The sequence below is a fragment of the Tauraco erythrolophus genome, chromosome 25 (genome assembly GCF_009769465.1).
Source record: "Tauraco erythrolophus isolate bTauEry1 chromosome 25, bTauEry1.pri, whole genome shotgun sequence".
In the NCBI taxonomy this organism is placed as follows: Eukaryota; Metazoa; Chordata; class Aves; order Musophagiformes; family Musophagidae; genus Tauraco; species Tauraco erythrolophus.
Window position 1 is genome coordinate 3,695,436 of NC_141489.1, and position 243,793 is coordinate 3,939,228.

The window sequence follows — 243,793 nt, forward strand, 5'->3', positions numbered from 1 at the left end:
GCCCCCGGGCCCCGGGGGAGGAAAGGGACCCCCCAGCACCCCGTAACACCCCACACCCCCGCAGTGGCTCCTGGGCTGCGGTTTCTTCCTGTTTCCTGGCGCCTCCTTCTCGCTGCGCAGCCGGTACAAACCCCAGCACGTCTTCTTCGGCATCGCCCTCTTCACCCTCTCCATCGCCGCCTGCTTGCTGGGCATCACCGAGATGCTCCTCTTCAACATCAAGTGGGTGACTGAGCTGGGGGGGTTGGTAGCCCCCCATAACCTCTTGACCCCCAGCAAAGGGCTGCTCCAGCCCCATGGGCAGAGCCTGGCCCCTGCTCAGGCCATGGCTCTGTGGCTGTTAAATCCCCGCACCCCGAGGCCTTTAGTTCTGCTGCTGCTGAGTCACTTCCCAGATGATGTTTAATGAGGGCCGGATCTTGCGACAGGATTCTCTGGGGATGGGGATAAAATATCCACCGTCACCTCTCTGCAGCCAGGTGTTTTCAGAAAACCCCTGGGACACTTGTGTCCCCAAGGCTGGAGGACATGGCAACGGCCCCAGCTCCACATCGGGGTCCCCCCAGCCCCAGCACTGAGGGGACACGGCTGTGGGGCAGCCCCGGAGCCACCTTCCTCTGGCTGGGGGTGCACATCTGGTGGGGGGGGTGTGCTGGGCTGCCTATAACCCCACTATAGGACAGTTTTCTCTGCTGTCACCAAGAGCATCCCTCCCCAAAGCGGCCAGCACCCAGGCAGTCACATCTTGCTCTGATTTTGGGGAAAAGGGACCTTTCCCAGGGTGTGTGCCTAGAGGACAAGGATGAGGAGGGGGTCTCAGTCAGGTTAGGGACAGGCCACCCGCACACCGAGGCTTAAGCATCCACCCCCGCCTCCGCAGGGACTCCTACAGCCACTTCGTGCCCGAGGGTGTCCTGGCCAACACACTGGGGGTGCTGCTGGTGGCCTTTGGGCTGGTGGTGGGCTACGTGCTGACGCGGGACGACTGGAAGCGCCCGCCACTGGCCGAGGAGCTGGCCCTCTCCATGGACTTCAAGACCCTGACGGAGGGTGAGAGCCCCGGTGGTGGCAGCCAGTGATGTCCCCAGCTCCCTGGTCCCTGGCATGGGCACCCCGTGGTGTCTGTGGGATGTCCCTGTGTACCCCACCCCAGGGCTCTGCCCGGCTCAGGGTGACAAGGATGGCTGGGGAAGGACACGCTTGTTGGTGTAATGCTGCCCGTTGGGTTCAGCCTCGCTTGGCCTTAATCCTCCTCCGCTCTGCCCCGCGCAGCCCCGGTGACCCCCCAAGCCTCCCCCCAGCCCTGTGGGGATGGTGGTGCCGCGGGCAGGGGCAGGGGCTGGCAGCATCACCGGGGCACGAAGGATGGGGGTCCCTGGGCTCTGCCCTGCTCTGGGGACCAGCGGGTGGGAGCCCCGATTTCCCCACTGCGGGCGGCCGAAGCCCAAAGCCTGTTATTGATGGCGAGGGGATGTTGGGCAGCACCCCGATCTCTCCCTCGCAGCCCATCGCCCCCAGCGCGGCCGCGCGTGGGGGCTGCTCCCCTCAAAGGGCTCCGCAGGGGCTCGGAGCGACCCGGCCTCTGTGCAGGTTCAGCATCTTCATATCCGAAATGTTTTCCCCTCATGTGCAATGTGTTGCCTGCTCAGTGGATGTTCCCGACCCAATAAATGTTTGCAGCTAACTCTGTCCTCCTTCAGCTCATGGTTTCGGGGTACCCCTGAGCTCCCACACACCGGGAGAGGAGCTGCCCAAGGGGCTGGGGAGGGCAGGGTGTGGATTTGGGGTGGGATTGTCCCATCCGGACCCTGCGCCGGGCACCTGGTGCTGCAGAGCTCACCAGTGGCTGGGGAGGGACCCCACTGGGATGTCTCCAGCATTTGGCCATGCACTGACATGCCCATGGGAGTCAGGGAGGGGATGTGGAGGTGCATCCCCAATGTGGGCTCGTCTCCTCTGCTGAAAGGAGCTTTAAACTTACAGAGGGGAGATTTCGGTCAGATCTAAGGAAGAAATTCTTCCCTCTGAGGGTGCTGAGGCACTGGTACAGGTTGCCCAGAGAAGCTGTGGCTGCCCCATCCGTGGAAATGTTGAAGGCCAGGTTGGATGGGGCTTTGAGCAACCTGGTGCAGTGGAAGGTGTCCCTGCCCATGGCAGGGGGGTTGGAATTGGATGGCTTTGAAGGTCCCTTCCAATCCAAACCATTCAATGATGTTATGAAAGCATCACCTCTTCCTTCTGGGTTTTGGCACAGGCAGCCACGTGGCTGAAGCTGCCAGAAACCCGCAGCTCCCGATCCCAGCGCTGCAGAACAAAACTCTCTCAGGCGGTTCCCTCCCATCTCATTAACTCCCCTTCGCTAACGGCGTCGCAGCGCTGCCTCCGGCCCCTCCTGCTCCCGGCGGTGCCAGGTCCCTGTCCCCACACAGCTACAGCCAGACCTGCCATCCCCACGTTATCTCCACGCCGAGCAGCCACGGCACGCGCCTTCGCTCACCGCAGCGTGGGAAAAACACCAGGCCAGACGCCGTTTCCAAGTGTTAACCATTTATAAATAAGTACATTTTTTTTCATACATACAGTTTTCATTGTACAGATTACAATCTGTATACATCGGGGGGTGGTGGGGGGGGATGCATTCTTTTGAACTTTTCACATCTATCTCACAGCTCACATGTACAGACAAGAAAACTCTGCTCAAGCAAATACAGCAAAGGAAAAAATATGTTTTCTTCTTTCCTTATACACGAGAGGCGGAGGCCTCCGCTGTCGGCAGGGGCTGCTCTTCCCGCTGCACGGTATCACAACTGCGCGGTGTTCAATATATCGGTAGAGAGAACAGAACATGCATTGAATAATATACTGTACAGAGAAAGTCCTTTACATCAGAATTATAGAAAAGCTAAAGGAAAATTTTAAGTGTCTTAAAGATCTTCCCAGCAAGTGTCTCGGAGGATGGCAACCAGGGAATTGTACAAAGCACGAGGTGTGTGTACTGCACGCGTTTGTACCAAACTCGGATCCTCTGGGATGCGAAGACAGAAGGGAGACGAAACGCTGAACGCGACGCTATGGGAAAGAAAAGGCTGGAGAGGGATGGCAGCGGCAGCACTGGCAGAGTCCACGCGAGTCTCTGGGTTATCGGGGCAGCAACAGAACGGACCTTACGGAGCACACGCTGCTGCTCCGTGTCTGGCTTATCACCCCCTTCCCTGGACGTGAGGCTCCCCCACCCAGCCGGCACGACCCCGACCCGCCGCAGCAGACGACCCGCAGCCCCACCGCCGTCCCCGCACGGCGTCGCCCAGAAGGGACAAAAGTCTTTTGGCAAAGCAGCCCTCCGTTTTCGCCACTACGGGACGCGATCCCGTCGGACAGGACCCGGCTGCTGACTCCCCAGTACTGTGACAGCTAGAAAATGAGCAGGAGGAAAGGATACGGCGGATGGGTTTGGTGTCCGTTGGCTTTCCCGGCGACGGTCGCGCTAGCTGTGTTTTCTCTCGGGTACGTCTGTAACGGTTGCGGTGAGATCCAGCTGTATAGTCAGGAGTTGGACACGAACGCGTCTTGCTAAAGAATTGAGCCCTTAGTGGTTTGTATTAGAAAAAATAGTTTGATTGAATGAAAATCCAGCAATTATTCACACAAATCTGAAAAAAAAAAATGCAGATTCACTTTCAACCATTGTGCTTTGTGTCCAACACGCACCCCACCGGACTTGGCATAGAGCAACCGGCACGGGGTGAAGGCATTTGTATCCGCAGAGGTCCCGGCGGGTACGACAGCTCTTCCTCTGAGCCCTTGGTTAAACACCGTTAATCCCGGTAGAGGAGTCATCTTGAATTCCCAAAAAGACCAAAGCAAAGTACAACCACCAAAGAGCTCGTGACAGCTTACCACGGACCCACCTTTGCAACGAAGGCGGAGGACGAGCAGGCACGCCGGCTTGCTTTTCTCTAGATAAGGCGGAGCTGGCACTTCGGTTTTAGCTAAACTTCTTCTGGGTAACCCTGAATATACAGAAACCTTTGCACGAGGGGACTGAATCGCTCCGAATTTAGTAGCCACCCCGGTTCCAGAACCTAATCCATGTATGGCTTAGGCGTTTGTCACACGCACACACAAACGTTCACACTAGCCAGGTGGTTTTCTTTACAGCCAGGTTAAAGAAAAAAAATAACAACCTCCACAAAAATTCAGTGCTCGGACGGACCCACCTGCGGGCACCGGTGCCAGGCGGCAGACGGACAGACGGACGGACAGACGCCTCGGTTCAGTGGGGAGCTGGCGCCGCCCGTGCGCTCCCCGAGCAGCGACGCAGAGAAGCAGCTCAGGCTGCACGACGGATCCCGAGGGATCTGTCTTTGTAAAACCCTCCCCTTTCCTAAGTGCTGACAACTATTTTCATGGCGCTCCGATGCCATTCCCAGCCTGGCAGGTGAGGACAGGTGGGTGTCCCCTCCCCTGGGACCAGAGCATCCTCCAGCCTGGGAGACAAAGCACGAGCCGGTGAATCCCCGGGGGGACGTGGCAGACACCCACACCCCAAGCTGGGAGAGAAGATTCCAGCAGTGCGGTGGCAGACCCGGCTCTCGGAGCGGCTGCGGGCAGAGGATGACGGATGCCTGGTGGGAAGGTTGGCTGAATACAGGGGTCGGCTTCAGCATCGCCCACCCGACGCGCCCCAAGAACCAAACCCGGAGGTTTCAACGTCATCGAGAACCTGCTTTCCTCGGGGCACCTGCAAAATGCCACGCGTAAGACGGGGGCTCGCCAGCCGTGCCGCCGCAGCCGGGGAGGTGCCGCCTGGCAGCACCGTCCCACAGCTTCGTTACTCAAACAGCAATTAAATACGTAGCACGGACGGACAAGACAGCACCATGCCTGCAACCTCTGCACGTGCTCCTGCCAACGTGGCCTGGGCTCGTTGGATCTAGACCTAAGGTGACGGAGCGAAGGGACGTCAGGTGCCATCGGAGCCTGGTGCTCCACCAAGCCATGTCTACGACAGTGCCCTTCGCAACGGGACCACGCGCGACAGCGCAATGCAAACCGACCTCTGCTTCTGCTCCGTGCCAAATCCGAATCGTGACTTTGAGGACGCGGGGGGACCGTGGAAAGAACGGCTTTTCCAGGGAGAGGTGTGCTCCTTCCCCGCCCGGAGATGACAGCAGTCACCCTGCCTCAGCTGTCCCTAAGAGAATTGCTGGGGAAGCGCTTTAAAATCACTGCAAATAATTTTGTATTTTAAAAATTAGTCAATTTGTTGATGCTTATATACAAGAGTCAGTTCTTGTGCTATAAACGTTACGATTCATTGCTTCGTTTCTTTTCTTTTTTCTTTTCTTTTTTTGAAAAATACACTAAGAGACAAGAGCTGTTTTGCTATTTTCTAATGAAGACACTACTCACGCTTAAATATCCAGTATTTATCATAGTAACAAATTCAAACAGTAAAGTGCACCCATTTACAGAGAGAACAGATGGAAAACCATTAGTGCAAGAACGCTGTGAAAAATGTAACACGTGGTATCGTGAAAAAACCTGCACGCCGCAGTAGTTAAGCCTCCTTTCAGCTTGGTGTTCGTGTTAAAAGTGTGAGCTGTTTTCTTTTTTTCCCTTAGAACATCTTCACAAACCCAAGAGTTATCCACAGAAGTGCTGCGAGGGGATGCTGCGGAAGGACAGGACCGGGAGCACGAGGCAGTGAGCGGCGGAAGCAAAGCTCGGGCAGTTCTCACGTCGCTGCTCTCGGACCGTCCCAGTTTGCATCGCGGTGGAGGGAACTGGCTGACGGCTGTAGCGCGTGGCGCTCGGCCGGATAAAATAGGGACGGGGCTGAATTTGGTTACTTTTTCCTTTCAAAGGAGCAACGGAAGGTAGGGAGCTACTCACTCGATCAGAAAGCTGGAGGATGGGAGGTGTTGAGCAAAGTGACCGGTGCTACTCCAGAGCCACGGGTATGTCCCAGCTATAGGTGCACCATATGCAGAGAAGAAACCAGTTATTCCTTACAAAGCAGAACGTGCTGCTCCAAAAAAAAAATAAGAGAGAGGAAGAAAAAAAATCATCACGCACCCTTTGCAAGGAGAAAAACAGTGCACGGAGCTGGGGGTCCCTGTGGCCACGGGGCGCCTGCCCTACCGAGGGGGCTCCCACTCGACCCCCCTGCTTTACAGAGCCCTGTGATAAAGCAAAGAGTCGGCACTGGGATGCACCTTGAGAAAGAAAACACCAACCTCAATCCAAAGACTGGCCTGAACAAACACCAAACAGCCCAAAAGAGCCCCAAAATCTCCAAACCCCACGGAGGATTCCCCCCGCCCCGTACGCTCCCAACGTGTCTATGAGACACAAGCCATCGTCCCGAGGTCCGTGCGTCCCAGCTCGCTCCGAGCAAATAGCAACGGAATAGCAAGGAGATGTGCTGATCCACACCCAGAAAAAACCCAAACCCGAAAGCCCCGTCGAAGCCAGAGTTTCCTTAAGAGTTTCGGACCAAGTCCTTAGCTGGTGTAAGCGGATGTAGCTGCACTGATGTGGTGCTGGGGATATGCTCGTTTACACCAGCGGAGGTCGGACCCCACGATTTGGTTCAAGAAGTCTTGTGGTCTATTGGCGTAGCCCTTTGGAAAACCCGAAAGGTATCGCTCCTCCCGCTCGGCGCTGGAATCGCTCTCCGGAGTTGGTGTGAGTCAGCGTCGGCATCAGGCAACAGGCACTGGTTTGCTCTAAAACAAGCGATGCGGTTATCGCTCTCCCCCCGGGTCGTCCCACCCTTCGCCCTCGGTAACCGAAAAGGCAGATTACGAACCCACCAGTAGTAAATGAAGCTGTAAAGAAAGTCCCTCCACCCCCCTCCCCAAAAAACATTTCAGACAGTAATTGAAAAAAATACTGAAAATCCCATAAAAAGGATTTTGGAAGCGTTCCCTGCTTTTTCACGCTGTCGTGATGTGATTTGCATTTGATTTTTAAAAAAAGGAAAAAACAAGAAAAAAAGAAATGTTTTCTCTCAACCCAAACCAAAAAAAATGTCCCGAAAGAGATTGCATAAATAAATTATAAATATCTCTCTTTTAACTACAGGTCCTTAAAAGGCAAAACACGGTCTCTAGCATTTACAGGTACGGAACGCGGCAATCGCTTGCCAAGATTTCGGGACGGGATCTTAGGGAGCGATCCGAAGGGAAGGGCAGGGATGCTGCAGGGGGGGGTTTGCAGAAGGACCCTTCCTGTCTCGGGAACCATCGTGCCACGTTACACATCCTCACCACAAAAAAATTTCAAAAATTAAACCCTGCAATTTTCCTCCTTGAATACCATTTTCTAAGTCAGATTTTTTTTTTTCCCAAATGAAACCCCCGACACGGAACCGGCCCGGCGCAAACGCGGCGCAGCGCGCGCGGCGCAGCCGTCCGCCAACGGCGCGGAGAAGGAGTCGGTGGCGATCCCAGTTCGCCCGCAAGAGGTTTCTGGCCAATCCTTAAAACAGGTCGAAAGGGCCAATTCCCATCTCTCGATGCTCGTAAAACCCCCCAGAACACACCGGGGCACCCGGCCGGCGGCTCGCGGAGCACCGCGTGATCCCCACCCCTTCCGGCCGATGACGCGATCCAGGAACGAAGGAATCCCAACTGGGATCAAACCGCTATCGCCCGGCCGACGCGGGGGGTGGTGGCGCACGGCTACTCCGGATTAAAGCTCGTCGCGCCCTCGCTCGCTGCGGTAATTCGCTCCGTGGGGGCGGAGAGCCGAGCGACCCGGTTGGCAGCGGGACCTGCGAACGCGGCCTTGGGAAAGGCTCCTGTGCTCCCTGCTCTGCTCCCGCTGGGAATTCCCACCGGAAGCGCGTAAGAGCTCACCGAGACAAAAGAATCAGATCGAAACCGAACGCGATTGTCTCTCGGAAAAGAGCCGGTTACTTCCCGCTGCGCGGGGGATGTTTCCGGACCGCCCCGCACCACGTACTGAGATCTCCCGGTTGGGAATTGAGCTGGAATCGGGCAAACGGTACTGGCTCGGCTGCTGTTGGCTTCACGGTCGGCTGGGGAACGGAAAGGGCTGGAGCACGTGCACGGCTGTCTGACCACCGCACAATGTACCGGAGAAACTTGGTCATGGAGCTACCAAAGAGAAATAAAAATACTACTACTACTACTACTAATATGCATGGAAATCAAGCTTGGAAGTGTGTGCTGAAAACATGAGGGTCTTACTCCAACAAGCGTCTTTTACACATTAGACTCCACAAAGGGTCTCTTTGGTTTGATTGGGGATGTCTGCCCTTGCCTGGAGTCCCTGGAGAGCTGCCTGTAGAGGTTGTCCTGGTAAGCCTGTGCCACAGGCAGTGTCCGCGCCACCTTGACGTCGGGATACGAGGAGGCTTGGGTGACTCTCTCCAGGAGGTCTCCCCGGGACCCATTGGCCAGCATCCCATGGGGGCTGTAATAGTCTTCCTCTAGCAAATGGCCATTCTGTGCATTGTTGGTTTTGTTATAAAAGGCAATGTTGCTGATCGAAGAAGGCGGGCTAAATGACTCCGGCTGCGGGAGGTTGCCAGGAGACGTAGGACTAATGACAGTGTCCACTGATGACACAGCCCAGGTCCGGTTCTGCTGATGGAGATGGGGGTACTGCTGAGTCCGAGCCGTTTTATCTATGATTCCCATGAACGGCGTGGTCCGGGAACGGGCTGGCTCGCTGGGGTAACCCCCCTGCGTGGGAGAGACCGGAGAAAGCTCGTCGCACGCTCTGTCGTAAGCTGGCTTGAGAGGAATCTCCATCTGCTGAATCGAAGCAGAAGGGCGGAAGTTGGGAGTCAGGTTGGAGGTGGAGGAGATGCTATTGCTGGAAGGAGAGAAGCGGAGGCCGACGCTCTGAGAGTGGAGCAGGGGCCTTGGAGTCGGCGGGTGAGGCTTGATTTCGCTGGGATTGACTGTGATGGGCCTTCTGATGAGATGAGACACATCTGGAGAGCCCAGCTGGCTGGCGGGGAGGGACGAACGCTCCAGGTCAAGCTTCGAGTGACACACCGGATAGTAGGAAGCGGACTGGCTTCTCCCGATCTGAGGCGTCTGGCTGTATCTCATACCCCCCCTGTACGCCGAGGACGGTCTCTGCGGAAGGTCTTCTTTAGCCAGCCCACCGTGCTGACAGATGGCACCCGCGCTCAGGCTCGCCTGAACGTGCTGCACCGGTCTGCTGTCACCTACGATTCCACCGATGGAGCCCTGGTAGACCAGCCTGCTCTGGCTAACCCCCATTTCCCCTGACGCCGACTGGTACTTGCTGGCCATCGAGTGGGCAACCTGGCTGTAGGCACCGGTTGGGATTACAGTACTCGAATGGACGGCGGAGCTGGGCTGGTTGCTCCTCACGATCTGCGCCTTGGCTGGCTGCAGCCTCAGCGCCTGCTGCGGCACGGCCACAGGGAGCTGGGGCATCTGGAAAGACCTCTGCGTCATCTTGGACAACGGAGACTTTGGTCTACCGGGGAGCTGGCTGACTCCGCTGGGCTCCTGCTGATAACGAACCGGGGAACCGGACTGGGACCTGTAAACGCTCATGCTTTCTGCTGGGGGGCTGGCGCGATACTGAGGACCTCTCCGGAGAGGAGAAGGTGGTGGGCTTTGATATTCCTTCCCTTGACTTCCGACGGGAGGTGGGCTGAAGCGGTAAGAGGAGCCCTGGTGAGCAGGGGAAGTGTGCGGAGGACTGGGTCTATAATGCGAGTTTTGGTGCGTCGGAGACAGAGCAGGAGACGTGGACTGGTATCCTTGCCTGGTTGGCGAACCCACGGAGCTATTGGACCTGAAATCAAAGACCTGATGAGAGCCAAGAGGTGAGCCAGAAATATAGGCTGAGTCCCTGTGAGCTGGGGATGGGGGTGGGCTCTGGATAATGGGCAACCCTTGGTTTGGCCTGGACTCTGTCTGCAAGCCAATGGAAACGTTTTCTACGTCCTGCTCGAGGTATTCCTCCTCGAAGATGTCTTGCACGGAATACAGCTCTTCATGCTGGGCTTCAGGTTCAGGCTCCACCGGGAGCGGCGGTGGCTGCTGCTGCTGCTGCTGCACCTGCCTGCACTCCTCTTCCACCCGCATCAGCAGCCGCTGGATCTCACGGTTGTTGGGACACAGCTTGATGGCCTCGTTCAGGTCCTCCAGGGCTGCTGAGAACTGCCTGCTTGACAAAGGGACAGAAAGGAGAACTGAAATTACTCTGGATTTGAGCGGAGCCGTTCTCCGTAGCTTGTACGTGTTACCGAGACGTGTGTGATTGCCACCGCTGGCTGTGGTGCTCAGACTCTGCCTTACACGCCTCCCTTGGGTTTATTTTACCCAAACCGAAGGAAAACACTGCCAGCCGTTCTGAGGAAGGGGGAACACAGCCCCGAGATGGCACAACCCAGACCAGCAAAGATGCCTGTCCTCTGCCGTGCGTGTCACAGGCTCATTGACTACTCCTCAGAGCACCACCATGAGCTTCTCCCCTGCGTTAGCCAAGGGGAACCCAAAGCATCTACCACCAAGGGCCAAGCTCACCGCCGCCGGAAACGGTGTCGCGCCGCTTATGCCAGTGAAAATTTAACTTCTGCCCGATGCCAAGACCACCTGGCGTCAGGGGCTCCCGGGGGCTGGCGCTTTAGGCTTGTGTCTCCGATTTTGCAATGGATTTGGCTGACTTCTTCAGAACAAAGGAATGGAGCAACGTTGGGGAGCCCGTGAGCCCCCCCTGGGGAAGCCTTTGCAAGGGAAAGGCCAGGCTGAGAGGAGGAAGAGGGAGGTGGGGGTCTGGGGAAGGGGGTTGTCATTTACAGGGACGCTGTTGGCTTTGGAGCAAACCCGTCTGTTTGACACGACTGTCATCCGGGGGGAGGGATGATCACAGCCCCAGCACCTCCCAGCAGCAGCCTGAGCTTTTGCACGAGCTGCTGAAAACACGGCGGAGGAAGGAAAAGCCTCCTGTTCCCCAGACTGTGCTCCCTCGGGGTGCTGCTGGGCTGCTGTTCCGATCCCAGCTGCACGCAACGCCAGCGCGCCCAGCCCGCGGGCACCCGGGAGCAAACCCTCCTGCTCAGGTAGGAAGGGCACTGATCGGTTCTGAGAGGAACCTCATCTCACATCTTGTGGCCTTCAGTGAGGTTAACAAGGGAGAACCCCCTGGGCTCCACCTGAGATGCAGAGGGACCCGGTGCTGTGGCTCTCTAGAAGCTGGTTGCAGGGCCCTGGGCACAAGCTGTGGCTGGACGCTCACCGCTGGCGCTCGGTCACCGCACGGCGAACCAGCAGCTTCTGCCTTGCAAAAAGTGCTGCAGGACAAAGAGGTTTGTAGATTTTAAGGCCAGAATGAACCTGCCCTCTTGCATAACACAGGCCACCGGGCTTCCATGAGTCGTATTTTGCTTCAAGTCCAAGTTGTGGTTGAACTGGAGTGGATTTTGAAAAAGAATACCCAATCTTGGTGTAGTGAGACATTCAAAGTTCAACTAAGATGAACCTCTCAGAACGTTTGCATTTAGCCTCTCCAGAAATTACTGAATGAGGGAGGGTTACTTTGGAGTTGGAGAGGTTTGTAATCTTGGCCATTTCTTCCCGTGGGGACACTGGTAGGGTTTTACAGTGGTGTGGCCAGGCTTGAGGAGACCAGCCCCTCACACTTTTCTCTCCCTCTCTCCTCACCTGCTGCTGCGTTTGGCCCTTGCTCTTGCATAGTAAGCTTCGTACGATTTCGGTTTCAGCTCCAGGGCTTTAGTAGCAAATTCCTCCGCCATTCCAAAATCCTGTCATTACAATGGGTGTGCAGGTAAGTAACTGAATAGATATAGAAATAAAAATATATACAGTTTGGGAAGAAAACAAACTTAATATGGACATTTTTTTTTTTGCATGTAAACTTGGAAAATTTCATGGTACTGAAATGTTTCACATGGATTCGACACCATTTACAGCCAGAGAGCCCCGACGGCACGTCCAAAGACTCAAAGCCCTCTCGTAACGCCGGATGCTGTCAGCACCCGCAGAGGCCAGTGTGCCACCGGCTCCGCTCTCGGCGACTGTGTCCCCAACAAGTGCATGCAATCCCTCTCCAACGACCTACAGCCTTGAGAAAACATCTGGTCTCGCAGAGGCTGGAACGTGATCTCATGAAGATTTTTTTCCATAGTTGAAAGCAATAGGAAACCTTTGCCACACCCTCTGCTTCCCACTCTACAACACAGACACACCCTGAAGGGGCTGAATAAAACTGCACATGAAGGAAGGGTCTACCATACCTTGGTAGCTACAAACTGGACTCACAAAAGTCTTCTACCAGTGCCACCCCTTCCACTGTTCCTGGTCTCTCCCCTACACCTCACCTGGGAGACTCATTTGGGAGCGGGGAGGGAGGGGGTGACTGCATGGGATGGAGAACGCTTTGGGTGCTTCTCCGTGGCAGAGCCATGAGACTATCAGGTTCTACCAAAGCCTGCTACCTGTCCTCCCTTGCCTTGCCCCCAGTGCTCCACGCACCGCTAAGCTCAGCTCAGTGCTTGAGACCTCTTCCTAGGAGGGGCTTTCATTTTACAAGCAAACCAGCTTTGGATCGCTGACTTGGGCTACAACCCTGAGTAGTTCGGGGAGAAAGCACCCAGTCCTCCTGATTTCTTCAGAAACTCAGTAAGAGAATTCCACCTTCTAGAAATGAAGCTTACGAGCACATGACGGCTGCTTGGACTGCCCTGAGCAGCCACGTGCGAGTGAGTACAGACAGCTGGACCGGAGCAAAACCCAGGGCAAGGTTTAATCTCCTCCCTAAGGTGTCCACACTGGAGCTTGCTGTCTGACACCCTGCCTGGGGGAGCTCATACTTGTGTTTGTACCTTCAGCAGCAGTTACTGAAGAGGTATTGTCTCACAGACTAGGCTGGGAATGCCACCAAGAGGTAAGTACCTTCTGTGGTCTCATCCATAGATGCAAGAACTGCAAGTGCAATTACAGCATCCTGAAATTTTCTATCGTAAAACCTGGGATTCCCTAGTTAACAATAAACCAAAAATCTCGTCCTTGAAGCCGAGGCTTAGCTGTGAGTTGGCTTGTTTAAGGAGAAGGTTCACACTTTTTCTACAAACCACGTTGTTAGTTCACCAGCATTAAGATTTTCCTTCCATTGCTTTTCATCTCTCTCCCTTGCAGCTTATACAAATAAAAGAAGGTGGCACAAAAATCCCTTTCCCCTCCAGCGTAACCTTGGCTGGCTCATGGCCTTGGCCGACATTCCACCACTCAAGTCCACGGACCCTGAAGTTGTAGAGGTCCCTGCAGGCAGAGCAAGGGGGAGGTGGCACCTGTCTGCTGGGAGAACAGACTGGCTGCAGGAGCCAGCTGCCAGATGCTGCCAGATTGGAGTGGGGAGAGTGACAGCGATCGGCACTTCTGGGAGGAGAGGGAGTATGTGGGGGTGTTTCTGGATGAGTCACTGCCCTGGGGAAGTGCCAGCCCCCTAAGCATATGCTCCTTCATTTTAAATTAATTAGTATTCAAAGGAGCACATCTCCTGGCTCCTCCCCCACCGCTGCCCTAGAAATCTGGAAAGTGCCTCCACCCCCAATTCACATCATCACCAAAAGGGAGTAATAAAAAATTTAAAAAGCTATAAACATAGCGATGAATTTTTAATCATCAGAAATGCATATTAAATCATTACTTCTTTTGAATTCTACAACGTCAGTGCTCCGTGAAGGACAACCAGGTCACACAGAGGAGAGACGTGAGGTCAAAGCACGACCAGAGGACGGACACGTGCCTGGGCACAGGCAGAAAGCTGGCAGCTCGCGCGTAAGGCCACGAAGAGTGGGGAGACTTACGTTCATCTTCCTTCGACAGCGGGAGAGGTTGAGAAGGAGCGACACCTTCAGCTCACGGAAAGTTTTCAGGTCTTCTCCAAACCCTTCCCTGGGGAATTTTTTCAGAGCGTACTGGTAGCGCTGGGCAGCTTCTTTCACTTTACCTTTCTAATAGAAGGAGAACATGTCAAAACACATCCTTGGGTTGAGTTTACTTCACCGCAGAGAACTCACTCACCAGCCCCATGAACGTTTTTGGGTGGTGAATGTAACACGACTTCATTATTTAGCTCTTTTCTAGAAAGAAAAGCCAGAACATTTGATCAGGGGAACATCTGATCTGGAAATGCAGATGCCTCGTGCAAGTTGAGTTCTCCCACTTCCTACAGAGCTGTCACACTACGGCAGGAAACACAGCAGAAATAGTGTTAACTCGACACAACTCCATCTGCATTCTGGTCTTTTGAGCTGGGTAATCAGTAACCCATTTCTGGAGAATATCCTACACCCAAAGCTCAATGACCATCAGGGAGGGTGAAGGATACAAAGTGTGGGACTTTGGATGGAGCTCCTGCAGCTCAGAGAAGCCTCTGCAATAGCAAAGATAACAGCAGCCATCGGTTATGGCACCAATGTGGCTCTGAAGTTGGACAAAGGGGTTGAGATTTATCTCCCTGGACTTTAGATGTCTAAAAATTAGGTGTCTATATCTAAACCTGTCAACTGGCTTCCTTTTATAGTTATTGGGACACAACAGTCACCTTCAAAGGGTGACTCATCTTTGCTATTTTGGGCACCTATTTTTGGGATGGGACGATCTGCACCCTGGAGGGGGGCAGCCATGGCAGTGAGGGTGAAAGAAAGAGGGCAAGAAGGGATCTAGGACGCGTGCAGTTCGTGATGACCCAGACATAAATTTTGCAGCTACGAATAGTAAGCTTTAAAACCTCGTAGACTCAGGTTTCTCAGCTGTATCATATATCTCTGGCAGATAACTCCAGTTACAATGCCAGCTTTGCATATTTTCTGCTTCACCCTTAGAGCCCAACAGTGAATCATTGTTGTACTTGCACATTTTGTGTGTGTGTGCAAATCTCCAGGTTTTAAAGATCGGCTTAAAATAAACACAGAGCAAAAAAGACTCTCTAACTGCAATGGTGGAATGTCTCCCATGGGCTAAAGGACACGACAAAGCCATCTGTGTCCTGGCAATCTGTCTTCCTTGCAAAAACTTTCCTCCACCAGTGTTTCTGGGATGTACTATCTCCTTGCCTTGTTCCACAGCAGCCAGCCTGCTAGGTAAGGACAACGTTGCCAGATCTGATGCAATGACATCAGCACTCCGAATCTCTGCGAAACACTTGGGTTCTGGTGTTTTCAAAGAGGAAATGAAGTGCTGGCTCAAATCCAGAACGCCGAGAGACTTGGCTTTGCCTCAGCTTCGTCACAGATTCGGGCAATCGATGTCCCCTCTCCAACCCCACTAACCCAAACCAGTTTTCAACGCGAGGAACGCTGCGAGCAGGAGCTTTTGCTTGCCACGGGTTGGGGCAGCAGCATGAGGTTGAAACTCATATGAAATTACGCCGTGAGCCGCGTCTGTTCAATTTTTCCAAGACCACTCTTCTCACCTTATAAAACATGTCTCCCTCCTCCATCAGCTTGCTCAACAGGATGATCATGATGTCTGGTTTGGAGGTTGCCATCGCCCATGTTGCTGGACCTGTAGTGTACAGGATGCATGATGGGTAAAAAACTCATACAATGCAAGGGTGGTAGGAAGCTGGGTGGAAAAAATATCCTGGGGTGGGAATTTCTGCTGGAGAGAACAACTTGGCACGGTCAAAGGGGAGGGTGCTCCAAATGATTGAGCTGACAATTCCTCTCGCGCTTAAATTAACGCCATCCACATTGCAACGGGGCTTCCTCTGCGGTCATTAGGGCTAACGCTAATCACCACCACCGCCATGGGCTGGGACGTGACCGGAGCCGTTCCCACAAGAGGGCAGTGCAGGTTGTGGAACCGGCCGGGGTGGGGGAAACCAAACGTATTGAAAAGGAGAAATCAGAGCGGTTACATAAAAGCATTTCTAAATTCAAATCTCTGGAAGTGCACTGGGAAATCTGCCGTTCCACTGTCGACGGGCGCTTTGCGTTTAAGTGGGTTGTGATTTCCAACTTCACAAGATGTGAAATACTAGAGTAGAAAATCCATTAAGGTGGAAAATATGCCAAAGGGAAAGGGTCGTGTCTAAGTGCTGCTGGTGCCGAAGCCATCCGGGGGCTGGGGACACGCTGGCTCTGCGCAGGGCACTGCCCGGGCAGAGCCAGGACTTATCTCGAGGTTCTTATACCGGGAGGGAAGGGGCGGCAAAAATTTGGGGACAACTCATTAGTGCGGGTGAAGAATAAGTCAACAATATTCTATAAGTAGATTCAGTACATTTTGGGGGAAGGAGGTTAGTTTTTGAGTTCAAGTTATTCTCTGCAACAGTCGTTAAAAAAATTATTCGAAGGTGAGGTAAATTAAAAGATTAGAGGTGTCGGGGACGCATGCAGGCTAAATCAAACAGGAGAGAGCAAGGCTGACAAAGCTATCAGATCGAAGCTGATGCTGACAGCAATGAGATATACCTCGTGGGCGACTCGGTAACGTCTGACAACCTTCAAAGAAAGGAGAAAACAAAAAGTTGTAGGAGAGAGGGGGGAAAAAAAAATGGATGAAGGTGAAAAAAAGAAAAACAAACAAAAAAAAGAAAAAAAAGAAAGGAAAAAAGCAGCTGTGAGAGGCAGGCAGCAAAGAAGCCAATGCACCAGCAAAATCCCCTTTCACAGGAAAACGTAACGTGAGCGGCTGTGCGGCGCAGCGCGGGCAGCACTGAGGTCTGAAAGCACACACGGGGCGAGTGAACGCGGCAGCTCACAGCAATGCATGGACACAGTACGTTTGTCGACTTGGACTAGTAAAGATAGAAAAAGCATTACCAGAGGAAAGACCTTGCCAAAGAAACAGTTGTTTATTGATTAACTTTGCTAAGTAATATGACAGCAAAAAAAAAAAAAAAAAAAATATATATTCCCCGTTTATAATAAAGAGAAGAAGCAGTCACGACTCGCCGGCTGCTTTCGGAGTACGAAGCAGCAGCTGGGGCTGAGGATCCCTCTGTGCTACAGTTTCTGTTTTTTAGGACTCTGTGTTACAGCTTCTGTTTTTTAGGAAGCCAACCCCACTGCTCGGAGCCCTGCCTGAGCGCAGAGCCGACGGCAGATCGTCCCCTCGTCCCTACCTATCTTTGCTCCTTTCTTCAGGAGAGTGACGACGACCGAGGTGTTGCGGCACCCCACCGCCCTGTCCAGGGGCCGCATCCCGCTGTAGTCAACGTGCTCGATCATGGCCCCATGGTCCACCAGGAACTGAACCTGCAACGAGAAACCCAACAGTCAGTTCTGCTCCTGGGTGAGACCTTCGCGTGCTGCTGGGGATGTACAAGCAGAAGAAGCTTGTGCTGCTCCACTGCTCGGGCTAAAACACCTCTGCAGGGACTGAGGGCTCATTGGTCTCGTGTGTTGTCCTCTACGGAAGCGCTTGCACGCACGGAGGGAGGGCCAGGACTCTATATGCTCATCGCTGCTCAAGCCGAACTGGACTATTTTAAGGCTTTTACACCAAATGGGCTTTTACACCTGGGCTGCATCCAAAGCAGCGTGGGCAGCAGGTCAAGGGAGGGGATTCTGCCCCTCTGCTCTGCTCTCCTGAGACCCCCCTGCAGTGCTGCGTTCAGCTCTGGAGCCCCAACACAAGAAGGACATGGAGCTGTTGGATCAAGTCCAGAGTAGGTCACAAAAATGACCCAAGGGCTGGAGCACCTCTGCTATGGAGACAGGCTGAGAGAGTTGGAGCTGTTCAGTCCGGAGAAGAGAAGGCTCCGGGGAGACCTTCTAGCACCTTCCAGTACCTAAAGGGGCTACAGGAAAGCTGAAGAGGGGCTTTGGACAAGGGCAGGTAGTGACAGGACATAGGGCAACAGCTTTGAACTTACAGAGGGGAGATTTTGATGAGATCTAAGGAAGAAATTCTTCCCTCTGAGGGTGGTGAGGCACTGGCACAGGTTGCCCAGAGAAGCTGTGGCTGCCCCATCCCTGGAAGTGCTCAAGGCCAGGCTGGATGAGGCTTTGAGCAACCTGGTGTAGTGGAAGGTGTCCCAGCCCATGGCAGGGGGGTTGGGACTGGATGATCTTGAAGGTCCCTTTCAACCCAAATCATTCCAGGGTTCTAACTGCCCGTTTTCTTCTGCATGCATTACAAGCCACTTACCACCTCTGCATCGCCGTAAAAAGCTGCCAGGTCCAGCGGAGTGCGTCCGTTTTTATCCGCGTGGTCGGTGGCAGCCCCATTCTCCACCAAGGAACGCACCACGGAGAGATGTCCCTTCAGACAAGCCCAGCTGAGGGCTGTCAAGCCCTCCTTGTCCATCAGGGAAATGGAGGCACCTGAAAGAACAAACGTCCCTTCACTCCAGAGCTCTCTGTTGTTGAGCACCATGAGCACAAACCAAACGCTTAGTGATGACAGCTGATCTTTAGAGAGCTACGTACATCGGTATTAATCACTTCATTAATATTTCTCCCAGCGTGGATCCCACCCTCCACGGCACCTTCAAATGCACCGACAGGAACTGTGGCCAATGAGTTCATTCACACCAAGCTCACATCTTCTCGCACCCAGCTCTGTAGGCTTTTCTGGCAAACGTCTTCTGAGCAGCAGGGTGGATTTGACATCCCTCATCTGAGACATCAATCTTCCTTTTTAACCATTTTGGTTTCTGTTTTTTTTTTTTTTTTTAATCAAACCCCACTCCAGCCTGTGTGAGTCAGAGGTGAAGACCATTTCGCTGCTTCAGCAGGCCAAGGCGTACCAAGGGGAACTAAGTCAATTCAGCTCAGTTCTTCTAAAAAAGTATATGATTTTTCCTCTCTTCGCTCCCCTCCCCTTTACCCAAATCGACACAATTTCCAGCAGTATTTCTCCCTGAACTCTGAACTTTACTCAATATAAATACACCACTGTGGGATAAACCACTGCCAACTGCAAGCCAAGGAGAGAGGGACTTGACATTTTCTTGGATGAAGAATCCGCGCTGCCATACCAACGGGTCAGTACTGCTTCATACGGCATATGGAGCCGCGTGCGAGATCTGAACAGCAGCACTAAGTGAACACTCCTCTGCGTGGCACGAAGACAACTCCTGTTGCCATGGCACAGGCAGGGGTGCAGAAGGGATCCGGCTCAGCTCCGCTCCTCCCAGGAACTGCAGTTACCTGCAGAATGCTGGTGCCAGCTGGCTGGGATGTGTTGCTGCTGCAGGAATTTTCTCCTACAGGTAAACTCTAAACCACCCAGCAAGAGATCTTTGCTGCCTCCAGAAAGTTCAGCAAGCCAGAGAGTAACATGAATTTCCTGAACTTTCCTGTTCATCCCAGCTGGCACATCCCCCAGGCGACAGCAAACCGACGGGTCTTCCAGCTTGTGCGACTTTTTGTTTGCGGAGAAGCACGGCGCAGGAAGGTTTGCTCGGGATGTCTTCCGAAACGCCTGCCCAGGGCTCTCTGCACAGCCGCAGCACCCTGCTCGCTGCACATCTGGGAGAGCAGGGTGCTCAGTGTGGAGCACCAGTGAGGAGGTGGCAAGTGATGTCTGGGGCGATCCGGTGTGCTGAGGAGGGACGCTGGCTGCAAGGCGGCTCAAACGTACAAGCCAAGGGATGACATCAAACTCCCAGCCTCTTGCCAGCCTTCTCTCACACTGCCCACCCTTCTGACGCTCTGTGAAAGCCCTCCAGATGATCCTCAACTGACCCAAGGCCAAGCTTTGCTCATCAAAACAGGATAAAGCCTCATTTCATTCCTTCTTATTTGTACCAGCTACTTTCTCGCAATCAAATCGTCAAAGTCTTTTCTTGTGTTTTCCCACTGTCTCCTCCGGAGCAGGTGAGAAAGCTCCTACGACAAGAGGGAAGGCTGGAAAGCTGCATCATCACTCAACCTTCCCGCTCTTGAAGAGACAGCCCATACCAGAGGGTGACATGCCCAGACTTCAGGGTATCGCCACGGCAATGCAAGCTGAAGGTCTGAGTGAGTGGACGATGCCCACCGCGTCAGAAACGCCAAAACGCTGCTCCGGGGCAGGCTGGGCACAGCCTCTGCAGAAGCGCCGAGCTCCCGGCACGGCCGTGGCTCCCAGTAGAACCTCTGCTTGACCTGGAGGCACCTCTTGCTGCTGTGGGGATCTCCAACCTACTCAGCATTAACAAGTCAGACACGAAACGAACTGATGGTTTTGAAGGCGAGTGGCTTCCGGTGACCTGGTGGGATCGATCCTTGCTGCAGTGGGAAAGATTTTGTCAGGGTAAACCTGGCTCGCTTCTGAGATGGGCTGGGCTGCTCCTGCCCTAAAAACTTTAATTGGCTGAATGTGAGAGCTGATGAGTTAGTACATCACCCAGTAGGCACACAATGAGCCGGCTGGAGAAAAAAAGAAACAGTCGACACAATTGATTGCGATGGGATCTAAGGAAGAAATTTTTTACATTGAGAGTACTGAGGCACTGGAACAGGTTGCTCAGAGAAGTTGTGGTATCCCTGGAAGTGTTCAAGGCCAGGTTGGATGGGGCTTTGAGCAACCTGGTGTAGTGGAAGGTGTCCCTGCCCATGGCAGGGGGGTTGGAACTGGATGATCTTTGAGGTCCCTTCCAACCCAAACCATTCTACGATTCTATGACACTTGGAGCATCAAAAAGAAGCCGGGAGTGGCCAGGACAGTCGGATCCTTTCTCTATGGAGGAGGCATCTGAAGGCATAGTGCCCAGGAAGGGTTACCTGCCACGGGGACAAGGCTCAGGGTCGTGTGTCAGAGGCACAAGATGGACAGCGAGGAGCAGCACCCACATGTACCAGGTACCCCAAGGTAGCAACACCACCGAGGGTTTGACTCTTGCAGGAAAAGGAGATTCAGAATGGAGCGCTCTCCAAACGGAACAAGCATCAAGAATTACTTTGCCTTGTGTAACACAGATCTGTCCAAACATCAGCGGCAGCAGAGCTGCTGCCAGGAAAGTTTAATTCACTGCTCACACATCCATTCTTCTGGGGGTGAAGTGAGAGCAGTAGGTAACTCTAAAAATCTGGATTTCAAATTGATTGGTGACTGCAACTCTGCTAATAACAAGTGTTTACAAACGCTGACTGTGTTAATCAAGCACAGTTAAATGAGATTTGCTTTGCAACACACTAATTAATGCTTATGGCTTATGATTCACGCCCTTTGATTTTAATGAAACATTGAACAGGATTGTCAAAGCCATTTTAATTAAAACACACCACATACCACTGTATTCTGCCCAGGCTTGAGCTAACTTTTCAGGATCATGCGTTAGAGCGAATTTAGTAGAGTTTATTAAGCTGTTTAGAAGAATGGATCTTTTAAAGTAATAAAGATTTTTGCATTTTTGACTTCTTGGGCTCTCAGTATCCAAAGAGCCAGGGAAACACAACGTGTGTTTGCTGGTGATCCCATAGCCAAGGTCAGACGAGAAGCTCAATATGAGCCGGCAATGTGCTCTTGCGGCCCAGAAGGCCAACCGCGTCCTGGGCTGCATCAAGAGGAGCGTGGCCAGCAGGTCGAGGGAGGTGATTCTCCCCCTCTACTCTGCCCTCGTGAGACCTCACTTGGAGTATTGCGTCCAGTTCTGGAGTCCCCAACATAAGAAGGACATGGACCAGTTGGAGAGGGTCCAGAGGAGGGCCACGAGGATGATAAGAGGGCTGGAGCACCTTTCCTATGAGGACAGGCTGAAAGAGTTGGGGCTCTTCAGCCTGGAGAAGAGGAGGCTCCGGGGTGACCTTATAGCGGTCTTCCAGTACCTCAAGGGGGCCTACAGGAAAGATGGGGAGAGGCTGTTCAGGAGGGCCTGTTGTGATAGGACAAGGGGTAATGGTTTTAAAATAGAGGGAGGTAGATTCAGGTTGGATATTAGGAAAAAATTTTTTACCCTGAGAGTTGTAGAACACTGGAACAGGTTGCCCAGAGAGGTGGTGGATGCTCCATCCCTGGAGACGTTCAAGGCCCGGTTGGAAGACGCCCTGAGCAACCTGATCTAGTTGGAGATATCCCTGTTCCTTGCAGGGGGGTTGGACTAGATGACCTTTGAAGGTCCCTTCCAGCCCTAACGATTCTATGATTCTATGATTCTATGGTATATTCACGTTTCCCTGAACCAGTCAGTCTTAAGCAACGTGCACAGTTCTCAAGTCTGGCAAAAAAAAATTAAATCACTTATTTTAAGCCTTTTACACAGATTCAGTCTAGCTGCAAAAGGGACCACATTACAATGCAAAACACGGAGAGTGCTGATCTGAAATTTTTGACAAAACAGAACATCAGAAAAGAATTAATTGAATTAATTCTTAAGAAACTTGTGCCTCAAACTGATCTTTGTCACATCCCTATGCAGGTTACAGCACCGAACAGCAACAATCCCACTGGCCTGTGGCTCAGGACCCCAACAGGCAATGAAAAACATGTTCTTGGAAGCCTGGGAATTTTACAGTGAAAAAATGTTCTTACAACTACTACCTAAAATATTCAGGTGTCTCACATTTTGGCTAAGAGGTCAGACACAGTCACTTACGATATGAAGAAAATATCCCTTCCCAAAGAGGGATCTTACCTGAAATAAAAATATCAAATAACAATACAAGAATTAAATGCTATTTCTAGCCAAAAAATAATGGAAAATTACCCAAACCAACCAACCAAACATTGGCTATTTGTCAAAAAAAAAAAAAAAAAAAAGAAGCAATCTCTAAGGAACTACGGATATAAGACATAATCGAGTTCACACAGGTTGCAGGCAGTCTGTAGTTCTGACTCACCTCAAACATACATTGGAAATGAGTAAATATGAAATATATTCTTGTTGACTGAGTAACTCCTAGTGAAGGAGAGTGATTAGACACTGGAAGTAGCGAGCAAAGCGAATCTGTGAGCTCAAAGCTGAAGGGCTGACTATCTTCAAACCAATTCTGGTTTATTTTCAACAAATACACCAAATCCTCGCCTGTGTCAGGGCCCTACCCTCCTGCTGACGTTAGTGTCAGAAACGTGGGCAACAATACGGGCACTAAAGTGTTAAAACATGTCCTGAGCTCTGCTGCTGTGGTTGAGTCTTGCCTGCCCGTTCCTTGGCGATGTTCATGGTTCAATCCGGTCACTCGGTGATTTCTTTATCTAAGGGGAAAGCTCCAAGCATGGTTCAAGGGCATATTCGTAACTCAATGCTCAAAGCACCTGTGATATGTTATCTTATTTTCTAACTCAAACGCGTGGTTTTTCAGGCTGCGAGCACCAAACACAGCCAACAAAACACATAGTCAAGATTAAGGCTACAACTACTCTAGTCTTGTTCTCCAACAAGCTGGATACGGTGCTGAGAACCTCTCCCACCACCTGATCCAGCAGCGGGATTACAATCCCTGCCATGACACAAAAACTCCAGCTGTGCAGGAGACAGCGCGGTGGGACTCGCTGTGGCCCATCTCCACCACACTTCCGAGGACGTGCTCTAACCTTGCGCGAGCAGGAACTCCACCGTGCTCAGATGTCCCTCAGAAGCAGCCATCATCAGCGGCGTCCGCCCCTGCTTGTCTGCCATGTTGACATCAGCACCGTGCGTGAGGAGGAGATCTACGATCTGCAACACACACAGCGAGAACACGCGTTGTACACAGAGACCCAACTGGGAAGAAACCAGAGCTGAGGAAGAGCAGAGCAGTCCCCATGTCTGGAAACCTCATCCCCCAAAGTGTGGTGTCCTCTGGGATTACTGCTGCAAGATTAGGGCACAGGAGAAGCCATGGAGGTACAAGGACAGAAAAAATGGCCTTTTAAGTCAAGAGCATCCTGTTTGCTTCCCAAACAGTGAGATAATACAGTACTTAAGTAAAATCTGTCTGTAGTCAGCAAGAGCTCAGGGTGTTTGAAGTATCAATATCACTTCTTCTCACTCTGATCATTCTCCAAAGAGTTGGGGTTTGTCTTCTCCAACCATGTTTCAGCAAGATGGAAGGGATGGATGGCCTGAGCCTACATTTCAGGCCATCTTGGTGGCATGATAAACCCACTCACCTGCCAGTGGCCCTGTCTCACGGCGCTGAAGAGCGGAACGACCCCGCGGCGGTTGGGCTGCGCCACCGCGGCGCCCTGCTCCAGGAGGAGCCGGCAGACCTCCAGCTTCCCACGCCCGGCCGCTGCCGTCAGAGCTGGAGGAGAGAGAAAAGCAGTGAAGGGAAAGAGCCACACTCTCCGTGGAGGTTCTTCCTATCCGGAGACAGTCTTTCTGCTGGATACCGAAGTGATGGTGCCCAAAATGCCAAACATATCCCACAACAGGCAAAATGAAGGAAATCAGTCCAGCTCTTACTCGTCATTTTAACTTCAAAGGTCACCTCTTCCATGAAAAGATCTCGTAACATGGAAAAAAGGCTGATCGGGACAATCAGCTTTTATTATTTCCAGCAAGTCGCAGGGAAACTGGACGAGAACCTCAATAAGCACAGAATAATCTACAGGTGCGTGACTGAGGTTCAGGGTGTTGCTGCAAAGAAACGTGGAGCTTTGTCGCGTGAAACCTTCACCATCTCCCCCGTGCCTCCACGCTGCGAAAGCGAGACTGAGCGTGTCTCAGCAGGGGCACAACGGCCAGAGAAAACACAGGTCTTTAGGCACGTGCTGTCCGGACAAGACCTTCTGCAACCTGTCCTTGACTCATTCCACCGTGACCCTGACTATGAGGGGGACCAAGCTGGAGGCACCGACAGATCACTGCCAGCCACTGCAAGTCAGGAACATTTGTGGCTTTCCTCTGCCCGAACGAGCACAGAGCAGCGTTATTCAGATGGAGGGGTTTTATTTTTCATGTCCCACTTCAGCCTGTAGGTCTTTGAAGCCAAGGAAACAACTGGAAGGCAAAAATGATACAGATGTTTCACTCAATCTCCAAAGAAAACGCTAATTCTGGGCTTTGTTTCTGGCCAGGACTGCTCCTACCAGCAAAAGTCTTTGTGCAAAACCCAAACTGTCTCTTACTTCCAGTAGTACAGATGCTCACGACATTACGGGTGGGTGGAAGTAACACCTGACAGCTCCTTCCCTGACAAAACGTGCTTGGTTAACTGGCAAGGCATGGCTGGGTTCGGCAAGACACGTTCAATCTGGAAACAGTTCCAGGACCTGCTTCTGACTCGTCTTTGTATTAATTTTAGACTCTTTGGTTCCTCCCTCCTCTCCCAAACTTTCTGTGCGCTTCAGCACAGCTCCTCTGGCTCACGGCTCTGCTGCTTCTAGTAGGAGTTTGAGCAGAAGGTGGGAGTCTATTTCTAACTGACGTGGCTTGTTTTTTCTTTGAAGCACATTTCTGTGGGATGGCTGATTACGAGGTGTTGATGGGTTTCCAACTGCAACACTGTTAATGTTGGGGGATTTAATTAATTCTCTATTCTGTTCCACATTACGGTTGAATTCTCTTCTCTTGGGGTTGAGAGACACCAAGAGTTAAAGGAAAATCATCTCGCTGCCACAAGCAGAACATACTGCAACATCTATAATGGGATCCATGTGGGTTTTAAACGTAAGCTACAAATATAGAAGGAGGACTGAGTGTAATGTGCACGGCAGAGGGACTGGTATGCAGGGCTTTCGGGTTCTATTTCTAAACCTGCCTGCACTTGAAATGTTGCAGGTTAATTTGAGGTATTTCACGTCAAAATGACTTATATTTGCAACAATGAGAACACTGTAAATCACCTGAGCGTTTGGTGTTCACCATGAAATGTTCTTTGGAAAAGACTTCACTGAAACAGGATGATTTGATCCATGGCTGTACCCTTCTCCCCTCTGCCTGGCAATTCACTCTACCTGGATTGACATCTCTTTTTGCTCTTCTGTTCCTCAAGGTCAAAGCAACTGGTGTGGGCACGTAGCTCCAGACTGTCCTTTGCAGCCCCAACTCACGTGAAGCTCCAAAGCTTCTGTGCTACTGAGCAGTCAGACCTTGCTGCTTCAAGAAGGTCCCACACTGATGACCTGGATTTAGAGAACCCTATCGCAGCTCGTCTTGTAGAATGCACAGATGTCTAAGCATCCACCCTCAGAAATGGAGAAACTCTCTGAGGGGCAAAAGAAGCTCAATCCAGCTGGACCGTGGGAGATCAACTCACTGAGGTACATGCAGGCTTCATCAGTGCCTGTGCTTTGAACAGAAGGTTGGACTAGACAGCCTCCTGTGGTCCCTCCAACTGCGATGAGCCGGACAGCCAGCTGGACTGGTGCCTCACTCCTCTTATCTCCAGCCTTCTAACCAAAGCGCCTTTTGACAACCCCAACTCCAGCTCCACTGCTGGTCACCTCAAGCCCAGGGCCCTACCCTGTGGCACAGCTGGTGTCCAACCGTCCAAGTCCAAAAGTTCAATTAAACTACTTCAGGAAAAATTACAGAAGTAGGTGCTTATTTAAGCCTTTTAGCACTCCTTAATGGACTTGACAACCTGTTCTGACATCACCAACGTGCCTCGCAACAGCCATGAGTCCCCCAAAGCCCCACAAGACAATAAAGGCCGTGCCTGTGTGTAGAAAGGAGACTGGAAAAGCCAAGGAAAAGTGATGAGAGGAAATGAGAGAAATGGAAATGGTTTTGTTTGGAGTTTCACTGTCTGCCAGAGAGCTCCTGTGGCTCAGCATGAACAACATTGAGTCCACCAAGCCCAGCCAAGGATCAGAGACCAGGATCTCGGGTTGGAAAACGGGAATGTTCATTTTGCAGCTTTTTCATGAGAACGCAGTGCCAGGAGAACAACTCACTGTGCAATAACAAAGTCTTGGCATAAACGCCGTGAAATAGTCGCCGCATTTCTCAAAACACGGCTCAAACAAAACCTTCAGACAAGTTTCAGGTGTGGACGTGCCCCGCTCCATCAGCAAGAGACCTCAGACAAGCCGCCTCCAACACCAGGGATGTGCACCAGCACATTCCACCTTTGCTGTTGTGTGCAGCGGGGCCGTTTTCTCAGAGAAAAAACAACTTTATCTGGGGAAGGAATCATTAAATCGCTCCTACATGGCACGTGTTTCTGTTTCACAGCCGGGCAGGAAGACAAACGCCGTTTGATGGAGTCGTTCTTTGCTCCTCCAACTCAGATGGAGTTATTACAAGTGACTCAGATACTTTGGTGCTGGGTTGTGATATCAGTCTTGTCCCAGAGGGAAATATTCCATCTGGAATTGGCTATAGTGTGCTGTCAGCGATTCCTAAACTTATGATGTAACTTGGCACTGCCATTGGGATGATATCAGGCTGATATCACTGAGCCAGGCGGTCGGCTCTGCTCTGCGGCAGATTAAGACACATGAGCAATGAGTATCAAAAACCAGACAAGACATGATTCAGATTTTAGAGCAGATTGTTATTTTAGGTGGAAACCAGCTTTTCTCCTCAAATTTATCTAAACTCGCTATTTACTTTTGGAAAAAGAAAGATAAAACAATGTGAAAAGGAGTCTTGAGATCCATATAAACTTGTCCTTCCCGTGACAGGACTGCTGAATTTGGTGGTTGGCTCATTTTTGCTTATTTTCCCATCTTACCTACCACCAATTTGAATGGGATTCAGAGGTATTCCTTTGAGATGGCTCCTCAATTTGTGTGTGACTTGCAAATCACGAATCCACATTCCCAACTATCCCAGTTACTCAGAAACCCCTCTCAGACAGAGAAACTCCCAGATGTTTGAGTGAGTCCAGCTTTTGGCATTGCTGGGGGGAGAAGTATGGAAGGTGGTGACAGAGATAGAAAAGGCTTCTGTGGAAGAGTCCTCGAGGCAACAGGCAGAATGGCAAAAGCAGAGCTGACCAGGACACAAGGAAAGAAGCATTCCAAGAGAAGCATGGCCCCCAGGTTGAGGGAGGGGATTCTTCCCCTCTACTCTGCTCTTGTGAGAACCCCCCCTGCAGTGCTGCATTCAGTTCTGGGGTCTCCAACATCAGCAGGACATGGAGCTGTTGGAGCAGGGCCAGAGGAGGCCACGGAGATGATGTGAGGGCTGGAGTACCTCTGTTCTCCCCAGAGAGTTGGGGCTGTTCAGCCTGGAGAAGAGAAGGCTCCGGGGAGACCTTCCAGCAGCCTTCCAGTACCTAAAGGGCCTACAGGAAAGCTGGAGAGGGGCTTTTTACAAGGGCGTGTAGTGATAGGACAAGGGGCAATGGCTTTAGAATGAAAGAGGGGAGATTTCCATGAGATCTAAGGAAGAAATTTTTCACTCAGAGGGTGGTAAGGCACTGGACCAGGTTGCCCAGAGAAGCTGTGGCTGCCCCATCCCTGGAAGCGTTCAAGGCCAGGTTGGATGAGGCTTTGAGCAACCTGGTGTAGTGGAAGGTGTCCCTGCCCATGGCAGGGGGGTTGGAACTAGATGATCTTTGAGGTCCCTTCCAACCCAAACCATTCTGTGACTCTACGGTTCTGTGAGAGAGGAAAGAGAAGAGGTGGACATTGTCAGGGAGAAGAGTGTGGTGCTCAGCTTTCAGCCTGGAGAGCACAGCTGAGCAGGACGCTGTGACCCGTGAAGGCAGAGCTCCAGGGATGGGCAGGGTCAGACACCAGTTCAGCAAACACCCATGGCTTTACATCGGGCTTTGCCAAATTCATCCAGAGAAGCCGGGGTTATCTTATCTCAAGGAGTTTATTTGCAGTACCTGATGCCACCCATGACGTTACATCACAGGGAGAGTCTTACTGGCTTTTGATCAACCTCTGAAGGCACCTGGATCACCATTCTATTTACAGACAGTCCTCGGGACCCAAACTCCAGAGGACATTTTGGATGAGCTGTCTCTGGCCTGGTCACCACTTCAAACTGTGAGCTCATCAGCAGCAAAGCCATTATCCTATTACCAAAGGTCAGCCATTTCATTTGATTAATTCCACATCCAATTTCTTTCTTCTCCCATGACACCCTGGGGGTACTTTCAAATTGCTTATTTGTATTTGTTGCCCTTATTTCCGCTGATAATGGCACAACATCCTTGCTGCTCATATGTCCCTGCGGGTGCAGGAGCTGACTCTGTCCCTGACGCCCCGCGAGTGGCCCAGAGCAGCCTGGCCACCCACCAGCTCCTTGCTGGGACAACTCATCCCTCCATCTTCGTATTTTCAAGCTCAGGGGCAATACCTTCTGATAGACTCCCTCCATTACGAGGCGCTAAAAAGGCTGCATTTTCGGATGTACAGGGTACAGAACAGCTCAAATTAGAACCCTGCCTTTTTTCCGCCCTCTTCCAACCAGATCCGACCGAACACCGAGCACACGCTGGCCGTACCCTCGGATCGTGTCATTGTTAAGCAAAGCTGACAGAATGGAAATCAGTGCTCCCTCACCCAGACAGGGACATTACTTCGCTGTATTAACTTGACAGGAACATTACCAGTGATGCACGTAGAGTGGTGGGTTGAGTACAAAAGACGGTGGCTAATATTTCTGAGGTCATGGGAGTTAAAAGTTCACAACTCCAAGTTTTGAGTATCTCAAGTATTGCACAAAAGGACGTTTGTTTAATTACCAGGTGTTGAATAAGGAGAAGTTTTCAAAAAAAAATCAACGAGTTAACTTAACAGTCGTGGTGCTGCACGTAACGGGGAACGGGAGCGAGAAACAGGGAGAGGCTTTTGGTAAATATGCCAAACATCAAGAGAGAAAGAGCAGAATTTTGTGTCCATCTCACTCAATGGGAGATGTTTTCCAAGGAGTGGCCTGGTTGTCAGAGGTGCTCCTGAGGAGTGCCAGGCGCTGCGGAAGCTCAGGGTTTTCAAAAGCCAAACTCCCCTGTTTTGAGCCGAGCGCCAGCTGCACCCCGGCACCTGTAAACCACCTGGAATCAAATGGGAGGAACTGGTCCTTCTCCCGTCATTAAAACAACGCCAGGGATGAGGGATGCATCAGGTGGCAGAGAGCCCAGAAGCACAAACACAAACATGCAAGAAGAAGCCACAGCGTCTGCAGGAATCACCTGTCTCTCCCCAGAGGCTGTCAAAGCTGTTGATTTGCGCTCGTTCCACCTCCTCTTCGTCTTTTTCTGGAAGATCGAGCAGGTAGGAGACAATCTAAAACGAAATGACATGTCAGCTCCCCAACGTGGATGTTATATATAAAGTGCTGACATCTTAACACGAGCTGCTCGGAATATGCAGAGGAAAAGGAACGGTCTCTGCCAGGCACCCCCAGCTCAAGTAAATATTCTTCTAGAAATCAATCACCCAACCTGCTGCCCTGCACAAGGGAAAAAAAACCCTGTGTCTTGATCCGACCACACACGATGAGCCTTTGTAGCACCAGTTCCTTACAACTGTGTCCATCCTGCTACGGATGAGCCGGCGGGTGCGGGGGATGTGCCTTCGTCCATGGGCTGAGCCACGGCTGCCGTAACCAGCGAGGAAACACGGCTCTGCCCACCTCTGCCGACTCTCACCTGGTGGGGTGCAGTGAGTATCATCATTCCCTTTCACTGCTGGGGAAACTGAGTCACGGACAAATGGTGGAACGGTGCAGTTAGAATCGTTACCCTCTTCGTTATCTTTAGCTCCAGCCAAGATGAAGAAACTATTAGCTCCTTCCTCACAAACACCGTTTTTAAGCAGACTGTTAAAAAGACTTCCACTAAGTTTTTCTTCCAGCTGTGGATGCTTGAAACCCCAGAGCAGCAAATTAACTTCTTTAAAGGGTAAATTAAAGGATTTAATTGACTGAAAAACAGCAGAAAATTTCACTGTTTGGATCATATGATGTGAGAAAGCAAGAGGCTAAGAAAAAATGACTGGTGGACAAATCATTTTTCTCCTTCTAGCAGAAACAATTACTGCTGGGGTCTAGGCCACAACCAGCATTTTCTGAGCACCTGGAGGAAGCTGTGCCTGCCCCACTGCTCGCAGCTGCCCGTGGGCACGGACCAAGAGGCACTGGAGCAGGGATTTTGGTGACAAGTGCCATTTTCCCATGTCCTGCCTGTGATGCTCTAGTGCTAAATGGGACATCGGGAACGACAGCAGCACGACGGGAACCAGGAACGCAGGAGAGCGCCTACGTGAAAGATGCTGTTGAAGTGTCCGTGGTCCTTCCACAGGAGATGCCTTGTGTGTATGTTCCTGCCTCGATGGGAGAGCGTGAGGTTGGGGTAACAAACCCCCCGGGCACTCGGGTGACCTCCTGCCTGAGAGCTGTTCTCCTTAGGGGACCTCGTGTTGCCTTACTAAAGTGTAAAGCTACATCTGGTGGGGTTACACCAGGCCATAATCACAGCAAGGACCCCAGTGTGCCTCCACCAGTGATTAAGATCACTTTATACACACGCTAAATACTTGTTTTATCATCAAGGTAGGAGAAAACCAGCAAATAAATCATCATAATGCATCTCCTACCTCAAAACAGGGAACTGCTGTATTTTCTATAAGCAACCGTGTACCCTTCATGGTACAACAGAAATAGTAAACAGTTCCAAAGCTCCCTTCTACAAGTTATAAAGGTGACCAGTATTATCTGCAGGGAAATTCCCATTTTAAAAGTTCTGTGTCCTGTTACAAATCACGTCCTCAGCACCCAGATCTTTAGGGTTTTGAAGTCACATCTGCTCCTCATCAGTGCAACTCGCAGTCACTTAGCTAATAAGAATTTCCCAGCTTTCTTTAATTGGCTCCTCCGATGGGAGCACAGTACCTATGTTTGCATGGATTATGCTTTACAAAAGCAAAATTTAAACTTAAGTAACCGAGAGGAGCTCAATTTAGCAGAGAAATCAAACAATAGAAAAATCCTCAAAGATTGCTTCTCGGTAGGAAAACAGACATCATTTTCCACACCACAAGTCTTTATCAGTACGACAGGAACAAGTTCTTCAGCTCTTCTCTCCCCTCAACGTACAGTCTGAACCTACGTGGTCTCACGCTCCCCTAACAGCAACACGCTGTTTATCCACCCTCGCTTAAAGGTTTTTTCCAACAACTTAAAGGCTTGTTACGCTTCCTCTCTTGGACACCTGCCTGGACCACAGGGTTTGCCAAGGGGCAATGGCTTTAAACTGAAAGAGAGGAGATTTCAATGAGGTCTAAGGAAGAAATTCTTCCCTCTGAGGGTGCTGAGGCACTGGCACAGGTTGCCCAGAGAAGCTGTGGCTGCCCCATCCCTGGAAGTGTTCAAGGCCAGGTTGGATGAAGCTTTGGGCAACCTGGTGTAGTGGAAGGTGTCCCTGCCCATGGCAGGGGGTTGGAACTGGATGATCTTTGAGGTCTCTTCCCACCCAAACCATTCTGTGAATCTATGATCTGTGAACCCCACTGCCAGGGATGGGAAGGGGAGGAGGAGGAGGACAGAGGTACCAACTCCACCTCCAAGACCCTCTTTGGTCAATGTTTTGGCTAGCAAACATAGTCAACCCTTGGTTTCCCACCCCGCAGAGGCAGCAATGTGCCGGTAGGTCGTACCTCGGTGTAGCCCATGCTGGCGGCAGCGATCAGTGCCTGCTGAATGGCGTGGCTCTTCTTGAACACTCCCTGCTGCTGCCCAGCCATGGTCCAGTCGCATTGGATCAAGAACTTCACCACCTCCAAGTGTCCTCGGAGAGCAGCATGAACCAGAGCGCACTGACCGTTTTTGTCCAAGTGATCCACCTTGAATAGAGATGACAAAATACAATTAAGCCAAATCATGGGCAAAACGTCTTCGTTTCTTCAGAGTTTCCAGCCCCGGTTTCAAAATAACGTCCCATGCGCAAAACGTGCATTTTTCTGGTAAAGTATCCCTTCCATGACCAGAAAACAACCATTCCCAAAGCAACTCCATCCCAGGCTTAGGCATCCTCTTGGCCACAAGTGTTTGCTTTGGAGAAGTTACCATTATTTTTAGCTTCTTCAGTTTTCTTCAGACTCAAAGGCTGCAAAAGCATTTTCCCCTTTTGCATCCTGAATCCAGCAACCATGTTCTCTCGCGGATCAAAATCATATGTGCTGGTATTGTCCCCTTTATCCAAATCCACAAAAGGAAAACCAGCTTGTTTTCCAGATACCATTCCTTTTGAGAGAGGCAGAAGGGAACGTGCAACGCGAACCCAAGGCAGGCAGCAGTCAATAGGAAACAGAGCTCGTGCTTGGCAGCCTTGTAGGAACTTATTAGGTTGGCTTTTCAGGACAGGGGATGGTTTTCACTTGATGCCTGAAGACATCAGCTGGGATTTCTAGGTCCTATCCCAACACCAGAAACTTGGAGAAAACAGGACGGGCAGATCAGCCACTGTCCTCCTGCTGGTTAACCCCCTCAGTGCTCTGCAACATCTTATTTCTCATTGCTCATACTATAAATACTAACAATATAAATTATATTAATATAATACACATGAAAATATTAATATATGAATAATATTAACACATTATAATAATTGAAATATTTCTCATAACTTCCCATGGTAGAATAAAACATCTCAGCCTTCAAATTAAACCCAGCTGGTTTTGGGATATTTCCTCAACACAGTCAGGGATACCCAATGAATGGCAGGACTTTTGCATCACCTTTCGTAGCCCGAGCATTCCCCTTCTCAGAGAGGGAAAGGTGTTTCTTACCAACGAGTGTCAGAGTCACCCAACTCTCTCAAAAATATCCCAAGAAAAGCAGAACCCTCTTCTTCCTTCATGCTGTCCTCACATTATTACAGACAACACGGCAAGATCTAAACGGGTCCTTCAGTCATCCTGACTTTCATACCAAAACTATACAAACCCATATTTTGCTTTTTGAACTGCGGCTAAACATATAGCAAAACCACAAATTGTTTCCAGGAGGCTCCACTTCAAAAATCAGCACAATCTTCCTCTTCAACAAAATATTTAAACTTGACTCATTATATACAATTAAAACTCCAAACATTCACCACAAAGCCAAACAAAGAGTGTTTTTCTAGGACAAGTCTGATAGAAGTTTTTGGAAAATGTGTCTCAAGGAGATATTTAAAGAACGTTTCATGCTGCAAAAGCAACGTTGCCGTTTTAACCTCGGGAGGTTCAAGGACTTCTCCAGAACTCCCTTCAGCAGGCAGCAGTGCAGCGTGATTAGGCAGGTCCTACCTCAGACCTCGAGTCCAGAACACTAATTATGGACTCTCAGGGGTCCCTTAGCCTTGGTGTCAACGCGAGATTTTCAAAGATGCCGCCTTTCAGCAGAAAAGCCAACCCTCTGCAGCAGCACCCTGGCTTCATCTGCCGGAGGAGGTTCTTCAGCGCGCGTTACACATCCTTCCTGCAGCTCGTACCCTGCCTTGCACAAATGTGCAACAGTTTAAATCAGCTTTTAGAGGAACGTGGTCACTTTACCTTGGCCCGTTTCTTGCACAGCAGCACAACGATACTTAGAAATCCAGCGGCAGCCGCGTAGCCAAGGGGGGTCAGGCCACTTTCCGAAGCGGCATCTACATTGGCTCCAAACTCCAAGAGCAAAGCCACCATCTCCGTGTAACCCAGGTGAGATTGGACACACAAAATAGGGGCGTTGTTCAGAACTTCAGTCCGATAATTCACGTTTGCGCCTCCTAAAATCAGCAACCGACTGACCTGCGCAGGGAAAGAAGAGCTCCTGTTAGCTGAGCGTTACCGACAGACACCAGTTTACTGTCAGGGCAAGACGAGAATTTAAACCAGAGCCCTCTGCACTCTTCCAAGCAAACAGCAAAGGAGACAAAATGCCCAGTAAAACCACTTGCCAAATACATGGTCCCATCTCAGGCATTTTTGCCCGTACAGGAAGGAGCTGTGGCAAACATCCTTCCCGATGAGGAACGATTTGAAACCAGTACCGCTGTCTGAAATCCTTCCTGCGCAGAGACGAGGTCACTTAAGCCAACACGTTCATCCTTACCAATGCGAACGGCACGAAGTGCCTGAACTGGCACGTGCCGTTGTGTTTGGCATCGTCCCGGAGTTACCGCCTGTCTAAGCCAGAGCCCTTCCCGGGGCTCTCAAATTCCAGCAACAGCTGTCGCATCCCACATCTTTGGGGAGGAAAAACGCAAGTGAACCATTTTGCACAGGCACAAATCCACCATCCTCTTACTGCCATTAAAAGGAGATCCCTGGTCAAAGCAGAAGAGTTGAGGGGTCATCCCAGATGGGAACAAAATTCCAACTGAACTGATGGCTTCTCCCCAGCTCAGGACGAACACCTGCACAGTCCCAAGCAAGGTGCTCAGCGCTGCCCGGGCAGGACCACTGCCATGGGCAGGCAGTGATGGCAAACGCTCTAAGCACGGTTACTGCCCATTGCTGGGAGCTTCTCCCATGAGATCTGAGCACTCCAGCTCTCCCCCTCCTCCTCCAGTACCTTTATGTTTGGGGTGTAGAGATTTCTCAGAGATGCCAAAGCCATCGAAAGACCTTCGGTACTGTAGGAGATCCAAAGCCCTTGCAGGATGGAGGAAGATACCCCAACTTTTTTACTCAGCCCCTAAAAAAGAAAAGATGACTTAGACACAAGCTTAGAAACATGCTCAGTTCTGCTGGGCAGATCTCCTGGGTCTTTGGACTTCAAAGAGTTTCAAGACACCAGCAGTTACACACAAGGCAACGTGACAATTTGCCACATTCGACCTTTGCAGTGAATTAATAAGCCTGTAGGAACTAACTTGCAAATGTCTAAGGTCTAAGAAAAGCAGGATTAAACTGTGAGCAACCTGCATCTGTTCAACACCCTCAGAAAACGTCACGCTAAGGAGCGCAGCATGCTGCTTTTTTTTCTTTTTTAATAAAGTACCTCTTATTTTGGCAGAACTGATTCACAGAGTTCCCTTGTTATTCACACAGTTAAACTAGACGACAGTATCTGCTCACAAGAAGATAAATTAAGGAAGTCTCAACCACAGCCTAGAACAGCATTCCCATATCTCAGACCAGACCGTCTCCAACCTTTCCGGCTGGCGTCCGTGCTCGGGCTATACGTAATATATAGGTCTGACATCTTTTTCCAGCAACACTAATTGGCAGAGCACAGAACTGTTAAGCAAGTTTCCTCCCTCCTATGGAAGGAGCAATAATTGCTCCGTAGCCAAGAGACGGGAGCAAACGGCTGGATGGAAGACGAGAGGAATGGGTCTGCAAGTCCAGCACGGCGCGAGGCGGATACGCCCTATACGTTGCTGTTCTGCTATCGATTTACCATTAAAGTCTGCAGTTTCCATGGAAACCGTACAGACATCTTTAATTCTGGTTCGATATGCAAACCCTGATTTCTACGTCCTCGCACACCGCGCGGTCGTTCCTGTCCGTGCCAAGCAGCAGCGTCACGTTTCAGTCCGTACGTCTTTTGTACGACAGACTGACACGGACGGTGTAGGGCGGTGGGCAGAAAACCAGGAGCAAAAGGTGGGATTTATTTCCTCTAACGGAAAAGAGGCAGGAATCACCACCTGAGCCCGCTGCTGGACTCCGTCGCAGACCTCTAATACCCACGTGTGAAAGATATTCTGAAGCATCGCACCAGCCATCAACAGATTTGTCACTTGCGACCGTTTTACCATAAAAAGAAGCAACAGATTAGACAAGCTCTTATAAATAACAACTCCAGGCGCTTGTTTTCTTCAAAACTCAGGCAGCTAAAGAGAGAAAAATATCTGCTTGCGTTAAGAGGCAGAAAAAGAGCTCAGGAATTTTAGCCACCATTAAATGCTGCTTTTGAAATGACACAATACAGGACATTAGAGGTCAATATCAAATTTCAGTGAACTCAGTACAGTATAATTGGACAAATGGAAAACAATTTTATAATAAACGGTTAAAATAATTTAAAAATAGATGTAATACTACCAAAACCATAAATAAGCTGTCTGAGTCACCATCAGGACAGAAGGAAAGAGTATTTTCAGAATAGCCATCTGAAGATAATCACATAGGCTATAAAAATCTTAACCACTATATTAGAACATATATACTTAGATATTAGTGCAAGACATAAAAAGATGACATTTGTCCTTTAAAGAATAAATATATTCAGCACCATTATCATTCAGTTGCTGAAACAAAACTGCACTATGTCTCATTTAATAGAGAGCATCTTCCTCTCCTGTTTCCCATTTCTGCCCAGAACTGCAGAGCAGGTTGAATCCTTCAGCAAAAGCAAATTCCAACTTGACACAACGTCAAACTGAAACGCCATCAGTGGTTTCCACTTTGCTGGGACCATCGACAGAGGACCAAGGCATGGCCTGACCGTGCACGTTTCATTTGAATAACTTTGCCAACCCCACACAACCCCACTTTTCAAACAGGCTTGTGGTTTTCTGTCCTGCACTCTTGGATGCAGCTGTTCAGCATCCTTAATTTCTAACTTATCACTTCCTCTGCTATTTGGCCATTGGCATCTTCAACACAAGATCTTTCTAAAGTTGTTTTTCAAGGAATTTTTTTTCAGCCACCTTTACATACCCATAGCTGTCAAAGTGAGTGTTTGTACATTGTAATTGTCATTACATTCTCAATCTGGGGATGAGGGACACCCATTTCTGGATTACTGAGATTTTAGCTAACTAAATTAAAAAGAAATTAAAGACTTCTCTTCGGCTGATTTGCAAAACATACATCAGCCTGAAGTTTGGGTCGTCTTCTATCACTACTGCACATTTTTCTTCTTGCCCTTTCATTCCATGCCAGGCTTTCCAAGCTGGGTTTCCATACGCTCCTGTTAAGACTAGTAATTGCTTTAAAAGACTAAAACACTTGTACTTTTCTTTCTCCCCCCTAAACTGCTTGAGGATGTTTGTGTTGGAAGAAGAAAACAGATCTCAGCCATCAAGCAAAGCCGGGAACGTGAAAGCTTCTTTACATCTATCTATCAAGTCATCCTCTTGTGTCTGTGCATCACTGAATTTTTGCACCTGGAAATTCCCAATGTCCCATCACTACCTTGCACAAGGTACCGGTGGATTTGAACCAACAGAAATTGGGAAAGGACAAGTAAGTTTTCTGCACTGTTTAATCAAGGTTTATTTCTATAGCCAGCATTCAGTACTCCTTGGCTGGACAAAATGCTTTAGTCCTGTTCTAATCCTCTCCTGGCTTCATGAGGGGTGAATAAAATGGAATTGCAATGGCATCAGGCCTCCCTAAACACCTTCAAAATTAGGATCTTTCTGTCTGCAGAAAGGCGCTGCTATAACATGGTCCTTCAGGGGAGATTTTGATGGGATCTAAGGAAGAAATTCTTCCCTCTGAGGGTGCTGGGGCACTGGAACAGGTTGCCCAGAGAAGCTGTGGCTGCCCCATCCCTGGCAGTGTTCAAGGCCAGGTTGGATGGGGCTTGGAGCAACCTGGTGTAGTGGAAGGTGTCCCTGCCCATGGCAGGGGAGTTGGAACTGGATGATCTTTGAGGTCCCTTCCAACCCAAACCATTCTATGATTCAGGAAAAACACTGAATTGATGACCTGAGTCGCTCCCCACTTGGCAGAAAACCTGTGCCGTACTGGTAATGGCTTCAGCAAAAGATCAGACAGAACAAAAAGCTTGACTGGCAACAAAATGCTTGTTTAGAAAAAAATAAAGTCACAGCAACAACAGAATGAGGAGCCTGTGTACATACTCTTGGAAATATTCTCTTTAAAGAATGCTCCAGATCTTAAACATGGTCTGCAATATTCCAGCTCAATGCCTCCTTCAAAACCAAACACAGCTATTGTTTCACTCAGTAAACACTCACAAACCCTCAGTAAACACTTGTTTAAAAAAAGGAGTAAAAATAAATCTACTCAAGGAAAAGCGAAAGAGTAAGTTTTACAGTGTTTCTAATTCAGCTAATCCAAACTCTTTCCAAACTTTATAGTACTTCTAAATAACATACTGCTCTGTTTATCTGTCACCAAGACACACTCTTCTTACTGCAGTGCTGCAAACTGAAGGGTTTTGCCGAGTGATCAGAAACAGAAGGCTGTACTGACATTTTTCATCTGCTAATTGGCATTTTCTAGTATTGCAGATATTGCTCAATTAAATCTGGAATCTACAGGCAACTTGTCCACTTAATGAAAATTGTCATTTGTTTAGAGCCTGAAACCCTGTTATTTGTTTCTACCGTGGAAGTGTGAAACAAAGAAGATTTGGAAGCAGATTTAGATGCAAACGGCAGCTGAACAGTAACCTGGTGATGAATTTGGCTTTGGGAAGGTAACTCGAAATTTGAAAACGATACACTGATGGGGGAAGGCGCCGATCCGGGGCTCTTCTCTTTGGCTCCAGCCATCGCCTTCCCAAAGGAGGAGACTTTGCTACGACACCCGACGGTGAATTCAGCACAGGGAACTCAATAACAGGACTGACACAGGACACAAACTACCCGTTTGCTCTAGAAATACAGCAGTGCTGAAGTTCTCCAGTCTATAAAATCATATATAGACGAGATGAAAGTACAGCCTCATTTTTACCAGTGTGAAGCACCCACTGATCCTAACAGTTTTAAGAAATTCTGTATTTCCTGTGACCTTACAAATCCATCCTCACATTTCCATCCCCTGTTGTATGGGCCAACAGGCACAAGAATGATACTTAGTTTATGGGTCATATCGATGCTCACATCCAAGTCTGCCTTTCAATTATCCAGGTCTTAAATGTCTGGGTGAAGAGCAAAATGAACCGACCATCAGATTTTAACGACCATAAAATTCTCCCTTTACGACCTAAATTTTGGGTTAGATTCTTCAACACCACTCCTTTCAAGTGATTTATTTTTTCTACATGTTGTTACAGGAACCCATCTTACATGGGAAGAAACCTCTTACGGTAGAAGAGTAATTTTAGGTAAGGAGGCTATCTGCTGAATTTAGTGTCTGAAGGACGGTTTAATTTCAAGAATTTCTTATATACCACTGCCAATTTTCCAAAGCTCACTTCTGCACGTTTCAGCAGCCTGAAGCGATCACACTTCTAACAACAACTCTACAACAAGAAGAGACTGAACGCTGCCAGTGCTGGCAGCGGGGATGAGGTTGGCATAAATCTTCATTTTAATTTTTGTTACCTTAAAAATATGCGCTTTGAGAATGTGATGTCCCAGTTCAATAGTTTGCTGTCGATTTAGTTTTCCTTCTTGACGGGAAAACCAGAAGGCAAGTAATGTGTGGCCACTCCTAAAATCAGAAGAAAGAGTACGTTAGTATTTGCTTGTTATACCAACAAAACCACTTTTGACAACAATTTTTGTTCCTGCTAAGCCTCCAACCTCACACAGCTTTGGGAAACAGAGCTGGACTAATTTTTACTTGTAAACCACCAACTAATTGCGTCCTTCATTACTGGTGATCACTGATAGCTCAAAAAACCCCAGACATCGGAGGACAGCAAAAATAAACCAATATATTTTCTACGAGAAGATGTAAACTTGGCAACACAATTTCATGAAAGCTGAAGTGCTACTTTTATAGCCATTTTGCAGAGGAGAACTGCACTTCGAAAGCATGCCACCGATCCTGAATTAATTAGAAAATGACATATGTAAAATATCCACACTTTGGAAAAAAAATGTCCTTTAAATGACAACTCCACCCTGTGACACGTCCTGCGGAGTGAAGCAACTTTATTTCCATGTAAAACTCCTTCTAAACACATTCTCCAGCTTTTCCAGTAATAAAGATGTTTCTGGCAACGACCTACCAGGTTGAACAACCAAAGCAAATTAACTGAGCTATGCACAGAGCCCTGTTTAAGGCAAAAACATAATAAAAGAGCCAATAACTTCCTTTGCTAACAGTGATTTATACAGATATTTTTAAAAATACAGACTTCCAGCTTATAACACCGAAAGTTCAGTGTGGTCGGGTCAACGACGCAAGAAATTGGTTCTCTGCACGTGCAAAAAACACATACGACGCAAAAAAGTGAAGTATTATTGCAAATAATTTCTGGATGAGATTGGCAAATACCTGCCCCTGCGGGCACATGAGGATGCCACAGCAGGAGCCCCAGGAAGCCAGAGGAGGCCACCAAGGCTCCACGCTTGGACCTCAGTGGTCTGGGACTTGTAGCTTTCCTGGTTTTGCCGACAAATTCACACTCTTCTTTAAGCCCCTGGGTGCTCCCAAGGGAGTTCTTTTCAACCCACTTCATTTCTGGAACTAAAATCGAAACGTGACTACACATAAAAGCAATCAAAGCCCTTCCAGCCAAAGAAAATAAAATACGGTATCGACCGTGGCTTGAAAAGAGCTTTTAAGGACAGGGAACGTTATTAGCTCGGCACTGTTTGGTAAAGCAGTTCTTCGTGTGGCCAAACGGCAACTAAATATTACAGAAGAGCAGAAGTTTTCACAATGGTGGGGATCTCCCAACGCCGTCTCCACCCAGGGAGAACGCTCACTCCCGTCTCAAAATAAACTCTGAACAAAAGTGAATGACTTTGGAGGGAGGTGGTAGAGTCACCATCCCTGGAGGTGTTTAAAAACCATGTGGATTTGGTGTTCAGCTACATGGTTTAGGAACCCTGACAGTGCAGGGGAATGGTTGGACTCGATGATCTTGAAGGTCTCTTCCAACTAGATGATTCTATGATTCTATGACTTGGAACGCCACGGCCAGGGGTTCCACAAGGTCCCTCCCAAGCCCTGCCAAGGGACCTCCTTCTTGGACTGGTAAAACATGGATTGGCTTTGTGGAGCCTGACCATGCTCTGCCAGACCTCGTGGTACCGGTAGGACGTGGACGTGTGCCCACTGGAGGAGCGGGATGGGAAACAAAACGCCTTTTTCTTACAAGGCAGGACTCGTTCCCCACCTCTCGATGGGTAAGAGCTCCGTATCGCATTCACACGTAATAAAATCAACTCTTTCACGGGTGAGTGATTTTATCGTGCCTCTCTCCTAAATGCAATTAAATTTATAGGGGCACCATCAACTCAAACAATAAACTGTTATTGACTGCTGGTACCCTTCACGCCGTGAGTGACTTGAGCTGAGAAAGAATTTGAAAAAAACCCCTCTTTTTTCACATGCTTTGCCTGTCCTGCTCCATTGCACACCCTGGCACATGGCGAGGTGCCCGTGTCGGGATCCCGTAGCTCTGTGCTCTCCGTCACTGGAGAAGGAGAAGCTCCTCCAGATGGTGACTCAGCCCATCAAGATGTAGCTTAGATGCCTCAGCTGAGTTTAAAATCAGGCAGGATGCCTCTGTGCACAGGGCAGTACCACTGATTTCCACACATCCGTGCTGTGAGAACTCTCCAGATAGCACCAACAGAAGCGCCAACACGTAAAAAGATGGGAAAACAGAAGGGCCTTGGAAGTGGTTGTAGCACCTTCAGTTATCTACAGCTCGGTGCCTTTCCTTCCTTTGGCTCTTCCCCTCTTTGTTCCCCATCCTTGGAGTGGGAGGAGAACGTTGGGTCACATCCTTTTAAAGGAGACAGATGAATCATTACGCCGATTAACCTCCAGGAATGCCCGTGTGCAGGAAAAACAGATGAGAAGGAAACGAGTGACTGTGAAACACAGCTCGAGTGTTGCTGGATGCAGCTGCACGTCAAGGAGCGCAGCAATTGCTCCATTTTATCCGTCGCCGTTCGGCCAAATTAGGAAAACCTATAATCACCCTAATACACTCAACGCATCTCAATAGCTCATCGGATTCACAATGCTGCGCTTACGGACTGGAGAAGAGCCAATGCCTCTACCTCCACTAAAATGTTGGTAGTGCAAGTTCATTCAGAGCCACCAGCTCCGTGCTGGGGAGACTCATCGGGCTGGCGACTGGGAACTGCGGCTTTCTGCTCCACATCCGAGTGCGGCTGCGCAAAGGGACCCTGTGGCCACCCCTCTCTACCTCTTTTTCACATCACAGAGGAGGAAATAACAGCAGTTGTTTGCTTGTTGATGGAAAACTCTCAGAAAACATCTGGGAAGGCTGTGAATGGAGCTGTAACTGTATTAAACCCAACCATGAACTGAAGATCCAGAAACTTCTCATGTGCCTTCTCACCGCGGCGAGAGATGAGGCTCAGCTCCCGACTGACACACGAGCCCAGGTTCCCCAGTTTGCTCCTAACTGGCTTTGCAGCTGCAGCTGGTAGGGCAGTTACCTAAATTTAATTATATGCATGACTGCGGCTGTGACGAACAAGGCAGGTACGAAGTACTCCAGACTAAAGCACGGTATTCATGAGTAACACATTCCCTCTGCAATGCTTCCCAGACCTTGGCTTTGGGCTTGTTGATAAATACTTGCAGTCACTTGTTCTGTCAACGTTAATTGCGTGCTAAAGCAGACTCCAACAGCACAAGCTTTTTTTCTTTTTCTTCTTTTTTTTTTTTCTTATTACAGCAGAGGATGGCAGTAATGATTTCTACATCAAGGAGCTCAGTGAAATGATTTGCTTTGAATTTCATCACCGCAGAGTTTATCATCAGACGTTTTTCTATTTTTAATGCAAGATTTCTTTTTGTGAAAAATGAACAGTGCTGCCAGCTCAGCTCCGGCCGCCTCTGGCTGCTCTCGCAGGCTGCCCGTGTCAGCTCCTGCAACGGCCAGGGGTGCCCGCATGGACGTGCACATATAGGTACATATAGAGACATAAAGATGAGTCTTCATCCCTGCATGCCCCTGCACAGCATGAACTGGTGCACATGTACAGCAGCTATAAGGAAGGTTAATATAAGTGAAGGCTCTATATGGGCACAAGGGGAGATGCTGGATGGATCGGAGTGGTCCCTACACATCTGCTCCCTTATTCACCCGAAGCTGAGGCACATACAGGTGTAGGCGCAGAGCAAGGTGATGCAGGGAGGTGGTACCTTGAGCACATCCCTCATCGTGTCTCGTCCCTCCTGCCACCGATGGAAGGGGACAAGGTGTCACTAATTAAATACCAGTGTGACTGAAGAGCTGTGATGGAGCATGGGGAAATGCAAAAGAAAACATTGAAAGCTCCTGGATTTGTGCTTCATCTATACTACTCTATCCTTCAGGCTAAGTAAAAGAGATTTAAAAGGGTGTAGAATTACTGTAGTACTCAGGCATTGCCCTACCAGAGTAACAGACAGGAAAAAAATAAGTGAGAATCAGTCCCGGTTACTTCTGACCCTACCGAAGTCCAAATTCCCTGATTTACACCCACATCTCCCTTCTTCCAGCTAATCCCATGAAACCAGTCCGAAATGCAGAGATTTGACACTGTGCCCAGCGAATCTGGTCTTCCAAAAGATGTCTATTCATATTTTATTCAGCTCTGCGGAGCGTAATTTTCTAACTCCAGCACAGAGAGTAACGTCTGTTCCGACAAAGCCGCCTCCTCGTTCCGAAGGCTGCGGAAAGGCCGCGCTCAGCTCCACGAGCTCCTCTTGAAGGATCATTTAATCACCAAAATCGATTTATTGATTTTTGTAACATAGTTTCCCTCTGATGTTATAATAATCGCGAATTAACTTGGAAGGAATTAACGTTATACAAGAAAATTCAAACAAAACGGGGAACGCTCTTAAGCACGCGATATTTCTTTCCTACAGCATTAAACACTGGTTTCATTTGCTGAGCTAACTGGGACAGCCAAGTTCACAGCCAAGAAAAATCTTTCCATCCCTCGGGTCAGATCTTGCTGCAGCGAGAAGCTATGGAGCGTCTGATCAAAACCCACCACCCTGCCTAGACGCAACCGAGGACACAGCAGCGGTGCGCTACCAATTCCAACTGCTTTAGGAAATTGCAGACACGTTTCTCAATGAGCAGGACAAGGAACCTATGCCAGGATGGTTGCTGCTTGCTTTCATCACCCAACACTTGCCTTATTTGCACTGACCCACTCATACCATAATCATGATCAGCTGTTCATTACACAGAGGAACATCTAATGGCCTCAACCATAAACTAGAAATCCATCATTCTGGGTAGAAAACATGAGATTTCCAGGCTAAAATGGGCTACAAATGATGATATGTTCAGCTCTGGGGTCCCCAACACAAGAAGGACATGGAACTGTTGGAGCGGGGCCAGAGGAAGCCACCAAGATGATCCAAGAGCTGGAGCACCTCTGTATGGAGACAGGCTGAGAGTTGGGGCTGTTCAGTCTGGAGAAGAGAAGGCTCTGGGGAGACCTTCCAGCACCTAAAGGGGCTGCAAGAAAGCTGGAGAGGGGCTTTGGACAAGGGCGTGGAGTGACAGGATAAGGGGCAATGAATTTAAACTGAAAGAGGGGAGATTTCCATGAGATCTAAGGAAATTTTTTTTCCCTCTGAGGGTGCTGAGGCACTGGCACAGGTTGCCCAGAGAAGCTGTGTCTGCCCCATCCCTGGAAGTGTTCAAGGCCAGGCTGGATGGGGCTTTGGGCAACCTGGTGTAGTGGGGGGTGTCCCTGCCCATGGCAGGGGGGTTGGAACTGGATGATCTCCGAGGTCCCTTCCCACCCAAACCGTTCTATGATTCTATGATCTAAGCTGACCTTTCCACAGTACAGATGATAAGGCTCAACCCATACGGTTCGACCTGCACATCAAGTCCAGCCCAGATCAGGCTCAATCCATGTGTCAATAGATCCATGAGCCATAGACTTGCATACCAAGTCCAGCACCACTGTTTCAAGGAAGCAGGTCTCTTAGAAAGACACCTGATCGTAATTTAATATTTCAACCATGATGTTATTGCCGCCAAGCAGAAGTGCTAGACTGACTATTGCTGGTTTACAAGAGACAAAGCACTGCACAAAAAAATCCATACCCAGACATCATCCTAACTCTCAGTGCTTCGTTACCGCTCCCCGTGGCCTCGTGTAGTCTAAGCAGTAAAAGCAGCAAAGCCGTGATTTGTGTACAGGAGAGCTCAAGAACTGCACAAACCACTCTGTGAGTGTTTGAAAAGCTGAAATGGAATCACTTAACAGCATCTGGCCTATCCTTAGGAGCAATTTTAATTTAAGTAGCAGCATCTTGGTGATGGAGGACTTAAAAGTTTCTGACATCTCATAAAATCAATAGGCTCACTGGATGTTTCTTCATCGCCAGGGTGTGACTGAACACCAGTAAACCCAGTACCATCTGCACAGTCCCAATCGTGGTCACATCTAGAGGCCGTGCCCCACGTTCTTGGCTCCAGGAAGGCAGGGAAGGCTGATGGAGCGTGCGTGAGATGCAGCCAGGAGAGGAACAAACAGCAGTTAACAAGATCTGCAGTGTTAAAAGATGCTTTAGAGCATCTTGTGCTTAAAGACTCCTAATTTTGAATGAGCTGGAAAGCTCCTCTGACGTGGTGTTAACAGCATCCACAACCGTATCCTTCAGGAAGAAAGTTCATTCAAGTAACTTTGAGAGATGCAGCAGCAATGACCTCACTTGTCGGAGTGCAGATCCTTGAAGAGACTGCACGAAGAAAATCCTGTGTAAATAGAGACTGGAGCTCTAAAGTTAGGCCTCAAGGGCAGAATGCCCTTGAAGTTAAGGATAAGAAAACTATGCAGTATGATAAGGGAGTAGTGTTTGCTTAGAGCAGAGCTTCGCTAGGCGGGTACCTGTTTGAAATAAGCTGTTAAATATGACAAGCATATGTATCATCCAATAATGGTGTAGAAAAGGTGTGGTCTCAGGATTATTGGCAAATACTGTCTATATAAGCAATAAGAACTGCGCAATAAACGAGACTTCCTGCAGCTAACTCATATTGAGTCGTCTCAGTACTTCTCCAAATCCCTTCTCCGCCTTATGGCGCCCGAACAGGGACGGGAAAAAATGAGCTGGACTCATCGTTTCACTCGGGACATTTATTACTTGTTTTGAACGAGTGTTATTTTAGCGGAGAAGGGACGGCGACCTCAGGCGGCCCATCGGGGAAAGCCGGGCGGATCTACCCAGGCGGCCTATACAGGAAAGCCGACGATCCGCAGGATCCATTAAGGCGGCCCATCGGGGAAAGCCGTGCAGATCTACATACAGGCGGCCTATAGGGGAAAGCCGGAAGATCTGTAGGATCCACTGTCGCGGTAAGACGATGGAACGGGACGTTGCATTGTCGTTGTTGGGAAGCTTCTTCGAGAAGCGTGGATTAAAACTTGGAAAAAGATATTGGCCCCCCCTGATTGCAGGGGGGTATGCAAAAGATATTATCGGGAAACATGAAGAATTAGGAACCAAAGGAAAGAAGAAGTAAGCGACTGAAGAAAAAAAAAATAAGCGACAACTGCCTCAACAGGAGGAGGTAAGCGACTGGGAACAATGGGAAGCATGGCTTTAACAGAACATAAGTCTGTAGTTAAAGTGCTGACAAAGTGCTAGAGAAACCAGCACTATTAACAGTTCTGACTTGATAAAACTCCCGGTACTCCTGGTTTGGGTATCAGCCCATGTACCGGAGGCAAGCTCTTCAAATATATACATGACAAGGACTTGGGACACTATAGACGTTAAACTTTGGCGTGCAGCCACCTGTGGGGATGCTGCTGGCCTGGAAAAGTCATCATCGAATCTTTTGATCCAGGGCCCCGAACGAAAGACAGACTTATTGCTTTCCCCTCTTCCAACGAAGTCGGTACACCGGCACCCCCGCGCCGCACCGCCCACCGCGCCCGGCGGCGCCCCGGGAACGCCGCTGCTGCTGCCGGCCGGGGCCGCGGGCGGCGTTTGCCTCGGCGCTGCCGCCCGTGCGCGGAGCGAGCCGCGGCTGGACGGGACGGAGACGCGCGGCGGGCCCCGCTGCGCCGGTTCGTTCGCAGCTGATGGTCCCTCGGCGGGAGGGGGCGGCGGCGGTTACGGAGCGCGAGCGGCCGGAGCTGCGACAACAACAACAACAACGACAACAAGGGGGGGCCGGCACAGGGCCGCTGGGTCGTCATCGCCACCCTGCCCCCCCGCCCGGCTGAGGCGAGGGAGGGCTGACACCCCACTTCCCCCCCCCCCACCCCCCCCCCGCGCCGCTGCTGCCCCCCCACCCGCCGGCCGCGCCTGGCGAGCGGCCGCTTGGCCCCGCCCCCCCGCCCGGCTGAGGCCCGCGGCCCGGGTTGTACCGAGAGAGCACATCGTAACTTGGATCGTCTCGATCGGCATCGCGGGAAATAACTAATCCTCTTCTGTTCCAGCAATTTGAACAGTTAATATCAGTGTTGCAAAACCGTAAACATGCACATTCCATGGTACATCTGCGAGCGCACACCACGCTTCCAGGGTCTATAGCAGAAGGGAACAGGCGAGCTGAGCCTCTCACGAGTGCAGCTCTGGTACCAAACTCGCTCATGCAGGCAAACATCTTGCATGACTTCTACCATCAGAATGCTAACGCCATTAGGTGACAATTTGGTATAACAACAGAGCAAGCCCGCTCAATCGTACAATTGTGTAGTACCTGTCAAAATACGATCGTGCCACCAGTGAATGGTGTTAATCCTCGTGGTTTACGCTCGCAGGAACTTTTGGCATACACTTCGTATCAGACATATGTATTTTTGTCATCATAAGATATTGAGCATGTTATTGGTATTCCTTACAATCCTACTGGGCAACTGATCATAGAATACACACATGGTACTTTGGAGAATATGCTTTTAAAACAGGAATGATGGGGAAATCTCCCAATGAAACAATAGCTAAAGTGTTATAGGTGTTAAATCTCTTAAATCAAGAGCTAAATATTTTGGGATGAATAAAATGTCACTCATGTCAAAATCAGGCACAGGCAGGGTTACAGCAAATAGCTCTCCAACAACTGACTGAATTGGCTAAGAGAGCATTAAGACGTGTCCCTGATTTTGGGGACAGGGGAGGCTTCCTCTGCTTCCATTCGGCAGGGAGCACAGGAACCTTATGAGCATTTCCTTGATCAACTACAAATGGCAGTTCAGAGATAAACAGAAAATCCGGCTACTGCAGATGTGTTGGTATTCCAGTTAGCCATTGAAAATGCTAACACAGACTGCCAACAAGCTCTTGATCTTATCGGAAATCGGAAAAAAAAAAAAAAAAAAAAAAAAAAAAAAAAAAAAAAAAAAAAAAAAAAAAAAAAAAAAAAAAAAGCAGCCAAACAAACAAACAAAACACCAAAATGCTAGTAACTGCTTCTGCAGGGCTATAATAGAGCTTAGGAGGGTATTCCTTCGCATATAAGGGGATATCCATGTACTATAGGGACTTCAAGAATGTATTTCCCTAACACCACCATGAACTTAAGTCATAGACACACCCAGAATAGCTGCAGCACGCACGCTTATGATAGCTAGTGCGATTCCAGAGCAGAATTTTGGGAACCAGCTAAAATCATTGCAGCTTCAATATTTGCACCAGGAGTTGGAGTGGCACAGGCGTTAACTATACTGAGTAAGTTGGGTTGTTGGCTTGCAAAACAAATTAATGCTACAGCTTCTGCTTTATCAATGTTCTTAATTGACAGGATGGTTAAAATCTTTAGTAAAGCAGGCATTATATTGCTAGTAGTTCTTTTATGCATAGTAATAATCACCCCCTGCCTATTGTCACGCTCCCAGCGAACGGTACAGAGTACGGTTCATCAAGTAATGGTCATAGAAAAACAAAAAAGGGGAATTGTGGCATCATACACACAGCTACAGTTGAGGTTTCACCTTGATGATTTAAGCCTGTGCTCTTTTCTGAAGTTGGAAAACACCGATAACAAGGATGAGAAAGAAAAGGGAGTGTGAACAGCTGGTGCAGGGAGTGTGAGAAGCTGACATGGGAGTTTGGGAAGTTGATATAGAGTGTATGAGAAAATGATGTTTAGTTTAGCAAGTAAAAAATAGCTCCTTTTTAGGCATAGCCAATAGTAAAGTTAAAATAGGTGCGTGCACTATTGTTTGTAATCAATCACAGCTGGGTAAGGGGCGCGTGGACACATCGTGGCTAGAGTAATAATCTGTAAAAGCTGCCTGTATAACAACAATAAAGGCCACTCTGCTATCACAAAAGAATTTTGGACACAGACAGTCACAGCTGCACAGCCTCCTTTAACAGTAATCATTAATGGGAAGGCTTTTCTGGCCTAGTTTACACAGGGGCTGATGTATCTATAGTGAAAAATCCTGACTGGCCGCCCTCTCGGCCTCTGATACAAGCCCTGGCAGCTGTGATCAGAGTAGGTGGAACACAGATCCCACAGCAGAGTGCACAGACCTTGTTAGCAGTAGGCCCAGGTAACAAACAAGCTATTTTGAAACCATATGTTTTTGATGTCCCATATACATTATGAGGTCGGGCTTTGTTGAATCACTGGAATGTGAGGCTAACCTCAAATTTTTAGCACACGTCACTGATGTCCAGCCCTGACTCAAGCTGGCAAGCCGGTCTGGGTCGATCAGTGGCCATTAAAAGGTGAGCGGCTGGAGTGAGCTCAAAAATTAGTCGACGAACAGCTCAAATTAGGACATATAATTCTCTCCACTAGCCCATAGAATACTCCAAAATTTGTTATCTCAAAGAAATCAGGAAAGTGGAGATTTATGTTAAAAGATTTAAGAGCTATTAATGCAATCATTTCACCAATGGGTGCTTTACAACCGGGTGTACCAAATCCTACTATGATTCCAGAATGTTAGCATTTGATGGTGATTGATTTAAAAGATTGGGTTATTTCACCTTTTTACTTTTTTTATTTATTTACACCCTAACGATTGTCCTAGATTTGCCTTTTCAGTTCCAGTGCTTAACAATGAACGACCCACGCAACAATATCATTGGATTGTACTGCTTCAAGGAATGATGAATAATCCTACAGTTTGTCAATTGGTGGTAGATGATGCTCTCTGTCAGGTCAGACAGCAGATCAGGCTCAGCAGATTGCAGGTGCCTGCCCTGACCGTCAACATATTGTGCCTTCAAATACTCCAGCAGGAGTAAATCTAACAGGTTTATGTGCCAATGAATTATGGCAAACTGATATTACTTATATTCAATCGTTTCTTCGATCTAAATATGTACATATACCTGTTGATATATTTTCTGCCTTTGTTGTTGCTACTGCTCACACTGGAGAAAACCATGGGAGTACCAAGGAAAATTGGGACAGACAGTGATCCAGTATGGTGCCTTTTTACAGGATTGGGGAGTGACTCACACTACCAGTATCCCTCATTCACCTATGGGACAAGCTGTTATTGAACAAACTCATTTAACGTTAAAACAAATGCTTGATAAAAAAAAAAAAAAAAAAAAAAAAAAAAAAAAAAAAAAAAAAAGGGGCAGTCTTCCATATATTTCCCCACAAGAGTTAAATTTATTAGGATAAAATTTGTAGGTTGTGCCAGCAACAACCACGCTACACAAACATGTGTTGTTTTAATCTAAGTGACCATAGTGAGTCCATCCACAAACAACTGCAATGGCTTGGAGAGCATTCGGGGAGAATTGTGGTGGAGGATTGTATATTGATATGTAAACTGTCTTTATGTTTCTTATGATTTAGTATATTACGTGTGTGAAAGTTGCTTGTATATGCTTTGTGTCTTTTCTCCGATCGGAAGGTGTATGGATTCACCCGTAGCTACTGGAAGGAAAAGCATTAACTGGTACCGAATTAATGACAGAAGAATTACAAACTAGACTTAGTTGTGAGCACGTAACTTTGAAAAGAGAAGCTAGGAGGATTGTTATTGAACAACATGTTGCGATTTGCAAAATCCGCTGTTGGCCAGCAGAGCACATACTGGGCAGCCTTGTCGCACGCACTGGCCACGCGTGCGGCAACGCCGTATCAGTACCTATTTCATAGACTCTGCTGAGGGTGTAAAAGGGATGGCTCAGGGCGGAGCGGAAAGAGGCTGCAGAGCACACTGTGTGGATAAACAGGGGACGCCCTGAAGGTGCCGTGCCTGCCTCTCTTCTCTGCGATGACCCTGCCGACTGACACCCTCCTGCTCAGTGGAATCTTGGGCATAGCGGAAATAGTAAAGCCCTCAGAAAGGGAAGTAGTATGCTAGAAACTGCTTTGCAAGGCTGTACCAAAACAACATGCTAGTAACTGGGGTTGACGGTCTCGTGCACAGGGTTTTCTTCGTGCAAGAAAAGAAAGGGGGATTTGTCGGAGTGCAGATCCTTGAAGAGACTGCACGAAGAAAATCCTGTGTAAATAGAGACTGGAGCTCTAAAGTTAGGCCTCAAGGGCAGAATGCCCTTGAAGTTAAGGATAAGAAAACTATGCAGTATGATAAGGGAGTAGTGTTTGCTTAGAGCAGAGCTTCGCTAGGCGGGTACCTGTTTGAAATAAGCTGTTAAATATGACAAGCATATGTATCATCCAATAATGGTGTAGAAAAGGTGTGGTCTCAGGATTATTGGCAAATACTGTCTATATAAGCAATAAGAACTGCGCAATAAACGAGACTTCCTGCAGCTAACTCATATTGAGTCGTCTCAGTACTTCTCCAAATCCCTTCTCCGCACTCACTGACACGGCTCAGCTGAAACTGAACCAACACTGCAGACCTGCTTGCAATCCCAGTCTCATTTTTATTTCTCAAGGCCATCTGTTAAAAATTCCATCGGTACTTACTGTGCTGCACCCACATTTTATCAGGGATGGGGAGTGCACACCTCAGGTGATGTTACAGACTTGGCTATCACAGAGAGAGGGTTGGTCTGTAGTTTATCTGGGATAACAGAGCTGCATCCGTGTCAGGAGCTGATCCTGGAGAACCTCTACGCTACACGACACAACAGCAGTCGGGCACTGGGAACCACCAAGAGAAGCGGCAAAGAGGAAAACCAGACAACTGGGATGGCACCCTTCAGATTTAAGGTAACAAAACATACTTCCAACAATTTAAAAATACAGAACAAAGAAGGAAGGATAAAGGAGAGAATAAAGCTTTTCCAAACGCTTACAGGCCCTGACTTACTGAGATCTAAAAAACCAGATCCAGAGAGTAAAGATGCAATTCCCTTGTCTCCATCCAGTTCAGGAGGCTTTTCAGAAAACCTGCCGCTTGCCAGGAACGGATTATTTTCTATTCAGCGGAAAAAAGTGTCGTCCAAGAGCAGTGTGAAAACACTGCTGGCATATTTAATAAATATGTTGGATGGGTCAAATGACTAAGAGGACCTCTCGGTAAGCTCTGTGGTGACTGCACAGTTAACACACAGAGAAGATCTCAGAAGGCAAACGGTGGTATGCTGTCTGTTCTCATTCAACCTGACGTCATCTACAACACACAGGATTGTAAAAGAACGGGGAATGTGATTTGGAAGTGCTTTACTGCTGCTTTGACCAGGAGTAAATGAACATGTAAGAAGCAAGATGGAACAAAGTCAGAGCTACTCTCCAGTGAACCGCCAGAAGATGGCTCTGCTCCGTAAGAGGGTCTTAAGATTTAAGGAACGAAATGCTTCTGCTCATTGCAGGGGGGCTGGACTGGACGACCTTTAAAGGTCCCTTCCAACCCAAACTATTCTATGATTCTATGAAACAGCAGAAACAAATGAAACATTTCTTTCTTTGGTCAGCATTGATATTGCCTCTGATTAACTCCACTTCTCTCTTCTTGGTGGCTCTGTGCCACAGAATGGATTACTCTGTGAATATTTTCTTCCGTTCAGATGTGACACAGCATACAGAAGTTTATAGTCCAGAAAAAAAAAGAAGAAGAAAAGATTTTATGAGGACAGTAACTCAAGACACTAAATATATTCCAAAACCTCTCTGCATCTGAATGCTTAGGTTGCATGTCTAATGAGCCAGTGAAAACAAGCTGCTCTACTGATGTCCTTTATGGTGGTAGCAATCACATCTGCTCTCCATCTCATCTGTCATGATTTATAATCTGTCTCCCATTTCTCCTCTTCTCTTCCAACTGACGCTGCAGCTGCAGCCCTGCTCAAATTTCAGAGGAAAAACCTGCAGCTTAAGCCACTTGGCGAGACATGGAGCCACAACGTGAACGAGTTCAGGCTTCCTTCTCTTCTGCGTGTGCCCTGTCCTGAACCCCGCATGACACAGGCGTTGGCTCGTGATGCTCATGGCAGTCCTGTTACGGCTGCCCAACCTGCTACCAATGGCTTTGACAAGTATTTTTTTTAGCTCTGTATTTCTGCATGAGATTAGAGTTAATCTCGAGAGATGCTGGCGACGTGGGTACTTGCATAAAGTTAAGTTTCCTACATTGATTTTGTTGAGCTGTTGCCCATTCTTTGTACGTTTCAAAAGGTACTTGGTTGCGAGTCATGGAATCAGAACACTTTATTCTGGAAGTCATATGGGAAGCCTGAAAGTTGTATTCTCAGAGTCAGCACCCCATCAGGTCTGTACCATTGGGGAACAGATTGTCTTTGCCCCTCCAATTAACTGGAGGACGTTATGATGGATTCATCTTTGTGATTCAAAAACATGGCACTCACTACGCTCTGCTTGAGGAGCAAATTAAAAGAGCAAGAAACACTGTTCTGTCGCTCTTACGCTGTGGGTATAGACAAAGCCCTGTCCCAAATCACAGCTAAGCCACCGCTTCTGCCACGCTCCACGCTCTGGCCAAAATTAGAGCTGTGAAAATGATCTTCAACCACCAGATCCCGTGGTGATTTGGTAATTAATTACACTAATTCAGCGCAGGCCTTGCACAAGGGCAGACGACCAGAGAGCAGGCTGGGCAAGGAAAAAACCTGACCTGATGTATTCTGGTGACACGCGGCATCCAGCCCACAGCTGGAGATGGCAAAATGACAAATTACAACAGATCCCTCCTGGTTCTGCTGATGCACTGAGTGCTGGTGCGTACCTGTACCTGGGGGCACTCAGAAAAGCCCAGCGTGAGCTACGATATGCAGAGAGGTAAAAGCTCAGCACTCTGGAGCCACGAAAAACACATTAAGAGAGGTAATTCCAATGGTAAAGCGATGCTAAATAACAACGGAAGCAGCTCAGTGCCCTGCTGCACCGCGTGAGCCGTGGCTGCCACCGGCTGCCAGCCCATTCTTTCACCCCCGTCCTCGCAAGGTGCCAGCGGGCACGGTGTTATTTTTCATTTTCTGCCTAAGTACAACACACAGGATTCAAACAAATCCTAAACCTGTTGTTTTGCCTCAGCTTGAATCCAAACAGCGCCTTTGCGTCGCGGAGTAAAAGCCATCCCGCATGAACGCGGAGAAAACCCTGCAGGCATGGCCTGAGTTTTGGTGAATACTTGAGCATTTCGGCTAACAATAAAGCAGAGCTTATTTTAAGAGCTTTTCAGAATCTTAAAAGAGGAAGAAAGTCAACTCGTCCATGCATCGTAATGACAAAGTGACCTATGTACGAAGGAACCAACTGTGGATAATTTTTAAGAAACTAATGCGTAATATAAGCACCCACCCCCCATTTTAAGTTGTTTGTTGTATCCCTGAATTTTTATAAATACCACTTTCACCAAATTCCTTTCCTTCAAACTTTCTAAATTAATTATCTTTTGACTGGGGATTGTTATTTGCCAATCAGATTAAGTGTTGCATCAAAATGCAAAAAAACCCCAAACCCCTTATATTTTTCTAATGTATACACTCTATCGTTTTGCTGGGTAAATGTACAAAAACATCGATTTGGGATAGAAAAATTCTCCACTTGCAGCATGTCTCCTGAGAGAAAAGGGAAAATGTTCAATACCTACACTGGATTGTATTAAAAGACAGCTCGGCCAGAAACCATGGCAACTCGGCGCGTTGGCAGAGACGCACACTTCTGTTTGGATCGCTCTGCACGCTGATCCAGCCCTTCATCTGGGCTTCAGGGACATGGACAGGGCTGGTCCCTGCATGTGGAAGAGGAAGGAAGAGATCAGATGTTCTCAACCTCAACAATGGAGGCAACAGTACTTCTTGATATTTTTTTTTTCGTGATATCCGTGATTATTAGGTATCTTCTAATGAAGTCAACGAGCAGGAGCTGCTTGATAAAGTCTGGGTGCGCTGGAGAGAACATCTGTTGCGGAGTATCGATTCCTCACGCAGTATTTCCAAGCTTGGGCTCCAGAGCCAGATCAGCCCAGTGGTGCCAACGCTGAACAAGGCACCAGCACCTTGATTCTGAGATGCACCAAATGCCTCCCGGGTCCCTCTCCATACCTGAGCATTCAGCTCTTCTGCAAACCCGGCCACCGATGTTCGGGATTTCAGACTAACACCGCATCTGCAGCGCCCATGAGGACAGCTCTGCATCCCCACGCAGTGAAAACATCCTATACGCAGCACAACACTCTTCCAAAGTTCTCTACCAGGACACTCTCCTCCATCGTCACGCTGGTGATTCCTGTCCTCACCGCTCTCGCTCTTCTTATGGAATGAATGAGCTTCCAGAGCTCACCAAGCAGAAGCAAGTCTACACCGAACGCACCACCTCTGCAGCTTCCCGTCTTCTCCAAGTTCCATCCCGGTGCTGGTCACCTCCCTGGAAGCAGCATGTCCACGGCTGAGCGAGTTGCCCTGGGCTGCCCTCCAGGCAGTGGAGGGGACGGGCTGTGGCATTTGGCTCATCCAAGTCAACAGCTAACACAGGCCAGGTGAATTGCTCCAAGTATTAAAGGAGATCAGAGTGGCTGCCCAAGGAACAGACACGTGGATTGCAAGCATCTAAAATTAGGTGAGACGAATTCAAGGCAGAGGTGAAGGGCTTGAGGTGAAGATCTAAATCATAGAATCATAGAATCATCTGGTTGGAAGAGACCTTCAAGATCATCGAGTCCAACTGTTCACCCTGCACTGTCAGGGTCCCTAAACCATGTTCCTCAACACCAAATCCACATGGTTTTTAAACACCTCCAGGGATGGGGACTCCACCACCTCCCTGGCAGCCTGTTCCAATACCTCACAACCCTCTCTGTAAAGAAATTTTTCCTGATATCTAACCTAAATTTTCCCTGGTGCAACTTGAGGCCATTCCTTCTTGTCCTGTCATTCATAACATGGGAGAAGAGACCGACCCCCATCTCCCTACAACTTCCTTTCAGGTAATTGTAGAGAGCGATAAGGTCCCCCTGAGCCTCCTCTTCTCCAGACTGACCAGTCCCAGCTCCCTCAGCCGCTCCTCATAGGACAAGTTCTCTAAACCCTTCACTAGTTTTGTTGCTCCATTTTGCTACGGTCCCACGGACGCTGGCAAGTTCCCCGAGCAGTGCAGACAAAAACCCTGTGTCTACCCTGCTCCAGGCCGAGCGGTGGCAGTAGGGGACATACCACCAGCATCCACAACGCTGGGTGGTCCAGTGCCACCCTGAGAAGCAAAAGCCCAAATTATGACAGTCATATGCGCCAACAGCATAGAGGGTATCTTTTTCCTTCCTTAGTTTTCCTGTACAAGAAAAGAAAATCTGTGAATCTGCCTCAAAACCCCATGTATTGGTTAGAAGAGCAGCCGGATTCCTCTCATAGAATCATAGAATCGTTAGGGCTGGAAGGGACCTTCAAAGGTCATCTAGTCCAACCCCCCTGCAAGGAACAGGGATATCTCCAACTAGATCAGGTTGCTCAGGGCCTCATCCAACCGGGCCTTGAACGTCTCCAGGGATGGAGCATCCACCACCTCTCTGGGCAACCTGTTCCAGCGTTCTACAACTCTCATGGTAAAAAATTTTTTCCTAATATCCAACCTGAATCTACCTCCCTCTATTTTAAAACCATTACCCCTTGTCCTATCACAACAGGCCCTCCTGAACAGCCTCTCCCCATCTTTCTTGTAGGCCCCCTTGAGGTACTGGAAGACCGCTATAAGGTCACCCCGGAGCCTCCTCTTCTCCAGGCTGAACAGCCCCAACTCTTTCAGCCTGTCCTCATAGGAAAGGTGCTCCAGCCCTCTTATCATCTTCGTGGCCCTCCTCTGGACCCTCTCCAACTGGTCCATGTCCTTCTTATGTTGGGGACTCCAGAACTGGACGCAATACTCCAAGTGAGGTCTCACGAGGGCAGAGTAGAGGGGGAGAATCACCTCCCTCGACCTGCTGGCCACGCTCCTCTTGATGCAGCCCAGGACGCGGTTGGCCTTCTGGGCCGCAAGAGCTCATCCAGTTTTACTTGTCAATACTGAAGACATCTCCTGGTGAGCCCGTCCCCACGAGCTCCCTTCAAAAATCAAAAGGAGGAGATGCTTCCCAGGCACTCTTCATCTGACCTGTTTTAGCCTTTTAGCTCATGCTGAAATGAATCATTCTTATTTCTCTCCTCTGACTATAAAGCAAGTCTAGACAAGCAACTCAGATGTTGATACTTAAATCTGGATAAAGTAATTTCACTTCTGGGGTCCCTCTCTGCCTACAGCTCTCTTATTGCCTTGCCAGGGCAAATCACTTCATTTCTGTCTCTCTCGCAGCCCCTTCAGCGGCAGCACAGAGCTAAAAACATTTTATTAGCGTTGAAAAGCACGGAAAATAATTGCATGGAAGTTTCTGATTAAGTCTAGGCAGAGAACAGCACAGCATTACAGCTGAATTTAGGTTAAGAAATACAAGCGTAAGAGTGAACGTGCAATAATAACCACTTTCTCCGTGCACCAGTCACAAAGGATTGAGGCTTTCCCTAAAACGTTTTATGTTTTTTGTCAACTAAGACACTTGCTTAACAGCGTCGCAGTGACAGGCTGGGGAGGCCATTACTGCAATGCGGGTTAAACGCTCTGACAAACGTGGTTTTGGTGCCTTGTTACGAACCAACAGTGGACACCAGGGGGGTTCCCCCGCGGGACAGCCTGCAGCCCCCGCCTTCCCCTTCGACGTCAACTGGCCTTTGCTTTGGACAGCGAACGCACGGAGAGTGCTCGGAGAGGAGCGTTGGCATCTCAATGAGCCAACTTAAAAATCTGGAGGCTGGAGATTTGCTGTTTATCTTAAAAACGTAGAAAAACGTGATAATTTCCTGACATTGCGTTCTTCCTCTCCCCTCTCTTTTGTGCTTCCAAGAACACGGGAACTCACTCTCATTAATGAAACGAGGAAGATTACCCCAGCTGCAGTGCCACGGACACGAGGCCCATTATCCTGATTTCCTTCGTCATGTCCTCGCACCTGGACGCTCTGTCAGGGTCAGTCCATTAAAAGCAGATCTGCAAAACCACGTTTCACTTCCAAGCTCTTCACCCGGGGAAAAAAAAAATCATCCTCAGCAATCTGACTATGTATCGACACGGCGAGGTCAACAAGCTTCACGTTAACGGCGCGTTTCTGCAGCACCGAAGAACTTCGGGAACGGTCTACGCAGTTGCCACGTCTTCTCCATTCCCAAGCGAGCAGAAGGAAATCAAACTGGTGGGGAACACACGAGACGCGGGCAGATTTTCACAGGCTACTCCTACGAGCTCTGGCAGTGACAAGCTGCGCTTCTTTTAGAAGAAATAAAATGAAAAATCATTACTTATCTTAATTGTTGCTAAGGGTTTACCATGCTCTGAGCTCAACATCTCAGTATTAGCTCCTCCCCAAGCGCTGGACAGGAGGATTTTGAGGAGCACAATAGCTGAATCTCAGGGGTCCTCTCTATTAATCGCTGAAATGTATCCTGTTTCATTATCTACCATCAGAGTATAATGCAATTAGTGTCCATTATACATTAGAGATATTTATTAGTCCTCCAGTACGTATGGACTCACACTCAAGGCAGTGGGAGCCCGTTACATGCACTGTAACTTCTTCAGCAGTGGTGAGGAGCTGAGTCGGGTCAGATCTTCAGGGATTCCCTACTTGCAAAGAGCATGAACGTCCTCCACACGCTTTGAAGCCTCCGTTAGTTTATCATGTGAAATGGCATATTCGGGATGAAAAGCGATGCCTGAAAGTCTCCTGAACGGTCTCGAGGGCTGCGCAACGCCCTCGTGATGCTCACGAAAGGCAGCACCAAACCTGAACCCCCAGCAGAGACCCGCCACGTCGCCAGTGACTTGTCGAGCGCGTACGGGCCGATCTGTGCCTTTGTGCTCACATCTGGTCACCAAACCACCTGAAAACGCAGCACATTCCAGTTTCATCCCGAATCTGGTATTCTGAGAACGCCCTGCCCCATCTCTGCGAGAACGGGGAGGAGTATTTCAGGACCCAGAGGACCGACACCCCCGCGCTACCCAGGGACCGACATCCCTCCCGCACGCAGCACCCACCGCGCGCAGGCGTCTCGCCCACCACGCAAGCACCCTCCACCTTCATTTCCCTTTCACGGTAACAAAGGAAAGCAGGGATTTTTCCAAGTTGCTCTCATTATGGTTCGTTACGGCACGTGCCGTGTGATTAGCAGTACACGCCAGGCGTGCTGGCTGCCTGTCCCTTGCCCAGCGTACAACGAGCTCTCCTACAGCCAGGGCAGCCAGAACCACAGGGGCCAGCCAAAACCCGTAGCGCTGGGTGGGAGTGACTGGGAGGGAGCAAACCCTCAGCTCCGTAGGGATAAGTGCCGCATGGGCATTGCAAAGAGGGTGGAGAAGCGTTTCGCAGTGACACGCGCTTAACGACTCCGAGGAAGGGTATTCAATAACTAACAGTGGTGGACACGAAGCCACCTGCTGCTGCCAGGTGCTTTGCAAAGGGTTGGCTTGACAGGACCGTTGTGCAGAACCTACTAAAACAGAGAAGATGCCCGTTGGGAGGAGCCATATAGTATTTTGCTACTGCAGCCTGTTTACCACAAAACTTCAAGTGGTAAATTACTCCGACACTCTAACAGCTATAGCTGCTTCCATCAGCCAGGTGGGTACGCAGTCCCAGCAGATACCATCGTATTTTCTTCAGACTGACCACACCATCTGGGAGACGCACTGACACAACCTTGAATCTGAGTGTTTCTCATTTTTATAATCATATTTTAAGAAACGGGCAGGCCAAATGGAGCAAAGCTTATGAGGATAAACTACTGGAATTACAGTCAGAGTGTCTGTTTCCACTCTTCAGTAGAAACAAAGATAACGTTGTTAACAGCCATCACTGAGTTTAGAGAATATAAATCTAACCATGATTAAATTCTGTTCCATGAGCTAAGCCAGGAAACTCAGCTGCTATCAGGATGGAGATTACAGATGCATTTACTGTCCAAAATTGCTAGTCTGATTCTGTTCCTTATTTTGCTTTTTAAAAGACATTTAGTAGGACTACAAGGAACACAACTTCAAAAAGAAGCCAACTACAAAGGACGTATCCACGCTGTTCATCCTTCACCTCCTTATCCTCTACTTCATGTGGTTTTGGCATCATTGGAGAAAAGGAGGATGGTTCCCCTCCTCCAGACTGAGCTGGCAGGAGCAACCTGCCGAAACGCAGACATCCCCGGTGATGCCTGCACAGGAGCTGGTCAACACGGGGCCTTCCGAGAAACAGCTGATTTCATTCTGAAGACAACTATTAGGTTTCTTGGATCAGTTGTGTGCCCAGAGGGTGCTTATTTCTTTCCAGGAACAACATAAAGATCTAAGGTGACTAGTACAGACGTAGAGATCTACGGAGCACAAAGTCGGGTAAGACGCATCCATGTGCAACCTCACAAAATGAAATGATTCAGCTAACAGTACGAGAGGAACACATTTGTACGCTCTGATTTCTCAGAGCGTTTGCTTACCTAGGGTCACAGAGAAACTTGGTCTTTTCACCTTCTTCTCTCCAAATAAGCCATTCTCGGAAAGAGGGATGAACAAACATTCGTGTCATATCTCTACGTTTGATAAGAAACATAGAAAGGTTCTCCATCCTCTGCTGAAAGTCATCCCACTCCAAAGTGCCCTCAATGTTACCTGCATTGATGGCCTGAAAAATATGTTCATCTGTTAATGGATGCAGAGATGCCACTGCCACATTCAAGAGAGGCATGACCCGATCAAAGGAAGACTGCGTTGGGAACTTCATATTGCACTGCAACAGGTAAACTTCTGACAGAGACACTGGGACTACTTTGTAGCTGGAGCTTTTTAGTACTAAGTATCCTTTCTCTATGAGATCAAAAGTGAGTTTTAGGTACAGGTAGGACCCTTGGCTCAAGGTCTTGAGGTGAGAACTGAGTTTGCCGAACGTCGTGTTGTCCATTTTGCCGTTGAGCGAGATGTTGTTCTGGATCTCCGAGCTGCTGTGTATCCGATGAAGGATATACGCCTGCAGGTCCTGGTCTATGGCTTCGTTCTCTTCCAGTCTATCCAAAAATATTCTGTGGAAGGGCAACAGCTTAATTATTTCCTGCAAAGAAAGAAAGAAAGAAAAAGGATACTCAAGCTGGCAGTGTTTATTATTCATTAAGTAAACTTAATTTATATTACAATAGCACCTTTGAGACTCCTTTAAGACCTCTTCCATCAGGGAGAGCACACGAGGTGGCAGTTTGTGCCCTCAGGACCTCCCCATCTCATCTATAATCAAGCAGGTTGCGTGCGAAACATAACTGAAATAAAAATGAAGGACGCTGTTCCTAACACTGCATCCATGGAAAGGGCTGGAAAATTCACACAGAGCAGTGCTCTCGCTATGCCTACCCTACCCCAACCAGATGACAGATCTGAAGCCAGAAGAAATTTTGCTGCAGCTGAGCTAAGGAGCTCCCCAGGAGTGTGCTCCTGGATCACACAGCTGCTATGAACAGGGAAACGCACGGAAACATCGGGACAGATAATAGTGAGTATTTTCCAGTGCAAAATAAACACGTCTGTCTGCTGCAGGACACTGTGGCCAGGGACTCTCGTCTGCTGAGCTCACTGATGATGCTCTTGCAACACAAAGCAAAGATCATCAAGAGCCTTTCCAAAGGAATTCTTGCGTCATGGGCTCTCAGTCGCTGCGACGCAGGGAGAAATGATGCAATGGAGCTGGACACGGCAGCTGCAGGAGAAGCCATCAATTCTCCAAAAACATCGAGAGGGTGAGCACAGCGCAAAACGAAAGCTTGCAGTGAAAACCGCAGGGCTGCGAAAGCCCGAATTAAATGAGGAATCCAAGTCACAGGGATGCAATTTACCTACAATTACAAAAAGACCCCGTCCAAGTGATGTTTAATCTACTCCATTACCGAGCAAAAAAAGGAACTGCAGCACAAAGCAGCAGATAGCCTGTGCTCTCCTGGTGTCCTGGGGAGCAGCTGCCGTTCCCAGCCACCACGGCAGCGTGCAGCAGCTGGCTGCCCTCGGTGGAGCTGGAACCAGCTCAGCGCCCTGCCAGGAGGACCACAGCAAAGCAACCTGCAGATCTCAGTAAATATTAGCAAATCTCAATAAAAACGCTTAATGGAGCTCAGTAAAAACGAACTGCGCAGCTCTGCGCTAATGAAAAAACGGCTAACGATGAAAAAATGAGAAAGGTAGAGCTGCAGACATGACTTCCTGCCCGGAGCAGCTGGTTCAGTTGAAGAGCAGCTCTGAGCTGGCTCCCAAACGCGTGTCCCGTCCCTCCGACATCTGTCTCCTCTGGGCTCCTGGCTCCGACACTCGGTGTGAATGTTCCCACAAGTGATCACAGAATCACAGAATGGTTTGGGTTGGAAGGGACCTCAAAGATCACCCAGTTCCAACCCCTCTGCCATGGGCAGGGACACCCTCCACTACACCAATTTGCTCAAAGCGCCATCCAACCTGGCCTTGAACACTTCCAGGGATGGGGCAGCCACAGCTTCTCTGGGCAACCTGGTCCAGTGCCTCAGAACCCTCAAATGCTGCAAATCAACCAGTTCTGCTGTGAAACAGTTGAAAGGGCAGATCTCTCCTAACTGGGTCCCTGTGTTTGGTCACAGCTTGTTCCGTTCAGATGAGCAGTTGAGCCAACAAACTGAGGTCAGCTTAATCCTTATGCCAAGAGAGTGGTGATGAGTAGCTAAGGACAGGCTGAAGGTAAGAACCTGCCCAGCTGTAAATTAAAATAAAAATACTTAACAATAACCCAAACAACATTCAGCTCAGAGCTTCAGCAGCTGCTCAAGATACTCTTCACTGAGTTGAGTAGTGTCTTGCTCTGACATTGACTCCTCCAGACTGAAACGATCACACTCTCACACTCTAGACAGCACAGAAGGAGTATGAAGATTGAAGATCTGCACTCCTTCACCCTTCCACATGGAGGGGGAGATGTTCTCAAGCAGCACAGGCTGACGGACATCAGGCCCTACCCTCTCGTACGCTTGGTGAGTAAGTGGCCCCTTGGCTTGCGAGCTGTCTCACTCAAATGAACTACACTATTTGCTGATGAGCATTTATTGACACGAGTAGGTGATGCTGGATTAGATCGCTGCAACACTGCAGTGAGTTTGGGGAGATCAATGTAAATCCAAGTAGAAAAAAGCAAAAAGAATAACCCGAAATAAAGGGCCTTAGGCAAATCCAGATGTCCACTAAGATCTTCTTTATCAAAGCCCATCGTGACAATGACATAGTTTATCACAATTCTTGGTCTCAGCGTACCTGTAGACTTGTCCTGACCGTCACTACCAGCTTCAGCCAGGAAGGGAATTTTCCAATCATTTTGCTCAGGAATGATACTATGGTGTCTCCGTAATCCGGCTTGTGAAATTCAGCCTCATTTAAACCATCAATTAATATGATGAAATCTTCATCAGGGATCTTCCTCTCTGAGAGAAGGAGAAAAAGAAAGAGCATTTATTTGAAAGGTCAGACACACAGCTATAATGTACAGCCAAGTTACTACAGTGTTTTAAAGCATCATCAGATATTGCTAAAGAAGAAAAAAGACACAGCAGCAGCACCTTTCTTATGATACATTAATTTCATATTAGGTAGTCCCACACATACACAATTTAAATTCTTACAAAATACGTATTCTAGCTACGACGTACACAACTATGAGATCCCACAGATAAAATAGCTAGTCCTCTTTTTAAAAATTATCTCTTTCACAAAGTCTGGTGTTATTTGATGCTAATCAGTATCTTTCTGATAAGTTTTAATAAACACATTATTGGCAGTTCTCTATCATTTTGATATTAATCTCTCACTCTGAGGTCAGCCTGTCTTAATTTTTACAACTCCTAAATGAAGGTTCACCAAGACGTTCATCTCCCAACACCTCTAGATCTTTCCAATTTTGCAATCTGCACTTTGGGCATCAGCTTCTTCACCAACTGAAGTGTTTTGAACCCAAAGCACATCTGATTCACAGGCAAAACCATTATCTGAGGAGAGGAAACCAGCAGTCTGCACACATGGGGAAGGTCATTCAACGTTTTGGAGGTTCCATCCTCCGTTCAGCAGAGACTGTTAAAATGACTCTGATCTTCCAGGTTTGTAAAGGATCTGTACCCAAAATTATCAATGAGTTGGGATGAATAGAAAAGATCCTACAAAAAGGAAATCATGGACTTTTTAAACAGGATTTTTTTGCTGCTCGTGATTACAGTAACCAAATCCATGTAGATAATGAAGTCAATGTTTCTATGTCAGATGCTGAGAGCTGAGTATAGCTTTGTAACTAATGATATAGACTCTTTCTGACTTGCATCTTAAGCTCAAGTGGTATCTTCTCAAAGGTAATCTTGCTTAATATTCCGTATAAAGTTTGCTCTCCTTTGTGAAGTACTACGGGTAAATCCTGCTACCAAAAGGCTCAGTACTCCCAAGAGCAGGTGAGCTTTTCTCTTTGACTTTAAATTGCACCAGGAAATTTGCTATAAAAACCCAGCACAAAATGTTCATCGATGACGTAAGCCGTCTCTGTGTCGTTCCTGGGAGAACAGAAACGTGTAAACACCTCGTGTTGGGTGCTGTCCTGCATCGACATCCCACCTCGCCCTTGCTTTATGTTACCAAGCTGCATTCACCTCCTCCCATACTGCTCATATCCATTTACAAAATGCCACATATTTTGCACTAGAACTACCACAGATCCTTTTTCAGTTAACTTCTCAGTAGGATTATTGGGTGCACTAGAAAATACACTTTCCGACTCTCTGAAATCTTGAAGTGAATATAGTGCCTGAGTTTTATACCCACATCTCATGTTTCTCATAAAGCCTGACGGAGAGAGGAGAAAGCAGAGAGTGGTGGAAGAATCAGAACTTTGTTCTCCTATATATTATTTAGGTTCCTTGAGATTAAAAAAAAATATGTATTTGAGAATCATGAATCTAACTTTCTCAGTGACATTCACCATTAACGACTGTGCAATGATTTTGTCCCAGTAGCATTAAAGCTTCAACAGCACCTTGTAAAAGACCTGCTGATATATTTACAGAGCCTTAAATGTTATATATTTTAAAACCAATTTCCAGACACTGTTCATTTACAAAACACTTGGTGCAAACGAGCTTGCCAGCACTCTGGACAAGCACGGTTGAAAGATGGGAGTCCTGATCATTGGCTCCACTGGAGCTGTGTTGAGTGCAGAGCCCAAGAGGGGAAAAAAAAAGTTTTTATATAAAATTTTTCCACCCTCCCAGAACAAAGGACCAGATGGGGGTCAACCTGCTTGGCAAAAAAACAAGCATCCTCCGAAATGTTCTGAACTCAATAGCTGGAACACCTCACAAGGAGTTACTGTAATAACCACAAATTATTCTCCTTTACAGCAGTGGTTTCTAACTGTATTTTCTTTTTTTTTTTTTTGCCAGAAGCGTTGGTAGGAAAGAGTAGCCACACTACTCCTACGGTGACATTTCTCCATGCCAGGAAAGTCGACGGCAGTCGAGCTGCGCTGGCGCTGCGTGTTCGTGGTGCCTGGTGGAACCAGGCGCTGCTGCTCAGGGTTTGGACGCTGCATTTTGAAGAGCTGATTTGATCAACAGAGCTTTGAATCCGGTAGGAGCTGCATGTACTTCCCGTTGGCTCCAACACTGCCCTATGTAGGGTGGTAACAGAAAATTACCTGAAGTATTTTTGCAGCCAACTTGCAGCACGGCATTTTGATGAACGCCGTTTTGCAGGACAACAGAGTCCTGAACTCTGCAACGCTCTGACAGCTTTCATGGTAACGAGCGAAGATCTTAGTGATTGTCACAATGAATTAGTTATATCTTGCAGAGGGAAGAAAGAAAAGGAGACAAACCCGATGCTGCATTAGAAAAAGCCCTGAAGTCCATCAGGATAAGGCTTCTTACCAGTCGCCCTAGAAGCTCTACACGGGGTATCTATAGACTTTTGGTGAAAGCTCCAAATTCTCAAAAGCCCACTAAACAATGGCAGGGAAAGGGAAAAATATTCACCCACCAAATAATGGTAGGGAAAGGGAGAAACATTCACCCTCTAAACAAATAAATCAGAACATACTGCCAAGCAGAGCTGTGTGTGGAAACTGTTGCTCATTTTCACCTTCAGAACCTTGAGGAACATGGAAGAAAGCAAGAAAAAAGAAAGCCAAGCACAAGCTGTCATCTATGAGCCTTAAGCGCCCATCAAGAGGAGAGGGGTGGTTAACCCCTCGCTCCCCAACAAGCACCACGGCATAGTCTCAGCTTCTCCAGACCCCACCTCTTCCCTGCAGCTCTCCAGATGCGACGCAGAGGGATCCATCCATCGCTTTAAGAGCCCCGATGCAACTACAAACACAATAAAAAAGGGCGCGCGGGAGCTCCGGGAAAGCGCAGGGAGCGCCGTCACGATACCTTTGTGCAGATTTTCCAGGGGCTCCAGGACTCCCCGGCGGAAGGAGGCCATGGGGTCCTGCACGCAGGAGCGCAGGCTGAGCATGCTCTGCAGGTGCGGCTCGCGCAGCAGCTGCTCCCTGTAGGCGCCGAACTGCGGCGAGCGGCAGAGCAGCGCGGCCACGTTGTGCACGAACTCGGGCACCAGGCAGGTGTAGGCGTTGTCAGCCTGGCAGTAGTGATAGGCGACGACCTGGCAAAGAGGGAAAAAGAACAAAAAAAAAAAAAAAAAAAAAAAAAAAAGGCATCTGCATCAGATGGGAGTCGGGTAAGTTGGGAAACGCAGCGGTTTTTTGTTTGGTGAGTTTGATGCGCTCCGGCAGGCGAAGGATTTAAGAGTACCAAGTGTTAACTACCCGTGACAAGAATCCAGACACATCAGTTGGTAAAAACAGGCACTGATCCTGAAAAATGACTGGACCTGCCACTCGAGGAATAAATGAAATTAAGCTGTAGCTGCTCACAAAGACAGACACCGACAGCAACTGACATTTCCGACGCACCGCGCCGAGCAGGGAGCGATAGGATTGTGCTCCCAGCTCCGTTTAAGGACTTGATGCCAGTAATAACTTGTGATTTGTTTTCTTGAACTTATTTTTTGTTCGCTGTTTTCGAATGTCAAGCTCTGTAGGAGCAGGCAGCGAGCACTAGCTGGGTACCTCACAGCAAGGCAGCACCTGCAAACAGATTCCTGCGACCGGAGGGGGAACGTCAGGGTTACTAGACATTACTCATCCACCGTGATCCTGCTCTTCATTCAGAAAATCAACTCAATTTTTTTAAAAAAAGGAAATCTTCCTCTTTTCCCCAGTCCCCTGATTTTCCCAGCTCTTCAAACCCTGCTAGAACCCACTAAATTCTGCCCACTTATTACAATAAGCAGAAAACCAGTGGCATTTTCGCAGTCCTATCTGCCAACTTTCCTGGTTTCTTTTGCAATATATAAAAAGGTCCACAAAAACCCTTCTCTGCTGGCAAAGCGCTCGGCAGGCGGCTCCAGTACCGCTCCAGCCACCGGCTCCTCCTGCTCCCTCGCTGGCACCAGCCTCCTGGCACACTGCCTGGCCCTTTGGTGCCAGCCTCTGCCAGGTCAAACAGCTTTTCTCCAGCTCCTGTTCACCAGGTTTTCTCTTCAAATGTCATCGATAGTACCCAGAAATTCCCCGGCCAGGCAGGTGGGATCAGTTTGGTACGAAACCCATCATTGCCCTGGAGCGCTGTAGCACAGCGTATAAATTTTGCAAAATAAACCACATTTCTGAGCGTGCCCAGGCTCTGAGCTCTGCCGCCGCGAGGGACGGCACCGGGAAACGGACACGTCAGGCTCTGGGGTCCTCGCACGCTGCTGGCTCAGCACTGGCTTTTCATTTTAAATTGAAATATATGAAATTACCAATGGGGTATAATGCAATAATTTCCCTCCACAGTCACAATGAGGTGCGATGCGTCCAGCGACGATAAAGCTAGGCTGTTATTGCAAGCATCGAGCCCTAATACATGTGCTTAAGTTTTAATGGATACCTTCAAATTCCTAACAGAATTTTTCCTACCAGCCAGTTAAAATGTAATGTATTCCCTTCGAGAATAGCACTGGGTAAAGTAACAATAAAGGCAGTGATTCCTTTTCAACAATCCTATTTATTTGGGGATTATAACTTGTGGATTCCACAGCATAAAGTTCTTAAGCGGCCGTCCCCTGGTATCAGGTTCCCAGTAACAGAAGCCAAATTACTGTACGCAGAGCTCACATCCTACACGATAGGTGTGCAGACACAAAAATAAAGTCTCCTTTTTAAGAGAGGCAAATTCACTTCTTCCAGGAATCTAAAGAGCCACATGATGGAAAAGGGGATATAAGCGGTACCCATGAAGGGAACGGTCACTGCTACATATTGGGATGGTTGCAACTCAATTAATTTAAGCCCCTTCATGTACATCCTTGATCCATGTGCTGGATTTACAGGTATACTGACTAAGTCTTACACAGTGGGATAAATGTAATGCTTAATAGGTGGATCTGAAGCTCAACCAGTAAGCAGTGAGGATTTTGGAAAGGCAACCAAAGGAAAGGCATTATGATGTTCTCAGAAATGCAACTGCGCCAAAATTTCATTTTGATGTTATTTCTTCTCCATGACATTTTCTCTATCTTCAAATCAAAAGAGAGACTGCCAAAAGCCAGTGCTGCAAGCTGAGCCTGGTGCTAGAAACCAAGCTCCTCACTCACACAACCAGAGTTGGGAGGGAAACAGTCTTCTCATCCTGTAAAACTTTATAAGGTTTCAAAGCCTTTTTTTCTGTTCCACCCTTAAGAATGAGACCAGAGTTAACGTGAAAAGTGAATGGAACCAACCTCAGGACAACCAAGGTGTGGTTGGTGTGGATGGGGCTCATCCCCAAACACTTTCAAACCCAGTTCTTTCTCCCTCGTATTAGGTGAACACCTTTAATACCTGGCCACTAATGCTCTGAGGAAGGTCTCTTTCTAATTATTTCACTTTATATACTTTATTAACGGCTCAAGGATCCAGCCAGAGGGATGGATTACCACCTCCACTGCTTAGGATTCTCTTGTAAGATACGGGAGACCATCTCCAGACCTTGCTCTGCATCTGAAATGACCACTCCAAATGCTAGTTGTAATCCTGGGGTGTTATTAGTCTCTTCTCCTTCTGCTTGACTGGATAAGCCAAGAAGAATATCCAAGAAAAAAAAGAACTCGTATAGCCCAGAAATGACCTTTTCATTGAAAAAGCTGTGCTCTCAATAAAAGCTTAAATTTCCCATAGATTGAACTACTTTCCTTTAAAAACTGCTTGAAAAAGTTCCAACCACCTCTCATCATAAACAAAATCCTTGAATTAAACCTTTAATTTTATCTAGAAGCTGGGTTTCAATAAATGAAATCGCCAGGGAACAGCACGCTCTTCCAAAGGTATGGGCATGCCTGGGATGCTGTTGTCAGTAAACACTTATTTTTGTCTGACACAATTTAAGGTATAATTTTTCTAATCATAGTTTCAATTTGAACTTTGCCAGCACATAGCACTAAACGCTATAATCACTAAATTGGACTTCCAAAACTTTCAAACCTTTATTTCAGCTATCAGGCTTGTTAAATGATGTTTACAAAGTTGGAAGCTGAAAAATTCCTTGCTCTGAAGTTTGATTATTAAATCACTGGATTGCAAATGTTAAGTATACAACACCTGTAAGCAACCCTAATGCAAGAGGAGTGGATTGCAACAGAGGATGGGAAAAGTACAACCTAAATCAAGAGAACTCTTCAAAATACCTGTTTGTGTCATTTTTGTATGGGCTGAGAATGCAATTTCAACAAGTCGAGTGACTCTATGTCGAGAAACCACGGCATTATGTTGTTCATGTTAAATATCAAATGCCAAAAGTTACAAACTTGCATAATTTCCTTTCTTGCTTGAAAGGGAGCTTCAAAATAATTCACACTTGTATGATGCATATTTTACTTCCAATGATTACCTCCTCTCCTCAAACGATTTGGAGAGTCTAGCTGGCTACACACCAAAGTAGTACGTTTATCATGAGCTTTTTGGTAGCCAGATTTTTTAAATGTGAATTATGTGTTATACAGCTTGAGAAACACCAGATGCAGCGAAGGCAGAGCACTCCTGTAACAGACCATGGCCAATGTTCAACACGACCCCATTCTCCCCCTGATGTGGGGTCAAGGAGCACCAAAACTCTTATTTACTCAGAAACGACACAAATTTCATCTTAACTGCTGAAGCAGAATTATGAAAGACATTACTCATCTCTCTTTAGCTGTTAAAAATCCAGTAGGTCTTCAGGAGTCTCTTCTCCCAACCTTTCCAACACCAGCCATCCCACTCTCTCCTTTCTGCCACAATCACCTCCATCTCTCCCTTGATCCAGCCTCACGTTAGCCTTCATCATCCCTACCAACCCCTTCTGCTGTCCTTCCATTTGGGTTCACTCCTTCATCTCCCCTTTTCTTGGCTGCAGGACTTGTCTGCAGTGTCCCATCTGGACATGAAGACACCATCCATCTTTCCTGCAGTTCTCCTCCCCACACCAAAACACATTTCTAAATCATGACCATGCAAACCGCGCTCCAGGTCTCCAAGGCCAAGCTACTGATTTCACTTGGCTTGGGCTCAGCTGAGAAGACATGGAAGAATTCCATGAAATCAGAAAAAAAAGGGAGATTTCCTCATATAGGTCAGGATCGAGGAAAAGCTGCTGGAAGAAAAAGGCAGACACGTGCATGTTAAAAGCAGAACAGCTATTCCAAGGAAAATGGAAAATGCCAGAGGAAGAAGGGAAGAGCTGCACGAATGCAGCAGGAGGAAGAGGCCAGAAAGGGCACAAGGCATGGAAAGAAACAAGGTAGAAAAGAGATTCTGTATCACCTATAAAGTACAGAGGGAGAGAAGAGACTGAATTGTGAAGGGGGAATAGAAAAGAGAGAGAAGGGGAGAAGATGACATGTCAGGAGAGGCAGGAGGTAACAGCAATATGAGAAAGACTGGAAGGACGGAGCGAAGATCAAAGGAGAAAGAGGGGCTGAAGATGGCTCAAGGGAAATCAGTTATTTTTACTTAATAGGACAGGCCAATTTTAAGCAGCTCTCCAGCACTATTTGTGAAAAAGAATATCCTCCGTTTAAGAAGCATCCCTTTGACATCACGCCTCTGCTGTGATGTGTCTTGTCTTCCTTCTGGAAGCGTGTCGTGCAGGGAGGCCATCCTGCCAAAGCCCTGGAAGGACCAACCTCCCTCACCCCGGAGCTCCCAGCAACACCCCGCTTCCTCCGGTGCTCTTGAAGAGCTTCAACGTTGTATTTTGACTGTATTCCTGCACCTAGTAAGACTCATCTTTTTTTGACCCCTACAAAATAGCTTCCGATCGATCCAGTGCAACGCTTTTCCCTGTCAAAACGCCACTTGCCAGGCGTAACGTTGGTTGTAATAACGCCAACGGGAATGGGCACTGCTGTATTTCACCCGTTGCACACGACCGTGCACCACGGGGTGATGTTTACTGGGGACGTTCGTTACTTTCACACCGCCGAGTGTGCCAGCAAATGCCCTCTGAAACTCATTAGTGTCGCAGGGCACCAAGGCTCAGAAGGAACGAGTCCCTCCACCTCTGTGTAAGGTAGGAGCACTGCCTTTCTCTTCATCTGCCTGCAGCAATGACGACGACGCTTTGGCTTGTGGCTTGGAGGACGGGGAGAAGGGCCTCTGAAGCCACCAGCCGTGCTCAGCATCAGTGGAGTGCGCTAATGCGACGGACGTACAGCTCCTCCACCAGCTGCTCGACGCAGGGTATGACCCATTAACGCAGCCGAGCTGGCTTTCAGCTCCATTTGTTTAAGTGCTGCTACCACAAGCAACCCCACAGCATCCAGGAACCCAAAGAATAGAGATGCTCAATGGGTTATTTAAAACTGTGCAGCCAATCCATTAAAAACCCCCTGCGAGTAAAGGATAAAACCTTCAGGGAAAATGGGGAAGGTGACATTAACCAGAGGGGACACAGTTCAGGCTTCTTCCTTTGAGTTGAATCGATCTACCTTGGGCTACAGTACCTCTGCATGGCACTGGTGCCCCTTGCTGAAAGGCAAAGGTCACCCAGGACATGCATTTGTGGGGCAGCATTTTTCAGCACAGGCCGGGGTGGGTGGGAAAGCCTCTCATTTCGTTTTTCTGAAGCGCAGGACCAGCGCTGGACAAGCCAGGTTGAGTCACCATCCCTGGTGGTATTTAACAGACGTGGCACTGAGGGACGTGGTTTAGTGATGGACGTGGCAGTGCTGGGTTAACGGTTGGACACGATGATCTCAAGGGTCTTCTCCAACCTGAACGACTGTGTGATTCTAAGGTCATGCTCCAGCTGAGAGCCGTGTCATACACTGTCCAGCATCGTTTGGAGACGGAAAGGTGGCACTGCAGGGACAGCCACGTGGTGACTTAGCCATGGTCACTCACCAACCCTGGCCAGAGGAAGTAAAGTCGAGAAGTATTTTAATGGATGAAAGATCAAACAAAAGGTAAGGAAGAAAAAACACAGCACAACACGGGAGAGGTGCAGAGTGGTGCTTTTTCTGTGGGATCTTAGGTTTAAAAACCTTACTGCTCATCTTCACGAGTTGTTTTTTTCCAGTTTCACCTTACAGTCATTCCGTGGCATCAGGAAATATGTTTACAAACACGAAACAACAGTAGATTGTTGGGTTCAACAGATCTAGGAAGCTCCGTATCCAGTGGCTCACCAGGAAAGCGGGTAGGCATCGATGGCAGCGCAGGAGCCAAGTCTAGCTTGGCTCGTTGGCACTGCAGGAAACCCTGGCAGCCTGCTCGCTGTTGGAGGGCAGACTGGAAATAAACTCAGCAATCCTGCAAACTGATTTCCATAATACATGCATATATATATTAAAACAAAAGACTAACGGCACAGTTTTGGCAGAAATGCTTATGTTTTATTTGCAAGTGTCGAGATGGGTGTTGCAACGTGAGTAGTTTTAATTCATGACTTTTGAGGGTTTGCCAGATCTGGCAAGACAAGCTCTCGTGTCCTCCTTCCCTGCAAGTCTCTCTACTCCGTCCTACGGTACAAACCCTACTGAGAGAGGGGATGGGAGAAAAGCTGCAGAAAAACTTCCCCTGCAAGGATCATTCCGAATTCCACTGCCAAGAGCTGGAGTCTGACACGTGTCCCCACACTCCTCACCATGACCGGTGAGAAGCCCATCAGCAGCCACTGCCTCCGCTCCTCCTCGGAGGCAGGAGAGGCCCGTGAGTGAAAGTGGAGAAAGGGGCTTGTGCCAGCTCAGTTCTCTTTAAAATTAGGAAACTGATTCTCAGAAATCTCTGCTAAGAAGCTGGTAACATTGCCATATACTTAAAATTTTCCTTGCAAGGAAATGGAAGGCCAGGCATTTACTTCTTGATGCCTCAAGTTTCCTGGCACGCTTCTTGATGCCCGTCTAACTAAGAGCCCTCAACACAATGCCAATGGCAACCCTGAACCACCCTGCTGGGACAGCAAGACTTTGAACTTTCCCTTTTAAAAATATCCTCCCTCAACACATCCAAAACGATCACTAGGAGCTGGGAGGGAACAGTCAGAGCAGGGGGGGGTGATGCCCCAGGTAAGTTATACAAAGGCATTATTGTACTTCCAGCATTTTCTCCACTAATCTCCCAAGACAGAATCACTCTGCTTCCATTTCCAAAACCTGAGTGAGACAGCCTGTTGGGAAGAGAAATGACAAAACTAACAGAGGAATCTCAATTTTAAGCTCCTTGTTTTCTCATTCTTTCAGAAGAAACTACTGCAAACCCTGAGAAGTACCCAACCCTTCCCGCTCGTGTAGCAGGAGGCTCAACTTCTGACCAAGGAGAGGGACAGAGACATGAGAAACCTCAACAGCTGCCACCAGGGTCTGGGAGGAAGGGAATTCTGCCCTCTGTTTTTGATGTTTTTCCCCTCCTAGGACCCACCGGTGAGGATAACTTCAGATCTAACTCCCAAACTATAGGATACAGTTTTCCTGGCACAGTTTTTGAGGATAAAAATCACACCTGGTCCTGGTTTTCTAAATTGCCTCATTTCTAAGCATTTTTCTTCTCCATTAGTTTGCTGATGAACACTGAACTAGAAATCATGGATGACTTCAAATTGCTCCCCAAGAATACAACCGAATAGTGCTCTTTTCCAGCATGGCAGGACCAAGCAGAGCTCCTGCTAGGTGGTCTTCTGTTATTTATTTCTAAAATTAATGATTTGCTCATTTTGCTCATCTCTGACAACAAGAGCTAAAAGAAGCCCTTGCCCCCAAGAACTTACTGCATGAAAAACAGGCAGAAAAGTACAATCCTGAATAATCCAGAGGAGGAAAAGCAACTGTTCACCTTTCATTTCTGTCATCATGAACACACAACTTCTGAGTTTTGGGCTAAGTGACATTTTCAGAAGGAACGGAGTGGGTGAGAGGGACGGCGTGCTTCCCACCAGCGTTCTGGAGCCTGTGCCAACTATCACTTAAGCCTGTTGATTTATTATTAATGCACTTTCATAATGAGCTGCGTTTCTCTAGCACAATGACCACAGCACAATCTAAGAACATCCTGCTCTGCTCAGTGTAAGCAGAGGTGGAACATGTGGAACATCTGCAGGTAGCTTTATCTAGCTCCTCACATATGTTTCGAATCCTAAAATATTCCTGACAATTGTGGTTGTCCATCACTGTCAACACTTTCTTCCCTACTTTAATTCCGACTCTAGTCTTAACACAACCATAAAACACACGTCCAAGAAATACTTTTCCAACCAGATTAACCTACAGGTCAGTCTTTCCCTCAGTTCCTTCGGCTCTTTCTTCTCCAGCCAGTTGAACAAAAACTGTTTTAAGTAGGGCATCAGCAACTGATTTTCATTCCATGGCTACTGATAGAAGAATATGCTGCTCTTCTCTCCCTTCCTCCTGCCAAAGGACATTCCACTTTTTTTTTCTTCTTCTTTTCTTTTTTAGATTAGACTTCGGACAGCCTTTAGCTTACCTATGTGAAGGGTTTTCCTAAACCATCCCCAAGAGTGCCTGCTGGAGAACATGGCATCAATTAGACAACTACATTATTTTTACCAACTATTTTTACTATTGTCTACCAAGACATTCAGTGTATTCGCTCTGTTCAAGAGTGCAGCATCTTCAAAGGCTCTTATGAACAACAAATTCTCACCATCTCTCAAAGGCCAGTTAGACACATGTGATTGAGCTTCTGAATGAGGTGATCACGCACAGAACAAAGAGCTCAACACTGTTATTTTAATGGATTTTCAATTCTGTTGCCAGGTCAGTAATCCTTTTTCTCCCAGTGTCACTCAGAGACTTCAAAAACCACAGCTGGGGTGGAATAGTCAGTGTTTGTTTTATCTAGGAGGACATCACACGGCATGGCTCTTCCCAAGCAAATCAATTTATCTGCTGTTGACAGCAAGTATTCATCAGCGGTGATGCTGAGTTGTGCTACTCAGGAGGTTACTAAGAGTGCACGAGGCACACGACTTCCAGCTATCACTTTGACAAACATCCTAAACCATTTTATTTGCCTTTATTTCCCTTCCTGAGCCTTGATAATCTATCAAACTTACTGTTTGTAGCGTGCTGCACAGCAGTTCTGGAAAAGGCTCTGATGCAATAAAACCAGAATTGTTGTTTATGATAAAGAACCATCAGCAGGAACATGGAGCTCAAACAAAATAAATCAAACAAACAAAAAAAATCAATCGAACAAAAAAAACCCTCCTACACTTTCAGAAGAAATTCTCTTTGTGGTCAGAAATGAAGCTCTGAATCAGGATTGAAGCACGTGCCTCATTTCAACGCACGGCTTCATCCAGGCGCGCACGGCAGCACCGCCTGGAAAACAACTCCTGTTCCGAACCGAGAAAACCAAATGAACACCTCGTTACGTATGCCTTCCATCATGAGACATCCAAGGAGCATTATCTGCACTGATCCCTTTTCTTTTAACAGGCAGGGAAACGGAGGCAGGCAGATGAGCTGCTGGTCTCCAAGGATCCCAACAAGGCTAACGGCGAAGCTGGGAACAGACCCAAGGTCTCCGGCTGCTGAATCAAGCTGTGCCGCTGCTGCTCTGACTCATCCCAGGAACTGTTTGCTAAACATTATGGAGCTTTTCCGAAGTTTCTCATGCTGTGTCAGCTATTCGGGTAGGAGAAGCGATTCCAAGTACTCTAAGGTCAACTCATCAGCCTTGGCATTGATCTTGTCATGAAGGCTTAACATTTGGAAGCCGGTGACGGTTATTTGTGGAATCTGCCCACATTTACAGGAGTCGAGATTTATTGGGAGATTAACAATCGTACTAAATCTCCGTAATCCTGCTGCTAGCACAAGAGGCAGTACATCTTCCTGACTCATTTGTTATGTTCTGACAGTAAAACAAAGGATTTGTTTCGCAAAAAAAAATTTGGCTATGGGATGTGCAGGGCTTTAAAACTCTTTCCTGAAGGGGTCTGCAGCCAGGGATAACAACCTATTTTTACTGGGTTTTTTTAGCTATAAAGATTGTTTCTTGCTCTTTTCTCCAGTGATCAGAGATGCAAAAAAAGCTTCAGTGCATGATCCATGCACTGGATGTGACACACTGTTTGAAAGACTCATATCCCTTACCTTTTTCATGGGGGAACTGAAGCTAAAACCGTATCCATTTATCAATTACGTATCCAGCAGGATTACTTAAGCACTCAGGGGAAGAAAGTCAAGACAGATGAGGTATTTCAAGCAGAGACAGCACACTTTACAGGCCCTTCTGGTAGTCTGTAATGCCTAAGATTTGCAAGGAATATGATGACTAATGCATCCTGAAAAAAAGCAGACCGGCCCATTGCATTCCTTTCAAGAACTCCACGTGGAAGAGGAGAATATCAAGTCCTAATATTTATTTATGTAGATATTACACGCTCTCTGCCTTGTCATCCGAGTGCAGCAGAAAAGCAGACAAGACAAGACCGTATCTGGCACAAAAAGCCAAGCAAAACATGTCCTGGTAATGATTTAGAACAAAGACTTTGCTTGATATTTTCCCCTCCAAAGTGGGAGCAGGCAACAGGGAAGCATTAATAGCTCACATCCTCTCAAAAGGTGTAGGAGGAGCAAGCTCCTCGGATTTCAAAGCAATATACTGGCACCTTCCCACCACCTCAAAAGTAGGGCTAAATCTCAGTAATACAGTAAAATTCAAGCTGTAAATCTCACCTGCCATAAGTGAGAGCATTATACACAATCCACTCTCGCCACAGCAGCAGACCACTTGTGTACCTCCCAAAAGGCTGTGATCCATTCTCCCCACTTTGCCAAGCCATGCCGAAGCGCGCGCGCACCGCAGCAACGCTCCAGTCTGTCCCTGCACCCACCATATGACACCTGCCCCTTTCAAAACGAAACAATTCTGTTTCCACTGTTGAAGAAATATCACAATTATTCTGCTAACTAGATCATATCATAACATTTGTCACGATAAAGGGTGATGGCTGGGAAAGATAAACTCTCAGAGTAGAAGGGGAGTGTGTTTGATGTAATGGGAATTCCATTTTACAGAAATAACTTTCCTAGGGTAATAAAACTTGTTCCAAAAGTTTTTCTCTAGACTCTCCCAGTAAGGATCTGAAGGCACACGCTTTCCAGCACACCAAGTGATGTAAGGCAGGAAATCTTCCAAGAGGTCCCATTAAAACTGACATTTTCCCAAGGATCAAAAAAAAAAAAAAATCCCGAGACGAATGTTTCCGTACCTGCGACGCGAGTCTCCGCATGGCCTCCTCCTGGCGCCGGCGCATTTCGGGAGTCCCCGGGCAGCTCCCGCTGGTGATGGATGAGTGCGCAGAGGGCGGCTGGGTTAAGGGCAGCTCTCGGTTTGCATCCACATCTGTCCCAAGGAAAGAGGTTATGAACTGCTACAGGACAAGCACGACTGACATTATTATTATTACAGACGAGGCAGCTGCTCTTTTCCAGCAGGTCACGCATGGCACTTAAAATACTTTCCACAAATACCCTGCTTAGGATTTCAGGCAGCAACAGACTGTGACACCGTCCAGCCAGGCTAGAGGCTCCCCAAGAAACTTCTTTTGGAAGCAGCGCTTTTGGGAAGGACCGTTAAGATAAAGCACTGAGTTTGTCATATTCATCTTCTCCACTTTAATTCCGTCGACTTTAAAATAATCACAATAATTGAGCGAATCGTGCGCTCCTGAAGGTACGCTCTGTCTTCCAGTTTGGTATGTTTTTGCACAGTGCTCTCCTACTCTGCAGTTCTGCCAACAGATCATAGAATCATAGAATCACAGAAGATCATAGATCATAGATCTTCCCTCGTTATGAAGAATCGCTGGATAATTTGGTTCCGAGTCCTTCTTCGGTGGAGACAGCCAATTTTTCTGAATTATGTGCCTATTTTACAACATAAATAAATGGAGAGCCACAGCTAACGCATCCATCTGAAGCCCGTTAATGCAATCAGAGGGAGAGAAGCAGGAGTAGCACCAGGATCTGGAAAAGGCTTGCAAGCAAATAATGAATGATTCTGGAATTATTCTGGAATCATCTCTGTCAAGTTTATCTGCTTTCTATTGTGTTTTAGCTGTTTCTTGTGCCTGACAAAGCAGAAATTTGCTTTCCCAGTGGATTGCTATAAGAGTCCGTTCACCTGGCCTGTGTGGATAACATTTGCAAACCACTCTTATTTTCACTCCTAGGCACTCATACAGAGTAGTTCTGAGTGACACTAAGACACGCAGTACTTGATGATGTCTAATTGCTGATGTCTTGATTTTAGGAATGTTTTAAAAGCAACAGTCCTCTCAAGTGCAGTCTGTACCAGCAAAGGATGTTCCTGGATGGACGGCTGCAACGCTTCCTTGAGCTTGACTTGAAATCACAATGCAAACAATGACCCATTTAATGGCAAACAACAAAGGAAGACGACTACTGCCTGCAGAATTCAACTCTGACTGCGTTAGCAATGATGCACAGTCTTGATTTTGAGCATGCAACACCACCTTTACCTGTATTATTTTTCTGAGACAGGAATTAAGCGTATGAGGCTGTATTTATGCCAGTTCACCAATGCTGACAGCACAACTGCTGTAGTATAGTCAGCTCACCTGATTAGCATTTATTAATAAACATAGATTTTACCAAGCATAATAGATTTTTTTTTTCAGCATGTGAAAAAAATAGTCAAAGAAACTTGGAGAGTAATTATTATCTGCTATAGCTAGACCAGGACTTGTGATCTCTTTAGGAGATAAAGTCAAATTAGTTGATTGATTCTGAAGGCCTCCATCCCAATAACTGACACCGAGGACTCGTTCAGCCTCCAGCTTCACGGACAAACCAGAGTGTGAACTAAACGACGGCGCGTTAGGGGTGACCACGGATCTTCATCCTTCATGCATGAAAGACACAGGGCACCTTCTTATTTGAAACAGCCAGGCTTTGAGTCCACAAACAGTTAATACAGCAGCCTCTTTCATCTCCACAATCCCTCTAAGCAGACTGGGGAGACATACAGTTGGTGTACTGCAGAGCTGCAGCTAAAACACAGAAACAAGCCCTGCCTTTCACTATGCATTGTTCATTCAGCTCTGACAAGTGACACTATTCAACATGCCAGCAGTCGGTGACATTTCAGATATTTCGACATGGCTGAGTGCTGCATTCCAGCAAACAGATTTAACCACAGTTTCACTGAGATACAGTGACCTAGATCTTTAAAGACACCTTTAGGTACCTAAGCCAGTATTTTCAGTCCTGTCTTACTCACTCACTGTGAGCTGAATGATTTTTAAATGTTGTCATCCCCACCTGCACACATGTCAGCAGAGAGTGATGGGAATTGGATGGGACCACAAGAGGCAGAGCAGTCCCGGCTGTGGAGCCTACACGGGCTTGTGACCCAACCTAAACATTTACACCGTGATAAACAGAGATAAACAAACCATAAGGGAAGGAGAATGCACAGCATGGAGTTGTAATAATAGAATATTGGCAATTAAAATTGGAGTCTTTTCAATCAGAAAAAAAACGCGATGTTTTTAATTCGGAGAATTAAGAGAGAGACTACTTTGACTCTTCAAAAAGTAGATTTGGAACAGGAGCAGTATAAATACTGCTGACAGGTGCTTCCTTTGCTTTGCAACAAAGACTAAGCTGAGAGAGTTGGGGCTGTTCAGCCTGGAGAAGCGAAGGCTCCGCGGAGACCTTCCAGCAACTTCCAGTACCTAAAGGGGCTACGAGAAAGCTGGAGAGGGACTTTGGACAAGGGTGTGGAGTGACAGAACACGGGGCAATGGCTTTAAACTGACAGAGGGGAGATTTTGATGGGATCTAAGGAAGAAGTTTTTTACATTGAGGCACTGGAACAGGTTGCCCAGAGAAGCTGTGGCTGCCCCATCCCTGGCAGTGTTCAAGGCCAGGTTGGATGAGGCTTTGGGCAACCTGGTGTAGTGGAAGGTGTCCCTGTCCATGGCAGGGGGGCTGGAACTCTGTGATCTTTAAGGTCCCTTCCAACCCAAACCATTCTATGGTTCTATGATTTCTTGGGCCTGAAGAAGAACAGGATCTTTTCAGCCAAAACCGTTACAAAAGCTGACGGAAAAGGTCTCTGATTTTTGAAGATCTGTGTACTGCTGTACTCACGTTTCGGAGAGGCGTGTGGGCTATCAGACGCGATCTGTCTCATCCGTGTGCCATGGCAGCTGAGCGCGACCAGTCTGGAGATGATGGCGGTTTTTCCGAAGCCGATGTTCCCGACGATCACCACGCCTCGGTTGACGCTGGCGTTGGAGCTCTGCAGCTGCGCATCTATCTCGTGGAACACCCAGTCGCGGCCAACGAAGACGGACTCGGTGGTGATGCTGGGCACCTCGAAGAGCAGCGGTTTCAGAGAGATGTCGGGAGGTCTGTAAGGTGCGAAGCGCACTATATAGAAGAAAAACAGGGAAAGACCATAAACATCAACGCTAACAGGAAAACTATAGTTTGGAAATTGCTGTTTCATCTTCCTTAGGAATCTTTTCAGTGCGAAAGGTGAAAAAAACACAAGTGTTTATTGCCCACAGGTTTGTTGTTGAAAACATCGGGCTCATTCGTAGCATTTTCCACCAAAGGAGTTGCGAGAATTTTATAGGAAGAAGTAGCCTACAGCAAGGGAAAGCGTAGCTGGAAAAATGAAAGTTCTTGCTTAAAGTCACCATAACTGAAGGCCCTGCCACAGGCAGAGGGAACGTTTCCAGGGAGCCATCCCTGCACACACTATCCGATGTCTGTTCAATATATCGATATAGAACCTCTCTGCTCACCTGTTCAATCCAAGGAGCACCAAAAAAAAAAAATATCTGAGCGCTTAGAAGTGTTAAATCAATCTAAGCAAGTTATTTCGACTCTTCTAAAGGACATAAATGAAACCAGATTAATGATAAGATTTTCCTATATACCAATTAAAACACCTTTGCTTTTCCCAAGGAAAAGCGGCGTTGCAAACAACGTAAAAAAAATACCTCCCCAATGGATCACGTGTGCCGGTGCAACGCTAACACCGAAAAACATGGATACTGAGCGCGTTGCTTTTCCCCCTTTTTTATGCATTAGACTATAATAAAATGTACAACTAAACCCAAACCAGCCCTGAATGTTTTTTAGGAACGTTTTGGGTGAAGAAAGAGGGTTTTGCCATTTTTTCCACTTGGCACAAGCTATCGAGGGAACGCACACCTAAAGAGTAACAAATATGCAGGATTCAGCACAAAAATGCTGTTAAAGATTAACTCCTGTGGTGTGTTCTGCCCATCAGACCTGGAACTGGGAGATGATACACATAAATCTATAAAAAAGCTGGAGAGGGACTTTTTACAAGGCATGTAGTGACAGGACACGGGGCAATGGCTTTAAACTGAAAGAGGGAAGATTTTGATGGGATCTAAGGCAGAAATTCTTCCCTCTGAGGGTGCTGAGGCACTGGCACAGGTTGCCCAGAGAAGCTGTGGCTGCCCCATCCCTGGAAGTGTTCAAGTCCAGGCTGGATAAGGCTTTGGGCAACCTGGTGTAGTGGAAGGTGTCCCTGCCCATAGTTGGAACTAGATGATCTTTGAGGTCCCTTCCAACCCAAACCATTCTATGATTCTATGAAAAAAAAAATAATTAAAAAGTGATGGAAGCACTTTGTGCCGGCAGAGACAGTTGCTGGATCTTCCCACTTTACCACTGAAATAGTTTCTTAATTAAAAACTTTCAGAAGGTGCCACAAAGACAGCAGGTGATTCCCACGCAGGGGGAGGTTTGTCACACCACGTGTTTGAGCTGCCAACTTCGCATTTTAGGACATAAATCCTCCGAGTCGGGGCTAAGTGACGTGGATGGAGCTACCTCTGCGGGACACGATGTCAGAGCAGGACCTGGGAGGGCAGCTCTGAGCACACCTTCCAACTGCAACCCACACATTGTATTTGACATTCCACGCGTCTTTACGCCGATGTGGTGCAAAATTTGGGCTGCAGATCACACAAGTTGAATTCAATGTGTTTTGAGGTCACCCGGCACGCCACAAACAAAAACATACAGAATCTAGATGTCTTCAGAGCATATTTTAAAAGAAATCTCACGAAGCTGCAGAGGAGCTGCTCCCCGCGCGGGGCTGGAGAAGGATTTAAACAAAAAACCCCCGGGTTGGCTCAGCGTTATCTCTTGGCACGATCGCTCGCCCATCGTTTACATCAGCTGCTTCCAGGGGAGACCCTTGGGTTTCTTTGAAGCATTAAAAGCCTCAGACACTTCAAAAGCTCAAAGATCATTCAACAACTGCTGATGTCTGTCATTTCTTTGCCCGTGGACGTGCGGGTGGTGGTTTAATCCCCCCGCAGACCTCCCAGTCTGGCCCTCAGGGGTACAGATAATGCCCTCGAACCACACTTGGTACCAAACTCACTGAAAATAGTTTATCAGATCACAACGGGGGGATGTTTTATCTGCATGGGGAGAGGTCAGAGCTGTGCTACCACCCTGAAGATCTTCCTGTAAATACAAACACATGGGTTTTGCAGAGACCAGGGTGCTGCGTCAGGCTCCGGGACAAGCTCCGCTCCCAGGCTGTGCAACCAATCCCTCTGGAAGCTACAAATGACACTGGTGCTGCTCCCAGCTCCCTCCCAGTCCCCCCCAAGCCTCCTCGGAACCAGCCCAGCAGCAGAAGAGCTGCTGCCCCCGACCCCAAGGCTCCGCTGTCCCTGTGCCTGACTCTGGTGCTGCACAGGGACCTGCTGCACTGACACCCAAGGCTCAAATCCCCTTGCAATCCTTCACGGACCTGACTGGGGAGCTGATCCATCAAACCAGGGAGCCAACAAAAACCCTGGGATTTAATGTTGCATCAGATATGCCTAAGGAAAATTAGCATGTATTTAAAAATGTTAGGCAGTTCAAATTTCCTTTTTTTTTCACTGGTACAGAAAACGCTGCAGACAGGAGCTGTGTTTTTATTCCCACTTGAAAAACGATGAATGTGCTTTAAATTTATCCCAGGGTGGAGCTGGCTCTTGAATTGCACGAGCTCACAGGCAGCTCGTTGGATTCCCCTTGCGGGGTCCGTCACGCGAGCGCAGCGGGACGCGCTGGCACGGGAAGGTGCGGAGAAGCCAAATCGCTGGCGGTGGAGGGGACGGGGCAGCCCCGGCGCTGCGTGGCCCCGTGGCCCCACCACAGCTCCCAGCTCCAGCCCGGCTCGTGGCATCAGCAGGACTGATGGTTTCCCACCGTCCTGCACGAGGAACAGCACATGGATGTGGTGGGGCAAAGCAGCTGTTGGGGCCTGACGGACGCCAACGAAGCGTTCCAGCAGCGCGTCTGATGAGGGATATTTTTGCTTGTGTTAAGCCACCAATTCTATATACAGAAAATTGAACTTAAAAAATAAATACAATTAAAATACTCCATTTGGAAAACATCAAGCTAAGATTTGTGCTTGACAAGCTACAGCTTTGCTTTACTTGTGCGTGTGTGTATGCGATACATCATGTTAGGGAGTGAAATTGTACAATAACCTTCTTCTGAGAGCCAGAAGTCTAACAGGTACCAAATGGTCTTGGGGGCTAACGGAGAGACAAGACTGGTTAAATATATAATCTATGGGATCCAATAAGCTCCTGCTTTACATGGAGGAGACCTGGACTCCAATCTTGGTTTCTTTTCGCAGGTGTAGATGGCTTTGAGGCTGTGTGACACCTACACCTTTGACCACCCCACCCCAAACAGACAAAGGTCATCCTAAAGTCTAGTCTTTATTTGAGCCCACAAGAACATACGCATGTTGGTTGTCACCTGGGAATAGCACATCCCATCCTAAAAAAGGCTTAACAAAACCCCCAGAAGATATATACCTACTTATCTAACTACATCCAACCTTCTGCTCCTCCAGACCTTACACCACCAGCCACTGAGCACAGCAAAGCAAACCTCTCCTCCTGCCAGCCTGGTGGGACATCTCAGCACTTGAGGCTCTGCAGTCCCAGGGCTGCTGGAGGGCAGGGGATGCTGGTCAGCATCTCGTCATTAAGAAAACACGCAGTGCCACATCGGTTCGGAGTGCTTTTTTGTCCCACTAGCCTCCAAATTCACCTCCACGTGCCAGCAGAAGACATTTATTTCACCACACCATCTTTGAAAGATGAATGTTCAGCATCAACATTGTCCTCGCTGGACTATCGAAAACATTTATGAATAATTTCAGACTGCCATTGACTAACTGCAAGCCGTGTGCCAGATCCCCATCAATTCCCGATACTGTCTGCTGAACCATGCCAAAATCCTCCCCTGGTACTATTTATTTTACAGCCCCCAGCACAGTGGTCCCCAGGCACAGGCAGGCAAAGCACGAACCCGAGGGAAGACCCTGGAGCCCCGGGGGAATTTTTCAACTCCTTTCAAAGAGCCAAAAAAACACCCTGCATCACAAGGAAAGGAGAACCGGAGAGAAGGAACGCTGCACCCGAGCTTCAACATTTGGGGCAGAAATTAAAGGATAAGCTAATGGAAAGGGCTCTTAAGAAGAGGATAAGAAGGTTCAGAAGTATCGGGCGAGGATGTGCACACGCGGTTTGGATGAACCCTATTAGCCTCTTGCCTTTAGTGCTTCTGAAAATCAAAGTACATGAATAAGCTGCCTTCCCATCCTCGAAAATTTGTCAAACACTTGCTGGGTTTTATATTCCTTTTTAATGAAGCATTTTAAAGAACTTAAGCCACAGAGTATCACAGAAATACCCAGAACTTCTGATAATATCCTACCATAAATTAAACTCATACTTTCCTGGAAATCAGTGTGGGGAGTGGGATAGAACAAGGTCTGGTAGCATAAAATTTTCATGAGAGTTGATAAAATACTGTGCAAACTTCTGTAGAGCCCAAGCAATAAATTCAAATCCCAACTTGAAACGCTGCCTACTGTACCCATCCTGCCTCTTTTTTGTGGCTGAAAACTTCAATTAAATCAAACCAAAGCTGGTTGTATTATGTGCACGATTGAAAAAAAGCCATTGGGCTGAAAACGAGCAGGAGAAAAGTCGGAGAAAAGCCCATCCTGCTTTACCACGCAGGTCACCCTCTGCTACACAAAGTGAATTTTCAGTTATTTCAGTTGTTGAAAGACTCTAAAATGCCTGTTCAGAAACCATTTGTTCAACAGACTCCCCTCTCTTCAAACAGGAATTTTTTCTCAGCTCTGCTGGCATCAGCATCCACAGCTCGTTAGTTGTTTTGCATCTTGTTCTAGATGCATTTTGTTGCCATTTTAGCATCCCTGGTGGAAGATGCCCTCTTGCAGCCCAGGGCTAAGCTGCACAGCCTGGATATTGCCCGTGCGTTGAGAGGAAGCCCAGGTGAGAAGTGGTCTAATATTTATTACAATGAACCGCGGTTCTGAATAACACAGTATCCATCAACATCTGCTGTGTCCTTCGTTAAGAACCCAGAAATTGGCCAAACGTCTGAGTTGATTTCCTTTACTTGCTTTAGATGGCAACTTCTTTCAAGTAGCGTCTTAAACGTAGACGTCCATCAGGATGAAACCAGTGCCTATTCTTCACAGACCGTGTGCCTAAAAAGGTTAAACTCTTTTTTAGTGTTTTCAAGAAGCGCGTGAAACTCTTAGCCCAGAGGTGACACTATTAAACACACACCATGAGGAAATCAAGACCCAGAAGATTGTAAAAGACAGTTTAAGGAAAACGTGCTACTGCCATATCGCTTATGTTGGCAAACAATGTATTGGTGGAATCTGAGCCATCCTCTCCTCTCCTGTCCTCCAAACCTCACCTGAACACCACAGTTCTTCACACGCTGCATCAGCGCTGACATTTACTTTTTGGAGAGAAAAAATCACGATGGCAACAGTCAAGGTGTTCGAATACCATGGAATTTGGCGGCCATCAGGCTCCTGTTCCATGGCACATGACGGGGATCATCTCTGGCTTACAGCAACCCCCAGCTGCATCAGGTCCCGTCGGCTGAAAACGGTCGAAGCAAAAATCGCGTTCCCCATCCTATGAAAAACGCTCCGCTGGCAGGAACACTCGTCATGCTCCCAGTCGCTCCCTCTGGCTAAAAGAACTGATTTAAGAAAAAATAGCAGGGAAGGTCTCCCATTTAGTTTATCTGCACCGGATTCTGGAAGACTGGGAACAAATCAGTGGGCTGTAACATGTCCCCTCCCAGTACAGGGCCAGGAATTGCTTCACTATTTCATGTCAGAGCCAAGACTAGAGCCAGACTTCTCAGCCTGGAGAAAAGGCGGCTCCAGAGAGAACTTCCAGTACCTAAAAGGGCTACAGGAAAGTTGGAGAGGGGCTTTGGACAAGGGCGTGTAGTGACAGGACATGGGGCAATGGCTTTAAACTGACAGAGGGGAGATCTGGATGAGACCTAAGGAAGAAATTCTTCCCTCTGAGGGTGCTGAGGCACTGGAAGAGGTTGCCCAGAGAAGCTGTGGCTGCCCCATCCCTGGAAGTGTTCAAGGCCAGGTTGGATGAGGCTTTGAGCAACCTGGTGTAGTGGAAGGTGTCCCTGCCCATGGCAGGGGGGTTGGAACTGGATGATCTTGAAGGTCCCTTCCAACCCATTCTGGGATTCTATGATATCAACACTAAACCCAAGTTTAGGATTTCCAGTTGGAACAAAGAGTTGCTGATTAGAACAGACCGGATCGATGCAACTTCACAGTAATATCTGGAATGTGTAGTATTTGGGGGAAAAAAAAACCCTCTCACATATTCAACGAAATCAAAATATTTCCAGATAGTGGTGGTTTGGGTTTTTCACATCTTCTTCTTCTCCCTTGCTTTTTAAAAATAGCACAGCACCTCAACTAGGCTCAGAAACAATTCCAAAAAATTGAAATGCTGCTGCTATTCTCATGCAACCTTCACCAAAAAGAGGCGGGGCGACAAGAATAAACAGAAGAAAGAAAATATGTAGTGCTACATGGTTTTTAAAAGTGTGTCTGGAAAACAATTTGATTCTGTTCCTACAATAAAGTTTAATGTTTTGGATGCAATCACTGCAAATTATGAAGCCTTGGCAAGCTGCTCCCGTCAAACATATGGAAATTTTGTCTGTCAAACTTTGCTTTCTTCACTTACTGCCTGCTAATACATTTTTAGAACTGCCTCACCAGCCAGTATGATTTCACTACAGACTGGGATCCAAAGCGACACAAACACACTTTTTTCTTCCACTCCAGGGCTCGTGCATTTGGTAGAAATCCCAGCCAGGCTCTAACAGGTCACGCTTGCGGTGCCGGGTGAAAACTCAACCTGGCACCCTCCAGCCCCTCATTTCCTTACCTGAGGACGGTGGGCACTTGCTCAAAAACGCCCCAGAGAAAAACAAAGTTTAATGTACCACCAACAGAAACCCCTCTCCCTATGCACAGCGGAGCCCAAACTAGTCTGATGGACCGGAGCAAAATCCCAAACAAGCTTTTTGGGCCATTGACTCATCTGTGCAATGGCAGACGATGGGGATGAAGCATGAACCTGGGGATCTGCTGCAGATGCAGGGCCGTCACAGCGATCGCTTGAGGATGCAGCCAAAGACTGTGCTCGGATTAAAAGGGGGATGGAAGTGGGAGGGTGGGCTGAAACGCCAAGGAGATGGGGTGAATCTAGCTGGAGTTGCCTGGAAATAAACAAAATACTAAAATGTCAGCCCTGGCTCCTCTTCTCATCTCTAATGTCTTTTTTTTTTTGTGGAATTTGCCAGGAAGAACCACAAAAATTTCCCCTTTCAAAAGGCCTTTCAGAAGCCAAAGGGCTGCCTGAATACCGGCATTGTGAGCGCCGTAAGAGGGACGTGTCGGGATGGGGCTCCATATGCTCCTTCCCTAGTGGCATCCTGCAAACTGCTGAGTGGGGGCTGTAATCCTTTCATTTTTGTTCAAAAAATAGAAGGAAAAAATAGCAGTGCATCAGAATTTCTCATTTTTTAGAAACTATCGAAGTATTAGCCCCGCAGTGCTCAGAGACTGACAGAGGGCTGGTAGGGGAGCAACCAGGAAGAGGAATTTGGGGATCTTTTGCAAGAATATCCATATGGGATACAGCGGTAGATGTATAGGGTCAGTGCCAGGCTGTCCATAGGCACACTCAGTCCAGTCCTGCCACTACGGCTGCCGGGCTCAGGGAGGGCAGCACCTCTGGCAAGCTGAACACGGAGGAGATGGCCATCACCCCGCCTCGGGGCACAGAGCCGCTCTGGGAGGCGGTGTGGAGGCTGAAATCCTGCAACCCTCGTTTTAATGTACAATTTACCTATTTTTGCTCTTGAGAAGTGAAGCTGCTCAGATGACGGACCAACTCAGTAACACGATTCCCCTGTGCTCCATCTTTACACCACGGCTACGCACAGCGTGCGTCCGGCAAACCAGACATCGAAGTCAGCCCGGAAAAGCAACCCCAAAACCACGCAGCAGGGCAGCATCCAGCCAACCACCACCAGACAGAAGGCAGGACTACTTAGTTCATTACTTCATTTATGTTCCTTCCCCTCCAATTTGGCCACGCCACCAAGGGCACTGGGAATAAAAAAGATTGGTTCACACCCTCACGGAGAGGCAGAGCTTAATATCTGCAGGAAAACCAGTCCTGCTCCAGTATTTTCAGGAGGATGTGGATGAAGTGGCTGCAGAAGAAGCTCCCACCCCAGAAAGCCCTGTGGAACGAGCCCCCCGAGTGGTCCTACCTCGCAGGTCCTGCTGCGCGCGGGCGCCGGCCACGCTCTGCCGCGGCATCCGGAGCGAGGTCCGCAGGGGAGTGTGTCTCTGCTCGTCCAGGTAAGCGAGATCTTCTAGGTGGGCTGAGCTGGTAGCTGCCATGAGAAAGCAAACAGCTACATCACTCCTGGGTTTCAGATCTGATATTCTGGTTATGTCTTTTTTGGTTTTTAAACAAAATACACGGAGTTGTAACTACATTGAGTCAACGCAGCTAAGATGAACCAAGTCTAATTTCCCCTGGCAGGAGTAAAGGAGCGTTTTGGTAACGTTTCCTCATGTCCCATCAGTATTTGCTCTGGTTTGGTCTCCTGTTGATGTTCACAAATGGAGAACGGAGACACGGAGTCTCTCATATCTGATCTAAGCTCTCCCAATCACAAGACTTACTCATCGCGTGTGTGCAAAGCTCGACAGAAGCAGACGGTATCTCCTACTACACAAAAGACAACTCAACACTGCATTTTAGGCTGAAGTCCACAATCTCCTCTTCAATCATTTTAGAGCTACTTAGTTTGGATATTAACGTTTATCTGTTCATAAAGCCAGAGTTAGTGGCAGGAAAATTAAACTTTCAACAGACCAGCAAAAATACACGAATAAAGGAGAAAAATGTTATCTGAACTAAAGGAGAGAACTTGACGATTCTGATGTTGCCCATAGGGAAGTTGAGTTTTCTTTACAATGCCAGATTAAACAGCCACCATTTCTTGGTCTCTGCTGAAGGTGCCACCGCTACACGAATAAGGGTGGTCAGAACAGAAACTGCAGCTAGAAAGTTTCTTTCTCTCTCTTGGAAACCAGCAGATAACACAGCACAAGTTATTTTTTATTCCATTTTTCAATGTAAGCACACGGAGCAGCTCACCGCTCGCCGAGCAGGGCAGGAGAATCCAGCCCACTGGTGAGCATGAAGGTACGACCAGCCCAACTGTGAAGGTATTTTTCTCCAAACTCCAATCAGTACAAGAAATAGCAACATTTTTTTTTTTATATGGTGATGAGTGACGATTGAAAAAGAGGAGAAAATGCAGTTTAAACAATATAAATCCGGATCACTCGCATCTGAATTTATCCACTATTCTGCCATGGCAGAAGACCTGACGGTCAAGTAACTTACAGAGTATTATAAAACAAAGGAATGAAAACCTCCACTGCATGAAACAAGCTTCCCAATTATACACAGAAAACTTAAAAAAAGCCTTTGCAGATCACCAGCTCTGTTCTTGTTCCGATAACCATTCCCACTTCCAAAATATCACAGTAAACATTTACCAGTGGGAATCACACTGCTCAGTGTTCGGCTGCTCAGTACTCTGCATCTGATGTTGCTTTGTTTTTTCTTTAGTTTTTGGCCATTTATGGTAACAAGATTATTATTTTAAATTGAACTAATTAATTAAATGACTTCTTCAAAGACTGTCTGTGAAGCTGATGTTAAATCTTCGCTGTGAAATGGGTAAGTATTTTGATACAGCTCTCCAGAGCAGCTCACCGCACTGGGCTTCGCATCCTCCCTGCCTGCCACCCAGCACCAGACGTAACAATTCAACAAAACTGAACGGCAGAAAATTTCAAAACTAAGAGAAACATTGTTTTTTTTTTTTCATACAACACCTAATAACCACGTAAAAATCTTTACAAGATTAGTCAAAAACTAAGCAAGATTCAGAGACTGTCACATGGGGCGCGGAGAAGGGGCTTAAATTTGGCAGCAATTCTAAACGCTGTTCTTCAAACTGCCTGAAGTCTCTCTATAAATTTTAAGGAAAAAAATAAGAGAAAGACAGAGAGAGACAGCAGACAAAACAGGAGTGAGGAAAAAAAAAGAGGTGATAAGCCCATCCAAGTCTGTTTTTGGAAGTCCTTCATGCTTTTTTCCTCTTGTGAAGCTGACGAGATGCTCGCTGTGAAGGAGCAGACTGGAGATGCTGCAATTAGAAAGGTGGGGCTGTAGCGGGGACGCATGTTCCTTGCTGTGAGCACCATCCCCCTGCAGCACTGCCGGCGGGCAGCTTCGGGTCCTGCCCATGCTACGGTGGCACAGCCCAACGGAACGTGCCTTTGGCACAGAAACTTGTGCCATTTCCACCCGCTTTTCGCAGCGTAACTGAGCCAGAGGATCTGCAGCCTCACCGCGGCAACCGCGGGCAGAGCTGGCGTACCCCAGGGGGCTTCTCATTCAGGGAGACAAAGCCCAGGCACAGCTTGCCCAGGAGCCTGGCACCACGTCAGGCAGGTCAGACCTTCCCACTTGAGCCTTCATCCCACCGTCTGCACCGGCCACGCGGTCAGCGGGGTACGTCTATACGTCCGACGCGGTCACACGTGTGGATGCCAACTTTCTCAGGAAAAGTAGGACCTTAATAGATAACCTTTTCTTGGTAAATAAAAATCCCTTTTCACTTGATTGTCAGGCAACAAGGTAAAAACCAGCTGGCCAGGATGGCTTAGCACTGGCTGGTGTTTTTAGGATATGCTGAAAATGCACACCAAAACCAACCCAAATTCATCCTGGGATTGTTTAGAAAGGGAATATTCAGGCAAAGGAAACACCTTTAAAAAAAAAAAAAACAACAAAATGAACGTCTGAATGCTTTTCTCTCAGATGTGTAAGTCTCACTGCAGTATGCTTATGAAGACCATTAAATTAGGATAAGGATTATCAGCCTTTCCAGGCATATCTTCCGCCCTTGAATGGGAGTTATTAACACGTCACACAGAGCTCAGCAGTTTTGCTGCATTAAGGCTTCGTCGCACACAATAAACAAACCTGCTGGCTGAAAGCACTACTGTTTTTTTTTGTGAAGAACCACACTTTTTCTTTACTGAATTTTGTTAAATATGCTCAGGAATTCAGTTCAAGTTACCCTGCTGAAGCTGCTCCTGCTTCTCTGAAAAAAAAAAAAAAAGGAAGAAAACAAAACTTGCTGCAAGGAGAACTGAAGCACCCACAGCGGAGTACGACTGTGCGTGTGCTCCATCACTAAAAATACATATATATATATATATATATATATGAGACTCTGCGTGTATGTGGATCTCTTTCTCTACACACACATCAGCTGCTCAAGGACAAGATTTCCTCCCTCTAAATTCCATATTCAGTTCTGCTCCAGTCCCATTTTAATTCTATCAAGCACATACAGAGCCATCACGGATGACCAGAAACATTAATCTTGCTGGTAATTTCATGTCTTTATACAAGACCACTCAATGTAGTAACAAACTGATAAAAGCTCGTTTTTCCAATTTATATAACAACAGTTAAAACCAAAAATTATTTCTTCCCCAATTACTCACCGATAAAAAAGCTAAAATGTCTTATATTTGAAAACTCTCATTAGTTCTTGAATAGAGAATCAGTTTTACAATCTGATTATGAGAAAATTTTTTTTTGACTTCCCATCTCCAGGAAAACACCCTCATAGGAGCCAATCTTACACACGCCAAGAAAACACCGCACTATAAACACGCCACACACCCAAGAAACAAGACCTGTGATGCTCCAGGGCAGTACAGAGCCTCTGGTTAATTGTACAGGATTGAAAACACCAAATTGTTATTCTTAAGAGGCACAGACCATACGCCAGACACAACTGGTGCTGCCCAACCCGTTTTCAACATGAAGCCAAGATTTCTGGATCTTAAATGATGGACAATTGGTCACCACAGCTGTCAATGCAGAGCCAGACTTTGGAAACATCCTCAGAAAGTGGTTTCTGGACTGTGTCCACACCAGCTAGGTGCTAAAAGAAGAGTCAGCAACGTCGGGACTCATGATGGTTCTGAGGAACACGATTTTGCCAGCACTTGTTGGGTAATTACACAGCTTTGCTAATGCTGAACAACCTTTCAAAGCTGCTTTAATCTTCTAGGATGTGGATTTTGGTGAGCAAGACAGGAACGAAGCCTGAGAGCCGTTCTTCACGCTCCGCCAATAACAGAGGTCTACAGAGAGAAGCAGCCAGTCTGTTATTGCAAGTCAAGGAAGGACCATCACCTCCCCTCGCTCCAAACAGCAAACGGCGACGGCACGACGAGCCGGCTGTGCCGACACCGCCTCCCCGGCTCCAACTACTGCCAACAGGCAGAAGGGAGTTTCTGAAGCAAACAACAACTGAATGTTTTTCGAGTCCCTGCAGTACACGTGCAGCCTCCTGAAAGAAGAATTTTGTTCTGTTTCCTGGGACAATCTGCAATCCTACTGGCATTTTTTTTTTTCTGTTATTTATTTAAAGAGTTTGCATTTTGACCTCTGTCCTGTCTGTGAAACGAGAAGCCAGCTGCAATCCCAGATGTTTTGCAGGGATGGACTTCGTGTGCTGCCAGAGAAGAGCACGACAATGGCCAGTGGCCTCATTTATTGCTGGTCCTACAAGAAGTGAGGAGATATTCCTCAGCAGCCCAAAGGCAGGCTTTCTTCCCACCTTTATCATCATCTGATGACGATGATGAGACTCATACACAACGAACTGCAGCCAGCAGGAGCTGCCAGATCCATTTCACATTTTGCCACAGATTATTTTTGCAATTGTCAGTACAACCACCCTGCTATTTCTCAGGCCGATGAACTGAGATTTATCTTCCTGATTTAGAACTGAGGAATAATTAAAGAGATCTAAGGCCAGAGGAACTAGAAGCAATTTTTCCTGAGAATATGCTTCAGTACTTCAAAAATTATGCAAGACCAATCTATCTTAGAAAATATAATACTAAGCTGTTGAAAGCTTCCCCTCAATTCTGAACCTTATCCTACATAATAAGACACAGCGACTGCAGATAAAACACAAGGGAGAAAAAAAGGACCTCCACAAAAATAATATTTGCTTATGCAGACGCAAATCTCCCAGGGAAACGGCCAACAAATAGTGGAAGATAGATAATTCCGTTTCAATGTAATAGCTGAATGACAAACACAAAACAACCTGACTTGAAATTGGTATTTGGTGGTCTGGGGACCGGGTGGGCTTTGCAGACTCGGTCTTCTCGGGAGGATGTTCTCATCTGAGTCAAGGGATTCGGGTTGCCATGACTGATGCACGGATCACACTGCATTATTCAAGGTAAGATATTCTCTGTGTACCCCAAAATCAGCTGTCTTACAGCCGTATTAATAAATATGCTTTGGATTTAATGACGGAATTTTTAGCTGGATAGCTAGCCTATGTTAGCGAGAAACAGCCAAATGCAAATAGGACAACACTAAGTTTTGGGGTTTATCTGAAGCACCTTCATTTCACCTTTCTCCTTGGAGCAATTCGTATGAAGAGCTGCATCTAATTCAGTTTAACCACACTGCATAACGAAAGCAAAAAAAAGAAGAAAGGTGCAAATTTTTGTTACGCCGCATCGCGGCCGCCATGGCAGGGCTGGCGGAAAGGCAGATCTCATTAGAGCCTCCTCACTGCAGAGCGGTTCGTTTAACGTCCCATTTCTCTCCGTGCTATTTTTGTACCAGGTCTCTTTCCCTCGGGCAGAGCCAAAGGTATTCTCAAAAAGCTTCTGCTCTCCTTCCTCCCATGAGGTCTTCAGCGGCTCTCACTGTGGTTTCACGTCTCTTCGGTTGGTCACTCCAGACCAGATCACGTCTCTCTCCTGGTTTACGTGACCTTCCCCAGACTCCTCCAGGGAAACCATGGGACAGAGAGAAACGTGAACATGTTTCAACATTAAAACAACCCATTTCTGTGACCAGTTTCTTCCAACCACTTTCATCGTCCGCTCAGACACCGCCGCTTGACCTCGTTCTTTTCTGACCTTAAGAGAGAGAGGTATTTGCTTTTCTGGAAGTCATGCTTTCCAAGCCAAGTTTTATAACCTTTCTTGTCCTACCAGCTTGTGCTTTTGTCCTCGTGCAGTGCGGGCAGAGCTGCCAGACGCTCACATCTCTGCCAGCAACACCCTCCGAGGACCAGGAGCCAGAGACTGGGATACAGGATCCTCCCTGAGACAACCACTGCTCCCTGTGTTCTCAAAAATGCCTATTTATAGGCATTTTATACAAACCCTGCCCTCAACTTCAACAATACACTTTTCTAATGGATAAAGAATTTAACATTAATAGCTAATAACATATTTTGCTGTTATTTTATATTTTCCAAGAGGAAAAAGAGAGGAGCTAGTATTACATAAGGGCATTTTAATTGTCTATTAACATTTAAACAGGCCTTATAAACCATGCATGTGGTCTAAATAACGCACCATTTCACGTTTCATTTCATGGGTAATGGAAACAGAATGAGAGGTTCATTGTGGACACGAAATCCAAACTTTCCTAAGATATTTGTGCTCATTCAAAAACCTGAATGCCCAACTCCAAGGCCAAGCATCTCCTGATGATTAGTATGAAAAATGTTGCAGTGCATAAAATGAATTATTGTGCGTATTTGCCTGGGATGGGGTGGGGAGAAAATACAGTTGAAGCTTTCAGTTTCTGGGCACAACAAAAGAGCACAGCAAACGGATTCATATGGCGCTGAACTGTAAAACTGAATTTTAAAGAATTATTGGAAGACCAGGGATTATTTTTGTAGGGGTTTTTCTTGGATCATAACCTCTCAAAAATTGCTCTCATTTTGGAGCACGCACCACCTCTCCCAAAGTTCTGCACCACACAGAAGTGAAGACCACTTATTTTTTTAGTTTTTTGTTACTTTTGAGTATTTTTTTGAAAGAATTTTGCTACCAACTCCTGACTGTCTTCCTGAAACTGTCACCCAAATCACTGGAGAAGAGGTAAATGCAACAAAAAAGGGAACTATAATTGCTTTTTTGGTGCTTTGTTGTTGCTATCAGAGCCATAACCACGGAGGATTTCCAGACTAGCTTTGCACCCTTCGCCACTGCAACCCCAACATGGACACTTGTTACCATGATTACACTTCTTCGTTCCTTTCCACTTCCTGCCTTTTTTTTCCCCCTTTTTCCTTTCCTTTCCTTTTTTTTTTTTTCCTTTTTTTTCCTCTTTCCTTTTTTTTTTTTTCCCTTTTAAAGCTTTGAGATTTGGGGTTTCAGCCAGAACTGGTGATTACTGGGTTATGCTTTCTGAATGCCACACAGCAAGAAAAATTGCTGTTAACACTGGAAGAATGAAGGGCTGCAAAGGCCAAGTTCAGGAGAGGTAACACGTACCTCCCAACACTCCCTCATCTTGACTATGTAGGAAGGGAATTTCCTTAATTAGAACTAAGAGAATTTTTAATTTGCTTTTTTGTGGGTGTCTCGCCTCTGTTAAATTAATACAGTGTAACACATCATTGGTTAAACAAAGGAAAAAATGTATTAATGGGTTCGAGTTATAACATCGAGGTTAACAGAAAAGATAATCACCTCCCTGTGCACAAATGATTTCAAATACTACTTTAAGATCCTGAAATGTCAACGTGACTAATTGTGGTTCTAATCTGATAATACTCTACATTGTACGTAGGTACGGATGGAGTTCACCAAAATAGAGTGAATTTTTAAGTATAAGGCTACCAGGACTAAACTTGATTTTTACAACTCTTTGCCCAATAATATGATTATCATGTAAATGACGTTGTCTCAGATCACTGAAGTCAGTAAGATGACACGAATTTACACCAATTTAGAGCCTCAGCAGGGGTTTAACAAAAGCTGCGTAACACCAGGGAAACGTGGCTGTGGCCAAGTGGCAGAGCTGGAGGTGCTGAGACCTCAAACGCAGTGAGTACAGGGGTCTACCTCCCACAAAACACCGGATTGTCCTCTTATTTTCACGTCCAATGTGGCTGAACAGTTACACTAAAGCTTTTCAGAAAATTCAGCCGTCTGATCTTAAAACTCTGACCTCAAGCAGTGTGACTTTGGTAAAACTATAAGCTACTAAAAGCACAACATTAAAAATCTTTGGTAAATCCAGGTAAATCTTCTCTGGCTTGAACAGACCAAGAGAAACTGAGGCCAATATCCACGAAGGGCCAGCGTCCCTTGCATCTAGCAGGAATTAGATATTTTTCACTTTCCAAGATGAAAGCTGTACAACCGTTTCATTCCAGCTAGTTTTATGCAATTTAGCTGATGAAAATCTAAATTTCTCAGGTTGCACTGTGGCAACAAGCTTTCTCTCCAGAGATAACAGGAATACATCGAGGGAACCACTTCTCTTCGAATTCATATGGACTAAGTAAATTGGCAGAAATAGTATAACCTAGAAAATACCAAAAAATCTCGGGATTGTAAAAAAACTCTGAAATTCCAGAGAGACACAACTAAAAAACGCAGAAAAAATATTTAGCTTCACTAACCTGCACGAAAAAAGCGCAAGAGAAATGTTAACTCAATAAGAAGATCTTTAAAAGATTCCCCACGGAGATCAAAAATACCTTTTCTATGTCAAATGACAAAGATGACAACACGGAGCCGGGCTGGGCTCCTCGCTGCGTTTACAAACCAGTCTGTGAATGGTGCACGAAACCAGTTTCTGGAGCTGAATTGCATTTTTTAGCTTTGAAAAGACTTGATGAAATTTGAAGGTGGAATGGACTCGGCGCCTGAGCCGCCCCGCTGCCGTAAACGGGGGCTGGCTCTGAACTGGGAGGCACCAATCCATGTGTAACTGAGACCTGTTAATGTGGAATATTAGACGAAAAGAACCAGCAGCTCTGGTCCCTGAATTTCCTTCTGTTTTTTTTTCCCCTCAAACATGGTATTAATGCATAGAGACTACGCTCATCTCAGGCCAAGTGCAAGGTCCTACATCTGGGTCGTGTCAATCCCAGGCACAAATACAGACTGGGCAGTGAATGGATCGAGAGCAGCCCTGAGGACAAGGACTTGGGAGTACTGGTGGACGAGAAGCTCAATATGAGCCGGCAATGTGCTCTTGCGGCCCAGAAGGCCAACCGCGTCCTGGGCTGCATCAAGAGGAGTGTGGCCAGCAGGTCGAGGGAGGTGATTCTCCCCCTCTACTCTGCCCTCGTGAGACCTCACTTGGAGTATTGCGTCCAGTTCTGGAGCCCCCAACATAAGAAGGACATCGACCAGTTGGAGAGGGTCCAGAGGAGGGCCACGAAGATGATAAGAGGGCTGGAGCACCTTTCCTATGAGGACAGGCTGAAAGAGTTGGGGCTGTTCAGCCTGGAGAAGAGGAGGCTCCGAGGTGACCTTATAGCGGTCTTCCAGTACCTCAAGGGGGCCTACAGGAAAGATGGGGAGAGGCTGTTCAGGAGGGCCTGTTGTGATAGGACAAGGGGTAATGGTTTTAAAATAGAGGGAGGTAGATTCAGGTTGGATATTAGGAAAAAATTTTTTACCCTGAGAGTTGTAGAACACTGGAACAGGTTGCCCAGAGAGGTGGTGGATGCTCCATCCCTGGAGACGTTCAAGGCCCGGTTGGACGAGGCCCTGAGCAACCTGGTCTAGTTGGAGATATCCCTGTTCCTTGCAGGGGGGTTGGACTAGATGACCTTTGAAGGTCCCTTCCAGCCCTAACGATTCTATGATTCTATGTCTTGCTTAATTTTCTTCTAATTTATTAATAGCACTTTACGTCGCAGCCAAGCTGTGAGCAATTTATTGTCCATAAGTTATGTGTGACCCAGAGACCTTTAAGCTCTCCTGCTACTGCAGCAGCATAATTTACTCCGACCCTTTTGCAGCACCGTTCTCCTTTCTCATCCACGGCAGTGTTTCGCCGTGCCCGCTGCCCGGCCAGACGGCAGTGCCCTTCCCAGCTGCTTCTGGCTTAATCCCATCAAATTGCCCACCAACTTCTACACTCCGTGCAGTAACTCATGGTAACCCGTGAGTCTCAGCGATTTATCAACACCCAGAAGTGCTCTACCAAATCTAACATCCCGCTTTGGCATGTTAAGGTACACAAAAATCTCCAGTGGTTTTGTTTTTGCTTTTTTCAACAGAAAGTATTTACTAAAAAAAGTGCTTTTAACTGTTTCTGAGGAAATATTATGCAACGAAGTACAAGACGAGATCAAGAGGTGTTGGGAGAACTCTGTAAGCTGTTTGGTGAGCGAAGGGCAGTGATTGCTGTTTGTAAGCCTGTAATAAGACAGAACATTTTTGTGCCATTTTGGAAGATATTCAGGGAGACCCTTAAAAAAAAAAAAAAAAAAGAAGAGATTATTAAAAAAAAAGCCACTAAGAGTAATCGCTGCCATGCTTTGGTTCTCAAGAATAGACTGTTTGTACATAAATTCAGCTGCACTTGAAAAAAAACCACACACGAACAGCCTGTTTTAGCCAAGCTGCGGTTTCACAATCACCTTAAAATCTGCAACACTACGAAAAGAAAAGCAGATTTCTGCCCCTCTCCCAGCTGTGCTTTGCCTCCACACTAACGAACTCGTGGGTCAAAATTAATATCCGTCTTTCCTGGAGGGTTAATTTTCAGTCAGATTGCTCTACTGAACTGGTTTATCCAACTGCTACCCAACGTGCTGCACTGGTGCAAGGACGAGGGGTTGGCAGACAGCGCAGGGTTCCCTCCTTGGGCGATGGCATGTTTTGCAGATGGGCTTAAGTCAACTATGAAACTACATCTGGTTTCCCTTTCCCATCGTTTAAGTACATAGATAACGAGGTTAACCAGCCTGGGGAAAAACCCCATACAAATCCATTAGCTAGAAAACATGATTTTCTAGTGCCATGACCTTACAGGAGATAACGTGTGATCACTCAGTGACGAAAGGTTAAGCCAAATCTTGTATTCTTGTCCATAGTTACTACCACGAGGATTTATCCTGGGACAAGAACTGTGTTACCTACTTAAAAACAGCAAAACCCCCACAAAACAAAAGCAGCCAGAAGGAAAAAGGTGTTCCTGAACCTTGCTAGATGGTTTTCTTTTGAAACAGTATTTGCCTGTGAACGCATCAGGTAAGCCAACGACTTCCAACATCAATGATATCAACACACACGTATTTAAACGCAGGGTACCTGGCCTGCTGTTTTCTTTTGAAGGTGTTTATGCAGTGTCATCTATAAGAAACAAACCTAAAGTAACAAGACTATGCAAGAGGAGTTTCCAACTTTCTCCCCATCCCCTCTTTCCACCATGAAATCCCGTGCTTTTAGTCTTTCAGACGTAATTAAGCAGCACTCGGTGTTGTATCTGCTCGCTCAGGGTGCCCATGTTTCAGCATCTATAAGATCTCATTTCCACATCGCTTTTAGGCCTGTGACTGTTCAAAGTGGGACTAAAAAGGAAACCTAATCTAGTTATGCAATGCAGCCTGGGTTGCCAAGAGATGCTGTTTTAACAGATAACATCCCAGCTCTGTGCAGCCCGGACTCTCTGGAGCACTATTCCTGGTGCCAGGCAGCGGGAGAGCCCTGCAGGGACTCTACAAAAAGACAAAGGCTGTATTTCTCCACGTGTCTGCACAGACACACAGGCCACCTCAACGGATTATTTAACCCCACAAATTACCCAGCACGAAAAAAAAAAATATGGGGCAGCAAAGCAAAGGAGAGTAATTCCTGGGAAGCAGCTTTTCAGCAAAGCTTTAATATTTTTAATCCTATCTCGTTTCTGTCCTGCTGCTACCAACTTCAGGGGGGAACTTAGCAGGTTGTTAAAAGACATCAATAGGGTAAGTCACAGCATCCTTTAGGAATCTTTCAAACAGCTGACATGAAACAAAATGAAGAAAAACCTGATGTTATGCCAAAACAAAAAATTTCAGATATTAGCAAATTCCAGATGCTGCAAAAGCCAAACCAGTGCTGAGATGTTCAGGGCAAAGTCGACCAAGACAGATAGAATCCACAGCAACTTTTCTATACACAGAAAACATCATCGTTTTCTAAACTCCAAAGTTCTTAAGATCTTCAGAGAAGATCAGACACTTGATTTTATCTGCAACAAATCCTTTGAAACAGTAGAAATGGCTATAATGTCTTGGAATGATGTGGTGCTTTAAACCCAAGATTATTTGCCTTCTAGTGATAGTAAAGCATCTTTTGTTTTAAAATATATTCTCCAATAATCTTACAGTTGCACAATTTTGTAAAAAAGAGGCCACAGATTGCTGAAATAACCATTAAATATCACTGGAACCAGTTTTCCCCACAGGAATTTTCCATTTAGAAGCAGTAAGTCAAATGAAAGGACAATTTTTGTCACGCTTAACGATGATGACTACGGAAAGGAGATTTCTCTTCCGATAATGAGAACATGAAAAGCGCTGTGACACGCACGTGCTGTGTCTGGCTTTAACTTTAATCTGACCTAAAGGCAAAAAAAAAGAAGTTTATTTCTTACCTGCTACTGAATTTGGCCGTGGCATAAGGTAAAGAGGAATGGACTGCACTGACTGGGACAGGACGGTCTCCAGGTTCCTCTCTGGGATTTTGTTCAGGCTGTAGGTGGACGCCGTCATGTTCTCATCCACGCGGTACAAGCAGGAGTCCATGCTGGATTTCTGGGACTGCCAAGGTTTCAGGTTTCCTCCAGATCCAAGTTCTTTACTGCTTTCCCCTCCATATTTAGTGCGTTCCACATTTTCTGAGTAGCTTGTCAAAGTAGCTTGAAAGAGGAAATTATAAACAAAATGAGTAACAAAGAACGAAGGGCTTCCACACACACTGCTCTGCGCCGAGCCGTGCCACGCAACAGCCAAAAATGATGCTCATCAGATTTTCCACATTCACATAAATCAGAGATTATGGAATTCAGTTTAATGATACTGTTTCTGCTTACTACTTCTAACAGAACATTTCGGCTGTCGTGTTTTGGTTCATGCCGTTAAAAGCCATTTGTAATTACAGACAGTAATACAGCCTTGCCTCTGAATACACAATTCCAGAAAGAGCAGAAATCAAGGGAAAAACATTATCAGCTCCTCATAGCTTTTAATTTGCACCGTAGTCACCACCTTCTCAGGGAATGTTTGCAGAAGTTTATGACCTGGCAGTGTCCGACCCCGAAAAGCCGTAGGCACAGAAAGCCCCCACCTGCCTGGCACCAACACCCAGCTCTCCTGGACTAGTTTGGTTTAGAAATTGAACCCAGTATCTCGTTTGATTGACAGCAGGTTTTAATGAAGTTTTAACTGTAACCCACATGCTTTCCCTTTTATTATTTCATTTTAAAGATGAAGATTGTTGCCACGTTGACTTTCGCGTCGGGAAGTGACGATGCCGTACTGATCCCCACCACTAACACCTTCTCCCCATTGGTGTTTTCCCTCCTGGGACCCAAGGCAGTTATCCCCTGGCTGTAACTCCCTTCAGGCTGGTGACTTTGGTGACTTGCCTCTCATCTTTAGTCTCCCACATATTCATTCAAGGTCATATAAGACTTTTTAGGTATTGAGAGAAGGTCTCAACACTCGTACCAGCTTATCTGAGAGCGTCAAACTTGCCTGCTGCCTAACTGAGGGGGGGAAAAAAGGGAAAAAGGAGAAAAAAGAAAAAAAAAAAAAAAAGAGAGATATCACAAACCAGAGCTCGTTCTCCTCCCATAGCCCCAATCACACACATTTCCACTGCTTTTCAAAACCCTGAAATTCAACACGAATATTCCGAAGCCCCGAACGCGCCCTGTGCTTGTAGACCTACTTGCTAAATCCACTGAAATCCGTCATTTCCACTTGGCCATGGTAAATACCTTTCCCAGTTCAAACTCTGCTAATTTCTGTGCCATCTGTCCCGCACACAACAGCGTGGCTCTACCACTTCTCGTCTGCGGCGCAAACCACACCGCAACGTCTCCTCGCCTTCCCAAAAGCCCATTCCCAAAGCAAGGGAGATGCTGCCTCATTCACAAACAGCACAACATTAATTTGTGTATCGAGAAACGCAAACAGTAAATTACTCCAAAGACTCACATGCTTTTAGGTTAAAGTTTTTTCTATGCCAAGTTTCAAGGGTAAGCAGCCCAGGAACGAGGTTCCGGCCAAAGAGCACCCAGAGGAGGATGCAGTGCAATTGCAAATGGGTAAGGGGTATTTTGTTTGTTTTTCTAAATGCATTCGGCAGCGGAAAACTATGTATTTTAGCCTGTATTTTACATGCTGAGCACAGGAATAATTTCACTGCCTAACATTAGGCATTCAATTTGAATTTTGAGAAATACCCATGCAGACCTGACAAAACACAAGAGCGATGACACCAAGCCAGGGGCTCTCCTTACCCAGGTGCCAAGCAGACTGCTGGACTCCAGCCCCAGCACAAAACCATGAATTCAATGTCCAAGGACCAATTTGATTTAATTTTACATGTTAAACGACATTATAATAGGAACCAGATTTAACTGCTTACATCTAAAGTCACAAAATCATCACTGAAAAAACTCAAGACCTGTAATTCTTACTGTGTCTGTTCTTTATCCATCCCAACAAACTCCAGACAGCTTCAACCTTTACCTCTATTTCTATCGTTTTATTTCTCAGTATTGGGTTTCTTTTCTATGCAGTGGGATCAATACCTTCATAGCTCGTCAAGTATTCCAAAATATAGCTCTTTGTAGCATATTTTGAAATTTAAACCCAACATATGCAACTGCTAAGGACTGGTATTTGCTTGTTGGCATTTAAGCATAGGTTTGCTGTCAGGTAAACACATTTACACTTTAGCATAGGAAAATAAGACAAAAATAAGAAACAGATGTTCACAGATTTCTCTTGCTCCCTCAAATTGTTTAATACTGAGAAATACGTTTGAAATAGTTTTCTAGAAAATCTCCATTTCAAAGTCCAGGTCCGCAGTGCTAGGCGTACGACGTTGCCTATTTACGAATAATCCACTGATCCATTAAAATCCATTAATTTTGAAATACTATCTCAGTGTATGTCTAATTAATCTCTGTAGATAACACATCAGCAGCTGAAATCAGTCATCTTCCAATACATCAAACTGAGGAAAAACAAAATAACTATGTGCCAAAATAAGTTTTCGCTAAATACAGCAACAGAAAAAAAAGAAAAAAAGAAAAAAAGAGCTAATAAATCCTGCTGGTCCCTTTTATAATCGTTGATTTGTGTTCATTTCAAACATAATTTTCACTGTTTTATGCACAAACTCTTCATTGAATCAGGTATTTAGGATTGGTCCCTGTGGATTAATTTACCTTCTCAACAGCCCTGGCTGATACAAGCACTGCTACGCAGGCTGGAAGCGATTGTTCCATGGACTTAATCTCTTCTATGAGTTATTTTAAACCAAACCAATTTTGACTTTATTTAAAAGGCAAAAGCGTAAGGCTAGCTACAAGCCAGCAACAGGAACCGACATGCAGAGCACATCTCCAGGAGGAACTAAAGCCCAGAGAGCTGCTCAGAAATGCCAACTTCACAGTCAAAATTTCAGAAAGCAACATCTAATTTCAGAAAATTCACTTTATCTGCACCAACTAAGTTTGATGCACTGCGATACTCAGGGCTAAAGAGTTGGTAATGCTTGAATACAGAGAAAGTGCAAAGATTTGGTCAGCCCTGAAGTGGTCAAGCAGTTGGACTAGGTGATCATTGGGGGTTCCTTCCAATGGAAAAAAATCTATTATTCTATTCTATTCTATTCTATTCTATTCTATTCTATTCTATTCTATTCTATTCTATTCTATTCTATTCTATCTTATCTTATTTTCTTGGGCAGAAAGAACTTTGTCTCAGCCCTCAATAGCATCAAGCCCATAAATATCCGCAACCCGAAGGCAATCTGCATAACAACGTTATTTCTGCAAGTTTGCCATATTCATACCCTACACTTCCCTGAGCTGCAGAGGGTATTTTAGGACAGGGTCTGTGCCCATATGGTTTGGGTGTGTGAGTACATCTCCCCATCATCTCCTGCGCTGGCCCCTGCGCGGGATTAACTGTGCTTTACAGCAATAATCTCTTTAGAGGGCTGCATGGGGAACGAAGACCCACCCTCGGGATGAATCCTACTCACAGTCGCAACAGGACTCCTGTTGCATCACTAATATATCTAAACTGTATCTACATGTTAAAAATATTCTGGGCCTTAATCCAGATGCAGAGAAGCTGATTGAAAAGGGCAACGGCGGCTACAAACTAACGTGACAACATCGCGGTCCGTACTTCTACTGTCAAGCAGATTTTTTGGACAAAGAATAGAGAAGAAGAGCAGCAGAATGTCAGATCATAGTAAAAATTGACTCTGAAGTTAGGATTCCTTCTGATATTACTACTTTGCTTAGACTGAATGTCTAAACCACAAAACAAGCACCTTGGTCTCACCCTTTGAGACCTCTTTGCTCTGTCACCCCTGTGATGCTGGCTAACCCAGGCGACGGCGTGCGGAAAGGAGGTCCCAGTGATGGAAGGTCCCCACAGACCCCAATTGTACATTATTACATTGTTTCAATTGTGTCGTGCTAAAAGGGGCTGCAGGAGCACTCATGGACTCTGCTTAACCCACCGGCAAGAGAGCCGGTATCGGAGACTTTCATCGTTGGTAACATCTCCGCTGGCAGGACACGTTCAGGGGTTTGCAGGACGAGGGGTGTCACAGCCTCGGGAGAAGGAGAGCCCCCATTCCCGAGGGGCACGTAGCATCCCTGCCACTGGAAACTGGAAAATGACAATGGAGCTGTCACAGACTTGAGGGGATTGAATGAACCTCTTATTTCTGTATGAGGTTTAAAAAGGAAACAAATCGTCCTTCAGTCATTGCCAGAAAATTTCTTATGGGTCTTATGAATTTTGTTACAATGAGGGTGGTGAGACACAGGCTGCCCAGTGAAGCTGTGGATGCCCCATCATCGGAAGGATTTGAGGTCAGGACAGATGGGGCTTTGAGCAACTTAATCTAATAGTGGAAGGTGTCCCTGCTCGCAGCAGGCAGGTAGGAACTAGATGATCTTTAAAGGTCCCTTCTGACCCAGACCCTTCTGTAATTCCATAATCTTTAAACCCAAGGATACCTAATCAACCAAAAGCTCCAAAAAATGCAATCTCTTAACAGACAGCATGCTCTAAATTTGGTAAAGATAAACTGATGACCTCAAATCCATCAAAGAGGAGGAATTTTTGCCTTAAGCCATCTGCTGAGAGGCAGATCTTCCAATGCTGAGTCTCTAACACACGACACCCAGCGCATCAGGTTGCGTGATGGGACACGTTGAGCCGCGGGTGTCGCGACAGGAACCTGCCGGGGTGCGAGAAGGGCTCAGAGCTGCCGAGAGGGAACGTGCATTTACGTGAAGCTCTCTTCACTGCTAAATCCAGCCAGAAAGCAAAACTCTAGTTAAAAAAAAAAAAAGCAGAACATTGGGTCGCCTGGGCCCTGCTACACCGGAGCCAGAGGGCTGCGCCGGCACAGACCGCGGCGGCTGTCGGGAGCAGAAGAGATGCAGCTGCCTCGTGGAGGCAAGGAGAGGGTTAATGCAGGGGAAAGAGTAACATGGGAAACCTGACAGCCTTGCAGCAACATCTGAGGTTCTCCATGGCACTAAAGTGACACAATATGTATATAAATATAGATGTGTGTATATATACATGTCTATTTTTTTATATATATATGTCTCTCCTTGCGCTGGCACACAGTCTCACGCTATTTAATACCTACACAGACAGAATTTGAGGCATCTCAAACATCTCAGAGCTGCAGAAGGCATTAACGAACAGTGACACAAAAAGACCCTGGGATGGATGAGAGCACGTCGGCAGCGTGGCGCCCCTTCGCCATCCCCTCCGCGGCTGTCTCCGAGGATTTGCCGTGTTTCTTTCCCCAAGATTTCAACACCGTCCTCTGTAACAGCATCAGCTTCGACCAGCAGAGCCTGGGTGTCTCTGAAGACACGTGGACTTTGATGCCAGAAGGAGAAACACTCCAGAGACGCCGGAGCCATCCCACAATCCCACCTTGCTTTTAGCATTCAGGATTTACGCCTGCGTCTTGGCACAGGACTTGCCTATGTCAGGCTTTCATTTCCAAACTTGGCTCGTTTCCCTTGATTGGAAACATTTTGATCAGAACTTTCTGCAAATAACAGGGTTTAAAAAATTTTTATTTCTTTGGGAAAAAAACAGAACTGTATCAAAGCAGCGGTTTGTCCAAGCCGGCACCGTCGATGTCACTGCTGCCAATCCTACACGTCTTGGAGAGTTTCATGTACCTACAGGGCAGCAAATGTGATTTCTCATCGAGTTGCAAGCTGGCCTATGCCCTGGGGCACGAGGCTTTTGATTGTACTTGTCTCGAGTCAAACATGCGAAGGGATTTTTTACCATCCCACCCGATTCTCCTTGAGGCAGAGATCATGCCTGGAAAACGTCAACCTTCACATTCACCTTTCAGAGGGAACTGCAGGAGAAAGCAGTGTTCTACGATTATCATATTATGATGACCAACAGCTGTACCATTAATTACATGTAAAGATTTATCATGTCTCGAGTAGGGAATAAGGATTTTGTTGCTTTTAAGAAATAACTGCAGCAAAGTAGTGAGCTTCATATGTTGCACTGAAATCAGGCACTAAAAACGCTCGCGCAAACTCTGCACGTTGACCTCGTTCCACTTGTCTCCAGTAAGATCCTACAACACAACGTGTCTTATCGCATTAGAGATGTCCTAACCAACACGTACGAGTTGGCAAGGAGTAAAATAAATTTTTTACCCTGATCTACATACGCCTTCCTGAACTCAGCTGAAGAAGGATACACTTAAATACAGCCGTGTCGCCCCAGACAGCTCCAGGGAGCTGGGCTGCCAACAGAAAAATTTGGCATGCAGATAGCATCAGCCCAAACCTTTTCCAAGGAAAGGTGGCAGCCTCGGGCAGTCACATACAACCCGTGTCCCAACTGCCCCACGAATCGCAGAATTGCTTAGGTGGGAAAAGACCTTTAAGATCATCGAGTCCAACCATTTTGCTGTTGTTGGGATATTTTTGTTGTTGTTTGTGGGTTGTGGATTTTTTTTAAAAAGGATTTATTTCTTGTTTCAAATATTACACGCACTTTCAAAAATTAAAATTCTTTCATTAAACATCTCAGTAGCATCTTGTCAGTTTGGAAGCAGCAAAGAATAACAGACCTTTTGAAAAGCGTTTGCAAAAATACATTGCACAAAGTCCTATCTTGCTTTTTTAAAAAAAAAAAAAAAGTGTGTTTTTTAAAATATTCCCACTCCAGCTACTTAATTTCAATTTATATAAGATTCTCTGCTAGACACTATCAGCCAGTGAGTTTAAGGCTTCTCCATGAAAAAAAAAAAACCCAAAACACCCTTAAGTCTGTCCTGCTCAAGGCTTGAGGTCAAAATCCACACTGCTCGCTGTATGTTTAACTTCTACAACACTGGTCTCAAACAGGGCGAAAAAAATAAATAAATCACTGGCTTAATTCATATAAACAATCCTGTAAAAAGACAGAGATTAAACAGGTAAACCCACTTCTGTGGCAAGCCTTGAGGTATCATAAATCACGGAAAGTGCACAAAAGGTCTAGAAACATAATGAAAAATACCTCGCCAGTAGCATCACGCCGACCCTGTATTCCTTCTGTTCCAAACTCGAATTCCCAGCGGCCCCGGCTGACAGGCGGGATGAAGAATGGCACGAATGCCTCGAAGGGCTCGTACCTGCGTGCTGCTCGCACCAGAAACGTAAGGTCTGAGTAAAACCACATTTGGAGGGAGCGAGACACTCCCCCGACCCGGGCAGAGGGCAGGGAAGTTGGCTGCACACTTGGTGGTCACTTCCAGGGCAAGCTGGGATGGCTGAGAAGCTTTCCGGAGGCGTGAAGGTCAAAATCTTGCTGCTCTTGAAATAAAAGCTGAGAGCCCCATCTCATCTCACGCCATCAACAGCTATTCTTTAAAGTCACTTATCACAGTATCCAAAATAACACCGTGGCAGCTGGTAACACCGAATTTTCCTCTACCTGTCTTCTCATCGCTCTTTTCGGTTTATCCTTTCTTTCAATTTTTCACTCAATTTTTTTTCCATCTACCAGGCTGGACCATAAACCAAAGCAAATTTCCCAATTTAACATCTGTTCTGTGCCACTTCCTTCAGCTTTAAACACTCTTCTTCCTCCTTTCCCCCCCCGCCCCAGCAACATAACAAACACCTGTAGCTGACCCCGTCGTCTATCCAGTATTTAAGGAGCAGATTTTGGTGCAGATTTTTTGCAGATTTTGGCATCAACCAACCCTTGATGCCTCAGCAGCACAACCGCATCATAACTTCATGGTTTCTCACCTCTGACATCGACCACGTCACACATGCACGCACACGTTTGCTTTCTGCTTAATTTGTCCTTTTTTCATGAAAAGGAAAAAAAAAAAAAGAGAGACGGTGTTTTTTAGTACGTCATGTCATTGGGATTCTGCGGCCCCACTGATTTTGCTCAAGAGCTGATGAGATGCCTGATAAGAGCCTCCTCCTTCACCTCCTGAGCTGTCAGCCCCATCACCTGCAACACGCAGATTGCTGAACAAAAGCCCATTATTCATCAATATTAGACATTTTTCAGGGAGCTCCTCCTTTGAGGAATGTGTCCAAATGGAAGCTGGCTCGATTTAAAAAAAAGATCTGTAATTCTTAGAAATCTTATTCATTATTAACAGAGCATTTCATAATACTGATGAGAATGTCAGAATTCAAATGCTTTAGCTGTAAGATCACAAAAATATTTAACCTGAGTTAAATTTATCTTGATGTGCCTTTTGAGTTGCTTTTTGTTGCCTTCTCAAAGCAGCTAAACCTGCAAACAAATCTATCTTGTTTTATTGTCAGAGGCATCTATTCTGCTTAGCACGCACTCTGGATGAATTTATTAACAAACCTATTTTTAACCCACGAGCACAAAAATCTGTAGAAAGGAGTGACTTGATGAAAGCTCAGGAGTCAGAGTAAAAAAAAGCAGAAAAAGAATAGGAAAATACTGCATTCTAGGACTTCCAGGAGGGGACGGGGGGTCCTTTACACATAGTTCTTTGTAGTAAAAATCCACAAAATCTAAGTGAAGGCAACGAGTCCGCATGTATTAGACCCATCTACATCACCACGGCACAAAAGGATTTAAGCAGCTCGCTGGTCTCCCCTTAAGCTGCTTTAACATCACACCTATTTCCCTGCTCCAGATGATCCCCTTAACAACTGAGTGGGGAACACAGTGCAGACCATCACAGGACTCCATGTTAAGGAAAAGTGTGGCCTCATTTCGCATCGGAGTGAATTACAGCACTTCTACAGGAAGACCCACCGTGGAAAACAGCCGTTCCGTTAGTGCCCTCGGGAGACTGCTGCTGAACCACCTGGAGTGCTGCTCCAACACCACGAGCACTTGGGTAAGCTTTACATTCCAGCAAGAAACGTTTTCTGTTTCATTCTACAGGCTTGCATAAGATTGCTGGAGATGTTCTTATATTCTGCTGCATTCAAGCAGCAAAACTTTACAGTCCGCTTCGGCGGGGACGGGAAGCGCAAAGTGTCCCCCGTAGCAGCACGTGATTCTTCGACCAGTTTTCTTTTCAGTAGCAGATTTTGAACATTAACAGTTGGCTGCTTTTACATAGCGAGAGCCAAAAAATCCTGGAAGCTCTTCAGAGGTTGAAGTCAGGTCAGCGTTTTCACCAGCTATTCTGTTTTACACAAAAAGGATTTAGTGGCTTCCAGGAGAAAGGGCTGACTTGCTCCTGTCTCTCCTCTTGGCTCACCTTCTCTCTCCTCCTCCCCATTTCCCCCTTTCTTTTCTTTGATAAATAAGAGTGTCTGAATTTGAAGATCTGGACCTTGTAACGTTTCTGTTACCCTTTCAACGTAAGGAGACTGAACTTCCCTTTATTGTAAAGGATCTGAAATTGCAAAATGAGTCTGTTCTAAGCCAAGTGCTGCGTTTATTAAAGTGATCAGTAAGCATGAAATAGGCCCTGCGCTGCGCAGATTAGAGATACGACACGCTTGTTCTCTAATAATTGAAATTATGTAAGAGGTGACATACAAATGGACAGGAATAACTGCAAGAGGACAAGTCATCAGAGAAAACCTGACTGGTTCAAATTTTGTCTTTACATCCTGATTAAAAGCCCCCAATGCTCACTGTAGACACCTTAGTGGGCAGTCAGGCTCCTAAGGCAGCTAATTCGGAGTCTGCAGAGCCACGCTCTGATTTAACTTTGACACATTAACGCTGTGTCTAGCAATACAGGTATTTAAAATGAGCTTAACATGCACAAAAACATTTTATGCTAAGCAAAATCACATGGAGAGAAGCAATTATGCATAATGGTGCATGGATCAACCTCCCACCTTGATTAACTGTTTTCTGCCCACTGCTAATTCTCAAATACTTTACGAATAGCACGTTAACCTTTTGAGACACATCTTAATGCCTCTGTGTTTTTAAAGTATGAAATTCAGTGGCGATTCATGATCACAAGACTTGGAGGTGATGCTCATTGTAGCTCAGGACTGACAGGTGGCAAAATCAAGACACCTTAGAAACACAGAATGGTTTGGGTTGGAAGGGACCTTCAAGATCATCCAGTTCCAACCCCCCTGCCATGGGCAGGGACACCTTCCACTACACCAGGTTGCTCACAGTCTAAATTTAATTTAAAGTTGCCAAAATCTTCCCAAATCCATAATTTTTATCAAGATAAGTAAGAAATATATTGGAGCTTCCCATTATAAAAATACAGCTTCTTGGAGCTAATGACTTAAAGGTTTAAATCACTTATCTGGGAGGAGCAGGAAGGTCCATGACTCAGGAAACACAAAACCCCTAAGGAAACGGTTACTTTTTTCCTACACGTAAAACAGCATGAAAACCTAAGTAGTTTTGACAAGGAAATCTCTGACAGATTGACACTTTTGAGACACCACGTGAAGCTGCTCAGACCAAAAGCTGTGTCATTACAGTCACCTTTGCAGAGAAGAAACACCAGCGAGGGAAACGCATACAAGAAGATCTGTATCCAATAACGGAGGAATGCATCCGAGAGGGAAACCTGATCCCTGACCCTCCGGAGACAGTTGAGGATCCCTGACCCTGTCGGAGACAAAGGAGCTGACAGTTCCTGAAGGGCAGAGCAAAGCTCGGTGGGCTTTGCTTCCTACATGTGGACAATTTGTCTGCTCTGGTCCTTAGCGAAAATAATTCTAGGGGACTGCTGTCATGCAGAGAGCACCTTTCCAAACTCTTGCACATCCAATTCCCATCCCAACGGGAGGGCAATGACCAAATTCTGCATCTGCCTCCCGCAGGGAAACAGCCTGCCCTTGCTCGAACCGACCTTTCGCGCGCAGAAGACAGCGGAGGGACAGACAAACGGACTTGGCAGAAAACTTCCCCGTTTTTTTCGCTGCTGGAAAGCGTGACTGGAGAAGACCATTTTCCCCACAATTCTTTACAGCTGTCCAGCTTCTATGAAATGCCGGAGTAAGGAGGTGTTGAAAATGTTATTGTCAAAATAAAGGGGGGGAGGAAAGAACGGGAGGAAGAGGCTCTTGTTTTTCTTTGAATGCAAACACTGGCGGAGGAAAGCCTTGCTTTTTGAAAAGTGCTTCCCCCGCTCCACACGAACACATTATTGCACGACATTTCCATCTGGGATACATTAACATAGCCTTGGGATAAGCCACCTTCTTTTATTTTCCAAAGTTTCCATGGGAAAATCTATGCTCCCAACAGAAGAATCTCTAAGAGAGAATCTTCCTTGTGAGGGGCAAAAAAACAAAAGAAAGCTTCAGACTCAAAAATTAATTACTATAGACCTACTGAAAAAAGGATAGAGCAGAAAGTCTGAGTAAAGAGCTTCAACGCCTTATCACATCAGGAACTGGGATCATGCGGACGCTTCTCTGACACACAGGTGTGCCACAAAGGCCACCCAGATCTCCTCTGGCTCTCCCATGGACAAGAAACTCCAGCTGAAACCGAGCTGTGGCAACCTACGGCTTCATCGCCTTCAGGTCGGCACCTGCCAACCAACCACGGGCAACAGACAAGCCCAGCAGAACCGTGGAGCACGCGCCGGCAAACCTCGTTAGTAAGAGCGGCTCGTAAAAGCGGAGCACGTGTGTTTTGGCCAATTCTGCTGCTCCACTTCAGGCTTCGTTCAAGTCTTCGGCTGAATTCGCAGCTCTGCTGAGAGGTAAGGCCCAGCTGTTACTCACCAGGATCCTCCAGCCCAGCCGGGCTTCCAGGGGCTGCTGTCGGACAGGGGGAAGCTCTGATCCTGGGACATCGCGGGCAGAGAACGAAGGGAGTGTGGCACCGCAACGGCTTTTCCCGGAATTCGTTAGCCTACTTCGTTACACAGCTCGAACAGCTTATGTGTTGGCGTTTTAGGATGGCACAGGCAGAAGTGCCACAAAGGTTGCTGTGGCACACAGGAGCTGAGCTAAGCCCAGATGTCCTGATCAGCCAAGCAAAACATCAATCTCCAGTAGAACCAGCCTCCCTAAATGATCAACCTTCCTCTCTTTCTTTGTTTTTCAGCACTACATAAACTGTTGGCAAAGTGAAATCTTCTTTGCTGGAGAAATACTCGACATAAAAAATACTCCTCTCCCTCTACTCTGCCCTGGTGAGGCCGCATCTGGAATACTGTGTCCAGTTCTGGGCCCCTCAGTTCAAGAAGGACAAGGATCTGCTTGAAAGAGTCCAGCACAGGGCCACAAAGATGATGAAGGGAGTGGAGGATCTCCCTGACGAGGAAAGGCTGAGGGAGCTGGGTCTCTTTAGCTTGGAGAAGAGGAGACTGAGGGGGGACCTCATTAATGTTTATAAATATGGAAAGGGTGACTGTCATGAGGATGGAGCCAGGCTCTTCTCAGTGGCATCCAATGATAGGACAAGGGGAAATGGATCTAAGCTGGAACAGAGGAGGTTCTGCTTAAACATGAGGAAGAACTTCTTCCCAGTAAGGGGAACAGAACACTGGAACAGGCTGCCCAGAGAGGTTGTGGAGTCTCCTTCTCTGGAGATGTTCCAAACCCACCTGGACATGTTCTGGTGTGATCTGATCTAGGTGGTCCTGCTCCAGCAGGGGGATTGGACTAGATGATCCTTTGAGGTCCCTTCCAATCCCTGACATTCTGTGATTCTGTGATAAAACCCGTGGCCAGGACAAGCAAGCGAGGACTGGCCCGCCTGACGTTACGCAGACGTTCCTTTTCTCCCATTGTGCCTTTAATTATTGAACAGAAATTAATCTGTGGATGTTATTTTCTCGAGACCCTTCACACTCGCAACCTACGGATCGCTCGAACGAAGAACCTGCTACAGCAGCTGCGGGAATTCACTGGAATCTGTGTTAATTTAACGTGGCTCCTGCCCGAGGCTAAGCTTAAGAGAAGCAGTGATTTTTGAGGCGTGGAGTCACCGATAAGGCAGCAGTGACAGTCACGGGGCACAGAAGATAATCAGTCTTTTATATTCATAATAATGTAATCCAACAGTATTCGGGCTATGAGGGTGATGCCATCACGCGTTATCTTTCCTCTGACATCAAAGAACGGTGGCTCCGGACTAAATGGCATCAAGGGAGAGAACATGCTGAAAAAACAGATGCCTCTAAGATTACTTGAGGTAGCAGGAGGGGATGGCAGCCGCGAATAACAGCCATTGCCCGGCACTGAGACCATCCCATCTTCCTTGCTGGACCAAAAAGCTTGTGTGTCTCTAAATCAGCATCTCCACATTCACAAACGGGCACGGACAGCAGTTGAAGGAGGGGGTACAGACCAAAAGAAAATCTTGGTAGGAAAAAACCCAACAACCTCACTAGAATTAAAGGAGGCAAAAACGTGTTGGGAAGAAAGACGGCAAGAAGCAAAAAGGTGAAGATGGGATGCAAAAGTAGAAGAAGAAGGAGAAAACTCTTCCTCTTTTCCCATTCAAATAAGTTCCAAAACTCTGCATCAATTACTTTACTTCTGAACCTCAACCATCCTGATTTTCACCAACTCTACATAGTTTCACCTACGACGAAGGGAAGACACAGGGGTATAACTCACCTCGGTCACCGCGGCGTTAACTTGAACAATGCAAAACTGTCCCACTAATTAGCAAAACCAACACTCTTGATGACTACCTGGCTTCGAAGCAGAGGGAGAAGAAGGGTGTCGGGGCTCACCTATGATGCCCAAAGCAGAGGGAGAAGGACAAGGGTGTCGGGACTCACCTATGATGCCGCTGTCCCGGCTCTCCAGCGTGGAGGTGGGGCTGGTGACGGCGCCGTAGGTGCAGTCCTTGGCGGTGACGCTGGTGCTGACGGGCGGGAGGGTGGAGCAGGGGCTGCTGGCGGGCGGCGAGGCCGTGCTACTGGTCAGAGTGGAGCAGGGGCTGATGCGCTGCGTCACGGCCGAGCTCTGCAACACGGGAAGCGGGAACACGTCACTCACCGTGGTCACCGTGGAAGGGAAAAAAAGTCTTTCTATAGCTCATGCTTGAGACACTGGGCCTGTTTGCTGCTTCAGTGCCTTAAAGAGAACGGATTCCAGCTTCCACGTTCAATAGGAAACACAGAACACATAAATAAAGTGGTATATACCAAAAGCCCGATTCCATCGAATCAGTTAATATTGAACTGAAAGTGAAAAAAAGCACAAATCATCAAAAATTACAATACAGGGAGGTAAATTCTGTGCCTCTGTTTAAGCGGAGATCTCCAGGATGGTAAGTATATGGCAGGATCTCACCTTTACTTACAGCAACAAACATCATATATAGGAAAGTATACGAAGACTCTGGGGAGACCTTCCAGCAGCCTTCCAGTACCTAAAGGGGCTACAAGAAAGCTGGAGAGGGGCTTTGGACAAGGGTGTGTAGTGACAGGACAAGGGGTGATGGCTTTGAACTGAAAGAGGGGAGATTTCCATGGGATCCAAGGAAGAAATTCTTCCCTCTGAAGGTGCTGAGGCACTGGCACAGGTTGCCCAGAGAAGCTGTGGCTGCCCCATCCCTGGAAGTGTTCAAGGCCAGGTTGGATGAGGCTTTGGGCAACCTGGTGTAGTGGAAAGTGTCCCTGCCCATGGCAGGGGGGTTGGAACTGGATGGTCTTGAAGGTCCCTTCCAACCCAAACCATTCTGATTCTGTGATTTTATGAAAACCCACAAAGACCTTTGGGCCATTTCCGTCTGCTCAGAAACCTCCGTGGGGCTACAGTTTTTATTTTGCTCTGTAATTTTTCCTCCATTCAAGAAAAACAACAGTGGTTTTACACCCTTGCAAAGAGGAAGCCTGAAGTCCCTTATCTGATAGGAGACAGCCCTTCTCCGCCCAAATGTGCTTTCCCCACCAGATAAAGTTTAAAAAAGAAAAAACATTAGAGGGAAAAGGTTGCTCTCCAAAAGCAGAAGAAAACAAAATAATGCAGCAGCACAAAAAAGATGGTGATTTAAAAGTTCTTTTGGAAAGACCCTGTAAGATACCGTGTGCAAGGAGCTTGGGGGAGTTTGTACACCCGATGCTGCACACGGAGATAAGTTTACTAAGAAAACAAAAGTCATTCTTGAATTCAATTTGAGACAAGCTGTGATACCAGACACATCCCTTGTTTCAACCACAGGCTACTGGATACACGAGCTTCCCTGGCAAAAGGTGCTCCTCTCCGGAGATCCATCCCAGAGCATCCTCAGGCATGAACTGCTGCGCAGCCACCGGAGGATGGCAGGGGCAGGGGATGGCTCACCGACCCCGGTGCTGGGAGATGCTCTCCTTGACCCAGCACAGCAGCTTAATCACCCTTACACTGGACTGCGGAGCAATCGCCTGGAAATAACTTTCAAATGGCAACTTCAGAACTTCCCTGCCACCAAACAACCCGCTGTGCCCCAGAGCGGGCGCCCACTTCCCGACGGTGTGTGCACCGCAGGAGTGGGCACCTCCATCTCCCCTCGAGTAGATGAGGACACGTAAAGTAAGCATTAAAAAAATGGGCTTTTCAGCACGTGGTCCTCCCTTAAACGTATCTTTTGGCCTGTGCAGAGAGGAGGTGACCCCATCTCCCCCGTGCTCAGGGCACACTGCAGAACACCGTCGTCTCTCCCTTGTGCTGCTGCTGTTTTCTGTAACCAGCCTCTGCAGATGGTATTTTTTCCATTGTTGTAAAATGACAGTAGTCCCAAGGAAGGAGGAGCAGAGGTTAATTCCCCTCTAGGAATTTGCTTAAATGAGATTTATTTTGTTCTGTGTGAATACTTCCCTAATAGTTGGACAAATTTCTATTCCCTTTTCCATGTCGTCTGAACCCAAGGTGACCACAGAGAGCATCACGCTTCCAAAGTGCAGCACAGGTCTGACATCTCCTTTTTTGCCTTCCTCACTATTCCAACATCTGAAGCTGAAAAAACCGCCTGAGATGGACTTTTGTAAGTAGAGCACGTGAAAGATTTACTGGTTTTTATATGAGAAGGCAGATCCCACGTGTAGCTACTGGGAAGTGATCTAATTTGTCCGAGGTATCCCAACGGGGCTTGGAAAAATCCTTTCTCGGAGCGTGACCGCTCCGGCGTTGGAGGCGAAGCGGAGCACCATGGATTAGCACATGGACAGAGTGGGGATGGAGCACGAACGTGACAGCCCCACCTGCCTGTTATGTCTGAAACAGAGAGATGGCAACGGAGGGGAAAATGAACTGGGTGAGTATTTCCGTGATAATTTATAATCCCTCTCTGGTATCCACATAAAATATCCACCAGTGAATGAGACGGCTGCCACCACATTGTCGTCTTTTCCTCTTCCCATCCAATCTGTGGTGCCACTAGTGGATCACGGGTTTTGTTATCTTCTGTTTTTTTTATGTTCCAGGTACTCACAAATAAATCTCTCTTTTTCCCCAGCAGCCTTCTAGGAATTGCGGGCGACCTGACTGCTCTATCTGTTCTGGCTCCCAGTATCTCCCAGTTTCACAGGTTTGCTATGTCACTTGTCACACTCCCTCTCTCTCAACGAACCTTTTCACCTTCTCATACTGCAATCTTTTCCGATGTTGAAATACCATTCTGATTTTTGGTTTTAATCTTGCAAAATTATTTTTAACTCATTAATTCTAGTGGCCAAATTACAAACTACCTTCAGGTCAGGATTAAATGAAAATATTCAGTTTTATTTTCCCCTTAAAATTGCTGGGGTTTATTATTATTCTTAAAATAACCTACCATGGGCTTTTTTTGGATTGCTGCTACGGATCAAGTAGATGTTTTCACTGAGCTACCGACCGTCTCTTCTGATTTATCACAGCTGATTAGACTCCATGAGAACACCTGAGCTATTAAATTAGCTTTTCCCAATATTTATTTTCTTTAACTCACTGACAGTACAGTGAACTACATCAAGTTTAAGGCAGCTTACTTTTTGAGGACAAGGAAGGCCAACAGCACCCTGGGCTGCACTAGGAAGAGCGATGCCGGCGGGCAAAGGAGGTGATGCTTCTCCTCTGCTCAGCTCTGGTAGGACCACGCTGGGAGTGCTGCACCCACGTTTGGGCTCCCCAGTAAGAGACAGATGGGGATACTGGAGTGAGTCCAGTAAAAGACCACAGTGATGGCTGAAGGACTGGAACATCTGACATAGGAGATATGGAGATACTCAAAACCCAACCAGAGACGGTTCTGAGGATCCTGCTCTGAGCTGACCCTGCTTCGAGCAGGCGGGTTGGATCAGACGGTCCCATGAGGTGCCCTCCAACCTCATACTATAGCACCTAAAAATTTAATCAGCCCACATTTGGGATCTTTCAGACTGTGAAGCACTATTACTATTATAAATTCTTAATGGCGAGGTTTTTCTATGTCCTTGTTTTAACCGTTATTTTCAACAAATCCCTGCTGAAACTTGTCTCAGTTCTAACGAAATAACATCCACTAACCTTAAAGCACCGAAAAATTAAACTTTAAAGCAAAGTAAAATTCATCACAAGAGCAGTACACTCATCTTCCCTCCTGCTGAAAACACCCTTGTTTCAAGAAATGCCAAGAGTGATTTTCTCATAACGTCTTTTATCTGTAGCGTTATCAATGCGGCTCCTTACGAACAAGCTCCTTGCAACTGGAAATTACTAAATAACACGGTGTATCACTTGGCATTGATTGACATGTTTTATTTGTGTATTGATACAGAAAAATGTTCCTCTGTGCAAGTTTTAAATATAAATTTCCATTGACAGAACATTCTGTATTATTACTGCTGCTGTTTCATCTGTCACATTTTCACTAAGCTTTGAAAAATTAAACTGTTCTGTCACAGTCTCATTGTCCTTTGGGCTTCTCTGGCAGCCAGTACAGTTAAAGAGTTTCCCAAAAAGTAGGAGAAAAAGGATTTATTCTTCAGCATTTGTGATCTCTCATTAAGGAAAGCATGATTAAGAAAGAGGCAGCACATAAAATGTGCAATTTCATAGCAATCTGGATTAGAGAATGTATCCTTTGACTTATCCAAATATAAGGCAACTGAATGAAAATGCAAGGGGCCAATTTACAGATTGGGGCAGTTTTAGTGGAAACACCTCTATTCCTTATCTTCACTGTAGCTCCAGCGTTGGTGAGATGGCAAATAATTATTTTCTCGCTTGAGAAGGCAAAGCGTGGTTAGAATAACAAGCAGCAGTCAAGCCCCAGCTTTTGATCCAAAGAATGTTTTCTTTGCCCAGGCCGTGTAAATTAACGCCTTAAAATCTAGAAAATTGTTCTCATTTTGAAATTCAAGTGCAAACTAGTAGTCAAAGTCTCAATCAGATTTTAATTAATCAATGATTAATGGAAGAATTAATCTTTGCAAATCCCGTAAGTGTCTCACCGCATGATTTTAACACTACTTTAAGTAGGGTAGCTGAAGAAATTCCATTTGGGAAGAACTGGAGAGGTTTTTGAAAGATTTGCTGCAATCCAGAAGCAGCTTTAGCTTGGACAGGATTTGTGCTTGGCTCCTGTCCTGAGACAGCCAGTGGTAGATGGCACAAGTCAGAGGAGGGCCACCAAGTCTGTTAGATGGCTGGAGCTTATGATGTACGAGGAGAGGCTGATGGAGAGGGTTCATCCAGCCTGGAGAAGAGACAGCTAAAGTGCTTCTAGGGATAGCTCCAGTCTTCCACTGTCTGCACAGGGTGGTAAAGAAGACACAACCATGCTCTTCCCAGAAGCACAAAGCGGAAGGACAAGGTGCTGTGGTCACGGGTTGTAGCAAGGAAATTTTCTATTAGGTAGAAGAAAAAAGTCCTTCACAGTTGGGAGTCATCAAGCCCTGGAACAGGCTGCCCAGAGAGCCCGTTGATTCTCCATCCGTGGAGATGTTCAAAACTGGACAAGCCCTGAGCAACATGGTCCAACTTTGAAGCCAGCCCTGCTTCCAGCAGGCGGTTGGATGAGATGACCTCCAGAGGTCATCTCCAACCTCGAGTATTCTGCGGTTCTAGGCAAGCGCTGACAGCAGGAGACGCTCACAAAGAAAGAAAAAGAATTAACTTGGTAATTGAGGAACCAGCCTCTCTTTATCTTCTCCAGCACATGAATAGCATTCAAAGGCCTTGTAAAACTTTTTCATGCAAAAATTAGCACACAGCCCAAGATTTTAATCTATTTTAGAGGACAACTCTCTGCTGTTTCTCTTTAGATTTTTCCTTTATTTATTCTCCAAAGACATCTTTTGCTTTAGAGAAAAGATGGGATTTTAATTTTTGTCAAAAAGCAACAACAAAAGGAACCATTTATAGTAGAAAGCTCTGCTTGGCTTTGAAGTACTCAGTTCAAATAGGTGCCTGTTAAAAGTACAATTTCTTGCCCGATGTATAGTAAAGTACATTTCAAATCCACCACAACTTGCATGAAAAACTGAATGAAAGTGTTAAAAGCTTAATGAATGTGTTAAAGGTAAGAACTTTACAAACGTTAGCCATGCAGAAGATCAAAAACCTTTCCGGTCAGTCTATGTCAGGGCACCGACCAACGCCAGGATGCAGCCCTCCACCCTGCTCGCCAAGAGCTGCCTCTGCTTTGTGCCAGGAGCACTCCTGGGCTCAGCGGAGGAACCTGTCTCCGAGTTTCCTCCCAAGCAGCACAGGTTGGTCGAGACACTCAGATGTGCCACCAGGGCCACTACAGGCATTCGGCTCGAATGTACAGAAACCACAGGATCATAGAATGGTTTGGGTGGGAAGGGACCTCAAAGATCATCCAGTTCCAACCCCCTGCCATGGGCAGGGACACCCTCCACTACACCAGGTTGCTCAAAGCCTCATCCAACCTGGCCTTGAACACTGCCAGGGATGGGGCAGCCACAGCTTCTCTGGGCAACCTGCTCCAGTGCTTCACCGCCCTCAGAGGGAAGAATTTCTTCCTTAGATCTCATCGAAATTCACTCTCTTTCAGTTTAAAGCCATTGCCCCTTGTCCTGTCACTACACACCCTTGTCCAAAGCCCCTCTCCAGCTTTCTTGTAGCCCCTTTAGATACTGGAAGGCTGCTGGAAGGTCTCCCCGGAGCCTTCTCTTCTCCAGGCTGAACAGCCCCAACTCTCTCAGCCTGTCTCCATAGCAGAGGTGCTCCAGCCCTCTGATGATTTTTGTGGCCTCCTCTGGACCTACTCCAGCATCTCCATGTCCTCCCTGTGCTGAGGACTCTTCTTGGCTGCTGCTTTTCATAGACTCTTTTTTTTAAGGAATTCAGGATTTTAAGTCAGGTCCTCTGAACTATGCCTATGCCAAATATCTAAGTGACTTGTGCGGAGTCATGGAATGACTCTGTTAAAAGGAGAGAGCGCTGGAAGTGGCCTTCTGAGTTTCATGGACTATCCATCTGTGAATAAAAAAAAAAAAAAAAAAAGGGAAAAAAACCTGTCTCCTAGTTTCATCTCACCAGCACTGCTGGGAGAGAGCACGTGGTCCAGGTTTGAGAAGGAGGAAGAAAAAAACTCACGCAGTTTCCACAAAATCTGCATCACAGCCCTGAGCTTTCTGCTATTTTGCTTTTCAGCCAGAGGGGATGGAACAAACTCCATCACAATAAAGATTTTACGATTTGCTTTCTGTATCTATTTCCAAGCATGAAATCACCTTGTTCAGCAAACAGGAGCAAATACTGTGACTATCTGTAAAATCAGGCTACTGCTCCTCACCTCCTTCCTGGAGAAACCGTGAGCCTTTATGTAACACCGCGAAACTGCTGAAATATTGCGTGTAAGGTGCCGTGGAAGTACAGATTATTTTGGTCACTACGATCTGATTAGAAACACCACCCACTCCCACAACACCTGCAGAAACAGAAAACCACCAGAAGCTGTTTCACACGGCAGCAGCTGATCCCTGAAACGCGTCCTGCCGCGCTGTAACGATGATTCACCGTGTAACGAGGAGATACAACCTTGTACCTCAGAACAATTATTTCACCATTATGAGACACTCAGCTGCCACATCATTAGAAAACAACGGCGCTCTCACACGCTGCGTTTGGATCATAACTCCGCAGGAAGGATCGGAGGGGTCGTACCTGGTTCTCATCCTGCACCTCCATGCTGTACTGCGGTCCTGGCTGTACCTCCGTCACTTTCTCTCCGAGGAGGAAGCCCAGGCGAGTCATGAGTGTATTTGCTGCCTCATCTACGGATGGAGGGGGTCCCAGCTCCTGCTCAGTATCACCTACACAGGAAAAAAAAACAGATTCAGACAGGAATTGTTTACCTTAGCTAGTGCTCAGTGTTTTTTACCAATAAAACACCACCAACTTTTCATGCTGCAGCTTCAGTATCTGGGTTTTCAGGTTATTCACGTTATTCAAGTCTAGTTTAACGTTGTTTGCTGGTCATTAATGTCAAGTTATGCATTGTTCCAGCTGTCAATATGCGTTTCTTCTAACGGTAGCTGTTATTTCTCCTCTCGTTGCTCCTTATATCCTCAGCACCTCCCATGGAAGCAAACACAGCCACCTCGCCCTCCCTGTGCCAGCAGCACCAGAGACAACCAGAAAAAAGTTTCCTGGACGGACAAAGGAGAAGGAAGATGCTCCTCTTCTCTCGCACAGAAACCACCTCCGAGTTACCTGCAGAGAAGCCAAGGCCACCCATGCCAAAAGCACTCCCCGAGGTGCAGCGCAGCCGCCCCAGGCTGCGTTAACGAGTGGTTAACAGCAAAGAGCAGGACAGAAATCCCCTGGGCATCTTCTGCTGTCATCTGCTCTTTCTGACACGCTCACCGTCACGTGGAAAGCGCGGCTCTCCTGACACCAAACCTCCCTGTGCAGCCGTGGTACGGACACAACGCAAAGTCCACCTGTTAATTCCCCATCAAGTCTATAAAATAGGTCAAAACCAACACTGCAGGTAATTTTTCCTGATATTTTTCCACTGCCTGTAGGAAGAGCAGCACAGACAGGCTTCCAGCTAGCAACACACCTGGAAAAAGGCCAGGTATGCATATTGGCATTCTCTCTCTCTTTTTGGTTTTTTAGCAAAAATTCATGGAGGTTTTTGACTCATAGTATCACAAAGGTAAGTTGGGTTCTGAAAGTCAAGTTCTTCCCTGCTCACGCCAGCAGCAGTATTAAAGCCTGAAGGTCAAGTTCTTTCCACATTACACTGAAGCAATACTGTGTTCAGTGCAGTTGTAGGAGACTAATTAGGATCTGCAATTAGTCTACAGTTAATTATTCATCTGATAATGCACAATTTGGAAAAGAGCCGATCTCCATTTCCCAGCTCCGTCCTGGCTCGGGGGTGCTCCAGCACTCAGCCTGAAGCTACAGTAAGAAGATGGTACTTGAAATATTGCTTTTTGAGAACTGTAACTGAAAACCCCAAATCGCAGAATCTGGGCTATGTAAAAGATCTCAGAAAAATTAAGCCAGCTGCTTCCAGAAATTCCCATTTAAACTCATAATGCACATCTCACGGAAGCTTAGAGCAATTTTTCGGTGTCTCACCTGCACTACCACAAATTAAAAAGCCTGGAGCGTCTCCCATGCAACCGTGTCTGCATTCATAAGCACCATCAACTTTGGGAGATGAGCATCTGGAATGTGGTGACGGGACTGTTAGGAAAATGGATTACACAGTATGAGAACAGAGCTGCCTTCCACGTTACTGAGTCCCCATTGTGCTGCTTTACCCAGCGCTGATGGGAATAGGGTAAATTTAAGATAGAGACAAATTTAGATGGATGGCCCAATTTTCGGAACTGCTGACCACCCACATTCAATCTGTGGGCACTCACTATCTCTGGGAGTCAAATGCAGAACAGATACATTTATGTAAAACAAAAATTATACAGATTTTTATTTCCAAGGTTAATTTTTTCTTTTTAAAAAACCAGACCTTTAGAATTTATCCTAGATACCCGTATCTAGGATACGGCTCTGTTCATAACTATTAAAAGTTTTTCAGGCATTCCCCATGCTGTCTTCAGAAGACATGATATTAATAATACTCCAACTGCACTGACTTGCACGTCGTGGCAGAAAGGAAAAGCTGGATCTACCTCGGCACTGCCCACCCAGGGGAGGATTCAGGGAGAGTGCCCAGGCTGTGCTGGGGCAGGCTGCGGGGCGCTGGGCACGGCAGGGTCCCTTCGGCTCAGCGTTACAAACCACTCTCAAACCAAACAGAACAACTTACTCCTTGGAGGCTTGCCCTTAAACCTCCCCTCCTTTATACCACCCCAAAAATATCCCCAAGGGGCATAAAGCTGTCTTACACCTGTAAAATAAAGGGAATTATGAGCTTGTCCCAGCTTATCCTTATCTTCTGCGTGAGAACGTAGAAGATACGGAGGAGAATAATTGTCTGCTCTGATAACAGCCCTAATTCACCTACGAGTGCTGCTCATGGCACGAGGTACCGCCAGCTGCAACCGAAGCAGCTGAGCTCCGAGAGCAGCACGTTCGGTGTACAACTGTCACTGATTTTATTACAACATGGCTTCTAAAGTGCAGGTAACTTTGAACCTGAGCGAAGCGCTATTGTACTGGATTATTCCCTCTTTTAGTTTTAGGGCTTTAAAAATAAGTGCAGTCATTTAATTGAGTGTCAAAGCAGAGACGTAACAGCTCTGGGATGCCTGTGAACGGGTACCACGGAAAAGAGCTGTAAATTACCTTTCAAGGTTGACAGGAAGACCTAATACCCTCTTTCTAAGTTCAATGAAAGGGTGTAACTGGTTTTTCCCTCCCTCACCGTGCGTGCCATCCAGTTGATGCTGCAGCCAAATTTTACACACGCTTGGGCACGCTCGGTTCCCCCGCTCTCACCGAGGAAATGTGAGCACACAGTTGATAACAGAACTGGCCTGAGATATTTTGAGGTGTTGTGACACTGAACTACAGCCGCTCAGACACACACACTACAGTCCTCTGGTATGTGAATAAACAGTAACAGAGTGCCCAGCTATGCACATGCCAACCTGAGGTCAATCAGTGCATCCACGAGCTCCCACCGCGGTCCGTGGGCGGAAGCCGCGGCGCGGTGTTACATCGGCCCACCGCTTGTGCGCGAACATTCCGTAACACCGAAAGCCGTAGCAGAGCGTTCGGTGCCAGGAATTTTCAACAAGAATGAAAGGATTTAACTCCCTGACTCATTGCATGTGCACAAGTATTTCAAGGAGTTCTAGACACTGTGTGCCTTTATGTTCGGCAGAAATTATATATTTTAATATACGTGCACACAAAGCAACAGGAGGAGAAGTGTTGCTAGAACCACAGAATGGTTTGGGTTGGAAGGGACCTCAAAGATCATCCAGTTCCAACCCTCCTGCCATGAGCAGGGACACCTTCCACTATACCATGTTGCTCAAAGCCTCATCCAACCTGGCCTTGAACACTTCCAGGGATGGGGCAGCCACAGCTTCTCTGGGCAACCTGTGCCAGTGCCTCAGCACCCTCAGAGGGAAGAATTTCTCCCTTAGATCTCATGGAAATCTCCCCTCTTGCAGGGAGAGCCCTTGTCCAAAGTCCCTCTCCAGCTTTCTTGTAGCCCCTTTAGGTACTGGAAGGTGCTGGAAGGTTTCCGGGGAGTCTTCTCTTCTCCAGGCTGAACAGCCCCAACTCTCTCAGCCTGTCTCCAGAGCAGAGGTGCTCCAGCCCTCACATCACCTTGGTGGCCTCCTCTGGCCCCGCTCCAGCAGCTCCATGTCCTTGTGTTGGGGACCCCAGAGCTGAAGGCAGCACTGCAGGGGGGTCTCCCAAGAGCAGAGCAGAGGAGCAGAATCCCCTCCCTCGCCCTGCTGCCCACGCTGCTTTGGGTGCAGCCCAGGACACGGTTGGCTTTCTGGGTTCTCACGAGCTGGCGTGCTGCTGGGCTGGGTTGGTAAATCACACCAACCTACCCACCCCTCGGGCTCCCGTTAGCGTCCCAGCAGCCTTTAGACCAGTAACTTGTACTTTCACACCAGCTGACATCTCCAGCTAGCTGGGTCAGTTGTTCATGCCTTGTTTGGCTCCAAACGACAGGTTTTTAACGTTAAGCCCCGTTGCAGCGAAATGGCCATGGAAGGAATATCGTACCCAGCTCCGCTGGGACCTGCCAGCGACCTGCCTGGCACCCACAGGACACCTGTTGGGTGCCCAGCACGGGCTCATCTCCCCGGTACTCCACCTTAGCCAGAGGTGAAATTACTTCTGATTATGTCATCTTTGTACACACCGTTGCATCTTCTGATCCCCACACGATAAATTCCTTTTCTTAACCTTACTCAAACTTACTTCCCTTTGCAGTAAGGAATTTAATAGAGAAACTTTTCCCGACTTGGAATTCGTTGGGTTTAACTTCAAGGCCAAGTGCTCCAAACCTGGAGTCAGCATTTCAGAGACTAAAGTTGGAGTCAAAACCAAAAGAGATTTACTGGATGTTTGCCACGAGTCCAAGGACTTTCATCACAGATGTAGCCCACAGAGCACAAACACATTGCACTAAATTGCTTATTTCTAATAACATAAATAAAAATCCACCAACAGCTCCAAGACAGATTAGTCTCAAAAGTTGTAGCCTGGTTGGAAGGAGAGGTAATTTGTCCAAGCAGTACAAGGATTATTTTTTAAATTTTTTTTTGGTACGAAAAATGTAAGCAACCAGCCTTACTTTGCACTGCAAAAACAAACGAACTTGAAATCAAGACATTCACATTATTTTGTAGTGAACTATACATCAATTAAAGGTATCTTCTAAAAAGTGAAAGAAAAAGAATAATATTCAAAAGACTACATGAAACATGCAATTGAATTTTAGGGAGAGTCACCAAAAAGCTATACTAAAGGACACTTCTTTCTTTTAATCCTTAATCTTCAGAAGAGACAGGTAACTGCAGCATCCTATGACAGAAATAAATAAAAGCTCCTACAGAGATGTGAAACAGGTTGTCCTTTTAGATTAAAATACTACACGTGTTCAGGCTATCTGGCATTTTTATCTGTCGGAGCAGAAGAACGCCGGGAACAGTAAATCGGAGCCCACAGTCTCCCCACTGCTGCACGCACAGAGCGATCCACGAGTGGAACAAACAGAAGCAAAACTCAGCAGGGCAAGAGCTTCCCGTTCCCCAGCATGGAGCCAGGGAAGAAAGGAAACCCCAAACCAGCACCAACCCCTCAGACTTCTGTACCCGAACTCAGAGCGCCCTCATGAAAAGTCCAATCTTCACTGCAATGGAAAAAAAAAACGAAAATTCAACATAAATGTGACTTAATGACTCTGAAACCAGACTGTTTCTAGCACCTTCCAGCACCTAAAGAGGCTACAAGAAGCTGGAGAGGGGCTTTGGACAAGGGGTGTAGTGACAGGACACGAGACAATGGCTTTAAACTGAAAGAGGGGAGATTTTGATGGGATCTAAGGAAGAAATTTTTCCCTCTGAGGATGCTGAGGCACTGGACCAGGTTGCCCAGAGAAGCTGTGGCTGCCCCATCCCTGGCAGTGTTCAAGGCCAGGTTGGATGAGGCTTTGAGCAACCTGGTGTAGTGGACGGGGTCCCTCCCTGTGCCAGGAGGGTAGATCTTGGATGATCTTGGAGATCCCTTCCAACCCAAACCATCTGTGATTCTAAAACAAAGTAAAACAAAGAAGAAACCGAGAGTGGGTGATTTCTCCATCTCTAGCCCTTGAGGAGCACACTACGGTTTTCTACTTATTTCTTTTGCTTCTGGATTGAATTATACTGGAACAGATGCTACAAGAGGATGGGATGGGCAGGGAGAGAAGCGGGAGGTTAATCAGATCAGGGCTCTGCAGAGCTGGGAGGTCACCCCGCGACGGAGAGCTCGCGTTGCCAAAGGCAGGGCGGTCTGCGGGGCAGAAAAGCCTGTTGAGGCAGAGACTGAAGTGCTGGGTCAGGAGATCGATTGATCAATCGATCGATCGATCGACGGGAGGAGGGGTGGGGAGTGGGGCAGAGCGGGGATTGATGGGCAGCTGAGCAATAAGGTCACCGGGGCTCCGCGGGGGCGAAGGGGACAGGAGTGGGGGACGCAGAAGCATCTCCCTGCCAGAAACCTGCCCAAGAGCTCGTCGCCAAGCTGGTACCAGAAGAACAATTTTCAAACGTTACACCTAAGTAACTAGTAATTATTAATCATGAAATAATAAATAATTAAATCCAGCACTTAATGATTTAGAAACTTCAAACGGAGTGCAGATACCCAAGGCACACACATACAGTTTCAAAAATAATTCCGCTTCCAGAGCTGCTCCAGAGCCACGCACACCTCCACGCTTTCCAGCTGCTCCCGCCATCCTTCTAAGGCAATGACAACTTATTTATTTTTTTAAACTCAACTGCAAAAATGCAAATTAGCAACATTATAACCTGAGCTTGTCAAGCAATTTAACACCTCTAATCCTTCCTCCCTTCAAAAAATTCAACCCAATTTAAACGCACCAGAAGATCTCTGCAATTCGCCCTGGAATTTACCTGATTTAGGCCCTTTAGGAGCAATTTCATGGATCCTGGTGGCTCTCACGTCTTACCTACACATACCCTTAGTATTTTTGAAGGGGCCAACTCTAACACCTCTGCTAACATCAAACACATTGGATGGAGTTCAGAGGTGCTCGTCAATGCTCACAGCATTTCCTTGAACATCAAATACATCATTTCATAAGCACAGTTATAAAATTTGCACTTTTCAAGAACGCATTCGAAACGTACAATGTTTTCAAAGATTAGAATTTTAAAATACTGTTTCTGTTCTGTCCTTTCCATTCCTGTAATGAAACCCACCACATATTTCAGCTGCAATTGCTTACAAGCAAATGAAATTTCTTTATGATTTATTTCGTAATGCTGTGACTTGTTTGATAGCTACCACCGTCTAATCTTGCAGATAAATGATGTAGGGTAGCGCCCCTGGGAGACACTAACGATGCTTCTTTACTCCAGAGAATATTTTTGGTTTAATGGTTATACTTCTACTTCCAAAACCAGCCTCCAAATATAATTTAACTTACATCTGACGTCTATTTCGGCGAGTGTCTATAACAAGAAGAACTGGGTAACAGTTCACTTAGTGGCTCCCATCACACGATCTGCCTGAATATGAAACCAATTTGTCTTAAAAAGAAAAAATTCTTTCATTAGCAAAGAAAAAAATAGATGAGTTTTGTGCAAAGTGTGAGCACCTACAGAATGCCAGAAATAAATGATACCATTTATGATTTTGATCTTCAATTACATAACTGTAGAGCTTTATCTAACGACTTCCCACTCTCCACGTGACCTCGATCTGTCCCATCATTATGTACATCTGCTTTAAATTATTCTGGATACACTTGAGCTATATTTGGAAAACGCCCTTGACCATTTCTGCATATCCCCCTAATCTCGGAATTAATGGAAGATTTTTTCCATTAGTCTTGTTTACATCAAGAGGAGATTTTTGAAAAATTTAACCAATAAGGGACGAAAGCCGTCCCATACACATGGCTTTAAATGTCTAGGTTTGTACTGCTGGAAGTTCTGGAAGCAATGGAAAACGGTCCCACCAACTTAAATCGCACTACAGAAAAGTGGCAAAGTAAATTCTCCTTTTATATTGACACCAAAGCCCTCTGGTCAACCAAAAATCCAACAGCGAACGACAACGATGTTCAAAGTGTGGCTCTGACTCGATCCGTGCCCTGTTCCTTTAGTGGCTGCTGCTGCTCTGGCCAACAATTTCTATAAGAAACTGCAAAAATTCCCATCATTAATTCCACTAAGTCAGTCTCTTGCATGAGTTCCACACACATTTCCTCTAAGAAGAAATTCAAACAAAAGAAATTACCCTCTGCACCACATAAAAATATCACTTCCTACCCAGTCCTTCCCAGTGCCTTTGCTGACCATGTCCTTTAATGTCCCTTCGAGAAGATTGTCAGAAAGACAGTTATTTTTAATCAGAAACCACACTGAGGCAGTAAATGTCATTTCAATGCTACCACAAAACCTAATTCAATGCATTTCCTCTTCTAGACTTTTTAAAAAATCCTCCGCATGCACATCTGGGGATGAATTTTCCTGGATTTCAGCTCCCATTTCAGTACCAAAGAAAAGGGAATGGGGGAAACGAGAGGACGTTCAGTGCAGTGATCACTGAACATGTATTTATGAAAAGAAAAAGGCCACAATTATCATAAATATGAGGCTGGGTATGCAGAACGTTTCCTAAAAGTGAGATTACACTTAGATCCCTGAAAAGGTTCTGGAGCTCTTTAACATATCAAGGACAACGTCACCGAGGCAGTAAGTGTCCCCACTGACGGAAAGCAGAGATGTAATTATTTCTTCCTTTACAGGTTTGGTGTTTTATCTCTAAAGCATCACCTGATCACAAACATGAGTCTGTTCTCCCAGCTCTAAACACACAACCTCGCATCAAACACTGACTGATCAAAGGGCTCGACTCTTCAATAAAGTTGTTTGGAATTTATTCTTCAGCTCTTTGAACTGACCTTTTATTCCAGACAGGTTTGAGGATGGTATCTCCCACTCTTACTCATGCAAAGAGGTTTTTTTTAATATGATTCACAACCAAAACAGAACAAATTCTCCCTTCAAATATTATTTGTTTCCATCTGAGCAAAATACTTGAACAGTATTCTGCACATTTATTTTGCTGTATTAGGCATGCTGCATAGCATCCACCCAAACTATTTTTTTTTTTTTTTTTTTTAAATTTCAGCACATTTTGAAAACCCCTCACATTCCCTCCTCTTACCATCCTTCACATCACAAAGCTGATACAAATCTCCCACATGCACATTGAGCATCGTGACTGTCAGGAACCGGGACAGGAAGGAGAAGCAGTGGTGGCTCATCCCCGCTATCGGGCAACGCGGATACCAAGTTCTCCTGTTGTGATGGAGCACAAATACCCTCACGGTGCGACCACAGCCGACCGGGCGGCAGCACGGCTTTGAAAGAAGTTTGGAAAAATTCTTTCCTCTTGTACTTTTCTCTCCTCTTGAACTTTCTGGCATGATGCTAGCTGTAATTTTGGGAAGCATGCAGCCCCCACAAAGCAGGTGTCCAACTGAACCTCCGCAGGCAGCTCCCCGCGGGCACCCCTGCTCGCTCACGGGCGAGCCAGCCCTGCTCAACCAACAGTGGCAAAAATAAAGTTGCAGGAAACTTTCAGAAATATATAAATAAATATATTTATACTTAACATTTCCATCATTTTATAAAATCAATTTAGGTTTTCATCTGCAAAGACCATACTCACTTCCACCCTCAGCAGCTACAATGGTGGCAGAGGCTGCTGAGAATCTTTGTATTGCACCCCCAAGGCAGCATCGAGGCACAACTTTAGCATTTGAGCTTCTTGGGGAGAAAAATATGCAGAAGGGGATTTTTACAAATTCCTTTCTTCTCCCAAGATAGCTTTGCCAGGTCAAAACACAACTACCTTATAATGAGACATAACTTTATTAAGGCAAATGATGACACTTACCGTAGCCTTTAACCACCGTTAAATGGGAGGTCATGGGTTTATAACGGAGCAAGAAGAGACCACGACAGTATAAAGGCCTTGTCTTTATCTGACAGATGAACACATTCCCAGGATAAATTTTACTAAATCAGACTAAATTTTGACCTTTGCATTTACAACACTGACAACAATCTCAAAACCCTACTGGCACTATACACCTGAAGAAGATTTCAAAAGTACCATTTGGACATAAAAACTACTACACAGATGCAATAAGCTCCTCTTACCACTTACTGGAATACCAAGCATAAAACCATTATTGGTTAATTCTTACTTTCTACGTCATAAATTAATTCATATATACAAAAAACATCCTGCAAAGCTGAGACATGGTACGTTCACACCATCAGAAGCAAAGGACGGGGCACGTGGTTACGTGGCGCAACCTCAAACTGAAATATTTTTGGATAATTCGGTACTGGGCTAAGATGCAGTAACTCCATCACTTCCAGTACTCACATGGATTCTTCTAAAACTGTTCTAGGCAATTCTAGTAGCAACCATAAACATAACAGAGTATTTTCCACGCTCTTCAGTACTATTTTCAAACAGAGCCAATGTCTCGGGCTGTTGCTAACTAGAATCCCTTCAAGGATGAGAGGGGGAAAAGCATTTGCATGAGATCCATTTAAAACTTGTTGCTTCTGTAAAGCGTAAACCGTATTAATGAAAAATCTCACACCACTCAAAAATAAAACGAACCGCGCTGTTTAGTTACACAGCGTGTGACCTGCAATCTCACCCATAGAATTCGGGGGGAAATTCAACACTGAAGATACCAAAGGGGGGAAAGGCCCAGGTGACAGCACACATCATCACATCTCCTCTTGCCAGGCATGAGAAACATGCCAAGAAGAGACGGGAATACAGCGAGAGCCCAGGAATGCCCCGGTGCCCAGGACACTTGTCCGGGCAGGCTCTGCTGGCAGCCAGGAGCCAAGAGCAGCCCGAGAGATCTGCTCCAGATGCCAAGGCGTGCGGTGGGACAACACTTCCCTGGAGCAACAGGGACACCCCACGAGAACATACAGAAGAGCCAGCGCAGACTGGACTCAGAGAAAAGGGAAGATAGCAAGTAGAGGAGGTGGAGAGGAAGGCTGCTATAGTCTCAGACCAAATACAATCATTCTGGACCCTGCAATAAGTTACAGACCGCCGGAGGAGTTGGAAGTCATGGTGGTATAATCCAACGCTTCCCAGCAAGGCTGTACTACCAAATCGGCAGCTTATTCATGTTTGATTTCAAAGAAATTCTTTTTCAAGTGATTGAGAGTCAATTAATGACACAAAATCTCAAAAATTCTGCTTAATAAAGTAGCCAATGTACCGTGGTGCAGGAGGTTATGAGCAAATTGCCCTCCTTTCTTCAGTGTCCAGGCGCAGCTGTGCTGCCTAAGAGAAAGGAAGAGACAGGACGGGGGGAATACGACGATCAAACCAAATTACAGCACGGGGAACGACACTCACGCTGGACAAGAATAAAGCAGCACTTGTTCTGCAGTCCTGAGGAGGGTTGGGAAGTCAAGGCAACTGGTGAGAGAGCAGAAGTAGCGGTGTGGCTTTCACAGCACCGCATATTTGCACTTAGCAGAAGCTCTCCATAGCATCACTGAAGTTCAAGTACTTTTTGCGTAGGATAAATAATAAAAAAGACCCCATCCCTTGGCCTCACGGACACATTAAGACATGGGAACCAGGCTTTTAAAAGAATTGAGTGGTTTTCTACAAATGCATCCAGCCCTCCTCCTGTCGTTAGAGCTGGTAAAATGAGTATTGAGGGTTTTGTCTCCATACAGAGTCGAAACACAACAACAGTATCTCGAAGCACTGTAGGAAAAAGAAGAAGCAGAATTATTGACCACTTCCTCTAGACTGTAAAGTACTTGGGAATAAATATCTGAGTCAGAAGGAAAAAGGGAAGACTAACGGGCACGATGACGAAAAGCCCCAGCAACGGTTATTTCCTCTCTTTTTGCCTCACTTCACATCCCAGCATTTCTGCTTACGACAGGCTAACCTGGCATTCAGCTCGGCCTAAAGACCTGCTCCACAATCAACAGCTCCAGGAGCTAAGCTGGAAGGTTGGGTTTGTGTAGAGACGTCAGCAGCGTCGCAGGCAGGAGCCCCGGGACAGCTCCATCCCCGACGGCCGGCGCTGCCACCGCCCCGGCACCCCCGGAGCTGCCCACACCACGCACGTGCCCACCGACAGCTGATTCAGCCCGATGGATGCTGATGGAAACAGAATTAACCACAGGACAAACAAAAATTGAAATGATTTCCCAAATCTAATTTGACAGTATCTTCCCCAAATTGGAAGTAGCGAAGGGTCTTCTCTCCCAGAAAAAAAGGAAAATGCACGGACAATGCTTTAGTTTTGGCCAGAATTTACAGCTACAAAAGGCAAGTGCAGACCAGTGCTCCTGTGACACATGAAGACACTTGAGAAACACCAGAAACTCCACTGCTGGGAGTTCAAAAGACACAACTCTGTCTGCAATAAATCGAGATCCTGAAGCTGGAGAGGCACTGAAGATTTCGGTAGGATAATACAGGCAGCAGACGCCTTTGATGACCAAGCACAATAAACAGTCCAAAAGAAATCAAGCAGAAGGCAAGCACGGAGACAGATTTGTTACCTGTTACCTACAGGGTTAAAAAAACCCACCACATCCACTCCAACTTTTCAATATGAATGATTTCTTGGTCTGAGACAGGATATTTTGTACCTTTGCAAAATACATTAAGTCAGAGATAAATCAATGTCCTGTTACCTAAGCCAGAACTGAAGTTGCTTTAGACTGAAATTCGGAGTAAGTTATGTTAGAAGGTCCAGTGATTCTGGTGACAGATACAGTGACGTGTGTTTCATTATTAGCCATGTCTTCGTCCCATTCCTAGTAGGTGATTTTGTTTTACAGATGGACACGTTAGGCCAATCACAACGGATTTATTTCCACATGAGGTGACAAGAGGGCATTTGAGCGTGCAAGGACTACTGGGACAGCGTTGGAGGTCTGCGTTGGGCTGACAGTCCAAGATCTGCAATCGTTCCACGTACATTGTCTACTGGAACAGTCCCTGAATTTACCTGATCCCAAATTTTTCTTGCAGCCAACGCAAGATGTTTCACACCTGAAGACAGCTAATCGGCATGGATGGTCATCATCGGAATACAATCCTGGAGCAAAACCTAGGTCTTCATAACCAGTAAACAAGACAAACCCTACACACCAGCTTCCCAACACAAGTAATTCCTGACTAATCCATGTAACTCCTGAGCACCTTGCTTCAAAGACCACCATCCTTCTGCAGCCATACCACCCGAGTTGCAATATTTGGGAGCATCGGTGCAGGCTGCCCTTGATTTTAAAAATAATATGGTAGAAGAGGAAACTCCTCTGCCAGGAGTCACTCATTCGAGTCGAAGTCAGACCTTGCCTGATGTTGTCCATCAGCAACGAAAAGGGTAAGTACACAGTACAGAGAAGGTCTCAGATGATCAATTCATGCAAGAACTTCTCACATCAAGTGCCCAGTCATGCCTGTTCAGATGTTGAAGAAAAAGAGGCTTTACACTGATCCTTGTAGGCCCCTTACCAACAGTTTCAGACTCAACAAGGTTGGTTTGCTTATGTACATATTGACTCACTGACAAGACAGAAAGCTATAAATATTCAATAAGCCAAAGTATTAGCACACAAAAAAATTACTGTTTCCCAATAGGCCAATTGAAAGCAAGAGCTCCTGTTTGACGAGGCAGAACAACTCGTTAGACTCCCTGGGATCCATCCGGATGGGCAGCCAAAGGTGCCAAGTTATAGGAAACTGTGCTGCTAAAATATCTGATGTGAAACACACTTCAGGGGCCATCTAGGTTATATTTTTGGCAGTAGCCGCAACACTTCAAAGTTGGACAGTTCTTCACATAAATAGAATTTGGATCACTTAAAGCCTTTTCCCTCTCCTTTCCTCTTTTTATTTTTGCCCCAGATAGATGAAACCAGAACGTAGGCTGTAAAGGGAAGTGGGTTGTTAATAGATCACATCAGGAAGCTTCAAGAACACCATTATCTGAAATTATTTAACAGTTAAACCATATGCCAATAGTATATGGAATTTGTATCCTTTTTCAGTTCTTCTCTTGAGCATCTCCCCTCTGACAAGAAGCTCCAATAAACTCTAAATCGTAAACCCAGCCACTATTGTCCAGGCTGCAACTTTCAGTTTGCAGCAAACCCAACTACACCTAACAGCAAGTTGTCTATGGCCAATCCCAGACAGAGATACGCATCTGAACGTCTAAAACTGCCTTAAACAGAATTTCAGACTGGGAGAGGTTGTTTTCTTTTGTTTTGGGGGGTGAAGTTTAGGATGGTTAATCCGGGGATTTATTCTGAAGCTGTCTCCGTCTCTCAATCCGGCAGAAGGAACCAGCACTGTCCTCCCAGGAGAAGCTGGAGAAAAGTCAATCGCTTCCATAGCAACCAACATACTGAACTGCCACGACTCTCTTCTGCAATTAGGGCTGATCACAACGATTTCCCATTCCCTTCAGGTCAGTGGGCTTGACAATGCTGGGACAACCACAAGATTCAACAGTAAAACCATTTGTCAGGCCATGGATGGTTTGATTATTCCATTGCCTTCCTCCCAATTCATCACTGTCCAATCTGACAGAGGTTGGACAAGGATCCTGCTGGCTGATTTTGTTTGGGGTTTTGTGGGTTTCTTTGGTCATTGCCTACGTTTTCACCATGAAAAAAAAAATCAAAGTACAACGCTGTCGCATGCAGTCCTTGTTAAAAGGCTTTTTCTAACACCTGAGAAATGTCTTTGTTTAAGAGAAGCGTTGTGTAAAATGAAAAATACCCATTTTACATGATGAAAAGAAAGAAGGAGCAGCAGCAGCAGCAAGCAGATGTCAACCCCAACGATTCGTTAACCAAAGAAAGAGAAAAAGGAGCGATGAGACGAACATAAATGATGCCGCGACGGTAAATCACCCTTCGCTGTCGGTGGCGGCGGCACCGCTGTGGCACCTAACTCAATTAGGGATGGAAACAGATGCCTGCCAGCCTAACGTGGAACAGGCCAACAACCCCTGACCAGACATTTAAGATTTGTGTCCCAAAATTTCTGAAGAAGAATTTAATCGAATTAAAAGATAATGTCATAACGTACTTAGCCTTTGAAACGCAACGACACGGTAATAAATCACGTAAAAAGCAACTGCAAACATTGATCTAAGACAAAAGGCAATTACCTGAAAGCACCATCCATCTCAGACTGTTTCCAAAAGGTTTCCTGAGCACTTGTAAGTCAAAACATGTTTTAGCTGCCATCTAAAAACGAAAAGCAGCTCAAAGAAAGGTGCCCTCATGATACACAAGTAAGCAGAACCAAGAAGCCAGGACACCATTCGCTACACCAGCAGTGCCACTAGGCAGGAGGAGTGAGGTGTGATAGATTTGGGTAAAAAAATATTACACATTAAATCGTGAATCATGAGACCATTTCAGAAAAGGCTGAACATTTGAACAGAGGTTTGAAGGTCAACTCCTGTTCTTCCACATCATTCCCCTTAAAGAGCGATGGTGGCTGTGCAGGTGGCATCCCCGAGCGGTCCCACTGTCTCAGAAAGTCTGACCAGAAGGAACACGCAAAACGCTTCTGCCAAACAGTGCCTGAAGGACTGGAGCAGAGACAGGGAGGGAGCATGGATCAAACTCCTTTGAGACCCTCCTTATAAAGTCACCACTAAGCCAAGAAACAAGGAACAATTCCTTCTCCGCCACAGACACTCCAAGTCAAAAAGGGCTCGACTGACCTCTAAACGACCACTGCAATCACAACAGCTTTTACAGAGATATAATTTCAACAGAAATGGGCTTCTCAAAGTCACAAACGAGCTTTTTTGTCATCGTCTTAAAAGCAACAACTACAAAACATGGGCCAATTTCTGCTTTCGTTTAGATTAAATTCATCGTACAGAACTTAATGGCCACCTTTGGCAAAAAAAAAACCCAAAACATAGTTCCCCAAAAAATGTTGTATTGAGTTTAAAGCTTTACTTTGCCCTTCCTATTAGAACTTCCTTCAAAAGAGAACAGCCACTTGAGTCTTCTTTTTCCTTCCTCAAAGTTAAAACGTCTGCAGCGCATCACCTCGCCCGCCGATTGGCGCCGCGAGATGCCGACGGCGCTAATTCCCCGCAGCAGCACGCCAGGCCGAGCGGTGGCACGGTGGTTGCTCAGGAAACCACCTCCCTGGAACGTGCTGAAATTTGCCTGAAGCCTTAAAACAAACATTTTAGCATTGAGCAAAATTTCATCTCTAGGCATCTCGACTTGAAATAATCATTTCTATATGCAGAGTAGATAATGTTCTCTCCTCATCGCTATTTAGTGTTTTAAACTGCCTTTAAGTGCATAATTAATTACGTTACTTGTCAGGGATCACTTTACAAACCACTCCACCTCCACTCAACTGCTAGGCTCTAGCACATCTTCAGCCTTTTTTTTTTTTTTTTCTTCTTTCAACTCGTATCATCATCCCTGGAGACACTCAGGATTTAACACTGTGCATTAACATCCTTCACAGGATGCACACGTTTTAGAAGAGGGTTAAAATAAGCCTAAAGTTGAAGAAAGGAGCTGTATTTCCTTGGAAAAGTGATTACAGGCGGTGCCTGTGGCTTTGCTGCAGTCCAGAGTAGGACTTGGCCCCTCTTCCTCCACCTTCCCATCAGGAGCTGGATGCTACACCCAGACTCAAAGTCCTTTGGTCCTTACAAGTTGTCCACATCTTTGTTCTTTCTTTTCTTCATCACACAAGAATCCTTCCCCAGCCACCCACGTTTTTTCAAGGTCTCATCTCCTGAGGTCCTTTAGATCCACCTTCTAGCCCAGCAACACCTCTAGCCCTTGTGTTACCACTGTTTTCACAGCAGGAACCATAAATCCAGGCAGGTGAACCATAATCCATTTCTACCAAAGATGAGTAAAGATCCAAGGGGTGGACCCATGGCCATCCAAGGGGTGACCGCTCGCCAGCGCCTCGCTGCAGCTCAGAGAGGGAGGAAGAAGGGAGGAGATGCACCACTGCAAGAGGCCAACCATGCGTGCCACAAACTTCCTTCTACACACAGCTTCAGAAACCCTTCCCCAACGGATTCCTCCATTCCCTCTTCACCTGCCTCACGCTGCTTGTGGCTACAGCTACCAGAAACCTGGCTGGGCTCTTCAGAAGCTGCAGTCCATGGCTCTGGGCAAAGGCAGGCTTCCCAGCTAGACCAAGCGTGCATGGACGCAACAGAGAGATCACTACACTATCAGCAAGAGAAAGGCATAAAAAAAACCAACTAAACAAAAAAAAATATCACAGATTCCACTATCAGAGCCCTCCTGGGCTTGGCTGGAGTCCTGCCCTTCAAAACACCCTGGCAAGTGACAGTGGGGTAGGGGGGAGAACACACAGGCAAGACGTAACGCAAGACACGGGAATGTGGAATTTAGGCTTTTTAAGCCAAATTTACAATTCAATTATAATTCTCTGAGGATGCAATCATAATAAGTTGATAATTATTAACAATTATAAACATGACAGTAGAAGCTATTTAGTTAGAAGAAGAAAGGGCTGCAACAGCAAAATTTTAATTGTAATTCATGATGATTGAAAAAGGAGCACTTTTCACAGCAACCATGGCCTCAAAGGAGACACTTCCAAGCACAAGGACTGTCTTTTTTTCCTCAGACAACTCCTCTTTCAAACACAATACATTAAAGCAAGCCCACGTTCCAAATTTGGACAACATTCAATGAATCCCTCCAATCGTGAACACTCCATAAGCTCACCATCTGCAGAAATAAATGATATCTTGATTTCAGAGAATTGTTTATTAATATGGCCTTTTCTACGGTAGTTACAGATTTCAGAGGAAGATGTCATATATCTACACGTCATTTCAAAACACTCCATGTCTTTTTACCCCATCCAAAGCCTACGCTGAACACGGGTCCCTTTAGTTCATGAACTAGGGAAAGCCTGGGGAGGAAATTGCAGAATTCAGCAAAAAAAATCCACTGAATCACTTGCTGCTGCTTTAAGACGGCACCGGTCCCAACCTCCTCCGAGGGCAGCACCTCCACCGCAGCCTCCAGCCCTCCCCAGGTTGCCACTTCCAAGTTAGGAAGAATCTGGGAAACGATGCCGAGCTCTATAAAGATGGAACGGCGCTCGCACATCTGCACGAGGTCTGGCTGGGCTCGAGGGGTTTTATGCAACTGCCTGCCCGAACCGTCGGACACGGACGGGGTTAAGCCAGGGAGGGACTCGACCCACGTCTATTTATGTTTCAACCATAGGCCTCTAGCAAGATGTATACATTTAAGAGCAATTAGCACAGGATAAATAAATCAGAAGATTTAAAAAAAAAGCAGTGATATTCTTAGATGCAGGTATGCAAGATCTCATAGTTTGGCATTAATTGATTTAAGATGTTTCTGAAATGTGGTTTCATTCCAGCCTCTCTGAAGACCAGCATTAAAAATTAAAGTAATATGTTTATTAGATCATTTTCATCTTCTCAAAAGCAACTCTCTAGACCTTCTAAATTATTCTGAGGGGAAAGCAGCCACGAGGCCAGCCTGGAACGCACACAAAATTGCAAGTAACACACGTAAACGTGCATCAACGAGAAACTTATGCAAGTTTCCAAGTCAATAAAACTTGGCTGGGGAAGGTCCAATCAAGGCTCCATACAAAGGAGCCATACCACATTTAGACACACTCCTGGGCTGGAATCGCCTGCTCCCCCTCTTCAACACGGAGCTCCGCATGCAGCTTACCAGGGCAGAACGCATCGACGTCCAGTTTCGGTGCGGAAGAAAGCGTCGGGGAGCCAAGCTCCGACTCCGGGATTCGAGGGCTCTCAACAAACTTTGCTTTCCTCAAAGGGGCTACGGAGAAGGAGGGGGAGAGAGAAAGAGAGGTCATGAGTAAGGGAAATAGCAAGCAACAGATGGAAGCACTTAACTAAACGACACTGTCAGACTCATATCAGGTTACCCTTTCTTTCTTTTTTTTTTTTCTTTTGCCAGAAAAAAAAAAAATTATCTGCATTCTTTACAAAGGAGATGGCTCTTGTTAAAACTCTCAAACCATACAGTCTTACTTTAAAGCGTGTGAGCATTGAGGCACATTCTTGATACTCTTAAACACTTCCTTTTTTCCTCCTTTATTAGATAATTTTTTTTTTTATAGGAAGCAAATGGGCCGGGATTCAGCAGCTGTAGAAAAGCTAAGATCACAGAGAGGTACACAGAGCCCATCAGGGTTTAAGATATTTATGTTTAAATATCTAAAATGAACACCCATATTCTACAATTGTCTCCTTTGAACATAAAATTTCAATTTCAAAACATTCTAAATGTCTGACCAAACAGATTTGGTGTTCGAGACAAAAGATCAGACTAAACCTAACGCTGTCCAAGACAAAAACTAAACGCTCCACTTTTATCCTTGCAAATCCAGGAAAGATTCAAGAGATTTAAATAAAGAAGAGGGAAAAGGTAAAACTGTCTGTCACAAAGCAGCATTGACCACTAGTACTAAAGAAATGGGATTTTTCTGCGTGTTTTAAGAGTCTGAATCCTAAAAGACACAAAGTTCTGTGCAACATGTCTGTAATAAAATAACTAAACCACTTTTATTAGTAAGTTTTTATACAGATATTCCTGCCAGACCAGAGAAACAGAACTAGCAAACGAGTTAAATGCAGAGGTTATATCACATTTCAAAGTCAAACTCATATGCCCGTTAGAGTGAAAGGCTAATTAATTTGAAAAGCCGCTCTACAGACTGCACCGCGGGTCCGCACGCTTCGTGCCTCTCCCATGCTCAACCAAATAGCCCCCATTTACCTAATTCACATTTCTCGTTCTCTGCCCTGCAAATTGAATTTGGGATCTGAAACTATAGATGGGGGGACATGGCTGTTCTCCTGCATCTCCTGTAATAAAAGCTCAACAGGCCAAAGGATGACCTCTGCGGCAGCAAGGAATCTCTCGGTGTTCAGGGGGCTGGAGGCAGCCGGCGCGGCCGGGAAACGCTCCGCGAGTCCGATGGCTCGGAGGCAGAAAGGCTCCGCGCACCGCGCTGGGTCCCGCTGGCCGAGCCGGTACGGCAATGATCACCGGCGTTTTTAAAAGGGGGTGGGGAAAACCAGAGATAAAGGTTAGGGTATGCTTTTCCAACAGGAAGTCCTCGTGAAGCTGAATGTGGGCAAGGAATCTGTACCAAAATAGGTGCCTGACGCTTTTCCCTAATGATCCACCCCAGGAGACCTGATCTGATGAGGAAAAAAAAGGTACCACGCTACCAGTTTGCACAAGGAAATCCTGGAGGAATATTAGATATATCTACAGCACATTCCCCTCTGGAGTCTATAGGAGCCGGTGTAACATGAGCCATGTCGGGAAGAGGAATGTGAGAGAGAGGGACGGGAGATAAGGGCACCCTGAAGGCCCCTTCTCCCCCCAGGGACCCGCCGTCATCCCACCGACACACGAAGCTCACGCTCCAGGATAGAATCATAGAATCACAGGATGGTTTGGGTTGGAAGGGACCTCAAAGACCATCCAGTTTCAACCCCCCTGCCATGGGCAGGGACACCCTCCACTACACCAGGTTGCTCAAAGCCTCATCCAGCCTGGCCTTGAACAATTCCAGGGATGGGGCACTCCAGGATCCGGCGTGGGGATGTGCAGCCCAGCTCAGACACACAACCTGATGCCAAATGCCACAAGCCAGTGGTCAATTGTATAAAAAACCCACCCCCAGACCTCCGCCACGCACACCCGAGCACCTTATCAGCTTGCAAACTGGCCAACACCAGTGAAAAAATTATTCGCAGTAATGATCCGGTGCCAGACACTGATGTAATGAAAACATGTAAATATTGAGATTATTACTATGGCATGAAAATTGTTTAGAATAATAATTCTGCACGGGCCAATCTACTAATATTTCATTTGTAACTGCAGTTTTAACAAATGTGTTTATTTCAAATGTTTTACCGTGGCCCCAGTAACAGTCATTTTCATGAAGTATATTAGAAATAACTCATCTTTCCTTTCTTTATCATTTCTGGCTAACCCTAGAACCATAAATCATCCGATGTGACACTTGGCAATGCTCACTTTGTTCTGAAATACAGAACAAACACGGTTTTCATAGTTCAAGAGATGTTAATGACTGCAAGGGGATTGTCACCAGAAGATTCTGCATTAATTTGAGTTACTAACCGAAAGAGGAAGGCGAAATGTAACAAAAGGAGGGCTGATGGTACTGACTATGCTGCCTTCTGGGAGGATCCAGAAGTCTTCAGAAGATGCAGAACCTTCATGTTTCTGTAGATCAGCACCTAACGGGTCAGTTCCCATCCACACGGAACAACTACAGCAGTCTCCCGGTTCAGTATGGGTGGCATTTCTGCATCTCTTCTGGATCTTCACTCCTCACTGAGGAGCTGACCCCAACTGCTGATGTTCACCCGTTTAATTCCTGCCTTCTCCAAACAACTGACCTGTGACAGCAGACGCCATCAGCTTGTGGATTCAACAAGCCAATCCATCAATTTTTCTTTTGAGGGCAAGGAAGAACTTCGTATTAACAACATGGTGAACTCTCACTGTTCTGCAAGTTTAATCATATATGTCATTTTAAGGTATTTATATTTCTATTCCCTAAAAAGCATGACTTGAGTCTTAAAAACACATATTGCCACCAGACAAGATACACCTTGTCAACAGGACTCAAGGACAACATTTTGCTTTATAAGGCTCAAGTCAGTACAATCTTCTCAGTGTAGCTGCACATTGGGGGAAAAGCCAGAGAGCAATAGTTTCTTTTATTTCAGATATTCTTAACCTGAAAAAGACAAAAAGCCCTCCTAACTCGTATGTAACCTGATTACATAAAAGGAGGATTTTCAAGTAAAAGACTTAAGCACTCCTGTCTCCTGTCCAAATGAAGATTATCCTGACAGATTCATACGTGGGCATTAGTCTTCTACTGGAATAAATAACAAATGGAAATGCTATAAATTCAGAAATCTGTTTTGCCGTTTCTTTAGCCGAATGTCAAAGGATAACATTGATCTTTCTATAAAGTGACTTTTCATGCACAACACTTTGCCTGGATCCTGAACATCCTCCCGTGAGCACAGGCAAATCTTATGATCAAAGTCACAGGATAAGCATTTGGTATATACTATAAAAACTAACAAAAGCATGAAAAAGTTATTTGAAGCATTCTGTACCTGTCTCAGTCCGTCAGCCCTCTCATTTCTATAGCTCTTTCTGTCTGAAACAGATCAACTCGAGGCACTAAACAGCATTGAAATCATCTTTCCTGCTACACACTGTCTTTTTTTGAGCAGAGACCAGTATTTCTTCTATACTGACCCATTTGCTATGACTCTGTAAGCTAAAAAACTGCTGTGTAAGCTGTTATAAAAATATAACAAGTGGTCAGTAGTTAGTGACGCTGTCTTTCTAGAACTACAAAACACACATTTATTCAGAAGAACGTCCTGATGACAAGCAGTCTGAAGTCACAACCCTGCCACTCGGGTCCCACCGCCCGTGCGGTGCCGGCGGCCCAGGAGCGGATGGCAGCAGCCCGTGCCATACGTGGCACAAGGGGCCAGTCCTGCTCCCAAGGGCTCGATGGCAAACACTAACGTTGACTCATACCAGAACTGATTTACTACTACTAATGTAGGAACTTAAATTTAATTAGCTAGAGAAGTTATTTGAAACAAATACTGCACATTTTTGGGGCTAGCTCCTGCAGCTCAGTGAGGTTAATTCCCATCAGTATCCAAGCCTGTAGGACAACACTGAAAATCCTTCCTTTGGTCCAAATAAAATTCGCATTTGACTTTGACAGTAACTTTTCCTGCACAAGGAAAGCGATGGTAATTCCAGGGTAGGAATTAGCCACGTAATGCAAACCAATTACCAGGGCAGGCGTTCAGAAATTTTAATTCGATGGCTCATTCATGACGCTTTCTGCAGCAGGTGGTCTGTCTTCCAGTGGGGACAAATACATTAATGATTTTCTTCTTGGTTTTCATGCTAATTCTCCTTAATATCCACATGAACGCTGTAAGTACGATACTGTCACCAATGACTGAATCCCAGCCTCCAAAACAGAGGCATCTAAGCTGGTTTAAAAACTGTATATAAGGTATTTTTTTGAAAAATACGTGTGGGAGAAACTGCTCTTCTAAAAAAGAAGAATTCTGTTATCTGGGATTCAGGATTGCCTGTTGATTATTAACCCGTAGGCGGCTTCTTTACACTAGAAGAGTCATAGAATGGAAGAGACAGTCACCAAAATCCAAAGACCTGCTGACACCCAACGCTTCTTCACCAGCACAGACAGGAGATGCTCCGTTCTCTTTCCTCTGATGACAGAGAGGAATAACCTTGTCACCTGACACGACAGTTAGGTGTGAATTCAAAAGCATACATAAACACATATGTCGCTGGAATCGCTGCCCAGGACTGCAATAAAGCCCCGTTAAACCATCACTAAGGAAAATATTTTATCAGAAGCTGCAATGTCAAGCAGCCCGCAGACTGGCTTTTTAAAAGCCTCTTTAAAAACAGAAAGTCAGAGTATTTCTTCAGAATGTCCACCCAAGAAACAGAAACCGTCAGCCTAATTTACAATATTCCTCAAACTCATATGCCCATACTAGTTATTCCTGAAGCTCCCATTCCACAGGCTGGAATGAGCAGCACGGGATTGCTGCACGGCCCCTCCGACACAGAAAACACTTCCAATATCAGGAGCTGCTGATGGTTTCTCCTTTTGTACATCTGCACGGAGCACCGGGATCAACTCTGGTGCTGTTTGTCAACACCACCAAGAATCTAATCTACTCCCAGATAAAAATAAACCAAAGAAAAACCAGGATGTGTTTATTGTTTCCAAGTAATCATTTCATCTCTATTAGCCCCGTGCTCTAGTTCAGCCTATTGAGCTTCCTAATTCTATTGCCTTTTCTCTGTTACCATTTCATTGTCACATAATTTATAGATGAGTTAGTATTTTAATTAAAAAAAGGTTTTCTTTAGATTAAAAGGCATTGATAAAAGGAAATTAGCATGGATTAGCAAAAGGCTTCACTAGTAAATTCAGTTTCAGCTCTGAAAGAAATGCTTCACTAAAAAAAAAAAAAATGGTCATTAACATCTAACGACCTGATTGAGCAGTTTTTCAGGCACTTCTTTGAGTAGATTTGAATTCATCCCACGGTTTGACTACAACGTAGGTACTCCTGTACCTTTGTCTGTGTACACACCCACAAAGATACAGAAGAAACCAACTCATCTACGGCCAAGGAAGATGCTGGAGGAAACAGCAACTCCTTTCCCACTGCAGGAATGATGGATTGACCATGCTTCTCCCCCCAGTTTTGTCCTCTCCCCGCCTTCGCTCGCAAATACAGCTGAATTTCAGCTGTGCTTTGAGCCTTCCTCTGCCAGAGGAGGATGAACTAATGAAATTTTCTATCTTTGTGTGCAAATACCGCTTTTATCACAGGCTGAAGAGGTGAAAGAGTGCCATGAACGATGACAACGAGTGAACCGCTCCGTGTTTCCCGCACGCTCATCGCTTGCGACTGCTTCAGCTGCAGAGGAGCCGAATTTTGCGCTTAAACATTGCATTTGTAAATTTTCTAAGCACCATATTATCATATAAATTCTGTACAGGGAGAAAGCAATCCCCAAAACGCACAAGCTTTTGTAAAAAGGGGACTTCTTACAAGAGAGAGGGACTCTCTTCAGAGGGACTTTTTACAAGGGCATGTAGTGACAGAACACGGGGCAATGGCTTTAAACTGACAAAGGGGAGATTTCGATGGGATCTAAGGAAGAAATTCTTCCCTCTGAGGGTGGTGAGGCACTGGCACAGGTTGCCCAGAGAAGCTGTGGCTGCCCCATCCCTGGAAGAGTTCAAGGCCAGGTTGGATGGGGCTTTGAGCAACCTGGTGTAGTGGAAGGTGTCCCTGCCCATGGCAGGGGGGTTGGCACTGGATGATCTTTGAGGTCCCTTCCCACCCAAACCATTCTGTGATTCTGTGAAAACGCTGCTCGAGTTAAGTTGCGACGGGAAGAGCGAGAGCAGCGGTCCGATGAGCAAACTTGGGCAAACTGGTATTTCACAAGAGCAGAAGCGGGCGCTCTGCGCACCATCCCCTCCCCATCGCTGGTTAACGACGAGGGCTGCCGTGCCAAAGGCTGATTCACGTGCTAGACGCTGCCCAACGGCGACGTAATGCTGCGGAGAGGAGACTTTCCTGAAGTTTCCCTCGTACTACAATGTTTTAAGTGCTGCAGTGCTATTGATCCATGGAGCTCCTGGAACAAATAACTGTCAGATCCAACACAGCTGGACTACACCCAAAACATGAGAGATGGAGCTTTCGGTGCTGCCTCTGATCCCAACTGACTCTATTTTGCTGAAGGAAGAGCCGTAACAAGAGATAATTACAGAGCACATGATGAGTTTTTGCTGTGGCACTAATACACCCGCTATGGGTAACGAGGATTCTTAGGTATAACTTAAAAATAAATAATAAAATAGTGAAATTACAGGTTAACAACCTTCTGTAGATCATCCAGCATTATTTTACAGAAACCACTGTGTATCAGTAACAGTTTTATCCCTTCTGCTATTTAAAGAGTAAAAAGCTTTTTTAATTACGTTCTGAAGCCTCTCTCATCGCCCGGTTATCGCAGCATCGTGGGTAGGGCAGAACATACACGGAGTGAGAACAATGTGTTGTCTGGAAACATCATACTTGTTCCAAAACTTTCAGAAAATATGTTTAGTTTTAGAGATAAGGTCCTGAAACAAGAAAATTGAAGGAAATGAAGGTGGAAAGAGGAACTGAGCAAAAAAAGCAGGAAGAGCATCCAGCGAGCTGGTAATGGAAGAACAGCAATGGGAAAGTTAACTTAAAATAAGCAACCATCCAAAACTGCCTTAATTTAAAAATTATTCTTTAAACTCTAAGATGTCTGTAAGGTGAAGGTTTTGCCTATTACTGCTCCTGAGAATGTTTTTTATAAAAATGAGGAATAACCTCGTTATTACAGAAAAAGTGGTCCATGACATCAGAAAGGAATGAGTCTTCTGAAAAAGTATTTTAATTAAATTATAACTCATCTTACTTAAATTATTACAAACAGATAATTGATCAGAGTCGCCTTCTGTATGAACAGGCACTCCTAATCAATTTTCAAGGGAGAAAATAACTTGGTTTTGAAAGGCTTATATGTATTTTAAATACATACAGAATAAAATAATACAGATTTCTATATGAAATGTTGAATAATGGCTGGCACTGTGACATTTGCAATAAATCTGCATATTCAGAAAGAAGATAATTTTGCCTCAAAGACTAACCTGCACGCAGTCTGCACTTCCAGAAAGAATTTTAGCTCAATTTCCATTTTGCTTATTACTATGCAATTATTTGCTGTCATTTATAGCAAATGGAACAGCAATTTGTTATCAAATTTATGACTGCTGGAGACAACAGACAGCAAACCAGCCTTCTTCTGGGTCAGCCCAAATGTTTTAGTTTAGTCGGAGCATCCCAGCGTGAATCTGGTGAGCAGCTGCTGCCTGGAATACTCTGGCAAGGCTTTAGGAAGAAAGTTGCTCCTATTAATGATCTCAGAAAGAAAAAAAAAACCAAACCTCTCTCTTTCCCTGTCGATAAGTTTATTTCCAACGTGGGCTGCCAAAAAGTTATTACCCCCGTAGGGCAGACAGCTTGGAGGAGAAGCAAGTTATGTGATTAACATATAGACATGGCAGGAGGAGGACGTGGTCCTTTCATCTTTCCATTCAAACTTGTCAAATTGTGTTTGACTCCTCCGAGCTGTGTCACAGTAGTAGACTTCTCCACGTCACTTCTCATCTAAAATTCTTCTTTTCAGCATCTTCTGAAGTCTTTTAAAATTGCCTCTTTTAGTAGAAATTCCTCCCGTGTGACTCAAGGTAGAAACTTGGGTGTAAGAGGAGGAGGATGAAAGAGAAAGGAAGTCACCATCACTTGCTCCAGCTCTCTAAGTCATCTCGTTACAAAAATAAGCAATTCACCCACTGACTTTTTTCATAGATTTCTAACGCAGTCGGTTTTCCTTTTCAAGGTTCAGGCTTTGGTTACACTAAAAAGCCAGAGTGAACGAAGACCTGGGACTACAGGATGAAATCACGTCATCAAAATTTTAAGCCTACATAAGACCTGCTCAAATACTCAAAAGAATCTTCCCAAATGGCAGAAACGGGACAGGGCAGAGCTGGAGGGGAAAACGCTCCTCATCCCCCTCACATCCCTTTTCCTAACAGTTTTATTTCATTAAATGTTAAATTTAAAACAGATGGAGGAGAATGCAACAAAACATGAGTGCTGAATTGCGTTATTCCCATTCAATTTCCTACTACCCTGGAGTTGTTCTTTCAACAATGCCATGACACAAATATTGCACTGGCACTAAAAATGAGAAAAAACTGCCAAGAAAAGACCTGGATACACTGTAAAGGACATTTATTTTAAAGAAAGCAGCAAAGAGCTTGGTCACTTTAATCAAATTACAGGTAACCCTGTTAATTCACTGTTTCGAATTTCACCATTTTCTAAATATAAAGTCCGACTCACCGAAACACAATGCTCAGATTGCAAGACAAACTTCCAGGAGAGAAATCAGAAACTAATTAAAGAACTACTGAAGCAAACACATTTTCCTCTTCTCTGTATGAAGCTGACTGCAAGACAAACCTTGGGGAAAAATGCCTGGTTGCTACAGGGGCAACAAGGGGCTTTTGTTTTAGGGGAATTTTTTTAATTGTACATGTTGAACAAGTCAGGCTGTAGAAACATACCTGAACATTTAACATCATTTAATTTATCTCAAGTCACTAGCAAAAAAGAAATTTTTTTAACTGAAGATTCTTCCTACAGAAGAAAAGAGGAAGGGTAATATGAAGACTTCCAAAACACGGCTAATCTTCCTGGGAGCGTATGTTCTCCTCTTTTGCACAGCTCTTCTCTCCATTTTTGTTTGCCTTAGATTTGACTACGATAATATTTGAATCACAATGTGCAGCTGTGAAGCCACATTAAACTAGAAAGTGTTCGGAATCGCTGTTCTCCTGCTCCAGGACACCAACACTCTTTGCTCACGCTTGTGATGCTGCAGGAGAGCTCGGGAAACGATGCGTGTGCCTTTGTCAACTGCCGTCCCTCCCGGAGGAATGGGGGTACTGGGTTCATTTAGCTCAGCCACCCGTCTCCAGCAAACACCAGACAGCCAGGAAAGAGCACGGAGAAGGGGATGACGGGAGCCCTGCACCATCTCTTGCACGTCGTGATGAAGGGACTGGGAGCCAGAGGCGTCATCCCCCAAATCACGCACCAAATTCATCTTCTCTCAATACAACCAGTCACCTCTTGAGACAGGATTTCCAGCATTCAGCAGCACAGCTTCCCACAAATTACCTGCACGGTTTGAAAAAACACTTCCCAGTTTGGCACCGCCGACCTCATGTCTGAAAACTCAGGGAAACCACCAACTCGGATCGCTCTCCACACGGGCGACGGCTCTTCCAAAGACATCCCGACGGGCTGGTGGAGCCCAACGCCGCCGTGCCATACGCACGTTAGCTTTTCCCTAACATATTCTGTTTGTCCAGGTGAGCGTTAACTCTGCCCTTCAGACCACTGCCTACTAACGTGCTCCAGACGGACACCGGGCCAACGGGTCCGTAGTTCCCCAGAGCTCCCTCAGAGCCCTTGCTAGTCCTGGATGCCATAACCACCACCTTTCAGCCACCTGCTGTGAAGGAAGCTATGAACAAGAGGTTACCCAAAGACACTAATTCAGCATCCTTGGACGCTTCTGGTCCTCAAGCTTCGGCACAGTTTGGTTTTATGACCTGCTCTACCACTGCTGCCATCTGAGGCAGACCCACCCCTCTGTCATTCCTTCTCTGCAGCGTCTGTACCGCCGAGGTCGGTACCCGCTGCCTCTTCTAAAGCTGCGTGTGATGTTGGGCTGTTCTGTATTTCTAGTGCTCCTCTGTTATTAGAGAGGTAAAAAATTAAGAACCGCACTAGGCTTGCAAGGGATCTGAAAAAGAACAACAAAAAGGAATTACTCACTCCAGACACTGCTGCAAGAAAGCTGTTTAAGTATTTTACACGCAGCCAAGAGTGATCAAAGGTAGGCATGAAATTATACAGCCAAATTAAATTTGAGCAGAAGAGGCAGGGGCCAAGGCCAGGAGTAAGCCTAAGTTGCACATAAACAAAACCCAATTCATCCTCCCACCGTGTCCTTAAGATCACACCAAGATACTGTAACCACGACACGAGAGAGGCTAAATTGTAAAACATTCTCATGTTTTACATTCCATTGTTAATAAACCCACTCTAATCCCATGTTACAGCACACGGGACTCCATCCTGTTCGCTGTGCAATGCCATTGTTTATGACCAGGACTATAAACTCATCACGAGATAACAGCATTTAAAATGAAGGCAAAAGATGTGACTAGATAAGGTGATTTTATTTGTGTCAATCATTCAAATTTTCCTACGCTAAAACTAATTGAGTTGGTGTAGCTGATAAAGGCAGACCTGTAATTATTCTGACATGTAGGCATAACTGTTCAATTGGTATGAAACTGTATTTAGGATCCATATTTCTTTGCTGGTAGGAGCTTTACAGAGTATTGTCTCCTTAAAATGAAACTGCTTATCTGGCAAGACACGAGCCTGAATTAGTGGAATTTCTTTATTAACACTTGAAAAACTGTATCATGCTGTGTTTACAAGACCTTGTTTTACCTAAGGAAATTGTTACCATTCAACCACTTTTAGTTTTCAGTAATTTAGTCTTTGCTTTTAAAATTATTTACTCACAGAAGTAAATGGGCTGTTGGAACTTTCTGTTTTGAGAAGCGATGACTGCTCATCAGCCTTTCCTTCCACAGAGGAACAGGGACAAGGAACCATGGCACGCCTACAGGATTTAATTACAATATCTAATGAACATAAGATTAGTTGTGTGAACACAGATGGTGAAAGCAGACCAACTGGACCTGCCTCTGCCAACAACGCAGGTAGACACAGGAGAGCAACAGTTCTCACTGTAATGGGACTGAAGAGCCAACAATCTCCACAAGGCTTCGGTGGCTCGTGCATCCTGGGACATGTCCCATGAAAGACCAGGTCCTGGCTAGTCCTTTAAGTGAAAATAACGTCCACTTTGCTGGGAAGGCAGCACTATCAGCACCCGTTTCTATGCTGAAGCAGCAACAGTCATGGCACGCAACAAGGCCAGTGACCATTTACTGAAAGAAATGCACCAATCTGGTGACTTTTCTTCAAAAAAACATCTTCTCACTTACACCTACTCACTTTCATGACTGAGATGGTAAAATGTATAATAGGTAAAAAATACTCTGTGCTCTCGTAAGCCTGCCTTCATCTTTGCAGAAAAAAATCTTGTAGAAATTCCAAGTTTCAACTTTCTACAACCTGCAAACAGTAGCAAGCCAAGGAGCTGCACTCTTCATCGCAGACATACAAGACCACACCTCCCTCTGCAAAGCATCATCCACCTCTGGGTCTAAACACACGTGCTGGCTGGCTGATTTCACAAAATAAGGCCACAGGTGTCATCTGTGTGCCTGAGACAGGAATCAAGCTCCAGTAGGTACAGATTTCTTAAGGCAGGGGGGAAAAAAAGGACAACAAGAAATTAAAAATCAGCCTGTAATGCAACAGCAAACGCTTAGTCCAGCTTGGACAGCTGAAGAACTGGTGACACCAGGCATGGTTCTGCTCCTCCTCCTCCTGCTGAGCGCTCTTCTTACTCATTACAGAAATTTTCAGGGAGGGTGTTACAATGGAGGGATCAAAGATACACGTGCTCCCCTGTAAGCTCCCGAGTGTGCTCTTTTCCACAAAAGTGACTCCCAGAACAAACACTCACTTCATAACCTGCCTCAGAAGTGCTGCCTTATCCCAGCTCGCACCTGCCTCAGTGCTTCTCTGCATCTCCAGTGCCCTTATCTTCCCTTTTTCGCTTTATCTTTTTCCTTGGTCAAGTTGAGTGGTTTTCCTCCCATTCTGAATTGAAGCTTCATTTTTTCCATCCACACTTTCTCCCTATCCAGCTGTCATCTGATAGCTGTCCCATCTCCTTGCGACACCGACATCTTCGTCTTCCAACCAGCCCCTATCATCACACCATCTCTCTTCTGCTCCCTCTCCTGTTGCCCATTCTGAGGGGTCCAAAGCAGCTCAGGAGAAGCAAGCCAGGCAAGCTGCCTTTACAGCCCTCTTTCCAACCTTCTAAGCGGATTTGATACTTTGCAGAAACAGAAAAGATGAAAAGAGACATAAATTCAATACAAAAACTCCAAAACCACTGCTGAGACCACAGGAAAAATCCCACCAAGTCCAACAGCTTGGTGGCTCAGCCCTGAGCTCTTGAAGCACCAACCTTCTCTACATCAAGGTCGGTTGGTGCGATGTCCTGGTGCACATCTACAGCAATTCCTCTGTGGTTTTTGTATTTATTGCTGGGAAATCTTTAAGTTAGGTATCACAGTGTGAGACCTTCCCCAGCTTTGAACTCCCTGTGAACTACCACCATCAGCAGCAACAGCACTGCAATAGTAATAAATCAGCAGTTAGAACGTACAGAATTACAGTGCTTATCCCAATTTATTTAAAGGCAGGGTTGGTTTGGGTTTTTTTTTTGGATGGGGGCAGTTCATTGGTTTTGTTGAAGTTAATTTTTCTTTGCATGTAGTTCTTTTTAAAAAGTAATTGATTTGTTCATAAATATGTGGTTAGAGCAGAAGCTCAGTTTGGCAAGAAGTTGGATTTACCGTCTTTCTGGTACAGCTCCCTTAGATTTACATTGTTCACAAGAGCAACAAGTGGTGGACAAGCTCATTCACTTGTTCAAACTGCTTCTAGAAATCTCAAAGCATGCCCCAGGAAGAACAGCAGAAAGCAAAGTGCTGAGGCTTTTTTTTTTCCCCATTAAGTGAAATGAAGATGCAAACCTTTGACAAAAGCTAAAGTTTAATGGGGCTATTTAAACTCACTCAGAAATCATTCTCTGTAGTCACATACTCATTAAATGGAAAACTAGACATTCTAATAGAAAAAAAAAAAAAACACGAAGAACTTAAACCACCAACCTGTCTAAACAGATCCTGATCTGAAAGATTCTACCACCGAACAGGAAGAAAAGAGTTAAGTCTTGCTTCCTAAAGAAACAGGGTCGCCAGGAATCCGTACGCAAAAAATTTGTCTGTTACATTTATGAAGAAAAATCACAGAAACACTGTAAAATAATAAAAACAGGCAAAAGCAGAAGAATGTGGAAGAGCAAGCAACAGTCCCCATCTCCCATCTCTGCATGAACTCACGTGATACTCAAACATATCCTGCTGAAAACAAAGGTGCATAAGCAACCCTTTGTTTTCTTAAGAGGTGAAATTTTAAAACATTGGGAGAGAACAACCTTGGGTTTAAATTAGCATCTGCCGATCCAGACTTACAAAAGCTGACCAATACATTTCCTCTGCTTAAATTTTATGGTATCTGACCATAAACCAAAGGGCACTACAGCTTTAGAACAAACTTGACATGACGCTACGTTTTAACTGCATGATTATCCTGCAGTGAAATATTTATAGTGCAAACCCACTTATTTCTGAAATCAAACTATAACAATCCTACATACACTAAGTACTGTTTTGATGCACACATGAAAGCAGAAATCTAATCTCACATGGACAAACAAATCAAACGTGCAACGTTTAGGTGGTTACTAAACCACCAGTGCTGGGTATTTGGCAATCAGAAAGAACGTTTCAGCACAACAATGTCTTTACAAATGCATAAATGCCTCTGTCCAAATATAAACTTTTCACAAACATGGCACAGGATAAAACTAAGCCCGTATGTTCTGCAGCAGCAAGTCCTTCACTAGAAGACAATGTGGAGTTATTCATTCTCATCCCCTTCTGCAACCTGCCCTTGGATTAGGTGGGCAGCAAGAATCTGTTTTCCAGCAACAGGTACGGACCCACGTTGCTCATTTCTCTTGTGCAAAACATGAGAAAACAGAAAAGCTTTTAGAAATGGTCTAATATTTCAGAAAAATCTTCATTTCTCATTTCCATGTCTCTTGCCTACCTAACCAGGCTGGTTTAGGAACACTATTCCAAAATTTTGCAACTGTGGTATGGAGGAGGGAGGGAGAGGATAAAGAAACGATAATTGTGTGTTTAAAAAAATCCTGAAGAACAATTGACTGTCAAGACCTGAAGTAGCACCTGGGGAGGCAGCAGGCTCACTGCAGTGTGCCACTGCTGTGAGACACAGAGCTCCTTCAAACAAGCCAAGAGCAACTCTTTCCAAACCACCTGGTGAAACCAGTCCTCCATCTAGCAATCTTCAGCCAAGCTGGGACCCACCAACTCATCAGAGTCTCAGCGTCTGCACGGGACAAAGTCCCGAGGGAAGAGGCACTCGGGCAGCCCATCATGAGCCCCAAGCAAGTTCAGACCATGACAGACATGGACCAGACCTGTGGGTCCCACGAGACGTGATGAAGGAGCTCTCCAAGATGAACGTTACACCAGGCTGCGTGGCCTTCGGTTGCAACACGGCACATGTCAGGCCCCTAAATATCTGGTTTAATAAACAGAAACATACTCAACCAAATAAACATTGGAAATGAAGATTCCTTTGTTATTGGTTTATCTTCCCTTTGGTCAAAGCACCATTTCAAAACAGTTGGGGTTAATTTGTTTTCTCATTTCATTTAGCTGCAGGATGTTTATTCGTTATTGATAGAAAAAAATGCCCATCTCCACATGCGGTACAGAAGTCTCAGGCTATCAGCTGTAGCTGTACTTCAGCAAACTGGGCACTTAGAGGGACATTGTTCAAACTGTTAAAAAAGCTGATGCTGGAATGAAAAAGCAGCTGATTTAGAAAAGTATACACACATTATCTGCTTGGGGGAAAAAAATCACCAAGGACTATATCTTGGTAACAGACAATGTGTTACTTCTCAATGGAGTGAGGTGGATTATACTATGGTGTATTTTGGTGCTTCTCAATGGAAGAGGATGGGTGATACTGTTGTGTATTTTGAGGAGGAAGAACCATTGGTTAAGGATTCTCTCCATAGAGCTATGCAGGAATACAGCTGGAATGTTGAGTCGAAGACATCTTCAATACAACTCCAGATCACACGCATGGGGATAAATCGGCAATATATCCAGGAATGGGATTACACAGCACCAACAGCTACGCGAGGGAAGTCACCACGGAGCAAGGAAAGAGAAAGCAAGAGCCAAAGCAACGGTCCAGAGCCATGGATTAATCTCAATTCTCAACTTAGTCTGTTCTGGGGATTGGTCAGGGATCTGTGCTGAGAATCCAGCACGCAGCTCTGTAGTATGTGACCCCACCATAACGCTGTACATGCGCTGTAGGAACTATTAATATGTGGCATCACTCCAAACAGTAGTAGCACTGTGACTCTTGATCAGCCTGACCAAAGCTTCCTACACAATCAGAGGCAACCAGGTACAGATTGGACCAGAAGTTAACTTTTGCAGAAGTAACAGTCAGTCTTCGGACAAGTAATCCAACCCAATAACCCAGTGTGATGGTGCAGGGCACAGGAAGAGTTTCCAAAACAGGTTGTCTCATCGTTATACAAGTAGGAAAGGATTAGAAAACAAGCAGCCCAGGTGGAGATAATGCCTTATTCCAAAAGACAGTGTCCTATGAAGGCTCCTCTGCTCACAAGTGCACAGAGCATCTTTGAGGGCTCTGCTCCAGGAGAAGAGGGAGGAAAGATGCAGCAAAGGGAAGAGCAATGGCCTGATTTAACTCCACAGGAGGCTTCCTACACCACCTTCTCTCGCTATAGAAACCTCTTAGCTATGTCTAAAAATTAAAATTCTCACACACCAGAAGTGTAATCGTGACAGATGCTCCATTTTGTGCAGCACCAGTGTGAAATAAGGACAGACTTCTCGCTCTGAGCTTCCGAAAAGCCATGGAGATTCAGGGCTATTTTGTTTGTCTTTTTAATGTGATCAGCACTAAACATAAACCTTTGGGCTTCTTCCTTTCTTTAAGCACATACACAAATATCTGAAATGAAAAGCTATTATCACCTTTTCCCAGCTCCAGTGCTGCGATGACGTGTTTACCCATCTCGGCAAGTCTGAGCAGTTCAACAGCTTCAGTGCAAAAAAAAAAAAATCCTGGGGAAGAGCAAATTCTAAAGGTTGTGCAGGTCTGGTAGGCAAGAAGGCAATCCCACACACAAACATCAAGGGAGAGCATGTGGGATTTTCTGCATCTCTCTATGAGGATTTCTGCTCTGTCAATATGAAAGGCACTTGTGAGTCGGGCACGACAGAACAGGGTTCGTCTCGTAAGCAGCATTTGGGAAAACCCAGGCTAAAACTGGCCAGCGACTTTCAAAAGCCAATAAATACAACATGCCTTTTTTTCCCCTTCCCTCCATTTAAAAAATAAAAGTTACATCCAAACTACCCTGAAATTAATGCAGAGATGTCACGAGTTTGACAGGTCTCCAATAAAAGAAAACTCCTCAACACAGGATTTGGTTTAATTTAAAAAGTTACACATAGACACACTATTCATCGGTATAAATTTCAGGGATAGTTTTGGAGCCTCAAAAAACTGAAGTGGGAAATTTACCAATTTCACGGAAAGAGTTATGTTTGTTTCATGAAGATAAATGTTCCTATGTGGGTACACACGGAGACACATTCATCCACCTGTTTTATTTCAGCAAGCCCAGTTGGCTTCCATTCAAATACACGCCTGTCAAAACAAATCACAAATCCAAAAATAACGGATGAAGCATCCCAAAAATGAACAGTAAGAATTGACACAACAGGAAAAAAATATTCAGTGTGTATCTTTCTAAATGAAAGCAGGTTTCATCGCTGGAGGCATTAAGGTTTGCCACACTAGAGTACAAGGCAGGACTGAAAACGCAGGTGCCAAAACCACAACGAGATGATGTTGCGTGTGTGTTTTACGTCATCTTTTCAAAAGGGACAACTCCATAATTCTGATGAAATACAAGTTTTCTACTTGTTAAATCTCTGGATCGCCACAAATTGCAGTGCATCAAGGAAAATTAAATGGAAAATGAATGATGCTCAGAAAAAAAATACATTAGGCATCTAAAACCCCCTGAATCTAATGGCACTTCAGAGATAACTCAGCCCTTGTCATCACTGTGCAGTGCAGAAATGCCAGAGTGGGCCTCGATCCCGCTCCACTCCTACACCACAAACACGAATTTCACATCAGTGCCATGCTGACAGTGTGACAGTTAAAGAAAGCACTAAAAGGAAATGCAAGCATCCTGCAAAGAGCATGTTACAAAAATACCTAAGAAGGATGAAAAGTCTGTCCTGACACCAACAATTTCAAGCACAACATCCCTCAAAAATTAGATACAACATGAGCACTAGGCACTTGAATAGCCCTTTCTCAAATTCCACCTTGAAAATGATTGGTTATATATTTGCATTTCTTCTAGTAGCATTGAATTAAAACCTCACTCTTTTAGTGAGAAGCAAATATATTTCTCCTTCAGCACAAAAGGGTTTTATAATCCACTCAAATCTGATTTGTGGTCACTTTGCAATACAAAAGGAAAACCTTATCTCAATCCCATTGTTCTAAAAATTTCAAAAACAAACCATTCTTGGTATCTGTAGTATTTTTCAACTCGCTCCTCGGTGGTTCTATTTTAGCAACGCTGAGAAGTGGCATTTTTTCATTGCACTTTCATTTTACGTTTTGTATGTGAAATTCCGCACATCCTACCAAGCAGGTGACAAACTCTGATTACGTAAAAGTATCGTGACAACAACTAAAAGAAAAATAACCCAAGCAGCATAACCCTCACTGACACTAAAAACCTTCTAATAATGGCTTCCTTGTAAACCAGGAGCATCCGAATCCCTTATTCTACACTGATTTTCCGCAGCTAAAGGAGGCCGAGGAACACCTAACGCAATTCAAATCAAAGTCCACACGAGACAAACTGTCTGGATACTCACGAGGCTTCTGCTTCCTCTCCCCACCACCTGAGAAGGTGCGATCTGGCAGCAGGGAGCCAGCAAGCCCGTTAATTCACGGGGACCGATGCCGTGAGAGCAGCGCTTGGGGAAGGATCCTCCCCCGGTCCACCCCTCTCCCCAGCGCTGGCTCCATACCGCTGCTCACCACGTCAGCGTGATGTTACAGGTGACACCTCCCGCTGCTGATGTCAAGCTCGGCTCCCAAAGGCAAAACCACCATCTCCCTGCATCACTCCTGCACCATCTCCGTCCCCCGGGAGCGGCAGGCTCCGAGGCGAGCTCGGAAAAGCTCCCAGACACAGAGCCTTCTCTCTCCGTTAAGCCTCTCGGCACTACGGAGCCGCTCCTTCCCGAGCGCTGCAGCACACGTCGACTCTACGCCTCCCTCGGGGAAAAAATGAAATATTTTCACCGTTTCTTTCTGTGGCGCAGTGTAGTTTGCTCTGCTGTTAGAGCAAACAGGTAACCGATGGCGCAGGATTCCCTGATGCTCTCCCAAACGTTTCGGAGTAAGCCGAAGGGCTGGAGATGCAGCCCAGGACCAGAGCTGATGAATGGTGCAGTGCTGCTGTTGTCACGGCAACCCAGAGAAAAAAAGCAGCACCATATAAGGAGCTCTGACATGGATTCTGGGAACAATTTATACGAAAAGGCTGTAAGCCCTCGGATGCTTTAAAGCTGCAGCATCCCCTTCTCCTCGGCCGGACGCGGTTTCAGTGCGCGGACCGAAGCAGTCGGCACGGACCATCGTGCGATCGCATCAATCCGAGACACGTCTGCCTTGGGAGCGTCGTACCAAACACAACGAAACAACGAGATTTTGCAGCATTATCCAATAACTGAAACAGGAATAACGGAGATAGTCCGTTAAGGAAAACGGCAGGATGCTGACAGCGACCCAAACCAACCTCTGTGACAAACCAGGGGACCGCTGAGACCCACCGCCCGCCCGCGGCTCCGGCAGGTGAGCAGCTCTGCCTTTACAGAAGCAAAGCTGGAGCTGAACCAAACTGCAGCACCCTCAGGTGGCTGACAGCCCGCGCGGCACCGCCACCCACCACGAATCCAGCCGCTCCTCCCAGAGACAGGGACACAGCCCCCAGTTAACCCATGAACCAGTCGCCGTCGTGCAGCGAAGGCTGGCAGTGCCCCTAAAGCATCTCTGGTACGGCAGCGCGGTGAAAGCCAAGTGGCACGCACGGTTGCCATGGCAAAACATCAACACGAGCGACGTTTCTGTTCCACACTGACACAGAAGGATAACACAACACCTTATTTTGCACAACCATCATCAGACACTTTTCCCTTAACGCCCGTGCTCGACCAGCCAACACACCGTGCTCGAGAGAACGGCAACTGTCTCCCCACAACCCGGCACAACGCTGTGGTTGGGAAGTCCCTGCTCAGCAATTGCAAAATTTCCATTTCTTCCCCATCTCGGCTGAACAAACACGGACCAGCACGGCAGCTTCTCCCCAGCGCTCCCACACCCAGAGCAGCTGCTTCGTCATCGCCCACCTTCCTCCAGCGCAGTCAGGGCACCGGTTCCAAGAGAATGAGCAGTCCCAGAGGGCTGCAGTTGTAAATCTGGGTTTGTCCTCGGTGAACGAGAAACAATTAAGAAATCTCAAGAAGAGAGATCTCTGCTTGCTTTGTCGTGCAATTACAATTAGCATCACGAAAATTCAACCACTCGCTAAAGATACAGAGAAGGAGGAGGTAACAGTCCTCATGGCTATTCCCAAGAAACACAAGGAGGATGCAGAGGGTTGGGGTGACAAGACTCCAGCTCTTCCATTTCCCAGACTGACTCCAGCTCTCCCATTTCCCAGACTGACTCCAGCTCTCCCATTTCCCAGACTGACTCCAGCTCTCCCATTTCCCAGCACTACAAACAGACATGGGTGACAGTGGCACAGGGAATGCTGCCTGTGGGTGTCCCCAGCCCAGCTGGATCTGGAGGGTGTTGGGAGCCATGATGGTGGGTCCTCCCTGGTGTCACAGGGAAGAGCACATCTCCAGCTTGCTTAGCTCTGCTCTTGCCATCTTCAACGGCTCTAGTCAAACAGGACATGTTTTCTTCAGGAAAGAGGAGGTGATTAATTTTCCTGGGTGTGTTCATGCCATTCCTGCTCGTTTCTATGAAGTTTATTCTTCGGGAAAGCTCCCACATTCCCATAGCATAAGGGCAGAACGTTCTCAAAGCAGAGGATTTGCAACGAAACCAATTCCTCAAGTCCATGCCTTCAAAGACACCGAGGCACCTACTTCACACTGGATACAGGAGGAATGAGGCCTTTGAGAATCCAAACCTAAACATCTAGGCCACTTTTAGAAAAACACAAATTATTTCCTAAATTTCTTGACAATATTCTCCCCTCCTCCCTCCATGCTCACACACACATGCTCTATCTGAAAGACTCCTAAAGCTTGCAATCTGTCATTCAACAGAAAAAAAAAAACCAGAAATAGCCAAGTACGGTGATGAATAAAATTATCCCCGTGCATATAAATTTATGGCATGTAAATTAAAAATCCCTCCTGAGGAAGAGTCAGGTGCAGCACTGGGCTTTGTGCAAACCTTCTGCACGTGGTGGGTTCCAGGGTAACAGAATAAAGCATCAGTAGCTGAGCCTTTCAGCCCAATATCTCATCTTTTAACCCCATACAACGCTGGGTTACTATTTTTGGCATCGATTCAGGAAAGCACTTGGACACATTCATCCCCGTAAGCGCCCTCCTGGAAAGAGATGCTTTCCTGAACGAAGGAATACGGCACAACCGCGTTATGTTCATTGCAGTCGGGCCTTTGGGTTATCGACGATACAGGAGAACATTTAACCCACTGGTTTTGAAAACGGTTGCTCTCTTTGTGCAGTAAGCATGGTAACTTTTAAGTGTTAATTTTATTCCAGACAGAAATCAAAATGGTGTCTTCTACATACTTATGCTGGGCTGGTAGGGTTGGTTGGGGTTTTTTTTCCTCCTTTTTTTATTCCTTTCTATTATGTATTTTTCACATTACACTAGCTAATAAAGCTGCTGTTGTTATATAAAAAAAAAAATATTTAACAGCATAAACTGAGGTTGAACACGCTCATCTAAAACATGTTCTTAGCCACTGCTAACAATAGGTTATGTGGGCAGGAGAGGGAGAGCTGATTACTGATGCTTACTATTACTTCACCCTTTAGAGCCACAATGACCTTACTTTTTCTTAATCACCAGACTATTCAGCAGAGTGAAAATTGCGACCATGCTGAATATTTATCAGCCTCTGAACCCAGGCAAGTCTCCATGCACAGAAAACCCAGATACCAACACGTTAAAGTGACCCCGGCTCCTCTGCAAAGAAACTTAACGCGCTGCGTAACCCGTTCCTATGGCTTTTTACCAAAAGTGGATCTTTTAACAGTTCCATAGATGAAAAGCTGACTTGTTTACAGCCAGTTAAGTTACTTGTTATCAGCCAGGTTAAGAACTTTAAAAGATTATATTATAAATAAATAAATATATAAAAGCATATATAAATAGATAAAAAAATATATAAATAGATGGATATTGCCATTTCTACTGGGCAAGTTTCTCTGCACCATACAGGTTTCTTTTCCCTTTTAAAGGGCTAAGTTAAACCCCAAAATAACATGATGCCCCCTGATGCCCATGAGAAGGGACCAACTCAGCAGCTGCTTTCCCCTCCCCGTCGGAGCTGACAAACCTACTCTACCACACTGGAACAGACACATGCAGATCCAGAACATCCCAAGATACTTCAGCCCTTGAACTTGAGCAATTCATCTTGTGAAGAGCCTAAAAAGTCTTTTGTGTTTAAATTTTCATCTCTGAAGAATTCCAGAAAGCATAAAGGCAGCAGTCGGTACAGTCATGTTTTGTTGCAAATGGTCTTAGGAACTGAATCTTCAGGAAAAAAAAAAAAAAGAAACCAAAATACAAGACAACAAAGTTTTTTATGTAACAAATTGTACCATTCCGCTCTCCAGCCACTCCACAGATATGGAAATTATGACATGAATGGGTTAGTCACACACAAATGTATGTAAGAAGGGAACAGCATGAAAAAGCCCCTACAATTGGATAATTTCTCAACAATTTTCTATGCTCTGAAGGTCGCTTTGAAAAATCCATGTGGCAACTGTCAGACGGACAAAAGCCTCTCTTTGTAACGCTGCGGTTTCCCAGAATCACCCTCATCTCCTCTCCAAAAGGAATCACTGCTGTTATTGTGCAGGATTAACAACTGGACAGCAGAACGAGACAAAGCAGGAGAGGAAACCATCACGGCCAGCGAGACCGTGAGACGTCTCCACGCGTTTACCGTCAAACCGCTGCTGCCCGTTTCTATCGGAGAGCTCCCACCCGGATTCGGAACCCAGGTGCTTATCAGTTCTGCCAGAGTTTGAGGGTGCTACGACGGCGCTTAAAGACTTCTCTAAAATCACAGAGGGGTATTGAAACCGGGGAGAAACGCATCAAAAAATAGCGCGTGGCTGTGAACTTGTCTTCACGAATCTAGTATTATTTTATTTTCTTTGTTTTACAAATCATGCTGGTTTGCTAATGGATAAAAACGAGGAGGGTCTTTACAAACAGCCAGTCAATGTCTCCCAGCAAAAAAAAAAGCATCAACTTTTTATTTGCTGATATAGTAAATAATCAGTCATTCAACAGCCACCTCTATCTGCTGCTGAGGAATTTTTTTTGCTTTTTAAGCCTCTCATTAGTAATAAATAAGAGAGATGATAAGGATCTGTTGAAGAAACGTGATAAATACTATGAATAACAAAGAGCAGAAACCATTACGTTCCCAGTTCCTTTACACATTACCTTAACGAAAGTAAACACACTCCTGTGACTGCGTGAGGATGTAAAACAAACACCTTCCTTCTACAAGATCAATAGTAAATTAAACTAATAATTTAAAAAAATCACGCTAATCCACCAACGCACTGAAACACACCTTGAATTCTATCTACGACTCCGCTGGAGTCATTGAGATGCGTATGTGCAAAATGTTGGCGTGTGGTTTTGTGCTACACTGGGCTGGAAAAAAACAGATGGAAAAGGAAAAGTGTGCAAGTAGAAGACGACGCAGTCATCTTCCCAATCAATTTCCTATAGATTCCTGTGCATGGCCCCAAAATGGACCTCCGAACAAAACCAGGAGCTGACACTTTTCTTCTCTTACTTTCGTGTAATAACCATTTATCAGCATTTTATTGACGTCATCCTGTTTGTACACAGCCCCTTCAGGTTTATTTTGTTTCCGCGAGCTGCCCAAACCCCTGAAGTTCGTCTGAATCACCTTCCTTTCCTTTGAATTACCACCTGCAAAGCCACTGCTGGAATTCCAGGGTCTGATCGTTTGAGGAACTAGCGGGACGCTCCAAACAACGGCCCTGCCAAATCCAACAAAAGCTTTCTGAGTTTGGAGCTAAATGGAGTCTGTTCTGTTTCCACCTGAAAAAAGGAAATTATGAGTACACGGAGCTTGATCTGCTAGACTGAACTGTGACTTTGAGAAGTGGGAGGAGGTTAATGTCTGTTGACAAGCCAGAGGTCCAGCAGATCTACACCAAGACAGCTTGCTGAGCAGGCTGGAAGTTGTTAGAGAAATGGAGCTGCAGGGGTGTAAGAAAAATTGCTCTTTCCACGGGGCACAGCTCAAACCCTCTGCAAATATTTCAGAGAAGAGCAATGAACCGTTCAAGTAGACGCATGAATAAAACGTCACTCCTAGCTCAAACAGGAGAGCATAAAACCACTAAAGGACTATAGAATCATGGAATGGTTCGGGTTGGAAGGGACCTCAAAGATCATCTAGTTCCAACCCCCCTGCCATGGGCAGGGACACCCTCCACTACACCAGGTTGGCCGAAGTCTCATCCAACCTGGAACCTTGAACACTTCCAAGGGGACAGAGGGGTAATGAATAAGATAAAGTTACTACAAAGCCCTGAAGTATTTGTAAAATATAATGCTTTTCATCCTTTCTTAACTGGAAAAAAGGTCTATGGAACTGGCTGATGTTACCTGCCTCTGCTAAGGAGGCCACACAAAACAAAGAAAACCCCTGCAAGAAACTCAAAAACTAAAAGGAAGAGGAAACTGGATGAACGTGAGGATCCTGGGTGAAAACTCAGGAAAAGCAGGAAGACACTTGCTCTACATTACACAATAAATTCAACAAGCACGGACATGCTGTGAGAAGAAAAGATAGCCTTGGTTTATTTTTGTCACTTTTCACAACCCATGCTTTTCATGGCAGGAAGGTTGTGGATTCTCCACCTACCTACTACTATGTGACAGGGAAAGAAAAAAAAGAATTCATGGCAAGCACACCCAGAATTCCCACCCCGCAGCGTATCAATCCCAGAGGGAAGCACCAACAAACAGAATAAAAACTAACCAGGATTTAGAGACACTAAGCTGAAATGGATTGCGTTTTGACACTGCTACTGCATTTTACAATTCTACAAGTCAAAAGCAAATTTTTAAGTCAAGCTTGTATCAGCAGCTACTCTGGTGAAGTACAACATGTCATGTTCTCACGTGTTCCGTAAAAGAGAAGGAAATGCCGACGGACAAACAGAAAGGAGGTTTCAACATCCCCGACTCGGGACTGCAAACTGAAGGATATTCGTAAAAAGGAAAGCGTTTCAAAAAAAACCCCAAATCCACAAAATCCCGCAAGTGTCACATCATCAGCCCTCCTGAAGAACCAGCCTCTGAAATACATGGCTGTTCTCATTTCTGCTAAAAAGTTGGTTGAGGCCTTCACATTTTAAGGAGAACTTCAGCCACGCTTTAGAAGTTCTTAGTTTTGGGACACTCGTGGTGAAGATGGCTTTGTAAGGCACCGAAACTTTTAAACTATTTTCATGCTCTTTTCTATCTCCTTCTGCCTGATTCTCTTGCAGCTCTTGAGCTCCACTGCTACTGAACGTGCTGAGACCACCACGAGATCCTGCCAAGTGACTGTCACTATTCAGGAATCTCCTCCTCCTGTCCCTTTCAACTTCTCCTTTCACCAAAGGGCAGGGAAAACAAAAGGTACAAAGTGTATCAGAGCTCCCTTTTGTAAGAACAGTTCAAATTATATCGGGTAAAAACTCTTTTTGGAGGTTTCTCTCCGTACAAACGCAGTACACTTGCTGACTTTTTCAAGTGGGCATGGAGGGATGTCAGATTTTTGGCAAGAAGCAGGTTTCTCAAAATTGTTAACAGCAGAAATACAATGTCAGGCTTTTAAATGGATGTTAGACTCCAAGTGCTTTTGAAATTCCAACCACTTTAAAATCTCTAGGTGCTCAAGTCGCAATCCCAGCAGACTACATAAACAAAATAGTTTAAAAATATGCATGAACTATGAAAAAAAAAAATCCCTTTGCTGTAAAAGTTTATAATTTTTCTGATGTGTTCTCTTGACATTCAAAATTTTAGCATAAAGGTCTTTAAAATTACTGTAATGCTTCCACTGCGCGTAAACCACAATACAAAGTGGAACTGAAACACACTCTCCTAGAGATTTCTCAGAAAACTAAGAGAATATTTGCAAAGCAGAGAGATCATTTTCAGAACAGAAAGATTCCTCTGTCAGTATGAAACCCAGAACGTTCCTGGTTTTGACTAAAGCAGCTGCTATAAGAAACAAACGATGACTTTACACAGAAGCTCGTTCAAAGCGTTTTCTTAGAGAGTTTTGCACCAACGGATCTTAAAAGCCCCACTGAACTTTATTTAAAGTCCTTACCAGTTAACTTCTTCACAGGTTGGAGCCGAACACTGATAGACTGATGTGTGAGTAAGGGGGAGGATGGAAGGGAGCGGGACATGCCCTCCATAATCCGAATGTGCTGCATACCTTCGGTCACAGGGAGTGGCGGAATAGCGTAGTCTGGTTCAAAAGCACAGTCGTTCTCTGTGGAGGTGCCTGGGGGAAACACAAAATTGAAAAGGAACTGGTTAGAATACAAGGGAATCTCCTGCTTTTATCATTCCTGGACAGAGGAGAGTCCAGCTCGGGGGGTCCGGCTGTGGAGCCACCTCCCCGCACCGTGTTCTCGCTCCCGCGCGCAGCGGGGACGGCGCCTTTCGCCTGTTGGTCTCACACCGTCTTGATGCTTCCCTTGAAGAAACTGTTATTTCTGGAGCAGCATCTCAGCACACCTCTTTAGATTATGACCAGCATGACCATGAAGTATTTACTTTGATTATTTTTTTTAAATGATTTATCTTTCAGAGTTCTAGAGTCACCAGTTTTAAACATAATTCAAACGAAGCAATCATCCTTTTACTGATAGTTTTTTGTGTGTTTACATTGTGGATTTCTAACAAAAAAAACCCTTCCAGCTGAATTAAATTTCAACACGAAGACTTTCAGCCTAAAAAAACCCCACCCCAAATACAACAGAGGAAGAAAAGCCCCCGAAAGCAGCCACCACCTCCACCTCTCCCCAACGAAACGCACAGAAGCGCCCGGAGCTGCACAAAGCCCCTGTGGGGGTCACACCCCTACAGAGCCACGTGGAAAACACCAAATAACACGACGACGAGTGGAGACAGAACAATAAAGGCACATGTTGCTAATTGTCACAAAAAATAGTAATGACGACTGAAGGGCAGGTGCTCCAGACCAGCGAGAGTCGGGAGCCGTAAGGATCCTCCTGTCAGCTGCAGAACATGGAAACCTCTGGCCAAGAGCACTTGGTTCTCCACCTCTAGGCAGTAAGATTAACAACCTCACGTGGACAACTAATAATTCATCTGCAAAACCAACTTAAAGCTGTTCACGTTAATATTTCATCACAGATAATGTAAGAAGATAACACTCGTGCCACACCTTGAAGAGATGGATTTGAGCTTTTAGGGACTACTAATGTTTTTCCTCCATAAAGCCATTTATTATTCGATTTCCGCTCGATAGCTGTGTGGTTCTCAATGGCGTGTGAGAATATGTTTAAAAGAGAAAATGTAACTGCTAGATGGAAGGGCAGACAGACAACAGTCAGGAGAAAACAAAAGGGCGAATGCCCCAGACATGAGGCACTCCAGAGGAGGCGACGGATAACTTCATTCCACACATCCAAAGGACAATGTGACCAACCCGACTATTATTTACGATGGAGGAAAAACCACTATTGACATAACTGTCAAAAATCTTGGACGAGCTCCTGAAGTGCTCTAAGAGGCAGCATCATCCGTGGCTAAAACCCACCCGTTACCGATGCCAGCTTTTGGGAACATCTCTCAGCACTTTTGTATCATTCTCTGCAAGAAACCAGAACAAACACTAACACACTTTACACATCCACTATTTTTGGCAGTTCACAACATGACTTTAACTCTCTTGCTCACGGAACACTTGCCACATCCACGGTAGTTTCCTGAACATATATTCAAAGCCTAATCCTTACAGAGGTGATTTTGGTTTTTAACTTCGTACGCTCTAGTAAATATGCTACAGTTCAATATGTTTTATTCATCAGAGACTGTCATTACTGCCACAAACTATGAGCCAGACACTGATGTTTTTCTATTCATTTCATGCTGCTTTAATTAAGTGTGCACACGAACACGCTAACGGAGTACATCCCATTAAGGGGGAACAGATCATTCTTGTTCTTTTTTTTTGGATTCAAAGATGCTGTTGCTGACAATATCATGCCTTTTACATAAATACAGCCGAATATATATATATATATGTGTGTGTATATATATAAAAATATTTGGCTGTAGTCAGGGAAACTAGAATTGCTGCCTTACCACCTTTCCCTTGCAGTTATTACCATTTCTAGGCGAGCTCAGCCTTGCTTCTCAACCTGAGACCATCCAAGTGAGGTGGCCATGTGCCACTGCGACCCACCTACCATCAGCACTGCTTCAGCACCGTGGAGCTGTGCTTATGGCCATCTCCAAAGCAGTTCATCTGTCCTCTTCAGTCACACGCCCCAGCAGTGCTTTGGGGTGCTCAAACTCCATTCCTCTCATAGAATTTTCGTGTCCACAAAGAGGTGTCTACACCCAAGCAAGCTGCCTAGAAGCACCTCTGGAAGGCAGGGAGTTTAGGACAAGACTCATCTAATGACACATCTTAGGGTTCTGCTTCAGGAAGAGAAGAATCCCCGCCCAGACACTCCATCAACTCCATCCATTACCTCTCCACAGACTACAAGGGGAGTTGAGGGTGACGGGCAGCTCCACTGCACCCACGTTCAGCCAGATGAGCACCACCCCGGGGTCTCCCATTTGACACCCATCTGAGCTACACACAACGACCGCACCTTCAGCAGTAGGAACACCGCTGCTTCTCAAACCTCCTTCCATCGGACGTTTTGCAGCACACCAGGCAGACGGGACAATGAGGTACGCTGGAGACACACGTGCTCTCAAGAGCAAGCCCAACACTTGCACACACACACACAACACAGAGGGGACAGTGCTAAGGCCCAGCAGAGCTCAAAATCCCAAGTCTGATGACCTCGTTTCTAAGTTTTTCCCGCTCATCATCCAAAAGATGTAGTGGCTCTCTTAGTGCAGTTGGGCATAATTTTTCCAGGAGGGCATAATTTGATAGCACGCTGCTAGTATAGCAAAAAAAAATTGGGTTCTTCCGGCTGTGCATTGCCAATTGTAATTATTGGCTCCATACACAGCTTACTTGACACAAGCTGATCGAGGACCTTGCTTACTCCAGGGTTACTGTGAGCTGGACACCTCTGCTGACTCCGCACGTCTATTCCTAATCACCTGCGAGTGCCAGGAAAGGCAAAGCGGCATCAGCGCCAAAACCGGCGTTGGCATCGATGGACACAGGCTACGATGTTTTTGCAAAATACATTTGGCGCCAGACAAATGCCATCATTGATTTTGATTCTTAAAAACAGAGTTCAAATTTCCTCAGGCTAGATTTTGGGGTTTGAGGGAACTGTAAACACCAGGCATCTTCCGCAACTTAAGGTCTGGGAAAGGCTTAAAAGTCTGTGCATTTTACTGGTCATTGTGGTGTGTCTTTGACCAACCTTCACCTAAAATCGAGGGCAACTGGGGGCAGGATCTTACACAGAAATAAAAGTAATGATATCTCTGCAAAGTTTTCAGGAGTATTTTCCCCTCTTAGAATTCAAATGCTTTACAACAAAACCAGTGAACTCACCAAATATCCACAAGGTACTATTTTCATTCCACAGATGTCAACATTTCTCTCTCATCCTTGCCAGAGTAAACAAACACTCAAACGAGGTAATTGAAACAGTCTTAAATTTGTTTCAGTCACAAAACATATTGTGTTTATCAAACCCTCAAATTAGGGATCACTCACGGCTCAACTGGAACTTTGACAGTTTGTCTATAAAACATATTTAAGTAAAATCTTACTGTGAAGTGCTATTTGAACTAATAACCTATTTCTTTTAAGTATTCCAAGATACTAAAGCTTTATAAACAGCTGTAACACTTGAGCATCACACACAGGAACACGGGAGTTTAAACACAAGCAGGACGACCAGCTCATTTCACTGGGCTGGTTTATCTGAGCATAACAAAACCCCTTAACCCACCGTTACAAAAAATACGTGTTAACGTGTGCAGACAGAGAGCAGCTTATGGACACAGAACAGGGCAACGTTCGAGATACCACTTTTATGGAGCAAAGAGACTTCTACACTGTTGAAAGCCTTCATCTTCACTCACATCCATTGATCCACAAGGAAGTATTTACTCACAGAATGGTTTGGGTTGGAGGGACCTTTAAAGGTCACCTAGTCCAACCCCTGGCAGTGAGCAGGGGTATCTTCAACGAGATCAGGTTGCTCAGAGCCCCATCCAACCTGACCTTGAATGTTTCCAGGGATGGGGCATCTACCACCTCTCTGGGCAACCTGTGCCAGTGTTTCACCATCCTCATTGGAAAAAAAGTCTTCCTCACATCTAGTCTAAATCTACCCTCTTTTAGTTTAAAAGAGCGTAGAAGTTTGTGTCTCCAAGAAACTGGAAGTATTTTTTACCTGTTTTCCCCCGTACTCCCTCTCAGGCTGAAAGTTCTTGCTGCTCCTGCGATTCCTACAGCTGTACTCGTTGATGCAAACAGATAAAGGTTGGTCATTCTTTGGCAAGTATTTGCAAAAAAAACAGGCCCGTGTCCTCTGCCCCAAACTGGTACTTTTCCACAGCAGCCGAGATGCTGAACAAACAGGATGAAACGTAACCTGCGAGAACCGTGCCCGAGACGGCGCGCGGGGCCGCGGCGGGCAGCGCCCATCGGCGGCTGCATCCCAGCTGCTGTGTCCTGGCCAACAAACCACCCGACACACCCGGACAAACGAAGGGACATCACAGGGACGACCGGCAGAGGAAGCAGCCACGGCTCAGCCTCCAGAAGTAACACAACAGCAACTTTATCCGAGCTAACGGCGTCCAGGAAAAGAGCAACCATTCATTCCGTGTTCTCCGAGCACAGAAATCCAACACTACTTGTGTGCAAGCTATCACGGGGTACGTGCAGTTATAAATTCCCTTGTTCCTTCCTCATTCTATTTAACTGTTCTATTCTAAAATAGATCCTGTTTTAAAATAAGAAAATTTAAAATAATGCGTTTTAAAAACATAGTAAAAAGATCCTACGTTAACAGAGCAGTTTCAGCTGTTGACATTTCACAGGGCTTCAGGGTTTTAACTCTAAATTCTGATCCCCCTAATTCTGATCACAGGCTTCAATCACTTGCAGTAATTTTTGCCCGGGCAACACTGGAACGCTGCCAAAAAAGAACAATGGTCCGGAGAAAATGTCTCTGTAATAAGTCATTAGGACACCATGACAACAACAGGCTTGAACCTAAATGAAAGGAAAATTATTGCTGCAATCTGAAAGAGAAAATAAGTCAATGCACATAGCCCCTTCTGGAGCCGTGCTTCCAAAAACTCTCCTTAGTCTCGAGGGCTGTGTGAAAATACCAGCGTTTTCACAACCCTCACACGCGAGCAAACGCTGACAACTGAGCGAGCTCCTTCAAAGGACACGTAAGCCAGCGCAGATCTAAGAGCTGCTGCTGTCAGGGACAGAAATCCCCCTTACCTGGCTCCAGCAGTGGTTTTAACCACCAGGTCTATGGTGAATGACGGATACTCAACACAAGAGTTTGTAGAATCATTATTTAAATAATACAAAACCTACTTTTACTACTCTCTTCCGAAGATTTTTTGCCCTGTTCCCACCGGATGAAACAAAGCAAAGCCAAAGACGTGGCAGCTGCTCAGCTCCCAGGCAGGGACACACTGCTCCCCATCACATCATGGGGCTGGGGGGAAGGATAACCTGGTTACTGAGAACCCACTGGGTTCTCCCCTTAGCACTCAGGGAGGAAGCCACGCGTTCCCCGAGCAGCTGCTGATCTGCACTGGTATGTGCGGAAGACTTCTTACACCATCAGCTCCAACCACTGCCCGTGTGCAAAGCTCCATCCCTCAAAACGGAGATGCCATCGACTCCACAGGTTCAGCTGTGCCGCGCCGTGGATTAGCCTGAACCCCTTTGAGTACACACAGACAGTCTGTGCTGTGAATACGGGCCAGTTTGTAGCTACGTGGGTAACCACGATGGTTATACCGAGTCTCACGAGAAACACAGAACGTGTATGTAAGAGGCGAACAAACGAGAAACGAGTCACTGAGGCAGAACAACACTCAGGTTTACCTTGCCCAGATCGGCTCTGACGGGAGTCTACACTTGCCTGTCTTCGGTCTGGTGGCTCCTCGTTCCCTCCATCTGCATGAGAACCAAAACAGCAGAAGTAGAACATCATAGTGGACAGGTCAGGCAGATGCAACTTTTCCTTGAGCACCATCACCTATCTTGGAGGAACAGCAGAACAAAAGGTCCCTCTTGCAGACTGAAACTGGGGCAAACTGCTGACTGAGTCCTTTGCTATTCCTTCCAGTTTTTCCCCAGCTCACTGCAAATGAAATCTGTGAGGTCCTCACGATATACGTAGGTTTTTAATTTCTCCTACTGACCCCACAGGCATTGGAATCAAATTGTAACCAAATTGTGCATCTTCAATTAGTTCCTCCACTTTGGACTGTTATATCAAAATACAAAAAATATGAAGTATTTGAAGAAAGATCCGAGGGGGAAAAAAAAAAAAATCTTTGAAACTGTTTCCCTTTAAAATTATTTGTCAGCTAAAAAGCAGGAAGGTTGGGAAGAACAAAGCCACTCTCATTATCTCCTCATGAAACTGTTTAGGAAAGCAGCTACAGTTAACAAATAAAAAATGCATCTGGATAAATGCAGAGTGGGACATTGTGTACAATATTACACAATTAATTACATGCTGGTCTTCATTGATCAACTGACCAGATTAGAAACAATAGATACGCACATCAATACAGATGCTTGAGCACACAGGGTTTATGCAAGCTGAAAGCCAAAAGAAGCCTGGCTATGCAGATTGGGGAAAAGCAAAACCAGGCATTTAAAATGCAGGATGCATTTCAGAGGTTATTACACCTTATGGCAGGGGGAGGGGAGGCTTTTGTAATCTTTAAAAATAGTCTGGAAATAACCCAATTCTTAAATAGCTGTTTAAAACCTCAATAGCTGATTTTAGCATTTATTCTTTTTGATTACACTAAAAGCAGCTGCACTCTGATGTATTTATATCTATAGATGTCTATATATCCCCTAAGTTATTTGTTGGGTGGGCCTACTACGCCATGAAGTAACTCAACTCTACCAACTCGTATTACAGCTGAACTGCACCCGTTACTCTGGCTTGAAAGCCAGAGTAATAATTAATTAATTATATAATATAGTTATTTGTTATGTTAATTACAGTAATGTTAATCATACAGTTTCACTACCATAAACAGCTGTGTATAGAAGCATAACAGCAGAACTGATAACGTCACTGAAAATTTATGTCTACCCCAACCCCACAAAAAAGCAGGACACCGCCCAGGCTACGCAGAGTTTTGTTTCCTCTTGCCTTGGCAAAACGCTTCCAGCCCTCGGTTCCCCCTTGCATTTTCCCTGGTCGTACAGCAGCTGCAGGCAGAGGCCAGCACCCCAAATGCAGCTCAAGCAACCCCGACATCCCATATTTGCCACCGGCCGCACGCTCCCCGGCACGCCGTCACCACTGCCACAGACCACGACGTCATCCCTGCTCACTTTTCTATTCTGGCTGCAAGAAGGACGTGATGTTGCAACTAGGACTGCAATTTTGACGTGTTTGAGGAGCCTTTACTGGCCTGGAGATGCCCTTTTGGGGTTGAGTCTTCCCCAAGAGTTGAGTCACTCTCTCTGTATTTTGACTTTTAATGCACGATGTTGGTTTTGAACACTGCTTTGCATATGGATATAATCATCATTGTTAAAGGCCCCCCGGCTAAGAGCCCACATGGACAACCTCTAAGTTAGGAAGAAAACAAAAAACCTCTGAGTTCCAAACACGAATACATAGTGCGAGGTAATTACAAGGATTGAAAGTTTCTTTTTGTAACCCTCATCTTTTGAAAGTCACAGTACTAAAATCAGGAGTAAAACCCTCCATTTATCAAAACCACATAATCAAAAGACAAACTTTATTTCTTTTTGCACAGTTATTGTGAGTGATGGTAAACGAACACCTCGCCAGCACAGTCCAGCAAACCCACAGGCAGGTCCTGGCAAACTGTTCCCCCCAGTACTGAGCTGGCAGGAGGCTGGAGTGGTTCTGATGGAGGTGGACCCTAACGGAGGCGATGCTGCAGGATGCAACCTCACAGGAGATCACACATGGAAAGGTCCAGTTACGTGGCAGAGATGGACCAACGGCCCCATCCTGCCATGAGAATAACCCAGGAGGTCCCCATGGACAGGGGGATACAATACAGTTGGGTTAAATTACATTTTAAAAGAGCTCTGAAATAAGACTCCAAATCTAACACATTTTTTGGTTTTTAAACTATGGTAAAACGAAGGGAGGTCTGGAGACACAAAACTCGTTTGTAATTCATTTCTCCCGAATTCAGAGAGCAACTTTTTCCGTAGTGCTTTGCAGGACGATTTAGACAACAGCTTAACTCTCATTTCAGTGAAATACTCTGAACACCAAAGGCAGCTAATATTTCATTACGTTAATAATAACAGTTTCACTACCATAAACAGATGTTCTAAATTAACTTTAAAATGCCCTTATTCTAATTCTTCTCAAAGAGCTACAGAACACTGAAAACCTCTTCATATATGCCTGAAAGAGACGGAAGAGTTTTGAAAGTTAGGAAAAAAATTAATAAAGGACTTGAAGGACTGAGCTGAGCTTAGAACACAATAGCTTAGTAAGGGATGTCCGACCTCTCCAGTCAATGTCGCTGGGTGGGATGAATTCTGGAGATGAAGGAATAGACCAAGTATGAACCTGTGTTCACTCCAATTTTTTTTTGTTTCACCTAACTGGGCTCTTTTAAATAAAACCCATGTTGCCCTCATACCCTCAGCGTGCTTTTGCTTTAGTTCAGCCTCATTCCCACTCTTGCAGACCTCCTGAGGTCCTTCCTTCCCACCAAGCCAGGTTTACGTTCCTACCTGCTTTGGACCTGCTTGTTTCAGACAAACTTGATCCAGCACCATTCCCCTACCTGCCCCGTATTCAGAAGATTAGTGAGAATTAAAGCATCATTCTCTGGGGTCCTGTAAGAACTCTCAGCACCAAGAGCCACCACCACCGGTGTTGGACGGGAGGCTGAGAACAGGGAAGCATCTCTTGCTTTTACGGCACGAGGTGCAACAGGGAAACCGGAGTGCCAAAGCATAAACCCACATCTTGTCATAACTGGTTTGTAGCTCTTCCAATATTTCATGCTCCCATTAACAGAAGCAACAAGGCTTTCCCTTGACATCATTTTCCGTAGGGAGGAAACACAAGCTGCTGTTTGGAAGACAGCTTTTACCCAATAGCTTTACTGAGAATCTAAATCCTACTTAGATTTATTCCGTGGAAGAAAATCCAAGAGACAAGCATGTTCTTTATTTTAAAAGAAAAAACCTGTTAGCTTTCAGTCAAAATGAGCAGGTTTGGGTCTCTCAGAAGTCAGCTTCCCTATGAAGTGAAGTAGATAGTTTCTAAGTGCAGTAAATTTACAAAATGCATGGTGGGAGCTTAAAGAGACACAAAAACCACCCACCAGCAAAAGTACCGCTGGGATACTTCATGCCTAAGTAGGAATGAATCCATTTAAGACCACTTGGAAGGACAGGATCCCTCCTGTACTGTCTCTTGGACATAACAAACCCAGTACTGGTGCTTTATGAAGAGCAGTAACCAAGGTGGCCGAGCTGATGGCAGGTGGACCCGGTGCTCCGGCTCTCCAACGCTCTTCCACACCCAACAGTAGGATGGAAAATGGGGACAACTCGCTGCCAAAGCCATCAGGTTTGAGAACAGGAACTGCTGCGCAGGATTCATAGCCTGGTATAAATTTCTCAGGTAATTTGCAAGTTACACAATATACGAAGGGGGGGAGAAAAATCACAGGGTGGGAAAAGCAAAAAGAAATCTGATGATTCAGCACATATTATGCCTTTAGTCGGCACATGCGACTGCGCTCGCCCGTTGCTGCTGCATTCGGAGCAGCTGCAGCAAAGGCTGTGGCTTGGGTGAAACGCAGCATAAGATAGATATAAGAAAGATTAGATATAAGAAAGAAATTTATTTATATTTAGATATTTAGATTAGATCTAAGGAAGAAATTTTTCACTCAGAGGGTGCTGAGGCACTGGCACAGGTTGCCCAGAGAAGCTGTGGCTGCCCCATCCCTGGAAGTGTTCAAGGCCAGGTTGGATGGGGCTTTGAGCAACCTGGTGTAGTGGAGGGTGTCCCTGCCCATGGCAGGGGGGTTGGAACTGGATGATCTTTAAGGTCCCTTCCAACCCAAACCATTCTGTGATTCTATGATTCTATAACGTAACGGGCACGGGCACCCTCGAGACCATTCTGTGGCCTTTAAGGAAGAATATTTTGAGAAGGAGCACAACTGCTGCCAAGCTGCCCCGCTCACAAACGCAGACGAGTGCTGGCACGCATGTGCGTGCACGCTTCACGTGCAAAAATAGACCCACAGGTTCACCCTATGAACCAACGGCAGCCAGACACGCTACGGACGGTTCTGGGAAGCCCTTCACTCTCTACGCCGTGGACCACCGACCCTGCCCATCCGCCGTGCCCTGTATATTCAGGTAAAAGCAGCAGAAAACACGGAGCCTCCTGCAAGCACATCCAGGCAGGATGGACCCTCCAGGGCAGAGCAGGGATCTTCTCCCTCAGAGGCAGGAATTGTGAAATGATGAAAACTTGCAACAAAAATATTAAAAAATACAAACAAATCAATGCCAGGTACTGGAAGAGGCTGGTACCAGGAGAATTCAAGATGTATGGTGCAAAGGCAGAGGACTGCAGGAAGATAAGGAAAAGCCCACAGTTGAGTCGAACAATTGAACTATTTCATTTTTCTCTCTTTGCTACAAATCAAAATTTTGAGCACACTCCATTCCCTGCAGTGGAGAAGCAAGGTTACTAGGGAACAATACCATACATAATTAAAGAGTTACCTTAATACACATGCAAAAAAAGGGGCAAATTACTGTTGCTAAGGGAACATTAATTCTCACATTTTCAAACTTCCGAGTGCTGGAGTTTACGGTCTTGATAGTGTTCACCCCTGTGTGCACATCGGGACTCGGTTGTTCCAACAATACTGTCAGTTATTTTATTTATGCATGATTTTAGGTCGTTGTTAGGATTTGCTTTAGCAATAGCTATTTGTTTGTAGGGCATGACCTACTGTCTGGCCAATAGTTTGCAGACAGTGTCACTCATGAACTGTGATCAACTCGGTGGCTGTAACGATGGTCAACACGGTGAAACACCACAGTTATTGACAAAGCCTCCGATGCAACGCTTAAAAGAGGTCACCAAAAGTAAATCGGATGTGAAATCATTGCTAGAAAACACAGATATCTGTGTTAATCTAAAATAAAGATCAGAACAGACTGAGAAAATCCTGGTTAAGGAGCTTCTGCACGAGTTGCCATCAGAAACAGAAAACAGTTGTTTTCTGCAAACACCGCAAGAGAAGTGAATGACATAGTAAAATATTGGCTCAGTAATCCATACTCTCTTGTATTTAGCAATGAGAGGGAGGAAAACTTTTGTGATTTTTTTTTATTTTTACCTATCTCAGTGTTAAGAAACTCCATTAAGATTTGCACATTATTTGAATTTCAGAAAAACGCTGTCTCATCAGCATCTAACACCCCTCCAAGCGGGATGTTAACAGAAACGGGGGTCACCAATCCAAAGGGGGCTGTCCGAGCGGGGGATTACGTGGCAAGCATACAGCAAGCACTACCAGCAATTAATTCTCTTTCTCAATTACAAAGGGATTAAGTAATCTCAACACAATCATGTTTAGCAAAAGCTTCAAAAAAGCAGTCTCTGCTACTACAGCGGGGTCTGACAAACGCCTGCCTCCCCTTCTTCCTCACCCGTTTGTTCCCCCCCCCTCCATTCTACCAGTTCTCCATTTAAAACCAGTGACACAACAAATCCTCCCCAATGCACAGAACAACTGTATTCTTTGAACGGATCGCTCCCAAAGGGAAAAGAAAATCCCAAGGGTTTCAGCAATCCTACCGAATCAATCCACTGCACAAAGCGCTGCATCGTAATTAGCACGACCGGTCTGCAAACACGAGCAAGCAGCATCTGCACCACCACGATCTGATGTCAGCAAATAACCCAGCACCTCCAGCATCACCTCGCTGCCAGGTGTTCACATCAAAGGCAAAGACAACAAGTTTTAAATAAAACAAAAGTGCCAGCAGCCAGATATTCCCGTTCCCCTATTTAATTAAAACAGGGTTTAAAACACACAACGTGACTAAACGCCTTCCCAGTTGTTTTCATCCGACAAAGCAATTTTTAACGCAGAAAAATAAAAAGGGTGGGTCAGGCTGCTTCACGCATGCCGGGAAATCTGCTGCAAGAACCGACTGCATTAGCTGTGCCGTCGCTCCACCGGCGACCCACGGCGCGCGCTCCGCTCTAACAGCCGGTAAATCAATACTTTAAATCTGCATTGGATCAAAACCCGATTGGGAAAACACATTAGAGACTCACACAAAGCCAGTCCAGCAGTTAGGAACTGATCTGATCCCAGCCCAGCCCGGCATCCCTGCGGAAGGAGCGGTCTGCCTTGTGCACGGCATCACGTAAGGCGATGTGGCTCCCAACTGCCATCCCGATCCCAAAGCACAGACAGCGGCAAAAAAGGGAGGGGGAAATAAATAAAGAAAAAAATAAAAACCCAACTGCCACAGGGGATGAAAGCACGTCGGATCAAAGCGTGCGGTGACGGCAGCCGGATCGCCCCCAGGACTGCGGGAGGGAGCGGTGGGTCCCGGCCCCGGAGCCCGCGGCGGCTCAGCCCAGCGCAGGAGAGGCTGTCGCAGATCCGGCTCTCAGCGATCCCGATGGATTCCAGCCAGGCTGAGGAAGGACTTGTGCCAAACGCAGCCGCCTGCGTCCTCCCGGGGGGGGTCTGTGCCTGGAAAGAGGCAAAACGGACCCAAACGGAGCAAGAGGGGTGGGTGGACTGAGCCGGGTACTTAGAAGTGTCATTTTAATTAAAAAAAATCTTCCTGATTATTTAGTTTGGAGGGGGGTCTTCTGCTTCAGAAAATACAAAAACGACCATTGTGCTAAAATTAGCATTACTATAAAAATCATGATGATGATAAAAATTATTAAGAACTGTATTAATTTATTAGCAAAGCATCTGCACACACCCAACTAACTCCCAGTGGGAGCACTGGGGTGCAGGGTCTGTGGGTGCTCAGGGTGCAGGATTTTTCCTTATGGAAGTATAGGACAGACCTGAATTATTAATCACCATATCATTAAAAAACAGCTCCCCAACCATTTTCCAACATGTTGAATCCCTACGAACAGCTCTGATAATTCCCACAAAGCATAAAAGACGTACAAGGCGTACTACTGCTGGGTAGAAATTATTTTTCTGCAATTAATGTTAAAGATAATGTTCTATAAACTACTTCCAATTCCTCGAGCAGATCTTCAGCCAGCGGCCGAGCGTGCACAGCCAAAGCAGGTGTTTTTCTTTTGATTTGTAAGCTGAGCAGAGAAATTTCAAAATGTCAAAAAGGAAAAAGCCCACCTGGATGACATCACTGCCCCGATACAAACAAAAAAAAAACAACCAAAACAATAAAAGTTTTTCAGCTCTGTACAGTTTATAATGCAAAGTGATGGGAGACGAAGTTGCAGAAATGTTTTCCTAAATATAATATTACATTAATTGTTAATCCATGGGTCATCTAGAGACTTTCTTCCCTTTTTTTGCAAACAAAACGCTAGTATTTAAGAAAATGGAAATGTCAGGCCGTGTTTTGAAATACTTGGGCTGAAGTGGAAAAATAATACACCTTTAATAGAGATAAGGGGTTTCACCTCATTAGATGCTAAATGTAGTCCCACTGGACACAGGAGCAGCAAGCAAATGAGGAGGCAGTACTGACATATGATGCGCGCTGATCCAGTTGAGCCCGTGGTTTGAAAATAAGCTGGAATCCCATAAAATGCTCAACATTATGAACAAATTATTTCTGGAGTCGTGGCTATAACGGGGCATGATGGAGATCACAAACCCAGTCTTATTGCCAGTTTGGTAATACACCTAAAGACCAGAATATGAGTACACATGCTGGCTTGGTTACTCCATTAAAGCTTATGAAATTACTTTACAGATTTTTATCCCTAACTATAAAAAGAAGTGTGCACTTTATACTTGGTGCACTTTAAAATGGCATTAGTAAATCCATTATCTAAATTTATAAACAAAGGCTGACTACCCTTAATACCTGCATTGTATTTGAGCTCGTTAGGGAACAATCTCAAGAGCTGAAAGCGATCTGCAGAGAAAACATCATTCCTTAATTTGTCCAAACGGCTGTGAGGAAGGGTAAAAGCAGAGGAACGTGGACTCTGAGTAGCCACAGAGAACACAAAACATCCCCCAGAAGTCAATCTACCCCCAACTCAATTCATCATCTCAAGACCAGCTGTGCAACAATGTCTATTGGAAAAATGCATTTCTTCAAATGAAGATTTGTGATGTCTTTTTATCCATAACCTTTTTATTTAAAAAATACATCTGAAACATCCATGATCTTGTAGATAGAATAAAACTTAAAATTCACCCTAACTCTTAGTTTCTCTAATGCAGACACCCCTAAACAGACCAGACTTACACTGTAGTAATTGTCCTTTAAAACAGCACAATCACTTAAAAACAAGACCAAGACAAAAAAGACAGGATGCAAACTCAATATAAAATTCGATTAGCAAAGTTAATTTTCAAAAGAATTGGACTTGTTCAGACTCCTTTAATTCCAGTCACTGCCAGTGAGATTTGGGTTCAATCACATCAACTCTTCTAAAAATTCAGCTGAATAAGACATCAAAGTTCACTCCATTTTGGCTGAGTAATTGCGTTTAGATTTACTGTGCAAATTCTCAGTACCTGTCCCTGAAACTGTTTTGATGAACAATCTCTCAATCTAGTTCCTAAAAGGGAAAGAAGTGGCCTCGCTTGCTCCCCATTTTAATCATTTAAATAAACGTAAAGCTGGTCTTTTTGGAAACCACATAAAAGTTAATGGGGCAGTGTAGGAAGCAATCAGCTGAATGTAATGTTTACTGTCACTGGATCAGAAAGGTACTAATTTGCAGCAATCTACGTGCATCAATTTATAATTATTTTTCTGAAATTACGTTTCAAGCTCCTATGGGGGCCATAGAGAATCACCCAGGATGAGCAGATAAAAAAGCCACAGTTGCAACTTTCAGAGAGGAGAAAAACAAGAAGCGCTCTCCTCTTCAGAAATCCTTGCGAGGAAACACAACCCTGGACACACAAGAGATGGAATTTTATCCACCCACTCAATAAAGGCTGAGGAACCACAACCCTGGACACACAAGAGATGGAATTTTATCCACCCACTCAATAAAGGCTGAGGAACCACGACGGACCGCTTGGAGAAAGCTGACCCAAGCACCAGCGTCAGAAATAACCTCCCTGACGCGGGATGAAATGTAAGCATTATCTATTTTACAAGCCAAGACAATAAATAGGCTTAATAATTGGATGTGGTATTGATTTGATAATAGAAAACATGTTTTTCTCAGAATTTGTGAGCAAATACTTAAAATAGTGTTTTGTTAATTGTTTTGCAAGAAATTTAAGATTTATCCTTATACAAATGAGATGGAAAACACAGTCAATGATAAGACATTGATTTCAGACAGATCATCTGCTTCGCTATCAAAATCAGAGGACCTGATAACTCAGAGCACCAGCCAGCATATTATTACTGCATTTTTGCACATTATTTTGCATTTTACTTCTAACTTTTACTTCTGTTCTGAGAAGCAGATGAAGATCTTTTGTTAACAAACCATGTGACAGCCAGAAGATAAACGAGGTTAACAGGTAAGTGAGGTACGTTGCCTCCACAGACCGTTAACCTGGACCTTCTTTCTCCTGAGTTTTTATTTTTTTTTAAAAGCAAACTGCACCACCACCACCACTCAGGCAATTTCTCCAAGCCCAAGGGGTCTTTCCCAAAAATTTCTCTTTCACAAATGACAGGCCCCTCATTAGTAAATCAGCATTGTATCATACAACAAAAACGTAACTCCGACCTGAGGAACACACTTTGGAATCCAAAATTCCAACATCTGCAGCACAGACAACTCAATCTGGAAAAATGGTACAGAAAGAAACCATTTCAGCCAAGATGTCAAGACTCCTGCCCTGCTCCTGGCTGCTGCTACTACTGACCAAGTAGGTGGTTCGATCTATAGAGGGGCATTTTTGTTCTAACGCACCAGAAATTGTAGCTCAGAGTGACTGAGTGCTATCTCACAAGAAACTTCATTCAAGATACCCATAATTAGGTATTTGGGAAGAACCAGCCAGTTGGTGAAGTCACTCTGAAACAGCTGACAGCCGGACACTGCAACAGCCCTGCTCAAGTGCAGCGAGGAGAGAGATGGGACCATCCCTTCGCCCTTCCTCCTCTCCAAAGCACAGCTTCTCACTCACTGCTGGGACTATCCCTACGTTATTCCAACCACGGTGACATGGAAACCCACCTCCGTAACTGCTTGGAGGAGGAGAAGGCACTCCCCTCCCAGGTGCCCTGCTCTCCCCAAGCCTCGCCACCTCCCATGGACCTCCCCAGCTGCTCCAACACAGACGTGGGCTCTGTCCCCTCTGCCCAAACGTGCCTCAGGCTTTCTCCAACTCGTCATAGATGCCTCAGACACAACGCCCAGAGGAGCTTCCACGGCGGGGAAACAGCTTAAATCATCCTTATTCAGTAACCCAGCACCTCCTCTGAGACACCATCTACAGCTAAGAGTTAAACGGAAAGATATGAAAAACAAACATGTTTTCATTTACATTAAAGCACAAATTGTTTCCTTTCTTGCAGAGGAACAAAATACCATTGCAGCCATTGTGGTCTCTTCTATTTTGGGATAAGTAGGTCTCACTTTCAAACTGAATTAGCACAGAACTAAATGTGGTGTTGGCACACACAAGCAGCATGCGTTATGAAAGAGGGGAGATTTCGATGGGATCTAAGGAAGAAATTCTTCCCTCTGAGGGTGCTGAGGCACTGGCACAGGTTGCCCAGAGAAGCTGTGGCTGCCCCATCCCTGGAAGTGTTCAAGGCCAGGTTGGATGAGGCTTTGAGCAACCTGGTGTAGTGGAAGGTGTCCCTGCCCATGGCAGGGGGGTTGGAACGAGATGATCTTGGAAGGACCTTTCCAACCCAAACCATTCTGTTATTCTATGATTCTATGAACTGTTACACCTTCCAATCTGAATAGATGTGATACCTAAACGTGTAACGAGGGGGGGAAAAAGAGGCAGGAAAATGTAAAAATAACCATAATATTTCAAAAGGCAATCAAAGAACAACTTTACAGACAGTACAGTCGTTCATTTTTTAAAACTCGTTACCCTTTGCTCTGTCCGTGAGAGCTTTGGGTGCTGGTGGGAAGCGCACGGGTGCTGGTGACGAGGGGGAAGGAGGATCGGCGATGACTGACTTCCAGATTCCCTCCTTGTCATCACTGACTCAACGTGCTTTTGCTCTCCATCTGCAAACTATAAAATACTTGTACACTCTAACAAGGCTGTCTGGGACCTTTAGCAACCACAAGCATTTTCAGCTTCAAATCAAAAGCATGACAGATATACTAATTATTCCAATTGACTGAATCTGTTAAAATGTAATTAACTAAAAACAATTAACACTATATACAACGTACGCTTTTCTTAACAGCTACGACAAGAGTTACCTATTTTGTAGGGCACATTTCGTCTTTGAATTCGTGCCTGTTCCTCTAATTAAAAGTTCAAAAAGCATTTTTAGAACGGCTTAGTGGTCATCTGTCCTAAAATTAGTTGAGAAATTGGTACAAGTGACTGAAGCTCAAAATAGGTTATTCTGATGACAGGCAGTCTGCTGCTATCCCTGAACGATGACAGACAGAGCACAGTGAAAGGGATTTATTATGGATTCAAAGCCCTATTGCATAGGAAAAAGGCTCTGAAATCCCCCAAACCCATAACCGACACGTTAAAAAAATCGTTTTGGCCTTGGCTGAACCCATGGGAATCCAAACGCAGGTGAGCTCTTTCCCTGGGGATTCACCAGAGCACCGTACCCACCCAGAGCAGGTGATGCTGCCCATATGCCACAGCTGCACAGCACCTGGGGACAGAAGGTGGAGAAGGAGGAGACCGACAGAAGGGCACCGGCGTGGGAACGCTCCACGCGACAGGGCTGGCTCCCGCTGTTGCCTCCGAGATGCTCTGCTCAGTGGCTGCCCATCCATCTGGGACAGCACCAAGCACAGCCTAGCAAACCCCAAGCAAAACATTGCATGTACTTGCGAAGGTTTAAGAGAACCTTGGTTTAGAACTCAAAGCATTTTTTCTTGTATCAGCTAATTCACCATATTTTATGGTTGGAACCGCTACGGCCAATGTGTCCTCCCTACACCTTTGACTAGCTGCTGAGCTACTAAGTTGTTAATTTTTGCACACAAGCACGAGGAGGCAGTGTTGCCAACGCTCCTCTAAGTGATTTTCCCAAGACCACAGAGTAGATCAGTGCCAGCCAGCAGTGCTGCTGGGACTGCGAGCCCCTGCTTCCACCTGCAGACTGCACCACTCTGCCCACCCACATGTACTTAATTCAATTACCTTGGTCAACCGTATTGATTCGTCTATGACTTACTACAGGAAATCGATTTTTGGCAGAGTACCAGCACTTCTGTGTTAGGATTTGTCACAATTAACATGCAGTTGGAAACAGAGGTCTGCCAGCTTTACGTGTGCACGCGATAATCACCATAGTATTGTCACAATTAAACATACTTGGACATACGTACTGGTACGAAAACTGTTACTGCTCTCCAAACAATGATGAGTCTTTCAGTACTGAAGAAAGATATTTAACTACTGGGTCTGTACGTGCTAGTGAAATTACAGTAAGATAACTAAAGAAAAGCAAAACAGAAAAGAAAATAAAAAATGTCATCTGAAAACTTTGTATTTCTTAGAATTTCAGTGTTTTCTCAACAGATGCTAACACTGAGTATTCTTTTCCATCACCAGCTTATTGCACTGTGCACTCCCATACTGCAGCACATTAATTCTTCCATTCCGTTTCCAGTGAATGCACTCCCAATGCTTTTAGAAACACATTGCAACTTTTTATCAAAGGTATTTCCACCAAATGCAACCAAAATCTTTCCTTCAGTCTGTTACCTCCTAGAATCCAAATAACTAAATCTTAAAAGCTATGTTTAAACACTGAAGTAGGAACAACGCAACCCAAACATCCTCAGGAATCATCTTCCTCACGGCTCCTGTGGCTCTGTACTGCAACGGAAAAAACTTCACAGTCACCATTTATGGCCTTGGATCATAAACACCACTCTCTCTTCTACTTAAGGCAAGTATACAGTGAAATATAAAAAGAGATTAACAATTCTATTTAGTTGGAAGAATGAGCAATTATTTCTAAAAATTATTTTCCAGATGCTACTCAAGCAGCAGAAATATATACGCATACACGTTTACAAATAAAGACAAACAGGGCTTTAAAGAAATTATGAAGTATTCAAGAAATTCTGCTCGAAAGATAAAAGGCAAAAGGGTTGAAGCTGGCACTTCACGACACTGCACGCTCCAAAGTGACACTGCAACCCCTGCACCGCTACGAAAGGCTCGTCTCACGCATCGCGCAACACAATTGATTATTTAGCCAGGAACACACGGAAGGGTCTGAGAAAGGAAATGGAGGAACAGCAAAGCATTAGTACATCATCTCTGCTTGTCCAGGAAGGACTTTGCCCATGCCAAGGGATGCCACGTCAGTCTGTCACTGCAGCACCGGCCGAAGGAAGCTGCTCTTGAGTTGCACACATCATCACAAACTGTATTGCAGAGACCAGACATAAATCTCTCTAATTAACACAATTACAGAAGCTCTTTACAGTAATTTTTTTTGATTTATCAACCAGGAGGTACAATCAATCTACTACTAGCACATTACACATGATGGCTTACAAATATTTTTTGCCAATTAAAATGGTGGTGTGGATTACTCACATCCTAGAAGGTACCAATACATTCCCTTCTCCTCATCATCAAGGAGAATGAAGCATTCACAGACAAGGGCAAAAAGCTGCTAGAGTGAAAGAAAACAATTTTAGAAACAAAGAACTTCTCTTGTGTCGATATGCCAGCAAATTCTGCTACGTAAGCTATCCATTGGAAAGAGCGTTTTGTGAAGCAAGAAACCCATTCCTCAAAGAAATGCAAGTCACAGAGCACGGATCAATAACCAACCTGGCATCCGAAGGAAACGGAGCTTTACCTTAATGTGTACAGTAACAAAAAAATCCCTTCTCAATTACAGAGATTAAAAACTACAAATACAGATTGCTATAGATGGAAAATGTAATTGGAAATGATTAAGCAGCTATTTACATGGTAAATAATCAATAGCCTAAATGCAAATTGTTTTAAAATGAAAGCAAAAAAGAACTGCCTTACAGCAAAAACCCTGCCATCTTTGGGAAAAAAAAAAAACAACAAACACACACAAAAAAAAACCACATTAAAAAAATTGGTAAAAACAGTCTGATGCTTTGTTTCCACATGCTCTGCCTGGATCCACCACAGAAGCATCTGACGACAGCAGATGGTACAAAATTCAAGCCCAGATTCCGTGTCAGAGGTTCGCTAAAACCTTACAATGTCAGGAAACTTTGCAAGGAAAAGACAGGAGAAGCACGGAACCAGAAGGCTGGGGTGGCACTCCAGTGGGCACCAGGGATAAGGAATCATGAACCAACTCCCTCCTGAAAGCTTGTGAGGAACATTTACTTAACCAGAATATATGCGACATGGCAAAGAAGCGCCAAACTTCCAAAACACGGGCTGGCCCCTCACATGGGAAACAAGCCTTAAAGTCAAGGGGTGGCACGGGACAACCCAGGACCATCAGCCACAGGGTGTTCTGCTCCATTCGCTTCTTTTCCATATAAACGTTCTCCCCAGTCCCTGGAGCAGGGCAGGCAACAGCCCAAAACCTTGGCACACCCCCAGATACACAAAACTCTGGAGAATAGCACTGCACTTCCAGACATGCAGTAGTATTTTACGTGAAATTATGGTCTGCCAACCAATGCCTAAATGTCCAAGGACTGGTGGGTCTGGAACATCCAAGGACCAGCAGGTGGGTCCTCTAAGGCTCATTCAACAGCATCACAGCAATGCACACATTTTCCTCTGGGTAACACTGTTGCTTTCATACAGTAAAATCAGTTACCTGGGACTTCACATCCCCATTGATAACAGAAGATGACAACCAGAGAAGCATTTCTGTGGGCAAAACCACGTGAGTGTCTCAGTGCTGCTGCAGAAACTCCTCCTGCTCCTTCACACCCGGGTTCACAGTTACAGGCAGGACTTGGCAAGGAAAGGAGCGTTAATCCGAGGATTTCATCTGGGAGAACTTTGTCAGGCGAAGTAATTTCTGTTTTCTCCTCCCAGTGATCTCCGTACATCGACACGGGCAGCGGGGCTTGGAGGAAACCCCCACAGCCCACGAGCAGAGACGACTCCGTGAGCACCGGAGACCCGGCACGGCCCCAAGACACCCACCACCGAACCGGGCACGGCGTGACGTGAAGCTACAAGAATAACTTCAAAATAGGACTGAGCCTGGCCGAGGAGACCCACTGTCAACGCTAAAAGTGGGATTACATCTCAGAGTGGGAACCTACTGGTCTGTGGACCCTCTCGCCTTGCTGTGCTGCACACGGACCATTTAACCTCATCTTGCTTTTTATAAAAACACATTTAACTTTTTTCTGCTCTATCCTACGCCTTATCAGCTTTTTCAGCACGACCATATTGGTCACAGGGTGCCATTTTTCACCAGAATCATTTTGCTGATAACCTTCTGAAGATACTCCCCTTTCGCGGGTGCGACGTGCCTGCCACACCGCTCCGGCTGCTGCGGGGAAACCCAGCTGTTTTCATCTGGAAACACATCAACACAACCCAAATCAACAGTTTAGGATTTAAACTCCATCAAGACCACAGACACAACGCGATTTCACTTCTGTGTTGATTTATACTGTTAAAAACATTTGTAATCTTGCCTGCGACCAGCCTCAGCAGTGACTCCACATTCCATTCATCTGCCTTTGCTATCACTACTTAATTAGTTTGTTCTCCCCACTACCTGGATGAGGTGTAAATTATCTGCTAAAAAAAAATAAATTGTTTATACTTATCTTTGTTTTGCTTGGCAATTTAAAACTGAGACTGTTGAGTATTTAATTTAATGAGGCCAAGTTTTGCATAGCATTACATTATGTAAAATAATTACACTTTAAAAATTACTGCTATACAGAAGATTATGGAGAAACCTGTTAGTGCTAAAATTATTCTATTTATGTAGACAAACTTTGAAGTTTATTAATGAAAGTTTGCAGTGAAACAGCTGTTCTGCTGATTAAATAAATTATGACTAAGTTTTCATGTTGGCTTCCTCAAGCAGGCAGCTATTAAAAAGCGAGACAGACTAATTGTGCAAAACCCACGAAACGCAGAAAGATGCGCGGCGTATTACACAAACGTGAAATTATAAGCAGAGTTCAAACCATCCGTTATTTTAAGTGGCTTTCAGACTTAAATAAGATTACTATTTGTTTGGAGAATTCTGAAGAATTCCTGACACCATGACCTGTGTCGAAGTAACCTTCAGATTGCAGGCAAGAGAATATTTAATGATACATGAGCTCGACCTATGAGAAAATCTAAATGTGCGAGCGGTACAGGAACACTCGAATAAGGAATGCTCAAAAAACCTGTCCTTGGTGAAATGAAAGGAGAGCTAGTTTTTCACCTTTGTACCCCATTTCCAAACCACAGGAGGTCACAAGTGGTGAAGAAAAGGGGAAAAAAAAAAAAAAAAGCGCCACCCAACTGTCCCAATTTATTTCTTACGCTCCAAAAAAAAAAATATTTCATAAATGGTGGCAGTGTGAAAGGCAGGATCAGCCTCTCCCTGGGCTGGGGAATTATCACCCATTAGCACAGAGAGCTGGAAGCCTCAGCCAACGCTGTGAGGTCAGGAGAAAAAATGTAAATGCTTCAAGATAGGCTGATGCACATTTAGGCTTGGCTTAGTCATAAAGATGAAACAAGATTTGATACAGCAGTAATAAATCTGAAAGGTTTCCTGCAAAGATGGAGCAGAAGTCAAAAGGAGGGAAACTTAACCTGAATACATAATGACCAAATCATATGTCAAAGCATTTTGGTTTTACGGGCAGGTACAAATCCATCTGATTATCTCATTCTTTCCAGGCTTTGACAGATCCAGCTTCTGGAAAAGAAAGACCACGTAATAACTCAAGTGCTTTGCGCATTCTAATCGAAATATTAGGAAACATGGTATTATTTTCCCAGATATACAGAGGACTGCAAAGCTAATGCACACAAATATTTGTTTCCGAGAGGTAATTTTCAAGCCTCCCAAAAACAGAGGGCACAGCAGCCTTCAGCAAGAAGCCAGCCCATGCAAGCAGCACGGTAAGATCAGGCAAGACATTTTCTGCAAGACTTTTTCCTCATAGACAGCTGAGTGATATTTTTATTTTTATATATATATATATATATATATAAAAATATACATATATATTATATACACACTTATATGTATATACATAGCTACATATTGCTGGTTTTCTATTTGAGCACTATTTATCTCTTCAAACAAGATTAACATTAAACTCCAGGAAGGCCCATTAGATGACCCAGCCTGACTTCCTGCAGCGTAGAAGCCACGGAATTTCAGTCATTTACGTTTGACTGAAGCTATCTGCTCCTCTGCTGCCAAAAAATCACTTCCATTCACCTATTTCAACAATTATTCAGCCTGTTAAAGCCCTGTGTCTTCCTTCAGCATTTCCAACCCTCATTTCAGTTTGTGTTATATATCCCTGTATTAGATGGAGTGGCCTTCTGGTAGCCCTATTTTCATCACAGTGCTGCCCAGCACTGTTACATCAGCTCTCCCCTTTCTGACAACCTTCACACCCTGAGCTCCTGATCTTCCAGGATGTGACATTCTGCCCCCTACACCCTGCAGCCCGTTGTGGCTTTCCGTGTTCTCCCTAATTTTGCAAGCCCTCTTCTGAAACGCTGACTCCAGCGCTGGCCGCAGCGCAGCACTACTGACCCCACCGATGTCTTGCATAAAACCCACCTTCTCGCTCATCCGACTTCAGAATTTATTGCACACACACTCATATACTTCATTAACCTTTTCTGTCACAGTATCTAACCGGAATTGCAACCTTTTCACCACCACTGTTGTCCAAGACATTATTTTCTCATTTGCAAGCAGACGTATGCATGCCCGTGTACATGACCCCAAAGCTGATTAGCTAGTATTAATTATCCCACTGATAGTACGACCAAACAGTTTGCACCCCCCTGTGCCTAACTCACCTTCTCCTGCACTCAGCATCAGCACTCGGAGTCTTTGGAAACTGGGAATTTTATCAAAATCAAATCCATGCACAACCCCAGCAAAAACACTCCATGTGATCATCAGTCAGGCTTTGCATTAATTCGGACTTCCAGGGACTTGTTTTAATTCGGACCCCAGCTCACGTAATAGCACTTGAAATACCTTTTAAAATAAAACTTCAAGCCCAAAACTCACAGAATCACAGAATGTCAGGGATTGGAAGGGACCTCAAAGGATCATCTAGTCCAATCCCCCTGCTGGAGCAGGACCACCTAGATCAGATCACACAAGAACGCGTCCAGGCAGGTTTGGAACATCTCCAGAGAAGGAGACTCCACAACCTCTCTTCTCCTTCACTAACCAAAATCCCGCGGCCCGTGCACTTATGGAGAACTACAAACCCATCTACTTTAGGAGGTATTTTATGTCCAGGTGCTTTATGCCACCGGCAGGAGCTGCCACTGCACGGAATTTCCTACAGCTCCCAGCACCCTGTGCTGCAGCACGGTAAGGACAGAGTCTGGCACTTACAAGGAATGTGCAAAAGTGGAGGAAAATGGACGAATTTAATGACAACTGTTAACAACTTGCACTGCACTGATCATCTGAATAGAACTGCACACCCGAAGAAAAGCAGGCAGGCAGAGCATCACCCCATCACCCTCGTCACGTGTGCTGCTTTGCAGGTAAAAACTCACATTTAGCCAGGACACAGGCTGGATGGGAATCAGGAAAACAAAACGGAGGAGACTTTGCAAAAGCTCGTGAGCGCCCAACGGGCAGCACTGAGCTGCGTGGGGCGGGAGCGCAGAGCTGTCGCTGTGTGTCCGTGCTGTCCCACTCTGCTCCAGCACGTACATCTCTCACCTGTTTACACAGGCCTTAAACACAGATGCTGACAAACCCAACCCTGCCTTTTTCACCGGCGTTTTGTGGTGTTTCCGAATTTCAACACCATTGAACAATCAAAACTGAAGTAGCTGATAGTATAAAACATAAACTTGTGATCACTGCGTGATCTTCGCGGACGTTAGTGGCAAAAAGCTGGGCAAAATCTCAAGCAAATAATACAGCCCCTAATAATGCTAAAGTTGCTGCTCTCCCAGGATCAATAGAAATATTCCAATCCTTTTAATGGAACTAAACTGCTTATACAGTGAACGCACCCTGTAATCCAGCGGCATCACTGCACTGATACGGTCCCACTGCTCGCCTGGGAGGATTCAATTCTGTAGAGATAAGACCTCCCACACTTAATCCCTCCACCGACATTCATGGACACAACAGCAGCCCTGGGCTGTCTGGCAAGTTGAGGGGTTTGCCCAACGCCCATGGCCTCACCCACCTCCCACAACATGTACCTGCCTCGCCGGCATCGCCGCTCGCTCTGCAAAACACAGCACGGGCAGCACCAGCCAGAGCCTCTCCAAGCAAAAGACCTACAGCTTTTAAAGCTGACTATGAACAAAGAATCAAAGATTTTGGCAGTTTTCTGCAGTATCAGTACACAGGTTATAAATCCTGTCAACAGACATGGTTTGAGGTTCAAGGCAGGGGACGAAGAGGCCACCACTATCAGCTGCATCCGTAACTGCCCTGTGCAGCATCACACGAGACTCAGTGTTCAGGCAACTGCTTCTCTTCCAACACGCTCTTACGTTGGGAGACTGCAGTCGGATTCTATAAATACCCAAATTTAAGTGCAGAAGTCTATTCTTGCAGTGGACCTTGCTGGCTTTCCACCCAAAAGGTTCCAGAAATCTCTGTCCTACAGATTTGATTCACGACGCAATAGGAACTGAATGTTTCTAGCAATATAAGCTATATGCAAATTGCACTATCCAGGCAGAAGCACTCTTCAAAATATACTTATTTTGTTTTCCAAGGACAAAAGAAACCCTTCGCTGTGGCTTAAGAATCTTAGAATGGTTTTGATTGGAAGGGACCTTCAAGACCATCCAGTTCCAACCCCCCTGCCATGGGCAGGGACACCTTCCACTACACCAGGTTGCTCAAAGCCCCATCCAACCTGGCCTTGAACACTTCCAGGGATGGGGCATCCACAGCTTCTCTGGGCATCTTGTGCCAGTGTTTCACCACGGTCAGAGGGAAAAATTTCTTCCTTAGATCTCATGGAAATCTCCCCTCTTTCAGTTAAAGCCATTGTCCCTTGCCCTGTCACTACACACCCTTGTTCAAAGCCCCTCTCCAGCTTTCTTGTAGCCCCTTTAGGTCCTGGAAGGCTGCTAGAAGGTCTCCCCAGAACCTTCTCTTCCACTCTATTTCTAAATTCTACCCATAGTATAATACTACCATCTGTTCAGTTCCTTGGGGAGTTGGAGGGAAGGCGATAACAAGGAAAAATAATAATTTGTGCACATTCCAGTTTAGTATATCTGGTTTTACACAGAAATACATCATCCTTATACCTAATTCCTCTTGTGTTTGTCAAGTCACACAGCTGCTTGAGCAATTAATGAAAATTAAGTCTTTCGAATAGCTACATCTTGTATTTAGGTTAGTTAGAACAGTCAAATACATTACACAACTGAACTCAATCCTTTCTTCTTAATTGACATCAGGCATTACCAGGCCAGTAATTATATTTATTCATCTCCATTAAAGGACAGAGGGATACTGACTGGCTGCATAGCTCAGTCTACAGATTCCTTATTACTCCTGCTAGTACAACAAGAACAAATCAATCCCTGAATCCTTTCCTAGAGCTCCATTTAAGTCTCTAAACAGTAAAAGACACTTAGGATGAAAAAAAAAAAAAAGAAAAAAGTTTTATTTGAACAGATCTCCATTACCCTCTTCTTCTTGAGTCAAATACAGGAGAATCTAGAAATGCCTGTTGGTTTTGCCTTTTTTTTTTTTTTTTTTAGCCTAAGAGTTTCTTTGTTTTTCTTTGAAGTAAAGTACTTTGGGTCTGCGTGTCCTCAACCTCAGAAACTGAGGCTCACAGAGCAACCTATGCCAGGACCTCGGGGTGTTCAGCAGGTCCAATCCCTCCTACTCAAAGCAACACCAATTTAGATCAGGTCACTTAGGGCTTTATTCTTCATAATTTTTGATTCTTCTGTACCATGTTTACAAGACACTGCACAGAGCAAGCCCAGTTACCTGCATGACTCACCGCTTTTTCTCATCCAGAGCTCAAAGGAAAGCTTCAAACTATGTCTGAAGCTGCAACAAAATGAACTTAAAAGGCACTAAAGCAGACAGAGCTACGGAGTTTCTTAGGCACCTGCCATTCCCTCTTATTTTTTTTATGGATCAAGTCAATAAGGAAACATGTACCAAAGGTAAATCGATCCAGCAGAAAGACACACAAAGGCTTTCATAAACGCATCGAAGCAACGGCGAGAAAACAGCCTGCGATGTGTCCGAGTCACCCAGAGCATTAGCCCCAGGCAACCGAGCCGCATTCCACCAAAAAGGACTCATTTCTATTCCAAGAAAACTTCTTATTTCAAAGGAAATGCTTTGGTTCCCATGATGTAACTACACGACACCCGTAATGACTAATAGCAGTGCGCTCGTTAATTGTCAATGGAGCACACAGCAACAGCCAGCCCCAAGTTGACAGGGTGGCAACACATCTTTCAGCCTGTCAGCAGGGATAAGCTGATGGCGACCCCACTCCAACACACGGTACACCTGTAAAAAAAAAGACAGAACCAGTTTTGCTTTAAAAAGCATTTCAAAGCTTAAGCTACATTTTGATGACCTTTCAAAAAGACAAAAACTTTTGCAGAATTTTAAAGGGCTAATCAGCACAGAACCATCTTTAAACTGACTTCTTAATATATAAAATATTTGGCACGAAACATAATACGGTATGCTCTTTAGTGAAGAGATGCCTAACTAGTCCTTTCTGTTTCATTTGAAACCTTTCTTAAACAGTCTTCTGAGCCAAAAGAACCTCCTGTAGACATCCCTTTAAGCAGCAGCCAACGCTACGAGGCATTGCAGGGGTCCCACGGTGACCCGGGCTGTCAAGGCTGAGCCCCTCAACCTTGCCCAGGTTAGGTAAGCAACCACAGTAAATCACTGTCAATAAAATAGCCTAATTACAATTAATTTTTTCTAATGTTTATATTCAAATCAGCAACTCATTTTCATGTGGCAAAACCTAAAAATATGTACCTCCATTAGTTTGTTCTTAAACCTTTACAGGTCAAAGGAAAGTTCTACATAAACACCATGGCCACTAGTGCATGACCTTTAAAATTAATGTCAGGTTAAAATAAATCAAGGATTTACTTGTAAGATCCCCAAGAACCCCCCAAAACAGTTCCATTTTCAGCAAGGAATCACTTTTTTTCCTCTGAAAAGAAAGAAGGTAACTACAAATCGTGCCAAAGACACCTATGGAGTGGAGTTATTGACAGCACTCCACGAGAAACACCGGATGATCCTCAAATGAAGAAAGTAATGCCTCGAGTTGCTAACAGATACTTAAGCTTGCACAAAAGAAAAAAAAAAAGTATTGTTGTACACACACTGCTGTATTTGCCTTCACAACCATTGCGAAACATTGCACCTACTGGGGTTTGCAAATACTGGGGTTTATTTAATACACATGTTCACTAACTCCGAGTAGTAGCAGAGAGGCAATAGAGCAAAACTTCCTCCTGCTGCTGCTCAGTGGCTGTGCCTTTGTGCACATCCTCCCAACCACCCCAGAAAAACACCATTTACACTATCCAGAGTACATGCAAGAGAATCTCTATAAAGAGCAGCAAAAACTATGTGCTGCTCAGACAGCTTTTCTGACATAAATTACTTTCAGGAATTTCTTTTAAAGAAGAAAAATTGACCATATATCACAGCTATAGTATGTGCAGACATCTGTGCGGTGAGAAATGCTCCGCAGCAGGAAAGACCCAGACTTGCCTCTAAAATATGTACGTGAATTTTAAGATCTTAAGTATTACGACACCACGGTATGGATCAGGGTTTTTCTTCTTTTTATGATTTTTATTATTTAGGATCGCTGCTGTTCTGAAGGGAAAAGAGATGGCTGCAAGACTTGAAGCGATTGGGGAAAAAAATGTCAACTGAGACAAGAAGTCTTATGCTGGAGGGCAGAGAAAAATACGTGTAAGTTCTACTGTGTTCACCAATTTTTATTTTTTTGCCATTATCAACTCATGGCATTTTTGCTTGGTTTGTTTCTTTGCAAAATAAACTGGTCTTCTGGCCCCAGTGAAACCAGTCATAACCTGCCCATATTTCCTCAGGTCTTTTCTGAAGGAATCACTGCTTCTCCAACTACTCCACACTCTTCTCCAAACACAGCCTGTCTCCCAGCTGGCTCGTTGTTTGTTCCACACGCCCACCTAATAAGGTGTAAACGTTTCTAATCACCTCTACTTTTCTCCTACTTCTAATATTAAAGCCCACACACTCATGCTTGTGCATCTTCTGTCCAAACAGGAACCAGTGAGTAAGACGATGAGCGCTCTGGGATGCTGGAAAAGCCATTCCTTGGGCCCCCAATAGTTTTTATCGCTCAATCAAGAAAACAAACTTTTCAACAAAAGAGAATTATCAGCAAAACCTGCAACAGCAGCACCTGACAAAAAGCCGCAGTGGTGAACGTTTTGGCTGGGTATTAGTTTCTGGTGGGGAATGGGTTTTATTTGGGCAGCTCCGGGGAAAATCCGCACCGAGTCCCTACTCGTCTTCCGCAACAACCCCCCCAGAATTCGGCGTGGGTTATCCAGTCCAAAGAAGGAAAACAGAGATGGATTATTGGGGCGTTTCTAGTCCAGATTAACCAGATGCTCGGGAAGGAGGCTGCTCTCCTGTCCTTCAGGGGCATCTTCTTCTGACCTAGGTCACTCCGAACACGATCCTTCTGCTACTTGTAGAAGCCAGAGACCACGAACTGCCACAGAACATCAGCTTCAAAACTGTCTACAGGCACTACCTGGGCTGGGATGTAATGTGCACTTCGTCGCCGCAGGCACAAGAAGGTGGGACAAGGCATCCTGGGGACCAGGCTACCTCTGCCATGCGCACACACCATCTCCCCATGCGGGCTCACAGTAGTTTAGGGCTGTGATACCCTGAAAACATGAACTTCTATGGCATAAGATTAAACCAAAGACTTGTTTATTACTGTAGCAGATGCCTGTCCTCTTGCTTACAGCAGCCACCAGGGAACAACAGAGGGGTGTTCCTTTATTTTTAAAAAGAAAGTCCTTATCTATATTGGATCTTTGGTTTGGGCTGGTTTTTTTGGTTTTTGTAGGATTACAGAGTTATCAAACACAATCATACATTAAGATTTGCTACAAAAATGAAGTCTTAGCAAAGACAAAACCATCCTGCTAGAGAAACGAAATAATTATTTCATGTCCCAAAACCTTCTTCAGCAAGGGCGTGTAGTGACAGGACAAGGGGCAATGGCTTGAAACTGAAAGGGGAGATTTCGATGGGATCTAAGGAAGAAATTTTTCCCTCTGAGGGTGCTGAGGCACTGGCACAGGTTGCCCAGAGAAGCTGTGGCTGCCCCATGCCTGGAAGTGTTCAAGGCCAGGCTGGATGAGGCTTTGGGCAATCTGGTGTAGTGGAGGGTGTCTCTGCCCATGGCAGGGGGGTTGGAACTACATGATCTTCCAGGTCCCTTCCAACCCAAACCATTCTGTGATTCTGTGAATTCCAGCTGATCCTAACTACAGCCCATCACTAGCTACTGGGCAAATTAAGTTTTATTTTTATCAAAACATCCCCATCTCCCATCCCAGAACGTCGTATCAGCCATCCACAGCACTCTCCAAACGACACTGTTAGGAGGACCGTGGGAGCACACGAAAGCAGCTTTTTGAAAGACACGTTTCAATTGCTAAGACAGAAGCGCCCAGTCTAATGAACACATCCTTGATGCCATTTACGTAAAGCCATAATAATCACAGAGACACAAAATAATGAAAATTTCCGTAATAAGGGCAGCTCATCCACTGTCCATCGGCACTGCAGCAGCGTGGACCAGCTGTCCTTCCAGCACGGACTCTTGTAGCAGAAGCTGGAACACGTGGTGGTGAAGACACATACCTGTCACCAAAGGTCAGGGCTACGTGGGCACCGCCGAGACACGGAGAAACTTTTCCAAACAGGAAAAATAGCTGAGGTCATTTAAGTACTGAACATTCATTACAAAGAAATGATCAGCTAAAGGTTAATCCATAACTCGTACACTTAAAAAGTGCTAAAGCTCCCACAGAACGTGTGCTACCACATTCATTTTGTGACATTTCAGCATATTACGGCGACATTATGTGCTGCTTTTTTCATTTCAGAGATTACTTCCACACGTTGCCAACTTTACATCAAATAAATATCAGAGAGACTACTGACCAGAGAGCTGCTAAAGAACTTCCAGACAGATATCTGAACTTTTTTTTAAGCTTTTCTGTTACGAAAGTCTCTGCTTCTAAGGAAGCAGGCGTACCCATTTTCTCTCTCAAGTAAATCTGAGGTCTTGAAAGCAGTAATTTCTAAAATGAATATACTCTACGTTATTCTGACAGAACCTAAGGAAAAACTTAAACATATAATACCTAACATCACTGTCTTCGTATTTTCCAGTAAATTATTTCATAACCAACAAAATTACTAGAAAAACATGAGTATATTTAAAATACGTTTATTGGGGTATATCCCGCAACTCTTCTTCAATGACATACACCCAATTTATCCTTACAATGGCCCTATTACAACCCAAAAGTTGAGTTTCTTGCCTTACATCCCATTAAATCGGCATCTCCCAGAGAAAATAATCCTATATAATGGCTTTTATTACTAGACCTTAAAAATTATTGAATATACTGGATATTTACCTACCATTACACTGACACATACACAGATCTGTGCTTTTACACCAAGTATCAACGTCCTTCTGAGCAGCCTAGCTGTTGGAATTTCTCACTGCATGTCCCTAGACTTTCAAACACCTCTAGTTTTTATTTTACTGCTTGCAATTAAAAAATATTGCCCATATAAAATGCAAGTATTTGACCAGCAGAAAGCAGTAAATCGACTCCTCAGAGTAGACAGAGACATGTTCCCTGTTCTGATAAATCTATACAGAAATACTTCATGGTAAAGATTAGGAACTGTAGCTCACTTCCCAAAATATCATTTAGTTCTCACAATTCAGTGAGAATCACACCTAAGAAATGATGTCACCGAAAATTACAGCACACCCTATTACTAACGAGCTCTGCTTCTCCTGTAGACATGCACAGCTCTCCAGTGTTTTGAAATAAATTAAAGCTTACAATATTATGAACATACCATATTAAAACATTTTAAATTAAAAATCTTTATACAGCCTGCACTTTTTAGATCAAAAGGGATGAATACCAAAGGCACCGTGAGAACTCCACAGTTTACATTACGAGGCCCATCACAGGAAATATTATTACAAAAGTCTCAATCAGTCTTGTTGACTTCACAGTCACATCAATTTTGTGCCCATAGTTTTGCCCAAAACAAACTTAAAAGAAAAAGACTTTACCACAATTCATGTTCTGAAACACCGAAGCTTTGAAACACTTCAGCCTCGAAGCTACAGCATCCCCATCAGTATTTTACAGTGGCCATACCTGTGACTCTCTCACCTTTTTCTCTTTCTCCTCTAGGAAAATATACACGTTCCTTAGACCAGGATAAAAAGACCTTGTTCACCAGGTTGTGTACAAAAGTGCGTGCAAATATTGAAGTATTTATATATTCAGCAAATGTAGCACTTGCAAAAAAGACCACTTCAGCTGCAGCACTTGCTATACAGCTATCAAACAAGATTAGGTTTTTTAATCTTATTTTACATCAAATTCATTTGAGACGGACTCAGCCCAGGACCTAAAATTAAAGGTACTGTGAAGTTATTAATCCGAAATGATCCAACTCCCAGTATTGCAGGTCAGTAATCATCATTCTGTTTCAGTGGATGAAAATTCAGTTCTTCAGAAGTTGGCCACGGAAATCTCTCAGTAGAGGCTTCTCAAAATGGAAAACAATTATTTTGGAAGGGAGAGTTGCTTTTTTTTTTTTATGCATTTCTCATCCATACATATTCACTATCTTTTTTTGTGAGAGCACCCGGCTCTGAGCCTCGGTCAACATGAGTTTAAGAACACAAATAACATTCTATAATTGCAGGGCAGAAAACACATCTAGGATCTATTTCTGAACAGAAAAACTTTTATTTTTCAGTAGTAACTGCAGACTTGTTTGCAAATTTACTTAATTTAAGTCTGTTTCCCTTTCTTCCACCCCAATAACAGCTGCCCAACAACCAGTCAGAATCATTGTATTTTGCTTAATTTCTATTCAATAGAAATAACTTAATTGCAGCCAGCTCTTCATCTGCAATTTTGCAGCACTAATACACACCAGCCATTTTGTTTGCAGCATGTTACACCAAGAAACAGCTGTCTCCAGCCTACTTCTCTATTAGCATATCAGATAATTTCGAAAAATCAGCTGAGAAGCAGAACATGGCACTAACGGCTGATTTTTATCGCGGGAAATACACTCGCAGCGATGGGACTGTTACCTGATTTTTCTGAATCGTTACTGCTGGCTTTGATTCAGCGAGATGATTTCTCTTTCCTTATTAAATCACCAACGTTCCTATGCTATTTTCACACTTCCTGAGTAGTTAACTATTAAAAAGAGGGCTGAAACACTGTGATTTCAAAGAGAATAAAGCCGTTGCACTGTACAGCCAGTATCTTTTGTATTTTCAATTAATGGGAAGAGGGCACTCAATTGATCAAGTCATTACATCTGTATTTTGCTGGATCATTTAACCATGAATAATAAAGATGTGAAGGCTAACAGGCACTATTCTCCTCTTTTCAAGGGTGTCCACCTCAGGGAGCAGGCAGAGAACAATTCATCACCTGCTTTGACTGCAACATCCTGCTGTCCGAATGCCAATTACCAAGTGTTCTCATAGGAAGTGTCACTGAAGTCCAAAATGACAAATTTCTAAAGCCAAATTTAAATACTTTTGAGACTAATGGCAAAAACTGTTCTCAGGAGCCTCTGTCTTTGCTGCAAGGCTTTTCATCAGCCCATGCTTAAAAAAAATCTCAAGGAGCTCTGATCGTTTCAGACTTAGAAGATTAACTTGAAACAGACTTTTTTTTCCTGGAAGATTTCAAGCCATTTATCTTTGCTTTGCCCATACAACTCAGGGAACACGTCTGGTATCATGTGGCCCTACAGAGCACGCTAGGGCTGTGCCACTACGGACTGAGATGAAAATTGTCAGGATGCTTTCAGATAAGAAGAAACTGGGAGCTGTAACAGCCTAAAGGGGATGTGCAAGTGAAGCTGTTATTACTATTAAACTTCATTTTAGTTCTCAAATAAAACAAAACTAACCAGTTCATGGCCTTGCTCTTAGCTTTCCTTCACAGTGCCGTGAGAGAACACAGATAAACTCATCATTGCTGTGCTTTGTAATGGAGATAATTCACTTTCTTTAGTTTCATCTGCAAATCTCAGTTACGTAACAACGAAGAGACATGAAATGGGTAAGAATAAGGGAAAGCAGATTTCTAACAACATGCACAATATACCTTCAGAGGTACTCTTGCTGCTACTGTAAACTATTTTTAGCACATATTAATCTGATGCATCATTCTAATTTTATGCCAGTTACTAGTAAGCGGTATCTGAAAAAAAAAAAACCATGATGATTTAGGCATAGGGAGAAAGTAGAGATGTCTTTTTTTTTATTCAGAATATTTAATTGAATGAAGAAATACGTACTACAGAGCATTATTAAATTCAAACTGGGGCTTTCTTCCTTGAACTACAGTTTACACTGCCATAACTAAGGGCTGGGGAACAGGTATGCATGAGAAATGAACCAAACAGAACACAACTGAATGAATTAGTAGATGATTATACTCCAGTAATGTAAGTATTAAATACAAATATTCAAGCATGCAGTCATCCATTTATAAATAAAACAAGCTCCTTAAATACAATATTAAAACTGCCTGGCCAAGCATCACCCAGGCTTCACAACTCAACATTCTATTTCCCCAAGTTCATGAACACACACAAACCCTCACGACATGAATCCCTCTGCCCTTCTTCCCTTCCCTCTCCACAGTCAGGGCTCAAGAGCAACGGAAGAGCGCTTTCACGATAAATCCATATTTCCCCCTACGTTTTGGCTATGCCGATAGTGCATTTTTATTTGTTTTAAGACAATAAGGCATCTTACAGAAACCTACAAGTTTACAAGTCAGATTGAGCAAGTTCTCCCCCCAAACGACAGCACACTACAGGTTAAAGCGACAGTTTTGTGGATTTTGGCTGCAGTAGTGACACACTTCAGCCCGTGAAGGAAATCCCAGCTGTGCCAGGGAATTCACCCCCTTCTCCGTACCCCCTCAGCCCAGTACCACCCAGTGACCGCAGCCTGTGAGTCAGCATTATTTTAGCCCAAGCACCTCATATAACAAGTTCTCTTCAAAATCTATGTATTTGTAAAATAAACAGCGCTCTCACTGGTAATGATACAATTTAAGAACAGACCTACCAAATCTATAGAATTATACTTTCACTTGTCATTAATAAGTTTCGCAGTCAGATTATTACTGCCACTGCTTAACCATCTAAATATTAAAAATTTATACCTGCATAAGCACAACATAATGTAAAAAGTCAGCTGCATCTAAATCTTCCTCTCTGTGTCCTTGCGATCCCCATGACCCCCACCGCCAATCCCTACTTCCTCGCAGTGTGCAAGAACATATTTTTCTAAGTATTTTGTTTAAAAAAAGCAAACCAGTAATAATTTAAAGCCTTGTTATTCACAATGCAAACTAAACAGTGTATTATACTTGTCAATAATACATGAAGTGTTCATTGCCACGATTTTCTCATCTCAGCTGAGACTCCTCTGTTAATACTCTCCGGCATTATTATACACACAAAAACAAATTAACAAACAAAAAAGGTGGAGAAGAGGAGGAGGAAGAAAAGATGAAGAGACATGCAGGGTATGTTTCGTTTTAAAACGAAAAAAATTAATATATAACTCTTCTCCACATGCAAATCAACAGTTCCAGAAGACATTTGGTAAACATTTAAACACAAGAGGGACACACATTTTCATGTATTTTTAAGCTCAGAAAAAGGCAACATCGCTTTTAAAAATTTTAAAATCTGTGCTCCATCACCTCTAACCGCACCCTGAAGCGGAGGGACAAAAGCTGCCCTGAGCATTATCCTCCTCTTCAGCCTTCCTCATCATCTCCTCCCTCCCTCAGGGATGCAAAACCCACCTCCGAGTCACGCTGAAGGTTATTCCTTCCTGAACTCAAACCCTCCCGCGCCGTGTTGCCTCCCCGGGTCCGGGCAGCCGAGCGGCAGACGCGGGCACCAGGCAGGCACCGCCGCACCAGTGTGACCAGCCCAGACTGGTCCCTCCTGGCGCAGCTCCGGGTGCTGCTCTCGCCCTCCCTTAACGCGCCGCTCGGGCACCACGCACGGCAGCCGCCCGCCCGAGCTGTACGGGCCACTTCCCCGACCCCGCCGCCCCGGCAACCTGCAATTTCTTCAATTAACGACGCCAAAAATTACTTTTTTTAAAAGAAAAAAAAATAATAAAGCTAGTAAACCTTGCCATACAAAATCATTTCAGGCAGATTACTGCATGTTTTATTTTTCGTGTTTTGCCTTAGCCGCTACAATTATTTAAGGTGGAAGCTGCGATTTTTCGTAACGGAAAAGAGATGCAAACTCATTCCGTGTAAAAACGTAAGTAAAACTTTAATCAGTGAATAGCACATTTGGTATTTTCATGTTGTTAGATTTCCTACGGAGCAAGCCATCTGTTTTGGGGCAAAACCATCGCTGTTTGCAATATGGAGACGTTCTAATTAATGAAGTAAAAATAGCAATTTGGCTTAAGAGGCTTTGGCAATTCATAAACATGCTTAAGTCCATCCATTTATCATCCCCGTTCCTCTCTCATCAAGGAAGGTCATTGGAGCAGAGTATGAATTATGGTTTGGCTTTGTTCATCCAAGGAGCTGCGACACGGATCCAGCGAAGCATCACCCAGCAAGTGACTGTGCTGCTAAAAAGCCTCAGCACCTTTCCAAAAGTTGGCTTTATTTTTTTCCCACCTCCTGCTGTGTTTTCATGGCAGTATCTCCATCTCTTCAGGAGTGCAGAATGGACGCTTGCCAGAAGGGTGTATCATAGTAGACACACTTCACAACTGCACCTCAAAATGTAAAGGTACACTGCCTGCTCGTTAGACAGCCCAGATGAAGCACCCTTATTGCTTATCATTTATGAAAAATGACAGAAAAACACCCCACCCACAGGGCCAGGGGCCACAAGGCTAAGAGCAACTGCAGAATTCAAAAAGAACTTTTTTTTCCTGTGCAAGCATGTTTGTGTTTATTTTTATTACTGCAGTGCTTGGAAGCCTGAATTGAAACTGGGGTCCTACTGTGTTGGCAGCTTGTAGGAAAACACAGTGAGGAAAAAAACCCTGTCATAATAAATTTATTAGCTTAAGTCCTACTCCTACAAGATACACTGTCAGCATTATTTCCCATGAATTTAGACACAAACACAAGCAAGGCTTTTTCTTCCTGGCATGTACAGGTACGCACACTTCTTAAGAAATCACCCTGGGTTATTCTGGCGCAGAATGAATCCTAAATAAGTTTAGGCACCACTACCTTAATCATCTCAACCCTTTCATTGTCACTGGAAAGAAACGGGTACATCTAATTCGGGATACAATTCATCTCATGTATTTCAGGTGGATAAAGTGGCACCGTTACTGCTCTCTATTGATAATAAATCACTATTTTGTCTAGAGACACCTGGACTGCATAAAGCATGTGTTAATCAAAAACTACATTGTTTGTTTGTTTTTAATGTGGGAAGATGACTGTATGACAAGATGAACACCTGGAGTAAGGAACTGTGTTGCTAATATTTGGAAGTTATACAGCCTATTTTTATTAATGAACTTTAAAAACACCGTACCTACGCAGTTGAAATATAGATAGTGATTATAGAGCTGGGCACAGAAACTGAGGCATAAAGGAGCTTCCCATGTTACACCAGGGAAAAGCAAGTGCCACCAACAAGCCCATGGGTTTCTGCAAGCACAGACATCGGTGTTATCACTGGGTGCTTCCCACTCCGAGATCCTCCCAAACTAAGCACTGGCCACTTCTGCTTTTCTCAGCTGAAGAAATCGTAACACAGAACACACAGTTCAGCCTTCAGCTTCTAACTTCCTACTAAAAATGTTTCCAAGTTACAAAAATCCCTCCCTCCATCCTGAAACACTAAGCAGTATTTTGGTCAGCCGTAAGCAACTCTCTCCGTGTTTGGAGCCTTCTCACCTCTCCCCACCCTAGACTGGTGTTCAGGGGCCGTGTTTGTCACAGCCATCACCTGATGATGAAATTTCGGAGCTGGGCTCCTGTTGAACTCAATGACTTACAGACCTGCAACGAGAGTGCCAGACGGTGCAGGGCATTCATTTTATGCCCATCTGCTAATCAGCTTTTGCTCATTAGAATCATGGTCGCTTATGTCAACATGTACTTGACGTATGTGCTTCATACAAACGCTACTCAATAAAATCCTTTGTCCAATATTACACACAAGTCTCCAGATTAAAGATAAAAGCTATTTTCTTTTTCCCTCAGAGCAACACTGACTTCAGGCTTTCCTGCTTAGATGTTTCCTCTCCTGGCACTAAGGTTCTCACCAGCCATTTATTAGTACACAACAGAGGATCTTTCTTTTTTGAAGCTCTAATTTCCTTTTAACTCTGCATTCATTATGTATCGCCCCTTTGGTTCCAAGCCAAAAGAAAGACACAGATAGCACTAAAGAGAATGTAACACAAAGTCATCCTGACCTTTTTCAGATTGAAAAATAATTTGTCGAGTTCTGTTACCTCAATGCAATAATTAGCCCAAGGTAAGCGCTAACTCGAGGGCAGACTCGCTCTTTGCCAGCGAGTTATCACGAAGCTGTTGCAGAGCTATTTACTGAAGTGGGTATCAGCCTTCCTATCGAACGTATTTGATTGTGATTACCCCTATTTAAAACAAATTACATCTGTGGAATTGCTGTGCTGAAGATTAGGAACATACAATTAAGCTTTGATCATCACAACTCGAGTATCTGCTTCGAGGGTTAATCACTGCTGTCCCACAACACACCTCAGCTACGGCTCAAGACTACAAATTTTATGACCAGGTTTCGCTGTAGCTGCTGTTTAAAACTGCTCTGAGTCTAGAAAAATGACACCGAAAACTTCTGAGCAAGTTTCCCTACACAGAATTTTAAACAAATTCTCAGTGGCTAATCTTAAGTACGTTTTCATTATCCACTTTTATCCTTTTTATGGCTCACTGCAGACAACAGAAAGGCGAGCATTTAGAAGAGCATCAGGACTCTCACGTGTCCTTTTCACGGCTACGAATCCAGTTGGATGCACATTTTAAAGATCCATCCTCCCTCTCCCATCCCGCCGTGGATCGCTACTCGCTGTGCCAGGAGGAGATGGGGGGACTCCTTGGTGACCACCTCGGCAAACTCCCGGTTTGGCCCGTGGCTCTGCCACCACAGGAGCACGCACACCCACGTCCATCACCCACACCAACACACCCCATTCAGAAAGCAACCTTAATCTTAACCTCCCCTTTAAAAGTCTGTAATAGAAGTTTGTACACGTCATTTTTAATTCGAAACATTAATTTTCAAAATTAAACAGGAAATTAGATAACTGAGTTCGGATTTTTACGTATAAGGCAGATTTACAGAGATTTAATTACTACTTTAAAATCATCAGAGTGGTCTGGCTCCTCATATACTCAAGTATTAAGGACTTCACACATTGGCAGCTCAGGAACTTTCTGAAATTTCACTTTTATGGTGGTAATCTACCTTCTCTTTCCATCAGCTTTGCTGAGCAGAACTCCCCAAACTATGAGCTATAAATTTGCCCAACGGTTGCAGAGGTCTGGGACGTTGCATGAAGAAAGCAGCAGTGTCACCTCAGTCAGCCTGCACTTCATTTACACTCCACTGAATTACTGCAAAAGGCACCTTCCACAATTTATGAACATTCCCACTATCACTGATACACATAAGCAACTGCTGTAATTTTAACATCAGTATTACATGACACGAAATAAAAGGGGTCTTTCAGCACGACCAAGCTGGCAGCAAACCACTCTTGGCAACGGTTTCTTGGCTTCACTTCTACCTTACAGCTCACATCAGCATCTGAAAATCACAATGTTTTCTGGTATGTACAGGTTAAATTAGGAGTTGGGGTTTTGAATTTATTTTCAGAGAGGATGCTTGGTGGATTGATATCATCTGTGTCATTAAAATGGATCATTTTTATGGGTTTACATCTTTGTCACCATTATTTTACATATATTTTACATTACTGCCCAACCAAAACCAAGTACCACAGCACAAAGCACTCACTGATTAGAAAAACACTTCCAGCCTGAAAAGCTGCTCATGTGACTGAGCATTTATACTACAAATAGAACACATGACGAGCACAAACAAATGTGTAACTCCTGACACCGGAAAATGCATTGGAAATTTAAAAGTAGTTTGAACTTCAACTCAGAATACTGAGAATTCATTAAAATTCACTTAAAACAGTAAGACTTCGGAGAACTCTGCAATGCTACTTTAAGTTGGTTATAACTTCACAAATATGCTGAATACTCCATGAACAAGGAATCCGCACTATTAGATCGTAAGGAGAAGAAAAGAAGCTAAAACGTAACCTTTATGTCAAGAATGGACTTGGTTGCTTGATAATTATGATTTTTTTGTTCATACATAACAAGAAATTACTATGCACATCAACAGAAGTTAATGTAGGTCCATAGTCATCTCAATCACAATTCTTAGATAGACCTGCTTGCAAACCAGCTGTCTGTAAAGTTAAAAATTCAGATTTCTTCAGACACCTCCAGATCACAAATAAGTGGGAGCCATTCTCCTCTTGTAAAGACACTCATCTCTAGGATTCAGCCAACAGACCTCAGAAGATACTCCCCAACTTACCTGCAAGCACAGGGGAAGTAAAGCATCAGCACAAAGAAACCGTTCTCAGTGAAAATGTTCTTTAATCCTCGATCAAATCCACAGCCAAGATCTGTGGACATCTTTGACAGCACACAGTATTTACTCAAGGAAGCTTATCCATACTCACTGAAAGGAGCTTTTACAATTAAGGAAGTAAAAGGCAGGAGCTCTTTCACAATGTTCTCTTCTTGCTATGCTGGCCAAGACTAATGGCCAAGCCATCCTCTCCGTTGTCAACACTGCTTTATCCACAGCACATGGCAAAGGCAACGGTGCCAGTGGCAGCACAAGCCAGAAGGATACCTTGCACACAGCCAAGGCGACTCTACCAGTCTCCTTTCTCCCTGGCTTGTCCCCTCCAAAGCCCAAAAGCCCTCTTCCTTTCACAGGAGATTAATCGGGCTCCCTGGCCCCGAGCTGCTACGTTATTCATTCCGTCTGCCGGAGAAGCTGGAGCAGGGCCAGCCGCCTGGATTTCTTTCATGCACAGTGTCCTGAAGAGACACATTTGGAAAAAGCACCCTGTGATAAATCACTGCTGTTGCCAAGTATAAGCACAAAATACCAACAGACTTTCTGTCCTGAAAAGAGAGAAAAACCCCAAAGTTGACATTAATCTCTTGTGCACCGTGACGCCTGAGAACCTGCATGCAAAACACTTACCCACGGACAGAACAACCAAGAAACTGTGTAACACATATATTACAACATGAACGCATTAAATTTGCATAAATTAGAAAAAAGACGGTTCTTTTAATTTTCCAGAATACACTTTTCTTTTTTGTTATCCTATTGAATTTAAAAGAAACTAGGTAGAGGATTAGATTTCCAATTAATCTAATCAAGTCACTTAAAAATGCAGGTAATGACACAACAGGATTTTCAGAAGTATCCAAGAAGCTTACGTACTCCTCCTCATCCGATATTTAGGAGCTCCTGGAAAATCTGACAGAAGTGAAGTTACAAATACTTTTTTAAAAATGGTCCATGTGAACAGAATTTATTTATCCCAATCAAAAATTGGATCAATTTGTTTAGTAAAATGAAAATTACTCATTCAGTTTAAGCTTGTCCTGCTGTGACTAAGACAGTCATCCCAGTTTTGTTAAAATATGGGTTTATAAAACAGAGTCAAAAAGCTCAAATTCAGTACATGACACTTTTCAGCAACTATAACAGTAGAAGTGCTACGATGTGATGTGAAAATTCAAATTTAAGGATCGTTTATCAGCCATATGGATCAGCAGACAGCAGTAAAAGGCAGCTGTAACGTTACAGACACCTAGAATTCAAATTTTTCTTACATCTTAGAACTTTGATCTACTGAAGTCTTTCTAGATGTCTGTATTTAATAACACAGCATTGCTGTAAACTTTCAAACAAGTTTTGTTCATATAACAGTAATTAAAAATACAGACACATTTTTGAACTTGAATTTCTAAACAAGAAAAATGCAGAAACATCATCAAGAATGCTTCCCATAGGTTTTTATTCCTTTTAATATCACAGTGTTGGCAACTCAGTGACCAGAATGAGATGTTCTACTGTGAACAACTTCAAGGAATGCTTTAAAATCAAGTGTAAGTGGATGACTCAATCATGTAAATCAGACAAGAACAACATGATGAATAAATCATTTAAATGCACTTTTAATTCTTGTGGTATCAGTGAAGGGAAGTGTTTTAATATAAGCTAAAAGCAGACTAATATGTATTCAGTATAAAACTAAATTAATGAATTAATGCTTCGCTTGAAATTTTAACAAAAGAAAATTCAAATTAAATGCCTTTTTCGAATGAGTTTATTGGAATCATGAGAGAATCCATGATCTTCATTTCTCACTCTAAGAATGGACCAAAGATCCAGTTCATCAGATTATTTTTTGTCTATCAGCAGTTAGTAACAGAGGTCTCAAAGGAGAGTTGGTGGTTGATAACCATTCTAAAATGTAACTAATAGTTTCATGCACCACTTCACCTAAGAGAAGATGCTGATTTTCAAACCTGCTTAAATGACCCAAAACACCTCCTGCTAAGTTCTGGACACCTTGTCAAAGCTGCTTGTAAAATCACGTCCCTAAACCAGCTTAGATATTAGGGAGGTTTTGTATGTGAAGAGAGGATGGGTCGGTTTCTACACCGATCACATCCTCAAAGAGAAAATGATGATCTAAAAGGAAAAATAAATCCTTCCACATCAGAAAGATCTTGCAGCAAAAAGTTCCACAATTCCCTCAAATAGGTCATTTAAAAATGGAAGCTTTACCAAAATTATCCATGAGTTATCTAAAAATATACCCAATACTAAAAAAAAAAGTCCTCATACACATGTCAAGAGAGTACAAGTTTCTGTGCAAGCAATAAAACAGGCTGAAGAGGCAAACTAAAGAGATGACAGCTTAAAAATCAATCCTCTTATAAAGAAAAGATAACTTTTCCATTAAAAATATTAATAAGTACGAGACACTTACTCTTCCTTAAGGAAAAAAAGAAAAAAAGCAAGAGCAAGTGTAATGTCAAAAAGGAGAATGCAATAATGACATTACAGGCATTGATTTCCAACTCTTAGTCAGGTACTTCAGGCATCAAAGAGACACTTACACGAATGGAGTTAAACATTTGTCTTTGCAAAACCAGGAACTTTACCTACACAGTGTGGAACTGGGAGCTGAAAAAGCCACATTCAAAAAGCCACACTTGCAAAGCCCTAGAAAAACCCTGGAGGTTGGGCATGGGATGGAGGAGGAGTGGATTTTGACCTTTACTGAGCTGCATTTGATCATATTGGTACACATCGCGCATTGGAACGACTCACCATAGATTAGCAGGTTTTATTTATGCTGGCCAATACTTAGTGCACTAAATTCCGTCAAAAATTAAAACATGACTCATACTTGGAATATAATTCTAGGATGGAGCGATATGGTTTCAACATCTGTCAATGTAATAAACAAATGCAAGAATCTGTATCAACACTTCCCATGGATAAGCCACACTGAATATAAATAATATTTATCTTTAGGTACTGAAAAAAAATTGTTATATGGAAAAATACCACATCTTTGGTGGAAATTTAAGTAAAGGCATGCTTAGGGATCTGGTTAACAGACACATAAGGCCAGAGGGTTCAGCTCTCTGGAGAAAGCACTGAGACAAACCAACCTCTTCAAAATACACCCACTGCAGACGAGAAGAACAGGCAAAGTCTGCCCTCCAGTCATGCTCCAAAGACCTAAAGGACACCAGGGATCCAGCAACTGGGTACGCACACGGGAAACCAGCAGCGGTTCAAGCGAAGAGGCTCAGTCATCTCTGTACCAGCACAGTCTGGGCCAACACCAGCAGCATCGCCCTGGCCCTGAGCGACAACTCACTGTGCTCTGCCCACCTCCCGCAGCACCTGGCAACGTGACCTTCCATTTATCAAAGAAATAAAAAATAATTCATTAAACGGGCTTTGTTTCATTTGGTTCAGGAATACTCCTACCGCGCCGCAAGAAAGAACACGTCCAGCCGGTGCCCGAGTGTTTGATAGCTGAAAAACGTTTTGCACGTGGAGCACAGAAGCAGCGTGTGGTCTCTAACTGTGTTTCAGGAGATTCCTTCCTTCTTGTGAAAGGTTATGAAACTGCAGAGTGTTTCTTAGCTGTGATTAAATACCAAAATTAAATTTAAAAAATTAAAAAAAAAAAGGAAATGAAAAAAAGGCAGTAATGTGAAGGTCCCAGGAACCTCCTCACAACCACGACACACTTTAACTAAAGCTGCTTCAACTCCTACCACAACAGCAGCTCTCCAAGGTTGGTACTTCAGTCCCTATCTGGCTAGAACCACCTTGGGATGTAACTTCAGCTCGTCTTATGGCCAGAGAGTACATTAATCTCTCCAGTCGAGGCTGTCTGACATCCAGAGGTATTCTAATGCTTCTTTCGGAGCAATAACTACGACTCTCCTGACTGTCATCACATCTCATCCATCTTTTTCTATGTTCTTCGCTGCTTTCTTTATAACCGGACAGCTAAAAAATCAAACATATTGAAAATAGAATTTAATAAAGTAACAACCTAGTAATACCTTCCACCATCCAGGCACAGTCTCATCTTGACTTTTATCATCACATTTGGAAGCTTAGACACAAAATGAAATTATGAGACCAGAGGCTTATTTTGCATTCTGAGATTTTACAACAGAACTGGGAATACAGACTCCCTCTATCCCACACAGCAATTAATATTTCTTCCTTCCACACTGTTTTATAATATTCAAAGGATACCTAGAAGGACCTTCCTTCCCCCTCCCCAAACGAACACAAAAAGCATCTGTAGCATCTGTGCCGCATGCTCTGTCACTCAGTTTCCGCTTTATATTCTATTACCTACACTGCATTTCAAATCTGTTGATAACGTAGACTCCAAAAAAGCTAAATTTAGTACTAAAAGTTGTGAAAAGCCACCCTGAAAGAACATTTTCCCAAGAGCTGAATTCATTTCCAAGAGACCAATCCAACTCACCTGCCCCTGTGGTGAGTCACAGGCTCCTGCTGCAGTGCTGCACACGTCGTACAGTGCGAAACAGATCTGCCCAGTTCATCTACCAGTGTCATTTACTGCTTGGAAAATCTTCCTGAAATTGTGCCAACCCACGTGATGTGAAAATTCACAAGCTAATTAGTAAAGGAAATTACCTACGGCTTCCTATGATTGACATCGATTAATTTGAAATCCTTGCAGACAGAATTTCACTGCAAACAGAAATTACAGTTTCAAGATTCAAAAAGAACAAAAATACAAAGCTTGATATTTAGCTTGAATTTTTCTCCATTTTAATTATGTTTCCTGCACATGAAGATGCTTGCTTATTTTTGTGCCACATCAAGTTCTGATTACAAGGAAATAGACATTATATATTCAACACACTAAGTGAAAATGACAAAAATCAACACGCAAGTGTTGAATATTTCCAAAACAATTTCTTTATTTAGAAACATTCAACACTTAATAAGCTTCCAGAATTTTGAATAACATTACTTTTAGTTTGCCTGTATAAAAAACAGAAATCCAATTTTTACAGATCAGATTACTCGTTGTGTTTAAAGTTAGAAGTTTGCTGCTGACCTAAGAACTGGGGCTAGGCTTGTTCCAGAAGAGAAAGCCAAAGATCAGTCATTAGACCTTACTAACTGTACAGATGAAATAGTTGAATTCACAGATCTAAACCTCTGTTAATTGACTTGTTTGTATTTTTAAAACTATTATAGATACGGTTAATTATTAAGGTTTCCTCAGACATCCTGGCAAGGACGTTCTACTTCCCTAACAGCTTGGCTTAACAAATCCCTCAAACTGATTACGTCCTTTTCTTTTGAAACAAGTGTGCATATTCTTTTTAAATTGTGCACAAGAAAACTTTCTTTGAGGAATAAGACAAGGCAAGGACATTTGACATGGAAAAATGTAACCTTACCCCCTCTGCACCTCGGGATGGTGCAGCTCAGCCCAGCTTTTGATACACGATTTGTCAGAAAACTTCGACTCCCTCTGCTGGCCCAGCCAGAGCGAGGCAGCTATAGGTGGCTATCACATACCCACCAGTATATATGAATACCACCACCAAATCCCAGATGTCTCCAAAATCACACAGAATACGTGTACGTTATTCTGTTCTCCTTCCACACCTGTGTTGCTACAGTCTGACTGTAGCAGTATTCTGTGTATTGCTTTCCTTAGCCCCAAAAATTCTGCTAGATTTCGTAACAGAATTGATGCCCTGATTTGCTTAGCACCTATGCAGTGCTGCATTTTAAAGCTCAACAAATTGACTCACACAGTGTGCAGTACAACAATTTTGATAAAATCAGTGACTGCTGTGAGCTCTTCTGCAGCACTTGTCAAAAAAATACCCCAGTGCTGCACAAACCAGACTGCTCGTTCGCGAGGGTCAGGGATGAGGCATTACCCCCATTTCACAAACACAAGCCGAAGGCACACAGGTACGGACAGTACTTCTACCAAATTCTGGCACTCGGCTTCAATCACTCAAGAGGCAGCATTTGTGAGCACTGACCATCCTTTCCTCCTTCACACACTCAGCAATTCTCTTTCTTTACCTACCAATATGCTTCTACTTCTACGCATGCAACAACGAAACACCTAAACACGACCCCTCTCCGTGAGCACCCAGCCAGAAACCACAGTGTTCCCCACTGTCCACCCCCTGCACACAGGGTGAGTCTGTCCTACAAGCATGACTCTGCCTTGTTGGACTCCAGAAGGTTCCTCTGGTTCACCGAGGTCCTTCACACCTGCCCTCCAACGTGCCAGCTGCTGACTCCAAGGCAGCACTGCCCACAAACTTGGTGAGGATGCTTCTCCATCCCTCGGTCCAGGCTGTTGCTAAAGATGCGACATACCACTGAGGGCAGGAGCAACCCCTGAGGAATGCTCCTCGCAACTGGCCATCAGTTATGACTTTTTATCACTCTCCTTCAAGCCTGACAATCCAGCCCACATTCCTCTCAGGCTGCAGACCACCTGTCTAGTCCACGTCCCCTCCAGTTGGCCACAAGGGTCTTAGACTGTGTTGAAAGCCACGCTAAAACCAAGGTAAGCTGTGTCTGCCACCCCACTCCCATCTGCAGAGCCAGCCACTTCATCACCGAAGGCAATCAAGCTGCTCAGGTACAATTTCCAACTTGATAAATCTTTCTGTGTTGGCTTTTCCCAATGTCCTTCTTGTCTTTCATGCCTGGAAACACCTTTGAAGAAGTTTTCATCATTTTCCCCATGACAAGCTGAGGCTTGTCAAGCCTGTACTTCCCCAGACCCCTCGTTTCCCTTAGATGGGTATAACGCTTTCCCTTCCCCAGTCCCTGAGGATCTCCTCATGCTTCTTGGCACGTACCTTCCAGCTTCCTACATTCTCCTGTGAAGATACAGAGATGCCAGAAGTGAGATCTGGTGGAAAGCATCTGGAGAATGACTGGGGAGCTCCAGTTCATAACAACCTTATGACAGCTTTCATACACCACTATCTACACTGATACGCGTTGCATGAAGAGGCCGTTCAAAGCTCTTGAAAGGTTTATTAGCAGTTAATCAGTACAGCAAAAAGCCAGTTGTGTTCTTTAAGCAGCATTAGGTGGTTAGTCAATATGGATTAAAGCAGCTAGGCTGCACAACTGAACAGTCCTGTTTATAAAAATACCTTTTTTCACAAAATAAAAAGAAAAGAATCTACAAGGAAATTTTAAAATTATTTCCAAAACTTCTTGCAACACTTACTATGCAGCTCCATTAAAACTGTTGGCAAATGCAGCAGAAACAAACACCATGAAATATGAGAAAGAAAGATTCTCCCAACATCATGCTTCATAGAATCGGCAGGGACACCTTCCACTACACCAGGTTGCTCAAAGCCTCATCCAACCTGGCCTTGAACACTTCCAGGGATGGGGCATCTACAATTTGTCTGAGCAACCTGTTCCAGTGCCTCACCACCCTCTGAGCAAAAAATTTCTTCCTTGTATCTAATCTAAATCTCCCCTCTTTCAGCTTAAAGTCATTTCCCCTTGTCCTATCACTACATGCCCTTGGAAAAAGTCCCTCTCCAACTTTCCTGTAGGCTTCCTTCTTTTCTTTCAAGCCTCCTACCTTCCTTCTCCAGCCAGAAACAAGAGCAGCTTCCAGAGCTGTACTCACAGCCCCAGACATCCATCGCCAGCGCCCTTTGTGTTCTCATCTTGTTCACTTCTGCACGAAATCGAAGTTCTACAGAAGACCACTGGATTCCACGAGCTCTGGTCAAACACCGCTTTCCGCCAGCACAACACCCAACGGAAAGTGTCACACAGAACCCACAAAGGCAGTTTCTGACAGCTCACAATCAGGCATGCACAGGGAAGGCTTTCAGAGGAGTTCACAGTGAGAAAAGGTGGTCAACGGGCAGTGCCAGTGGAGCTGACCACTGCCCAAGGGCAGAGCTCTGAAGGAGAAACGGCACAACCTGCAAACATGACCACTCCCTGACCCCTTTAATTTCAAAAATTGATTTCCTTGTTTGCAGAATGGATGCCCACATAAAGGACGGGTTTAAAAAGCCTTTTTCTTTTCCTTAGAAGAAACTCTCCAGAGGTTAAGGAGCTCAGAACAACATAGGAGGACAGCAGAGGGGAGGTGGCTGCCGTAATGGAAGCAGCACTCGGAGAAAGCAGAAAGACAAATCAGCCCCTGCTATTAGAAGAGACTTCGGTGAATTAATCTCAGCAATCAGACCTGTAGAATCACTAATGAAGAGAAAGGTTTGAAAAGGATTAAAGCTGATACAGAAGAACTTGAGAATGGGCTCACTGACCTAGAGATAAATCTTGGATAAAAACCAGCAAGTAGGAACACATCTGAAAAATAAAACATGGATGACTGAGGAAAAATGAGTGCCTGTATATGCACCGATAGAAATAAAAAAATAGGGAAACAGGAAAAGAAAAAGAACTGGCTCCCAGCAAAGGAGACAATCCTGCCTTCCTCTCTTTTTAGCTGTTTTGAAACAAATAGAGCAATCAGCACAGAAGAAACACAAGCATTTTTCTCTCACCTCCCTAAACCCATGTACCTAATCTTACAATTTCACCTTTTTGAACAAATGGGACAGAGTCTAAAGATTCTTTCATTCATTTTATCTTGAGGGAGGAAAAAAAAAAAAACAACAAACAAAACAAAACATTTCAAGTTCTGATACAGGCTACTTTAAGGAAAAGGAACTAAACAAGAACTGCACCTGTAGCAAAACAGTAAATATACCTGACACATAGGGTCTGCCTTTCAAACAAGGGTACATATGGAAGAGAACACTACAACTGAAGTGGGGAAAAAGGATTTAGAAGTCCCCAAAATTTAAGCCTCATAATAAAGAGCCCAAAATACAGGGAGACGCTGCTCTATCATAAAAATCAAACATTAAGAAACATGGCATTCTCTCAATTCCCTCACAAAAAATGAAGCCAAAAAATTGGAAATACTGAGGAGAACTACAAGACTGTGAGTGTTCAAGAAGATTTAACTGAAAGAAAACAGAGTAAGTTGAAATATTCCAGATTCCAGAAATAATGCAGTAAAACACAGTAATCCGGTGAGCCGAAGTGTTGACGAGGATGGAAGAAAGTCATATTGAAAGGTTTGAAAACAGAAGCAAAGAAAAAAGCAGTTTTGTATGTGCACCACAATAAAAAGTTAGAAGAGGAGGGTCAAAGCAAGGAGGACGGCTTAAAATACAGCTCCGAAAGACTTCGTGTATGCAAATTATTTCAGAATACCATATAGCACCATGAGACGACAACCAGGAAACACTTAGAAAGGACTAGAAATCTCTCTCCAGAAAAAGATTATATGGCTGTATCTGATGAAAGCAAAAAAAGATCAAGAATAACACAATCCATCAAATCTCAAGAGTGGGAAAAGCCACAAAGAGGATGTGGGATCACAACTCACCGAATGGTGCTTCAGGTACTAAAGTCACTTTTAGGGCTCTGGGAACACAGGAGGTGAGGTGAGGATACTCATGGCTCGTTACTCCAAACAGGATGGAGGTAGCCCTAGTCAATACACTTCTTGTTACAGCTGGCCATGTTCAAATTTGGGAAAATATTGGCAAGGCTTCGGCTGGCAGAGCTGGATTATCCCCCGCTCCCCCCGTATGCTCACACACAGAAGCATAAAACAATACAGGCTGATAAACTCTAATGGAACAGTTGAGTCAGTTAATAAAAAAAATTATAAACACAGTAAAGGACTGAACAGACCTGTCAAATGAGAATTATTTATGAGCTATAAAGCAAGTTAGGTTAATACCTGCCGTGTTATTACCAAAAAAAAAAAAACCAACAAAACTACGTATTTGTGGATCAGAAGCAAAGAAACACGTTAGAATAATATGGGCACTAGCTGCTATTTCTAAGATAGCTGTGCAGGAGAGAAGCAGAAGCTTTACTGTCCAGGCATCTTTTATTTGGCTTGTAAGAGAGCTTGGTATATGAACAAGACAGATTCTGACCCAATAAATGTGTCTTACTGAGAAGAAAAATGCGTGCATGCATACACACGTATCTTCCCAATATACCTCCTTCTTAAGAATGAATACATGAAATTACATACATGAAAAGCAAACTTTTGGGAAGGGTCAGGTCATTCTTAAGAAACTCAAGGACGAGACTGCACTGTGGTCAGAGGGACTATGGATCTGTCAACACACTCAAGATTTGTTTAAAAACGGATTTATGAAAAACTAGAAAACTTTTTGGAAGAAAACGGTCTGAATTATTATTTGGATGGAATACCTTGAGCATGTGGATACATTCAGTATTCAGGACCACAAAAGATTGTGTAAGTTACTTAATATCTCACTCCTAATAACTTAATCTAAGAAGGTGTCTCAACATCTATAGGACCCACCAGCTGGATCTCATCACTCAGCAATTTCTTTCAGAAATGAAATCCAAAAGCATTTGTGACCCTGTAAAACTGTTTTGGGGTAAAAATTCAGACTTCAACTTCCAGAAGAGAGCAGACAGATAAGAAACTGCATGGAGTTCTGGCGAAGCAGCGATGAGATCTTCACAGAAATGCCTTTCATCTTAGAAAGGCAAGAATCAAAAGAGAAGAACATTTGACAGGGGCTCTTTTAGTCCTGGAATTAAAATATAAAGTGGCAGGTTCCTAAAGGCCCTATAAATACATTGCAAGTTAAAAGTAATTGGCTCTCCTGTGAACCAGGAAAGAAGAACAGGTTTTAAAAACCCTACACCAAAAATATTATGAATGACAGGCAGGCTCCAAGGTGGTCAGCTCAAGATAAAAATTGTGTGCAAGATATCAGTTACATAAGACACAATTCGTAACTAATTCAGAAGAAAATTCATTGGCTCAATGGCCGCACTCAGAGAGTAGTGGTCAACGGCTCAATGTCCAAGTGGAGACCGGTCACGAGTGGCGTCCCTCAGGGGTCCGTGTTGGGCCCGACCCTCTTCAACATCTTTGTCGGTGACGTGGACAGTGGCATGGAGTGCACCCTCAGCAAGTTCGCCGATGACACCAAGCTGTGTGGTGCCGTTGACACGCTGGAAGGGAGGGATGCCATCCAGAGGGACCTTGACAGGCTGGAGAGGTGGGCCCGTACCAACCTCATGAAGTTTAACCAGGCCAAATGCAAGGTCCTACATCTGGGTCGTGGCAATCCCAGGCATAAATACAGACTGGGTGGTGATTGGATCGAGAGCAGCCCTGAGGAGAAGGACTTGGGAGTACTGGTGGACGAGAAGCTCAATATGAGCCGGCAATGTGCTCTTGCGGCCCAGAAGGCCAACCGCGTCCTGGGCTGCATCAAGAGGAGTGTGGCCAGCAGGTCGAGGGAGGTGATTCTCCCCCTCTACTCTGCCCTTGTGAGACCTCACTTGGAGTACTGCGTCCAGTTCTGGAGCCCCCAACATAAGAAGGACATGGACCAGTTGGAGAGGGTCCAGAGGAGGGCCACGAAGATGATAAGAGGGCTGGAGCACCTTTCCTATGAGGACAGGCTGAAAGAGTTGGGGCTGTTCAGCCTGGAGAAGAGGAGGCTCCGGGGTGACCTTATAGCGGTCTTCCAGTACCTCAAGGGGGCCTACAGGAAAGATGGGGAGAGGCTGTTCAGGAGGGCCAGTTATGATAGGACAAGGGGTAATGATTTTAAAATAGAGGGAGGTAGGTTCAGGTTGGATATTAGGAAAAAATTTTTTACTATGAGAGTGGTAGAACACTGGAACAGGTTGCCCAGAGAGGTGGTGGATGCTCCATCCCTGGAGACGTTCAAGGCCAGGTTGGACAAGGCCCTGAGCAATCTGATCTAGTTGGAGATATCCCTGTTCCTTGCAGGGGGGTTGGACTAGATGACCTTTGAAGGTCCCTTCCAGCCCTAACCATTCTATGATTCTATGATTCTATGAAAAAAGCAGACCCTTTGGGCAAGTTCATAAAGGATTACACACCTTAGATAAATTTAACACGGGGGAGGAAAAAAAGGCAAAAAAAAAAAAACCACCACAGCAAAACCATAAGTACTTTAAGAGTCTACCTCAGCCTCTGCCAAAATAAAAGGCACAATTTCCTGGACTTACACCTCACAAAGTGAAGAGAAATATAAACCAAAATAAAACGTGCAGTTTTGCAGCTGAATTTTACCAGGTTCTAAAGGGAATCTGAACTCTTACAGTAGCACTAATTTAATGCAATAATGTAAGAAGGAACAGTCCATCTGCTTGGGAAACACAGATAACTGTAATAGGTGGAAAGACTGGATGCATTACACAGGCTTATTTCACTAACACAATATTGGAATGAATTTATTAGCAGATTGGTCTGATGTAAACTAATTAAATACATAACCAGCTGAATGAATGTTTAGTACAAGCAAGCAAACTGCAGATAAATACGAGACAGGTCCTTGATAAAACAGATAAAAAACAACGGAGTACCTGATAGTCTTTGGATTCAGAGAACAGAATTGCCCTGGAAGGGCTGAATTAGGGGGAAAGAAGCCTCAAAACAATTCCTGAGGAGCAGCAGCAGCCAGGAGCACTGACCTGCAGGTTACAGTGCAACTGCTTGCCCCAGCCATAGGGCTTCTGGCCACAATCATGCTGGATCTTCAGCCAGAGGGAATAAAAGTATGGATCAAAGCACAGCTCTTTTACACGTTAGAACAAACCTATTCTAGGTAGATTTAGCCCTGGCTACAAACTTACAAGTCAGAAAACTCACATGTCTGCATACCTCTGTAAATTAATTCAGAATAGACAAATAAAGGTAATATTTACCTACACTCGGATCACATTTCAGCTTTCAAGACACTGTTGTCTGGTGGCTTTGTGGAATATCCATTCATGACAGAGGAAAACAGGCCCTAAACTAAACACTATTGCAGTCATAATGTGTCCTCAAGGCATTACTGTAAAATATCTTGAGCGCCCTTGAGTCACAGGAGAATTTTTGTTAAGACAAGAGATTAAATATGAGCACAAGCACACACGCACAGAGTTGTACTGCACACAGTACGCTGCGACGAAATCCTGGCAGCAGGTTTTTGGAAGTACACACACACACACACACACAACTAACCACGGGAGATTCCACAGCCTGATGCTGCAGTAGAAATTCATTAATTTTAATCGGCGTTACTGCGTGTAACTGTACATTCACACGCACGTAATTGGTACTCTTCTTCTTTTATAAATATTTTGTGTGCTCCTGAACCACAATGCCATAAAGAGTACCAAAGAAAAAAACCATCCCAGACGAGTCAAAATAAATGTTAACCACAGCTCCCCAAAGAAGCTGCTCAGCAGTTTCTGAAGGAGGAATAATAAGAAAGCATTTTACTGTTACCACCACCAGGGTTCTTTTAATCACAAAGAATTATCAAAACCACATCACAACATCTAGGGATTGTTAGCTTGACTTCACTGACCCTGTTTGCTAACCATGTTACTGCAAATTAAAGAAACAGCACAGAACAGTAATTTTAAAGGCCAGTGTGCTCACTTGGAATCCTCTAAGAAAAAAAATTAAAAAAAAAAAAAAATCACAGCACCTTTAACCCTGCTTCAAAGGTTTACTCCCGCACTGGAACGCAAAATGACTGGAGTGCCGGAAATGAAGATACACACACTGCAATTCCACCCAAACCCACACGCACCAGAGACACCCGAGTGGGCTGTCACCCACCCACGTAATTCCAAACCGTTACGTGGAAGGTGAATCAGCAGCCCACACGAAACCTCTAACAGATGCCTTTCCCAACAGAGAACTTGGGATGTGGAGTTTGTTCCCAGTTCCCAGAGATGGGTGCAGCCCTGTGTGGACACAGGTGGCTCCGGAGACGGTTGCTCTGCTGCGGGGCAGCTCATGCTCCCTGCCCCGGCTCTGCCTCCCAGAGCACCCAGCCCGGGGGTGATGCAGCTTCTGAGGCCACCAGGCACATCAGAGCACCAAAACCATCGGGGAAGCTTAATTTCCAACATTTATTTCACAATTTCAATCATCATGTTAATAACGAATATAAGTTTAAAGATTAACTACCCAATCTTTTTAAGCACTTGGCTAAAAAAAAACAAAGAAAAAAAACCCAACAAAACCCAAAACCAACATCCAGAGCCCCCTGTGTCCCACCTCCATAAAAACAGCCCACGCAAAATCCTAAAATTCTAACAGTGAAGGCAACAGTGGTGTGGGTGACTTGGTAACATTTTCTCACGGTGAGTGCACACCTTCGGGAGGGAAACTCTAGGATGTAGCTGTGAAACACGGATATTTATTCAAGGGGGTGGGGGATTCCTCAAGGTCCTTCCCTTCACTTACCGAGACCAGGAAGGAAAAGAAGACGAGGAGAACCGGCGCATGGAGGTTGAGGGCAAGCAAAGCAAACAAGTGAGGTTTGCTCAGAGCAGCGCAGGACTGCTCTGGCACTGTCAGGGACAGGGTGGCAGATTCCTTCGGACCACCCTTTGGATGTTATGAGAGAGGTACTCTCCTTTTTTTATCGTGAACTTCTAAAGCACCAAGTTTGTCCTTTGCCAGAATTGCAAAGCAAATAAATAACGCAAATTTCAGGCTTATAATACTGCATGCTACACCAAAATGCACATGGAAGACATTAATTTTTTCCTTACTGTGTTGCAAAGAAATAGAGAATTAAATATACTTATTAAAAAAATCTAGGCAGCAATGAATTCATCTAATGTCATGTTACAGATTGATACACACTTATCTGAAAAATTATTTTCTGGTCGAGGGAGATTTCCACTTAGACACTGTTAATATAACAAACCTTATCATCTCCTTTCTTTATTCCCTCTCTCCCCGAAGAATGTCAAACAGAACTTGTTGATAAAGCAACTCACTTCAAAGGTGGAATTGCAATAAACTACATTAAATGTACAGTATGGACATCAGGCGTTACAGAAAACCTCATCTATTAAATATTTAATATTGTTTTTCAAGAAGACCCATCTCTTTCTGTTCTGCTCAAAGACACAAGCACAGCCCTACCACACCTTGTTATTTCAGAAGTGACATTTTTCATTCACAAAATAAGAAACACATTTTTGCAAAGCTCTGCACATATAAGACCCTTAATATTGCTTTAGGAGATAAGCCAAAAGGAATATTGGGGACTGATAACAGAACATCTGACAGAGATGGCTTTGTACAGAAGCCACAATTTGAGATTACTTCTCTAAGTACAGTTTTCCAAAGGTTGTGAGTATCAGAGGACCTGTACTTTCCTGAGCTTTAAACTGTAAACGTGATACTTCACAGAGATGTAAAATCACAAGAGGACAGAGCCATCTGCTTGTGTGTCTTATCAAAACCTGTGTCTTTTTATGCAGGTTCCTCCCTCAGATTAACCATTCCTGCAACAAAAGCCTAAGGAGTTCACAGGGAAAGAAAATCTCTTTCATAAAAGCAGCAAACGACAACCATGACCTCAGGCTGGAATTCCTAAGGGCGTCTTTGCAAAATAGACATTTTTGCTACTATATGAGATACACACTAATTACAATAACTAATGCAAGGAAGTCAACACCGTGATGCACTGCTTACACATTTCATGACAAACATCTTCAGGATCAACCAGCACAAGCTGGGACTCTCACCAGAAACCAAACTCAACAGATTATTGACATTTCTTCACCAAAACAAAGAAGTCAGCACTTCTACAAGGCAACTTCGAGACACAGCAAAGCCATACTGCTGAAAAACACAATTCCCAAATAATAACTGGGGTACTAAGATATGAAAAGATTAGGGGAGTGGGATCCTGGAGCTGTGAGAAATAGGTATTAACTTGTTTCGACCAAAGGAAAACAGCTCGTTTTTTCCATTGCGTTCATCATCACTGTGTCTCTGCATCTTCACTTGTGGTTTCCCATGGAATATACACATGCACTATTTACACAGACACACAAGTGCAAATAAACACTGCATCCCAAAATATTCAAAATGTGCTGCCAGATGGCTTTAAAAAGAAAAATGCAAGATCTAATTAAAAGCTCTTACACTGCCAACACTCCATTTTTGGAAATAAATACAAAAGTTAAATAAAAATGTTCTTAAAGCGTTATCAATATTTTTGTAACGTTTTGCTTCGCAATTACAATCTCCCCTAACCTCCTTCATGGATCAAACAGGCCAAGCCATAGGAACCAGTGCTAACTGTAAACTCCTTTCCTGGCATAGTGGAAAAAGGAGAGTAACAGAAACGGTGACTAAATTTGGGCAATTTCTCCTTAATTCCATCTCTTCCCACTCGTCTCTCTCCCTCCTGTTTAAAAAATTAAAAAAAAAAAAAAAAATTGCTACTATCAGAAGTATTGTTTGTAATGAAGATTTCACTGCTACAGGTTATCACAGTCATTTTCAAGGAAAAAAAATATTTTCTTAATCTCCATAATTGAAACATGAACCTTGATGTTCGTTTACTACAGAATTATGCATAACTACTATTTGGTTTTCCCTACATCTTATCTCCCCAATAACAACGGATCATGATTTACATACACATTTAAATAAATATACATATATTTTGAAGTATTAAATCACAGCACAACATTAAAATGACCTATGATGATGTTTTGAGTCTACAAGACCATCAACTGAGTACATCTATTCATTAAAAAGAACAAAGATCCAGCAAGACCAAAACACACATGAAAGGAATACTTTCAAAAGCTGTGAATAAAACACATGCATGAGGAGGTGACATTTACTTACCACTGGACCTGTTTTTGCGGTTTGACTTCCCTCCTGTAAGAAGCATCTTGAGACTGTTTCGAAACATGGCGATCCTGTTCCACTTTGTGTATCCCAAAAACTGTGTAAAGCGAACAACAGATGTAAAAAAATCAACGCTTGATTTGGGCAGCAGGAAAACATTACAGAGAAACAGTAAGAAAGTGCAAAAAAACAAGAAAAAAATCAAAATGATGAAAAACTGTTTTGCCAATACATTTCCTAGCAATAGAAATCAACATCCATATAAATCCCACCGTTCTGTTTGCTTTCATTCATCCAGGCTGTATTTCCAGGACAACACAATTTCAGCACTGCGAGCATGACCCACCTATTTTGTCAAATGATTTGACCAAATTATTATCACACTAAACTGGGAGAGACACAGAACTCAGCACACTGCCTCCGTTTCCCATTCGTATTAAAGCCAAACCTCTCAAAGAGTTGCCACCCTTCATGTTTCTCAGAGAAAGCAAATATTTCTGACAACAACCCACAGACTACAAAAGCTCTTGTCTTTAGCTCCTGGGCTAGTTGACTGTCAAATTCTCCTGCAAGTGGAATAAATTGTCACGAGGAGGAAAGCCACTCAAATCCAAAGTTGACTGATGCAAAAAATCAAACGGAAACATTATCCGTATTTTCCTCACTCCATACATCTCAAAAAAAAAAAGTTGTCTCTGTGCTGCTGAAGATAAAAGAATGAGCTTCTGGGTTCACCAGACACACTGACAGCTTGTTCTGGTGGAACATCCTCTTATTAAAGTAGGTAAACCATCAAAACAGCAACAACAAAAGCAGCTCCTAACTAGACCAAAAGAATAGCAGAGAGTCTTTGATCAGGACATATAATAACCCACAACTTTCCTTCTACTGTACACATAATATTCCATAGTTACAAGGTTAACACATTCATCTTATAGAAATATATAATTAAAAAAATTTCCTACAACCATATTAGGTTCTTCTTGGAGGACACTCATTAAATGCTATCTTGAGTTTCTTCACATTTATTTAATATTTTCAAGTATATTAATACAACAATACCCAGTTCAAAGAGTTGTATACGTGTATTTAAAGGCACTGAAAGTCCTTTTAACATGACTGACTTACTGAGAGATACGTTCTATGGCAGCAACTTAGAGCACGCGTTACAAACGCCAGCGAGCCTGCACGGATGACCTGAACTTCAGCCTGCCCTCATCTTCACGAGATTCCATTCACTTATTAGATTCCACAAGCAGATTTTGGGGACTGTTTGTCTGCATGCATACATGTATGCATGCACGAATATTAAACAGAAAATACAGTACTGGTATTTCCTTTGCATCTATGAATCGCTTGAGTAGCATCTGGCATCCTTCTGGGGCCATGCAGGACAGCAAAGCACAACAAGCTTATTCCCAGGGCTCCTCAACAAAGCTTGGGTCTCTTCGAAGCATCCTACTGCTACATGACTACAGAAAAAGTTTCCATCTGGGCACAAACACAATTGTCTTAAATTTGAATTCTGTTTATTTAGTTTCTTTAGATGGCTGTTATTGTTCCAGCTCACAGTGCAGAAAGCAAGCTTTTGGGTTTGCACATCCTTCCGCTCTTACAATCTATTAATAATAACTCCTTCATCTACAACACCCTTTGCAACATCAGAAGGAGAAAATATGAAGCAGATATTAAACGTAAAGAGGAGGCACCTGAACTCAAAGCGTAATTTCTTTTGGAACGTGATACTATGACTCCTCCAACATTCCACTAATCCAAATGTATTTCTTTAGACTTTGAGCGAGACAACAAGAAAGCAGCAAACATCTCCTGCTACTCTCTGGAGACCTGCCTGAGTCTGAATGTGACTTACCTTTTCCTCCTCTACAGTATTGAGCACTACGCTGATAACATCATGTGTACATTTGATTGATCAAGTTGGTGTTTTTTTGTTTGTTTGGGTTTTTTTGTTTGGTTAGTTGTTTGTTTTTGTTTTTTTACAAAAAGCAGACTCCTGAAAGTTTATGAACAGAAAAATGTAACTATCACCTAGCAACATTTTCCCAAGACGGGTGAAGCAAGAAGAGGTAGTTTCTTTGTGCTCTGTTATAGTAATATGTAAAAATGAAAAGTTTCACCAGCTATCAGGGTTAATAATGATTCACACTAATGTATCAGGCTTGCAGGAACACACAACTGTGTTTCAACAAGCAAACTGGGGTACTGCTGGAAGCAAACTGGGGTACTGCTGGAAGCGCAGCTGCAGCAGGGAAGCACGGCGCAAAGGGCTGGCTAACTGATTTCGGATTTACCCCTCCGTAGTCAGGTAACACGGCCTGCACGGAGCTCCTCTACCCAAACCCACCCGACCTGCCCTAACTACCCCAGTGCAGTGACTGCGGTGCCACACGTCTGAGGAAGATCTTGAAAGTGTTCCCACGGAAGTCATCCTCAGAGCTGCAATTCCAGTGGGTTAAGCAATGATACCATTTGCAACCTGCAGACTTGCGTTATAGGTCGGATTCTCTGTTCACACTGAAGTAAATCAGAATCACCTCCACTGCTGATGACAGAGGAACATCAGAGTTTGACTATCGCCAGCGAAGAAAAAGGTCCTATTTTTCATTTTTTCACCTCTGGCATTGTACTAGTTAGTCAATGCAGGCGGAAGAGTAGAAGGGGATTGTGAAGTGCTCAGTTTTGTTTTTCAGGTTTAGGTAAAAAGAGGGGAAGTAACAATCTCAGAGGAGTTGGTATATTTGTTTATTTGTTTGTTTTTAAAAAGCATCTCTCCAGGTATCCATTCTGAGTCCCACCTAAGTCTGGAAGGACAATCAATCTTTATAATAGTGTTTTCCACAGAATCAAACTCTCACAGCAGGAGCGGACAGCTCAAAACTTCAAAGCTCCTACAAATGAAGGAGGAGGTTTAGGGACTATCCCCATGTCAGCTTGTGCTGAGAAGAAAGCTGAATGGAGCTGTGCCATCAGTGCTGAGGTACAACCTAATTAAACCTAATTATGCCAAAGGAGCCAACTGGACTGAGCCTGAAGAGTGCCAAAGGTGAGGGCGACAGTTTGCTAACGATGTTTACCTCCAGCCTTCCCATGGCAAAACTGTGCCAGAAATTGCTGTGCAGCTACTGGGACTGAATTAAGTCCCTGCATAGGGCATGTATGGGAGACCCATGAATTCGCTCTGAACCACCATGGAGCAAAGAACTGATGTCTCGCATTAAGAACAAGAGTCACCAGCCCCGGGATGTCTCAAGGACTGATTCCATATTCTCAGTGCTCACCTTGAAGCCTCAGAGGACTGCTAGATCTGTAGTGACCTGCGCAGGTGGGAGATGGAAAGAAAGGCCCTTTAGTCACAGACCTAGTTTAGCATCAGCTCATGACATGGTTTCTTATTGCGTCTTAGAGACAATGTTGTAGTACTCCAAGCATAAGGACTCACTAAATTTACATCCTGATTACTTAGGGTTTTCGCAATACAGAGCACCAGAATCAGCAGGTCACCAAAATTAACCACTGTTCTCCTTTTGCACGCACAACCACGTTATTTTGTGGCTTTGAGCAAACGCAGTCACTGCCCTTCCTCTGTTTTGCTAATACCAAACCAGAAATAATATTTAAGAATAAGCACTCTAAATTAAAAATTCTGTTGGTCATATTAGTTCATGGAATTAGAAGGATTAACTAGCAAATGGTATTACAGTACCAGGAGGAGCTGGATCAGGAATTTTTTCATCGCCTCAACGAACTCCTCAGAACATCTTACAGCCCAGGTTAATTCTCTTCTCCAGTCTCCCAGGCAGCTGTGTCAGCAGAACTAAAGACACGGTATGCTGATGGGGATCCTTTACACTCCCATTGCCATGGAATACTTCCATCAAATCGGGCCACCAAGGGCTACTACACTTTGTCATTTGTAACTTTACCAAATCTAATGAAGATATTACCCGAGCACAAGTCTCCAAACAGTATCAGCAGGTAAATAAAAAGGTACCTTCTCTATGAACTTGGTTTTACAGCACCAAGGGCACTTCACAAAAGCAGCCTTTTTTCAAAAACAGCTCAAGAATCTTCTGGTTTATGTACAGACTCTGCCACATGTTGTTTTATCTTATAACAAAGCTGGATTTCAATGAAAAACACCAACAAGAACAGTTTCTGGAGCACAAGAAAGCAGGAGTACAAACACAATGAGGGAAAAAAAACAAGGCAAGGGAGCAGAGACAGCCTGAACGCTGCAAGCTGCAACTTTAAACTGAACGTAAGCTTGAACACGTCTGCAACATCTCATTAAATCCTCCTGCATGACTAAGGCCTATTTCTTTGTTTTCTTAATTTTAAGACAGAGTTTAACTTAGACAGGCTGAGAAAACTACTTCACGTTTTGGGTGGCTACACATTATTACAGCCCACAGAAGTAATTTTTGCTTCTTTTTAGAAATTTCCTAGGGAAAGATACTGTCTGTCAGACATGGAATTTCAAAATCCAGGCAAATTATTCTTGCCCCATATACCACCACTAAAACAGCTAGATCCCAGTATATTTCTCTTCCATGGTTACCTCACTGAAAATAAAATTGTTTTTCATATAAAGCTGATTAGTAAAGCTAAGCTGTTTTTCAAAAAGCATTTGATGTCCAATGAGACGTACAAACATTGCTTGGCCACTGCTGTCAAGTTGTGTGAAAGTTAGCACTAGAAGTTATTAAATATATGCTTTCAGAGTAGAACTCTACGTTTTTTTCCAATAACGAAAGGTTTCTAACTACAAAAGTATTAAGAGACTGCAATCTAGGTCATATGTGCAATGCACAGTTCTTAGGAATTTTATTTCCCTCTGAAGTTTTCAGTCCCTTCCTTGCCTCCATAGTGAAAACACCTACAGGAAAGGACAAGTGTTTCACAATTTGTTTCTACAAAGTAAAATAACTGTAAATATTTTAGTTTTCCAAAGATTTTAAAAGAAACAGATTCCTCATATACGTTCACAATTTTCCTGCTTAGTTAGGAGGAAGCCCAATTAGGCCACCTGTGCATTATGGTGAAGTTCACAGGTTTTAGCAGTTCGAACTGGCAGACCAGTGAGTACACTGAGCGCAGCAACTGCAGGGCTTTAACTGAATGTGTGAAAAGGACAACTTCAGGGAAAACACCACACCCATCCTTCCAAACTGGAGGTGGTTCAACAACTCTGTCAGCTGCCTCTTCGTACATTAATTTGCAGTTGAGAAGCAAGTGAAGTAAAACGCTGTGAACCACAACACCTCAGTGCCTGGCCACAGGATCCCATTAGCTCCTTGTCCGGTTCAGGCAGCAGCTCCTACTGTAGCAAATTAAGACAGAATTTACTCCCAGAACCTTCAAAACATTCAGCAGAAGTTTATGAACACGATCTAGTAAAAAATTCTCAAACATTCTATCTATAGATATAAATCAGAAGTATTCGCAAACTTCTATCAAAACACACTTTTCAAAAAGAAATCACTACATCTACCAGTGACAAACCACTTCCAAACTTCGGAAGAGCGTAAGAAGCCGAATCTTACGGCATCCCACCTCCACGCAACGCGTTGCCAAGCTGCAGAGAGGTGCTGCTTAGCAGTATATTCCGCCCAAAAGGGAAGGCTGAAAGCCCTCTGTGACAAACCACTGCTGATCACTCTGCAGAAGGCAGGCACGCATTCCTACTTCATTTCCATCCCAATTTATCATTAAAGATGAAAGAAAACTTTGTAAATTGGAATCAGGACTTAGTAGCACCAAGTCAATGGAATACACACAGAAGCTTATAGAATCATAGAATGGTTAGGGCTGGAAGGGACCTTCAAAGGTCATCTAGTCCAACCCCCCTGCAAGGAACAGGGATATCTCCAACTAGATCAGGTTGCTCAGGGCCTTGTCCAACCTGGCCTTGAAACATTATGACAACGTTTTAAAAAGATAAGCCTTAATTCCTGTACTTTTACTGCTGACAAATACCAAGACAATATTCTGTATTGACAAGCAGGAAAACAGTTCAGATCTCACTCCTTATTCCTTTATCCATCTGCTTCTGTATCTCAGAGAAGATCCTGAAGCATCACATTTCTTTAGTACATCTTCCCTTAATTCCTAATAGGAACGATGGAAAGAAGGTTTTTAATAAGGATAACTCCTTATGTGTTTTTCTGGAAAAAAAAAAAATGAAGTCTTCTGACAGAGGATATACTCTTAATTACGCAAAGTAACAGAAAAGCTTGTAACTCATAAAATACTCTATGTTAAAATAAGTTCCTGGTAGCACCAGACTATCTATTTTCCCGAGGGAAGCTGAACTCACTACATTAGAAATTAAGAAGTGTGTATAATAAGAAATGTATACTAAAACACCAAAAAAGGGCACCTTTCTGAATACTAGTTTTCAAGATTTAACAACACGTAAAGACTAAATTAACATTTTGTCAACCAAAAAAAATAATCTAACCCTTCACAAATTAGTGAACTGTTTTCAAAGAGCACTCAAACTTCAGAAAGGAACAGGTAACAAGGGCTTTAAGACAAGCGACAGATTTCTAAAGCTAATTATCACAAGATGAAAGAAATGGAAAAACGAAAGGAAGACACAGAACACAGAGTTAGGCTTTCAAGCACTTACTCTGTGTATAAGTATATTGTACACCGAAATCTGTTCCACACTTGCTCGTAACAGCTGCTAGACTGAAGCATCCCATGCTCCTCAAATAAATTATTCAAAGTTTAACCTACACTCTTATTGCGAACTGCCTGAAATTCAAGCGGCTGTTTTGAGAGACAAGCCAACGACAAGGAGGAGCAGCCCAGAAGAGCACGTTCACGCCGTGCTCCGACGTTCCCAGACCATTATGGACTGCCGTACGTCGGAACCGACAACGGGCAGCGTACGTCAGAAGCTCCACAAACTCCATGTCCATCAAAAGCACTAAGCTCTCTGCCTCACAAAACAGCTCCGGCTCGCAACAGGAGTGGGAATAACTGACTAGAACTCTGAACTCAAAGGAAACGCAGATTTATAAGCTTGGTCCATGTACATTTAAAAACACAGGAGCAGAATTAAGAGATTAAATATTTCCAGAAACTTTAGGAATGAAAAAGGCATTGCTGTAACCTAGCAAAAGTGCTAAGAACCTCTAGGATCATTTGGAAAAAGGACCAAAAAAAAAGGAATTAGAAGGACTAAACCCTACCAATTACAGGTTTTTAAGCAATTAATAGCTTATGAGACAAAGTTCTCTAAACTAATAGGCTTTAGAACAACTGAATACAAACAAAAACTATTTCAAACAAAAACTCATTTCATGTGTCCTCATGAAAGCCTGAGCACTAATTATGATGGGGGAGCTTGAAATGAAGGTCTATCTGTCCATCCCCTCTGGGTCTTCTTTCAGAAGGAAGCAGGAAGGCAGCTTCGATCTCTGCTTTTATTTTAGCAAAACAAAGCAGTCTTTAGTGCTACAGCTGAAAAGTGACTCTGAGAGCGTAACAGGGTAATATTCCCAGGTAGGTGGAGATCCCAACAGCCCAGAGGTGAATGCGGCCAAACATATTTCTTGATGAGTCTGTGGTGATTATGTTCACCCAAAGTCTGGGGTGTTTGTGCTCAGAGACAACTTTTACACAGTTGGTGTCAGAGAGGAGCGAGACAAGTAGTGTGTTATTATGAAAACCCACACGACTTACTCAGAGGAACAGCTCATTTTGATATCGCGCTCGGCACACAGCGCTTGCAGCGGGCTGACTGTTTTGGCAACAGTGCCAGAGCAAAGCAGCTCTTTATCCTGGAGCTGCAAGGCAGCAGCTGGAGCACACCACCGGAAAGGTACAATTCTCCATCACTCAGCACAGATGGACTCTGTGTAGGCTTCAGCTCCCTCTCCTCCGTTAACAGGAGATACCTGGTTTTCATTTTGTCTAGAACACAGTCATGCTTCTAGAAGGATGAGAAATAAAGTGTGATTGCTGAAAGAGAGAGATGTCACTGACAGACAGCTTAGCATTCACTCTGCGTCTAGATAACCTCACCATTCTCAAACAACAATAATTCTGCTAAGATAAGCTCGCCAATCACAGAATACTAACTACTACACGTTGCAAACTTCGCTTGTCGGTCAAGGTTTGAATTTATTCTTCTAGGAAAAAAAGTCTCCAACAATACTTTTTATTTAAGTGTTGGGATTTAACACTACGAAAATCCAAGAGCTATTTAAAGTGAGATCAGAAGCACTGCTGAAAGCACGCAATCACTCACTAGAACAAAGTCAAAAATCAGAACCAGTTCTCTCTCCAACACGAAAACATGGTGACCTTGAAATTAAGGAAATTTAATTTTGAACAAGGCTTTATCATTTTGCATAACCTGGTTTCTAATTCTAGATTAATGATACAGACTGAATTCATCAGGGACACTTGACGTTCTCCATATACGATGTCAATTATACTGCCTCTGAGAAAACTGATAACCAAGGAAAAGTTCGGAATACGATCACCTCACTTTCATCAACTCGTCTTCAGTGGTTTTAGTGTCTTCTGTGTTGCCCGTAACAGTTAAAATTACTGTTTTGGTTGTAAATATTATTAGTAGCTGCCTCCATCAACAACCATTTGCACTAGGCATTAAAGCTGGAGATAAAACGTGGCACTGTTCTGCAGAAGGTGACTCTAGTTCAACTGCCAGCTTTGGAAGACATTTTAGGGCACTTTTTACAGCTGGAATCAACAAGCCTCGTTCTGCCAGGACCAACAATCCTGATTCTGCCCCAAACCACCAGAAGATTGAAGCGCAGCGAGTTTCTCCATCAGGAACAGCCTGCGTTTCAACTTTTAGCTATGACATGGAGCAGCCAAAAATCTGTCACTCAAAAAAACACCAGCTACACACCGCATGTTCTATTTGAGGATCCTATCAATCTTCAGTTAATTCTGAAGATAGAGTGGTATGACAGAAAACGAAAACAAAAAGCTAGGCAATGTATAAAGTGGCAGGAAATGTTACAGCACTTGATGACTTTGAGAGATTAAAAGAAACTTGAATTACTTTCTCAATTTTTAAATGATCAAAAATACATATTAAAATACAGACCTAATTAAGGAGCTGCTTCAAGCCTGTTCTGCAAACCTGCTCAAGCCTCAAGAATATTCAGTATGGAACTGAAGTTCAATCCGTTGGCAAGCACTGAAGATTTTCTCAGAACATTTGGGTTTTACAAAAAACAACTTGAAAAATTAAAACATCAGAGTATAAAGAGATATATATATATATATAAAACGCTGTGTGACTTTTACACACTTTGTATACAAAAATGTATAAATATTTTAATTGGCTGTTAGAACAAACTCCATAAATAATGTAGAACCCTACATCTATTTTTATTTTTGTAATATTTTATGTAATATTTTTATTACATCAGTTTTCCTGTTGATCACCACCAGTAGGAAAAGAGAGAGAATGATCAAACACTAATATGTGAAAGCTATTACACATATAAATACAGAAACCACCAGGTTAAAAATTGGTAAAACTGATACAGGAAGACAGCGCCCATGCTCCGTGTCCCAATTCTACGTGATCACAGCTTAACAAAGAAACAACAGAGGACAACTTCAATTCTATTTAAACAAATAAATAACTACTGCAAAGAAAATGTAGGGGAGGGGGCAATCTCCTACCTTGATATGTTTAGACAAGTTAAATCTCTAGTAAAAAGTGCCTTCCTCCATTCACTGAAAGTCCTGAAAGACATTAAAAAAAAGAACAACAGAATTTAGTAGCATCTTCTCAGCACACCACAGTGTCCCATGCTGTCTGGCTGCATGCACAGAACTACAATAGTCTCATCCCAGGAATAATCTCACAACTTTTTCCAGAGTATACGGTATAAGCTATCAGACAGCCCCCACTCTATCGCCACGATTAAAAAGTTAATGCTCATGCTTTTAAATCTCTGTTAATCAATGCCAATTTTGGTCACTTGACTCTTCCCTGTCATGTCTTTTAAAATGGGAGGAGAAAAGCAGATAACACTTCCCTTGGATGCACACCATACAGTACACTGTTTAAAAGGTAACATGTTACTTCCTAATGTTTTTCTTCAACCTAGCAAGCCTTCCTGCTAAAATCCTGCAATCTCCTCTTAGTTTTTGGGGTTTTTTTTGTTTGTTTGTTTGTTTTTTAATTCAATCCTTAAATAAACACAACTCCCATGAAGAGATTCAACACTAAATCAAGAGTTCAGGACTTGGCCCTTTGCTCTGTCATCACAAGTTCATCAGCAAAGAGCCATGAGAAATGTATCTTGCTACTTATTGAAAAAGAGCAGAGCACCTACTTTAGTGCCCGCGTGTGTTTATTTGTGCTGACAATATTGTGTTACAGGCTTTAACAACCTGTGCTTTTAGAAATCTCATCTGAGAACAGCAAGTAGAAGGAAATACAGACACATCTCATTCGTCATCAAACAAACAAACAAATCTAAGTAAACTGAGACCACCTTAAGTTTGCAAGCTTAAAACAAAGTAGAATAATATTCAACCATTTCAGTTGTTGTTTTTTTTTTTATTCCACTGCAAGAGGATGCTGAAAAGTAATTGGAAGTTTAACTTGTAATTCACACTGCTCTCCAGAACCTTAACAGAAACCTCTCAGATGGTCATATATGAATAATTTCGTACATAAAACTGTAAGACATTCCATAAATTCACGAAGCAATCCTATGTTATTTCTCAGGGTTGCCAATTACTGCCCTGCTTTCAATCTTTCACTTCCCTGGAAAAACACCTAAGAAGCTGGTAACCAGCATCCGACGCTCGCTCGCGCCGTGGCTGTTTCAAGCAGCGACACAAGGAAAACCCGCGGGGCAGCGGCAACCCCCGCGCCAGCGCGGCAGGGAGGAAGGCTCTGCTCAGCCGAGGCCTCCCCGAGCTCCGCCGCAGCCTCTTTCAGGCGCCCCGCGCCGCTCTGCACGACCACGTCCCTTCTCCAGAGCCCCTGGCTGGGTTCTGCAAACCTCTGCTTGCACTCGAACCTCCAGCTGCCTGGGTGTCTGCATACTGGAGAAACTGTCATGTTAGAGGGACCCAGCTAAAAATATCAGCTGGAAGTTGTAGGGAGATGGGGGTCGGTCTCTTCTCCCACATTAGGAATGACAGGACAAGAGGGAATGGCCTCAAGTTGCACCAGGGGAAATTTAGGTCAGATATCAGGAAAAATTTCTTTCCAGAGAGGGTTGTGACGTATTGGAACAGGCTGCCGAGGGAGGTAGTGGAGTCCCCATCCCTGAAGGTGTTTAAAAACCGTGTGGATTTGGTGTTGAGGAACATGGTTTAGGGACCCTGACAGTGCAGGGGGAACGGTTGGACTCGATCTTGAAGGTCTCTTCCAACCAGACAATTCTCTAATTCTATGATTTCTGAGTGTCCAAGCACATCTAGTGAAAGACCACAGCTATGGAACTGATTTTAACAGAGCCCGTACGAAGTCCAAACCCAACCACGTTGAGATCAAGGAGGACTTTTATTAGTCATTACTTCAATAAAGCCCTCTATTCCTTAGACACTAAAGAAACAGAAGAAAGGACTGAAAACCATTTATTCGGCATTCTCCACAGTTTTTTTAACTGGTCAAAACTAAGTACTTGTCAACACCTCCAACAGGTGATTGAGTAACGAAAATTTTTTTCTTTTGAAAGCAGCAATGTCACAATTTTTGGAAAACTGAAAACATACACGGAGTTTTGGAATACCTAAAAATAACTCCTTATAGATGTTTCAGTTTGCTGCCATCTATCTTCTTAATACATCTCTCTCAATATCTCTCTTAACACGACACCCTGTAAAACAAAGAGCAGAATACGCTTATGCGGTGTAGGCTGCAGACGAGTGCTGACTACCCATAATTTCCTCAATAACTTTCCATCTGTATTCAGAGAGCATATTTGATGAACATGCTCTGCATTGAGCTTTTAAATAGCAGAGCTTTCATCTGCTCGTATTATTACATTAGAAATCTTTATGTGAATGCAGCAGATATTAACAGGCTGTCAATAAAAACTGAATGTCATTAAAGTGCTTTTATTCTTTAAATGCCTTTAACCCTCAATTATATTTGTAAACTCTGCTATTTAACTGTATGAAAGTTATAAATTCTGACATGTTGTATCACAACAAATATATTCAGAGACTAATATACAAACAGTTTGGGGGGGTGGAAATCAATTTTAGAATTATTCCCTCTTGATTAAACACATAAATCACAACTATGCTGTGTTTCAATCAGAAGCAATATACAGTCAGGATTTCTCCAGATATTCTAAGAGTTTGGGGGTTTAAAACCCTCTGTCCTGTAGTATGGCTGCAAGAAATAATATATTTCTTTAAAATAACCTTTTTTTTTCTTTTTTGATTGTATCAGTATAGTTTTCCCAAGCCAGTTCCCTTGGACTTGGCAGAGAGAAGGTAAAAGTCCTACTTCTTAACTCTTACTCATTTCCAAAACCAATACAAATAACTGACTATTATTTGCTCTATTTGTTTGCTCCCCGCAAGCACAAGGTGGGGCATCTGTAAAACAGGCACAAACGGTTGTAGAACAACTGTCCCACCAACTGCAAAAAGTGTTTCAGTCTTCATACTCATTCTGCCCTTGGCCATCAATGAAAAAAGCCAATTACTGTCAACTGGGATTTTTGCCTGTAAAAGCCAACTAGGAATAGCCAGCTAACAATGTCTAATTGCCATCCAACTTTGCAGATTTCAAACATGACCTAGGAATATTCCCAAGTTTCGCAGTGTCAAAAAAGAAAAGAAAAAAAAAATCTAAGGAATACTTTTTGTCAACAGAATCAGGTAATTGATGTCAGGAACACAAAGAGAAACAAGGAGCACTGAGAATCTCCCAAGGCCGTTCTGTGACACAAAACGGCACGAAAAACCAGCACCCAACCACATGGGCTGGCACTGCATCCAGCTGTTGATTTCTCTTCTTTTGAGCAATCATCAGCCCAGAGCAGTATCAATTCTACCATACATTTCCTATATTATGTCTACTGTTCCAGTATATCCATCACGTTACTCAACTTCATCCAGCGTAACAGAAATCACCTCCTTTAGTTTCTGGTAATTCTCAGCATTTGGGACCTTCTCACTGATTCAGACTATTTCTGAACAAACACATCGTGGACAAAGCTGCTCAAACAGTAGTGAGCGAAAGGACATGATGTAATTTCCAAAACAAGAAAACAAAGAAGTGCTATTAAAAAGTACAAGTTTGCAACAGTGTTGCAAAGCCAAGTGAAAAAAAAAAGGTTAAAAAATACAGGAACTATTTAGGATGCTCAGTAGATGAGGTAGCAGCCAATCTGCAGACTCACAGTCCCAGATAATTTCTTGGCTATACCTGTGTAGGTAATAACTGTTCTGAAATCATCTGCAGAAGAACACATTAAAAAACAACCAGAGTGTAAAACAGCAAAAAAATGCACGTTCGCCGTGCCTCTAACACCCTTCACATCTAGCTTCAAATTATTCCTTAAAAAGAGCTTTTCTTCTATTCTGTTAAACACGTAAGTATATGGGTACAAGGTAAACTCAATTTCTAAATAGGTACACCCTAGTGCATAAGTGCACCAAAAAAAGGCATAAAATAAAAGCCAGCTGGACGACTGCCCAAAAGAAGGGCTCCTAGTTAACACAAGAATTATTGAAACAGGTAAGAAGAACAGTTCATGAAAAAAATCACAATATTGGCAACACTTGTAGCTGACAGAATTAAGCGCTCTCCTTCCAGCTGCAATGTCTTCCTCTCAAGCTAAAATCCACGGCAGAAGAAGCCTAAGATTTAAGACACAAACCAGAAAACATGCCTTCCATAGCCACTTGGCTACAGCCATGGAGAGGTCCAGTATGAAATGATACTGGGACGTTTGATTTCACAGTCAAGTCTGAGAAGTCTGCTGAGATATCTTGAGATGAAACCACCCATTCTATATTTGAAAATATTTAACATCGGTATGGAGCAAACTTCCAATTAAAAGGATGAAATACAAGACTAGTTTTCTGTTCATCCTAGAGCAAACAAAGCAATCATTTTTCCCCATAATCTCAGCAAGCAGACGTTGCATTTGAGCAGGTGAAAATTCACAGCAATTTTGCAAAGCTAATTGAATTTGAAGCCTCTAAACCAAATGTAGTATAGGTCACATCTATCCTGATCTTAACAGTTTAATTATATTTTCCCAGAGAAATTAACAACTTACTCATACTTTTATCAACAGAACATTAATACACAGACATTAAACACAATGACCATCTGTCTTTGAAAACCATACACTACACCAATGATCAGAACATGTTGCTCAACCAGTCCTGCTGGAAAGAAAAAGCTCTGAAATGGTCTCATGAATAGGGATTTCCATCTTTAAATGAGGTTATTTTTCTGGTTTTGGCTGTCAGTTGCACCAGCTGGTATTCATCTGATAAATTGAGTAAGCTTGGATGGTATTCTAAAATAAAATTAAATCACAGTTTAAATTCTTTGCGCATACATACATGTTGGAAACAAAATACACACTGACAAAAAAAAGGAGTCTTGATTCCAGTTCTAACTCACACAAATTCATTTTTAAGCAAAATGTGTGTTTTAATGATGCCTGCCATGCCATAAAGCAAAGATTGCAAAAATAGTATTATTCTTTAATTATAGTAATGTAAATATGGTTGACCTAACTTTATTAGGGAACTATTCTGGAAAACAAGTCTCATGTTTCCAGCTTGATTTTAAAGAGTTTGTCTTCTCAACTTCTTACTCTCTAATTGAAAGTAAGATCTGAATCGTATGTTACCCATAGGAACATACACCATTCATAAATCAAGAATTCCATAAATAAAACCATACAACATAACACTTCAGTCCATAATTAGATACGTCTTGGCTGATTTTCAACAGTATTAAGCAAGCATCCACTCTACCATATTCTAAGTTGGCAACAGTTTCTTCATGATCATCACTCTTATGGGAAAGCATCCAGACATCACTGGAATTATGGGACAAAAAAAAAAATCAGAAAATTGTTCATGCTTTAAATTAAGATTTTTCTGCTCACGCCATGTGCCTTGGAAAAAAACAACAACAAAATCTCCTCAACCACCAAACCACCCTGTGTGTTAAATACAATGACATTGACATTTCTGCTATCTTAACAACTGAGACTCTTGGTTTTATCTGAAAATTGTAAGGAGCTCCCATTTCACTTCCTGCTTAACAAACAAATAGTTCCAAAGCTGTTAATGAAGTATCCCATTTTTCGGCACCTTCGTAACGCTTATCAAAATTTACAAACCTATCTACCAGCACAGTGATTTTGGGGGCAGGATTTGTTGTTTTGTTGTTACGACTAGTGCTATGAAGCCCTCGCCTTTCTAATGCCTTCAGACACTAATTACCATAACGTGTTTAAGAGCTTTAAATACAACCTGTTTGTTCACCCTCTCTGCTCTATCTTCAGATTGGTTATTATTTATTAACTAGTTGTTTTGGGTACTGCACTCATAACACACATGCCAACGTGACCATAAAATAAGGGGTTATGTTAAGTAAGCACCAAGAGTGTTTTCCTTCCAGAGTAATTCAAGGTTAGGAGACTTATTGTAATTATCTGACATTTTAGTAGATGTCAGTAAATAACTAGAAGAGGAGACTTAATGGCCCACACAGATATCATGACACTGAAAAGACATCTAACACTGCCATCATTTTGACTGTCCCAAACATATTCCAATTTTTCTCATGCTGCCAAAAGGCTTACCAGGGATTTCAGCAAGCACTGAACAAAAAATTCTGACAACACTGCTCAAACGTATGCTACCTAACAAATTCCAGGATCAAATTACTAAAATGCCAAGAGTGTTATTAACAGCACAGCTTTATCCCAAGGATCACGTTTGCATTCCTCAGTCCATAACACCATCACTGCTAACGCTGCTTCAGACACTCTTGGTCAGAAAGCCACCCGAGAAGCAGCAAGCATCAGTGTCTTTGGAGACGGCTGCCAGAATGGACTTCTAAAGATTCCCCCCTCCTCCTGCTCTCTTTTTGGTTTATTTAAACTCCTGCAAAAACTGTGCTCAGTCTTCACACGTTTGCCTCATTCGACTTTTCTCCGGAGCATGAAAAGGACACTTGCCAGGACCTCCTCTAGTGAGGAACTTCTTCTGTGGCTCTTAACCTAAGAAGGCACCTGAGAGCTGCTACTGTGCTGCTTTATCTCAGAAGACTCCTGGATACTGAGGATATAAAATAACCACGCCAAACTTCCCTAACCAGAACAAATGAATTTCAAAGAAATGAAGTCAAAACCTTTACTCTGCTCCTTCAGAAGCATGCAACCAGAACTCAAGTACTCCGAAACACAACTCCTCTTCCTAGTCTGTCTCCCCTTTTGTAAATACACCAATGTGGAAAGAGTGCGGAAAAATGTGAAGATGAAAACAATTACCAGAAGGAGAGAGGGGCACATGCAGATGGGAAAAGAAACTGGAAAAATGAAATGGGAGGGTGGAGAGAAGAGAATGGAATCTCTAAAGGAGAGACAGGGTAAGAGTGTCACAGAATATAAGAAAGACTGAAAAAAACAGAAGTGATAAAAGTGATAGTGAAGGGTAGAAGAAAAAAAAAAAAAGACAAGTAGCCATGAGCAAACAAAGTTTCTGGAAAGAGAATCTAGGAAAAAACCTGCAAGAAATAAAAGGGAAGTCACTACACAAAGGTGCATTTGCACGTGCCAGCGACTGCGTGTGACACCAAGACCTACTCTTCGCATCACGCCCTGCACTCGGTCGGTACCGGGGCGGGCTGACCTCATCAGAGCTCTGTGACTCCGTACACAAAGCTACCGAGAGAAGGAACACGACCGGGGCTTTCACCCTCATGCACGCACACGACTGCACTAACCAAATAACCTCATGTGCTGCACACCAGTGACACGGACCACGACAGTCAGGGAACCGCGATAAACAGAGGTTGGGGGAAATCGGAGCAATAAAAACACTGAATGAGGCATTTTGGGTCTTGTTTATTTAACAAAAGTATTACAAGTAAGTAGCTTGAATATTTTATTTGGATTCATTTGGTTTTACCTTGCCAGAGGACAGATTAAAACAAACGGTTTGAATAAAACAAAAGCAATATCGTACTGTCAGTTTTCTTAGTGAAAAGCATGCATCCCTACAAAAAGTCAATTACTCAAACACATTGTA

General features: G+C 45.0%; 2 protein-coding genes across 6 annotated transcripts in view; one reads left to right on the plus strand and one right to left on the minus strand.

Annotated features, from left to right (window-relative positions):
* Positions 1 to 1,079, plus strand: part of CYB561 (cytochrome b561) — a 1,781-nt gene extending 702 nt beyond the window's left edge. The window contains exons 4-5 of the mRNA XM_086626641.1: positions 65 to 222; positions 881 to 1,079. Of these exons, the coding sequence (XP_086482767.1) occupies positions 65 to 222; positions 881 to 1,079 (357 nt within the window). The remainder of the gene's footprint in view (positions 1 to 64; positions 223 to 880) is intronic.
* A 7,155-nt stretch (positions 1,080 to 8,234) lies between these two features.
* Positions 8,235 to 226,580, minus strand: TANC2 (tetratricopeptide repeat, ankyrin repeat and coiled-coil containing 2). 5 transcript variants are annotated; one of them, XM_086626756.1, is made up of 28 exons: positions 226,514 to 226,580; positions 174,070 to 174,141; positions 172,243 to 172,245; positions 168,133 to 168,312; positions 141,938 to 142,048; positions 123,627 to 123,775; positions 116,330 to 116,516; positions 102,492 to 102,755; positions 90,214 to 90,339; positions 81,628 to 81,909; positions 78,720 to 78,853; positions 67,359 to 67,590; positions 64,207 to 64,373; positions 61,395 to 62,002; positions 39,962 to 40,070; positions 35,284 to 35,406; positions 34,281 to 34,517; positions 32,403 to 32,588; positions 29,939 to 30,032; positions 24,012 to 24,145; positions 23,454 to 23,577; positions 18,144 to 18,319; positions 17,116 to 17,248; positions 16,463 to 16,492; positions 15,460 to 15,551; positions 13,850 to 13,996; positions 11,685 to 11,785; positions 8,235 to 10,185 (listed from the first exon to the last, which is right to left on the minus strand). In XM_086626756.1, the coding sequence occupies exons 1-28, from the start codon at positions 226,578 to 226,580 to the stop codon at positions 8,235 to 8,237; spliced, it is 6,219 nt and encodes a 2,072-aa protein (XP_086482882.1). The 5 variants fall into 5 exon arrangements, with proteins under 5 accessions (XP_086482882.1, XP_086482881.1, XP_086482880.1 ...); XM_086626755.1 differs by lacking the exon at positions 172,243 to 172,245; XM_086626754.1 differs by lacking the exon at positions 172,243 to 172,245 and having other exon boundaries at positions 8,235 to 10,188.
* Between the last annotated feature and the right edge of the window lie 17,213 nt (positions 226,581 to 243,793).

Coding starts and splice junctions, on each gene's coding strand:
- TANC2 (XM_086626754.1), bottom strand. CDS start 226,580: ATGTTTCGAAACAGTCTCAAGATGCTTCTTACAGGAGGGAAGTCAAAC. Junction 168,313..174,069: donor TCAGAGCCGATCTGGGCAAG/GTAAACCTGAGT, acceptor TGTTTCCCCCAG/GCACCTCCACAGAGAACGAC. Junction 40,071..61,394: donor AAGTTTCTCTGTGACCCTAG/GTAAGCAAACGC, acceptor TTCTGATTTTAG/GAGTGGCCACACATTACTTG.